Source organism: Homo sapiens, chromosome 12 (genome assembly GCF_000001405.40).
Source record: "Homo sapiens chromosome 12, GRCh38.p14 Primary Assembly".
In the NCBI taxonomy this organism is placed as follows: Eukaryota; Metazoa; Chordata; class Mammalia; order Primates; family Hominidae; genus Homo; species Homo sapiens.
The window spans coordinates 24,315-268,107 of NC_000012.12; the positions used below are offsets into that span (position 1 = coordinate 24,315).

General features: G+C 50.5%; 3 protein-coding genes, 7 long non-coding RNA genes and 1 pseudogene across 35 annotated transcripts in view, besides 19 other annotated features; 3 read left to right on the forward strand and 8 right to left on the reverse strand.

Moving 5' to 3' along the window:
• The window catches only part of WASH8P (WAS protein family homolog 8, pseudogene), a 17,539-nt pseudogene extending 9,838 nt beyond the window's left edge, over positions 1-7,701 (reverse strand). Inside the window, exons 1-2 of the transcript NR_130745.1 lie at positions 7,564-7,701; positions 2,487-2,640 (exon numbers count right to left, since the gene is read on the reverse strand). The product of NR_130745.1 is annotated as a WAS protein family homolog 8, pseudogene (transcript). The remainder of the gene's footprint in view (positions 1-2,486; positions 2,641-7,563) is intronic.
• Positions 2,116-2,615: an enhancer, noted in NCBI's record as "H3K4me1 hESC enhancer chr12:78811-79310 (GRCh37/hg19 assembly coordinates)". NCBI's record gives its function as "activates a minimal SCP1, AML or CMV promoter by ChIP-STARR-seq in primed H9 embryonic stem cells {active_cell/tissue: H9 hESC(primed)}" and the evidence as "EXISTENCE:reporter gene assay evidence [ECO:0000049][PMID:30033119]".
• Positions 2,616-3,117: an enhancer, noted in NCBI's record as "H3K4me1 hESC enhancer chr12:78309-78810 (GRCh37/hg19 assembly coordinates)". NCBI's record gives its function as "activates a minimal SCP1, AML or CMV promoter by ChIP-STARR-seq in primed H9 embryonic stem cells {active_cell/tissue: H9 hESC(primed)}" and the evidence as "EXISTENCE:reporter gene assay evidence [ECO:0000049][PMID:30033119]".
• Positions 6,817-7,483: an enhancer, noted in NCBI's record as "OCT4-H3K27ac hESC enhancer chr12:73943-74609 (GRCh37/hg19 assembly coordinates)". NCBI's record gives its function as "activates a minimal SCP1, AML or CMV promoter by ChIP-STARR-seq in primed H9 embryonic stem cells {active_cell/tissue: H9 hESC(primed)}" and the evidence as "EXISTENCE:reporter gene assay evidence [ECO:0000049][PMID:30033119]".
• Positions 7,702-8,038: 337 nt separating the features above from the next.
• On the forward strand, positions 8,039-11,974 carry LOC107987170 (uncharacterized). Its single transcript, XR_001748946.2, has 3 exons — positions 8,039-8,405; positions 8,716-8,833; positions 11,902-11,974. It is a non-coding gene; the product is annotated as an uncharacterized LOC107987170 (long non-coding RNA).
• A 372-nt stretch (positions 11,975-12,346) lies between these two features.
• FAM138D (family with sequence similarity 138 member D) lies at positions 12,347-13,819 on the reverse strand. The gene is made up of 3 exons (NR_026823.2): positions 13,459-13,819; positions 13,011-13,213; positions 12,347-12,908 (listed from the first exon to the last, which is right to left on the reverse strand). It is a non-coding gene; the product is annotated as a family with sequence similarity 138 member D (long non-coding RNA).
• Positions 14,024-14,741: an enhancer, noted in NCBI's record as "OCT4-H3K4me1 hESC enhancer chr12:66685-67402 (GRCh37/hg19 assembly coordinates)". NCBI's record gives its function as "activates a minimal SCP1, AML or CMV promoter by ChIP-STARR-seq in primed H9 embryonic stem cells {active_cell/tissue: H9 hESC(primed)}" and the evidence as "EXISTENCE:reporter gene assay evidence [ECO:0000049][PMID:30033119]".
• On the forward strand, positions 42,453-154,141 carry IQSEC3 (IQ motif and Sec7 domain ArfGEF 3). Of its 7 annotated transcripts, XM_011520960.2 has the most exons (15): positions 42,453-43,122; positions 74,832-74,900; positions 101,319-101,598; positions 113,953-115,040; positions 116,810-116,971; positions 132,711-132,833; positions 133,214-133,380; positions 137,612-137,751; positions 139,180-139,305; positions 141,120-141,219; positions 141,415-141,576; positions 144,699-144,791; positions 146,798-146,847; positions 146,933-147,012; positions 150,302-150,390. In XM_011520960.2, exons 1-14 carry the CDS (start codon positions 42,569-42,571, stop codon positions 147,005-147,007), a joined length of 3,189 nt encoding a protein of 1,062 aa, XP_011519262.1. In that variant the 5' UTR covers positions 42,453-42,568; the 3' UTR covers positions 147,008-147,012; positions 150,302-150,390. The 7 variants fall into 7 exon arrangements, with proteins under 7 accessions (XP_011519262.1, NP_001164209.1, XP_011519260.1 ...); NM_001170738.2 differs by lacking the exon at positions 146,933-147,012 and having other exon boundaries at positions 150,285-154,141; XM_011520958.3 differs by lacking the exon at positions 146,933-147,012 and having other exon boundaries at positions 150,302-154,141.
• IQSEC3-AS2 (IQSEC3 antisense RNA 2) lies at positions 82,210-87,447 on the reverse strand. The gene is made up of 2 exons (NR_184284.1): positions 87,305-87,447; positions 82,210-82,563 (listed from the first exon to the last, which is right to left on the reverse strand). It is a non-coding gene; the product is annotated as an IQSEC3 antisense RNA 2 (long non-coding RNA).
• Positions 113,097-124,855, reverse strand: IQSEC3-AS3 (IQSEC3 antisense RNA 3). The gene is made up of 10 exons (NR_033859.2): positions 124,765-124,855; positions 119,995-120,255; positions 118,925-119,095; positions 117,020-118,319; positions 116,598-116,930; positions 116,334-116,489; positions 115,926-116,056; positions 114,237-114,330; positions 113,986-114,138; positions 113,097-113,313 (listed from the first exon to the last, which is right to left on the reverse strand). It is a non-coding gene; the product is annotated as an IQSEC3 antisense RNA 3 (long non-coding RNA).
• Positions 120,851-121,352: an enhancer, noted in NCBI's record as "H3K4me1 hESC enhancer chr12:254331-254832 (GRCh37/hg19 assembly coordinates)". NCBI's record gives its function as "activates a minimal SCP1, AML or CMV promoter by ChIP-STARR-seq in primed H9 embryonic stem cells {active_cell/tissue: H9 hESC(primed)}" and the evidence as "EXISTENCE:reporter gene assay evidence [ECO:0000049][PMID:30033119]".
• Positions 121,353-121,852: an enhancer, noted in NCBI's record as "H3K4me1 hESC enhancer chr12:254833-255332 (GRCh37/hg19 assembly coordinates)". NCBI's record gives its function as "activates a minimal SCP1, AML or CMV promoter by ChIP-STARR-seq in primed H9 embryonic stem cells {active_cell/tissue: H9 hESC(primed)}" and the evidence as "EXISTENCE:reporter gene assay evidence [ECO:0000049][PMID:30033119]".
• Positions 128,722-129,636: an enhancer, noted in NCBI's record as "H3K27ac-H3K4me1 hESC enhancer chr12:262202-263116 (GRCh37/hg19 assembly coordinates)". NCBI's record gives its function as "activates a minimal SCP1, AML or CMV promoter by ChIP-STARR-seq in naive H9 embryonic stem cells {active_cell/tissue: H9 hESC(naive)}" and the evidence as "EXISTENCE:reporter gene assay evidence [ECO:0000049][PMID:30033119]".
• Positions 140,306-158,094, reverse strand: IQSEC3-AS1 (IQSEC3 antisense RNA 1). 2 transcript variants are annotated; one of them, NR_183431.1, is made up of 3 exons: positions 157,754-158,094; positions 140,998-143,393; positions 140,306-140,443 (listed from the first exon to the last, which is right to left on the reverse strand). It is a non-coding gene; the product is annotated as an IQSEC3 antisense RNA 1 (long non-coding RNA). The 2 variants fall into 2 exon arrangements; NR_183430.1 differs by having other exon boundaries at positions 140,306-143,393.
• Positions 144,024-144,497: a silencer, noted in NCBI's record as "fragment chr12:277504-277977 (GRCh37/hg19 assembly coordinates)". NCBI's record gives its function as "represses an EF-1alpha promoter that drives an FKBP-Casp9 reporter gene in an ReSE screen in HepG2 liver carcinoma cells {active_cell/tissue: HepG2}" and the evidence as "EXISTENCE:reporter gene assay evidence [ECO:0000049][PMID:32094911]".
• Positions 148,525-149,050: an enhancer, noted in NCBI's record as "H3K4me1 hESC enhancer chr12:282005-282530 (GRCh37/hg19 assembly coordinates)". NCBI's record gives its function as "activates a minimal SCP1, AML or CMV promoter by ChIP-STARR-seq in naive H9 embryonic stem cells {active_cell/tissue: H9 hESC(naive)}" and the evidence as "EXISTENCE:reporter gene assay evidence [ECO:0000049][PMID:30033119]".
• Positions 149,051-149,577: an enhancer, noted in NCBI's record as "H3K27ac-H3K4me1 hESC enhancer chr12:282531-283057 (GRCh37/hg19 assembly coordinates)". NCBI's record gives its function as "activates a minimal SCP1, AML or CMV promoter by ChIP-STARR-seq in naive H9 embryonic stem cells {active_cell/tissue: H9 hESC(naive)}" and the evidence as "EXISTENCE:reporter gene assay evidence [ECO:0000049][PMID:30033119]".
• Positions 149,578-150,103: an enhancer, noted in NCBI's record as "H3K27ac-H3K4me1 hESC enhancer chr12:283058-283583 (GRCh37/hg19 assembly coordinates)". NCBI's record gives its function as "activates a minimal SCP1, AML or CMV promoter by ChIP-STARR-seq in primed H9 embryonic stem cells {active_cell/tissue: H9 hESC(primed)}" and the evidence as "EXISTENCE:reporter gene assay evidence [ECO:0000049][PMID:30033119]".
• Positions 154,506-155,048: an enhancer, noted in NCBI's record as "H3K4me1 hESC enhancer chr12:287986-288528 (GRCh37/hg19 assembly coordinates)". NCBI's record gives its function as "activates a minimal SCP1, AML or CMV promoter by ChIP-STARR-seq in primed H9 embryonic stem cells {active_cell/tissue: H9 hESC(primed)}" and the evidence as "EXISTENCE:reporter gene assay evidence [ECO:0000049][PMID:30033119]".
• Positions 157,673-158,174: an enhancer, noted in NCBI's record as "H3K4me1 hESC enhancer chr12:291153-291654 (GRCh37/hg19 assembly coordinates)". NCBI's record gives its function as "activates a minimal SCP1, AML or CMV promoter by ChIP-STARR-seq in naive H9 embryonic stem cells {active_cell/tissue: H9 hESC(naive)}" and the evidence as "EXISTENCE:reporter gene assay evidence [ECO:0000049][PMID:30033119]".
• SLC6A12 (solute carrier family 6 member 12) lies at positions 159,534-189,843 on the reverse strand. 12 transcript variants are annotated; one of them, NM_003044.5, is made up of 17 exons: positions 188,976-189,388; positions 187,712-187,796; positions 185,891-186,254; positions 185,459-185,729; positions 180,250-180,384; positions 178,426-178,566; positions 177,448-177,535; positions 176,337-176,469; positions 174,483-174,617; positions 173,586-173,689; positions 173,063-173,187; positions 172,456-172,568; positions 171,810-171,947; positions 170,911-171,013; positions 168,963-169,063; positions 168,164-168,334; positions 165,767-166,897 (listed from the first exon to the last, which is right to left on the reverse strand). In NM_003044.5, exons 4-17 carry the CDS (start codon positions 185,670-185,672, stop codon positions 166,754-166,756), a joined length of 1,845 nt encoding a protein of 614 aa, NP_003035.3. In that variant the 5' UTR covers positions 185,673-185,729; positions 185,891-186,254; positions 187,712-187,796; positions 188,976-189,388; the 3' UTR covers positions 165,767-166,753. The 12 variants fall into 12 exon arrangements, with proteins under 12 accessions (XP_047285373.1, NP_003035.3, NP_001116320.1 ...); XM_047429417.1 differs by lacking the exons at positions 165,767-166,897; positions 185,891-186,254; positions 188,976-189,388 and adding exons at positions 159,534-163,188; positions 189,608-189,843; NM_001122848.3 differs by lacking the exons at positions 185,891-186,254; positions 188,976-189,388 and adding an exon at positions 189,608-189,843.
• Positions 160,939-161,129: a silencer, noted in NCBI's record as "fragment chr12:294419-294609 (GRCh37/hg19 assembly coordinates)". NCBI's record gives its function as "represses an EF-1alpha promoter that drives an FKBP-Casp9 reporter gene in an ReSE screen in HepG2 liver carcinoma cells {active_cell/tissue: HepG2}" and the evidence as "EXISTENCE:reporter gene assay evidence [ECO:0000049][PMID:32094911]".
• Positions 164,824-165,063: a silencer, noted in NCBI's record as "silent region_4100". NCBI's record gives its function as "represses an Ori minimal core promoter by ATAC-STARR-seq in GM12878 lymphoblastoid cells {active_cell/tissue: GM12878}" and the evidence as "EXISTENCE:reporter gene assay evidence [ECO:0000049][PMID:35858748]".
• On the forward strand, positions 179,331-180,779 carry SLC6A12-AS1 (SLC6A12 antisense RNA 1). The gene is made up of 3 exons (NR_120475.1): positions 179,331-179,425; positions 179,704-179,915; positions 180,326-180,779. It is a non-coding gene; the product is annotated as an SLC6A12 antisense RNA 1 (long non-coding RNA).
• Positions 187,408-188,180: an enhancer, noted in NCBI's record as "NANOG-H3K4me1 hESC enhancer chr12:320888-321660 (GRCh37/hg19 assembly coordinates)". NCBI's record gives its function as "activates a minimal SCP1, AML or CMV promoter by ChIP-STARR-seq in naive H9 embryonic stem cells {active_cell/tissue: H9 hESC(naive)}" and the evidence as "EXISTENCE:reporter gene assay evidence [ECO:0000049][PMID:30033119]".
• Positions 188,192-188,241: an enhancer, noted in NCBI's record as "active region_5777". NCBI's record gives its function as "activates an Ori minimal core promoter by ATAC-STARR-seq in GM12878 lymphoblastoid cells {active_cell/tissue: GM12878}" and the evidence as "EXISTENCE:reporter gene assay evidence [ECO:0000049][PMID:35858748]".
• Positions 188,953-189,724: an enhancer, noted in NCBI's record as "H3K4me1 hESC enhancer chr12:322433-323204 (GRCh37/hg19 assembly coordinates)". NCBI's record gives its function as "activates a minimal SCP1, AML or CMV promoter by ChIP-STARR-seq in primed H9 embryonic stem cells {active_cell/tissue: H9 hESC(primed)}" and the evidence as "EXISTENCE:reporter gene assay evidence [ECO:0000049][PMID:30033119]".
• A 6,464-nt stretch (positions 189,844-196,307) lies between the features above and the next one.
• On the reverse strand, positions 196,308-238,522 carry SLC6A13 (solute carrier family 6 member 13). 7 transcript variants are annotated; one of them, NM_016615.5, is made up of 15 exons: positions 238,475-238,522; positions 235,537-235,743; positions 219,365-219,499; positions 218,300-218,440; positions 213,612-213,696; positions 212,844-212,976; positions 210,776-210,910; positions 203,251-203,354; positions 202,076-202,200; positions 200,087-200,199; positions 199,678-199,815; positions 198,818-198,920; positions 198,218-198,318; positions 197,062-197,232; positions 196,308-196,756 (listed from the first exon to the last, which is right to left on the reverse strand). In NM_016615.5, exons 2-15 carry the CDS (start codon positions 235,736-235,738, stop codon positions 196,634-196,636), a joined length of 1,809 nt encoding a protein of 602 aa, NP_057699.2. In that variant the 5' UTR covers positions 235,739-235,743; positions 238,475-238,522; the 3' UTR covers positions 196,308-196,633. The 7 variants fall into 7 exon arrangements, with proteins under 7 accessions (NP_057699.2, NP_001177926.1, XP_047285376.1 ...); NM_001190997.3 differs by lacking the exons at positions 218,300-218,440; positions 219,365-219,499; XM_047429420.1 differs by lacking the exons at positions 219,365-219,499; positions 235,537-235,743; positions 238,475-238,522 and adding an exon at positions 213,857-214,029 and having other exon boundaries at positions 218,300-218,385.
• Positions 196,435-197,390: an enhancer, noted in NCBI's record as "H3K4me1 hESC enhancer chr12:329915-330870 (GRCh37/hg19 assembly coordinates)". NCBI's record gives its function as "activates a minimal SCP1, AML or CMV promoter by ChIP-STARR-seq in naive H9 embryonic stem cells {active_cell/tissue: H9 hESC(naive)}" and the evidence as "EXISTENCE:reporter gene assay evidence [ECO:0000049][PMID:30033119]".
• LOC102723544 (uncharacterized) lies at positions 229,128-232,985 on the reverse strand. Its single transcript, NR_120482.1, has 3 exons — positions 232,957-232,985; positions 232,159-232,326; positions 229,128-229,433 (listed from the first exon to the last, which is right to left on the reverse strand). It is a non-coding gene; the product is annotated as an uncharacterized LOC102723544 (long non-coding RNA).
• Positions 238,523-243,793: the final 5,271 nt, after the last annotated feature.

Genomic DNA, 243,793 nt, shown 5'->3' on the forward strand with positions numbered 1-243,793 from the left:
CATGGCCTGTCTGGGAATGCAGCCAGACCCAAAGAAGCAAACTGACATGGAAGAAAAGCAAAACCAGGCCCTGAGGACATCATTTTAGCCCTTACTCCGAAGGCTGCTCTACTGATTGGTTAATTTCTGCTTAGCTTGGTTTGGGGAGTTCTGACAGGCGTGCCACCAATTCTTACCGATTTCTCTCCACTCTAGACCCTGAGAAGCCCACGCGGTTCATGCTAGCAATTAACAATCAATCTCGCCCTATGTGTTCCCATTCCAGCCTCTAGGACACAGTGTCAGCCACATAATTGGTATCTCTTAAGGTCCAGCACGAGGTGGAGCACATGGTGGAGAGACAGATGCATTGACCTGGAACCCAGGAGTGAGGGAGCCAGGACTCAGGCCCAAGGCTCCTGAGAGGCATCTGGCCCTCCCTGCGCTGTGCCAGCAGCTTGGAGAACCCACACTCAATGAACGCAGCACTCCACTACCCAGGAAATGCCTTCCTGCCCTCTCCTCATCCCATCCCTGGGCAGGGGACATGCAACTGTCTACAAGGTGCCAAGTACCAGGACAGGAAAGGAAAGATGCCAAAAATCCAGCGCTGCCCTCAGAGAAGGGCAACCACGCAGTCCCCATCTTGGCAAGGAAACACAATTTCCGAGGGAATGGTTTTGGCCTCCATTCTAAGTGCTGGACATGGGGTGGCCATAATCTGGAGCTGATGGCTCTTAAAGACCTGCATCCTCTTCCCTAGGCGTCCCTCAGGCACATTTAGCACAAAGATAAGCACAAAAGGTGCATCCAGCACTTTGTTACTATTGGTGGCAGGTTCATGAATGGCAACCAAAGGCAGTGTACGGGTCAAGATTATCAACAGGGAAGAGACAGCATTTCCTGAAGGCTTCCTAGGTGCCAGGCACTGTTCCATTCCTTTGCATGTTTTGATTAATTTAATATTTACAATAATTCTACCAGGAAGCTACCATTATTACCACAACTTCACAAATGAGAACACCGAGGCTTAGAGGGGTTGGGTTGCCCAAGGTTACAGAGGAAGAAAACAGGGGAGCTGGATCTGAGCCAAGGCATCAACTCCAAGGTAACCCCTCAGTCACTTCAGTGTGTGTCCCCTGGTTACTGGGACATTCTTGACAAGCTTGGGGCAAGCCGGTGAGTCAGTGGGGGAGGACTTTCAGGAAGAGGTGGGTTCCCAGTTGGTGACAGAAGAGGAGGCTGCAAAGTGAAGGAGCAGGGGCTCCAGGTCTGGCGACAACCAGGGAAGGGACAGGGCAGGGATGGCTTGGACCACGAGAGGCACCTGAGTCAGGCAGTCACATACTTCCCGCTGGGGTCTACCATGTGAGGCATGGTGTGGGATCCTGGGAAGGAGACCAAGCCTCATTTCAGTTTGCTTATGGCCAAAGACAGGACCTGTGTACCCGACAACCCCTGGGACCTTTGCCAAAAAAACAGCAAACACCATTCACTCACTCATGTAAGATAAACACTGAGTGAAGTCACTGGAGCCCAAGGACTGTGCGAGGTCAGCGCTGCCAATACAAGAAGCTGCACCCCTCCAGCTCGCCTCCCTCAATGGCCACTCCGTGCTCCAGCCATGCTGGCTTCCTTTTAGGTCCTCCACCTCCAGGCTGTAGTTCATGTGCTTCTTTCTGGAATGTTCTTCCCAACCCACCCACTCAACCCTCAGACTTTACCATAAATGTCATTTCCTCACATCTGCCTTCCCTGACCTGAGACCAAGCCAGGCTTCCCATGACGAGCCTCACAGTACCCCATCTCCCCTGAACAGATGCAGTAATAACCTACGTAACCCGGGGCCATGATCTATGGCTTTGAATCCTGGCTCTGTCACTAGGCCAGGTCTCTCAGCCTTTCTGTGCCTCAGTTTCCTCATCTGTAAAATGAGATGACGGCAGTGCCTGCTCATGAAGTGTGAGTTAATGCACTCAAATCAATGGTGGTGCACGGTTTATATGAATATTAGTGATTACAAAATATTATCAATAGACCTTGTCACAACTGTTATTGAAGAACTAATCATCTATTGCTTATTTAGGTCTTTCTCTCCTGCCAGAATGTGCGCTCCAGGTGGAGAGGTATGTTGCCTTATCCATGGCTGGATATATAGAGATTCCCACACTGCCTTGCACACGAGCACTGCTGGGTAAATATTTGTTGGCTGCAGGAAAACGTGAAGGAATAGGCCCTCCAATGGGAGGAAAAGCATGAGTTGTGAGAGCAGAGCCACCACAGGAAACCAGGAGGCTAAGTGGGGTGGAAGGGAGTGAGCTCTCGGACTCCCAGGAGTAAAAGCTTCCAAGTTGGGCTCTCACTTCAGCCCCTCCCACACAGGGAAACCAGATGGGTTCCCCAGGACCAGGATTCCCCAAGGGGGCTGCTCCCAGAGGGTGTGTTGCTGGGATTGCCCAGGACAGGGATGGCCCTCTCATCAGGTGGGGGTGAGTGGCAGCACCCACCTGCTGAAGATGTCTCCAGAGACCTTCTGCAGGTACTGCAGGGCATCCGCCATCTGCTGGACGGCCTCCTCTCGCCGCAGGTCTGGCTGGATGAGGGGCACGGCATAGGTCTGACCTGCCAGGGAGTGCTGCATCCTCACAGGAGTCATGGTGCCTGTGGGTCGGAGCCGGAGCATCAGAGCCACCCACGACCACCGGCACGCCCCCACCACAGGGCAGCGTGGTGTTGAGACAACACAGCCCTCATCCCAACTATGCACATAGCTTCAGCCTGCACAGATAGGGGAGTAGGGGACAGAGCATTTGCTGAGAGGCCAGGAGCGCATAGATGGGACTCTGCTGATGCCTGCTGAGTGAATGAGGGAAAGGGCAGGGCCAGGGACTGGGGAATCTCTAGGGTCAATGGAGGAGTTCAGAGAAGGTGCAACATTTCTGACCCCCTACAAGGTGCTTGCTACCTGCCAGGCACCCTTTCCATACCTTGTCTCAGTTCAGCTCCCCACCTTGGATAAACAAGAAACCTTGGTTGCAGAGGAAAAAAGAGGCTGGAAACAAAGGGGTAGAAATGGGGTAGCGGGGGAGATTGCCTGATCAACTGCCAAATGGTACACAGTTCTGGAAAAGCACAAAAAATGTGCACACACGGGTTCTTCCCACTTTAACCCCTGAGGAATTTGAGGTCTGCTCCTGAAACAGACTGGGCAGTGGCTAGTGACTCTAGGTATAGGAGTATCCAGCCCTGCTCACCCAGGCTAGAGCTTAGGGGGCCAAGAGGAAAGAGGTGCCTGTGGGGGTGGAGGACAGGAAGGAAAAACACTCCTGGAATTGCACAGTGAGGGGAGAGTCTATTTATATTGGGTTTAATTAACTCCTCTCCCTGGTGCCACTACAGCAGCAATCACACTGCAGACAGCACTGATTTGATTGGCAAGAGATGCACCAGGCAGAATATTAAGGGACCAGGCCCCTATAAATAGGCCTAATCACAGCCCCTCGCTGGAAAATGGTAAGGAAGACATTAATCAGGCCTGGCACTATGCCCTAGACCTGCTCCCCTAGGCACTACAGTGGGGCCCTTGGTTGCAACACAAGTAGGTAGGGATGGATGAGTGTGGCATGAAGGGCCTAGGAGATTTCATTTGGGTTTAAAATGCTGTGACCTTGAGTAAGTTGCCGTCTCTGAATCTGATCCTTTCGATTTCCCATTCTCCAAACTGAGAACTAGCACTGCTGAGACGTGGTTATTCCCAATAATAATTTGTATATTTTACATAACATACCACACCGGATTCACCCAGCTGAAGCCTACTCCTTTGCTCCCCCTGCTGGCTTCCCCAGCCCTCCCTTCTGCCCTCCTCAGGCCAGCACTTTTCAGTGAGTTCCTCCTTTGCATACAGGCTTTCCAGATCTGTACTTGCCTAGAATACTCATCAGAGCCCAGGAGTTACTCCTCACCTCGCACTTATTTTTCCTCCCATCAAATAACTAAAGCATGGCCAGCTGATGCCCAGCCAACTGAGAAACCTAACCCTCTGAGACCAGCACACCCCTTTCAAGCATGTTCCTCCCTCCCCTTCTTTGTATTTATACTGATGCAAGTTTGCTGGCTGTCCTAACTTATTTCTGTGCCTCAGTTCTCCCATATGTAAGATCACAAAGGGGGTAAAGATGCAAGATATTTCCTGTGCACATCTTCAGATGAATTTCTTGTTAGTGTGTGTGTGTTTGCTCACACATATGCGTGAAAGAAGAGTACATACACAAATCTCCTCAAAAAGGAGACAGCAAGCCCGTTCAAGAATGGGACTGAATACACCTGATGAGTGGTTTACTTTCTGTCTGCAAACATCTACTGATCATCTGTTAGGTGCAGACCATGATCACAACAAAGACGAATAAGACACTACACTAGCCAGGGAGAGTCTCAAAAACAACTAAACTCAAATTAAATTCATTCTACTCCAGTCATGAGTACAAAGCTAAGGAGTGACAAATCCCTCTTGGAGTTAGGGGAGTCAGGAAAAAGCTCTTAGCAGAATGTGTGCCTCTCGGCCGGGCGCATCGGCTCACGCCTGTAATCCCAGCACTTTGGGAGGCGAAGGCAGGCAGATCACCTGAGGTCGGGAGTTCGAGACCAGTCTGACCAACATGGTGAAACTCCATCTCTACTAAAAATACAAAATTAGCCAGGCGTGGTGGTGCATGCCTGTAATCCCCGCTACTCGGGAGGCTGAGGAAGGAGAATCACTTGAACCAGGGAGGTGGAGGTTGCAGTGTGCCAAGATCGCGCCATGGCACTCCAGCCTAGGCAACAAGGGTGAACCAGGTCCAGGAAGAAGGTGCAAAGACAGCATTCCAGGTAAAAGAAACAGCTTGAACAAAAAGTGTGTAGGGGAACCGCAAGCGGTCTTGAGTGCTGAGGGTACAATCATCCTTGGGGAAGTACTAGAAGAAAGAATGATAAACAGAGGCCAGTTTGTTAAAAACACTCAAAATTAAAGCTAGGAGTTTGGACTTGTGGCAGGAATGAAATCCTTAGACCTGTGCTGTCCAATATGGTAGCCACCAGGCACATGCAGCCACTGAGCACTTGAAATGTGGATAGTCTGAATTGAGATGTGCCATAAGTGTAAAATATGCACCAAATTTCAAAGACTAGAAAAAAAGAATGTAAAATATCTTATTATTTTATATTGATTACATGCTAAAATAACCATATTTGGGATATACTGGATTTTAAAAATATATCACTAATTTCATCTGTTTCTTTTTACTTTTAGAAATCACATATGTGACTTAAATATTTCTTTTCTTTTTCTTTCCTCTCACTCAGCGTCCTGTGATTCCAAAGAAATGAGTCTCTGCTGTTTTTGGGCAGCAGATATCCTAGAATGGACTCTGACCTAAGCATCAAAATTAATCATCATAACGTTATCATTTTATGGCCCCTTCTTCCTATATCTGGTAGCTTTTAAATGATGACCATGTAGATAATCTTTATTGTCCCTCTTTCAGCAGACGGTATTTTCTTATGCTACAGTATGACTGCTAATAATACCTACACATGTTAGAACCATTCTGACTCCTCAAGAATCTCATTTAACTCTTATTATCAGTGAATTTATCATCATCCCCTATTTTACATAAGGAAATGGGGTTAGAAAGACCAAATAACATTTTTTCAACATCAAAACACTAGCTTGAGATCAAGCCCAGACTTGGATCTGTCGTCTGAATTCCAAGCTTTTTGTTATTGATATGTTTTGTTGTTTTCATGCAATAATGCAAATCTTAGCCCAAACATTTTGTTAGTAGTACCAACTGTAAGTCACCTTATCTTCATACTTTGTCTTTATGTAAACCTAAATTAGATCTGTTTTTGATACTGAGGGAAAAACAAGGGAATCTAACACTAACCAGCCCGTAGTGTGTGGTCAACACTTTCGTTACTTTAGTATACATCACCCCAATTGTTTGTCTTCACCACACACTTTGGAGTTAGGTAGTAGTATCTATTTTTACAAATAAGAAAACCCAGGCACAAAGGGGTTGATTAGCAATTATCTTTTGAAAAGCCTGTAGTTGCTCATCTGAAGAAGTGATGGACCACCTCTTATTTAGTGGACAGACAGTAACTAGTTGAGAAGACAGGGGATTTTGTTGGCGGAAAAAAAATTTTATCAAAAGTCGTCTTCTATCAGGGAGTTTTATGAGAAACCCTAGCTCCTCAGTTCCACAGTGGGTAACTGTAATTCATTCTAGGTCTGCGATATTTCCTGCCTATCCATTTTGTTAACTCTTCAATGCATTCCACAAATACCTAAGTATTATTTAATAATGGTGGGGTTTTTTTTTTTGCATCTATGAAGTTTTTTCAAATTCTTTTTAAGTGACAAAACTTGTACATGTGTATCGCACAATATTTCTAGTCGACAGCACTGCTTTACAGAATGTAAACCGTGCACTCCCAGGAAAATGCAGACACAGCACGCCTCTTTGGGACCGCGGTTTATACTTTCGAAGTGCTCGGAGCCCTTCCTCCAGACCGTTCTCCCACACCCCGCTCCAGGGTCTCTCCCGGAGTTACAGGCCTCGCTGTAGGCCCCGGGAACCCAACGCGGTGTCAGAGAAGTGGGGTCCCCTACGAGGGACCAGGAGCTCCGGGCGGGCAGCAGCTGCGGAAGAGCCGCGCGAGGCTTCCCAGAACCCGGCCGGGGCGGGAAGACGCAGAAGTGGGGAGGCGGAACCGGGACCCCGCAGAGCCCGGGTCCCTGCGCCCCACAAGCCTTGGCTTCCCTGCTAGGGCCGGGCAAGGCCGGGTGCAGGGCGCGGCTCCAGGGAGGAAGCTCCGGGGCGAGCCCAAGACGCCTCCCGGGCGGTCGGGGCCCAGCGGCGGCGTTCGCAGTGGAGCCGGGCACCGGGCAGCGGCCGCGGAACACCAGCTTGGCGCAGGCTTCTCGGTCAGGAACGGTCCCGGGCCTCCCGCCCGCCTCCCTCCAGCCCCTCCGGGTCCCCTACTTCGCCCCGCCAGGCCCCCACGACCCTACTTCCCGCGGCCCCGGACGCCTCCTCACCTGCGAGCCGCCCTCCCGGAAGCTCCCGCCGCCGCTTCCGCTCTGCCGGAGCCGCTGGGTCCTAGCCCCGCCGCCCACAGTCCGCCCGCGCCTCCGGGTCCTAACGCCGCCGCTCGCCCTCCGCTGCGCCCTCCCCGAGCGCGGCTCCAGGACCCCGTCGACCCGGAGCGCTGTCCTGTCGGGCCGAGTCGCGGGCCTGGGCACGGAACTCACGCTCACTCCGAGCTCCCGACGTGCACACGGCTCCCATGCGTTGTCTTCCGAGCGTCAGGCCGCCCCTACCCGTGCTTTCTGCTCTGCAGACCCTCTTCCCAGACCTCCGTCCTTTGTCCCATCGCTGCCTTCCCCTCAAGCTCAGGGCCAAGCTGTCCGCCAGCCTCGGCTCCTCCGGGCAGCCCTTGCCCGGGGTGCGCCCCGGGGCAGGACCCCCAGCCCAGGCCCAGGGCCCGCCCCTGCCCTCCAGCCCTACGCCTTGACCCGCTTTCCTGCGTCTCTCAGCCTACCTGACCTTGTCTTTACCTCTGTGGGCAGCTCCCTTGTGATCTGCTTAGTTCCCACCCCCCTTTAAGAATTAAATAGAGAAGCCAGACGCAAAACTACAGATATCGTATGAGTCCAGTTTTGTGAAGTGCCTAGAATAGTCAAAATTCACAGAGACAGAAGCAGTGGTCGCCAGGAATGGGGAAGCAAGGCGGAGTTGGGCAGCTCGTGTTCAATGGGTAGAGTTTCAGGCTGGGGTGATGGAAGGGTGCTGGAAATGAGTGGTAGTGATGGCGGCACAACGGTGTGAATCTACTTAATCCCACTGAACTGTATGCTGAAAAATGGTTTAGACGGTGAATTTTAGGTTATGTATGTTTTACCACAATTTTTAAAAAGCTAGTGAAAAGCTGGTAAAAAGAAAGAAAAGAGGCTTTTTTAAAAAGTTAAATATATAAAAAGAGCATCATCAGTCAAGTCCAGCAGTTGTCCCTCCTGGAATCCGTTGGCTTGCCTCCGGCATTTTTGGCCCTTGCCTTTTAGGGTTGCCAGATTAAAAGACAGGATGCCCAGCTAGTTTGAATTTTAGATAAACAACGAATAATTTCGTAGCGTAAATATGTCCCAAGCTTAGTTTGGGACATACTTATGCTAAAAAACATTATTGGTTGTTTATCTGAGATTCAGAATTAAGCATTTTATATTTTATTTGCTGCCTCTGGCCACCCTACTCTCTTCCTAACACTCTCTCCCTCTCCCAGTTTTGTCCGCCTTCCCTGCCTCCTCTTCTGGGGGAGTTAGATCGAGTTGTAACAAGAACATGCCACTGTCTCGCTGGCTGCAGCGTGTGGTCCCCTTACCAGAGGTAAAGAAGAGATGGATCTCCACTCATGTTGTAGACAGAATGTTTATGTCCTCTCCAAATGCTTATGTTGAAACCCTAACCCCTAATGTGATGGTATGTGGAGATGGGCCTTTGGTAGGTAATTACGGTTAGATGAGGTCATGGGGTGGGGCCCTCATTATAGATCTGGTAAGAAAAGAGAGCATTGTCTCTGTGTCTCCCTCTCTCTCTCTCTCTCTCTCTCTCTCATTTCTCTCTATCTCATTTCTCTCTCTCTCTCTATCTCATTTTTCTCTCTCTCTCTTTCTCTCCTCTGTCTTTTCCCACCAAGTGAGGATGCGAAGAGAAGGTGGCTGTCTGCAAACCAGGAAGAGAGCCCTCACCGGGAACCCGTCCAGCTGCCACCTTGAACTTGGACTTCCAAGCCTCCAGAACTGTGAGGGATAAATGTATGATTTTAAAGTCGCCCAGTGTGTGGTATTTTGTTTTGACTAATACAACCTGAAAACATTTTCCCCTCACTCCACCTGAGCAATATCTGAGTGGCTTAAGGTACTCAGGACACAACAAAGGAGAAATGTCCCATGCACAAGGTGCACCCATGCCTGGGTAAAGCAGCCTGGCACAGAGGGAAGCACACAGGCTCAGGGCTCTGCTATTCATTCTTTGTGTGACCCTGGGCAAGCCATGAATGGAGCTTCAGTCACCCCATTTGTAATGGGATTTAATTGTGCTTGCCCTGCCTCCTTTTGAGGGCTGTAGAGAAAAGATGTCAAAGTATTTTGTAATCTGGCTGGGCGTGGTGGCTCATGCCTGTAATCCCAGCACTTTGGTAGGCTGACGCGAGAGGACTGCTTGAGCCCAAGAGTTTGAGATCAGCCTGGGCAATATTGTGAGATTCCATCTCTACAAAAATAAAATAAAATAGCCAGTCATGGTGTCACACACCTGTAGTCCCAGCTACATGGGAGGCTGAGGTGGGAGGATCACTTGAGCTTGGGAGATCGAGGCTGCAGTGAGCTATGATTGTACCACTGCACTCCAGGCTGGGCGACAGAGAGAGACCCTGTCTCAGAAAAAAAAAAAGTACTTGGTAATCTGTAAGGTTTATTTCAACACACACAAAAAAAGTGTATATGCTCCACGATGCCTGTGAATATACACACACACCACATCATATACCAAGCCTGGCTGTGTCTTCTCACAAATGCACTGCTAGGCACCACCCCCAGTTCTAGAATCACACCAGCCAGTTCACCCTCCAGATGGTTCACCCTCAACTTCATAAAAGTTCCCTACCTAATCTACTGACAGGCGCATCCCCGACCTAATTTTAAAGATTTCCTAGGAGCTGCAATGGGAATCCTGGACCTCAGCCTGGACAAAGAACAGCTGCAGGTCATTCTCATGTGTGGACACGGAAGCCCTGCCTGCCTTTGCTGGCCAGCTGGGCTGAGTGGGCCTGGGAAATTAAGGCTGCAGGGTTGGTCCCAGGCAGTCTTGCTGAAGCTTGCCACATCCCCCAGCCTCCTGGATTTGCCAGGATCCAAGAGCATGGACTTTAGGAATTCCTGGTGGAGGAGTGAAGAAAATGTGACAGGGTGTCCTAAGCCCCGATCTACAGGAAGAAAACTGGAAATAAGACTGAGGACTTAGTTTAAGATGTTCCTACTCAGCCTCTAGCTTTTGTGCTACAGTTCCGGGAACAGACTCCTCTCTCCTGAAAACCACTTCCCTCCGCAGCATTAAATTTCACCAAGATGTCTTGCTTGTGGGAAAGACTTCCAAGGATGCCTGGAGAGAGGAGGATGGAAATGTCCTGCTCTCTAAACAGATAGACAGATGCAGCCAGACAGAAAATAGTTTATCTTGCTGAGGTTTCTAATGTATTTGAAAGAGGCCTGGGTCTAGAAGTCTACCCAGAGGGCTCTGTGTTGTGCACGCAAAGATAAGAACCTTCCCTGTGGGAGTTCCAGAGCCAGTTTTCATAAACACCCATCGGTGACTGTGTTCAGAGTGAGTTCACACCATCCTGACCTGCCCTGAGTTAGACCTTACATGGTCTTCCTCCTCTAGGAAGCCTCTGCAGCCCAGGAACCTCCCCTTATCTGAAATGAACAGCATTTGAAGCTTCACCAGACAGACCAGACAGCTTAGCCCTCGTGTTGTGCTATGTGGGTTGTTCTCTGAGAGGCAGGAGAGCATAGTGGTTACTAGGAAGGGAAGGACTTTGGGACTAGACTGCCTCGGCTGGAGTCCTCTTTCTGCTTCATAGCCACGTGATCCTAGGCATGTTACCTGTGCCTCAGTTTTCACTCTATCAATATGTAATAACTGCATCTGTCTTTGTGGTGAGGATTCAGTGAGTTAACATATTTGAAGTGCTTAAAAATGAGGCTTGTGTCCATAGATTAATGAGTGAATACACAAATGGTGATATGGACATACAGTGGAGTATTAGTCATAAAAAGGAAGGCAGAGCTGATCCATGGCACCATGTGACTGAACCTCAAAAGCATTAGGTTAAGTGGAAGAAGCCAGACACAGGTCACCTATTGTGTAATTCCATTTATAGGAAATATACAGAATATGTAAATCCGTGGAGAAAGAAAGCCGATTTCCAGGGGCTAAGGGGAGGGGAGAATGGGAAGTGGCTGCTTCATGGGTACAAGGTTTCATTTTGAGCTGATGAAAATGTTTTGGAACTACATAGAGATAGTGTTGGCACAACATGGTGAATGTACTGAATGCCACTGATTGTTCACTTTAAAATGGTCAAACTTATGTGAATTTCACCTCCATTAAAAAAAAAAAAAGGACCAGACGTGGTTGCTCACACCCATAATCCCAACACTTTGGAAAAAGGTGAAAGTTTTTTTTCTTTTTTTTTTATATACTTAAGTTCTAGGGTACATGTGCATAATGTGCAGGTTGGATACATAGATATGAGTGTGCCATGTTGGTTTGCTGCACCCATCAACTTGTCATTTACATTAGGTATTTCTTCTAATGCTATCCCTCCCCCAGCCCCCCACCCACTGACAGGCCCCAGTGTATGATGTTCTCTGCCCCATGTCCAAGCGTTCTCATTGTTCAATTCCCACCTGTGAGTGAGAACATGCAGTGTTTGGTTTTCTGTCTTTGTGATAGTTTGCTCAGAATGATGGTTTCCAGCTTCATCCATGTCCCTGCAAAGGACATGAACTCATCCTTTTTAATGGCTGCATGGTATCCCATGGTATATATGTGCCACATTCTCTTAATCCAGTCTGTCATTGATGGACATTTGGGTTGGTTCAAAGTCTTTGCTATTGTGAATACTGCCACAATAAACATACATGTGCATGTGTCTTTATAGTAGCACGATTTATAATCCTTTGGGTATATACCCTAAGACCTGGGACGCATTTAAAGCAGTGTGTAAAGAGACATTTATAGCACTAAATGCCCACAAGAGACCTCTGCCTGAGAACGTGGGTTTCAGCCTAAGAGTTGTAATATGTGTGCCCATTCACAGGTGCTGCATCAGAGTCCCAGGTGGGAAGAAGGCAAGCATACACAAAAATGGTAAAAGGCAGAAAGGAGCCCAGTCTCGTTCTTTTTAAGAAGTTTTCCTAAGAATCTCCACCCAGCGACTTGCTCTCACATCTTCTTGGCCAGCACTGGACCACACAACTTCTTCTAGATACAGAGGAGTCCTAGGATTCTATGAGAAAGAAGGGGAGGGTGGGCAAAGGGCAGCCAGCTGTGCAGCATCTGCTGGAGACACCTAACCCTTGGTGGAGGGGTTGTGGTGCTGGGAGAAGGCTTTCTGGACGGTGTGACAGCAGAGATAAACTTAAAGGCCAAGTAGGAGTTACCCTGGTGAAGCAGGGCAGGGTTACAAGCATTCCAGCAACTTGAAGCAGCAGGAGTGTTTTAATTAAAAGAAGGCAGTTGCTGTAACCAACTATAAACAAATAAAGGCTTAAACACAATGGAAGTTTATTTCTCACTAAGGGAACATCCAAATCCATGATACTTTAAGTCAGGGACCCAGGTTCCTCCCATCTATGGTTCTGCCATCACTAATCTGGGTCTTCCACAATTGCCGTGCTCCTTGGAGGTGGGAAGAGCAGGTGGAGGACACGTGGGAGGTTTTAGAGACAAGCCTGGAGGCAGCATGCGTCACTCCCATGCAGAGTCCATTGGCCAATGCTGGCTCCGATGGCCACATCTCACTGCAGGGGCAGCTGGGAAATACAGTCTGGCTGTCTACCCAGGAGGAAGAGCAGCCAGTTTCTGCTGCTGATGATCAGGAGGTAGAGAAAATGTTCAGTCGGGCAGGGAGTGGGAATAGACAAGACCACAAGCAGCTTGGTGCCTCTGAAAGGGAGAGGGGTGGAGGGGAGACTAGAGAGGTGGGTAGGAATACTGGATTCCACTGACCACATGCTGGATGTCACGCTTAGCCCTCCTGCTCTGTGCCGGGTTAGGCACCTGGTGTTTTACGTACATAATCTCAATTCTGTGAGGGCATCCGACCTGTGGGAAAAGAGCTGTTTGTTTCAAATGCTACTCCTGCTTCCTAACAAGTGTTTAGAGCTTAATCGTGTTCAAAATACATATACAATGTTTAATACTTACAAGAATTTGGCGGGGAAAATATTACCATCTTTCCCTTTTATGATTGGAGAAAAATGAGGCTTTGAAGGGTTTAAGAACTTGCCCAAGGTTGGCCAGGTGCAGTGGCTCATGTCTATAATCCCAACACTTTGGGAGGCTAAGGTGGGAGGATCGCTTGAGGCCAGGAGTTCAAGACCAGCCTGAGCAACATAGTGAGACTTTGTCTCTATAAAAAATAAATAAATAAATAAATAAAAAGAACTTGTCCAAGGTCAGACAGGCAGCCTCTTAGTAAGCACACATATCCTCTATATTATACTACCTCTCATGGAGGATCTCCTGTGTTCTACAAATAGTCTGGACTTGAGCCAGAATGTGTTATAATCCTGGGATCACAGCCAGTGGGCTTAGAAGAAGCCATCTCTTTCTCATGCCAAGATGAGGCTCCCCCAGATTTGCTCAGACTTACCTATAGTCAGCAGCATCGGGGGTCAGGAAAGACTTCATGAAGCCATAAATGCATCCTTCTCGGGGCAGCACCTGGCTCTCCCAGGTGAGAGAGGAATCCATTTTCACAGGCAGGTGTGGGAGCTTCAGCACCCATCTCTGGGCCCAGAATGACCCACTGGAGACCTTACAGCTCTCCTGTCACCCCCAATTCCTGCCCCCTCTGCAGCCTTGGAGGAGAATGGAGCTGAAGGGCCTGCCCTCTGTAGGGTGAGAAAGGGAGGCTAAAGCCTGGTGCCCACTGCCCTGGCTGCTCCGCATTGCAGGAGCTGCGCCCTTCCTTTCCTGGCACAGGGTCCACAGCCCCGAAACCCCGTTGTGTGGGAGCTGGGCACAGGGCAGCAGGACTAATCCTTGGAACAGCTCAGGGAGGATTATCCCAGCCACTGTCAGCAGCGGTGCAGCTGGCTCATTCCCATATAGGGGGAGGCCAGAGCCAGGGGCCTGCCACAAGTTGGAAGGCTGGGGAAGGGGAGGCCAGCAGAGGTGTCCTGGCTGTGGGTGGCTCTGAGGGGGCTCTCAGGGGTGGGGCTAAATCTCAGGGGCAGGATTATGTAAATCAAACCAATTCTAGCCACAGATTTAAAGTTTGGAAAAAAAAAAAAAAACCCAGCCTGGCGGAAAGAATTTAAATTATAAAAACTTAGAAGTATGGAATGTGAAATCATCCTGTAGGTGCTTATTTAACAACGAAATCATCCCGACACAATGAGCCATATGTGAAAAGTCCTCCTTCCCCAACACATCCCCCAACAGGCACTCCTCAAACCTCTACCACCCAAGTGCTGGCATCCTCCCTGTCCTGCTTCACCTGAGACACCCCTTGTCTCATTAGACATGCAACTACGGGAGGGGTGACAGGAAGACAAGACACTATTTCCTCAGGCCCAGTTTGGTGTGGGGAGAAAGCCTCCTGATCCTGAAAGCAAGAATTTGACCAGAGCAGAAGTAATCAGTATGCAGATTGACTCTGTGGTATGTTAATGTTTATGCATAGATTATGAGGACTAGATGAAAAGTGGGCCAGGGGAGACAGATGTGTGTGTGAGTCATGGGTGGCTGAGATGGGGACAGGAGGGAAACTGGTTCGGAGGCTGCTGGCGATGGGATGGGGGTGCCAGGAGGAAGGGAGGCAGTTGTTTGAATGTCTGCATGAAAAAGCGGAGGACGGCGGGGTCTGGGTGAATTCGGGCAACCATTTGGACGGTGGAGAAAACTGCCTGCGTGCGGCTGAGGACCTGAACTATTAATTTGTTTTTTAGCTAATGCAAAGATAAATATAAAAACTGATACTCCATCCAGTTACCAGAAAACATTTAGGTATGTGTGAGACAACTTGGGTATGTGAACCTACCTTTTCAATGTAAATTCAGTGAAATCTAAGTACAGATCCCATATTTCCAATAAAAAGGTAACATCCAAACTCAGATGTCCTATGAGTATAAAATACACAAAGATCTTCTGGACTTAGTATGAAAAGGGATTTTTTTTGTCAGGTACCTCACTAGTTATTTTTAAAATAGGATTGCATGTTGAAATGATAATCTTTTGGATATATTGGGTTAAGTAAATGTATTATTAAAGTTAATTTCACTTAAAAATGTTTAATGTAGCTACTAGAAATGTTAAAATTAAGCATGTTGCTCACCTTATGTTTCTATTGGACGGCTCTCTCTAGATACAAAGGCTGCCAAGAGGTACCTCACTCTAGCTTCAGGGAGAAGAGAGGAATTAGCAAGGCCAAGCAGAAGCTCCTGAGGGCAGAGCCAAGGGCGGCTTGGTGGGGTGGGGATGGGATGCACAGAGATAACTCCAACCCTTAGGAAGGTGTTTCCTAGAGCAGGCTGTGACCTGTCAGTTTATACACTGAGGCTTAGGAGCCTCTTGGATGCCTCCAGATCTGCACCCCTGAATTGCCCTGTGCCCCTGCCGTCTTTGTTCCTGTGCTGGCATAGTGGTCTCACCTCAGGCAGTATCACCACCACTGGGCACAAGCTTCTCCAGCACAGCAACTGTGTCTTATTTCTCCTTGTACTCCCAGTGTTCACACCATGTTGCACTCACAGAAGACTCTTCGGTGATATTTTGTGGACAGAGAGAATGCCTGTGAGAGTGGGCTGAAGTGTGCGTTGGGCTCCAGAGACCTTAAGGAGGGGAGACCAGGTCCTGAGTAAAGTTGAAGGGGAGGGGCTGAGTCCTGCTAGCCAGGAGTCTCATCCCCTGGGGAAGTTCCAGGGACCCTCAGAAGTGCAAGGGGACGGTGTTAGTGTTAGTCCAGTAACACAGCCCAGAGCCTGCCTTCCACGTGGGTTTGACAGGAACCTCCTAACTGCTCTTCTGCTTCCATTTTTGCCCCTTCAGTCTATTCTCAACAGGGAAGCCAGAGGCATCCTTAACCATGTCAGATCATGTGGCTCCTCAGCTCAAAGCCTCATCTCAGAGGAAAGCTCTGGTCCCTTAGAAATGGCCCAGGTGGTGACAGACAGACTCTAAGGTGAGCAGACTGTTGCTAGATATCTGGGCTTGGAGGACTCGCCACTGCTCAAAGGCAGTGAGGATTTTCGCACTAGAAGCTGGAGGACAGGGATCCTTGTTAGGTAGGAGCAGAAAGCTTAGAAAAGTGGTCTCCTGCAGTTATGTGGAAAACACATCATGTAAGTGATAAATTGGGTATGCAGTTGAGGAGATTTCCAAGTAAAATGTTGAGGATGCTGCCTGGTTTCTTCTTACTGCTTATAATATAGTGTGAGAGAAGAGAGATAAATTGAGAAACAGACTGGTTTTTAAACTGTTAAAATTGAATCAGGACTTGATGATTTTGAAAATTGTCAGTCTCCCCACATGGCAAAAGATGCTGAAATTAACAAATGGCTTCTGAGCATGTGGCATAGGGTGTAACTGTACAGTCTTTTGTGATTATGCATAAAGATCAAAGGATGGGAGTAGCAATGAGTCACACAGAGGTCTGTTGCAAGAGATTATAAGGGTGTACCATGCAGAACCTCTCCACCAAACCTTAGGGCCCCTGGGAAGCTTCAGTGAGTTACCCTGGGGGCCATCTTGGCAGGAGCTGAAGGTAGAAAGGTAGAGTTTATCTCTAAAAGATTCATGGGTATGGCTCTTGACAAATCGACTATGAGCCCCACTGAAACCCACAGAGGACAGGCAAAGGGTTTGGGAAAGCTGTTTCACCCACAGTGCTGGCAGATTGGTCTGTAGGGGACAGAGTGCAAAATGAAAGAAGACTGTCAGAGCCCCCAAACTCTGCTGTCAAGAAGAAGGCTGATAAAACTACTTGGCTGCAAACACGTGGATCTTTCGTGAGAAAAGAAGGATGACCCAGAGGCAGAAGCCCAGAAGGCAGAGCCAAGAGACATGGAATCTTCCCACATCTTAAAACCTGTTTAGGGGCTCCCGTCTCCCTCTCCCTCTCCCGTCTCCCTCTCCCTCTCCCGTCTCCCTCTCCCTCTCCCGTCTCCCTCTCCCTCTCATGCCGAGCCAAAGCTGGACGGTACTGCTGCCATCTCGGCTCACTGCAACCTCCCTGCCTGATTCTCCTGCCTCAGCCTGCCGAGTGCCTGCGATTGCAGGCGCGCGCCGCCACGCCTGACTGGTTTTCGTTTTTTTTTGGTGGAGATGGGGTTTCGCTGTGTTGGCCGGGCTGATCTCCAGCTCCTAACCGCGAGTGATCCGCCAGCCTCGGCCTCCCGAGGTGCCGGGATTGCAGATGGAGTCTCGTTCACTCAGTGCTCAATGGTGCCCAGGCTGGAGTGCAGTGGCGTGATCTCGGCTCGCTACAACCACCTCCCAGCCGCCTGCCTTGGCCTCCCAAAGAGCCGAGATTGCAGCCTCTGCCCGGCCGCCACCCCGTCTGGGAAGTGAGGAGCGTCTCTGCTTGGCCACCCATCGTCTGGGATATGAGGAGCCCCTCTGCCTGGCTGCCCAGTGTGGAAAGTGAGGAGCGTCTCTGCCCGGCCGCCATCCCATCTAGGAAGCGAGAAGCCCCTCTTCCCCGCCGCCATCCCATCTAGGAAGTGAGGAGCGTCTCTGCCCGGCCGCCCATCGTCTGAGATGTGGGGAGCACCTCTGCCCCACCGCCCTGTCTGGGATGTGAGGAGCGCCTCTGCTGGGCCGCAACCCTGTCTGGGAGGTGAGGAGTGTCTCTGCCCGGCCGCTCCGTCTGAGAAGTGAGGAAACCCTCTGCCTGGCAACCGCCCCGTCTGAGAAGTGAGGAGCCCCTCCGTCTGGCAACCACCCCGTCTGGGAAGTGAGGAGCGTCTCCGCCCGGCAGCCACCCCGTCCGGGAGGGAGGTGGGGGGGGTCAGCCCCCCGCCCGGCCAGCCGCCCCGTCCGGGAGGTGAGGGGCTCCTCTGCCCGGCCGCCCCTACTGGGAAGTGAGGAGCCCCCCGCCCGGCCAGCCGCCCCGTCCGGGAGGGAGGTGGGGGGATCAGCCCCCTGCCTGGCCAGCCGCCCCGTCCGGGAGGTGAGGGGCGCCTCTGCCCGGCCGCCCCTACTGGGAAGTGAGGACCCCTCTGCCCGGCCAGCCGCCCCGTCCGGGAGGGAGGTGGGGGGGTCAGCCCCCCGCCCGGCCAGCCGCCCCGTCCGGGAGGGAGGTGGGGGGATCAGCCCCCTGCCTGGCCAGCCGCCCCGTCCGGGAGGTGAGGGGCGCCTCTGCCCGGCCGCCCCTACTGGGAAGTGAGGACCCCTCTGCCCAGCCAGCCGCCCCGTCCGGGAGGGAGGTGGGGGGAACAGTCCCCCGCCCGGCCAGCCGCCCTATCCAGGAGGTGAGGGGCGCCTCTGCCCGGCCGCCCCTACTGGGAAGTGAGGAGCCCCTCTGCCTGGCCAGCCGCCCCGTCCGGGAGGGCGGTGGGGGGGTCAGCCCCCCTCCCGGCCAGCCGCCCCATCTGGGAGGTGAGGGGCACTTCTGCCGGGCCGCCCCTACTGGGAAGTGAGGAGCCCCTCTGCCCGGCCACGACCCCGTCTGGGAGGTGTGCCCAGCGGCTCATTGGGGATGGGCCATGATGACAATGGCGGTTTTGTGGAATAGAAAGGCGGGAAGGGTGGGGAAAAAATTGAGAAATCGGATGGTTGCGGGGTCTGTGTGGATAGAAGTAGACATGGGAGACTTTTCATTTTGTTCTGTACTAAGAAAAATTCTTCTGCCTTGGGATCCTGTTGATCTGTGACCTTATCCCCAACCCTGTGCTCTCTGAAACATGTGCTGTGTCCACTCAGGGTTAAATGGATTAAGGGCGGTGCAAGATGTGCTTTGTTAAACAGATGCTTGAAGGCAGCATGCTCGTTAAGAGTCATCACCACTCCCTAATCTTAAGTACCCAGGGACACAAACACTGCGGAAGGCCGCAGGGTCCTCTGCCTAGGAAAACCAGAGACCTTTGTTCACTTGTTTATCTGCTGACCTTCCCTCCACTATTGTCCTATGACCCTGCCAAATCCCCCTCTGCGAGAAACACCCAAGAATGATCAATAAAAATAAAAAAAAAAAAAAAAAAAAAAAAAAAAAAAACCTGTTTAGGGAACACCAGCATCTGTCCAGCTGGATTTCAGAACCACCATTCCTTCATCCCTCCCCTGCTACCTCTTTCTGAACAGCGATGTCTCCAGCTTCACCCACCATTGTGTGTTGCATATGTAGGGGGCAGATAGCTTGTATCTTTAGTTTTCCAGATCAGAGGAACATCCAAAGAAATCTGTTCTACACCTAAACCCGATTTAGATGAGATTCGGGACTGTGAGCATGAAGGGATCTCAACAGGGGTGAATGTGTTTTGCATGCCCAAGGGACATGAGTCTTGGGGACAGAGGACAGGCTGTGGTGGCAGATACTAAGGTGACCCCCCACAACCCCCACCTCTGCCATTCACACCCTTGAATAATCCCCTTCTCTGGTTGTAAGCAGAACCTGTGGCTTGCTTATGAAGGAGGCGGTATATATGTGATTCATGTACTGATCATATTGTATAAGATCACTGGCTGGATGCAGTGGCTCGTGCCTGTAATCCCAACACTTTGGGAGGCTGAGGTGGGTGGATCACCTGAGGTCAGGAGTTCGAGACCAGGCTGGCCAACATGGCAAAACCCCGCCTCTACTAAAAATACAAAAATTAGCCAGGCATAGTGGTGCACGCCTGTAATCACAGCTACTCAAGAGGCTGAAGCAGGAGAATTGCTTGAACTCAGGAGGTGGAGGTGGCAGTGAGCCAAGATCGTGCCACTGCACTCCAGCCTCAGTGACAGAGTGAGACTCTGTCTCAAAAAATAAATAAAATGTTAAGATCATAACCTGTCTTTCTGGGGAATCTCTATTGACGCCTTTGAAGAAGCAGGCTGCCATGTTGCAAGCTGCCTCATGGAGGGGATCAGCTGCGAGGAACTAAGAGCCCCCTCCAGTCGATGCTCACCAGGAAGCTGAGGTCTTGTGTCCAGCACCCTGCATGGAACTGAATGCTGCCATGTGAGCTTGGAAGCAGAGCCATCCACACAGCTGAGCCCCAGATGAGAACCCAGTGCTGGCTGACACCCTGATGGCACCTTACAGAGGACCAGTTAGGCTGTGCCAACTCCTGACCTGCAGAAGCTGGGGAACATTGGGTCGTATTTGCAGCTGCTGGATTTGTGGGAATTTGTCACACAGCAATTGGGAGTCACACGGCCTGTGACGCCCCAACAATCCACACCTCCTGCATCTCCCTGCCTTCACTTCCTAGCACACTGCCCTGACTCCCTCTGCCGTAGCCACGCTGGCCCTCTGCTGTTCTTCGAAGCCACCAGGCCTGCATTGGCTCCCAGCCTTTGCTCTCACTGCTTTCGCCTCCTAGAGAGCCCTTCCTGCATGTATATGTTTGACTCACTCCCTTGCCTCCTTCAGACTTGTACTTAAAAATCTCGGTAAGGATTTCCCTGGCTACCCTTTTAACAATTGCAACCCACTTCCATCCCCATCCCCAACATGCCATATTTCCTTTCTTCTTCCTTCTTCTTTTTTTTTTTGACACAGGTTCTCTCTCTGTCACCCAGCCTGGAGTGCGGTGACATGATCTCGGCTCACTGCAACCTCTGCCTCACCAGGTCAAGAGGTTCTTCTGTCTCAGCCTCTGAGGTAGCTGGGACTACAGGCACACACCATATTGTCTTTTTTTTTTTTTTTTGTAGATACAGGGTTTCACCATGTTACCCAGACTGGTCTTGAACTCCTGGACTCAAACGATCCACCTACCTCAGCCTCCCAGGCTTTCTTTCTCTCCAATGTGTTTGCCTGTTTTATTTACTGCTGTATCCCCAGGTCATAGGAAGTGCTCACTAAGTACTAGCAGAGAAAATGAGTGAGCCGTGGGGATTCATGGATGGAGGATGGTTATGCTGATGAGCAGGAAGAGACTGGGAGGCTGGAGGCCATTTTCTGGCTGGCGGACCTCCAGAGTCAGAACTCCAACACGCTCTTCCTTGACACATCCTTTACGATAGAATATGTAGTCTTGCAGGAGGGGAATGGACTGTGAGTCTATTCCTATGTTCTATAAAACACCGATGACTATGGATATACATCTGGTTGCTTTAAGTGTGTGCAGTGACCTGCACAATGTCACACCTGGTAACTGGTCGGTAGTAACAGAAGTGCCTCTCCTTTCCTCCTCTTTATACATGAGGATGGCTGGATACAGAGCAGTCAAACTTGACCAAGGTCACTCTCGTCATTTCATTCCAGACCTAGGAGACAGAAAGGAGCTCTCCTGATGCTAGTCCCCAGCTGGAGACAGTGGCTTGGTGCAAAACATCCCCAGGGGCAGCCAGCCTTCTAGGGAATGGACAGAGAGGCAAGAGCAGGCCAGCCTTCTAGGGAATGGACAGAGAGGCAAGAGCAGGCCAGCCTTCTAGGGAATGGACAGAGAGGCAAGAGCAGGCCAGCCTTCTAGGGAATGGACAGAGAGGCAAGAGCAGGCCAGCCTTCTAGGGAATGGACAGAGAGGCAAGAGCAGGCCAGCCTTCTAGGGAATGGACAGAGAGGCAAGAGCAGGCCAGCCTTCTAGGGAATGGACAGAGAGGCAAGAGCAGGCCAGCCTTCTAGGGAATGGACAGAGAGGCAAGAGCAGGCCAGCCTTCTAGGGAATGGACAGAGAGGCAAGAGCAGGCCAGCCTTCTAGGGAATGGACAGAGAGGCAAGAGCAGTGGGCTCAAAGCCAGCTCCACTGGGAAGTGCAGACAGCCTCAGGACAGACCTCCACCCTGGGGAGGAGCCACCATGGTCACCTGGCTGAATGTGGGTTGAATTTGGATCAGACAGGATGATGAGGGAGCTGCCACTTGCCGGACGCCAGATGCCCCTGGCTGACACACAGAAGGGCAGATGTGGTCCCGGCTCCCAGGGGAGCAGGGTTCTCTGGGCGTTGGCCAGGCAAAGAAGAGCCAGAGAACCAGAGTGGCCCCGCCAGGCCTTCCTCTGTCCAGCTCTCCTGTGCACTCCTCCTCTCCCTTCCTTCCCTCTTCTGCCTGACTTCCTCTTCTGGCACTGTCCTTCCTTGTTTCTGTTTCCCCTCTCTCCCTCTTGTCTTTACCTCCTTGGGTTTATTTTATTTTATTTTAAGCTCTAGGATACATGTGCAGAATGTGCAGGCTTGTTACATAGGTAAATGTGTGCCAAGGTGGTTTGCTGCACCTATCAACCCGTCACCTAGGTATTAAGCCCCACATGCATTAGCTATTTGTCCTGATGCTCTCCCTCCCCTCACCCCCACAACACGCCCTGGTGTGTGTTGTTCCCCTCCCTGTATCCATGTGCTTTCATTGTTTAGCTCCCACTTATGAGTGAGAACATGCAGTGTTTGGTTTTCTGTTCCTGTGTTATTTTGCTGAGGACGATGGTTTCCAGTTCTATCCGTGTCTCTGCAAAGGACATGATCTCATTCCTTTTTACGGTTGCATAGTATTCCATGCTGTATATGTACCACATTTTCTTTATCCAGTCTATCACTGATGGTCATTTGGATTGGTTCCATGTCTTTGCTATTGTGAATAGTGCTGCAATAAACATACGTGTGTATGTGTCTTTATAAAAGAATGATTTCTATTCCTTTGGGTATATACCCAGTAATGGGATTCCTGGGTCAAATGGTATTTCTGGTTCTGGACCCTTGAGGAATTGCCACGCTGTCTTCCACCATGGTTGAACTAATTTACATTCCCACCAACAGTGTAAAAACATTCCTGTTTCTCCACAGCCTCCCCAACATCTGCGTTTCTTGACTTTTTAATAATCGCCATTCTGACTGGCATAAATGGTATCTCACTGAGGTTTTGATTTGCATGTCTCTAATGATCAGTGATGTTGAGCTTTTTCTCACATGTTTGTTGGCCACATAAATGTCTTCTTTTGAGAAGTGTCTGTTCATGTCTTTGCCCACTTTTTGATGGGGATGGGTTTTTTTCTTGTAAATTTATTTAAGTTCCTTGTAAATTCTGGATATTAGACCTTTGTCAGATGAATAGATTGCAAAAATTTTCTCCCATTCTGTAGGTTACCTGTGCACTCTGAAGATAGTTTCTTTCACTGTGCAGAAACTCTTTAGTGTAATTATGTCCCATTTGTCAATTTTAGCTTTTGTTGAAATTGCTTTTGGCAATTTCATCATAAAATCTTTGCCCATGCCTATGTTCTGAATGGTATTGCCTAGATTTTCTTCTAGGATTTTTATAGTTTGGGGTTTTACATTTAAGTATTTGATCTATCTGAGTTAACTTTTGTATAAGGTATAAGGAAGTCCCTCTGGTAGCAGTGTGGGGAGCGATTAGGAGTGGGATGGGACGGGAGGCAGAGTAAGCCATCTTGAGGCAGTTGTAACAGTCATAGGGAGAGATCAGATCACAAGATCTGGAGCTGGTCCACAAGCTCAGGGCTGGAAAATGTAGTTGTTCCCAGTTAATACTTCTGGAGTTGGAAAGTATAAAGAGCTATGTCAGTGTCAAGATCCCTGGTAGTTTGGGGCAGGGTACAATTACTCCTCTGGAGTAGATCTCATCGTGGCCCTCTGGGTGTCTGGAGGGCCCAGACAGAATCCCTTACTGTGGCCTGGCGTCTTGCTGGTATTCCCATTGAGGACTGGTGGGGAGAGCCATCATCACCATGGCAGTCCCCACACCTTGCAACCTAAGTACCTGTGTGATTGGTGATGGGTGAGGAACAGAACATCATTTACATATATAAAGAACAGCACGCTGTCTTCTTCCTTGAAGAGGAGCTGGCCCTCCTCCCTGCTTGGCCATCATGCTCAGCCATGGGCCTGGGCTTGGTTGATGGGAGGGAACAAAAAGAATATGGGCCATCTGATCACATGGCTCTGGTTTTGAGCCCCAGCTGTGCTACTTAGTAGCTGTGTGATCTTGGGAAGCCACTTCACTTCTCTGAGCTTCATTTTCCTCCCATGCAAGATGGAGATAGCAATTCTCTTGTAACTCAACTCTATCTTTATCACTTAGTGAATCTTACCTAAATCCACATCTTCAATTTTTTTAATTTTTAATTAAGGTAAGATTTACATGCAGTAAAATTTATACGTTTTAGAGTGTAGTTCTGTGAGTTTTGACAAATGCATGCAGTTGTGTAACCACATCACAATTGAGATACAGAGCAGCTCCATCACTCCCCAAAATTCACAACCCTCCCCACACCTCCTTGCAGTCAGCTACCCCCATCTCTGCCCCAGGCAACCTCAGATCTGATTTCATCACTAAGGATGAGTTTTGCCTATTCTAGAGTGTCGTATAAATTGCAACATACATATGTACTTTTTTACATCTGACTTCTTTCACTCATCATGTTGCTACATGGACCTGTAGTTTGTTTCTGTTGAAGAGCAATATTCCATTGTATAGATGGACCACCATTTGTCATCTATTCACAATCCATGCACATTGGGTTGTTTCCGTTTGAGGGTTATAATGGCTACAGCTGCAATGAACATTCTTTTGCAAATTTTTCAGTAGACAAATGATTTTATTTCTGTTGGGTAAATAGGAATGCAATGGCTTAGTTGTATGGTATGTATATATTGAAATTCTGTAGAAACTACCTGTTTTCCAAAGCAGTTGTACAATTTTCCATGTCCCCCATAATATATGAGGGTTTTGGTTGTTCTGCATCCTGGGAACATTTAGCATTGTCAGTCTTTTAAAATTTTAGTCATTCTAGTGTGAAATGGTATCTCATTGCGGTTTTAACTTGCATTTTTCTAATGGCTAATGATGTTGAGTACTTATGTGTTTATTGGTCATTTGGATAATCTATTTTGTGAAGTGCCTGTTCAAGCCTTTTTGTGTCTGCAATTTTTACTAGCGAGTTTATTTCTTCTTATTTAAACCTCACTCTGGGCTCCGGACAAATATATCAATGGAATTCTTCATACTGCTGCTTGTATGTTTTGAAAGGACCTCAGCTGAACATAAAGGTAAACTTACAATTTCCTCTCTCACTCTTCCCCCCTCCACTTTCAGACCTTGGCCTCCACCACCGACACATCCTCTAGTAGATGACCTCATCATCCACACAGTGGCACAGACCAGAAACCTAGGCAGCTTTCCTGATACCTCTTCTCATCTGTTTCCCTACTCCCACCCAATCCATCGCGTTTCCTCCTGCCTATTTCTTGAACCCAATCAATTCCCCCAAATTCCTCCATCTCCACCATTGCCTAAGCCACCATGGTCTCTCACTTGCATTACTGCAATAGCCTCCTTTCTTTCTTTCTTCTTTCTTTCTTTCTTTTTTTTATTTTGGAAAGGAAGTCTCTGTCACCCAGGCTGGAGTGCAGTGGCGCAACCTGGGCTCACTGCAACCTCAGCCTCCCAGATTCAAGCAATTCTCCTGCCTCAGCCTCCCAAGCAGCTGGGATTATAGGTGCTCACCACCACAACCCGCTAATTTTTGTATTTTTAGTAGAGACAGGGTTTCACCATGTTGGCCAGGATGATCTCGAACGCCTGGCCTCAAGTAATCTGCCCACCTCAGCCTCCCAAAGTGCTGGGATTATAGGCACGAGCCACCACACCCAGTCAATAGCTTCCTTTCTAACAAGTCTTGTTCCCTTCAGGCTGTACTCCATGTACCAATCAGTGTCAGGCCTTTAGAAAACACAGATGTGATTGTAAGACTCTCTTACCCAAATCCTTAATGGCAGCCCATAACTCTTAACATAATTATTTGTTCCTTAATGTGATCTGTAAGACGAGCCATGCCCCAGCCAGACGGTTGTCTTCGAGCCATGGTTCTAGGCTCCTTGTGTCTCAGGGCCTTTGCACAGACTGACCTGTGTTTGCAACACTCCTTCTCTCTTCTTCACCTCACTAACTCCTGCTCATTCTTCACATCGCAGTTCAAATTTCACTTCCTCCAAGAAGTCTGCCCTGTTCAGAGACAAGATTAGGAATGCTCTACGCTTCTTTCATAGACTTATCTTATAATGATGTATTTCTGGGACTATTCAAAGTATGTTTCTCTCACTAGACTAATAAGCTCTGCGGGGAACGAATCTGTTTCGTTTGTGGTGCGTCCGGGTACCTAACACCAGGACCAGCTGCGTAACATGAGGCCCAGGGCAAAATGAAAACGCAGAGTGCTTCTGTTCAAAGAGCAGGAAAAGGCGCCATTGAAGGGGCTCAAAGATACGGCGTTTTCCTTTCTTCTGTGTTCTCTCTCACTTGACTTGTCATGGTATTTTTATTTGCTATTTAATGTCATGCTAAGTTAAAAAACAAATTTAAGGCTGGGTGCGATGGCTCACGCATGTAATCCCAGCACTTTGAGAGGCTGAGGTGGGCGGATCATGAGGTCAGGAGTTCGAGACCAGCCTGGACAACATAGTGAAACCCCATCTCTCCTAAAAATACAAAAAATTAGTTGGGCGTGGTGGCGGGTGCCTGTAATCCCAGCTACTCGGGAGACTGAGGCAGGAGAATGGCTTGGACGTGGGAGGCAGAGGTTGCAGTGAGCCAAGATTATGCCATTGCACTCCAGCCTGGGTGACAGAGCGAGACTCCATCTAAAAAAAATAAGATAAAATAAAATAAAAAATAAATTTAAATTATCGTGACTTTTTACCATTTGTTTTTATATTGTAGGACGCAAGGTATAAATGAAAATATTAGCATTGACCTCATATGTAGAATCAACACAATTACACAATTCACATTCCATAGCTCATCCATGTGTATGTATTTCATTCTTGCTAAACCAGTAGATACGCTGCACAAAAGTAGCCCAGCTCTTTCTATCTCACTTCCTGACACCCACACACTCCAGCAACACTCTCTACCTTGGGATCATGGACACTAAGGAAGGACTGAAAGGACAGGAGCTATAGGCTGCTCTCTCTTCCCCTTTCCTTGTTCCATACAAGTACTAACGAGGCCAGGCCCTGCTTAGCTTCTGAGACGAGATTGGGCACCCTCAGGGCACTGTGGCCATAGTGTCCTGCCCTTTCCTTTCATGTCATCTCAACACGGGGGTCGGTTAGCACAGGGAAGTAACTCCAATAAGAGGATACAACAGGGCTCCTCAGTCATTTGTGTCTCTTCAGATGTCATTGCCTTCTTTCTGTGTACAAGCACATTCTGGTTTCAGTGGAAAGTGAGGCCTCTCCAGTTGGTTAGTGCCCCGCTCACTCAGTCACTGACTAACAACCCTGCCTCTACTCACAGCATGCTGAGTTTCCTGCACATCCCACAGCATGGCTCCCCAGGGGCATGGAGAAGATTATGTGAATGGGGTGGCAGGGAACGGCGGCCACACACATCACATGTGGCTCCTCTGCTCCTGTGCATGCCGCCTTGTCCTACAGGACTTCGCTGACAAAACAGAAGTGTGAAGATATCATTATTAATGTGACAGCAGAGCGTTAAACCGAATGCGGGGCACTTTCAAGTGCAGGACACTATGCAACTGACTTCGCAGGACTCAGAAAGTGGCCCTGCCTAGCACATGGCCACATAGCAGATGCTAATCAATGTGTTAAGTAAAGGAATGAAGGGTTGTCACCTGATAGAAGATAAACAGTTCTTCTGGTTTTGATACAAACTAAAGGCCTCTCTCCTCCCTCACCTTGGAGATCCTACATAAATGTCAGAGGGGCACCACTGCCTGTGATTGCCTATCTTTCTGGAGAGGAGAGAGACAGTTGCTCTAATATGTCAGAGCAAGAGTGAGAGGGAGGGCATGAGGGGAAGCTGACAAGGCTTATCTGTGAATTAATCACCGCACTTTGCATGTACTGCAGGTCACACCTTGTATCCTATGCTCTTAAGACATGGTCCAAGTGTGAACTAAGCTCATAGCTCACTGCCTTCATCCACCTCCGTCGCCGCTCCAGAAGAGAGCTCGAGTTGCTACTTCATTAGCAGAAGGCCTCTGGACCCATCCTGGAGGGGTCCGGGAGCAGACAGAGCAGCTCAGTCAAGGTCAGAGCCACAGGTTGCTGGACCTTCTCAAATTCCTCATGTACTGCCTTGATTTTCATCACATGCAGAAAGATCTCTGAGAATCACAAAGCCCAAGAGCCAGGAGACCTGGGTTCAAAATCTGGCTTTGTGTGAGCCTGGGCAAGTGATATCTTCTCTCTGGGCCTCATTATCTGCTCCATTAAATGAGAAAAGGAACTAGTTAAGTGGCCTAAAAGCAATGTTTCCCAGGAGCTCTGATGTCTCAGGAATTGCACTGGTCGGGACAGGGGAGATTCTCCCCAGCTTCAGTCAGCAGTAATAATAATAACAGGAGGCTGGGTGTGGTGGCTCACGCCTGTAATCCCAGCACTTTGGGAAGCCAAGGGGGGTGGATCACAAGGTCAGGAGATCGAGACAATCCTGGCCAACATGGTGAAACCCTGTCTCTACTAAAAATACAAAAATTAGCTGGGCGTGGTGGCGTGTGCCTGTACTCCCAGCTACTTGGGAGGCTGAGGCAGGAGAATCACCTGAACCTGGGAGGTGGAGGTTGCATGAGCCAAGATTGCACCACTGCACTCCAGCCTGGCAACAGAGTGAGGCTCCGTCTCAAATAATAATAATAATAATAGGAAACATTTACAGAGTACCCACTGCCCCAGGTGCCATCATAAATGTTTCACATACATTCACTCATGCAGTAGTCACGATATTCCTATGAGATGGGTTTCAACTTCTATGCCCATCATCAGATGAGAAACTGAAGTGCTGAATGTCTAAGTGACTACTCAAGGTCACACAGCTAGTAAATGACAAGGCAAGGATTCAAGCCTTTGTAGTCTGGCTCTAGGGTGTGTCTGTTTAACTACACTATTCCCATTGTTTTACCTCCCTCCCTCCCACCAACCCATCCATTCACCCACCCATTCATCCAAACATCCACCCATACATCCATCCATCTGCCCACCCACCTATGCATCCATCTCGAGTTTCATATAAGAGTTTATTTAATAAAGGAATTCTGAAGAATTATAAAAAATAAAAACTTGAAAACTACTCAAGATTGCTATTTAAACTGCAAAAGTCCTCAGGGGTGGGGTTCTATGACTCTCCCCCCTTCCTGGGTCATTCTTAGAGAAGTTTCTGTGGGTGAGGGTGAGGAAGAGTTGGCAGGAATTAGGAAAAGAGAAGATTTTAAAACAATTTGTCAAATGTGACAACCTGCAGCTTATGTGTAGACAGAGTGATGTAAGAAAGCTTGGGTGGCTTGGAATGTGGCTTCATTCTTGCTTCCCTCCTTCTTGTCTCCTCCTCTAGGCAGAACTAGAAGGGGTATTAAGGATTAACTTGTATAATGAGACTCCAGAGGGCTGGACTCAGACCAGTGGGTGAAAGACAAAGGAAGGTCGATCAAAGCTCAATCTAAGGAAAATCTTTCTAACCACCTTGTCATCCTAAAATTGAATAATCATCTCGTGATGCAGAGAGCTGTTGTCCTGGGAAATTTTGGGCAGAGCCTGCTGATCAGGAATGATGTAGTGGGTGCCTGATGCCGTGGAAGGGTGTCTTAGAGTGGGTGAGTCCTTCTTACTCCCAAATCATGTGATTCCATTTCCACCTGGCTCCGCTGTGAGACTTTCAAGGCCCAGGGAAAGGCAGAGTATGGTCCCAGCTCACAGGGAGTGGGGGCAGTGAGGACAGGTTAGAGCAGTAACCAGGATTCTCTGATGTGTACCTCCAGCTTGAAGCTTTCTCAGGGATACTCAATTCACTACCATTGTGCCCTCCTCAAAGCCAGTGTTAAAGAAAGAGGAGGTCAGGCTCAGTGGCTCATGCCTGTAATCCCAGCATGTTGGGAGTCCAAGGCAGGAGGGTGACTTGAGCCCAGAAGTTCGAGACCAGCCTGGGCAACACAGGAAGACCCTGTCTCTGTAAAAAGTAAAATAATTATCTGAGCATGTTGGCACACATCTGTGGTCCCAGCTACTTGGAAGGCTGAGGTGGGAGAATCACTTGAGCCCAGGAGGTCAAGGTTGCAGTGAGCTGTGATCATGCCACTGCACTCCAGCCTGGGTGACAGAGCAAGACTGTATCAAAAAAAAAAAAAAAAAAAAGAGGAAAATTCTTTCTATGCCCTTCTCACAGCAGGGCTTGATGGATTGTTTAACATGTCTGTCATGGAGGCTTCTAACCTTCTCCAAATCAAGGCAGGTCATTTACTAGGGCTGGAGGTGGGGGTGCAATGGGGGAGGGGTGTTCCCACGTTTAGCTGGTCCCAAAAGTTCTGTTTAGACCTGGTCTCACTCCCCAAACAATTTGTCTAGCACTTTCCTGTGCATGTAGAATGTACAGATGTAAGCTCAGGGGATACCAACACAGACCCAGTTCACAGATGAGGATAGGGAAGCTCAGAGAGAGAAAAAACTCACCCCAGTTCCCATGACCAGAGTGACAAACTCAGTCTTCTGGCTCCAGGAAAACTCTCACTGCTCCTACTAAACACTAAAACCTGCTGAGCATTTACTCTACGCAAGATACTGTGCTCCCACAACTCCATTATACCCATAGTACGGGGGAGGAAACTGAGGCTCAGAGAAGTTACATAACTTCCCCAAGACCCCAATGCTGGGAAGGGGCAGAATGAGAGTTCAGACCCGTGCCTGCCTTTTCCAGAATCCATATTCTTTTCCACGACCTTATTCCACTTTTAAATCCAGAGAAGCTCCAAGGAAATGGTGTCCTGGGAGAAGGGGTGAGGGCCTGGGTGCTCCAGATGGCTCAGTGCCTGGCAGGACTGGCTCCACCCATCAGGCGGGCATCGGGGGAGAGTAGGGTTTTCCTAGCTCAGAATGTGACTATAGCAGGTACCCAGAGATGCCCTCCCATCCCTAGGCTGTACACTGCATCCCCTCAATTGACTGTCGCTATGTGAGACACAAAAAATTTGTGCCTCGGGCTGCGTTTAAGAGAACCCCTGGCTGAGAAAACTCAGGGCAACCTGGTCTGGGTGGCATTTCTGGCTCTGCTGTGTACTAGCTTTGGACAAGTCACTTTATTTCTGTGCACCTCTGTTCCCTTTGCATACTTGACATCACGTCATCAAGCATCCATTTTCAGGATCATCGCTAACTCCCTGCCCCAGGTACTCTCTTCACATCAGACGTCCTAATGTGTGGTGCAGAGAAATAGGGGCGGGGCTTAGGGTAGGAGGCATGGGTTTCAGCCCTAGTTGTGCCTCCATGGCTGTGTCACTTCAAGCAACTCACCCACTCTATCTGCAAGCTCCACCTCCCGGGTTCACACCATTCTCCTGCCCCAGCCTCCCGAGTAGCTGGGACTACAGGTGCCCGTCACCATGACTGGCGAATTTCTTTGTATTTTTAGTAGAGACAGGGTTTCACCGTGTTAGCCAGGATGGTCTTGATCTCCTGACCTCATGATCCAGGCTGGGATTACAGGTATAAGCCACTGCGCCCAGCCAATACATACTTTTATATGATCTAGCAATTTCAATTCTATGTTTTTACTCTTAATAAAACACATGAAACATATTAAAATATATGTCCCCACAAAAACTTGTCCATTAATAATCACAGCAGCTTTATTCAAAATAACCAGAATCCGGAAACAACCAAAATGTCCATCAACAGTTGATGACATGAATTATGGTACATCTACTGTGAGTACAACTCTAAAATAAAAGGAACAAATGAATGATACCTATAACAGAATGGAGGAACCTCAAAAGTATTATGCTGAGCAAAAAAGAAAAACATGGCCAGGCATGGTGACTCACACCTGTAATCCCATCATTTTGGGAGGCTGAGGAAGGCAGATTGCTTGATCCCAGGAGTTTTAGACCAGCATGCACAACATGGGAAAACTTTGTCTCTACAAAAAATACAAAAATTAGCTGGATGTAGTGACATGCACCTGTAGTCCCAGCTACTAGGGAGGCTGAGGTGAGAGGATCACCTGAGCCTGTGAGGTTGAGGCTGCAGTGAGCTGTGATCATACCACTTCACTCCAGCCTGGGTGATGGAGTGAGACCCTGTCTCAAAAAACTAAAAAAGGGGACTCAGAAAAAAATGGCAAATAGGAGGCAGGTCTAACTTGCAGCTCCCACTCAGATGGAGACAGAACAGTGTGTGAAGACTCACATTATGAACTTTTGCTCCAAGAACTACCGCAAAACATACCAGGAAACCCAAAGGAATTCACAGACCCTTTGAAAGAAGCAGCTCGCCGCTGCAAACTTCATGAGACAGCCAAAAAACTGTGAGTGCCTAAAGTGTGAGAGGGGGAAGGTCTGCCTCCAAATACACATCCTTACTGGGGAAACTGAAAATCCAGATCACAGGAGAAGGATTTAACCTTACGTAGAGGTGAAATAAATTTAGAGAGCCGAGTGAAATATAAAAGTAGAAGCAGCGGTGAGAAGAGCTCTGTAAGTACTCCCAGCCCCCAGGGAAGCCCAGGGAAGCCATTTCTGACTTTCTCTCACAGGGGTCCTCAGGGAGGGCAGAGAGTGGGACTGGGGAAGGGTCACAAGGAGGAGACTTCCAGCAGAACTTTGTAATAATTTCGACTGAGCATGAATTTTCCTGGACAGCATTGTGGGGTAGGGCAAAAACGGGAAGTGCAGATATGAGCACAGAAGCCAAGGCAAGCAGAGAGGGGTGAGACCTGAAAGCCCTGCTTGCTTTCTCAGCAGAGAGGCTTGTAGCCTGGGGCAATATCTCAGCCTTGCAAACCTGAGGCCTGGATATAAATTCAGCTCTGTCGGGAGAGCATGACAGGAGCACTGGCCTTGCTGGCTACACGGGAGCTGGGTGAGACCTGTTGCTGCCGGCTTTCCCCCACTTCCCTGGGACTTGTATGAAGCATCAGAGGCAGCCATAATCCCTCTTGGAGCATAACTCCACTGACCTGAGAACAACCCCCCATCCCCCACAGTGGCCACAGCAAGCCCAGCCCTAGGAGAGTCTGAGCTCAGACATGCCTAACACTGCCCCAACCTAATGGTGTTTCTTTACCAGCCCTGGTAGCTGAAGACAAAAGACGAACTCATGGGAGCTCTATGGCCCTGCCCATCACCTGAGAAACCCAAATACTTACCCAGGTGACCTTAGAGCAAGCTTGTATCCACCCCTATACTACCACAGCTAATGCTCTCTTGAAAGCACCACCTCCTAGTGGGAGGCCAACCAACTCAAGCCATTACAGCAACTCATAACAGAACAGCACTGCTCCAAAAAAGGAGAAAACAACAGCCAATTCCACTGCCTGTAACATCTTGGGTCCCCAGAGGCCCTGAGTCTGTCCATGTAGCAACTTCATTGCTAGTATAACCAGCATTCGAGAAAAACAGCACACTAAACAAAACTACAACCAAGGACTCTGACAGAGTCCACTTCACTCCCCTGCTACCTCCAGCTGAGCGGGTGCTGGTATCCACAGCTGAGAGACCTGAAGATGAATCACATCACAGGACTCTTTGCAGACACTCCCCAGTAACAGCCCAGAGCCTGGTAGCCCCGCTGGGTGGCTAGACCGAGAAAAGCAATAACAATCGCTGCAGTCCAGCTTTCAGAAAGCCGCATCTCTAGAGGAAAGGGGAGAGCACCACATCAAAGGATCGCCAGTGGGACAAATCTGAACAGCAGCCCTTGCACCCCAAATCTTTCCTCTGACATAGTCTACCCAAATGAGAAAGAACCAGAAAAACAATTCTGGTAGTATAATAAAACAACGTTCTATAACACCCCAAAAGGTCACACTAGCTCACCAGCAAACATGGATCCAAACCAAGAAGAAATCTCTGAATTGTCAGAAAGAGAATTCAGAAGGTCAATTATTAAGCTACTCAAGGAGGTATCAGAGAAAGGTGAAAATCAACTTAAAGAAACTTAAAAAATAATACAGGATGTGGATGAAAAAAATCTCCAAATAAATAGATCTCATAATTAAAAAGCAATCACAACTTCTGGAAACTAATGACGCACTTAGAGAAATGCAAAACACACTGGAAAGTTTCAACAATAGAATCAAACAGGTAGAAGAAAGAACTTCAGAGCTCAAAGACAAGGCTTTTGAATTAATCCAACCTGACAAAGACAAAGAAAAGAGCATTTTAAAAATGAACAAAGCCTCCAGGAAGTTTGATATTATGTTAAATGACCAAACATAAGAGTAATTGGTATTCCTGAAGAAGAAGAGAAATCTGAAAGTTTGAAAAACTTATTTGAGGGAATAATTGAAGAAAACTTCCCTGGCCTTGCTAGAGATCTAGACGTCTAAATACAAGAAGCTCGAAGAACACCTGGGAAGTTCATCACCAAAAGATCATCACTTAGCCACATAGTCATCAGGTTATCTAAAGTTGAAAAGAAAAAAGGGATCTTAAGAGATGTGAGGCAAAAGTATCAGGTAACCAATAAAGGAAAGCCTGTTAAATTAACAGCAGACTTCCTAGCAGAAACTCTGCAAGCCAGGAGGGACGGAGATCCTATCTTTAGCCTCCTTAAACAAAATAATTATCCAGCAAGAATTTTGTATCCAGTGAAACTAAGCATCATAAATGAAGGAAAGATAAAGTCTTTTTCAGACAAATACTGAGAGAATTCACTACCAACAAGCCAGCACTACAAGAACTGCTAAAAGTAGTTATAAATCTTGAAACAAAACCTTGAAATACACAAAAATAGAACCTCCTTAAAGCATAAATCTCATGGGGACCATACAATAACACAATGAAAAAACAAGGTATTCAGGCAACAACCAGCACAATGAGCAGAATAGTACCTCAAATCTCAATACTAACATTGAATGTAAATGGCTGAAATGCTCCTCTTAAAAGATACAGAATGGCAGAATGGATAATAATTCACCAACCAAGTATCTGCTGTCTTCAAGAGACTCACCTAACACATAAGGACTCACATAAACTTAAGGTAAAGGGGTGGAAAAAGATATTCCATGCAAATGGACACCAAAAGTGATCAGGAGTAGCTATTCTTATATCAGACAAAAGAGATTTTAATGTAACAACAGTTAAAAAAGACAATGAAGGGCATTATATAATGATAAAAGGACTAGTCTAACAGGAAAATATTACAGTCCTAAATATATATGCACCTAACACTGGAGCTTCAAAATTTATAAAACAATTACTACTAGCCCAAAGAAATGAGATAGAAGGCAACACAATGATAGTGGGGGACTTCAATACTCCACTGACAGCACTAGACAAGTCATCAAGACAGAAAGCCAACAAAGAAACAGTGGACTTAAACTATACCCTAAAAACATCCATTAGCACATGGAACATTCTCCAAGACAGATCATACATAGGCCACAAAACAAGTTGCAATAAATTTAAGAAAATCAAAATTATATCAAGTACTCTTTCAGACCACAGTGAAATAAAATTGGAAATGAACTCCAAAGGAACTCTCAAAACCAAGCAAATGCATGGAAATTAAATAATCTGTTCCTGAACAAAGTTTGAGTCAACAATGAAATCAAGATGGAAATTTAAAAATTCCTTAAACTGAATGATAATAGTGACACAACCTATCAAAACCTCTGGGATACAGCAAAAACAGTGCTAAGAGAAAACTTCAGCCAAGGCGGGCAGATCACCTCAGGTTGGGAGTTCGAGACTAGCCTGACTAACATGGAGAAACCCCGTCTCTACTAAAAATACAAAATTAGCTGGGTGTGGTGGTGCATGCCTGTAGTCCCAGCTACTTGGGAGGCTAAGGCAGAATAATTGCTTGAACCTGGGAGAAGGAGGTTGCGGTGAGCCAAGATCTTGCCATTGCACTCCAGCCTGGACAACAAGAGCGAAATTCCATCTCCAAAAAGTAAAAATTTAAAAAAAAAAGAGGAAATTTCATAACATTACAGTCCTACCTTAAAAAAGTCTGAAAGAGCACAAATACACAATCTAAGGTCACACCTCAAGGAACTACAGCAACAAGAACAAACCAAACCAAACCCTAGCAGAAGAAAAGAAATAGCAACGATCTGAGGAGAACTAAATGAAATTGAAACAAAAAAATAAAAAAAGCTAAGGAAAAAGCTGGCTCTTTGAAAAGATAAACAAAATTGATAGATCATTAGTGAGGTTAACCAAGAAAAGAAGGAGAAAGTCCTAATAAGCTCAATTAGAAATGAAACAGGAGATACTACAACCGATAAAATAGAAATACAAAGAATCATTCAATGCTACTATGAACACCTTTACAAGCTAAACTAGAAAATCTAGAGGAGACAGATAAATTCCTGAAATAAGCAACCTTCCTAGATTAAACCAGGAAGAAATAGAAACTCTGAACAGACCAATAACAAGCAGTGAGATTCAAATGGTAATTTAAAAATTGCCAAACAAAAAAAAAAGTCCAGGACCAGAAGGATTCACAACTGAATTCTATCAGACATTCAAAGAAGAATTCTCAACAATTCTACTGAAATTATTCCAAAAGACAGAGAAAGAGGGAATCCTCCTTAAATAATTCCATAAAGCCAGTATCACCCTAATATCAAAACTAGGGAAGGACATAACAAAAAAAGAAAACTACAGACCAATGTCCCTGATGAATATAGATATAAAAATCCTCAACAAAATACTACCTAACCAAATCCAACAGCATAGCAAAAAGATAATCCCCCATGATCAAGTGGGTTTCACACCAGGGATACAGGGATGGTTTAACATCCACAAGTCAATAAATGTGATACACCACATAAACAGAATTTTTGTTAAAAAAATCACATTGTCATCTCAATAGACACAGAAAAAGCATTTGACAAAATCCAGCATCCCTTTATGATTAAAACCCTCAACAAAATCTACATAGAAAAAAACATACCTTAAGGTAATAAAAGCCATCTGTGACAAACCCACAGCCAACATTATATTGAAGGGGAAAAAGCTGAAAGCATTCCCCCTGAGCACTGGAACAATGTAAGGATGCCCACTTTCACCACTTCTATTCAACATAGTACTGGAAGTCCTAGCCAGAGCAATCAGACAAGAGAAAGAAATAAATGACATCCAAATTGGTAATGAGGAAGTCAAACTGTTGCTATTTGCTGATGATATGATTGTATACCTAGAACACCCTAAGCACTCACCCAAAAAGCTCCGAGATCTGATAAATGAATTCAGTAAAGTTTCAGGATACAAAATCAATGTACACAAATCAGTAACACTGCTAGACTCCAACAGCAACCAAGCTGAGAAACAAAGCAATAACTCAACCCCTTTTACAATAACTGCAAAAAATAAAATAAAATACTTAGGAATATACCTAACCAAGGAGGTGAAAGATCTCTGCAAGGAAAACTACAAAACATTGCTGAAAGAAATCATAGATGACACAAACAAATGGAAACATACCCCATACTCATGAATGAATAGAATCAATATTGTGAAAATGACCATACTGCCAAAAGCAATCTATAAATTCAATGCAATTCTCATCAAAATACCATTATCGTTCTTCACAGAACTAGAAAAAAAAAAAACCTTAAATTCATATGGAACAAAAGAGCCCACATAGCCAAACCAAGACTAAAGAAAAAGATCAAATCTGGAGGCATCACATTACCTGACTTCAAACTATACTACCAGGCTATCATCACCAAAACAGCATGGTACTGGTATAAAAATAGGCACACAGACCAATGGAAGAGACTAGCAATCCCAGAAATAAAGCCAAATACTTACACCCAACTGATCTTTGACAAAGCAAATGAGAACATAAAATAGGGAAAGGACACACTATTCAACAAGTGGTGCTGGGATAATTGGCTAGCCACATGTAGAAGAATAAATCTGCACCCTCATCTCTCACCTTATACAAAAATCAATTCAAGATGAATCAAATACTTAAATCTAAGACCTGAAATCATAAAAATTCTAAAAGATAACATTGGAAAAACTCTTCTAGACATTGGCTTAGGCAAAGAGTTCATGACCAACAACCTGAAAGCAAATGCAACAAAGATAAATAGAAGGACTTAATTAAACTAGAAAGCTTCTGCACAGCAAAAGAAATAATCAGCAGAGTAAACAGACAACCCACAGAGTGGGGGAAATTTTCACAAACTATGCATCCAACACAGGTCTAATATCCAGAATCTACAAGGAACTCAAACAAATCAGCAAGAAAAAAACAAATAATCCCATCAAAAAGTGGGCTAAGGACATAAATAACAATTCTCAAAAGAATATATACAAATGGCCAACAAACATATGAAAAAAATGCTCAACATCACTAGTGATAAGGGAAATGCAAATCAAAACCACAGTGCTGGCCAGACATCGTGGCTCACACCTGTAATCCCAGCACTTTGGGAGGCTGCGGCAGGTGGATCACCTGAGGTCAGGAGTTCAAGACCAACAGGGTGAAACCCACATCTCTACTAAAAACACAAAAATTGCCGGGCATGGTTGTACACTCCTGTAGTCCCAGCTACTTGGTACTTGGGAGGCTGAGGCAGGAGAATCACTTGAACTCCAAAGGCTGAGGCAGATGAATCACTTGAACCCAGGAGGTGGAGGTTGCAGTGAGCTGAGGTCGAGCCACTGCACTCCAGCCTGGGTGACAGAACAAGACTTTATCTCAAAAACAAACAAACAAAACAAACAACAACAACAAAAAACACCACACAATGTGATACCACCTAACTCCTGCAAGAATGGCCATAATTTAAAAATCAAAAAATAATAGATATTGGCATGAATTTGGTGAAAAGGAAACACTTTTACACTGCTGGTGGGAATGTAAACTAGTACGACCACTATGGAAAACAGTATGGAGATTCCTTAAAGAACTAAACGTAGATCTACCATTTGATCCAGCAATCCCACTACTGGGTATTTATCCAGAGGAAAAGAAAGCATTATATGAAAAAAAGACACTTGCACACATATGTTTATAGCAGCACAATTCACAATTGCAAAAATATGAAACCAGCCCAAATGCCCATCAATCAATGAGTGGATTTAAAAAGGAATGAAATAATGGCATTGGCAGCAACCTGGATGGAGTTGGAGATCATTATTCCAAGTGAAGTAACTCAGGAATGGAAAACCAAATATCATATGTTCTCATGTGTAAGTGGGAACTAAGCTATGAGGACTCAAAGGCTTAAGGATGATGCAATGGACTCTGGGGACTTGGGAGAAGGGTGGGAGTGGGGTAAGAGATAAAAGACTACACATTAGGTACGGTGTACACTGCTCAGGTGATGGGTGCTCCAAAATCTCAGAAATCACCACAAAAGAACTTATCTATGTAACCAAACACCACATGTTCCCCAGAAACTATTAAAACAAAAATCATCATAGTAATTTTTAAAATAATAAAAAATTTAAAAAGAAAGACACGAAGTAGTGTATACTGTATGATTTTTATGTGAAATTCCACAACAGACAAAACTAACATATACTGGCAGACAGCAAGTCAGTGGTTAACTGGAGCTGAGGATGAGAGGAACTGACTAAAATAGGGCATGAACATTTGTCAAAATTCATTGAACTGTGCACATAAAATGGGAGCATATCATTGGATATAAATTATAAGTCAACAAAGTTGATTTTTTTAATGAAAAAAGTTTTTAAAATAAAAATTCTTGGTCCCCATTCCTAGTGATTCCAATACAGCAGGACTGGTATTATGGGAGGAGACCACCCCTCATATTGCCTTATGCCCATTTTCTGCCTCCAAAGAAAGAAAAACTAAAAACTAAAAGGCAGAAATGAAATCCACAAGCAGACAGCCCGGCGCCACACCCTGGGCCTGGTAGTTAAAGATCGACCCCTGACCTAATCGGTTATGTTATCTATAGATTACAGACATTGTATAGAAAAGCACTGTGAAAAATCCCTATCCTGTTGTGTTCCGATCTAATTACCGGTGCATGCAGCCCCCAGTCACGTACCCCCTGCTTGCTTAATCGACCACGACCCTCTCACGCGCACCCCCTTAGAGTTGTGAACCCTTAAAAAGGACAGAAATTGCTCACTCGGGGAGCTCAGCTCTTGAGACAGGAGTCTTGCCGATGCCCCCAGCCAAATAAACCCCTTCCTTCTTTAACTCGGTGTCTGAGGAATTTTGTCTGCGGCTTGTCCTGCTACAATATAGGGCTCAGAAATCTGCATTTTCAACAATCCGCATGGATAATTATGCTGCAGGCTGTTTCACTTATCGTATTCGTCTCTAATTTGCTGTCCAAGCACCCAATTCTTGGACAGCAAATCAACTAGGCAAACAAAGAAAATTCAGAAAAAAGAGTTTGAGTTTTTGTGTGCCCTTGTTTCATCCCCCAACCTCCATTCTTTAGCTGGAATGCTGGTCACTACCAAAGCATCCTCCTGTGTGCTGTTTCCCCTAACCGTGAGCTCAGCTGTGGATAAGCTTCCTTTATTCATTCTTTACCAAAGAAAGTTTGCTAGGAAGATAAATGGGAGAAAAGCAAAATAAAAACACATCAGGAATGCAGATAAACCAATATATGTGCAGAGCACAAGTTCCTTCTCATAAGGTCATTCAAGTCTGGCACCACGTGGTGGTGGGGGGTGGGCCAGCTCACTGGGCACATGGTACCCATAAATATGCCTACCCTGGGGGAATGGAAGGTTGACAGGGAGCCTGATGGACATGTGTGTGAAGAACGGAACAACACAATAACAAACATGCGAAGCGTACTCATAGCCCTTCCTCCTTCCCATCCCATTCCTATAAAAGAGGAAAGAACAACTCATTTCCTTCACGGGGCATGGTGGTATGCATCTGTAGTCCCACCTACTCAGGAAGCTGAGGCTAGAGGATTCCTTGATCCCAGGAGGTCAAGGATGGAGTAAGCTATGATCCTGCCACTGCACTCCAGCCTCGGTGACAGACAAGACTTTAAAAAAAAAAAAAAGTAAAGGAAAAGAAAAGGAAAGGGATATTTCCCTGCCAAATTAATTTAAACCAAGTGCTCTATTTCCATTCATTAGTTTTTTCCCTGCTGCCTGATGTATCTTTCTCATATCTGGCCCCCTGTTCTGTCTACCTGTTGAAATATTTCCCATTCTTCGTGGCCCAACTTGAGTAACACCTCTGTCAGAACTTATCAGATCAACACAGTCAAATGAATCCTCTCCCTCCCCTGAACTCTATGGCACTTGGCTTGAAGAGCTCTTACAGAAATCTTGAGTTGTGTTTTACTTATTCATGTGCATGGCATATCTACTCTATGAGATTGGAATCAACTTGATTATAGAAATGATAACTTATTATCTATGCTAGATGTGGCTTGCATAGATTCTGTACATTACTTTGCACCTAGTGAGTGGTGATTATTGTAGACATGAATGAATGATTCAATCGGTGCTGATTAATGTCTCTGAGCTTTTGCTCATGCTGTCTTCCCTTTATGGAAAACCCTTCCCACACCAAGGGTCACTTCCTGTAAGAAGCCTCCCTGGATCTCCAAGCTGCTGGCTCCTATAGCACTCTGGGCAAACCTCTGCCTGATTACTCACCACCACTATCATACGTCAAAGTTAATCATGACCAATTTCACCCACTTATTTATAAGCTTCAAAAAGCCTAACATTCCATTCTAGTCATGCTTCTCTTACCACCATCTAGCACAGTGTTTGGTAATAGTGTGCATTTTATAACTGTTTGTCAAATAGAATGATCTATTCAGAAGCTTCTGGAAGCGTTAGCCCTTGCCACAGAGGACCTCGTTTATTTAGTGTTTCTATCAGGAACTGCCACAGTTGTCTTGAGGTCTCACTCCCAGAGGAAACCCAGCATGAACAGCCTTCCCATCCCAAGTTTCGTCACGGATGAAGGAAGGAGCAGGACCAGACGCTCTTTAGGGTCCCTTAGAGCCCCAGGATTCTTGTGTTCCAGGGAATCCCCTGGCAGAATAGATTGCTGCGAGCAAAAGAGGCGAGTGTGGCCCCTCCTCAGCAGGTCTCTAGATGAACCCCAGCCTCTGGAAGGCCTGGACCTGGGAAAAAAGAATTCGCGTCCCTTCAGGGCCCCACGCCTTCCTGTCCTCCAGCACATTTCTCTTTCTTGGCCCCACCTTCCCTTTTTCTGCTTCCTCTCTGCTGGCCTCTCCCCTTCTCTTCCTTTCTTTTCTGTTTCTCTTCTCCTACAGGTCCCACCGCACCTTCCCAGTATCGCTGCTTCCCCTTCGCCTACTTCCCAGTCTGGCCAGTCAGATTCACCGTCCTTCTCGGGTCGCCTGCGTTATCTTGCTTTCCTCCCACGCCCCGACAGAGGCTCCCTCTCGCTGGCCTCCTCCCTCTCCTCTCTGCCCTGCAGGCAGCAGAGCCTTCGCTGACGCCAAGAGGCAGCGAGGTGGGGAGGCGAGGAGTTGGGGAGGTCTGGAGGTAGGGGGTGGGGTGGGGGTGGGGCCTTGCGCAGCCGCCCCGCCCCGCGATGCGTGTGTGAAGGTCGGGGTGGCAGTGACGCGGCGCCGGCGGGGGGAGGGAGGCTGGGCCGGTGGGAGAGGGAGGCGAGCCGACCGCTGGGCTGCTGGGCTCCCGCGCCCTCGCGCTCCCCGCCGCCAGCCCAGGCGCAGGCAGGGCGCAGGCGGCGGCGGGCGGCATGGAGAGCCTGCTGGAGAATCCGGTGCGCGCCGTGCTCTACCTCAAGGAGCTCACGGCCATCGTGCAGAACCAGCAGAGCCTCATCCACACCCAGCGAGAGCGTATCGACGAGCTGGAGCGGCGGCTGGACGAGCTGAGCGCTGAGAACCGCAGCCTGTGGGAGCACCAGCAGCTGCTGCAAGCCCAGCCTCCGCCCGGGCTCGTCCCCCCGTCATCGGCCCCGCTGCCGGCCGCTCCGGCCACCGCTCCTGCCGCCGCCGCCAGGGCCCAGGAACCTCTCCAGGACCAGGGACAGCGCTCAGCAGCCGCGCCGCATCCCGCGCCCGATCGGCCGCCGCGTCAGCACCACGGACAGCTCCTGGAGCAGCCCCAGCGGGGCCCTGGCAGCAGGGCTCACACACCCCAGTCGCCCCACAAGCATCTGGGGACACAAGGGGCCGTGACTGACAAGGAGAAGGAGCGTCCCCCGAGTTGCTGCGCTGCTGCCGGAGCCCTCCTTCAGCACAAATCCCCCTCCGCCCTCGGCAAGGGCGTCCTGAGCAGGAGACCTGAGTGAGCGGGGAGAGGAGATGGGCACTGTTGTGGTGGGAGCAAGGGAAGCAAGTGGGTGTGAGGGAGAGACGGGGACGTTGGGTGCGTAGGAGTCTAAAGGACCGGAGTGATGTGGCCTGAAGGCGCCAGAAGTGTGCAAAGGAGATTTTGGGTAAATGAGGGAACGATATCCCTGCTTGAGAAGGTTTTGGGGAATGCTGGAGCAAAAAGGAGTAACCAGACCATTAGTAGGAGCAAAGGAGGAAGGAGGTGGGTGTTAAGCGATTGGTGATACTGGGAACTGACAGCATTTAAACGGGGTTAGGCTGGGTTGAAGTTCGAGTGAAGATTAAACTGTAGAAAAGAGAACCATTGAAGGAATCTTTTTAAGTGAGAAAAAATTTGGAAGGAAGTTTGGGTAGTAAAAGTATTTGCATGGAGACTGAGATGTGAGAAAAGCTGAAGGCTTGGAAAGAGGCATGTGAAGAGCTTTAAAAAGGCTGGGGCCCAGGAAGAGTAGGACTGGGGTAGAGGGGAATCCAGGAGGCCGGGGACAAACCTGAAAAGCAGGAGTGATGTGGGAAACCAAGGGAGCTGGAGGCAGAGGAAGAGAAAATGTGGCTCTTTAGCTGGTGAAGTGGGAGCCACAGCTAGGAGTGGCTCATTTAGGGAAGCTTTCTCTTCTCTGACCTGATTGGACACCCTTCCTCTGAATTCCCGCAGAGCCGAAGAGGTGCAAGGGAACATCCCATCAAACCAATGGAGGACTCAGGCATGGCTTGAGGACTCAGTCTGGTTACAGCTTTTTCCTCCAACTCAAGGAGGGTTTTTCATACAGGGTGTTTGGCCGTTGTTGAAAGGGAGCAATGACATGGGGGACAGTTGGCAGATGGAGTTGGTATTCAGATGCCATGCCTGTTTAAATCTCCCTGTTAAGGCCAGCAACTGCAAACCCTTTTTTCCCGGTTATCTGGTGATCACTGAAATCTTGCCTTGGGTCCTGAGAGAAATGTTAACCTCTCAGTTCCTAGAACTTCAAGCTCTTTCTTCACTCAGGAGGTCCATGAACTAGGAATATGGGAAGAAGATATGAAAGTGTCTGGGATGTTCTCTCCTCTGTACTGGAAAGGCTGTGGCCATGTCTGCTTCTTTTCTCTGATTAGGCAAGTGATGGAGAACTAAACAAAGAACAGTTCAAGGGAAATTGTCCCTGGTCAGCACCTGACCTTGACAATGGTGATGCATAAGGGAATGGGGAGGGGGAAGTAGAGCTGAGAATCTCATCTTCATCCAGGTGCATTAAGTCTGGGAGATACTTGTGAATATTTGCTGTATTCCTTCAAAACTCATTTTCTTTTACCATCTGTGGTAGAGTTAGAGAAGTTGGGTTAGGGCAGGGTAGCTCACAGAGCACGTTGATCAAAACCACAGGATCTAAGAGGTGAAGGTCTAACATGATCTGGCTTGGCAGACTTAAAACATTTGATTCAAGTCCCAAGAAGATACAGTTTTCTACCCCAACTCCCTCAAAACCCCTTTGTACTTCCCTCAGTTTCACATTTTTATTTTTATTTTTTCCTTATCTGGCATAAAAAGCAGAAAGTCAGTTTTCCCTCAATGCCCAAGGCTCAGCAAAAGGCAACATTGTTCCAAGATACTAAGTGGTCTTTTCCCCCACATGAGGGGATGAATTTTTCCAGTCCCCTTCCCTGAGGGCAGCCACAGCTACCTGGTCATTATGATTTCTCTCCTCATGACTTTTGGTGTCTCCTGTCTCTCCCACTGCAACTCCACTTTCTTTGCATCTCTTCAGGGCACTGTGTGGCCAAGAAGAGTTGAGGAAAGATTATTTTTCTTAGACAAAGACATAGCCATAGCCTTCAGAGTGGCCTACGGAACCCAAACCCTTTCACTCAGTTGGTCCTGCTCGGAATCCTGGGATTTAGGAATCATCTGGGCTCCTGTCCAGCTCCACATGTCAATTCTGGAGAGGAGTTATAATATCCTCACCTTTCCTTCTCACCTGTCCTGCTTTTGCTTCCCAAAGGAGCAGAACAAAAATAAAAAATAATTAGCATGGTGGAGCAGAGTGGAAGTTATTGGAATCTTTCACTTAGAAAGTTGCCCCAGGCACTTAACAGTAATGCCTTACTTTCTCCAGATTCTCCAGCTTTTTCTCCTGCTCCCCAATCCTGCACACTCAGAAACATAGAGACCATAGATGTGCCTGCCTCCCCTCATCCCTGCAGCTCTCCTTCCTTGGATGTGAAAACATGGTAATCTTGGCTGGTTGAATATCTTCTGGACCACTCATTTCTTTCCCCACAGTGGCCCAACTTCAACACCAATTTCCCCACAGAGCTCAGGACGGAATCACCATTGCTAATGACATGTTTCGTCCTACCCTGCTCTCTGCCCGTGGCCCGTTTTGTATGTTTGTTCTCCTCTGCCCATAGTTGTCTATGATGCAGGACAAGATGGAGCCAGCAGGCAGACAGAGATCTCCATGGAGAGGGAGAGGTGAGGAGGAGGAGAGCAGAGCCAGCAGCCCCCTCCCTGGTATTGCTCCTGGGGAGCTCCCCGCAGAACTGGTTCTCTACTGGGAGTGCTGAAGCGGGAGGAAGAGATGGCACAGTGGGTCTTCCAATCATGGGTTTCCTGTGAATCCTCCCTCATTCTTCCTCTGGCCTCCTTTCAGCAAGAACGCGACCCCACTGAGGTGGCTGAAGAGTGGGTGAGGGTTTCCAGAGGCCAGGCACTCTGGTAGATGCATTATGTCCTCACACAGTTTGACTTTTATCCCCAGAACTCCTCTTCCTACCCAATTCCAGGAGAGGCAGAAGCCCTAGATAACTGGGACTGGAAAATAATGAATCATTTAATTGCCATCTTATCTGCATTAATACATAATCTGGCCTCTCTCCCTCCTTCAGCTGAGGGAGACACAAAGGTGGTGGTCTTGGAGGTCAGTCCAAGAAAGCAGCAATATGTGGGTGAGTGAATGCAGAGATATTATGGAAGAAAAACATTTGAAGGGTTAAAATTATTTCTCTGCATGCTTCTTGATTCTTGCTAAGCTCTGACCCCCACTGCTTTTGCCTCTTAATGAAAGCAGCAAACATAGCTTCCTCCTCCTTATTTTTTCAATCAAGGCTCACGGCATCTACAGAATTTATTACTATCCCTTTCCTGGCTGGTGCCAGAACCTCAACTTGACCTGACAAATCCTCTTGCCATGGAAGCACATGAACTTATCTGAAGTGGCTGGCTTCAGTGGCTTCTAAGCACATTTGCCCAACCACCAGTCATGCGTTTAGTGTCCATGGATGACAGGGCTTGTCCATGTCTCCAAGGCCACAGGCAGATGATTGCTGGAGGATAAATTCTTGCATCCCCATTCAAATTCATCTCCTACTCCAAATCCCAACCTCAATATGACTATGAAGTCTGAAGGGCTCCACAGCTCCTGTCTTCTCTCTGTTACATTGCTTCTTCCTTTCACATCCCTCCTCTGCCTCACTACCCTTTTTCCTTCATTCTCTTCTCCCCTTCTACCTCTCCCCCAAACACTTTATCTCTCCCATCTTCTCTTCCTTCTATCCTTCTTCCACATAAGCTACACAGGGAAATCTCTTTCTTCTCTACCCTTATCCTTTAAACACAAAATCAATCTTGAGTATCTTTTGAGCTCCCTCTTCTCATTCTGGCTGGAGGCTGGGGATAGCTAGAAGAGTTCTGGATGTGCTTTTTATCCTGATTTGTCTAAGATGCTGATGGGAACTGGGATCTCTGCTCCTATTGAGTCAGAGTTGCATGCTTGAAGGTGATAGCTCATGACTGGCCCATCCTGGAAACTATTAAGAAAGAAAGTGTGAAGGTCTGTCAGTCAACTATATGTATCAAGTGTCCAGTCTATTCAAAACCCTGCACTCAGTGCTGTGGAAAGATTGGAAAGAAGCAAATGGTCCTTGCTCAAAATAAAAGAGACACATATCTAGAAATGCCTAAACAAGTGTAAGTATATTGCAGCTGCCTAAAGCAATCCTCTATCAGAACAGCACAAGGTAAAAAGGGTGAGTATACAAATTATGTTAACAGCCAAAGAGCAGGTTTTCTTCACTGAAGTCAAAGGTTTATGTCAGAATTGTAAGAGGCAAGGATAGCTGGAAAGGGAACAGAAAGCAGAAAATTCAATCTATGGAGATACCTGTTTTGCATGTCCATTTCATTCCAGCCTCTGATGATACAGCCCTCTGCTCATCCTAAGTCCCTACCCATGAGGCCAAACCCTATCACTAGGTGAGGACAGTCTCAACACACAGGGACTTTGTCTACCTTGTGCCCAGAAGGCCTGGTTGCTGAGGTGGCATCGTATGGCCCATGCTCATCAATCTGCCTATCCTCTTGTTCTTCCCCTATCCCCAGCAGGGAGAGAGTTTCTAGTCTAAGAAATGGGGCCAGGATGAAGGCTCACTGGGAGAAGGGAGTGTGCGTCTTTTTATTCATAGCTAGAAGCTGGCATAGTGTGACCACTTGCAAAGATTTGCTGCCCTTTGCCTTCCTGAAGGCCTAGGCCACTGCTCTTCCTTTCTTTTCATCCAAAAATAATGCATTTAAGAGAACCAAGTCATCCCATGGTCTCTGGGAAACCCTGATTGTCTCACTCCTCCTTACCAGCCTCCAGCTCCCTCTTTCCTCACTCCCAATCTCTCCCCAGACCAATGCAGTGAATGCCATAGGGCCTCACAAAGGCATCCTGGCACATTTTCCTGCTGGCCCAAAACCAAGCAAAGGAAACAACAGTTGGTCCTGCTGATTCAGCAAATCTCTGCGCAGCCCGAGTTTCAAAGGTCACTTACGAGAAAAGGCAGCTGGGGTCGGGGCTGGGTGGAGAAGGAATGGAAGGGAGGGTAACATTAAAAAAGAGGGAAGGGCTGGGACAAACATCAGGGCTCACAATCTGGAAAGAGACTCAACTGCTGAATTTACACCCCATGTAAAGATTTTTGGACAAGCTGCCTTGTTGGGAAGCCTGAACATTTTTTTTCACTGGAGCCTAAGCATATCTCAGTGGCCCTGGGCACAGGGCAATGGCAGCTTAGTAAGGAGTTCTTAGTAAGAGGCCCTGGGGACACTCTCACTGCACCCAGCAGACTCTCAGAGGTGAGGCCATCTGGCAGGGTTTCCAAGGCTGGGACCACTGTAGCAACTTGCTCCTCTGCTTCTGGAAAAGCACAAAGTGCAGGTTCCCACAGAGGCTCCAAAGGGCTGCTTATTTCCATGGAAGAAAGGGGTGGTCATCTTTATTTCAGTCAATGAGGGCATTAACAAAAAGAAAGGGAATCAGGGCCAGGCGTGGTGGCTCACGCCTGTCATCCCAGCACTTTGGGAGGCTGAGGCGGGCAGATCACAAGGTCAGGAGATCGAGACCATCCTAGCTAACATGGTAAAAACCCGTCTCAACTAAAAAATGCAAAAAAATTAGCTGCTCATGGTGGCGGGCGCCTGTAGTCCCAGGTACTCGGGAGGCTGAGGCAGGAGAATGGCGTGAACCCAGGAGGCAGAGCTTGCAGTGAGCTGAGATCGTGCCACTGTACTCCAGCCTGGGTGACAGAGCGACACTCTGCCTAAAATATAAATAAATAAATAAATAAATAAATAAATAAATAAATAAATAAATAAAAAAGGGAATCAGGAGTAAGGCAAGGGCAAAGCTAAATCTTTCAGGCTGAAAGGAATTTCAGGTAACCACTGGATCACACAGTGTTCAAGATCCAGATGGTTGAGAACATGGGCTTTGGGCAAGCACGCCTGGGGAGAAATCTTGGTACCTCCCCAGCTGTGAGACGTCGCCTTCACTGTTTACTTTCTTTTAGCCTCTGTTTTTCCACTTATAAAATGGGGAAAATATCTACCTTAAAGACTTGTCGTAAAGTTGTAAAAATTACATATCATTTATTTAGTACTGTTTGGGGTACATAGTAAGTGCTCAATACATTGCAGTATTTCTACAGATAAAGAAACCAAGATGGCAGATCAGCTGAGGTCAGGAGTTTGAGACCAGCCTGGCCAACATGGTGAAACCCTGTCTCTACTAAAAATACAAAATTAGCCAGGGATGGTGGTCCATAGTAGTCCCAGCTACTCGGGAGGCTGAGGCAGGAGAATCACTTGAATCTAGGAGGCTGAGGTTGCAGTGAGCTGAGATTGCGCCACTGCACTCCAGTCTGGGCCACAGAGCGAGACTCCATGACCCCAAAAAAAAAGAAAAAGAAAAAGAAAAAGAAACCAGGGCCCAAGAAAGATAAAAGGTTCACCTGTTGTCAGATGACAGTGACAGACTAGAATGCAGGCTCAGGGTTTCTTCTACACTGCCAGGCCACCTTTCTACATGTGCTCTATTCTCATTTAGCCATTCCAGACACAGGAATGTTGAGCATACCCTGAAAAGCAACCAGCAGCACAAATCCACCATCCCTCTGTGATCTGTAATGCTGTCTCACAAATTTCTAGTTGGCAAAGGCTTCTTTAAGCCCAACTAAAACCTCTTCTGTTGAATTTTAAGATTATTTGCACTTCTCTTAAGGATATCAAAGAGATCTGAGTTATCACCCGATGCCCCATGGTGAGAACAATCACCCCTATTTCCTAATTAGGAAAATTACAGTCTCATCTAGGAGAAGGTACACTGACTTGTCAAGGACAAAAGTGGAGAGTGAGGGAAATGGCATCTGAACCCAGGAAGTGCTTCCCACTTCTTCAGAATGAGGCTGAATCAATTTCTCCAAGTTCCTCCTTCCTAGGGATGGAAGGTAGACCTGTACTTTTCAGAACTCTGAGGTCAGAAAGCTGAAAAGAACAGCAGGGAGGGACTAAGAGGCCTGATGTGTGGTTGTGGGTTTTCTTCTCTTAAAGACTTTTCTTACATGAGATATCTTCCAGGAAAATGAAAACAAATGAAAAAGAAAAGATGGTGGCCTTCTAAAATTCTCTCCCAGGGTGTTTGTGACTGTGAGGCCACCATAGGCAAAGACTGCTGATGTGTGTGTGTGCCCGGGTGGGGGTGGAGGGCAGACTGTTTTGCTGTTGCTCTTTGGTTGGAATAAGGGATCTGGGAGGGTTATGTAACTCTTCAAGACTGGTGTGCGTGCTGAGCGGCACCTTTCCTCCCTGGCAGGTGGGCTGCTATGGTCATGCGGGCAGCCTGTCCAAGTCCCTGCCCAGAGAAGGGCCCCGTGCTCTGTGCTGGCATCAGACCATTCCCTCTAAGCCACAGCTTCAGGGGCTAGAGGCTTTTAGGAGCTGGGCCAGGGTCTCCTAGCCCCATTGGGGAGTTAACCAGATATCAGAGCTAGAAGGATTCTTTAAGGTAACCTGTTCAAGATTCTCATTTGGCAAATGAGAAAACTAAGGCCTGAGGAGGAAGTGACTGTTGCTTCCAAACTAGCTAGTGTCAGAACTAGGTTTAGAGCTCAGATTCTCTTAACTCTTCATCCACTGCTCTCAACATTATGTGACGATGGACCAAAAGAGCCCATCAGGGCTGCTTCACAGGTGTGCAAGGCCAAACTTACAGCTAGTCCCATAACCCCAGGGAGGTCCCCGTGCCTTCCAGGATATCTCAACTATGTTAATAATTCCACAGTCAGAGACGACTTTAGGTACTTCAAGGTTATCCTCCTTGTTTAAATGCAAATTCTCCTAGGAAGGGGGACAAATCAACACATTTATTCTTATTAGTCTTTTATACTTTAGTGTGAAAGAGTTTATTTGAGCAATCTCCCAGAGAAGGGTTTGGTAAGAAGGGAGGATACTGGGGTAGCAGTGGTTAACTAAAGGCCAGGGAAGGAGGCTGCTAAGGAGCTGAAGGGCTCATGAGGGAGGCAGATCAGTCTAAATGTATTTTTAGCTCAACTAAATTTTGCAGAGAATTGGAATTGCCTTGTTTGGCTCTGGTAAGGAAAGGGGAGGGACACAGGGCACTTCCACTGACTGGTCATGGAATAGTAAGTCTTTGGGCTGTAGAAGGGATACTTTTCCAACGAACTTCATGTGTGGAAGACATAAAGCAAGAAGTTAAAGAGCATCATGATGTGTGATAAGCTTGTTTGCTCCTTTCTAGGATCTTAAAATAATTTTTTGGATGGTGAAATGTCACATGACTCTGTTGGGGTTTGCTATGGGGCAGGAAGATGTGGGCAGGAAGAGCTGGCAGGCAGCAGAGGTTGGTGTCGCACGAGCCTGAAGGGGATGGGAGATGAGAGTCAAACTCAACACCTAGAAGGTGCATGATAAATACTGGTTGAATACATAAACTCTCCGTCTGTAGGGCCCAGGCAGGCTCATGGATTGTTGAGTGGAGGTGGGTTGTGGTATCAGGGCTGAGGAAGAGTTGGGCAGAAGGGAGGACCCCTGGGTCCAACAGCACAGCTCACTGTCCTGAAGCTGAGCCCATGCGGAAAGCTGCTCTCAGAGGTTCAGTTCTTCAGGCTGGTTGGGGTGTGAGACGGATGAGGGGTGAGGAGAAGACTGCCCCCGGCAATAAACAGAACCGACCCCAATCCTAGCTATGAGCAGGGAGAGCCCTCTACTCCCTCTGCCCCCAGCCTCTGACCACTCTGTCAGCCCAGGAAGCTGCATTAAGAACAAATCTCTGCAGTGAGAGTTTCATCACACACACACACACACACACACACACACACACACACACACACACAAGGCCTCAGCAGGTGGAGTGAGAAACGGGCAATGGGCCTATGAAGGCAGGAGGGAAAGGAGGCTGGCATTGTGGCCGTATCTCTGGGGGAAAAGAGAGGAAAGAGCTGGATTCCGGGGTCATGAACCAGCAGCACCCAGATTCCAGGCCCCTTACCAGGCAGGATCAGCTGTGTTCAGGGAAGTGTCAATACCGTGACGGGACGGTGAGCAGGTGGTGCGCAGGCGTTTGTGGACCTGAGTGGGCACGACTGCGTGGGCAACTGTGTGTTACTGACTTGGGCTGGGGGAGTTGGAGGACAACCCACACTATACTAAAGATGCATAGGCTTCACAGCAAAGATCAGCATAGCTTTATCTCAGTATCTCCCAATGACCCCTGGCCTGGTCACGCCATCAGCACTCCCAGTTCCTTTTCCTTTCTCTGCATGAAGTGTTTCATCTCCATTGGCTAGCCAGATCCTCCTGGTTCTTCCCCTCTGTAAAATGGGGCAAATCTACCACGCCTCCATACCCACTCTGTCTGGAGCATGCGGGAGACCAGGCCCCAGAGGCGTGAGCTCCTGGGAAGAAGGCTGTGTGGAAGGGGACAGGTACAGGAGCTGTGCCACTGAACTCTACGGAGGTATAGTGTCTGGAAGCTCAGGTACGGGGCGGCCAGACACACACAAAGCTGTAGTGTGATTTTCCCTGCAGGATATCTCGGCCTAGCTGTGGCCAGGGCCTGGTACCAATGACCTCTCAGGGCTTTGGATGCACCAGGTCAAACCAGCCAACCACCTGCCTCCAATCAGGAATGCACGCCCCATCCCAGGCAGAGAGACAAGGGAGTTCCACAATTTCTTCCTTGATGAATGATTCCTATCTACCACAATTTTCATTCAATGCATCAAATCAACCAATGATTATTTAAAAACAGCAGCTACAAAAACTCTGCAAAGCGGGTGGGAATTTCCTGCTTGGGTCTAGCCTCCGTGTTTCCCGCGCACAGCCCGGTCTTTACCCTGGATGCTTCCGAACCGGCATCATCTGGCATCTCCGACAGTCTTGATGCGACTTAACGCATGGTAAGAACCCATCAGAGAAGGCCAAAGGGATTTCCAGAGACAGGTAGAGGCACTGCGCTGGGCAGCACCAGGGAGGAATATTATCTTTTCAAGCAGCTGGACTCTGACCTAGAAGCCGGAACTCCTGAGTACTGAGGTCAGCACCTCTCTCACACACCCCCAGCTATAAGCTTGAAGGAAGCCCCTCCCCTTCTCTGGGCCTTGATTTCCCCTCCTGCTCAGTGGGGACGTTCTTGGTCCTCCTTCTTGCCCACTCTACCCAGTCGCCGAGTCTGGCGAAGCAGAGCTGTCTGGGGGTCACCGCAGCAGGAGGGACCGAGCTTAGATACGAAAAAAGACTTCTACACGGCAAGAGCCACAGAAAGGACGCTCCAGCTGGCTCAGCAGAGGGGCATCTCTCCCTTTCAAGAACAAAAGGTGGCAGGTACCCGGGGGCCCTGGGGCAGAACGAGGTAAATTCTGCACGGACTTCCACATCTAAGACCCCAGAAATCTCCAGCCGGCTCCCTCCGACCGTGAGTGCGTAAAACCCGGGAGCAGCAGGAGGGGAGGGCGGGGGTGCAGCTGGCCCCCCTGGGGTGTCCCCTCAGTCCCTGCGCCCCCGACCCTCGCCGGGCCAGCCTGGGGAAAGCCTTTCCGCCTCCGTGCGCTGCCCCGACTCCTACGTGGGGAGGGAACGTGGAGTCGGGATCTCGGCGGCGTGGGCGGGCCGGCTGGCAGCCGGCAGGCGAGAAGGAATCTCCCGGCCCACGCGCCCCCTCCCAGCGTCCAGCCTCGCACTTCCTCGCGGGGGCGGCGGCGAGGACCTGCACCCCGGCGCGGGGAAGCCGCGTGCCCACAGCCTCCGCGCGCCCCCGCCGCCCCGCTGAGGAAGGCGGCTGCTGAGTCACCCGCGAAGGGAAGCGCGGCCCGGGCGCCCCCGCCTCCCCGCGCCCCAACCCCCGCGCACAGCCGCCCGCCCACGGTGTCTGGGGCCTCCCGGCGCAGGGCGCCGCCTCCTCCCGCGTTCCCGGCCCGAGGGGGCTCGGAAGGGGCTTCGGCGCTGCGGCACCGCCCGCCGCCAGCCCGGGGAGCATCGGGGCCGCGGCCTTCGGGCCGGGTGCTGGGTGCTGGGTGCGCGCCCCTCCTCGGCCTCCACGGGCCGCAGCCGGGGCTAGTGTGATGGTGCGAGTAGATTGCCTTGGAGAAGAAGGGGACATTGAGGCGGGGGCGGCTAGGAGGGGTCGGGGATGAGGACGGTGACACCGAGGTACAAATTCTACTCAGCATCCACCTTTCCTGTCTTCCTTGTACCCAAGACACCTCAGCAAAAAAAAAAAATAAATTTAAAACTCCCAGCCTTATCTTGGCCTTCTCATGTTTATGTTTGTGTTTTATCGCATCACAGTCTTAGAATTCCCAGGGCTGTAGGTCTCCTCAGCCTACGGTGCGGCATAATAGTTCTGAGCAGGGCCCTGGGTTTGAATCTCGACTCAGTCGTTCACTAGCTGTGTGATCTCAAGCAATGAGAGCCTCGCGTTTCCCGTTCGTAAAATAAGGAATACGAATGGTACCACCCTCCTGGGATTGCTGGGAAAATTCAGGGGTGATGCCAGTAAAGCGTCAGGCAAGCCGAGTGCCTGGCACGCAGTGAGGGCTCGACGCGGGGTGGTTGCTGTCACTTTGGGACCCTTCCAGTGGCAGAAGGTGCTCTTTGAAGGTGAGAGGCCTCACCACCCCCCACCCTGACCCCGGCATCTTCTAAGGGGCTCTGAACAGGACTCCTTCCCTGTTTGACTTCACACCCTTTCAAATATTTGAAGGCAGATAGCCATCCTTCCCTTCCCTTGCCTTCCAGTCCACTGACACCCCTCCGCCATCTACTTTCAGGAGAACATACCTGATCCTGGCACTTCCTGCTCCTCATGGTTCTGCGGGTGGCCCTGCCTCACCTGGGTTACTGCTCTCCGAGAACACAGAGGGAGCTGGGAGTGAGCCCTGCAGCGCAGGGGCTGTGGCCAGACCAGCTTTGGGCACAGGGAGGCCCTCCCTCACCCCCCGCCTAGCTTTGGATGGTGGCTAGGGACCCACTGGCTTTCTCAGCCCCAGCCACAGATGGGACCTATCACACATGAGGTCAGCTAAAGCCTCAGGGCTCTTTCACTTGAAGGACTCTGGCTTCTGGCCACCTGTACTTGTACAGGTGGCTTTTAACATACACACAAAATTGCTAATGTAATTTGCTTTTAATGTAATTCACCTTTTCCTTTCTTTAAGAGATGGTGACTCTGTCACCCAGGCTGGAGTACAGTGGCACAATCATTGCTCTCTGCAGCCTCGAACTCCTGCGCTCAAGTGATCCTCCCACCTCAGCCTCCCAGGTAGCTAGGACTACAGGCATGCATCACGACACCTGACTAATTTTCTTTGTTTTTGTAGAGACGGAGGCCTCCCTATGTTGCCCAGGCTGGTCTCGAACTCCTGGCCTCAAGCAATCTTCCCAATTCAGCCTCCAGAGTAGCTTGATTTACTCTTTTCAAATAGACAATACATTGACCTAGTACAAGATTCAAAAGAAAAGAGTTTACAGTGAAAAGCATCGCCCCCATCCTTGTTTCCTAACCACTCGAATTCCTGCCCGCCCCCACACCTTCCAGCAACCACTATTATTTCTCACGTCTTTCCAGCTATATGTACATTTAAGCAAAATGTTTATTTCTTTTTACAGAGATACTAGTATCCTATATGCTGTTCTGCACCTTGAGTTTTGTTCCCTAATAATGTATCTTAGTGATCTTTCCTTATTAAATATAAAAAGAGCTGCCGCGTTCTTTTTTAATAGCCGCAAAATATTCCACTGTATGGCTGTGAAGCTAGGTCCTTTCTGCTGTCTGCTGAGAGTTTTGGAAGGCAAGTAATTATTTAAGGTGGGCTTTCTGAGGGCCAGAGAGGGGAGGAAGCAGGTATGATTGAGCAGCTGCATTTGAACTTGCCTCTCTGGCTGACGTGCTGCTGCAGCCTCCTGCAGACATGGGTCAGTTGCAGCAGAAATACGATTCGGCAAGTGCTTCTCCGTCTGAAAACTCCAGCTTGGTTCACTTTTGCTCCCCGGGGCTCCCTTTGTTGTCAGCAGTTATCAAGTTTGGGGGAGCCATCAGGGTGTTAGCATCTGGCTCTAAACCAGCTGAAGGTGAGTCCTACAACCCCAGCAGTTTCAGGAAGCCTTCCTGAACCGATCTGATAAATAAATAGATGTTCTTATAGCCTCACTCCTTACTTTTCACCCCAGGCTGAGCACACACCAGTCCTTGCTAAGAACAAAATTAGTTCTTTATTCTTGTGGCTTAGAAAAGCTTGTTTTCTTCTTTCTGTAAGTATATATTTTCCTGGCATCTGTATTCTTCCTTTCACTTAACAAATATTTATTATCTGCTGTGTGCCAGTTACTATTCTAGGCCCTGGGGTATAGCAGTGAACAAAAAAACTCCCAAATTCCTTTATGAAGCTTACAGACAAACAAGATCACTAATGAAAACTTATAGTGCATCTGATGGGATAAGAGCCCTGGAGAAAAAGCAGAGAAGAGACCCGGAATAAAGGAATCTGCACTTTCAAACTGGGTGCCCTGGGGAGACAGCACCTGAGCAAAGTCCTGGAGGAGGGGAGGGAGGGAGTTCTGTGGCTGTCTGGGGACGGGCATTCCTGGCAGGACAAACAGCTAGCATAGAGGCCAAGGGTGGGACCCTGCCAGGTTGTTCAAGTAAGACAAGGGCCGAGAGCACAGGGAGAGGCGCCTGAGGCCAAGTCAGAGAGATTGTTGGGGCATGGGAGGGTAGGAGGGTGCAGGCGCGTAGCAGATCTTGTAAGAGATTCTCAACTGGGATTTCCAGGTCCACCAGGGAGCATTTGGAATGTGTGGGCACATTTTAGTTGTCACAAATGCTGATGGGGCTTGGATGAGGAAGGTTGTTGTTCTGTGGCATGCAGTGGGTAAGGGCCATGTCAAACATCCTGCAGTGTGTGGGACAGACCACACAGTGAAGAATTTTCCTGCCAGAAATGCCCCTGTTTCTTGTTGTTGAGGGCATTGGAGTCCGTTAGGAAGTGTTTGGCTTTTACCTTCAGAAAAACTAGGAACCAGTGGATGACTTTGAGCAGAGGGTGCTTAAAAGGAACTTTGGATGCTGGTTTGAGAATAGACTGAAGAGGGAAGAAAGGCAGAAGCAGGGAGTTCAGGTAGAAGGTTGTTACACAGCCCAGGTAAGAGATGCTAGTAGCTTGGACCAGGGTAGTAGCAATGAAAGTATGATCTGCAGCCAAGACAACAGTACTTCCTGAGGGATCAGTGTGGGATGTGAGACAAAGAGGAGTTGAGGATGAGCTCAAGGTTTGGGGCCAAAGTTATTAGAAGGATGGGATGGAGAAGTCCATGGGGGATGAGGAGGTTTGAGCATTTGACGGATGGCGTTTGAGACAGCTCTTAGATGTTTGAGAGGAGATGTGCAGTAGGCATTTGGAATGGGCTGGAGGTATAACTTTGGGATGCTTTTAAAGCCTTGAGACTGGGCCACGCCACCAAGGAGTGAGAACAGAAGATGAAAGAGGCCTAGGGCAGATTTGCAATGCACACAACACTAAAAGGTGGGCATGGGAGCTGAGAAGGAGCACCCAGAGGGAGGAGAACAGCCAGGAGAAGCACCTAGTGTTCTGGCAAAGAGCGTTTCAAAGGCTGCTGAAACGTGGAGGATGCAGACTGAGAACTGTCCATTAGCTTTAGCAACATTCAGGTAATTGGTGACCTTGAAAAGCATAGTCTTGGGAGTGGATTTGGAGGCTTGATTAGTGGGTTTGAGAGAGAAGGGAGGAGAGACTTTAGAGACAAATCAACCAAATAGAACATGTGGACCTTTGATCCGGCTTGATTTAGACAAAGCCATTGGAACTAGACATTTTTAAGACAGTCGGGGAATTTGAACGTAGATGAAGTATTAGGTGATGTTAGAAAATTGTTAATTTAGTTAGGTATGATTATGGTACTCATATCTTTTTAAAGTTCTTACCTATTAGAGGGATACATTGTGGGTGAAATGATATTTCTGGGGCTTGCTTTATAACACTGTAGCAAAAAAGTTGGGAAGTAGAAGACTGGCAAAATATATGTTTGACATTTCCCTAATAAAATGTGTAAAAGATGCCAGAATGGGAGGAATTGTAGAAAGTTCTGATGAGTTTTGCTATAAAGAGAAGCAAAGAAATGGGGTGACCGCTGAAGGGACGAAGCGGGTTCAAGACAAAGGATTGTTCTTTAAGATGGGAGAAGTCATAGCATGTTTGTTTCAGCAGCATGTCAGCTAACTACACATGCTGACCGTCCACCGCAGCAAAGGCCCTGTCCTAACTCCTGTAGGGAAACTGAGAATGACTACATCACTCCTGGAGGAAAGTCATCATTTAATGAAAGCTGACATTGACCATGCACTTACTATGAGTGAGGCACGGTGTTAAGCACTTTACAAACTTTCTCTCGATGTGTCCTAATAACACCTTCCCGAGCTAGGCTCCATTCTGTATTCCAAGCAACGTGAGGTTGCTTGTGCAGATTCACACTCAGCCAGTGTGACCCTGGCAGGCAGTGCTCCTAGCCTCTACTCTCCATGGCCACCCCGCAGACAACTACAGTAACATGCATCCAAATCTCCAGGAGAAGTTTTTTCCAAATCCACGTGGCCCAGCCTCAGCACTGGAGACTGTTGTTCAGCAGGGGATAGGGGAAAGAAGACAGCCACAAATGCTTGCAGTGAGGCTCTCAGGAGGTTCTGACGCAGTTCCCTGCTGGAAAACCATCAGGATATATCAGCCTGGGCACACTCACTTATCGTCGCATACACCAGGGTTCACACCGGTGCTGTGGGTAATTAGGCTGGCTGAGGCTAGGGAAAAAATTAAAATGTGATGAGCTGGGCTGTACAGGAGAAAGGAGAGGAGGGCAGCTGAGCGTGGCATTGTCATTTAGGGATGGGAAATTCTGTTTAGGTTCCTCAAGGGCCAGAATCATATGTATACATTCATTTCACAAGTATTTGTTGAGCACCTACGGCATGTCAGGGGCACAGGGATTCGCGGTGAACAAGTCGAACAAAGCCCCTGCCGTCATGGAGCTCCCATTCCAGAGGAGAAGGCAGATATTTAACAAGAAAATTCACACACGTATAACAGAAATTCCCAAGGACTAGAAGAAAAGTACGGGGGTGGCTAGGGGGAGGATAGCTCTGAAGAGAAGTCCTCACTTAGGGGGTGGCATCTGAGCAGAGAGATGAAATAAAACAGAGCACGTGAAGACCTCAGGGGAAAGCGTTCCGTGTAAAGGCCCTGGGGCTGAAGGAAAGGCATGTGTTCAAAGAACAGAAGAAGGGAAGGGGGGCCAGAGGGGAGCAAGAGAGGGAGGAAAGAGACAGGGAGAGGAGATGGCATCACAGTGGGCCTTCTGAGGGAGTTTGTGGGGAGAGAGGTTGATGGGAAGGCGGGCGGGGGAGGAGGTGGGTTGAGAAGTGGAATGATGTGATCCACACTAGAAAACAGAGCTTAGGGGTTCAAAGGCAGAGAAGGGAGAGCAGTTCAGCAGGGAGCCCCGGAGCGCCGTGCACCCTTGTTTGGTGTCCACTCATTTATCCAACCTTCCTTTCAACCTCCACTTACTTGATTTCTGCTGTGTGCTCGACATTGCTGTGCATTTGTTATCTCATTTATCCACATGGTACTGACGGGAAGATATTACAGTCCCTACTTCACAGAGGCAAACTGAGGCTCAAAGAGGTTAAGGTGATCCACCCAGGGTCACACAGCTAAAGTGACATCTTCAGGATTCGTGTGTGAGCCTCTTACACCCTGGCATAGCTGTCCTCACTGTAAGAGGAGTCCCCTGTGGTGTGGGAAGTGCTTCCCCCAGGCAAAGCCTAATCTGGGACAGAGACCATTGTTCAGGAACAGAAAGGCTGGTGGCATCGTGCCCATATGACAGTTGTTCACGTTGCTGCAGCTCTGAATTTGGCCCGTGGCCCACTCATCTCAGTGCCCAGCCTGGCAGGACTGGGCTTGATGACTGGCAGAGTACCACCCACATGCAGCCACAAGATGAATGGTTTACAGGTCCCCATGGGACATCACATCCCTGCGTGGCCCATATGGTCAGGAGGGTTCACATAGTGGACAAAACATCCTTGTTCTCAGCTCTGCATGTGTGCGTGTATGCCTGCACATGTGTGCACGGGCAGGGTTGTATGTGAGAATATGTATGTGTGTATGTATGCATTTACAAATCCAGGAGTGTGCACACATGTGCAGGATGGTGTGTGCATAGGTTTGGGGCGTTTAGGACCTATGTGCATTGTTGTAAGAGCTCTGAATGAGTGCATGAAGGGAAGCCTGCATGTATATGTGTGTCCACCAAGAGGTACGGGTGTATGTTTGTGTGTACACATCTTTGTGCACCCAGGCAGGTGTGTATGAGTATGTTGAGCCTTTGGGTTTAGCAGATTCACCAGAAGCAAACAGCTGTTTTTGTGGGCATGTGATTGAGGTACCTGAGCAGTCTATGCTAGAAGGTCAGTTGAAGCTCTGGAATTGGGGATTGGCTGGGTAGGTTTTGATGTTTCTGTCAAACTTCAAGAGTCTGACTGTGCTATGAAGGGCAAGATCAAGGCTCTTCCACTCACAGCCCAGAGGCCACCTCCTCTGCAGATGCCTGGGGTCAGGGGGTACAGTGAGAATGGATGCCAGAAGCAGCGTGCAGCAAAAAAAGTCAGAGCTGTGGGTCCTCGGGAGGTCGTCAAACCTCCGTTAGCCTCAAATGGCATTAATAATAATAATGACATTAATTATCATTAGTATCATATTTTTCCATGGGATTACTCTTAGGATGTTCAGAAAGGTTTTTTAAATCAGAAACATGCATAAATGCAGTGTTGCTATTGGTCAGGACTTGCCTTCGCCATTCCTGGAGAAACACTGCGTGCCCACAGCTGACGAAAGGTGGGTTAGGAACGCTGTGGAGGCATGCTGCCCTGGCGCTGTGAGGCAGGACTTGGTGAGGAGCAGCCTCAGAGCCTGGCAGAGGCCCAATGGCTTTGATCCGTCCTTTCAAGCTGGCTTTGCCTAGCTGCCAGGCACCCATCTGCCAGGTAATACAGAGATCTCTTGTGAGGGAAGCTGGCAGGATGCAGCCACGGGCCCAGCTCTGCAATTCATGCTGTGCTGCCACGCCTGGCACTGGGAGCCCTCTTGGCTCCCTGCAAAGTCTGCTGGAGTTCAAAGAACTAGGCCTCAAGCTGGGCAACTAAATGGCTCTGGCATTTCTGACAGTGCCACCCTGCTGGGCAGGAAGAGAGACAGTGGCATGGAGCTCGAGGACTGACAGCAAGCTCTCACTGTTCTGGGGCTGGGCTGAGTGGCGGGGTGAGCATGGCCGAAAAGGAAGCTAGGGCCTCCTGGCATGCTCAAGTTACAGCCTGGGTTTCCTGTTCTGAGTTAAGCTCCCCCAAGACTGCCAGGTAGATGCCAAGGCTGTGATACTGAGCAAATATCTTAGACTCTCTGAGCCTCCTCATCTGTAAAATGAGGATTAGTTATAGAGATGTTGTACTGCCTTGAGCGTGTGTTGATACTGATGAGTAGGTCTGTGTCTCTAGCATGTGTTGTGCCTTTGTTTCCAGGCATGTGCATGTTTCATATATGTGCACACTTAATCCCCCATTTCTCTCCAGCACCCTTAGGAATCGGGATTTATTCACACATTCAGTCAACAAACCATTTCTGCTCTAAGCCATGTGCCAGGCTATGTTCTGTACTGGATGTAGAGATGAATTGGTCACAGGCATGGCTCTGGAAAACTCATTCTAGTATAGGGAGATATGACATGTATATAAACATCAGTGATACAGAGTGGAAAAAATAGATGTTGCATTCCACTAATGTCTCAGGGAAGCTGCTGAAGGAGTTCAGAGGTGGGCGCTTCCGGCCTAGGTGGGGCAGAGGCCAGCAGGGTTGGGGGTGAGCACAAAACAAACAAGGGAAGGCTTTGTGGGAGGAATGTCTTTGGCACTGGACTCTGAAGGCTGGGCAGATTCTGGATGTCTAGATTTCTGAGAAGCCTGGGATCACTGGCTGAGATGGCCATCACCTTTAGCCTATTTCCTAATTGTAACATGGTGGTATGGGTACAGGCTTTGCTGTCCCCATAATACTGTGAGGCTTTGGAGTGTGCGGTAATCGGGTCTGGGACAGTGAGGGCTTACTCATTGGACCAGGCTCAGATCTAAGCATTTTAGATCTGTTAGCTCATTTGCTCATCACAATAAGCCTTCGAGATAGATGCTGTCCATATCCTATTTTATGAGTAAGGAAACTGAGGCTCAGTCAGGCAAAGATATTAACAGGAAAATAGCAAAGACGGACTTTGAACTCCAGACAGCTCCTGCCTACCCCATATCAGCGCACGGCCTAGTACAAGCATTTTTGTGTGTGTGTGCCTGCTCTGTGCTAGGTATTGTACTAAGCACAACACAGGTATCTTGTTTGACCTTCACAACAACCTGATGAGGTCATTTCTTGTATGACCTCCCTTTTACAGTTCAGGAGACCGAGGCTGAAGAAGATCAGATAATCTGCCTGTGATTCCACACCCATCTTTTGGAAGGGCAAGGATGCTATGCAGGTCTTCCCAGATCCTTAGATCTGGGAAGGCCTACAGCTCTCCGTGAAATTGTGCTCTCTCCTGTGGTTCTAGAAAGGGCCTCCATGAAATTCCTTCCCCAAAGTGTTCTGTGGCTCCCTCTCAGCTATATGCAGGTGCACTCCTAGGACCAGAGGCAAATAACCAACAACATGCTGTGAGAGCTACCTCAAAACTCAAAATAACAAAACAGATCTCTGTTTTGCTCAGAAATCTGTAGTTTTGGCAGAGCTTATTGGGGACAGCTTTTTTCTGTTCTGCATCATATCTGCTAGAGGGGCTTGGAGGATGGAGGTTCATTATCAGGATGGTCATCAAGCGGCTGTCAAGCTGGGGATGGCTGTTTGTTCCTTTCCATGCACGCCTCTCCATGGAGTCATTTGGGCTTCCTCCCAGCATGAAGGCTGATTTCCTCTCATCACCATGCAAAAAAAGTACTAGGAAAACCAGGGCAGAACACTTCTCTGAAAGTCATGGGAGGGGAGTGTTTCAAATAGGGAGATTTGGGCCAACGTATGCTACAGAAAAGTGAAGTCAGACGCTGAGAAGTTCTTAGATTTGGCAACTAAGAGATCACTAGGGACCTCCCTAGATTAAATTCTGCTAGGCCTCTGGGGGAAGAACCCAGATGACAGCAAGTTGGCAAGAGATCAAGGTGAAAGGAAGCTCACACAAGCAGACAACTCTTTTTGGAAGACTGACTGCAGAAGGAAAGAGTTGTAACCAGGGGAGCAGAGTTGTAGGGAATAATCATGGTTTTAGGATGAGAGATTTGAGCATGTTTATATGCTGAAGAAAAAGGGCCTATGAAAATAATGACACTGAAGACCAGTGGGGGAGGAAAGGGGGTAAAGAGCGATAGGGCTTGGAGGGAAGGCAAACAGCTCTTCCTTGAGATCAAAGGTATCAGAAGTAGGACACATTCATAACAGCTACCATGTATTAGCCGTGTTCTGTTGTAAGGGCTTTCAAAGTGTTTTAACTCATTTCATCCTTATACAGTCCTTTAAAAAAGTTCTGTTGTATACGTGCGGTTAGGTAGGATTCCTCAGGAAGGATTCCCGCAGGCTTCACCGAAAGGAGGACTATGGCGGGCCCTTGCAGGGAGGGGCACGCAGCACCTCTCTAAGGCCAGCATGACTGGACACGGCAGAGCTGGCTTCCCGAAGCAGCAGGAGGGCTTCGGGTTAGAAGCATGTTTTCTCAGCTGTTTCTTAAAAAAGGAAACTTATTTTTTTCAAAATTAAACCTAACAGATATTCCTAAGACATAAAACTAACCAAATCAGAGCTTCATTAGTTGAATGGAAGGTTCTGTGCTCTGCCTTCTCCATTCTCCTCTTAACCTTAATAAGGTCCCTGCAGCAGCTGGTGGGGCACTGGGCCTCTTCGGAGTACAACAGAAAAAACACTGAGTTACTGCAAGACCAAACTCATACTCTTTTATGAACATCTGAAAAACGTACAGTGTGTTTTTAGGAAAAACCTCACTGAATAATAAAGGGGCAGGTCACTGTTTTCCTAGGACTCTGTTATCCTTCTTTTCCTTGATGGCAGAGGCATGGACTAGAAGAACGTCAAAGCTCCCCCAAAGAAAAGTGAGCAGAGAATCAAAGAGAAGCAAGTCCTGGAGAGCAGGGGGTCCCTGTGGAGATTCCATCCTCTGGCAGGCTTGGGGCAGAACACTGAACCTGGTTGGCCAACCTGGGTCTGGATACCAACAGGCCAATGTTTTCTACAGCCTTTTGCCCCGGCTTCTGGAACAGCTGTAACTGCTTGCCTTATTAAGATCTTCCCAAAGCTCTCTGTGGAAGACTGTACAGTGGTAGATTGCACCAGTGAGCAAAGGAAATCTACCTCTCCCTCCACAGCCCCCAGGCCTGCAGAAGAAAATAGGGACCAGAAAGAAGGAAGTCAAGATGGCATCCTGGTAGGGCTCTGTTTGAAAGAGAATTGTGGTTGCTGAGTTTCTCAGTAGCAGAGACTAATAATATCAGTAATATTCATTATAAGGTTTTGCATTTGTGCAGGGTTTATTATGTTTCTCTCAAGGTAGTTTCATATTCAAGTCTTGCTTGAATATGAATCCCCCACAGTTCAGTAAAATAAATAAGGCAGGTGTAGGAGCCTTGTTTACCATGACCTGACCCTCCCAAAGGTGAGCATAGAGTAGGGGCTGGGTCTGCATCTCCAGCCCAGAGCTGTTTCTATCAAACCTTCTAGGGACTCTCAGTCCTTAGGCCCAGGCCCCAAATTTCCCCCATTCAGCCATCCCCACCCCCAATTTTCTCATTGTCCCAGTTTCTGGCCCCCTGGACTCCTTTGGCTCAGTGATGAACCATCTAGTCTCTGAAAATACAATCTAGCAGTTGAAAGGAAAGAAAAATATAATGTCTTTTTCTACTGCTTGGAAGGGGGTTAATCATTAGGTGATCTGGGGGCAATGGGTGGAGGGAAATTAGAAAGGAAATTATTCTAAAGCCTCTTGATAAAATAGCAAGAAATGAGAAGGAAGAGGAAAAGATTTTGGTCTTTTTTCTTTTTAAAAATCAGTTGGATTAAGCTAAAATTAGATACAATAAAATTCAGCCGTTTTACATGTATAACTTGATGAGTTTTGAAACATTACACTTGTGTAACAACTATCTCAGTCAAGATACAAACATTTTCATCAGCCAAGTGACCCTTTGTTCCCTCTTACAGTTCATCCCTTCCTTCCTGCATTGCTGAAACTTACCTCTGTCAATATAGTTGTGTCTTTTCTAGAATATTATATAAGTGGAATCATACAATATGGAGTCTTTTGTGGACACCTTCCTTTATTTAATACAACGTTTATGAAATTCATCCATGTTGGCTGATGTATCAGTAAGCATGTTCCTTTTTATTGCTGAATAGTATTACATTGAATGGACATACCACAATTTATCCATTTGCCAGTTAGTGGACATTTACATTGTTTCTGGGTGGTTTTTTACATACATGAATAGTTTCGTATCAGTATAACTTTTTGTTTATCTTGGGTAAATACCTAGGAATGCAATTGGAAGGGTATATGATAAATGTATGTTTAACTTTAGAAGAAACTGCAAGACTGTTTTCCAAAGTGTGGCACTATTTTGCATTCCTTTCAGAGGTGTATGAGAGTTCCAGGTGCTCCGCACCCTTGTCAACACTCGGTTTTGTCAGACACAGATTTTATTCATTCTAGTGGGTGTGTAATAGTATCTGCTTGTGGTTTTAATTGGCAATTCCCTAATGACTAGTGATGTTGAAGATCTTGTCGTGTGCTTGTTTGTCCTTAGTATATTTCCTTTGGAGAAGTGTCTGTTCAAATCTCTTGTACATTTTCCTATCAGGTTGTTTGTCTTTTTATTATTGAGTTGTAGCAGTTCTTCAAAGAGAAAAATTGATGTACCTTTTTCATTTCAATGAAGGCTAACTTAGCAATTTTTTTGTTTCGTGGCTTGTGCTTTCTGGTCCTATCTATGAAATCTTTGCATATCCTAAAGCCACATATTATCTTCTATATTTTCTTTGAGATGTGTTATGGTTTTATCTGTTATTTTAAGTCTATGATCTATTTTTTAAATTTTTATGTATGGCATAAGGCATGGATTGAAGTCTATTTTTTTGCATCTGGATATCCAGTTGTTTCAGCACTATCTGTTAAAAAGTTTATCATTCCTTTTTGAATGCCTTGGTACTTTTACCAAGGGTCAATTTATGATATATGTATGGATCTATTTCTGGCTTCTCTTTTTGTTCAATCTGTGTGTCTATTCTTATGCCACCACTGCACCATCTTAATTATGGTAGCTTCATTTTCAGTCTTGAAACCATCCAGTGAAGTCCTACAACTTGTTCTTGTTTTTCAAAGTTGTTTTGGCTATCCCCTCCTCCTCCTCACCCCAGGAATCAGAGGTTTCTGAAAAAATAAGGGTTTCTTTTCTTCCTATTTATTAAGTTTAAATAGAAAAGGCTCTTTGGAGGAGGTGAGAAAATTAAGAGAAAGTGGAAAAAAATCCAGTCTGCAGGCTCCACCAGCAGTAGTGATGGTGGTACCAAGATGGGTGGGGATGGGGCAGGTGACCAGAAGCAATTTTATGATTTCTCCCTTCTCCTGGAGCTCAAGGCAGCTCCTTTAGAGAGGTTCCCTGGCTGTTTCCTTCTGAAGGCTGGGGATTCAGTCTGCTATCCTCAGCTTGGTGAAGGGAGGGGGATCCTCCTTCAGAGTTGCCCCCTGGGACTTCCGGCTTGGCCTCCTTTATTCTCCTGCTGGGAGCACCTCCCTCCCGCTCAAGCCCTCTCCTGCTTCTCCCACTGTGGTACTGCACTCTTCATCAGTTCTTCTAAACCACTCAACTATTTTTATGGCCATGCAGTGGAACCCTGAGTCTGACACTAAATATAGATGTGGGAAGTTACAGCGCACAGCCTCCTGTAATCCTGTGAGCCTGGCTCTGGATGCGGCTTTCCTGAGCTCCTTGCTGCACTTGATGCTCCTTCCCCATCTGGCCAGCTGGCCCTGACTGTTGCTCCTCTGGCAGCGCTACTCCCCCATCTTCCTGGTTCTTTAAGAAACAGGGAGGCCCAGCGCGGTTGTTCATGCCTGTAATCCCAGCACTTTGGGAGGCCAAGGTGGATGGATCACTGGAGCCGAGGAGTTCGAGACCAGCCTGGGCAGCATGATGAAACTCTGTCTCTACAAAAAAGTCAAAAAGAAAGTATCTGGGTGTGGTGGCACATGCCTGTGGTCCCAACTACTTGGGAGCATTGCTTGAGCCTGGGAGGTTGGAGGTTGGAGGTTGGAGGTTGCAGTGAGCTGAGATCGTGCCACTGCACTCCAGGCTGGGCGATGGAGTGAGACCCTGTCTCAAAAAAAAGAAAGAAAGAAAAGAAAGAAGCAGGGTTCTTTCCTGACTGACCCCCAGCTTCCCCTCTTCCTTCAGGTCTGCGCTGCCTCCAGTGCAGACCATTGACTCCCATCTCGCTTGGGAGATGCCTTGGAATTCCCAGAGCCAGCTGCTCCTTGATGGCCAAGGAACACAGCCTCCTACCCTGGTCCAGTCTCATTCTGAGTGCGGCAAGCTCCTGCCCAGCCCAGCCTCACAGCACGACTAGGGATCCCCAACACATAAAAACCTCATACTGGGCCCACAGACTACCTCATGTTTAGGTTTTACCACATCCATCCAACAGTCCAGCTGCCCCATCAGAACTCATCAATATGGGGGATTTGGGACTGCTGAAGCCACAGGGGACTGAATTCTGCTTCAAGCCATTGGCCCTGGAAGAAGTCTTTGGCTGGGATTCTGTAAGCTTCCCTCAAGGAACATGGCCCAGTCTCAGTTCTTGGCTTTTGGAAGAGAAAAAGCCAGAGACCGAGAATGACGATGTTCCTTTTTCATAGAGGTCCTTCCATTGCCAGTTTCCTTCGGCCCCTCCAGCCGCAGAACTCGCAGGGCCACAGCCTTGGGCTGTGGTTCCCATGACTACAATGTGAATGGTACCCCCAGACTTGTGTGTCACAGGGGCTCTGAGAATGCCCCTCCCAGGCTCGTGCTGTGAGGTAGATTGGGGGCTGTATGGTTCCAAAGGCCTAAGGCACTTGAGTGGTTCCCCTGCTGCCCCCACCCCAAGTGTGGTGATTGCACTCGGGCCTACGGGGACCTCTCTCCTTTCTTTACTTCTCCAGCAGCGATGGGGAGCAGCCGAGATCCGGGTCCCGGGCCCCCTCCCTAAAGGCCCCGCATCTCAGGATTTGCTCGACCTGCTGGGACCCTGTCTCACTCTGCTGTAGGCCTCAGTTTCCACCACAATGAAATAGGGATGCAGAGATGCTGCATGCCACCATCTGCCCTGGTGTGACGATTCAGGTACAGAGAGCTGAGCGTGTTGAGTGTGCAGCCCCTGGGAAGCAGGTTCTGAGAACAGCTGGTTCTTGCTGTATTGAGGAGACATTTTCTGCCCCTTGGTGCTCACAAAATGCAGCACTGGTTGATTTCAAGAATGCAAGAAGCATTATCTGAGGAAGAAATACTTCCTTTCTTTCTGTCATTTTCACAGATGAAATAAAAGGGCTGGGTCAGGAAGGTGAATGAATAAAAGGTACTTTTGTGTGGCCTTTGCCTTTATAATGTGCCTTGCCATTCGCTGTTGTATTTGCCCTCCTAAAAGCCCTGCAAGGTGCAGGAGCTACTATTATCCTAGCTTTACTGGCAAGAAAACTGAGGCTTTGAGAGATAAGGACTTAAATGAATGCACACAGGGATTGTGATCCACTTGTGGAGAACTGGTGCACCTGGCATGGACCCCCCCAAAGCTTCACTGGGGTTTGAGGGTGGTGGCAGGACCTCAAGCCAGCCCTCCTGAGGTAAGAAAGCCTTACTCTGGGGTCTGTGGACAGAAGCAGGTTGTGCCCATGGTCCCCTGCCTCCCAGGTGGACAGATTCTGATGGGACATCCTGGCAACAACCTCAGGTTGGTGCCACCAAGAGATCCCGTCCCTTCCTGTCCCCTGCTCACCTTGCCAGCCCCTGGTGTCCAGTGTCCATCTGCTATGGTGGCAGTGTTCCAGGGAGGGTGGGAAGAGAGCAAGGCAGAGACAGAGGGGAAGGCTGTGGCCTGAAGACTAAGGATTCAGGAAGAAGCTTGGAGGCAGCGTCAGAGGATGACCTAGGCAATGATCCCTCTGCCCACGGTCTCAGTATGGCTCCTTTCCAGCTACAACCAAACAGGAACTTGGGCCTTTCTTGATGTGAATGTTTTCTGCTATGTTTTGAATGTTTGTCCCCTCCAAACCTCACGTGGAAATTCAGTCCCAGAGTTGGAGGTGGGGCCTAACTCGAGGTATCTGGGTTATGGGAGTGGCTTCCTCACGAATAGATTAACACCCTCTCTGGGGAGTTGGGGGTGAGTGACTTCTCACTCTGTTAGTTCCCCTGAGAGCTGGCACCTCCCTCCCCTCTCTCTTTTGCTTCTTCTCTTGCTCTGTCATCTCTGCACACACTGGCTGCCCTTCCCCTTCCACTATGAATGGAAGCAGCCTGAGGCCTCACCAGAAGCAGATGCTGCAGCCATGCCTCTTGTTCATCCTGCAGAACCGTGAGCCAAATAAACCTCTTTTCTTTGTAAGTTACTCAGCCTCAGATATTCTTTTATAGCAACACAGACAGATTAAAGCATTCTCCTAGCTGGTGGACTCCCTGAGGCAGGGACTGCAGTGATGCTTCTTTGCATACTCAAGCATTGAGTGCCATCACTATACCAGGCACTGATGTAGGCACTAGGGACTCCCTGCCTGGTCTTGGTAAATGAACACATGAATGCCCGCTTGCCAAAAACCCTTTGAAGAAGAGTTGTGGGCATGATCCTTGACAGGAGCCTGCCTGGGGTTTAGGCTCTGCTACTAACTAGCTGTGTGACCTTAGGAAACTTAAGCTAAGACATGCCCAGGTCAGGAAACTTAGACCATGACCTTGGGCAGGGTGGGTGGCCAGGCTGGTCAAAGGCAGGCAAGGCAGGACTTACAATTCAGCATGAGCTAAACCCTGAAAGAAGACAAGAAGGGTTCTGGCCTAGGCTGAGGAGACCCAAGGAGCAGGAGGTGGATGGAGGAGCGCAGAGGCAGAACTGGAAGACAAGCTCCCCTCTTGGCTGAACTGTCCCCCAGTGGCAGCAGAAGCCCCAACAGCACTGCCGGCCCAAGCCCAAGGTGCTGCAGGTCTTGGGGGCATTCAGTTACCCATCACATGTGTCACTGCAGCTGAGTCTGGGGACCTGGGAGGACCAGCAGGTGCCTGCCCTCAGTGTCTGGACAGACGAGTGGCTCCTAACCTTGGGAGGAAGCCTCTGGGAAACAGGGGCAGGATCAGAACAGAGTCCCCCCAGGCACCACTGTGCCAGCCTATGACCATGTAGGTGAACTTTCCTTCCTGAAATGCCAGCGCTGTGGGTAGTGAACAAGCAATGCTTCTTTGCGTATGCTCTTGATGGCTTTTGTCAGGAATTCCAAACCTGTCCTGGGACCCCGGAGCAGCTGGAGGCCTGGAACTGGGGGTGTAGGCTCTCCACTGTCCTGCACACCTAGGTCCACCTACCCTGCATTGTCTGGGCTCTTGCCTTCTTGCTCCTGCTCCATCTCCTCATTCCATTTTCCCCTTTTCTTCAGGCCAGGAAGCCTTGGGTGCCATCAAAAGATGTTTAGGTTTCAGACAGTTCTCTAAAGTCTTTGATTTGCCCCGGGAATGAACCTCGGGCTGGAAGACTGACCTGGAATTTTGGCCGGGGAACCACTGTAGGTAAATGACTTCTCCACTCAGCCTCAGTTTTCTCATTTGTAAAATGAGGGCTCAGATTTAATTATTTTCTTTATTGCCCTTTAAAAAATTCATGTTTGTTGCATCAATTATTAGTCTATGACCTATAGATTATATATAATCTGTAACAAAAAATGTATTAATGAACAAAAGTCCAAGATAAACATTGCCCATGATCTAGTCTGTGAAATGGCATCAATATTTGTGTTGGTTTCTGACATCTTCCAGCTCTTATCTAGGTTCATATTCAGTTTTAATGGATTTACGGTAATATCACACATGGGAATTGATATTTAACATTGTCAGTCAACATTTTACCCTAAGCATTGCTTTTCCTTCTCTTTTTCCTACCTCCATGTTTTTTCCCTGCTCTCATCTGCTGAGGTAGCCAATGTTAATACTTGGGTTTGCATTCATATATAAATAGAGTACACATGCAAAGAATTTGCATTTGGTGAGAGGAGTCATTTTTTGTTTTATAAAACTGGGATCACTCTTTATATATTTCTCTGCAACTTGCTTTTCTCATTTAACAATATGTTGTGGAAATCCATCCAGACTGAGAGATAGACTGCTAACTAGTTCTTTTTGAATAGGTAGGCGTAATTCCATGGTATGGTTGAAGGTATTACAGTTTATTCAATCATTTCCTGATTGATGAGGACTTGGGCTGTTTGCATTTCCCCCCTCCACCACCACACTAAAAACAATTCTTCTGTTGAAGAAAAGAGTCAAACTCTGTAAAATATTTGAAGAGATTTATTCTGAGCCAAATAGGAGTGACCATGGCCTGAGGCACAGTCTTAAGAGGTCCTAAGAACACGCACCCAAGGTGGTTGGGCTGCAGCTTTGTTTTATACGTTTTAGGGGGACATGAGACATCAGTGACTTATGTAAGTAAGAAAGTGAGACTGAACCAAGGTGCACATTGGTTCAATCTGGAAGGGTGGGACAATTTGAAATATGGCGGTCACAGGTGGATTCAAAGATTTTCTGATTGACAATTGGTTGAAGAGTCATTATTATCAAAAGACGTGGAATCAGTAGAAGGGAGTGTCTGGGTTAAAATGAGACGGTGTAAAGACCAAGGTTCTTATTATGCAGATGAAGCCTCCAGGTACAGGCTTCAGAGAGAATAGATTATAAGTTTTTCTTATCAGACTTAAAAAGGTGCGAGACTCTTAACTGATTTTCTCCTGGATCAGGGAAAAGACCTGGAATAGGAAGAGGATTCTCTACAGAATGTAGATTTTCCCCACAAGAGACAGCTTTCCAGGGCCATTTCTGAAACATATTTGCAGGGCCAATATATATAAAAGAAATGTATTTTGCTGTAAAATAGTTCAGTTTCTTTCAGGGCCTGCTACCTGTCATGTGATGCTATACTAGAGTCAGGTTGGAATTTGCTACAAATTTGTCTTATTGCTACAAAGAGTCTGTTTTTTCAGTCTTAAGAGCTCTGTTAAGACTGTTTTAATGTTTTTTGTTAAATATTAATGCTGGTCAGCTGTGCCTGAATTCCTAAGGGAGGAGGGATATGGAGGCATGTCCTACCCCTACTTCCCATCATGGCCTGAACTAGGTTTCTTTGGAATGCCCTTGGCTGAGAAGGAGGTCCATTCAGTCAACTGGGGGGCTTAGAATTTTATCTTTCATTTACATTTCCATAAACGCTTCATAATTCACATCTACACAGATAATGGGTCAGGGCAGCCCTCTCTCCACAGCCTCACCAGCACTCATAGTTAGCAGTCTTTTTAATGGGTACCAACCAGTCTGATGGATGAGAAATGGCATCTCAGCGTGACTTTAATTGGCATTTTCCTATTTACTAGTAAGCATCTTTCCATTGGCTATGAATTTGTTCTTAATTTGAGTTTGTGAGGCAGAATAGCACAGATGTGAAGCGTATTTGTTGGCTCTTTAGGGTTCTCGTTCTGTCAACTGCTATTCCTATGCTTTGGCTGTTTTTTCTGCTGGGTTTGTCTTTGCACCATGAATGTGCTGGAGCTCAGTGCAGAGTATTAACTTGCCTTCTGTCATACATTTTGCACATATACTTTCCTAGTCTATCATGTGTCTTTTGACTTATTAGGGTATTTGTTTTCATACAGATTTTTTTCTTCACTTTATGTAGTCAGACATGTTTATCTTTTTTTAATGGCTTTTCAGTTCTCCATTTTGTTTTTAAAATCTCCTCAACACATAAGCTATATTCCTAAGCTTCCTTCGATTTTTTCCTTTTAATTTCTCTCATTTAAACATATAACCTTTCTGGAATTTACTTTTTGTCAAATTAAGGTTGGCTCAGACAGGTGTGATGGCTCATGCCTGTAATCCCAGTGCTTTAGGAGGCCAAGACGGGAGGATTGCCTGAGGCCAGGAGTTCGAGACCAGGCTGGGCAACATAGTGAGACCTCTATCTCTATGAAATTTTTTTAAATTAGCTGAGCCTGGTGGCACATGCCTGTAGCTGAGACAGGAGGATTGCTTGAGCCCAGAAGGCCAAGGTTACAGTGAGCTATGATCACACCACTGCACTCCAGCCTGGGCAACACAGCAAAGCCCTGTCTCTAAAATAACAAACAAAAGTTAAGATACGCTACAGTGTTCTTTCTTCCATGCAGATAGCCAAATTCAGCACTTCCTGTCTACACTCTCAGACCCTGTGGGCCCCCAACACGTGCCTGGGAGGTGGCTACCAAATTCGGGGCTAGGAGGTCTGGGGAAGTGGTACAGATGCCCCTTCCCCCAGCCATGGAGATATTCTACTTTTGTTGTTTTACAAAATAGGCTTCCAGTAAAGATTTGGTTTGGACAAAGTGTTCTGAAGCTGAAGGAATTTTGAAAATCCCTTTCAGATGATCTCTGGGGGCCCTTCCAGGTTTGACATTCTCTGACTCAGTAATGCCTAGGACGGCAACTGCTTATTAAGGAAGAGAAGGCAATGGGTCGGTGTATCTTTATCCAAAAGTAATTTCAATATTGAATCCCAGGTTGGCTCAAAGCGGATATTGGAATCACAGCATTTTAGAGGTGGAAGGGACCTAGGAAATCCTCTAGTCTAGTGCCTCTCAATCCTGGCTGCCTTTAGAATCACCTGGGAGTTTATTAAAAAGTCCCGGTGCCCTGGACTGATGCCAGACCACATAAATCAGAGTCCTGGGGGGAAGGGAAGGGTCTAGGCATGAGTCGTTTTAAAAATTTCCTCATGATTCTAATATGCAGCTAGGGCTGAGAACCACTTCGCTAGTTCAACTCCCTTATTTCATTAGTAAGTCAGCTGAAGCCCAGAAAAGGTTAGCCTCGTATGACACAGCTGGCGAACTGTAGAGCTGGGACTAGAACCCAGATCCCTGCCTTCTGCGTTGGCTTTTTCATCGACACCAAATGCCTCATCAAGCACCACTCCTTGGATTTTTAGCTGGCAACACTGAAGTCCCTGTATGAATGTTTTGTATCTTTGTATATGATCAGCTTAAAAGTATTCACTGCACGCAATTCTGTGCATCCTAGACAAATAGACTTAGTTCTACCTTGCAGGACCATCGTGGAGAACAGGGTCATAAAGAACAAACTACGATAACAGAGCAGGACATTTGGTACATGCACGCGAAAGAGCCTGCTGCGGGGAGGGCGTGCAGAAGTAGGAAGGGTGAGTTCCCAGGGAGGTCAAGGAGGCTGCACACAGGAGGTAGCATCTGAATTGAGCCTAATGGGTGATTTAAGAGGCCTCTGATGGACAGAGCATCGATGCTGCACTCTTGCCCAGAGCAGTGATTGGCTGCCTGATTTTTACACAGGGGCTCAAAAGGGCGGGGGTAGGAGCAGCAAGATTTCAGGGCAGAAATGCTTTAGTGTCAGGCAGGGCGGGGACCCAGCCTGCCTCAGGCGCTCTGATCTCCCTCTGCTCTGCCCGCAGGAATGAGACCGTGCTGCACCAGTTCTGCTGCCCAGCCGCCGACGCCTGCTCCGACCTGGCCTCCCAAAGGTGGGAACTGTGGCCCTTCCTCCCTTCCGCATCCCCACCTTCCTTCCTGTTACAACAAAGCACGTACCACTGCACTAGCTATTGGGCCTCCTCCTCTTGAGTCTCATGTGGGGTAATTTGTTTGCTTTCACCTCCTTCCTCAGACTTCAGTTTCTCTCTGCTCCCTCTGGACCCCAAATGAGCCGTTCCCAACTTTTAAGGTGATTATGCCCTGTCGATCACACCCCACACGTAGGCTCCTTCCTTCTAAACGGCCCATGTAAAATCTAACTTTTGTAAGCAGCCGGGAAAGTTGATTTGATTGGGGATATTCGTGTCTCTCACACGGTAGGGTGCCTGGCACACAGTGGTGTGCGCTCAGCCCATGCCCAGTGCCCAGCCTTCCTCTTACATCAAGGATTTATACTTTTCTTTCTGGTTTCTCTTCTTCCAGTCAGCCGAGGTGCCTGTCTTTAATGTTAAGGCTCTCTCAGCCCTGGCTGCTTTAGTTGACAGCCTCGGACTGGAGCGGGAGTGTTGAGGAGTCAGGTTTCAGAGCCACAGTCCTGAGCTTTCTCCTCTGTTTTTTCCTGGGTTATCCTCCTGCCCTCTGCCTCCCTGTCCCGCTTCCTGGAGTTCCGTCTCCGTCCCGTGATCAGCCTTCTCCCTCCGCATCTGCCTCTGTCTCTCTGCCCTTGTGTTTCTCGTTTCTCCTCTTCTGTGCCCACGTCGTGCTCCCCACCCGCCCCCCGATCTGTGTTCTGTCAATCTCTCTCTCACTCTTTTCTCTTTTCCACCAGTTTGTCTGTCTCCATTCTGCACGTTTCTCTTTTCTTGACTTGTTCTTTACTCCACTTGGATTCTGGCCTGAAATTTGCCCAGTCTCTCAGTCTCCTGTTATGGAGTGAATTTGGGCAAGTTACTCCACTGCCCTGGGCCTCAGTTTCCTCATCTGGATAGTGAAGGGCTTGGTCTGTCTCAAAAGTGGCATTCACCTATCATCCCGTCGAGTCTCTGAGCTGCTCAGTGGGGCCAGACTGGGCAGGTCTTCTTGTCCCTGAAGGATGAGAGGAGAGTAAGGGTCGGAGGACCCAGAGACTTGTCCACAGTCACAGAGCAAGGACCAGTGCAGCCACAGGAAGCTTAGGGCGCCGGACTCCTCATGCTCACCATTTTCAGGTTTAAGATCCAATGATTCTGTGATCTTTCCCCCTTTATCCTCTGGAAAATAACTGGACAGTGATCAGAAGTGGTGGCTAGTGATCTTGGGGCACAGACAGCCACCCCGTGAAAGGCATTGCTGTTCATTTTGCCTCATAGGGGAGCCAGCAGAGGTCAGAGAAAGAGGCGGGGCTCTGAGGAGGACTCGGAGAGGCCACACACCCAAGAGGCCCTTAAATCCAGGGCTGAGGGAGGGATGGGAGTTACTGAAGCCAACCATGTTGGAGATGGGAGGCTGATGTTTTCGGTGTCCTCTGTGACAAGTTTTGGGCCAGGCCTGGGGACATAAAAGCACATAAGGCCAACTTGGACCCTTGAGAAGTTCCCCATGCAGTGGGACATCAGGATACCCTCAAAAGAAAAACTGCTCACCTGCAAATTAGAAGGAAGAAGAGAAATGGGAGAATGAAACGGTGGAGGGAGAAGGAAAGAGGAGAGCGTGGAGATGTGGAAGACACCAGGATGTTGTAGAGGAAGACCCTGAGTTCCCTGGCCCCTCCCCATAAGCCCTCACTGTTCAGACACAGGGCCCGAGTCTTCTTCCTAGAAACTGCCTTCCTTGGTAGAAGAGAGAAAAGCTGTCTGGCCTGCCTCCAGCTCCATCAATTCAACTCAATTCAGTGAGCATTTTATTGATACTAACCAAGCACCAGGCCTCAGTGAGGATGGATAACACACCCTTGAGAAGCCCAGGCCTGGCAGGGGCGGGCACCAGAGACTATCCCTTGGGCTTCCTGTGGTCTCTCCTCCCATCCACTCTCAGCCTGCAAGCTCGCTCACACACCAGCACTCCCCTGCTGCCTGTGTCGTGCCCACCTGCAGCCCTAGCTCCAGGTGGGAAGGAGTGGGAGAGAGGCGGCCCCAGCAGCACGCCAGAATGTAGGTAGATGTGGGGCAGGGGAGGGGTGCTGCCCTCTCAAGGGGCTGGAGCTCCAAGGGAATAGGGTTATTTTCCAGGGTTTGAGGTGGATGATAGGAAACCCATGACCTTAGTTTCCAAGAGGTTTGTTCTTCAGCTTGTTGTTCACCTTCCCCTGGGAGGTGCGGGCTTTGAGGTTGGGGACAGGAGGTGCTCCGGGGAGGGAGTGTGGGAGTTGGGATATTCTCTTGAATGTTGGTTCATGGAGGCGCCTATACACCCTGCTTACGGGGGCCCTCCCCCTGGCTGGGGACAGGGAGGACTTGCCCCCTGAGATGGTCCAGGGCTTCAGCTGCTGTCTCTAGTTCCCAGTTACTCCAAGTTGTCCTGTCTATCTGTCTGATTTGTAGTTTCCTAGAGCCTGTTTTTGTCTGTCTGTCTGTCTGTCTGATGTGGCTTTCCTGGCTTCTCCGAGAGGAGACCCTCTGGATGTTTTCTGGGCAGCCCAACAGTGTACGTGTTTGCTCTTGGCTTCTTGGGGGAATTCTATGCTAAGATAAGTTTTCCCTGATCAGACTCTCAGCATCCCTGCTCCTAACCCTACCAACGATTCCTTCACCAAACCTCATCCCTTCCCCTAGCCCAGCTGTCCCACCTCCAGAGCATAGCCACAACTTCCCAGTAAGCTCCTCTAGTGGAATGTGTCACAGTCAGAGGCCAGCCTGTGGGGCTGGCACAGGCGGGTAGGTCACACAGCCCTCTGAGGAGATCTGGTATGGACTCTGGAGCTCTGAGACAAGCCAGGCTCCTCCCCCATCAGTCTGGCTCCTCCCCCATCAGTCTGGCTCCTCCCCCGTCAGTCTGGCTCCTCCCCCATCAGTCTGGCTCCTCCCCGTCAGTCTGGCTCCTCCCCCGTCAGTCTGGCTCCTCCCCCATCAGTCTGGCTCCTCCCCTGTCAGTCAGTCTGGTTTCCCGCTAGCTCAGCCAGTAGGAATCATGGCCTCCTGAGGATTTCTGGGATCAGCAGTTGGCCTCCATAGGAGACCCCAGTAAGGAATCCAAAGTCAGTGAATCAGGTGTCAGGACCTTTGTTGTGTGGACTCAGCCAGCCACAGGATCTCCCTGGCCATCCTCCTCTGCAGTCTGGCTAAGGCCGGCCCCCACTCCAGCTCCGGGGCTGAGCAAGGGTCCCTTTCCTGAGCAAGTGCCTTCACTGCAGCACTGCAGTGGCTGCTCATCTATCTGATCAGAGATGTGGAGATGCTGCTCAGCCCAGAGGAAAGTCTGCTCCCTCCCAGAAAGACCCAGGGCCAGAACAGAGCCTCACCCCTCCCGAAGAGGCAGAGAAGCCTCAGCCCTACCGAGGCCAGGACAGCCTTCCCCAGCCACCTGCAGAGGAGCAGCTGGGGGCTGGTGTCAGGGGAACTCTGTCTTGGGGCTGGGAGCCGGACAGGGAGTGATTCTCCCAGGAGTGGGAACACCTGAAATTGAGCACATCTGGAAGCGTGGGTGTCTGCAAAGGGAGGCTGAAGGGAGGGCGTCAGCGATCTGGAGTACAGTGGAGCAGCTACGGGGCTGGCAAAGCCCTGAAAGCCCTGCGAAGCTGGATAACCAGATAGAGTTATTATGGGTTCTGCTGTGCCCTGGTTCCCCAAACCCCCCTAGGAAGGCAATGTATGTCTGCCAGGGTAGTTAGGCCCTCAGGTGGGAGCTGGGGGTGGTGCCTCCTCCCAGCAGCCAGCCAGGAAGCAGCAACTGCGTGCCAGGCTCTTTCTCCCCAGAAAAGATCGCCCCCTGGTCGTTGCCCCTACCGACCGCCTCCCTGCTGCCAGCTAATGACAGGGCTTTATTCTGGGGCGCTGAATATGCCAGTAATTGCAGCCCTACTTTCGATCCTGCCGCCTCCCTTCCCTTTCAGGCTCTCAGTGACAATGACCCGGTAGCTGGCCAGCTGCCTCCCAGCATAGAGCCCATTTGTCTCAAGGGTGATAATGGGGCCAAGATGAGGAAGGTGGGCCTCTATTAGAGTAATGGGAGGAGGCGGCTGTGGGAGAGGGTGGGGCTCAGGAGAAGGAGGTGGGCTTAGGAGGGGAGGTGGAGTTCAGGATGGGGAGGCAGGGCTCAGAAGACGAAGTGGGGCTCAAGATGGAGAAGGTTGGCTCAGGAGGGGAGGCGGGGCTCAGGCAGGAGAGGCGGGGCTCAGGAGGGGAGGCGGGGCTCGGGGGGTAGGTGGGGGCTCAGGAGGGGAGGTGGGACTCAGGAGGGAGAGGTGGAGTTCGGTGGGGAGGCAGGGCTCAGGGGGAGGTGGGGGCTCAGGAGGGGAGGTGGGGCTCAGGAGGGAGAGGTGGAGTTCAGGGGGGAGGCGGGGCTCAGGAGGGAGAGGTGGAGTTCGGTGGGGAGGCAGGGCTCAGGGGTAGGTGGGGGCTCAGGAGGGGAGGTGGGACTCAGGAGGGAGAGGTGGAGTTCGGGGGGAGGCAGGGCTGGGGGGAGGTGGGGCTCAGGAGGGGAGGCGGGGCTCAGGCAGGAGACGTGGGACTCAGGTGGGGAGGCAGGACTCAGGAGGGAGAGGTGGAGTTCATGAGGGGAGGCGGCTCGGGAGGGGAGGCGGGGGCTCGGGAGGGGAGGCGGGGCTCAGGAGGGGGAAGTGCTAGGCAGGAAACAGAACAACCCCTAGGCCTCCAGAGCAAGAAGGGATCTGGGTAGGGGTCTAAGGGGCACTCTGAGCCTCTGCTAACTGAACTGACTCACTGCTGGTCCTTGCTTCTTCCTTCTCAACCACCCCATCCTTACTCCAAGATGGAAGACATAGTGAACACATTATTTATTGAACGTGCCAGGGACAACGTGCTGGGCACTCTTGATATTTTATCTCACGTAATTCTGTGAGATAGATGTTATTCCCATTTACAGATAAGGAATCCAGGATGGAGAGAAGTTAGGTATCTTGGCCGAGGGACCACTGCTAATTATTTCTGGAGCTGGACAGTGAACCCAGGTCCAACTCCTACACACAACGTCTTTTCAAAGAGCTGCTGCTAGAATTTTTTTTAAGCGCTCAAGAGAAATCCTCCCATCCATTTCACTGGATCTTAAATAACATCTATTTCCTCTGATTATAAGTCATACACGCTAGTTGTTGGAAATGTGGAAAATACAAAATATAAAGAAGAAAATATAAATGGGACTTCATCATGTAGAATTAACTGATGTTAATATTTTAGTGTGCAGCCTCCCAGTGTTTTATTTTTCTCTGCGTTGGGTTTTACGTCCTTCCCACGCCCATTTTAAAAAAAAAAGATTTTGTAGTCTGCATTTCCCACTTGGCGAGGCGTACTGCGCCCCCTTAGAGGCCTCCTACCCTAACCACTTCCTCCCGGGCCGCCCGCCCTGGTGGCCCACGTGGCTGGCGTCGTTGCCGCTAGGCAGCAGCAAGGCAGGGGCTCTGCCGAGGCCGCCACGCGGGGTACCCTGGAGGACGGGGCGCGCTTCCGAGAACGGCTGCGGGGATAGCCCTGCATTGGCATAGCTGGGGCATTTCTGCCTCTCCTGCCTCTTTCCATCGGCTGTGATGGGGCCTGAAACATGAGCAATGGACCAGCCAGTGTTTACCCAGCGATTACGGAGCAATTAAATTCTCAGTCGATACAGTTACGTCTTCAAACAGCTGGGCTGGGGCGCCGCGGCCTCACGTGCCTGCTCCGGGAGTCGCATCCAGGCTGCTGAGAAACCGGCACCACGCACTGGTGGCTTAGGGCGGCAGCGTGGGTCGGTCGGGCGGTACAGCCGCGTCCTCTTTCCCTAGAAAAGGGCAGAAAAGCCCTCGGCTTCCCCCACAGGCCCCATGGGGCAGGCCCACCCTGCCTGCCTGGCCCCAAGCTCTGGGTCTCTGCCTCCCGCCCCAGGAAAGCGATGGCGGCAGGGGAGGTTAAAGGAAGTGTTCTTTGTCTCCTTCATGGTTCACTGGTTGGTTGGGAGAGGTCTTTGGAGAGGTTGGGATGGGGTGAAAATCCCCACAAGCCCCCTGCAGTGGCGGGAGCATCTTGCCCGCTGGCAGGGGCAGGGTGGGGGCGGGAATCCTGGGGTTTGAAGCCTGGGCTCTGGGGTGGGACAGAGTGGCACCTGCACAGAGGGGAGCATCCTGGGGACAGGGGGCTTGCTCCTGTGGATTGGGCTTTGAGAGCAGGTGTGCTCCTGGGTGATCTGAGGAGCTGTGTAGTTAGAGCAGAATCCAGCCGACCTGGGCTCCATGCCCAGGAAGATGGCCGAATTCCGACGTGGAGCTACAGGAATCTGCCCTAGGGAACTGTGTGACCTGTCACTTTACCACCCTGTGCATTTTTGTCTCATTTGTCCTGAATCGCCAGATTCAGGAGGCATAAAAACCAAAATAGAGGTCAAAGTACTTTGACACTTTGGGAGGGCGTATTAAAATATCCCAGAGAGTATTAGGAAGGTTTTGTCTTGTCATTGAGTTTTGACTTTCTGTCCAGAGGGCTCTCCTCAGCAGGGATGTGAAACTCCTGTTTGGAGTCAGCTATTTGCCCAGGCCAATTTCCTTGTGTAATTTTCCCTGCCAGGCCTTGAGCATCCTCTGAGACTGGCCCCTTCATGTGACCTAGGCTGTCGCCAGAGGGTGCTTGGGAAACCTGTTGGTGCTTGGGCTGCCCTCAAATTGCTGCTCGTTAAGGCACGCAACTTTTTGTCAGCAGCATGTTTAGAGATGATTGGAGGAGAAGTCCTGCTAACTCTGTGTCGGTTTTGTGTCTCCCACCCATGAGAGAGAGGAAGCAAATACTAGCCACCATGTCCTGAGTGCTTGCTATGTGCTATGCAAGAATTATCTTGTTTAACCCCTAATAGAAGCTGGTGAAATATTATTCCCATTTTACAGACAAGGAAACTGAGGATCAGAGACAACGAATGCCTTGAGCATGGTCCATGTGGCTGATGAAGAGCAGAGCTAGGTTTTGAACCAGGTGCTTGTCAGTTGCAGCCTGTAACCACCAGGGCAGGAGGATAGCAGAAGGCAGGTGTTGTCAAGTATGGGAAGCGAAAGTGAGGCAGGAAGGTGAACAGCTGCTTCCCATGTCCCCAGCCACAGCCAGCGGGTGGCTGAGAGCACATAGGTTATTGTTCAGGGCCTCAAAAGGCCTGGCCTCTCTTCCCTGCCCCTCCGCCCTGCCCCTTGAGGCCATGTGTGGACTCCAGAGGAGTGACGCAGAGAATATTTTTAGGGACAGAAACAGCAACAACAGCAATGCTAGGCTTTATTAGTTAAGGAAATACCCCTAACTAAAGATAATACTTCCAGAACAAGTGAGAGATGCCACGAGGAACATCTAAGCTTTCTCTAGTCCAGGGTATTCGGTAATGCAGTTTTATCCAGTTTTCTGGGAAATATGTTCTTGTTTCATTTACTGGAAGCTTCTTGTTGGAATCTTTTGTATCTTCTTTTCTCACTTCCAGGAAGAGTAACCTTTGTAGGCGTAGAGATTTTTCTAATCCCACTATTTCTTGTGCTTTGTTTTATTTTCTCTTCTGAAAGTTCTTTACCCATTCACTTATCTTCTGACCAATAACATGACCATAAAAATGATTTTGTATCTGTTTGTATGACAAAAAGGGTTTTTAATTTGTTTCATCAAACCAAAAACGAAGAAATAATCTATAGCAAGAGTGATTTGATCAGATATGGCATTCTTAAGACATTTTACTGCCCTCAAGAGACCATGGAATGGCTTAAGAAACGAGGTTTTTAGAGATTTCTTTTATTATGATTAAAAAAACAAAACAGGAAGGACAGCTGCCTATGAAGAAAGACTGGAGTGTGTTGCTGTCTCCAGCAGGGACACTTTCCATAATTCCTTTAGCACCCTCAAGTTAAAGTGGCTCCCATTGTCTGAATCAGTATTTTCTACCAGGCCAAATCTGGGTATAATTTGTTCTAAGATTATTTTGACCACATCCCCGGCAGTGGCAGCTGGGAGGGGAAGGCCTCCACCCTGGAGAGGTGGTCTACCATTACCAGCAGATACGTTAGTCTCCCTATTTTGGACATTTCTGTAAAATCTACTTGAATGCTTTGAAATGGCCTTAACCCAGGAGGTTTCCCTCCGGTAGTCTGTTTTCTTTTTTTTTTTTTTTTTTTTTTTTTGAGACGGAGTCTTGCTCTGTGGCTCAGGCTGGGGTGCAGTGGCACAATCTCGGCTCACTGCAAGCTCCGCCTCCCGGGTTCACGCCATTCTCCTGCCTCAGCCTCCCGAGTAGCTGGGACTACAGGTGCCCGCCACCGTGCCCGGCTAATTTTTTTGTATTTTTAGTAGAGACGGGGTTTCACTGTGTTAGCCAGGATGGTCTCGATCTCCTGACCTCGTGATCCGCCCACCTCGGCCTCCCAAAGTGCTGGGATTACAGGCGTGAGCCACCGCGCCCGGCCGGTAGTCTGTTTTCTAACTACCTTTTTGTTTATTCTCTGGCAGGTCACATAACACCCACACACTTGTTTAACAAGGGTGTAGATCCCTATACACCCGTAATTCTTGAGTATTGCATCACACATGGCCTGGGGACCCCAGTGACCTCCCTTACAGAGTATGGATATCAGTTCTCTCCTTGTGAGTTTGCTTATCATTTCGGTCCCATCAGGGAGCACCCACCTCCCATCCTCAGTTTGAGTGGCCCTATCTTGCCCAGCTCTTCCTCCTCCTCTTCAGAAAGTTGGGGTTTTAATACCACCTTAGGGATATCTGGGATTAGGCCAAATAGTTTAACTTCTACCTCCAGGGAGGCTGCTTAGCAGCTTTATCCACAAGCCTGTTCCCTAACCCTAACCCTAACCCTAACCCTAACCCTAGCTTCTATAGAGTTTCCTTTCTGATGGCCGTTTACATGAACTATGGCTACCTCTGCTGGAAGCAGGAGGCTTTTTAAAACTTGTTTGACCAGTTTCCCATATACCAATTCTTTCTACCTGCTATTTATTAGGCTCCACTTTGTCCAGATCTTTCCAAAGGTGTGTACTACTCCATAGGCATATCTGGAAATAGCATATACAGTGCCTTCTTGGCCTTATATGAGCTTCAGGGCTTGGTTAAGAGCATGTAATTCACAGGTTTGGGCTGAGCAGTTATTGGGTAATCTACCTTTTTCTCATAAGGTTTGTTTGTTTCCATCAATGACAGCCTGGACATTGTGTCTTTTACCATCTATCACTCAGGATGGCCTATTCACAAACAGCCTCATTCCATCGAGTAGTGGAATTTCTTTAAGGTCTGGTCTAACTTTGGTTTGATATTCTATCATATGTAAACAGTTATGGTCTGATACCTGCTTATTCTCCTCTCATTTCCGTAAGAAACTGACTGGAGTTCATTTAGGCGCCTTTCCAGGGCCCACTGACCCCAGGAGGAACTTGAGGAGGCAAGGGGCTGACCAGCTGGCCTTTCAGGGTGTCTTTAGCCGGGCTCTGCCGGGTCTGGCTCTGGGCCAACAGCTGCTGGTTTGAAGAGCTGCCAGCCTGTGGTGCCTTCCCTGATGGGCACTCTCATCAGCAAAGGCATCCCTGGCTCCTTCTTTGCTTTGAAGGCACCATCCGTCTCCCTGGCAGGCCGAGAGCTGCACTGTTTGTATTCCACGCCACCCCTGCTGGTGACCCAGCAACTGCAAAGGGTCCCAGGTTTGTCCCGCTCTGGGAGGGGACTTGGTGGCTTTTCGTCAGCTGCAAGGGTCGCCCCTTGGCCCAGCCCAGCTCTGGGAAACAGAACTTTTATACACCCCACCTCAAAGCATCCTGGCGGACTTCTCCCCAGCACGCGCTCTCTCTACTTCAGGGATTGCAAACTGGCATTTTCTATCACCTGTATTGGGTTATTAAGTTTTTTTAACTGATCACCAGCATTTAAAAATCCTGTTTCACATAAAAAGTCAGAATTCTGGCCTCTGACAAAGCAGACAGTCTGGCAACACAGGGCTGGCACTGTGAGAACAGTCGAGCAGCTGCAGAGGTGTGCCCTCTTCAGTTAGCCACAGTCCCCATCCAGCCCTGCAGCCCTCCTTCTCACCATTTGCTGGCCGTGTTGTCCTTTGAGTTTATAACCCTAGTTCGGATCTTCCTTATGTAGCCCCCCGGCCTCTCTGCAGCCTTACTGACGGCTGCCCCTGGTGGACTCACAGCCTCTCAGTGAAACAGCAGCAAACCTTAATGCTCATCTCATCCACTCACCCTTCCACATCCTGAACCCTTTCTACACCCTCCTGACAAACAGCCATCTAGTCTTTGCCGTACGCAACCCACTATTCCTCAGGCAGCCTGATCCTAAACTCTCCTCCACATCCCCTTCTCACTTGCATCCCCCAGTTCCCGGACCCTGTCCCTCCTCAGTGGCCGCACTGCACCCTTTCCCAGCACCTCCTTGTTGCTTGAGCCTCTAGAACCTTCCCCCAGCCCTGCCAACCTCTCCACATCCTCTCACTTCCTCTTGTACTCTTTCTTCCTTTTGCATTATTTTTCTCCCCAGTCTTAACTTTGGTGTCTCTCTTTGATCTGTCTTTTCCAGTCTCTTGCTCTCGCTCGTTTTCTTTTTCTATCTATCTCTATCATCCTGTTTCCTTTTTCCCTCACACTTAGTTTCTTTCTCTTTCTCTCTCTGGGCACAAGCTAAACTGTGCTGGGCCCTGGCCCCTGACAATCTGCAAAGATGGACAGCTCTGTCGAAACAACAAAGATTCAGCAACAACTTTTATCAACAGCTTTCAGCAGCCAGCTTCCACACACAGTTGTGTGGCCGCCTCTCCCTTGCCTTCAGGGTCAGCAGCTTAACTCTTTCTCTCTCTGGCCCTCTATGTTTGCCATTTCCTCCCCTTTGTCTTTCCAATTTTCTTTTTTACTTTTTCTCTTTCTCCCTTTTCCAGTTTCTCTTTTCTTTCTTCTTACAAAAACCTTCTGAGCTTCCCTCAGTAATTCCTTAATCGGTTTTTCATTCCACCTATCAATCTTTTGCAGTTTCTTAGTAATATCAGGCCAGCTTTTGTCACAGAACTAAGTCCTAAAAGGCCTTGCCCTACTGGGTGCTCTGGACCTAATCCTGAATATTTTCTTATTTGATCCCTGAGCCTCTGCAGAAATGCGGAGGGAGTCTTCTCTTTTTATTGTTGGATCTCGAATGCTTTCAAGACATTTTGTGTTCTAAGAGTGGACTTTTTAATCCCTTTAATTATTAGTTCCCTTGGGTCCTGCACTGGGGCCTGATCTCTGAGGTTATTGTTATCCCCTCTGGGATTTGCATTTGGGAATTTCTGCTCAGCTGGCAGGACTCCTTACCCGGGAGAATGGGGTCTCTCCCAAATGGTCATGGCTGCCCTTATAATCATTCCCCTCTCTTCCCCAGGAAACAGAATATTTATGATTGACATTATCTTAGCCCAAGTATAAAAATGGGGTCATAAAAATTGATCTAGCTGCTCTGCTAAACCGAGGGGGTCTTCCCAGAGTGGCCTCATTTTCTTTTTAGAATTCTGAACCTCAGTACTTGCTAGAGGCACACTCACAAACCCAACAAACCCAACTCCTCTCTGTCCCGTAGAGACTTCTCTAAGAGGGTACCTGTTAGACATCTGCTGTTTAGAAGGAACGGGGAAATTCTCAATGTCCTTCTTACATTGTTCTAATTCTTTCCTCTAGTTTGGATAAGGATTTAAGGAAGCATTGGGTTTAGCTTCTTCGTGACCCCCCGATTCCTCTTCCTCCGACCTTCTTGCTGCCCCCCGATCGCCCTGTTCTGTTCTTCCTGAGATGTATGGGGGGGCAAGCGTGTTAGGGGATCCCAGGGCTTTTCATTGGGTGAGGGCTTTTTACTATGCTCTTTTTCTTCTTTTTAAAGGGGAACATGGGGGTTAATTCACTAATCCAACAAAGAGCATAACCTGTCTCCTCTCGTGAGGATGGAGTTTTATTATTCACAGAAAATTAAAGCTTGGCACACCCAATCCTCATCTGAGCCAAACTCAGGCCAAAAGACCAAAGGTTGACGAATGGGCTTTTTGGGCCAGATAAAACAACAAACTTTATCATCTTTTGCTTTTCCTTGTCCCTGGTTTGAGGACTATCCCTTCAAACCTGCAGCATTCTCCCCAGCGGACTATTTGGGGGAATGTCAGAAGGGTTCTCTTTAGTTCCCTCTTTCCTCTGTTCTCTAGGCCTAGAATTCTTGTTTCCCATTTTTGGTTAGTCTCTGTGTCTGAGCTTTTCCCTGTGTACTCAGCCTCCCTTACTGGAGGTTTCTTACACACCCCAAGACCTCCGAAAATGCACAACTACCAAGCAGTACTTACAGATCAATTTTCCTACCTTGGCTCATGCGTGAGGTTGCCTGGTTGCCTGCTTTTCTCCCTGTGTCACTTTAGTTGTCTCCTGAATAACAGTTTCAGGTTTGTCTATGGCTTCTTCGGGGAGCTGAGACACCTGGACAGAGTGGGCCACACAAATCGAGTGGGACACATCTCCCCTGTCAGCTGGAGTCTCACTCCATGCAGGCATGGAAATCCCCATATGGGCCACCAGGTTGTGAGAAACAGACTCACCCGTCCAAACCCAAAGAATGGACTCAGAGACCCAGAGAACAGCGAAAGTGAGACTTGTGATGACGGTCTTGCAAAATCGGGTGTCTCTTGAGCAGGCACACCCAGCACAGTTTCAACAAGCAGTTTATCCCCTAGTGCACAGGTCTCTCCCCTGGTTCCTCATAGGCTGAGTATTATGGGTTACAATCTTCCCGGATGATGCCTGTTCATTGCTGGGCAGGGGCTGTAGGTGGTTTTTTAGGGTTGTTTTGCTCCATTTTGTTGCAGCCCACAATGCATTGCAATCCTAGCTAGCTCAGGGGCTCATAAAGTATTTGATTTATGACCGAAGTAGCTGGGCAGGCTGATAAGAACAAACAAAATGAACTATTTTGTAGGCTAGTAAACTTTCATCTTAGACTAAACTTCTTTGGTTCGGGGAGGGCAACTAAGGAGTGGGGAAGTGGGGGGAAGGGGGATGGTGGGGAAGTGGGGGAGGCCGAGAAGCAGGCATCAGCTATCCAAGCAGGGGCCTAGTGTATCCTGTTTCTTCTGTAGTTTGCTGACCTAAGCCAATTCAGGCACTTCATCCTGGAAATGGCCCACTGTATACATTATTTCCTTCAAAGAGCCAGGGGAGTAAGAGAAAGTGTCGTGTGACCTAGAAGCTTGGGATTTGGAAGGGAGCCGAGGGGAAGGGCAGACCCAGGCAGCACCTGGGCTTCCAGAAGAAGCTGGTGCTTCCACCACACTGACCTAGACAAGGCACAAGGCATCCCCCTCTTCTCTGGGCCCCAGCTTCCTCAACCATAGCATGAGGGGTTGCACTGTCTAATCCCCAAGGCCCTCTACCAGGGATTCTGTAAGAAGGCATTCTGCATGGCCAGGGATGGGACCTGCTCATGGAGAGACCCAGGGCAATTGCAAAGCAAAACAAATGGCAGGTGGTGGGGTGCGAATGTTGACCCTCTGGTGAAATGCAGTATTGGAGCAAAAGAGCATGGCAAGGGAAGCCCTCTGTAGGCCTGTGCACTGTTTTTTTTCCTACATTTCACTTATTATTGTAAAAATATTATCATAATATTTTATTATTAATATTTATTATTATTATTTTGAAACAAGGCAGTTTCAAAAAGGAGAAGAATTTCACCCCACTCATAGTCCTGCAGAGGATCGCCTCTCATTGTCCCTCTTCTCCATTCGTCTTGGGCAGTGCGGCCTGGACACTGGGAAGTGCCCCCGGAATGCCACGGGGAACAGCCTGGCCCCCACTTCCTTCCCTCCATGCTGGCAGCTCTTAGCGTTTATCCTGGGCTTGGATGCAGTTTCTTGCACTCCAAGGACAGAAATGATAGGAATGATGAGGGTTTTAACAACCAGCATCGATACTGCATTTTCCGAGTTACAGAACTCCTTCTGTCCTTCTGCTTACTTGATTCTCACCACAAGGATCCTCAGCCTCTGACCTTGTAAACAGTCAGAAGGGCAAGAATCACTGTGTCCATTTTACAGCTGAGGAAATACTCGGAGAAGATAAGCAACTTGTTGAAGGTCACAAAGGTAGAAGCAGGCAGAGGTTAAGACCAGAGCCTATGCAAAGAGAGGGCAACAGTGGAGCAGAGGCTTTAAACCTGCTTCTTCCTTGTTCCTGTTTGAATGTGTCACCTTGCTCACTCCCCAGGTGCCACTGCCACACGGCCTGGTGGGATCTTGGTGTGGTCACCATGTTCCATGTTTATACTGAAGCTTTGAAGTCTTGGAGAATCAATTAGGCTGCCATGAGTCCTCAGATTCCTCAGGAATCGAGGGAACTGACTCATCAGAAACAAACTCATAAGAGACTGACATATCATATTAGTATGAATTTACGAATTTGTAATGAGAAACTGTCCTGATGAACAGGATACTCATGTTTACTGATCACTGAAGAACTTAAAAATAGCGAAGGTCCCTTCCCTCCCCAGGTGCAGAGGAATGAGCACCACATGGTTTTGTGGATTCCTTTCTAGCTTGGAAAGAGAAAGAGAGAGGCGAGGAAGTGGCAAAGGAGTTCCCTGGACTAGAAGATAAATTCAGAACTTCAGGGAATCACTGTAATGTGTGGCACTTGAAAGCATAAACCAGATAATTCAAATCTAGGTTCAGGTCCTGGCTTGGCCACTCACAAACTCTATGACCTTGGTTAAATTCCATAAGCTTTCCAACCTTGAGTTAACTCATCTGTAAAAGGAGCATAGCACTTAACTTCTTAGGGTGTTTGGCAGGATTAAATGTGATAATGCCTGGAAAGGTGTCCAGCATCTAGTAAGGACTGCATACGTGCTAGCTATGTTAAAGCTGGATTTTCGAGGGCAGAGAGGGAGAACTCAAACAAGATTTAAGGTCTAGAAATTCAGATATGACTAGGGAATGTTTAGAAAGTACAGGCCACATGCTTCATGTGATGAGCCTCTGCTATGGCAAGCATGTTCTTCAGGTTCCAAGCATGTTGTTCAGACACACCTCAGGGACCTGAACAACATGCTTGCCATACCAGGGGCTCTGGCAAGGTCTAGTCCGTCCCATGGGATAGCAGGTGTTGGGCGTGGAGAAGAGGCAGTCTTTCAGATGTTTCTGTTCAGGCCCAGCTCCTGACATGGAGTGGTGGCAGGATAGAGCCGAATATTCAAAAAGAGAGAAAGAGAGAGACTCTGAGAACTGAAGGACAAATTTGGGGAAGAGATCAAAGAAGCTAAAGACCCGGATGAATGTCAATCAAGTAGGGCCAACAGGCTCAGAGAGGAGATTTTCTAGACATCAGGGCAGGAGAGGAAATGATTTAACTCAGCAACAGGCTGCCACAGTGAAGACTGGGATGGGATTAAGATCGGAAGCATTTATTTTATCAGCCAACAGTTTGACTGCCTGTTCTCCTGAGAGAAGATTGTTTATCCCAACAGGGAAAGGCTTATGGCCTGGCACTGTCCCCTGGCCTGCCCCATGGGGTATTCCCCATGCCAGGATCTCTAAGGCTTCTTCCAAAGTGTGTCCTGCAGAGACAGTGAGCAGATATTCCATTGTCACACATACAGCAGGAGCCTAGCACGTCCCTTCCTCTTAACACTTGCAGAGATAACACATGGAAGCCACAAGGCATGCGGGAAACAGTGTGGCCAATCTGATATGTGCAGCATGAAAGCCTGGAGCTAGATATCAGGTAGGACTTCCAGTAGGACCACTGAAGATAAGGACGTTAACTGCAGGGAAACAAGTGGGGAATCTTGCTCCCTGGTAACTAGCTAAATGTCCAGAGCAATGTCCTACCCTACTGGTAATTCTGCCATTTCCATTTCTTGGGTCACAAGACTCCTGTTTTCAGCAAGAATGCACCTGACCTCCACAGGCACCTGTAGGTCATCAGATTTCCTCTGGCATGTGGTAAACTTGGGCCTGTGAGGAGCTGTTCTTCCCTGGAAATAGCTCAGGACCCAAGAAACATGTGCTCTGCTGGGGTGAAGTAGGGCTGACCTGGGTTGGAACAGAAGGAAGATGGAATGAAGGGGCTTTAGAGCCAAGAGAATATGAAACACCCAGGCATGGCCTCATGCCTGCCTCTGGTATGGGCTTTATGCACACATGATTTGTGTGGGTCACCATAACAGGGCTCCGCGAGGGAGCTAGAAAGAATGAGACAAGGTCCCTGCTCTCCAGGGAGCAATTAGCTCATGAACCGGAAGCTGGGGATGCATAAAGGGCCCAGATTAGGGGAGAATAGCCACAGTTACCAAGCATCAAGTAGATGCCATAGGCTTCGTGTAGATTATTTCACTCACTCTCACAGCAAAATCATGTAGCAGGTATCCCTACTTTACACACAAGCAAATGGGCTCAGAGAGGTTAAGGAACTAGCCCAGTGCCACACAGCTAGTGAGTGGCGGGATTTTAACCACAGTCAGTCTCTCTGGTTCTAAATCTCATAGTTATACCACTCTGCTGCCTTCCAGCCCTTGTTACCCTCTGGTAAGCTCCTCTGGCATCATCTGTAACTCAGAGTCACCGATTACACCACACAGAAGAGGCCAGCACATCTCGATTTAGAGAACTCTAGCACAAGACACCAAGAGCGATAAGAAACTGATACAGCAAGCTAAAGGGTTGTCCTTTGTTCTGAAATTATATTCTTCCTACTTTTCATTTTTTTAATAATATTACAGGAAAAGTGAATGATACTTTTGCTTTTTATTTTCTTATTTGACAAAATAAAACATGGGACGTCCCAAAAGAGAAGATAGTTGCTACTTACTAGGGCTTGCCAACCATTGTACGTGTATTAGCCCTTCGTTCTTGGGACACCTCCTTTCACAGGACCTTGAGGCACAGGAGTTTAAGCGACTTGCCCAAGGCCACAACGCAGGTAGCTGGTACAGCGAGCGTTCAAACCCTAGTGGTCGGGCTCCAAGTCTGCACTACAGTTAGAGGCTGCGACTCTACCCCTAATTACAAGTAGGCTGACCCTGGCTGCAGCCTCATGTGCTCCCTCCTCTCAGGGACCCCAAAGGCACTCGCCCCGGAGACCTGGTCCCCAGCTGCCTCTCCTGTGGAGTACCCTCTCCCAGCATCCCCGGCATTTCCGTGAGCTATTCTTTTGTGGTTCCTGATGGTCACCCGTGGTCCCTTTGGAACCTATTGCTTACTCAGGCCACAAAGGGCTGGGGTGTAGAGGGCTTAAGGAGTAACTCCATTTTGTTTTCTAAAAGTCTTCCTTGCTGTAATATTGGGGTCCAAGACTGTGAGGCCCAGCCCAGCTGCAGTCAGACTCCTGCCATCTTTCCAGTCTTGCCAGCATGGAGCTGTGGGGCCAATCCCCTTGGAGGCACTTCCCTGACCCTTTGGGATCTGCAAGACCCTGACTGCTCCTGAGGCTCCCACGAGGCTCCCACGAGGCTCCTGAGGCTCCCACGAGGATGGCTGTGCAATTCTGGCACTCATGTGAGGCAGCAGTGTTGATTATGTAAAGACAAGGGGGGCGTTTGCCCATAGGGAAGAGCTAGGGAAGGACCGACACAAATTCAGGACAGGGATTCTTCTGAGGAGGGGAGAGGAATACACAGGGCATCAGAGGCTTCAAACGTGCTCTTTCTTGAGCTGAGTACATGTGGATATTTTTCTGTATGTTTCATCTCTGTGTTACCTATATTTGCATATATAAAATACCTCATAATAAAAGAAAAAATAAGTAATATCTGGAGTTCACTAGGCTGTACTGAAGCCACAGGGAGATGACTTTGGGTTGTGGCCAGGGCAGGATGAAGAGGCCGTGGTTCTGCAGCCTTATCCTGAGGCTGGGTGAGAATGTTGAGAGATGGGAGCTCTCTTCTCCTGGGGTAATCACAAGAGCAGACGTGAAAGGTGAGAAAACCAAGGTGTACAGTGAGCTGTGTCTGCCTGGGCCAGAGAGAGACGTGCCTGTGTGAAACTGTGTGTCATGTGTTGGGAAGCGGGCAGGGAGGATGTTCTTCGAGCTTGAAATTGCCACCAGAGCCATGCCTGTTTATGACAATGTAAAATGCTCAAAGACAGTAGGATTCCGGGGGCAGTAAGATGGCACTCGCCAGTATGGCCCAGCCTGGGAGGCTATGAGGGAGGCGGTGCCTGAGGAGGCCTGAGGAAGCTTCCAGAGGAGGCCTTCCTGTGGGATGGGCTGAGCAGGGGAGGGCTCCACATTCGCCCATGGGGACAGTCTGCAGGAGCCACCCTGTGGCCCACCTTGAGGGAGTGGCCGGGGTATTCTGGCCTAGGTGAGGGGAGGGCTGAGCCCAGAGAAGTGGCTGCGACCCTTTGACAGGAACACTCTAGAGACAAGCCAGCCCCCACCCACACCTTTAGGAGCAGCTGTGAGACCAAAGCCTGGAGGCAACAAGGAGAGGAAGAACTTCTTCTCTCCTTGGGAGCCAGACAGGAGAAGCATCTCTTACAGCCAGCGAGGTCAGGGCAGCCTCTGGAAGTGGAAGAGAGCCGGGACAGCCACATCTGCCCTCCTGCAGGGGCTTCTGGCCTGGATGGTGGCAATCAAGGGGCCATGGCAGGGGAGGCTTATGCTGTGTCACTGGGAGCTGAAGTTCATCTGATGGCTTCAGGTTAGCAGGAGCAGGGATGGAGCAGCGACACAGCGGGTGTGGCCAGGGCCCAAGCAAATGGCAAGTGGGGAGGGAGGGAGCTGGGCCTCTCCTTCCTGCCTGATGCCAAAGTGTCTTGTCCAAGCTGCCCTCTTACAATGAGGATACAGAGCCCAGAGAGGGGAAGTGATTTGCCCACAGTTATGCCGCACACTCTGCAGGCTGCGGTGGGATTGCCTCCTGACTCCTGGCCCAGTGCCCTCTCCACCACCTTGGGCAGGACCTTCCAGCTCGGGCTTCGAATCAGCATGAAGTGAGTTGATTTCTTGTCTTGTCACTAACACTGGCCTTCTGTTCACCTCCACCCCCCTCATGCCATCTGGGACCTCAAAAGACACCTGGCTTTCTGTGCTCGGTGCCTTTATTCTGCCCGTCTGAGATCACCATATTGATTCAAAGAAAGGAGGGAAAAGAAGTGTTTTAGAAAGGGCTAAAAATCTTGAGGGGACGTGACGCATGTTGTTAGCTTTTGTCTAGAAAATGCTTCATAGCTTTGTCCCAGAAGAGCTTTAAGAATGGCTGGCAGAGTCTGGGATAATCTAGTGCAATTGGCCAGGCCCTCTGGAGGAGTCTTCATACCCAAGGAGTCCATCAGCCTTCAAAATGCTCCTGGTAGAGTCTCTAGTAATTACTGTGCTAGCCATTGCCGAGATAGGAGAACAGCCCTCAAGCTCCTGCTCTGGCAAGCCACCCCACTATCAACAGCAGACTCCCTCAGGGGCTGAGCCTGCAGGTAGCTCCTCATTCCAGCCCCTCTGGTAGGAGAGTGCCGGGCCTCGGTCAGCACCTTCCTCCTCCCCCTCCTCTCCTGGCTCTCACATAGCCCTTCAGTTGCTCCTGTCCCCTTAGCTCCTGGCAGTGGGCAATGTGGCTGCCAGGGCCTGCCTGGGAGCCCAGAGAGGCTCACTACCCCGAGTCAGCTCCCTGGCAGGAGCTGTGTGAGCACAAATGCTGGGGGCCACTGCAGGTGTTCTCCCTTCTCACCTATTCCTGGGTGGAAAGTTGTACTTCCCACCGTGGTGGATATGCTAACCTATGGGTTCATTTCATCTTCATCACTATCCTGGAAAGGAGGTATTTGCATCCCCATTTTGCTGATGAGAAAACCGTGGTCCAGAAAAGTTGGGTGTGGTTCTCAAGACCTCCTAGCAGGTAGTTGCAGAGCCTGGGGCCTCACTCCACTCAGGCTCTCTTCCGTTTGCGTGAGGATTCCGTCAGTGCCAAGGATGAAGATGACCAGGCTCTGAAAAGCCCTGAAATATTTTATCTGTGTGACCAGAGAGCTGCCTATATCCCTTGGCACTCTTCTCAGCATATGGAAAATACTCCATGATTTTCTCTCCATAATAGTGTGCTTAGCCTGGGGCCTATGGAGTCTGTAAAGCCCCTGACATGAAGGTAAAATTTGGCATGTGTGAAATCATGTGCGTTTTTCTAGGAAGAGAGCCCTGAGCCCTTAGCAAAGGTATCTGGAACCCAGAAAAGTTCCACAGATCTGGGGGCAGAGAGACCAGGGTAATCCTGGCTACCAAGAGAAAGAAAGGAGAAAGAAAGGCTGAGGCTCCCAGGGGGATTCAGTTCTTGAGGAAGCAGACTCGAGTTCAGAATGTTGACTTTTTACCAGGTGATGCACTTGGGATCAACACCCATGGAAGGGAGGGGAGGCACACAGCATGGGGCAGAGTCTACCGCAAAAGCCCAGCAGCAGCCTTGGCCAATCCCACGTGGCACATCAACCTCAGCCCATGTTGGGTAAGAATGGTGAGCCTTTACATCCCCACTGAAATTGGTGCCTGCGTGTGGACAGCCCTTGGAAGGATGTGACTTTGGGCCAGGTAGCTCTCTGTAGCTGAGCCAATCTTTGGTGGGGCTGATGGGGCTGACAGCTAAAGGCACTCTCCACAGTGCTCCCAGCAGCTGAGCGAGAAGTCCTCCCTTGAAGGAGGGTCTGGGTGGCACATCACCAAGCCCAGCCCAGCATTTCTGCCCTTGGAAAAGTAGTGGAGAATAAATAATATCTACCTATCCATCCATCCATCCACCCATTTAACATTTATTGCACACATCTTATGAGCCAACCACCTATAATAAGTACCTGTGATAAAAAGGTGCACATGGCACCGTCTGGTGGAGGAGAGAGACACATCAGTGAATAATTAAAGCACAAAGTGGTCATTGCTGAAATACAGGCAAGTACCAAGAATTGTTAGAGCATAGAGGAGGGTGGGACTGACTCCTCCTGGGGAAGTGAGCGATTCCTGAAAGAGGTGACGATGCAGAGAAAGGAGTGGATGGAAGGCATCTCCAGCAGAAGGAAATCATAAAGCGGGATGGTGGCCTGAGAGGGTTCGGCAGATCTGGCAAAAGTATCAGTGTGGACGGAGTGGACAGGTCACTCGGTGGGGATGAGGGTAGAAAGGGAGATTGGAGTAAGATTGGGAATGGACTTTATCCCACCAGTATTGTGGAGTCACTGACGGGTTTGGGCAGAGGGTTGGCCTTGCGGAAATCAGCTCTGAGGATAGACAGGCTGTGGTGGCCACTGGAACCCCAGGGCACCATCTGTGTGCCAGGACCAGGCATGCTCAGCAGGTGCCTAGCATACCTCTAAGCATAAGCCAGCTTCCCACCTGAGTGACCCTCGGATGTGATGTTGTTCTGTTCCAACACACAGGTCATTCTGCTCTTTGGCACATGTGATATTCCTCTGAGAATGAGCGATGGCCCTGTTTCCCTACTTTCTCAAAGATGTTCACTTCCCATACTCAAATCCTGCTCTCATCCATGGAATGACTGTTGATGCACTGGGCCCTGTGTGTATCAGCCTAATGTCATGTGAACACATCAAAGCTTTCTGTGGAAAGCTTTCTGAAGGACCCCTTCATCTTGGTGCCACCCACGTTCTACTTTTGGCTTCTCAAATGGGTGCCCCAGCCCAGGGAGTAATCCTGTGACCAGCATCGCTCATATACCAGCAGTGACCTCACGTTTTCTCCCGGCTAGCGCACTGCCACTCGGAATGTTTCTGCAGCCTAAGAGAGTGGAGAGCCCCAGGACCCCCCTCCAGTGCTCTGGGAAGGGCCTTTAAGAAGCTGCTCAGGTCCCAGAGAGAATCCCATCCACATACTTCCTGTCGAAGGGCCAGGCTGCCTGAAATCTGACCCACTAGGGATGACAGCTGCAGACTGTGGAAGCTGGAGAGACACAGCCTGTGTCTTGGAAGGAGAGGAGAGATGTTCTGGGAGCTAGAGCGATGGGCTTCCAGTTCCATAAGAGACTGGATTGAAGTAGATGGCCTTCAAGTTAAATAGATGGTCCTTCCACTATGACAGCCTAAGGTGAAGATTCCAGCCTCTTCCTCAGACTTATTTGTAGATGGAGTGCAGAGGAAAACAGAGGCTGAGGACATGCTCTTGATGCTCAGCCACCAAAGAGAGGGTGTAAGGACTCAGGCCTCTGCTGTGCCCTGGCAAAGCACCAAAGCTCAAATCCACACTGACAAATGCCCACCCAGGAATCCCCACATCATGGGTCCCATGTGTTGGTGACACCCAAGACCAAGGCCCTTTCGCTGTTTGCTGCTCCAGTGGCTGGAACGGGGTAGGAGGAAGCCTCCAGAAAGCCTGTCCATTTGGAAGGCTGGGGAAGGCCATGGGGAATAGTGGGAAAACCCTACTTTTTCAGTTCCATGAAGGTTGACAAGGGGGCTAAATGTTGAGAACACCCCCCCGCTACAGAATTCTTCATTTCATTTTTCTGGGGACTCCTTTGGGACTCCATGCCATACGATTCTAGCTCAGAAAACAGCCGCCATCGCCGTCACCCTGTATTAGGGTCTACTGTGTTCCGGGCGCTGTCCTAGGTGCTGTGTGTGCTTTATTTTTTCCTGACAGCAACCTTGAAAAGTTGTTATTAGGATAACTTGCCCAAGTCACATAGTAAGTAGCAGAGCCGGGATTCTAACCCAGGTCTCCCTGACACCAAAGCCGTGTATGTTCTTTGCCCTCCACGATGTTATCTTCAACATTGCCACGTTGAGAACAGTCCAGGGGTTTTGTGGCCACCTTCCACCACACGGTCTTCTAGGTAAGTCTATGGAAGGCAGGCAAGGATAGGGGTTCCCTTTCCAACACTTTTTCATTGTATACCTGAGAGGGCCCCAGTCTCTCAGGTCCCCGAGCACGGAGATGGGCAAGGTGGAGCTGGGTCCACCAGCCAGAGAGCCTGGAACCTTGGGGCCAGTGGGCCTTGATAGGCCGGCCTCTGCCCTGGGATTCAAGCTCCTAGAGTGTCCAAGCAGGAAGGGTCCCTAGAGAAGAGCAAGCTCCCTCCGTGGAACAGATGAGGAGACTGGCCCAGGAGGAGGACACAAATTGCCCAAAGCCACAGAGCTAGTTAGAAGCATTGTGTGTGCGTGAGTGTGTGTGTACATGAGTATATGTGAGAGAGAGATTGTGTGTGAGGGGTGGCCCATGAACAAAGGCCCACAACAAGGCTATTTTTTAAAATTTGTTTTGTTTTATCACAAGTAGTTTATTTGGGACAAGGTGACCCCAGGAAAGGGCTGTAGAGGAGTAGGGAAATGAAACACAGAAGAGAATGAAGCCATGGCAGAGTTCATTAATTATCAAGTGACTGCTTTGGGCCACTGGGGCTCGATCCCACTGGGGACTTAGGGAGATGGTATAGGGTGTGCCTCAGAGTTGTCCCGTGCAAGGGACAGGGAAGCTGGGGCATTTATGCAACAACCCCGTTGTCATTGGCCGAGTGCTGCCATCAAGGGACGTCGGCACCCAGCACCTCTTGCCAAGCACATTCCAGCAATCAAAGAAAGCAGAGGGCTGGTATTAAAGGTGTCTGGACCCTTGAGTAGCCACCAGTTCCCTAAAGAGTCTTGAAAACCTTTTAGGGTAGAGAGATCCTGGGCATCAGTGCCAAGGACAATCTGGAGGAAAGATGAGTAAAACTGTATGCTGCCCGGCAGGCCCTGGACACAGGCTGTGCTGTGGTGGGAAGGGGCTATTTCCACGTGCTCCAGGGGAAGAGATGTCAGGTAATACAGCAAGAGAGGTTGAAGTTAGAGCTTAAAAAGAACTTCCCAGTGACACTAGTGAAAAACATATCAAAGATGTCTAGAGGCTGGGCACGCTGGCTCATGCCTGCAATCCCAGCACTTTGGGAGGCTGAGAAGGGACAATCATTCGAGCCCAGGAGTTCAAGACTAGACTGGGCAACATAGTGGGACCCTGTCTCTACAAAAAAAATTTAAAAATTTGCCCGGTATGGTGGTGCGTACCCACCTGTAGCCCGGTGTGGTGGTGCGTACCCACCTGGAGTCCCAGGTACTCAGTAGGCTGAGGTGGGAGGATTGCTTGATCCCAGGAGGTTGAGGCTGCAGTGAGCTGTGATTGAGCCACTGCACTCCAGCCTGGGTGAGTGAGACACTGGCTCAAAAATAAATAAATAATAATTTTAAAAAAGACATCTAGAGCTATATTGAGCCATGCAGCTTGATTGGTGGCCACAGAAGAAATGGTGGACATAGAAAAAGGCAGCAGCAATGAAGATTTTTCACGGCCAGGGCCAGCCAGCAAGCACTCCTTTATCTGCCAGAGGTGCAGGAGAGTGCTGGGAGGGCAGATGGAGATTGAGAGAAGGGAGATTCTCAACCCCACCCTTGGCTGGGAGGAAGCACCAGGAGGAACACCTCTCTGCACCCTAAGGTCCAGTGGAAGCCGCAGGAAGAGGTCCCTCCTCTGGTGTCATTTGGCCCATCTTTCATGGTGGCAAAGTCTTGGAAGACATAAGTCCTTAGGTTGCAGCTGTCCTGCACCAGGGCCACCCCACCACCCTGGGCCCCTGTTCCTCATTTATAAAAATGGGGAGGTTGGGAGGCTGCATTAGATGACCTTGAGGTCCCTTCCAGTCCTGATTTTCTGTCACTGTCCACTGTAGAGCCATCCCCGTGGCCCCTGGGTTCTCCTCAGTTCACCATCAACAAGTGTTGACTAAGCACTCAGCATTTGCCCAGCATGAAGGGGCTGGGGGACGTAATGAAATAACACATAGGCCCTGGCTTCTAGGAAGGGATAGCTGGGGAAATAAGAGTTTATTTACTGGGCCGGGCACAGTGGCTCACACCTGTAATCCTAGCGCTTTGGGAGGCTGAGGCGGGTGGATCACCTGAGGTCAGGAGTTCGAGACCAGCCTGGCTGACATGGTGAAACCCTGTCTCTGCTAAAAATACAAAAAAATTAGCTGGGCGTGGTGGTGCATGCCTGTAATCCCAGCCACTCGGGAAGCTGAGGCAGGAGAATCACTTGAATCCAGGAGGTGGAGGTTGCAGTGAGCCAAGATCTCACCATTGCACTCCAGCCTGGGCAACAAGAGTGAAACTCCATCTCAAAAAAAAAAAAAAAAGAAAAGAAAAAGAAAGTTTATTTACTGAGCACATACTCTGTGCTAAGCACCTGACCTCTGCTGCCTCCTTTCTTCCTCACTGTAACCTCCTAAGGTAGGAACTAGGACCTCCTAAGGTAGGAATTAGGACAAGGGAACCAAGACTCAGAGGAAAAGCCAGTTGCCCAAAGCCACACAGTCGTAGAGCTTGAATTTGAGGCCATGGTGTTAACCACGATGACTCTCCTCCTCTGGGAAATAGACAGTGACTCTCTAAGGACAGCTCCTAGTGTTCCAGGAGACACAGCAGTGAAAGCTGCAGTCGTCCAGGAAGGCCTCATGGAGGAGGTGGCTTAGCACTGGGCCTCAAGGGAGGGGCAGAACTTGGAGGCTAGTGGGGAAGGAAGCAATCTGAGGGAACCAACTCTACAAAGCAGGCTGGACCATGTCTGCTCCAGGCAGCAAGGTGTCTTCTTAGAGTAGGCAGGAGGGCTGCAGCCATGGCTCAGCCTGCTGTGGCTCCCGGGGAACAGAGGATGGGTCAGGGAGGAGCAGGTGTTTTCTAAACCCAGCAGGGCAGGAAGCCTCCTCTTCACAGCCGCAGCCCCCACACCTGGAGTCCACCCCCCTGGAAAGGCTTATGCCCAAGCCAGGCCAGGCACCCTGCCTCCTCCAGACTCATTTGGTCAGTCTAAAGATGAGCTGGCTTAGTGTAGATCAGCTTCCCCAGCCACCTGAGCCTGTGCCCAAGGAGCCGGGCCACCGATACTTACAATAGGTAACACATGTAGCAGTCACCATGACTCAGGCACAGCTTAAAGAGTTGTAAGTAACTTCAGCCGCCAGTATCCCTGTGAGGTAGGTACTGTTACTGTGCCCATTTTATAGATGGAGAAACAGAGGTGCAATGAGGCTGAGTGACCTGCTCAGGGTCACACAGCTCGTAAGAGGCAGAGCCCAGATGCACCGCTCTGCCATACTGCTTCTAAGCAGAGGCTCCTGAGCCCTGGCCATAGCTGCCCCTTCCCTCTGTCTGAGCTGCCTCCCCAGGTGCGGGTTCTTCTCCGTGCCCAGGGCTCATCCCTGCCATGGTAGCCCCTCCCTAGAGGAGACTGTGAAAGACACCCCCTCCAGTCCTTGCCACAGGAAAGGCAGGCCAGAGTGCCTAGCTTCTCTCCCCGACCCCCACATCCACACGCACCCTGTCGCCCTCTCCCCCAACCGAGCACCGTTGCCTTCTGTTCACAGTGATGGCTCCTGCACCCAGGCCGGTGGGGGCATGGAGGACTCCGTGGTGGCAGCGGCGGCGGTGGCAGCCGGCAGACCCAGTGCCCATGCCCCGAAGGCTCAAGCCCAGGAGCTGCAGGAGGAGGAGGAGCGGCCGGGGGCAGGGGCTGCCTCCCCAAGGGCTGGCCCCCAGCACAAGGCCTCCCCCGGCCGGCAGCAGCCTGCCCTGGCGACGGCGCTGTGCCCCCACGCCCCTGCCGCCTCCGATTACGAACTCTCCCTTGACCTAAAGAATAAACAGGTACCCAGGGCCTCCTAGGGGGGCGGGGAGGGTGGTGAAGGGGCCCTGCTTTGGGGGCTGTCGAGGGTACCAGGGATATCCCCGCTGGGTCCCCTCCGCTACAGGCACACCTCTTTTGCCACAGTTCTCCTGCATTGAGCGACCTAGTTTGCCCTTCCCTGGACCAGCCACAGGCCTCTGCCTTCTACCATGGCAGGGCTCATACCCTCGCAATGCCAGGCCCTTGGGCAGCACGTCCAGGGGCTCTGCTCCTCACACAGTGCTCAGCAAGCCTCCACCGCCCCACTGACCACTAGGCAAGGAGCCCACTGTTCTCTGGGGTGTCCCCACCTCCATCTGCTGCTTAGAGGCCATAGTCCAGCTTCCACGCCCACCAAGGGAGCCGGTGTTAGGCACCCACAGGCACAAACGAGGCACAAAGACAATGGTCTCCTCGAAGCAGACAGGATTCCCAAGATCAGTCCAGACTGGGGGAGTCCAAAGCTCCTCTATTGGAGAACAGATTCCATGGAGGGGCCTGGGCCTCCATTTTCCATTCAGGAAGAGAAAGTGGCCAATTGTGGGGCCCCCATTGAACCCCCAAAAAAGATAATGCCTCAGTTTGTCTTGGCAGACAAGAGTCTTGATGGAAGGTGTGTGTGTGTGTGTGTGTGTGTGTGTGCGCTTAGAGAAAGGTGTGATGGTGTGATACTGTTAAGGAAAGAGCTTTGAACTTGGAGATGTAGACATGGGATCCAGTCCTCGCTCTTCCTCCTATGAACTCAGTGACTTTGGGAGTTGCCAGTTAAACCCTCTGGGCATTCGTTTCCTCATCTGCAAAAAAATGAGAATTAACTTTGAATCACCTCCAAGGTCCCTTCTGCCCCAAAATGTGTAGGTTCTAGAGAACAATTCTTCAACCCAATAGGCAAGGTATCTTCAGAAAGGAAGCTAGTGGGAAGGCCACTAAGACTGAGTCAAGCCAAACTAACCTCCTTCCTCTCTTGGCATTGATGCCAAGCTCATATCCTGGCTCAGGCCAGCTGTAGGCAGCACATCAGTAAAGTGTTTGACCAAATCCCCCAAGATACCCTATGTGCACATGCCAGGAATGTGTGGATTACTAACAATATAGTAAGGAGGGTTGTTCTCAAACCGAATTATCCAAAAAATATTCATCAAAAAAAATCCCAGGGAGTTGAGTGGACATGCTGTCCAGGTCACTGATAAGGCACCAATTTGAGGCATACAAGTTACATTCACCTGGCTTTCTGATGACATAAAGCTGAAAGAGAACAGCTGATACCTTGGTGATAGCATCCCAGACTTTGTAAAAACCTCATCAGGGGCCAGGCGTGGTGGCTCATACCTGTAATCCCAGCACTTTGGGAGGCCAAGGCGGGTGGATCACGAGGCCAGGAGTTTGAGACCAGCCCGCCCAATATGGTGAAACCCTGTCTGTACTAAAAATACAAAAATTAGCCAGGCGTGGTGGCGCATGCCTGTAATCCCAGCTACTCAGGAGGCTGAGGCAGAATTCCTTGAATGCGGGAGGCGGAGGTTGCAGTGAGCCAAGATTGCACCACAGCACTCCAGCCTGGGCGACAGAGTGAGACTCTGTCTCAAAACAAAACAAAACAAAACAAAAAACACCTCATCAGGACAGAAGGATGGTTTTAATGAAAAAAAAAAAGTCGGATGAAATGTGGAAAAATCTAAAATTCTGCTCCCAGCTTCGAAAACCCCACAGCACTAGCATAAGACATTCAGGCCCTTCGCCCACTTTTTGAGAAGTGTCTGTTCATGTCCTTTGCCCACTTTTTGATGGGGTTGTTTGTTTTTTTCTTGTAAATTTGTTTGAGTTCATTGTAGATTCTGGATATTAGCCCTTTGTCAGATGAGTAGGTTGCGAAAATTTTCTCCCATTTTGTAGGTTGCCTGTTCACTCTGATGGTAGTTTCTTTTGCTGTGCAGGAGCTCTTTAGTTTAATTAGATCCCATTTGTCAACTTTGGCTTTTGTTGAACATGGCACACATCTATAGGAGACTGAACTCGACTCCTCTCTCTTCTGCCATGAGCTGTATGGCCTTGGGCAAGTTGCTTGACTTCTCTGGCCTCAGCTGCCTCCTATGTCTGGGACTTCACAGGCTCTTCCCTTGGCCTCAATCTCTGAAGTTTCCGCTCCCCTCCACACCCCTGCACTTGGCCTTCTCTTGCTTTAGTACTTGCTTTAGGTACCTCTTCCTCCTCTCAGGCAGTTTTCCCTGCCTCCCAAGCCTGCACTGGGTGTCCCTCTCAGTCATCCCACAGGGCCCGGGTGTCCCCGTCACAGCCCTTCAGCCCTGTGTCAGCATTTCCTGTTTGCTTGACCCCCTCCTTGAAGGCAGGTGCATGACTTGTTCCTCATTATATTCTCAGTGCTTAATGCAGTGCCTGGCGAAGAAGCTGCTGGAAGGATAAGAGACGGGAAATGATCACTTAGTGACATAAAGGGGGATGGGATGGGTATACAGCATGGCGCCAGGAACTGACTCTGCCTTAGGTCTCTTTGAGATCTAACACTTGATATTCCAACCCAGTGATTCCGCCAGCCACACTGAATCCCGTGTTCCATGGCCTGGGAGGGGTGTTGGACAATCTTAGCTCCCCAGCCCACCGACCCGCCAAGCCTCCTCTGTCAGCCAGTCCAGATCCCCAGGACGGTTTTCCTTGGCTGTTCTCCTTCCTTCGCCTCTGCTCTAGCCCCAAGCCCCACTGATGCTGCCTCTTAACAGTTCCCGAATCCCACCCTCTCTTGCCTTCCCCAGTGCCCCTGCCCCAGGAGGCCAGGCCATCCTTCCTCTTGCCTGCACGCCGGGAGACCTCCTGTGCTTCCCCTTCTTTGAGCTCTGTCCCTTCCAACCTCACCTCCACATTGCAGCTGAATCATCTTCCTAAAGTGCACCTCTGACCGCGCTGATCCTCGGGAAAGCCTCTGATGGCTCCTCACGGTGTGCAGGACAGAGGCCTCTCCAGGCTCCCTGCCACAGTCCCAGCCCCATGGGGGTTCCAGCCGTTCCTATTTGCTGTCCCGAATCTCAAGCCACCCTCACCTCTGGGCTTTTGTGTGGCTTTGTTTCCTCTCCTGGGGATTCTCCTCACCTGTCCCCGACCCCATCTGCTGCATCTGGAAGACTTCTGCTCATACTTCAGGTCGCAGCCGAGGCACGTGCTTTTACCCATTGCCTGTTGCCTCCTCTGTGCTGTCTGGGAGTGGGAGCTGTTCCGCTCAACAGCATGGACCATGTTGTTCTCAGGGCTGTGTGGAGTTGAGCAGGTGGTGCTCGGGACACCTCCAGGGTGCTGCATAGCCCACGTGAAGAGCCAGCGCTCCTGGAGCTGTGCCCTGGGAACTGTCCTGTCCTTGCCCATCTTTGCCGCCCTGCACCTTGCACAGTCTTGGGCACCTAGGAACTGCTCAGCAGGGAAGGAACATAGGAATGAAGGCACAAGTGAATGAGCAAACGAGGCCTACCCTCCAGCTTCCTGTTCTCCCTGCTGGCCCCTTCCCCAGCACCTGTCACAAGTCGCACAGCAAGACGGTCCTCCTGCCAGCTCTTCTCCCCTTCTCCCTCTGCCTTCGACCCTCTCACCCCACCCCAGCAGTCCTGGGGGATACAACCTAGGGCAGGCCAAGGAGTGAGCATGCAGGTCCCTTTGGGGAGCCCTTTAGGAATAGAGGGCCTAGGTGTCATTTTGAAATTCCTCCAAGCCCTCTAGGGAGTTTGTGTCCTGTTGCAGAGCGACTGGAGCCCTTCTTAGCCATCTGAATTGCAGAGCCCTCTGGGCTGCTCAGGCCAGAGGGCTGTGGAGTTGCAGTCAGTAGAATCTGGGCCCTGCTCCCCGAGCCGGGTCCTGGACAGAAGCCATGTTCTGCTGGAGAGCAGCCCCTCCCCACAGATCCCCATACCCCAAGCCTCAGGGTCCAGCCTCACTATGGGGCACCTCTTCAGGAAGATGTGGTGGCTATGTTTCTAAGTCACTTTCCCTCTTTGCATCTTGGTTTCCTCATGTGTGAACCAAAGGCTGTACCAGAGGGCCTCCTGGCCCCTTCCCACGCTGAAAGTGAGATTTCTACCATGGGCACAGAGAGCACCAGGGCACCAGCCTACAGAGGACAGTGGTGAGGACAGGGCACTCCATGGGTTGTCCCTCTCCCCGGTTCATTCAGTTCAGGGAACAGCACTGCACAGCTGCTCTGTCGCAGGCCCTGTGCTAGGCCTGGAGATGCTATGATGCAAAAGATACAGGCCTAGTCATCAGGGTGCCCACAGCCCAGTGGTGGGCAGACACGGGGCCAGCACCAGTGTTACTACCTGAGCACTAGCTCTGTGTCAGGCCCAGGCTAACGGTTGCCATGTGTTATCTCCCCGGGTCTGCACAACGTCCCCGTGAGATTGGCACCATTACCGTCCCATTTCTGGAATGGGAAGATTAAGGCTGAGTGATGGTGATGTTAAGTAACTTGCCCAAGGACACAGTCCTAGGAAGTAATGCAGCCAAGACATGGACTCCGCAGCCCATGGTTTCGACCCTGTACCTTCCACCATCTCTTGGCATTACAGTGAGGAACAGGCCCCATGGAAGTGGCACACAGGGTCTGTGGAGCATGAGGAGGGCAGGCAGCCCAACCTGGGATCAGAGCCAGCTCCTGGGGCAGCCCCACTGGAGGGTCTCATGACCTCACTACTAGCTGAGCCATAGCGTGTCCCCCATGCCTACCTGGCTGCCCACTCCCAGGCAGGCCTCAACGCCCTGCGTGTCAAGCACTTGCTGTATTCCAGACAGCAGGCTGGGAGGAGGGCACACAGAGCAGGCATGAGTCCCCTGCCTTGCAGGAGGCCACAGCCCTGCCCAGCACAGACCCAAGGCTCCTGTGGGCCTCTCTGAACACCCCCAAAGCACCAGCTTCCCCAGTCTCTCTGCTCCTCAGCCTCACACCCGGGCTCGCCAGGCCAAGTTCTGGAGGCTCACAACATGCTGTGCTTTCATGGTCTCAACTGGGAAGTCTTGGATGGGAACAAACCCTTGGAAGCCCCCCACACCTCCCCGCGATCCTCAGCACTGTGCCCCCCAGCTAGCGGCTCTTCCTCCCCACACCTGGCCCCCGCTCCTCAGCACTGTGCCCCCCAGCTAGCGGCTCTTCCTCCCCACCCTCTGGCTTGGCCGCCATCTTTCAGCGGCCTCTTCAGGCTCAGCTGCCACAGCAACCTGAAAGAAGGGGGCACGTTCTAATTAACACTGAGAGGCTCATTAGAGAGACGGAGGCCCCCGCGCCCCTGCCGCTGCTTCTTCTGGCAGAAGCTGAGAAATTGCTCTCTTGGCAGGGGGCGAGGCCATCATTCCTCCTGGTTCCTGGGGTTTAGAGGGAAGTGAGCAGAGCTGCTCCCTGGCCTACAGGCCCAGAGACCCCCCACTCCCTGGGGCTGCCTACCCTCCCGCACCTCTCTCTGCTCTCTGACCTGGCCCTGGTTCAGAACGGGATTGGGGTAGACGGGAGGGCCTCGCTGTCATGGATGGAGCTGACCTGGGCCATTACTGAGTCCCCAGGTCCTGCCAGGATGCCAGGGTGGGAGGAAGGATGGAGTGCTGGGTTCCAAGCCCCGGCCTGGACAAGAGTCTGGAATTTGATTTCCCTGGGGTCACAAGAGAGAATTCAGTTTAGTTCATGTCTGCAAACACTTATTCAGCCTCAGCCACAGGTCTGGCACAGCACTGGGCACAAGAGATGCAGAGACAGATGTCTTGCCTGTGATGGACAGTCCGCAGCGAGAGCTCTGAGCAGGGGGTGGCACTGAGCATTGAGGGTGGGGAGGAAGGTGGCACTGAGCATTGAGGGTGGGGAGGAAGGTGTAGGGGACAGTGCAGGTTGGGGGCCTGGCAGGCCCAACTCTGGGATCAGTGGGAGTTGGTTGATAAATGGGTTAGGACACACGATGGTGAACCCGGAACTGAATTCCAGTGTTATTCAGGGAGCAGTTGCTCCATGCCAGTTAAGGTGCTCGGTGCTGGACAGGATGACTAAGACATATTTGATGCCGTGAATAACTTATGCTCTGTTGGAGCCTGGGGGAGGGAAAGGGAGGGAAGGATGGGTTGGAGAAATGCCACAAAGATTAGTGGAGGAGACTGAGTGTCAAAGAGAAATTGGGGCCCGAGGCAGGGAGACCCCGTCTGTTCGGGGCATTGAGAGGGCTGCATGGAGGAGACACATTTGAGATAGGTCTCGAAGAAGAGGACATTTCTACCTGGAGGAAAGGGGAGGCTGGGAGTTGAGGTTGGGGAGAGCATTGCAGGCTGGGAGAGAACACAAATGAGTCCCCAAGCAGGGAGCCTCGTGGGGGCGGTCGGGGGAGAGCAGGCAGGAGCTGCTGAGCAATGTGGACTTTGTGGAGTAGGACTTTGTGGCCCAGCCAGATTGTTAGGGTTGGAAAACCAGGAAGAAGCGTTTTTATCTGTTTGGGGCAATGGTTCTCAAACAAAGAAAAGCCTGTGTTGACACCTGCTGTCTGAGAGCTTGGGTCTGGTTCTGCAGTGTAAGGTGATGGTGGGAGTAAGAAGGACACAGAGATAGTAAGGATGCTGCTGGCATGGTCCAAGTGGGAAGAAAAAGAGCCCTACGTGGTGACATTCTGGAAGGATATCATGGATGATTGCAAAAGGTATAGGGGTGGGGGGTCCCAGGAGCTACAGGAGGCTGACAAACACAGTGGACAGGGCAAACGAAAACCCCAGGACAAGGCAAGTTTCCCAGGCTGGGTGCTTGTCAGGCCAATAAGGAAGTCAACAAGAGCTGGTTTGGGTGAGGTAGGGAAAACAGTGGCATAGCCTAGATGGACAGAGGATACACAGGCTGCTGGAAATGTGGGTCTAGGATCAAGGCTAGGTATGGAGGCTTGAGAGTCATTCCCATCATTGTCACTGTCACCATTAAGCAGCTACCACTTATGAAGCTCCTGCTCTCTGCTGGGTGCTCCATGAAATAATTTAATCCTCACAAGAAGATACAGGGTCAGCAGGATAAACCCCACTTAATAGATATGAAAACTGAGAGTCAAAGATGTTAAATTCATCCAAGTCCAATCAGCTGGGATCTGGGGCTGGCCATTCCCCTTACTTGCCACTTGCTCACTGGCCCATCAAAGTAGAAGTTAAGAGAGTGGACTGGGTCCTCAGAGGGAAGGCAGACAGGGCTGAGAAGGTATCCACCTGGGGAGCACGTTTACAGTGACCTGGAAGGCTCTGACTGACACAGCTCCCTTCTTAATTCATTGTTAATTATCACCCATCACGGGCTCCTCTGATGATGTCCAACACAGAAGCCGTGGATGATGTCCAGAGTGTACGGGGAAAATTAAAACGTGTGGAGACTGGCAGTGGCACCCATGTGACTCGTAATCAGCACACGTAGGGGTTTTGTGGCCAGAATACAGGATTAAGGGGTTGTAGGGAGACAGGACAACCAGGATAGACTGAGTCATGAGCACTGGGGAGAGTTGCAGAAAGGAGCCAGGAGGGAGGCTGAGGAGGCCCCTGGGGCTGAGTGACAAGCCCCAGATCTGCCTCTTCCTTGCTGGTTGGCCTTGGATGAGTTTAACATCTCTCGCCCTTGACTGAGATGGGAGGCAGCAGGACCCAGAGCACAGGGCTCAGGGCAGGGTTGGGTCAGCATCTGGCCTTTGCTCCTGGAGTGAGGCACAGGTTAGTGTTCTGGAGGTTCAGTGTAAAATAGGAAGAAAGGGAACAGGCTAGGGCAGGGTTGGGTCAGTATCTGGCATTTGCTCCTGGAGTGAGGCAGAGGTTAGTGTTCTGGAGGTTCAGTGTAAAATAGGAAGAAAGGGAACAGGCTAGGGCAGGGTTGGGTCAGCATCTGGCATTTGCTCCTGGAGTGAGGCAGAGGTTAGTGTTCTGGAGGTTCAGTGTGAAATAGGAAGAAAGGGAACAGGCTAGGGCAGGGTTGGGTCAGTATCTGGCATTTGCTCCTGGAGTGAGGCAGAGGTTATTGTTCTGGAGGTTCAGTGTAAAATAGGAAGAAAGGGAACAGGCTAGTGCCCCAGCGGCAGCGGAGTCAGCAGTTACGCTGTAGCCTGGGGAGATCTGTGGCCAGGTGCAAAGCTGCAGATAGGACGAAGGAAATGGGAGTAAAAAGAGCATGTGTAGGGTGAGCTGAACACACAAAGGAGGCAGGAGCGGGAGAGCGTCTGCTGAGTCAGATTAGGAAGGTTTTTGAGAGTCACAAATATAACTTTGGAATTAATTTGTCGAATACACACTCATTGAAGGCCCACTATGTGCTGGGCACTGTCCAAGCATTGGAGGAGATAGCAGTGGCCACGGCAGGTGAAATCTGCCCTCGTGGGACTTGATGTCTAGTAGAGGATGTGATGGGACAGATGCAAGAATTTAAAATCTGGTTTTCTTTCCTGCTTGGGTGAAGCATAGACATTGCCCAGTAGTACACGGAGTCTCCTAGGGTTATGTCAGCTGGTCTTCTGCCTTCAAGCAGGATGATACCATGCCAAGGGCATGGACCCCATCACCATTTTGGAAGCATCTCAAGCAATGGATTTCATACCTTCCCTGTGTTGCCAACAGCATCTCGTGCTGCAAAAGGATGCTCTTGGGCCTGGGGTTTTCCTAGAAGTATAAATAGGCCAGACGGGAAAGAAATGTGAAATCTGGCCGGGCGCAGTGGCCCACGCCTGTAATCCCAGCACTTTGGGAGGCCAAGGTGGGCGGATCACCGAGGTGCCAGGAGTTCAGGTCCAGCCTGGCCAACATAGCAAAACTCTGTCTCTACTAAAAAAAATACAAAAGTTAGCCAGGCACAGTGGCACATGCCTGTAATCCCAGCACTTTGGGAGGCCAAGGTGGGGTATAAATAGGCCAGACGGGAAAGAAATGTGAAATCTGGCCGGGCACGGTGGCTCACGCCTGTAATCCCAGCACTCTGGGAGGCCAAGGTGGGCGGATCACCAAGGCACCAGGAGTTCAAGTCCAGCCTGGCAAACATGGCAAAACCCTGTCTCTACTTAAAAAAATACAAAAATTAGCCAGGCACAGTGGCGCACACCTGTAATCCCAGCTACTCAGGAGGCTGAGGCAGGAGAATCGCTTGAACCCAGGAGGCGGAGGTTATGGTGAGCCGAGATCGTGCCACTGCACTCCAGCCTGGGTGACAGAGCGGGACTCCATCTCAAAGAAAAAAAAAAGAAATGTGAAATCTGTCAGTTTCTCATGGTGCTTGAATAGGGCTGACAGACAGAAATTGAGAGAAAAGGAGACATTTTAGTGATCAGTTCCCCTTCCTCTCTACATTTCCCCTTGGGGAAGGACTTTCCTGCCTGAGCCAAAGCCAAGTCCCTATTCCAGGCCTCAGGGAATGTGTCAAAGTTCAGCAGGGAGAATGAGCCAAGCTACATTATTTCCACAGGAGCAGGAACAGAATGCCTCAGAGGCAAGTATCTGTGTCTCTTATGGGTGCATGAGGTCATACCTAGTAAAGATCAAGTGGGGAAGTGTCCAGTTCGTACCGTGGGCAAAATTCTCAGATGGCCCCCAAGTCCCCTTCATGCTAGTGTACACATCCTATATAATCCCCTTCCCTTGAGTATGGGCAGGATGAGTGAATGTGATGGGACATCACTCCAATGATTAGGTTACCAATTGGTTGATTTTGAGTTAATAAAAAGAAACATCACCCAGGGTGGGTCTGAGCTAATCAGGTCAGCCCTATAAATGAAGCTGAAGCCCCAGACAGACACTGTGCCGTTAGCCTTGAAGGACCAAGCTATCAGGTTATGAAGCAGGCCACATGGTAGGGGACAGCAGGCAACCTCTAGTGACTGAGGGCCTAAGTCCTGTGATTACAAGGAATTGAATTGTGCCAACAAGAGCGAGCTCAAAGGAGGACCCCACACCTTAGATGATATTGCAGCCCTGACTGATATCTTGGTTTCAGCCTGGTGAGATCCCGAGCAGATAACCCAGATGAGCTGTGCCCAGACTAGATTCACAGAGCTGCATGAGAAATAAACAGGTGCTACTTTAAGTGGCTGGATTTGTGGTCATGTGTTACACAGCAATAGATGAGGAATACACTTGGTGTGGTTTAGAGCACCTTGAAGACCCCTCCAATAGGGGGATTGTGATAGCACTGGGAGCTTCCTCCTGCTCAGGGCCTTGTCCCTCATGAAATGCAAGTAACTTTGGGAGAAGCCATATAGGAAGGCTTAGTTGCCATTTACACATTAATCTGCGTGAGTTCCAACGATCTCCAAGGGTAGAGTTGGATGTTGGGGGAGACAGAATGATGTCCCCAGGTTTGGGAATGGGGAATGGGAATGGCCAGGCTGGAAGCACTGGAGGCAAGCACTAAGGATGTCTCATTTTATCTGGGATTGTCCTTGGGGATTGGGGTTGAATCCACAAGGTGTCCTGAGCTAAGAGGCTACCTCTGCTAGCGTGGAATGGGGCACCCATCACACCCTGCAGGGAGGGAGCAGAGGGCACGGCTGGGCTGTGGGAGGCAGGCATTCATTCTGGCTGCAGCCTTTGGGGGCTCCAGTGGAGCAGGAAGCAGGTTGAAGTGTTGTGCTGAGGGATGAAGTATGGCCTTTCTATCTGTACCCTCGCCATCCATGATCCCTGGAGAACAATCTGTACCCTCCCCACCCATGATCCCTGGAGAACACGGGACGTCCCTGTTCTTGCCTTGAGTCGTTCATCTCAGCGCACCCATCCCGATTCTTCGTTCATTCGGGAAGGACACCACGTGTAAGTGGCATGTCTGGTTGTGAATAGGAAACACTCGCACTTCCCAAACTTCTCTGAGGGCTGATCAGAGTCTAGGATGCCACCATTTAAGCCCATCACCTTCACACAGGCCTTGTCCCTTATTTAAAGGCAGAAGCCTCTGGGGGCATGGCTGTCATACCTCCCCAGTCCTTTCCTGAGAAGTTTCCATAGGGAGGAAAAGTGAGAGCGTAGCAACCTGAGAGGAGAAAACCCACGGACAGGAGGACAGAGCCGAGAGGAGGCACGCTGGCCCCCTGACAGAAGTTTTCCTGGGATCAGATCTGCCCAGGTGAGGTGCCATGCCCCCGAGCCCACCCCACCCAGCCCTGCCCTGGTTGGACAGCTCCCACCGTAAGAGCAGAGGTGACTCAAATTGGGGAACTCTTGGTAATGGTGGCCTGGAGGGACCCCCATTCTTGAGACACCCACTCAACTTTTTAGCAAATCCACGTTTACTGAGCAGCTAACTATGTACTGGGAACACACAGATGGTCCAACCCCAATCCCGACCCTTCTGATGTTCCCAGGGAAAGGAGCCACCCCAACACAGAGACATGGTTGCTGGGGAGGAGCAGGGAAGCACGAGGAGCTGTGAGGGTTTTTAGCATTTATGTTTTTCATTGTTTAGGGGAGGAGCGGGGAAGCACGAGGAGCTGTGAGGTTTTTTAGCATTTCTGTTTTTCATTGTTTATTGTTTTAAAGTGTGCACAAAAGTAGAAACGACAGTGTTATAAACTCCCCCGTAGCTATCATCCAGCTGTAACCATTTTATTAATATTTATTAACATTAATATTGTGTCATCTAACTCTTCCACATTTTTTGACAGAATATTTTAACACAACTTCAAGATATCATGCATTTTACCCATAAGTACTTCTGTATGCATCTCTGACATGAACTTAAAAAAAAAAAAAAAAAGAAGAAAAGAAAAGAAAAAAACAGAGACAAGGTCTCACTGTTTTGCCCAGGCTGGAGTGCTGTGGTACAATCATAGCTCACTGTAATCTCCAACTCCTTGGGCTCAAGCAGTCCTCCCACCTCAGCCTTCCCAGTAGCTGAGGACCACAGGCGTGCGCGCACCAGGACACCCAGTTAATTTTTTTTTTTTTTTCAAGAGAGAGACAAGGTCTAGCTATGTTGCCCAGCCTGGTCGCAAACTCCTGAGCTCAAGCAATCTTCTCTCCTTAGCCTCCCAAGATGCTAGGACTGCAGGCCTGAGCTAATGCGCCCGGCCATGAACATTTTGTAATACCCGCCACAGCATCGATATCTGAACGCCATATGCAGCACCTCCCTCCTGGCCCTTGAGACATCACTAGTCCCCAGAACGGACCCCTCCGTCCTACACCTCTAGGAGTCTTGCCACGTGGCCAGGACGTTCTAGGCGGTTCAGACTTTAGCTGCCCAGGAGCGCCCCCCCGCCCCCGTCCATTCCTGGGCCCCACCCGAGTGTGGCCGGGTGACTCCACCACTCCTCAGAAGGGCTGACCACCCTTCCCCTCTGAGCCCTTCCTCCTCTCTGTCCTCGTCCTTGCAGATTGAAATGCTAGAACATAAGTACGGCGGTCACCTGGTGTCCCGGCGCGCCGCTTGCACCATCCAAACCGCCTTCCGCCAATACCAGCTCAGCAAGAACTTCGAGAAAATCCGCAACTCGCTTCTGGAGAGCCGCCTGCCACGGCGGATCTCCCTGCGCAAGGTGCGGTCACCCACGGCCGAGAGCCTGGCGGCCGAGAAAGCGCTCATGGAGGGCTACGGCCTCGTGGGGCTGCCGCTGGTGCGCTCGCCCTCCCTGCCGCCCACCTTCGCAGGCACCCTCACCGAGCTGGAGGACTCCTTCACCGAGCAGGTGCAATCCCTGGCCAAGTCCATCGACGACGCGCTCAGCACGTGGAGCCTCAAGACCATGTGCTCCCTGCGGGAGAGTGGCGCTTACCAGCTCCACCAGGCCCTGCAGGCGGCCGCGGGGCCCCCAGGCCTGGAGGCCGAGGGGCGGGCGCCGGAGAGCGCGGGCCCCGGGCCCGGGGATGACGCCGCGGAGACCCCCGGCCTGCCCCCGGCCCACAGCGGGACCCTCATGATGGCTTTCCGGGACGTCACGGTGCAGATCGCCAACCAGAACATATCCGTCTCCTCCTCCACGGCTCTGTCGGTGGCCAACTGCCTGGGCGCTCAGACGGTCCAGGCCCCCGCAGAGCCCGCGGCGGGCAAGGCCGAGCAGGGCGAGACCTCTGGGCGGGAGGCCCCGGAAGCCCCCGCCGTGGGCCGGGAGGACGCGTCAGCCGAGGACTCATGCGCAGAGGCTGCGGCTAGTGGGGCGGCGGATGGGGCCACAGCCCCCAAAACAGAGGAGGAAGAGGAGGAGGAGGAGACGGCGGAGGTGGGGAGAGGGGCCGAGGCCGAGGCAGGCGACTTGGAGCAGCTGAGCAGCAGCAGCACGTCCACCAAGTCCGCCAAGTCAGGCTCGGAGGCGTCGGCCTCCGCCTCCAAGGACGCCCTGCAGGCCATGATCCTGAGCCTGCCGCGCTACCACTGCGAGAACCCAGCCAGCTGCAAGTCGCCCACGCTCTCCACCGACACCCTGCGCAAGCGGCTCTACCGCATCGGCCTCAACCTCTTCAACATGTAAGTCAGCCCCGGCCCCCAGCCCGGAGTCCTGGGCGTCCTGGGAGGGAGGGAAGGAGGAGGGCACCTTCCCTCCACCAAGCAGGGCGCCAGGTAACTTCCCACGTCATGCCAGGGTCCTCCAGGCAGGCGCATCTGTGCCGTGCCTGATCCCTGAGGTCATGTTTAGGAAGTACATATTTTATTTTAATCATCCTGAGTTTATTTTAAGAAAGATTAAAGGAAAAAAATAACACATCAGACACATGCTTTCACAACTGTTACAGCTTAAGATGAAGCTAGGGTTTGAAAAGTAAGAGAATGTAAAAGAAAAGACAGTATTAAGTAAATAACAGTCCAGGCCGTTTGAGGATTACGCAGCAATCATTCGGGTGGATATGAAGCCAGGGAAAACGCATTAGCTCCCAGGGTTGGTGAAATGCGAGGCTGGGTGGGGGAGGGAGGAGAGGCGCCTCGTAAAGAATGCCGGCTGAGAGCAGGAGAGGGGAGGGCTACGAGGAAGAGAGAGTGTGAAGCAGGCAGAGGCACAGGAGAAAGAGAACAGGGGAGAAATGACCGACCGCCATAGCTCAGAGACCCCAGCGAGACCGGGACTGGTCCTGCACCGAATGTATACAGCCAGTCCCAAGCAGAGGAAAGGAAGCACACCTGCCCCTCCCATGGAAATGTCAGGTCCAGGAGGCAGGCACTCGCCTCCATCCTCCACTCGCCCCTTCATAACCCTGCGCCAAGAGCACATCTCCCCGGCCCTAATGCGTGTTCATTCGTTCATTCGGCTGTTATTTATTGGGTGCCAGGCACTGTGACCACAGAGGTGAGAAGGACACATCCCCTGGCCTCAAGAGGCTCCTATTCTAGGGGAAGTAGCTACTGTTCATAGCTCACCTTACATAAAGCATCTGTAATCTTCCAGCAGTATCTACACAGAGGTATTACCATGCTGTTTTACAGAAAAGAAGCCGGCTCACACCAGTAAGGCGAAATGCACACGATGAAATAGCTAGTACTCGGCAGACCTAGGGAAAGGCGGATCTGACTCTGAACCACTCCCACTTCTGCAGTGTCTCTTCTGCATGCACATGAAAACTCATACAGACACTCATCTGCCCCAAGACAGGAATTCTTAAACTATCCATAGTGAAGAACCAGTTTTGTTCCCCCACACCCTTCTGAAAATACATTGTGGGCTAATACTTTTGTAAAATACAATAAAAATGAGGTGCTAGAAAGACAATCACATGCCTGGCTGTCCCGGAAAATGTCGAAATGCTATGGGAGGTTCTCAGTGCTTACCTTGTGTTTCTGTACTTATCTCCTCCCGGACCTGTGAGGAACAGCTCAGGGAGCAGCATGGCTTCAAAGCTTGCAAAGGGAAGAGGTGGTGTGGCGGAGGTCTCACCTCTGTTTCTCCCACCCTCTCTCCAGGGTTGGGGCGTCTGCGGTGGGGACCTGCATATTGACAACAGGATATGGGTAGGGGGAAGGGCAGGACTGGGGTAAGACCCAGGAGGCAGGGACAGAGAAGGGTACTTCTCCTCCATCTGCTCTGGAATTCACTTTGTTTGCAGATCTCCCCTGTCCTCCTTCTGGTCACACACCATCCTCTGCGTGAGGACATTCAGTGGGTTGAGGCTCTGGTGAGAGAAGCTTCAATGGGGAACTGGATTTCCAAGAACCTCTGGGTACTTCTATGGGTGGAAGACAGGGAGGAAAGAGTCATGGATGGCTTCAGCTCACTCTCTACTGCTTCTCCCCACCCCCACCTCCAGAAACCCCGACAAGGGCATCCAGTTCCTGATCTCACGCGGCTTCATCCCGGACACCCCCATCGGTGTGGCCCATTTCCTCCTCCAGCGAAAGGGCCTCAGCCGCCAGATGATTGGAGAGTTCCTGGGCAACAGCAAGAAGCAGTTCAACCGCGACGTGCTGGAGTGAGTACCCCACACTCCGGGCTTTCCCCACTCCTTCCCACACCCCACCTGCCCGGGCTCTCTCTGTGAGCTCCTTGGTGAAATCCTCGCTCCAGTTCTAACAGCTTCCAGCTTCCAGATTGTCCACAGGAACCAGAATCCCCTCTTTAGCCCATCACCCCAGTGGGCCGGAGCCCTGTCTCCCGTCAGAGTCATTGATTGAGTTCGCCCCAGGCCAGGCTTCGTTTGAGGCAGCAGGGATACAGAAATGGTCCAAAGAGACAAAAAGCCCTTTCTGCCTGTCACTCTCCAGGGCAAGAGAAACCAGGAAAAGGAAAGGGCTTGTGTCAGCACTGGGGTTCATCTCTGCCTGGTGAAGAGCCCCTCAGCCCCCCTCCCCCAGGACCCTCCCATTCTCCAAGGTTCATTTTCATATCGCTGGAGGCAAAAATGTGAGACAGAAAAAAGAAGGGGTTAAACTGAGGGTTTTAGAGCAAGAAAATACTACAATTCCATAAAGATAAATCTACCAACAAAATCATGACCAAAGAAAAATTGTTTCTTTAAAACCAAAGAAAATGGTTTTAAAGTCCAGTAGCAGGGTGGGGACCCCCAGGGGGCTGCCTTTGCCCCCGCTCAGCCTTGATAGTGTGGACAGGCAAGAGTCTCTTCACACTCATGCCTTGTCCAGAATGGCAGGGCGGGGCTGGCGCTCCTCTGAGGCTGAGGGGCCTTGCAGCTACTCCTTCCCTGGGACATCGGCTTCAGCCCCTGCCATGCCCCCGTGCTCTTTCTGGCTTCCACTGGTCCCCGAGGTTGGCCTCCTTCTTGAAGGTCTCCATTCTTCAGGGACCCTCCCTCATTTCTCTCCCCTCTTTCTCCTTGGGGACAGTCAGCAGAAGTGTCTCCCCGGAGGCCCTGGGAAGAGCTCTCCCTTTCATCCTCGCTCCTGGAGCAGCAAGGGACTGCCAGAGAGGGTTTGGACGCTGGGGGAGTCATCCACCCAGTGGTCAGCTTCCCTGGAGTGGGAGCTTGGATATTTCACTTCTATTTATGGAGCTGTCTTGGTGCTGTGTGCCCATATTGAGAAGCCCCTGTCCTCTGGGCCTGCGTTTCCATGCCTGCAGAGTGGTGCTGGGTTGTGAGGGCTGGACCCATTGCCCTCTGAAATCCCTGTCACATTTCTAAATCCACTGACGCGGTGGTTTTCTGACTGAGTTCAATGAGTGAGGGCTGGGGTTCGCACAGGTACCTTGAAATCCCTGCACAGCCCTCAGCTGGGCAGAACTGAGTTCCTGTCCCTGACTCTTGGTGGCTTTTGACAATTTATCATCCCTCCTGGAGCTGCTGGTGGAGACGCTCTGTGGACCTCAAAGAGGAAAGAGAGACAATGCTAGGCAGCGCCTCCCTCTCACCTCCTTTCTCTTCTCCCTCCGGCTTCCCTTCCCTTCCCCAGCACTGCTGTGGGGGCCCATGGAGGTGCTACTGGGATCCAGGATACATCTAGGTTGCAGAAGGGGAGAGATGGCATTTCCTCACGCCCTTCCTTTTCTGTGTCCCCTAGTTGGCTCATCTCTCTGGCTTTCCTGCACTGTTGTCCCAGTCCATCCCTTCCCAAGCCAGGGTGAGGTGCTGGCCCCGTAGCCCCAGGCACCCCTGCTGTCTCTCTGCTCTGGGGGCAGGAGTGACTCTGCTTCACCCACAGGCCCTGACTGTTGTCTGTTTTCTTCTGTCTTTCCCAGTCTCCATGTGGCCTGCGCCCTAAATTCTAACCTGCAAGGCCCACATTGATCTGGAGTGCTGGGAACACAGCGTTTTCCTGCAGCCCAGGTGGTGCTGAGTCGCACAATGGAAACTAATTGCCCTCTTCCCTGGGAGGCTGCGTGTATGGGCTGTGGGCTGGAGGCTTGGAGCAGTGGCTGCAAGCCTGTGCTGAGGAGGGGAGCTGGGCTGGGGGCTGGGGGCTGGGCTAACCTTAGGTAGGGATCAGGCTTGGGATGGGTAGGGGCCAGACTCCCGCGTTGGTACACTCTTCCAGTGAGAAGAGGCAGCGTGGTGAGATAGGAGAAATAGCTGGACCCGGGCTCTGCTCCTCTGTGCTGTGTGGCTTTGGCAGGACACCTCTCTGGGCCTCGGTGTCCTCATCTGTAAAATGAGAGGGCTGGGCGATGTGATTGCAAAAGTTTCTCCAAGTCCTGAGAATCTACCACCTTTCCCATCTCTTAGTGCATTGGTAGCACTGCCCTAAACACTGGGGCATGATTTGTCATCCTGCCAGAGCAGCCCACAGGCCCCAGGGCCGTGCTGGGGTGCCAGAGTTCATGCAGGGCAGTGCTGGGGTGCCAGAGTTCATGCAGGGCAGTGCTGGGGTGCCAGCGTTCATGCAGGGCAGTGCTGGGGTGCCAGCGTTCATGCAGGGCAGTGCTGGGGTGCCAGGGTTCATGCAGGGCAGTGCTGGGGTGCCAGGGTTCATGGGGGAATGAGTTGGCCATTTGTTATTCATTCAACAAACATCGAGCACTTATTTATTGTGTGTTGAGAATGGGGCCACGCTGGGCACCCGTGTGTGTGTGTGTGTGTGTGTGTGTGTGTGTGTGTGTGTGAAGAGGCATGGCTCACAGTCTCAGGGAACGTACAGACCCAGGTGTGGATGGGGAGAGGTGAGAAGCAGGAGCATGGAAAGAGAGTGAGAAGAGCAAGGGGCCTCCAGCCGGAACCCTGGCTTGGGCAAGGTTGAGTGCAGAGCTAAGCCCTGATATGCCCTGGTGAAAGCCGCAATCCCTCATGCTTGATTGTGTAGCCCTGCAGGCCTGGCATGCTGACTCAGCGCCACAGAAAGGAGCCCCTCCCTGAAGTCCATAGGTCACTGACTGCCTTGCTTCTCTCCGAGGTGGAGAGGGCCCTGTCCTGCAAAGGGCAGGAGAAGATGGAGAAGCAGAAAGTGGCAGGCACTAGCAGGGGAGGGGGGCGCTGGAGTCTTTGCATTTCCCTTCCACTCTGACTGTGTCTTCCTTACTCCCGCCGGAGAAAACACACACACTAACCGAGTCGCCAGGTGCCATTTTGCCCAGGCCTGGAAGGCTTCACTGGGATTCTATACGGCTCCCCTGCCCCCGCCTGGTGACATTCAGCAAGCGGTATTCATTCTGTACAAAGCTGTTTGCCGAATAAAAGGATATAAATCACCCATCCCCTTGGAGACTAAAACAGCCCAAACCGCAGCACTCTCCCAAGAAGCAGCCGATGAGGAAGAGCCGATGAGAAAGCCTCTGAGAGGGGAAGGGTGTGCTTCCCAACCGTCAGGCCTGTGCGGAAAGGAAGAGGAGGGAGAGAGCAGCTGCCACCTCGGCTGCTGGTCTGTGTCTGAGCATCATGAATGCTGTGACATTTGCTTTCAGAATTCGGCCCTCAGCGCTCTTGGAAGCTGACATCTCCATCCTTTTGTATCTTATTTTCACAGAAGACACATTCCAAGAAGGAATGTATTCTTACCAGGCCTTATCAAATGACAATAATAGAAGGCATTCTGAGCTCAAAGAGCCACACCCATTCCAGTGTTTACCTGCAAAGGTTTCGCTTTTGGTTTTTTTGAGACAGAGTCTTGCTCTGTTGCCTGGAGTGCAGTGGTGCAACCATGGCTCACTGCAGCCTTAAATTCCCAGGCTCAAGAGAACCCCTCACCTCAGCCTCCTGAAGAGCTGAAACCACTGGCATGTGCCACCACACCTGGCTAATTGTTAAATATTTTTGTAGCGATGGGGGTCTCACTGTGTTGCCCAGCTGGTCTCAAACTCCTGGCCTCACACAGTGCTCCCACCTCAGCCTCCCAAAATGCTGGAATTACAGGCATGAATCACTAGGCCCAGCCTGTTTGTTTTTAGAGAAGAAATCAGCCTCAGTTTCCTCATTAGTAAAATGCTGGTAAGAGTACCTGTCTCATATGAATCAAACGTTTTCAATGTACATGAAGTGCCTGATGCTTAGTAAGTTATCTGTAAATGTTAGCTCTTTCTTTTCTTTTTCTATTAGAGACAGGATCTCTCTTTGTCACCAGGGCTACTGGGCAGTGGCATGATCAAAGCTCGCTGCAACTTGAACTCCCGGGCCCAAGTGCTCCTCCTACCTCGGCCTCCTGAGTAGCTGGGACTACAGGCTAAATGTTAGCTATTTCATTATTATCTTTTCTACTTAAAAGCACAGACATTAGAACCCTCCACTCCCCGCCATCCCATTCCCCGCGCACAAGGAAACCTCCTCAAACATGACTCAAACTCAGGTCTACTAGGCAGACAATGAGAACTTGCTGGAACTTGCTGGGCTTTGCTGGGAAGGGGGTCAGCTCAATCTGGGGAGCATCCTGCAGCCTGAGGAAGCCCGGTCCAGAAGCTGAGAGTCACGCGGTGGCAGGCCAGCGGCAGGAGCCAGACAGCAGCCAGAGCTAGGGCCCTCTAGGGCTGGAAGCCTCTCCCTCTCGGTTTTCACATGGCTGGGGAATTTGGCTCTGCTCTATTTCCTTTCTGAAATGTTCGCTTCAGCAGGTTTAAAGTCCAGCGGATGGGGAACGTTCCATGCTGGCTGTGAGCGGCCTCTTTCTGGCCTGGATGATTTTTTCTGGTGTGAATCCCATGCACGTGGAGAGCATTGGTGTCTACCATCTCCATGAAATGCAGGAAGGCAGCTTCTGGGTTGAGCTGCCGGAAGAAAGCTTCCTGGGTGTTCCTTCCCTCCACTGCGTCTGCTCCATCCTTTGTTAAATTCCAAGACATATCAGGGTTTGACGTTTGGGTCAGATTTCATTATTTTATTTCCATGGAAATATGTTGGCCAGAGTATAACAGATTTGTTCTTCTTAGAGGACGTTTAGAAATGAAGACAGATTGTCTGTCAAATTCAACAGTCTGGAAGGCTCTGGCCTTTCATTGCTAGGAAGAAATCATTTGAGAATGTCCTGCCCACATTGCTGTGTATAATCTCAGTTACCTTATTCCTGAGGAATTCCCATGAGGAAGGGGAGAGCAGGCTGGGGCCCAGGCAGACCTTATGTGTCCGGAGGAGATAAAAAGAGGCCCAGGCAGGGATTGTGGCTCACACCTGTGGTCGCAGCACTTTGGGAGGCCAAGGCATCAGAATCACTTGAACCTAGGAGGTTAGGGCTACTGTGAGCTCTTACGGCACCACTGCACTCCAGCCTGGGCAAAAGAGACCTCATCTCTACAAAAAAATTTTTTTTAAGTAGCCAGGTGTGGTGGCGGGCACCTGTGGTCCCAGCTACTCGGGAGGCCAAGGCAGGGGAATCACTTGAGCCCAGGAGATGGAAACTGCAGTGAGTTGTGACCGTGCCACTGCACTCTAGCCTGGAAGCCTGGACAACAGAGTGGGAGCCTGTCTCAAAAAAGAAGAAAGAAAGAGAGAAAGAGAGAGAGAGAGGAGAGTGGGAGGAAGGGAGGGAGGGAGGGAGGAGGAAGAAAGAGAGAGATAGATAGAGAGAGACAGAGACCCAGTGCAGGCAGGCAGGAATAGAAGAGTTAGGGTCATTTCCACTGCTTTGGAAACGGTACACTGCCAGCACCAGAAGGCTGGAAGGAGAACATCTTCAAAAGTGGTGTCTTTGGGGTTATGGCCTTGACCCTTCACCTCTCCACTCTCTCCTGCCCCACTCCCACCACAGATAGACAAGGGATTCTCCTGAACAGTCAACAGTTGTGAGAGTTTAAGACCTACTTACTTCTGTAGCTGGAGACCTTGGGACCTTCAGTCCAGGATTGAGACTCCCTTTGGCTTCGTCACTTTGGCATATAAATTGGACTTTTATATAAAAATGGACCTACCTGCCACCCAGTCCTCCCCTGACTACTCAGGCCTTTGCTCTGGAGGAGTCAGTCTCCTCTGTGTGATAGCTGTGGCTGCAACAGGCCACTCGGACGTGGGCCTTCTAGAAGGGTCTTCCGGGGTGTCACTGTCTCCAGGGCAGGGCTGTCATATCTCCAGGAGGGCCGTTTGTGACCAAGCAGGCCGTGAAATATTATGCCAGCTCACACAGATCAGCATGTGCTGTGTGCCACAGGTGCTGTTCTGAGAGGCTTACATGCAAAACCTCGTTCCATCTTCACAGCGACTCCGGGAGGGACGTGCTGCTAATCTGTACCCAATGAAGGCACTGAGGAACAGAGAGGTTGGGGAGCTTGCCCACAGTCACAGAGCTGATCAGTGGCTGAGGTCTGAAGCCAGGCACAATGACTCATCACCTGAGCCCTTAACCCTGCACCATCCAGCCTCCGTGCGTCATTCCAGGACCCCTGTGGTCCGGTTGCTCTCACAGTCCTTGTCAGTCCCCCATCATGAATCATGACACTGAAGACCCCTTAGACAATCAGCTGGTCCAGCCCTCTCATTTTACCCTGGCAGAAACTGAGGCCCTGGGGAAAAGAAATGACTAGTCTCCTGGCCAGCGGCAGAGAAATTGAACAAAATCAGGTACTCTCCCACCTCTTACCTTGGCGTTATTTGCTATGCCCCGATCCTCTCAATTTGGGAAGAAAGCACAGCTGAGAAACTGATTCGTAAGTCTCAAGAGGTCTGAGCCAGATTTAGCTTCCTCTCTCTGGTGCATGTATATCTTAAAGGGCCGACGGATGGCTGTCTAATGATACAATTCCAGGCAGAATTAGTCGGTGGGGCAGGGAGGGGTCCTGTCCACTGACAGGCGGGTCAGCCCACACCTAATGAAAATGATCATGTATTAAGCCCTGTTGTATACCAGGAACTTCACACCCACTGCCTCCTTTAACACTCATAACACCCCTGCCCAGTAGATGTTCTCAGTGTTGTCTCCATTCTCAAGGTGAGGAAATGAGCCACCAAGAGGCTCCATGACTTGAAGTAACAGCTCCACGGCCTTTTCTTAATCCACCCACTGTTATTGGCATAGAGCAGTGCTTCCAAAAGGTGGTCCCTGGACCAGCAGCGTCAGCTTCACCTGGAAGCTTGTTAGCAATGCAAACTCTCAGTTCCCGCTCCAGGCCCACTGAATCAGACTCTGCGGCTCGGGGCCCAGCAATCCGTGCACTAATAAACCCGCCACGCAATTCCAATGCATCACTCAGTTTGAGACCCACCAGCAAACAGGGATGCTGCCGAGCCCAGCAAAAGAAAAATCAGCTCAGGGCTTCTAAATTGTAAGGGTAGTTTGAACTTAGTTCTTTGGGTACCTGAGTCTCAAGGTGTGAGTGGCAGCCAGCCCTACCCAGGCCCCCTCAAAAGAGAGTTTCTTCGTCCTCATGACATCACCAGGAACACTGGCAGATCCTGCATCAGCTTCCTTCTCTTCTATTTTCTTAGCCGCATCGCACTTTGCCAAAACGCCTTGACCTTTGTTGAGCATGTTATGAATTCTGACGAATAAAATAACTCTCTGGAGGATGGGGATATTTTTAATTGAATTGTAGAAGCCAACAACTGCCAAATAAAGCCAGGGTTTCTACATTCCGTGGCAATAGGTGGTTTAGATTTCCTTCCTAATCCTGAAACCTGGGCTTAGTCTCAGCCAGGAGCACGAGCTAGGGCTTCACCTTCCAGATCTTCGCCGTCTCTTCCAGCCAATTAAAAATCCCTGCTGCTACCATTACCTATTTTCAGCTCCCAACCAGTTCCTTTGTCTGCCAGACACTGTCTTGCTATCATTAAAAAAAAAAAAGAAGGTTGAGATGATGAAATTCATTTTGATCACAGGCGTGTAGGACGCTTCATTTCCCTGCAACACAAACTGATTCCACGCACAGATCAATGTTAACAAGCAATTTTATGCAAGATTGTACCTGTTTCTTCAGAGGCAGGGAACATACATCCTTTTTCCCCAACGCTTGTGAGGTATTTGCTGCAGACCTTGCAGAAGCTCACAGGAAAGAGGGGGAGGCCTTAGCAAAACCGGTACCACTCGTGATCCACGCGCCCGTCAGCAGCACCTCCTGAGACAGGTCCGGTCATGCCTGGCTGGAAGCGGTCTAATCGGTGCCCATTGCTCTAGTTCTCAGCACTCACTCACTTGCATGTGCAGTGGGAGGAAGGGGGCCTATGCCCTCCACACTGCCTCACTGCCTGGAGTCTGGAAGCCTCGGGGCCATTTGCAAGTCCATCACAGGTCTCGGTGTCAGCTCCAGATAATCTTGGCAGCAAAGCAGGCTGAGTAATCCTGGGCCGTTGGGTAGAACTTCCAAAGGCACAGGCCACTGAGGCTCCTTCTCCAGCTGCCGGCATGCAGTCATTCCTGGTCATCTCTCACTCACTCATTCATTCATCCCACAAAACAGTGATTGGGTGCCCATACACCAGGGAGGCAGAGATTAAAATAACTGCCCTATCTTGAAGGAGCCCGTAGCCTCGTGGGGAAGACAGGCAGGCAAATGTTATGACACAGGGAGATAAACGCAATGGTCGACAGAAGGTGGGTTCCGGGGACAACGGAGGTCAGGGAAGACTCCTAGAGAGGATGAGAGCTAAACAGAGACCTGCAGGGTTGGGGCTGGGCAGCAGGAAGAAATAACAGCATGCACCAAAGTGGGGGCGTGAGAGCCAGGCTGCAGGGGGGGACCATGCTGGGGAAGCGGCGAGAGAAGCTGGAAGCAGACAGGGCGTCTTTGCTTTGCTGAGAAACTTGGGTTTCACACTAGGGATGTGGGGAGCCCTGGGAGAAATGTGAGCAGGGACATGAGCTATGATGCCAAGTTAGCAGCCTAGAAGGATGGCTCTGAAGATGGTTTGGAGGCAGGGAGACTGGTGAGAAGGCTACTGCTGTTAACAGCCATGATGAGAAAGGATGAAGCCCTAAACTGCGGCTGTGGGCATGGGGAGGGGAGAAGTTGGCAGAGCCCAGGGCCGTGGAGAAGCAGCAGGGCCATGGCCCACGTGGGAGGGAGCCAGGCAGCCAGCGCACAGCCAGTGGTCTCCGAGCTGATGAGAATTCAGAATACGCGTGTGCTTCAGGCCCCCTGTGTTGGTACTCCATCTACCAAATAAACACGTACAGATTTTCCATTTCAGAGGCAGGGAGATGCTGGATTCAGGGACATTTCATCTGAAGAATCTATCAAACTAGACATTGTCAAATATTTACTCAAGCAAGTTAGACTGTTAGCTAGCTAGAGCCACTGGAATGGGGGCAGCCACTAGCATGGGGGCAGCCACCTGGACAGTGGTTGTTGAGAGGGGGATAGGGCCCAGTTTCAGGTCAGTGAGGAGGGGCAGCTGCAATGGATGAGGGGCTCCTCCAGAGGAAAGAGTCCACCTGGGGAGGGAGGGTGATGGAAGCCAAGAAGACGGTGTTTCCAGAAGGGAGCAATTAACCATGTCGATGCTGCCAAGGGGCTGGGATGAGGACAGAGATAGGCCGTTGGATTTGGCCACATAGCAACCAGCAATGGCCGTGACAAGAGAAGTGTTAATGGTGCCTGGGGTTGGATGCTTGAGTGGAGCAGGTTGAAGAGTGAATGGAGAAGAGGAAGTGGAGGCAGCAAAGAGGAGAGAAGAGAGGCAGTGTCTAGAGAGCAACGAGGGCTCAAGGCAGGGTTCTGATTTGTAAGATGAAAAAGACAAGCACTTGGGTGCTCCTGAGGATGATTCAGTAGAGGGGAGGCGTGGTAGCTATCTGAAAGAACACCTCAAACTTCGTGTGCCCCAAGATGGAGACTCCGTCTCTCCAGCATGTGTCTGCACCATGATACACTCACACTAGAGAACGGTACCTCCAGGCCCCTGGGTGCTCCTGAGATGATTCAGTAGAGGGGAGGCACGGTAGCTATCTGAAAGAACACCTCAAACTTCGTGTGCCCCAAGATGGAGACTCCGTCTCTCCTCCAGCGTGTGTCTGCACCATGATACACTCACACTAGAGAATGGTACCTCCAGGCCCCTGGGTTCTCCTGAGATGATTCAGTAGAGGGGAGGCACGGTAGCTATCTGAAAGAACACCTCAGACTTCGTGTGCCCCAAGATGGAGACTCCGTCTCTCCTCCAGCGTGTGTCTGCACCATGATACACTCACACTAGAGAACGGTACCTCCAGGCCCCTGGGTGCTCCAGCCAGAGCTCCAGGATGCACCAGTGATGCCTCCCTTTCCTCACTTCCCACATTCCCTGCACCTCGAGTCCCATCTGTTCTTCCTCTAAGATGCAGCTGGATCATTCATTCAGTTTGTTTCCACTGCTCCTGCCTTAGCCCAAGCCCCATTATCTGTAGCTTGGACCTCTGCAGTAGCATCCTAACTGGGCCCCTGCTTCTGTCTTCTTCCCTGCCCCTCTGCCATTCATTTTCTCTCCAACAGCCAGGGAAATCTTCTTAGAACAAACAGGACCCTGTCGCTCCTCTGATCATACCCTCTATTGTGTCCCAGTGCATTCAGGATAAACTCCCAAATCCTTCTCATGACCCACAAAGCTGACAGACTGAGCCCTGGCTGCTGCCCCACAGTCACCATTCTCCCTGTTACTGTCTGCACTGCAACCTTGCGGACCCTGCCTAGGTCCTTGAAGCTCCTCCCTGCCGTGAGCCTTTGCATATGCTTCCTCCCTTAGCCCACCTGACAGCTCTCCCCTCTCTCCTTCCTTTGGCCACCTCCTACTCATCTTTCAGGCCTCAGCTCAAATGCCATGTCCCCAAAGAGTCCTTTCCAGACATACAATATAAAATATATCTCCTTTGTCCTCTCCTGGAACCGTCGTTTCCCTACATAGAACTCATCATGACTATAGGTAAAGAATTATTTTTGACTCTGTGTTCAATGCCTGTCTCTCCCACCAAGACAGAGACTGTGTTGCTGGCCACTTACACCAGGTCCCGAGCACAGCCTTGCACACGGGGCCACTCAGTGCTCGTTGCTGAAAGAGTCAACCAGCCACTGCCACAGGGCACAAAAAGCACCAGAAAGGGGAAGGCAGGAGGTCAGCGATATGGACCCTGCTGTGGGCTCCAGGTGCCCAGGCCAGCTCTGAACCTGCAGGGTGACCACAGAGCCCCCGTGCTGACTGCCCACGCATGCACCAAGAGGCTCTCCTGTGTAACTGTGTCCACGGGCTTCTCCTTGGCCTCTCACAGGTCCCCACCAAGCCATCTGGGTAAGATCACAGCCCCTAGGAAGACATGCATTAGTGCCAGCCACTGAGCAGCAGAGAGCCAGGGAGAGGTGAGGGAGAGGAGGGCACAGGGGACCACCTGCCCCAGGAGATGTCAGCAAGGAATGAGATGTGTGCAGCACGCCTGTAGGGCTGGCTGTCTAGTGTACTTCAGTCTCATATGTAATAAAAACATAATGGTACAATGGTTCATATTGCACAAGCTTGAGAAGATGAGGTCATTGCACACATAGTGAAGCACTTAGAGCCATACTCAGTACAGAGAGCTCAGAGGGAACTCCCCCGACTTGAGTAAGGGACCTCCCTGCCACCCCACACACACACAGGAGTGAAGAGAAGAGAGCCCAGTGGGGCAGGGAGAGGCCTCACAAGATTAGGAAGCTGAAAGCCTGCTCTCCCTAGCTGTGGGAGCATGGGGCCAGCCCTACGTGGCATTAGTTTTGTCTTCTGTAAAATGGGGAGATGATACACCAGAAAAGACCACCCGGGAATGTGTGGTGCTCTTTACCTTAAAGATGACCAATGAGGAGAGATGACTCCAGGCCACCCTGGGTGGAGGCTGCAGCATGGATTTGGTAAACTGCCCACACTCAGCTCCCCAAGAGGATTCCAGGGCAGCAAAGAAGGCTGGAAAGTGGGAATTAGGAGTGCTGGTAGACACTGCAAAATAAGAGAAGCAGCAGGACAGAGAGTGAGAGAAGGGGAGGGAGCAAAAGAGGGCACGGTGCAAGCAGAAGCTTATGCTCAGGGAGTGAACAGAGGAGGCTCATGCTGTAGAGGGCCGAGGCTTATAGGTGCTTCCAGGGGGACACGGACCCTGGAATGAGCAGGGCTTATGGTAGACAGCACAGTCCCACCCCCAGCCACCTTCCCCAGGATGACACAGGCCCCATCAGGAACGCAAACAGTGATCAGTGATTCCCCCTAGAGGAGGGTGGGGATGAAGCCACCAGCCAGCCAGGAGTGCTGCTGCGGGTCGTCTGCCCCCTGCCGTTGGGAGCGTCTGCAGTGCTTCAGAGATGGCCCGTGCCTCCGGGTGCCAGTCCTGAGAGGTCACCTGGTCCAACCCCCAGCTCTCCAGTGAGGAAGTGCCTTCCTCAGGCAGGAGGGTAGAGTGTCCCACCACTCAGCACAGCTTCCTCCCTTCCAGCTAGGGATTTCACAGCCAGAAAATGTCATTTTTTCCCCCAGGGTCTGAGAAACCCAGAATAGCACCTGTTCATGAAACACAGATACCCTGTGGTGGCAAATGCAGTGAGGGGAGGAAGGCAGGACGGCAGGTGCATAGCCAGGGGAAGAACTACATCTGTTTATGCCTCCATCCACCCCTCCCTCACCACCCCCATGCAAAAGCAGCCCCGATAGCCAGGTGGGGACACATGCCCCTAAGGACGGCTGCCTGGTGGCCTGTGAGTTGCTGGACTCACTTTAAAAGCCGCAGTGAGGCCTACCCTTGCACTCAGCTCAGTCTTTGGTTTCACAATTTAGGAACAACCGGGAGATCTTGCAGAGAATGCTGATTCCCAGGACTTGCCCCCAAATATTCTAATTTGCTGGGTCTGGGGTGGGGTCCAGCGAGCTGCATTTTAACAAACCACCTTATGACTCCGCTGTGGGGTCCTGAGAGCACACACTGGAAGATGTTGGATGAGAGGCCCTTCCAGCTCCACAGCCCAAGTGTCCACCCCTGCAGCCCTCCCCGCTTCGAGGCCCACGAGGGGTGTATTCAACTCCCATTCTGTGGGCCGACTTTTCAACCTGGCTGCTTCCCCCATCCCGGTCCTTGGCTCTCAGGCTCTCAGCTCACTACCGGGGCTTTTAGCAGCAGACTTGAGTGAGTGAACGGCTGCTTGTCACCTGAGTGAAGGGCTGGAAACTAGGCCATCGTGCTTGGCTGGGCAGATGCCACCCTCACCAGCTGCTCCCGCTGCCTCTGCGGCAGCCTGCCCCCACAGTGCCCTGGGCCTCCCAGCACCCCCACCATTGCAGGGTGAGACCTGGTCCATAGCCCTGGGGCAGAAGGCACTCAGAGAGAGGCTCTGGGAGGAACGTGGATGTGGGAAGCCGGGTGCCAGGACCTCAGCGTTCAGAAACAGGGAAGGGGTGGGGTGCACGACAGATGGGGGCAAGTCCTGGGGAGCAGCAGGATGGCACTCAGAGGGACCAAGGGCCGTTCTGGGGCCCTGAGGACCCAGGCCTCTTTCTTGGCCTCATAAGAGTCAGCGCCCCTGGGCTGAGAGGGTGGCATCTGGCCGCTCCATGCCGCCCCCACCACAGTCCGCGGTGCACTTCACATCTTCATCTCTACCAGACTTCTTCTGTCTCTTCCTCTTCCCCTCCTGTCCCTTCCTCTCCTCGTGCCTCTCTGTCTTTCCGCCTTCCTCCCTGTCTCTGTTTTTTGCTTGTTCTTTATCTCAGTCTCCGGTCTTGCTCCCTTTTTGCGATCTCTCTCCTGCCTTTTCCTCCTTGCCTGTCCCTCCCTTTCTCTCCTTGCTCTCTGTCGAATTAGACTTTCCTTGTCCTTCGCTGCCCCGCCCCATCTCTCTGGCCCACACGCTCTGACCCCCTTGCTGCGTGACCATGCTGGTTCACCTCCTCCAGGCTCTCTCTGTACTCATCGGACCACAGCCTCTTGGTCACCAGCCCTGGACAGTGTCACTGTGTGGCTCTGTTGTGCCCAGTTGCTGACTCCTGATGGGCTGGGCTACAGGAACACACGGATGTGGCCGCATAGGGCCTTTGGCACTCACGTAGGGCTGCAAAGGGTGCAGGGTGGAGGTGAGGAGGGCCACCGGGAAATCAGAGCAGCCTCTCGCCTGGCTGGCTCTGGAGGCCCCTGTTCCCCAGCCGTCAGCTCAACCTCAAATGCCCTGATCCTGGTGCTGCCGATTCTCATGCTTGGGCAAGATGCTGGCCTCCACCCCAGCCCCACCCTCACCTGCCCACTGTCCCGGCCAGCAAGCCTGAGAGGAGTGGGCTTTGACCAAGCCAAGGACAACTCATAGCCTGAAGATGGCCATGGGCCCTGCCTACGGGAGAGAGGCGAAAAGGAAAGAGGAGGAGAGACTCCCAGCTCCCTCTCGGCGCCCCCTCCCTTTCTAAGAGTCTTCGGTGATGCACTTTTCTCCTTGTTCTCCCCAGAAACCTGTGGGAGGCGGAGTCCATGGACCACCAGGCCCTGACCACCTCCACTGTGGCGTCTCCCCTTGTTTTCTCCTAAAAACTGACGGCAGAGTTGGGGGTCTCCAAGTCTTCTAGGCAGTGGGCACGAATGGAAGCTGAGGTCATGGAGGAAGTGGGTCCACCTCAGAGCTCATGTCACCATCACAGGGCCACTCAGCAGGCGTTTTCTGTGCTCTCGATGTGGTGGGCAGGCAGGCCAGGGGACCATGGGAGCAGAGTGGGACTGCTTGCCGGCAGTGGGCAGTGTCAGGGGCAGTGCAGGGGCTGTGCCATAGCCAGTGGGAGGAGACTAGGGTGAGTGGGTGTAGAGTGGGCAAACGTCAGCTCCAAGAGCCCAATCTAACGCGCTTGGTCTGCGTCTCCCAAAGGGAAAGCAATGCCCAGGGGACATTGGGTCCCCTGCTTTTCCAGGCCTGGACTCCTGCCTTGCTGCACATGGCCCTGGGGACAGGGCACCCCAAAGGAGGGTGAGGCAGGGTGAGGGGACTGGGAGGGTTCGGCCTCAGACCCTGCAGTGCAGAGTCCCCTGGATCGGGCTAGACCAGAGGAAGGCGCCTGCTTAGCTGGGGGGAACTGGCATGTGACCCCACACCCCCACCCACACACACTGAAGCTCGGGATGTTCACAGGCAAACCCCCCAGGGTTGGAGGCAGCATTTCAGAGGTAGCAAGGCCCTTGGGGAGCAGGGACTCCAGCCTCCTCCCTTTTCAGAAGGTCACACAGAGGCCCCAGGAGTGAGTGGGCAAGCCAGAGTCACACCAAGTTCGCAGGAGGGCCCAGACCAGAATCTGACCCTGCGTGTCACGCTGTCCCCTCACGTTAGGCACATTTGTCATTTACTCTTAGGCTGTGCCTCCCATCACAGCCTCCCCTGAGGGCTGGGGCAGCTGGGGGGAGCTGGGGCAGCTGTGGGGAGCTGGGGCAGCTGGGGGGAGCTGGGCTGCAGAAAGCCCCAGGGGCTTGAGGGGCTCTGCTCCTAACTGTTCAGCCTACAGCAGAAGGGATCCAACGGAGGACTCAGCCCCCTCAAGACCTAAATGAGAAAGTGAAATTTAAACCTGGGAGAAACACAGGCTCCTAGCGGGTCTCTGAAAGAACAGAAGAATCAATATGTTTACTGTATTATTTATGCTGAAAGCTTTGCTTGGGGTACTCTGAGGTTAAGAAGGAAGGAACTGGGATTTGGAGTTGGAAGATCCGAGTTCAGCCTCCCTCCACCCCTGTGTCCTGGGCCACCAAAGCCTCTCCTGGCCTCAGGGTTTGGGTTCCGAAAGGGCTACTGTGGCAGGTGGGAGGAGATGGTCCTCTTGGGGCATTAAAGGGCGACCCCCGGGGGTGAGTAGCCTGAGGGGCCCTGCACCTGTCCTGGCTGGGAACAGAGGCCAGCGAGAATGGGTGTTGGAGGGTGCTTAGGGTGCCACCTGACCTCACACCCTCCCTGCCTGCCCTCAGCTGCGTGGTGGACGAGATGGACTTCTCCAGCATGGAGCTGGACGAGGCCCTGCGCAAGTTCCAGGCACACATCCGTGTGCAGGGGGAGGCTCAGAAGGTGGAGCGGCTCATTGAGGCCTTCAGGTAAGGCCGCTTCCCAGCTCCACTCCCCAACAGACCCCAGCGTGGGGAAGCCGGGCCGCTGTGAGCCTGGGAGACAGGAGATGCTATCAGGAGGGTTGGACATTGGGCCAGAAACACCCCTTCTGGTGTGGGCAGGAGGATGGCTGGGGAGAAACAAGGGAAGGGAAGAAAAGGGACCGACCCCTCGAGCTCCCCAGGCTGGAAATGTGGGGCATTTGGGGGTGTGGGGAAAAAGACCAGAGTATGGGACAGACACTGGTCTCCCTGGACCTAAAGCCTTCGGAGAGCTGGGATACCCCCTGGACACCCCCTTCCTTTGTTGGGCCCGGGGGAGGGTGGGCGGGGGCTCAGCGTCCGCTCTGCATCTGACCCCCCCACAGCCAGCGCTACTGCATGTGCAACCCCGAAGTGGTTCAGCAGTTCCACAACCCCGACACCATCTTCATCCTCGCCTTCGCCATCATCCTCCTCAACACCGACATGTACAGCCCCAACATCAAGCCTGACCGGAAGATGATGCTGGAGGACTTCATCCGAAACCTTCGAGGTGAGGAGGTGGGCACTGGGGCAGGAGGGGCAAGGCCACGGCTCAGGCCCCATTCTGTGCACCGTGCATTCTGTGAGTCTGAGCCCCTATCACAGATGGTCACCTGCTGTCTGGGCCTGGTCACCCATAGCAAGCTGGGAACATTCCTTGTGAGCCAGGCGGCTGGGGAGTTTCCGGCATGCAGCCTGCCACCGCCACCGCTCTACCAAACAGCAAGCGCCCTTGGGCAGTGCCTCTTGCCCTCCGTGGAACATGGTTGGCCTCTAGGCCCCTGACACCAGAGCTGGCGGCTCAAGTGGTGCCAGCCCTTCCCCTCCACAACTTACAAGGAAGGAGCCAGGAGCAGGGCCCTGGGTCCATTTAAGTCAGCCTTGCAGATAACTGTATGGCACCAGCTGGCAAGTCCTTCTCTCATCGATGCAGCGCACTGCCTGGCAGGGAGCAAACCAGGACTGGCAGAGTGTGATGTGTGCGCAATTGTTTTTTTTTTTTTACCCGTTAAAAGAATCAAAGTTATACATCCACATAATTTAATAAAGTCAAATAATCCTACAAGGCTTATCATAGAAAAAAATTAGTCGCTGCCCCTCTCACCACTCACCTTCTCCAGAGGCAACCACTTTTGACTTTTTTAGCTATTTGCGTTTCTTCTGTATCGATAAACCGCAGGCTTCTGCTTCGCTTTTTTCTATCTCTTTTTTTAACTGGCATAAAGTCCAGACTGTGAGTGTGTAAGCCTGAAGTTTGATGAATGTGTACGGTCACGTGCACTGTGTCATCACACCTGGATCCTGATCTGGATCATTTTCACCTGCCCAGAATGTTCTCTCCTGTCCCGTCCCAGTCAATGCCTTCGCCCAAGAGTAACAACTATTCTGCCTTTTATCACCATTTGACGAGTCCTGCCAGTCCTTGAACTTCATCTAAATAGAGCTATACAGTATTTATACTTTGGTATCTGGTCTCTTTTATACACTGCTCCTTGTTAATTATTATTTCTGTTGCCCAGGCTGGAGTGCAGTGGTGCAGTCTCAGCTCACTGCAACCTCCACCTCCCAGGTTCAAGTAATTCTTATGGCTCAGCCTCCCAAGTAGCCGGGATTACAGGTGTGCACCACCACACCCAGCTAATTTTTATATTTTTAGAACAGATGAGGTTTCACCATGTTGAACAGACTGGTTTTGAACTCCCAACCTCAGGTGATCCGCCTGCCTCAGCCTCCCAAAGTGCTGGGATTACAGGCATGAGCCACCACGCCTGGCCCTTGTTAATTATTTTTATTTTAAGCATGATCTATTAATTCCCCATTATAGAATGTAAGGATTTAGCCCTCTTTCATCCACCTTCCCTGACCCATCCCACTCACGTCAGTGCTCATGTTATTAGGGCTCTGCACACACACTCCAAAGCTGAGTCTGCAAGTGCAGAATGATTGCAACTCCCTTCATCTATACTTTCCTTGGAGTTAATGCTTCTCTTTCCATTTGCTTAACTCTCTGAGGACCTCCCCTGATTCAGCCCCCACTTCCCACCCTACGTATCAAGCTCCTCTCCATATGTCCAGACCTGGGAGGTGGTGCGGGAGAGTCATCTTCCGGGAGCCTCTGGTCCTGCTCCAGTCTGGACAGTGGCTGGGCCAGGGCACAGCCTGCATCCTGGGCCCTCCTTCCCTTGCTCTCATGACAGATTCCTGGTTCCTGCATGTCAGAGCTTCCTCATTTTTAGTTTACTTTCAGAGAAAAGGCCATTTTTGAGAACTTGCATTTCTGAATGTATCTTTTTCTGTCTTTGCCCTTGGTTGGGAGTTTGGCTGGGGATAGAATTCCAGCCTCAAAACACGCCAATCAGGATTTCAAAGGCATTGCTGCTGCATTGTCCTTTAGCTGCCAGTGCTGCTCTGCCATCCCAGCTGCTGGCCTTTTGTCTGTTACTCTTTCTCTCTCTCTGAAAGCTTGCAGGGTCTTCTGTCTGCCTTCGTGTTCTGGATGTTCACGATGATGCATCTTGCTACAGTTCTTCTTCCATCCATCATGCCCAGGGCTGGACTGGTCCTTTCCATCTAGAAACTCATGTCCTCCGGTCATGGGAAGTTTTCTTAAATGTTGTATTTGATCATTTCTGCCCTCCAATTTCTCTGGACTCTCTTTCTTGAACTCCTGCTATTCTGTTGGTGGATCTCCTAGTCTGATCCTCGTAACTTTTATAGTTTTCTACCTGCCATCTTTGTTTACTTCCTTGACTTTCTGGAAAGTGTCCCTCAGTGCCGTCTTTTGTGTCTCCTACCAAGTTTTTCATTCCTGCTGTCATATTTTTCATTCTCAATAGCTCTCTTTTGTCCTCTCAATGTTCCTCTTTTATAGCATTTTATTCTTGCTTTGTAGATGCAATATCTTCTCCCATCTCGGTGAAGATGTTAATATTGGTTTGTTTGTTTGTTTTTCTCTCTGTTTGCCTCTATTTCTTCTGGAGTCCTTTTTTCTGTTTTTTTTTTCCCCCATATTTCTTTCTCTTTCCTGGTATAGACTTTCCAAATGCAGTTGATGAAATCTGGTTGTTCATTCATATTTAAGAGTGAGCCACCAGAAAGCGGATGAATGACTCTGTGAACACAGGTGGAGGCTGCTGGCTGGTGAGCTTTCTTGTAGGGTGATTTACTTAAGGCATTTCACCGGGAGACCCTACTGCAGTATCTGGAGATATTTTTTTCTTGTTCTGCCTGATACCCAGAAGATAAATGTTCAATCTGTTGCCCAGAATGTATGATTCTGGCTGCCAGAGTTCTGAGATCTTTAAGTGGGAAGTGGAGTTGAGGGTTAATATATAGGTTATCAACTTCATCCCCCAGTATTCAGCAGAGTCCCGGCTTGGCTGGGTGTGGGGTCCCTCATCTCAGAGTTCCAGAGAATGGACCCCCAGTCTTCTGCTGGAGTGAGGAGGGGATAGGGAAGCCCAGCAGCTTTCTAACCCGTTTTCAACCTGTTTTCCAATTCCCAGCCCACCTTCACCTTCGCTTTTAGGGGCTGCTGTTACCACCAGCTCTAAGCCCTTTGGTGGCTGTGTGGTGTTTGAGTGGCTTCTAACCTCTCTGCTGGTCTGGGTTCAGCTTTCTCAGGTTTGCTAAATCCATCCACTTATTTATCCACTTGCCAGGTCCTGGGGTGCCTGTGCCCCTGTTCTCTGTCTTTGTGGGTGTATGCTTTTCTAAAAGATTCCTTTCTCCCGAGTATTCAGAAGCAGCAGAGGCATGCAGCCTGCCACCTTGAACTGGGGGCATCCATACACTCAGCCTTTCTCCTTGGTTTTTCTCACCCGCCGCCTGATTTCTTTCAGCCTCCTTGGCTGCTGCATGGCTCATTTGCCTGACTTCGAGAACCAAGATCAGACGTGGAAGAGACCAGAGCAGGCCGGGAGCTGCGTGTGGAAGGCGGGGTGTCCTTTCAGTAGCTGGGAACACTCCTTTGAGAGATGCTTGCCAAAGTTGTTTTATTTTTAATTTTTCCCTCTTATAAAAGAAGCGTATAGTCATTAAAGAAAGATTTGGAAATAGTAGAAAGAAGATATTTTAATCGCCTGTTTCTCCAAAAGAAACGTGTTTTCTTGTTGGCATATTTCCTGCCAGTGTTTTTTTGTTGCCCGAGTTTTATCATTACTATGAAGCAGGAGGTGGGACAGGGGTGTCCTCGCCTGCATTGCCAGGGGTCTGCCTGCTCCCCCACTGCTCCCAGTGAGGGAGGAATCTCTTCAAAGACTAAGCCCTCAATGCCATGCTCCCTACTGGAGGGGAGAGGAGAGCCCAGCAGGAGGAAGATCCAAAAGAGAACGAAACAGAAGCTCCTTATGATGCTGGAGTGGTGGGGTGGAGCTGGGGGGTGAGACGAACACAAGGAAGACGACAGAACTGCAGAGGCGCACAGGGTTAGCAGGAACATGGAGGCTGTATCTGCCATCAGGAAAGAGGCCTGGGAGGTGGGCGTGAAGACTCTGGTTGGGGAACATCAGGAGGTGAGGCAGGAGATGTGTGTTGGGGCCATATCATTAGTTTTGGTGCCTGGCTAAGGAACTTGTTCTTAATTGAATGGGTATGAGGCACCAGCCATTGAAGGCATGGCAAGAACCAAGGCCACCCCCCGGGAGCTCCAGGCTGGATGGGGGTCTCTTCTGTCTGGCTCCAGGGCTCTGACACCCTCCCTCCCAACCCCACCACCACCCCTGCCCACTCCACGTTGTTAGGTGTGGACGATGGCGCTGACATCCCCAGGGAGCTGGTGGTAGGCATCTATGAGAGGATACAGCAGAAGGAGCTCAAGTCCAATGAGGACCACGTCACGTACGTCACCAAGGTGGAGAAGTCCATTGTGGGCATGAAGACAGTGAGTGTCCACAAGCTACCTATCTCCCGTCTCCTTTCCTTTCTTTCTTCCTGGCATCTCTTCCCATTCTCCTTCTTACCTTTCCAAAACTCTTTTTTCATATTCATTCACATGATAGTTATGAAGTACCTACTGTGTGCCAGACACTGCATCTCTTTTTTTTTTTCTTGCCTGATTTCCTCATTGCCTCTTGCCACCCGATACTGCAGCAGGAGAGACGGAGATGAGATGTCAGGAAGGACTGCCCAGTGGTCTAGGGTGGAAGCATCTGGGTGGCCAGATGAGATTTAGTATCCCTTTCCTAGGACAGCATGACTACCAGGCATTCCTGGATGGTCCTGATGAGTGGAAGGCAGGAAATGGGCTCAATAGGCTCCAGGCTGTGGCATCACCATAGATTTGTCCTATTGGTAGTGACCTGTGTCCCAGGCAGCATGTTCCAAGCCTGCCATGATTTTTAAAGTGGGACTTCTCTGTAGGCTACTACACTTTATACTATAAAGGATGTCATGGGGGTTCCAGTTCCTCCTCCTCATATTCTTGCCTCAGGGGACGGTGTGGGAGAGTTTGGAGATCTCTTCTGAGGCCCTGCACTGGGCTCCCTCCTCCCAGTCTGTGCAGGGACAGGCTTTTCTGCTTTGAGAGCCTTTATTGCTGAGGTCTCAGCATCTGTCGGGTTGCAAGCGACTGGTTTGTCTTACACGCTGGAGTAGATGCCAGGTGTCTCTGTGATCCCTTCGCTCTCGCACACCTGCATCTCTGCAGTATAGAAAGGGTGGAGGTGTCATATCTGCAGGCCGCAGCCTGGGGCAGGGGATGCCCTCAAGGTTACGGAGGGAAGCAGGTTGACAGTGGCTGGACTGGAACAGCCTGCAAGCTCTTCTCAATTTCCTATTCCTGTCCCTCTATCCCCTCATTTACTGTGGCTCAGTGGGCCCCTTCTCTGGCCGTGCTCCCCAAGAAGCATGACAGGGATGAGCCCTGGGACAGGGGGTGAACGTGCGAGGGAAAGAGCCTCAGACGAGGAGAGAGAAGGATGAGAGTCAAGTCCAGGCCCCAGGACAGAACCGGAGCCCCTCCCCTCCCTCTCCACAAAACCGAACCCCTCCCCTCTCCTCCCTCCACAGAACCGGAGCCCTCCCCTCCCCCTCCACAGAACCGGACCCCTCCCCTCCCCTCCCTCCACAGAACCGGACCCCTCCCCTCCCCTCCCTCCACAGAACCGGACCCCTCCCCTCCCCTCCCTCCACAGAACCGGACCCCTCCCCTCTCCTCCCTCCACAGAACCGGACCCCTCCCCTCTCCTCCCTCCACAGAACCGGGCCCCTCCCCTCTCCCGGGCTGTCTCCTCTTCTGGAAAATGGGCGCGTGGGTGGGGAGGCCTCCAGGCCTCTGGTCTCTCCCGCTGAGCGCCCTGCCCGCGTGCAGGTGCTGTCCGTGCCCCACCGCCGCCTGGTGTGCTGCAGCCGGCTCTTCGAGGTGACGGATGTGAACAAGCTGCAGAAGCAGGCAGCGCATCAGAGGGAGGTGTTCCTCTTCAATGACCTGCTGGTGGTGAGTGGCCTCCGCTCCGGGACTGGGCTGGGCTGGGGCTGCCTCTGCCGCCCTGGTCAGCCTGGGCAGGGTCCCTGAAGTGGGCAGGAAAGGACGCCCAGAGCTTTCAGACAGAATGCCTGTTCCGTGGGACGGATCTGCCTTCATGGTGCTTTCACACCGTGGGCGTGAGGGGGCTCAGGCAGACATGCTAATTCCTACCTCATAAGTCATGACACCGAGACGTCAGATGATCTGCTCGTGGTTGCACAAACTGTTAACGAACTAGTTCCCAGACCACTGGCCTCTCCACGTTACAGGAAGCCCAGGACAGGGAGTGCACAGGGCTGTGCCTCAGACCCCAGGGCCTGGGAGGAGCAGGGCCTAGGCGGAGCATGCTCTGTCCCTGGGCCTAGGCGAGGCTGGTGTGTGTGTGTGCGTGCACACACATACACACATCTGTACCCACAGATACTTTTTTTGCTCTTTGAAAAGAAGTATCCATTCAACAAATATTTGATCAGCGTTGACCATGTGCCAGGCATCATTGTAGGTCTGGAAAACTGGTGAGCAGGACTGGAGCAGGGCTTGTGTCTCCCTCGCACCGGCCCTCTCTATCCATGAGCCACGTTGGCACTGCCTCCAAAGTGATCACAAGCCTGAACCACCTCTCACCACCTCCACTACTACAGTCTTAGTGCACGCCTGGTACATTCAGTGAACCACATCAGCCTCCACACGGCTCTCCCCACCCCCCTGAGAGCAGCAGCGTGATCTCTCTGGAGTGCACATCAGGCCACGTGTCCCCTTTCCCTAACCTGCCTCCCCGCCCTCTCCTCAGCCCTGGGAGGCGCCTCCCTCCTGTGGGCCAGGCCTTTGTACTTGCTGCTCCTTCTTGCAAAGCTCCTCCAGACCTTGCACTCTCCTCTTGCCTTCCTGGCCTCCTCCTTTTCATTCAAGTCTCAAATCACTTTTGATTCCTTACCCTGTTTCATTTTCTTCAAAACACGTAGCACTTTGGTTTTGTTTTTTTGCTGTTATGCTTTATTGTTTGATCACCTGATGGACACTGTGACACTCCACATTCCATAAGCACCTTAAGGGCAGGGGCTCTGTCCTGAGTTCTCCTGTATCTCCAGGGCTCAGCTCACAGAAGCTGCTGAATAGAAATTTGTTTATTAAGCAACCAGATGACTTTACTAAAACGAGCTTTCATTTTAGTAGGGGAGGGAGATAGAAAATAATTAAGAAACAGACAAACAAGATAATATCAGATTGGGGGAAGGCACTATGAAGGCCACAAACCAGGTGATAGTACAGAGAGTGACTGGAGTTAAGGGCCAGGTTTGGGCTTGCTTTGGTTTGTTTTTTAGAGGAGGTGATCCAGGAAGGCATCTCTAAGGAGGTAGCATTTGAGACTTAAGTAATGAGAGTAATGCAGCCGTGCAAAAAGCTGCCGGGAGAGCTGTGGAGTGGGAACAGTGTATGCGAGGGGCCCACAGTGGAACTGAGCTTGCCCTTCTCAAGCTACAGCAGGGAGGACACTTGGGCAGAAGGCCAGAGTAAGGCAAGGACCACATCAGGTGGGTTTTACAGGCCAGCTCAGGCGCCGTGGCTTGGCTTCTAAGTACAGAGGGAATAACCACTGTAGGGTTTTGTGCAGTGAAGAAGCACATTTTGGGATAGTGTGTGCACATATATGTATATCTGTACCTGTATGTGCACATTCATCACTGCGTGGGTTTGTGTGATCGTGCATCCCCCGGGTGTTTGTGCATCCATGTGTCCGTGAGTGTCTGTTCATCAGGGCATGCCTGTTTCCCTCTCCTGAACAGATTCTCAAACTTTGCCCGAAGAAGAAGAGCTCCTCCACGTACACCTTTTGCAAGTCAGTTGGCCTGCTGGGCATGCAGTTCCAGCTCTTTGAGAACGAGTGTAAGTCTTTGACAGCCAGTGTAAGTCTTTGAGAAGGAATGAATGGATGAAATGGCTGGGGCGAGTTGAGGGAGAAGGGCTGGACAGCAGAGTGGGTGGAGGCATGAGACCCCGTGCCCTCCTCATGTCTGGCTGGCTCTGGCCCTCGGCTGCTGCTGCTCACAGCCCACTGGGGGCCTGGGGTCTGCTTTCCAGATTACTCTCATGGCATCACACTGGTGACCCCGCTCTCGGGCTCCGAGAAGAAGCAGGTGCTGCATTTCTGTGCCCTGGGCTCGGACGAGATGCAGAAGTTCGTGGAGGACCTGAAGGAGTCCATTGCTGAGGTGACGGAGCTGGAGCAGATCCGAATAGAGTGTAAGGACACGGGCTCCCGAGGCAGCTGGTGGGGGTTCCCATTCAGCAAGGGACAGGGGCAGCTTGAGACAGACATGCCTGACTCCAGGGAGCTGGCCCCACTTCGGACCCTCCCCGTGTCCAGGCCCCACCGCACCACACTCCCACAGCCCGGGTGGGAGCACCGGTTCCCATGTTTCTTCACAATTAAAGTGAGGCTTGCTAGAGTGCACACACGTGTGTACACAGATCAGCAGGCATGTGGGGCTGCGCGTGGGCCTCTTGGAACAGAGAGCTCTGCTGTTTTACCAGGATGACCAAGCGAGCTGGCCAGGCAGGCCCATGGGGCTCTGGTGCGTTCCTTCCCACCAAACCGTCTGCTGTCACCTCCCCCACTGTGGCCCAAGTCTGTACACTGCATCTGGTTGGCCTCATTTCTTCACTCTCTTTTAATCTTGAATCATCCCTCCACTTCATTTTTTTTAAAACATTGTCCTTTTGAAGAGTCTAGGCTGCCTTCTTACTATCCCGCATCTTACAGTAGTCTCTGTTCCTATAAGGAATGCTTAGATTCTAGATTGTTCCATTCAGGCATTTTAGAGAATATGTGGGTCTCTTTCTGTGTCCAGGTGGTTTACTGGCTGCTGTGGGGTTAAGGGAAGAGAGGCAAGGGCCTGCAACCTGTACCCATCTGCAAGCTTGTCCTGATTAAGCATCACGGAGGCGCCAGATAGCCTTTAAGGGAAGACTAAATAAGAACAGATTCAGAAACTGAAACAGAAAATGAAAATAGGCTTCAGGCCTGCCTCTATGGCCACTTAGTTATAAAGTGTTTCTGAACTAATATCTGTCCATTAGGCGCTAGGAAAGGCAGGGAGAGTTTTTGAGCAGGGGATGAATGTGACAGGCTGGTGCTTTTGAATCATCATTTTTGAGGCTCCTACTACACACTAAGCAGTTTATTTCTGTTGTGTGGATCCTCACAGTGACGCTGCAAGGTAGGTGCATTGACCCCACTCTGCAGCTGAGGCTCGGAGTTCAGCCGCGTGTCCAGGTCGCGCATGTTAGAAACTGTCATTTTCATTTACGTTTGATTCTATACTTTCCACTGGAGAGTGAGAGAAGAGGTTCTGTTTATTTTTTTCTAAGGAAACAATTTAAACCAGGGTAAAATGGGATCCATCGGACTGGACTCTGGAACTCAGGTAACTGCTTGGTGGGGAGGGGCGCGTGGAAACTCCCTTCCTTCAATCTGTTGGCTTATTTGAGTTCAGTGGTGAAACAAACAGATTCTTTTCAAGGGCTGGACCGGATCCCCAGAGAGGCCGCCTCTGCTGTTTTTCTGGAGCATTTTCAAGGAAGCACCTTGAAATGGCTTCACGTCTCTCATTGTCTAACTGTCCCAGATGGCTCCGCACTGCCCTGGGGGGCCGTAGCACACCAAGTGGCACCAGCATTGCTGGGAGAGGCACTTTCCCCCATCAGCCCAGGAGCAGCACATACCCCGCTTCCCAAAGTCACAGAGGAGCAGATAGCGTCAGAATCTGTCATGTCAGGAGGTGAATATCCTCTCCTGCTGCCTCAAGGGTAAAAGAGCAGGAAGAAAGGCTCATGCTTGGCCCTTAGTCTTCACTGGAGAGAAAGGGAAGGAACAGCTGAGGGAAGAGGAAGGGTAGGCCAGGGAGACAGGGAGGAAAGGAAGCCAGGAAAAAAAAAAAAAAGAAAATGGGCTGGGCTCAGTGGCTCACACCTGTAATCCTAGCACTCTGGGAAGCTCAGGAGGGAGGATTGCTTGAGCCCAGAAGCTCAAGAACAGCCAACACAGCGAGTCCTCGTCTCTACAAAAAAGAAAAGAAAATGGAAAACAGTATCAGCTACCATTTATTGAGGACTAATCCTCACAACAGCTTTCCACAGTGGGCATCATTTTACAAGTAAGGAAACAGGCTAAAAGCACTTAGGGAAGTTGTCCAAGTTCACAGTCAGTGACAAAACAAGGTTTGCATCCAATGGCCCAGGACTCCTCACTTGTAATTATCAGGCTAATTTCTCCAAAGCCAAGAGAGCCCCTCTGTGGGGAGAGAAACAACTCTCAGTTGAGTAGAAATATTTAGCATTGATCGATGGGATGGTGTGATTTAGGCAACCAGGACAAATTGTTCTGGTTTGGGGGCCTACGGTTCAGTGTCCCTGGTTTCTAGACAACCAGAGAGACTGAAAATGGAGCCCAGGAGAGTAGCTTTAATAAAAGGAACTTGAGTTATGTCTCCTGGAAAAGAGAAGCGGGAGGAGTGATTTAATAATCATGTCAAATCTCCAAGGATGGCAGCCGGCAGTTCTGTAGCTCCACTGAGAGAAGAACAAGAAGGAACAGGTTTCCAATCCAGTGAGAGGAATTAAAGTTGAGTACCTAGACAGATGTCCTAGCACTGCAGGCTTGTAGCTTCCACACCCTCGGTGTGGACTTTCCTCCTTGGGAGAGATTTGAACACCTTGCGGAGGCTCAGCTGGCCAGGCAGGCTCTGTCCTCCCAGGCAGGCTCCGTCCTCCCAGGCGCCGGGTGGAGAGGTGGGTGTCACCCCTGTCAGCAGGCTCTGCTGTGCCAAGTGCGTTTCACACAATGTAACAAAACTGATACAGGTTGGTGCTAAAGTAATTGCGGTTTTTGCCATTACTTTCGCACAAACCTTAATACTTAAGGAGTACAGGTCACTAGCCAGGCCTTGTGCTTTATGTGTATCTCCCACGCAGTCCTCTTAATGACACCGTGAAGTGGGCCTGGCTGTCCTCTCGAGTGAGGCATGGAGAGGTTGGGTAACTTGCCTAAAACCACACAGCCAGGGAGTGTCAGGACCAGGACCCAAACCCAGGCAGTTCACCTCCCTCACATCGGCCTCTTCTGTGCCTCTCTGACGTTCAAGCAGATAGGATCATCCCCATGTACAGATGACGAAACTGCGGCTCCGAGGGGGTATTTAACTTGCTATTCAGTGGTGGGGCCAGACCCGAGGTCCGTGTTTCACAGCATGTACTGGGACCTCTCCTCCTCTTCCTCCCCTTTCTGCTGGCCCCTCATTTCCTGCCTCGCCTCTGTGTGGTTGAGGTTAAGGTTTCTCTTGCTCACGGGCCTCTGCATTCCTTAGGGGAGCTGGAGAAGCAGCAGGGAACAAAGACACTCTCCTTCAAGCCCTGCGGAGCCCAGGGGGACCCACAGTCAAAGCAAGGATCGCCGACAGGTGAGCCTCGGCTCCGCTCAGGGCACCAGTCCCCATGGAGGCCACTCGGGGACCCTGGGTGTGGGTCCTGGGCAATCTGCAGGGAGAGGTGCCCATTCCCGTGGCGTGTTTCTTCCTGCTGAGGAGCGCCAGGCTTGCCTTCTTTAATCTCATGAGCTTTAGTGGTGGGAGTGAGGAGGAAGGCGAGAGAGAAATGTGTCTGTCCATTTTGCAAACTGCACCAGAGGTCTGGAGTCCGTGTGAGATGTCACTGTCTGCCCTGGAGGAGTCAGGCAAGAGTCCTGGCATCCTGGCCCCTGCAGGGAGGCCTTCCCTCCTGCAGCCAGGCTGTCTGGACGAGGCGAGGTCAAGAGAAGCCCCACGAGGAACACTCTCCAACCAGGCAGTGTAAGAGGGCAGGGTGACCAGAAGGATCTGGATCTTGCTCTTCTCTGTACAGTCCCTTCTCTAATGAGCCACAAGCACTTCCTGACCCCTGGCTCAGGTCAGCCCACCCCAAATCCAGAGAGACCCTCAAACTCCACTTCTCTAGTGGTTTCTCCAGTGGAATTGCTCACTCCAGCCGAGTCACACTGGCTCCAGAGCTGGCCCCTCCTTTGGCCTGCCCCAACCTTACCCCACCTGCAGGGGGCCAGGAAAGGTTTCCACCACCTCCCTCCACCAGCCCCAAATAAAGAGCATGAGGGGAGATGCATGAGAATTCAGTCTCATCCCAGTGAAATCCCAGCAAGCCATTCACAACTGTCCACCCATTAGTTAACTCGGTCACTTACTCTCACACTCAACAAACACTTCTCGAATGGCTGCTGCCCTGTGCAGAACACTGGAAAGCCAGGGTCATAGTGAGACGCCAGCTTGAGCTGAGAAGCTCCAGTGGGCCCCGTGTGGTCCATGACCCGCCACAGTCGGCCCTGAGTCCTGACTTGGAACAGGCAGCAGCGTGGGGACTAGTTACGGCAGCGAGGACATGAGATTCACTTTCCAAGCAGGACATGGGGCTCTTTTCGCTATGTGGAGATTCTGTGATGGAATCTTTCCTGTATGGGTTTGACCTGCCATCGTGCGTCCGTAATTCTCCACGCTGCCTGATCTCCACTGGCCTCTTCATTTCTATAAGGTCATAGGGCACGGGTTGCTGCTTTTGTTTTCTCAGCTGTGGAACCCCAGAGCCAGCCCTCAGCTGTGTGTCATTCCCTGCCATTCCTTCCTGCCTCTCTTTTGGAAGCTGCCCGCCCTGGTTAGGCCCAGATGCCTGTCCCCAGGGACGTGTCCCTTAGTCCCCTCCACAGCGGGGTCTTTCTCATTCCCAAACAATGGTGCAGCTCCCTCTCCTGCTGCAGGAAGCAGAGGGCTGAGCACAGCAGGGGGAAGCTGGCACCCCCAGGGGTTGGGAAATGAGAGGGGCTCCTGCGGGGGTCGGGGTGGAAGCTGGGAGTGACTCAGCCACAAAGAGCCAATGAGCTGTCCGTGGGGGTCCGCAGGGCCCCTGCTGCTGTGCCAGGCCGGCCAGAAGGCCCTCAGAGTAATTACAGAGCAGTTATCGGCTCTCACCGTGCCCGGCACTGCGGTGAGTGCTGTGCAGGCCTCAGCCCATTCAGTCCTGCCCCCTCAGCCAGTCTGCAGGGCTGGAGCAAAGAAGCGTGGCCCACGCTCAAGGAGCCTGTGATCCACGGAGGCTGATGAACGTGGCGCCCACAACCCAGGCCCCCTCCAAGCCTTTTACAGTTCGTACTGGGAAGGCTTTGACTGTGGGTAAATCAGATTCCACAATGCCAACATCAGAAAGAGCGGCAGCGATCTTCTAGTCTGCGGCAGCCCAGAGAGATGTAGCATCTCGCCCAGGTCACATAGCTCCTAAGTGGCAGAGTGGGGCTCCCAACCTCCGCCTCAGTGAGGAGCAGTGTGACCCCAAGTCTTAGCTGCAGAGATGCTTGAGGGGCACAGGGGAGGGGCAGGGGCTTGGCTCAGCCGGTGGAGAATGAGCCCTGTGCTCTTTGCATTCAAAGCCAAAAGGGAAGCCGCGCTCAGGGAGAGGCCGGCGGAGAGCACGGTGGAGGTAAGTGGAGCCCTGGTTGCCCAGGTGAGTGACTACCCTGCCCCCTTGTTCTTCTTCTCACCGTCTCTGTTGTTTCTCTTCTCAGGTATTAATCAATGCCTCCCCAGCCCGACTCACCATTTTACCAATTTCAAGAGATACAATTAAAAGTTACTGCTAGCATGGGTAATGCCACTGTTCCAGCGCCTAATTAAGCCACGAGCTCTTTCTCCCCTTTCCCCAGCCTGCTGCCCTCCGAGGCCGAGCTCCCAGACTAACACAGTGGAGACGGAGCTCACGGCACCCTAGGGCCATCCTTCCTGTGTGCCCCCAAATCCACCTCCCCAGCAAATGCTCACTGCTCACTGCTCCCCCAGTACTTGCTGTATCAGAAGACCCCACATCCCGTTCCCCAAGTCCTCCCACCATCCATAGCGGGGAGCCTGGGCTCCCTCGGAGAATTACCCCTTAGGCCCCAAACGATCACTTCTGGGGCAGACCCTGCCCTCTTGGACACCTGGGGCTAGGTTGGAGAATTGAGACTTGGGGGCAGGTGGGAGGGGGAACTCCTCCCCGGAACAACTGGTCCATCTGGAAAGCTGGCCATGGCGCAGGGATGTGTGTGCAAAAGAAAATGAGACAGAGTAGGGTGGGGCTGTCCTGAGGGCTGTCCTGGGGGAAGTGATAAGCTGAAGACTGTCTGTGGTGGAGGGGAGGCTGCCCATTTGGCTCCATGCCATACAGTGAGGGACTGCAGAAGACCCAGCAGCAGCTGGTCCCTGCCAAACCCCCCCAGTGCCACCTATGGGAGGAGTGTGCAGGTGCCCCTACAAGCCTCGTGAGCCCCACCCCTCTCCCACTGGGTCCTCTTGCACCCCAGTGAGTCCCAGCTCCACTCCTTTTCTGCCCGGCCTCCCGGGGCCACCGGCTGCTCATACAGACACCTCCCTTCGCAACCCTAACCTCGACCCGGAGGGGCCCCCATTAGGTGTCTTAGGAAGCTGCCCTACCCATCAGTCTGACTAAGCCCTGGGAAGCAGCAGGATACCCCGGGGGAGCTCAGTGTCTTCTCTCTCCCCCATGGCCCCCCACCCCCCACACACCCGTGTCTGGAGGAGGCACCTTTACAAGGAGGAGCTTCCTGCCCCAGCCGCTGACAAGCCCCCAGGGTGGGTATTCTATTCCCCGCCCCCCTCCACTCCCCATCCTCCACAGCTGCCCATTCTTGAGCCTTGCAGATAAGCACACCCGTGCCCAGCCCTCTGTTCTGTTCTGCCAGCCCTGCCCTGCCCTGCCCTAGCCTGAGCTACCCAGGGAGGACAACCAACCCCACGCACTCCTCCCTCCTGCCCTAACAGCATATGGCTATCTGCAAGGCTGCCACCCTCAGCTAGCTCAGGGCCCTGCCAGCCTCTGCTCTCCCACGCAGAGGGCAGCCTCGCCTCCCACGGCCTCAGCTGGACCCCAGGCTCTCTCTCCTCTGCCCTCTCTCTGCCGTTGCTGGCCAAGCCCCTCTGGCAGGTGCTTCTCCATCTTCTCTGAGCTGTTCTCTGACCTGCTGCTCATGTTCCATCCTCTGTCTCCCCACTCCCCTCATTCTTTCTTTCATGAGCAGGGAGGTGAGAAGGGGGTCAGATGAGAGGACATTTTGCTGTCACTTCCTGCTTTTCACTTACTGACCACTAAAGAGGAAGGATCCAGAGACTGCGGTGGGGCCAGGGATGCAGTGGGGGGACCAGAGCAGGGGAGGTAAACGGGAGGCGCAGGCTGTGGCCCAGAGGGGGCGCGGCACGGGGAGCTTCAGGGAGAAGAAGGACGGCTCAGTGGGTCTGGACTGGGACAGCCAGACATTCGCCTGGGGAGAGGCCGCTGCGAAGTCCAGGCGGAGGGAGGCAGATGAGCACAAGCCCGTCCTGGCTGTCTCAGGCCCCGTGTCTCCTGGGGAGGAATTCAGAATACAAGCAGGAGGGGAGAGGAGCCCGTGCCCTCCAGCGGCTTCTGCCTGAGTGAGGGTCCTGGAGGGATCCCCAGAGGCAGGTGGGCCCCAGCCATGCTCTCTGCCTGCCATGTCTTGGAAGGACAGTGAGGGGCTCAGGGCACCTTCGTTTGTTTAGGGAGACCTCAGGCCTGGAACATGTGCTGAGGTTGGAGGCTGAGAAGGAAAAATAAAGCCCGTGACATGCCGAGTGTGGCAGTGGGGCTCATGAATACTGAGGGGCAGACAAAGGCCTGCGGAGCCTCGGGAGGGAAGTTGCCCCCTGGGAGTGCACAGGTCCGGGAAAGGGTGTCCCTGAACTGCACCTGCAGCCAACAAACAGGATGAGGAAATGCTAGTTTAGGGCTCCGGGATAGTTCTGGGCTGGGCCAGCTGGGTCTAGGCCTGGGATGAGGTACCTCCCCTGCAGCTTCCCTTTCCCTCTGTGCTCTGAGCACTGGCCCCAGGTGGTGCTGCCCGAGGACAGATGTCAGCCCAATAGAAAGATCCTCAGAGAGGAGGAGGGTCTCAGCCTCCCCTAGAAGACCCAGGGGTTTGGAGGGGGTTGGGTGGTGTCATAGCCACGGGCAGGGGAGCTTGCGGGTGGAACGGTGTGAGGAGTTAAATCCCTCTCCTTCCAGAATCCTCTAGCCTCCCTTCCACCCATCTCCTCCACCTCCCGCTGGTAGCAAGGGGAGGCCAGGCTAGTCCATAGTGACCTCCATGGTCTGAGGGAGGGGGCTCATGAGCATCATCTGGGCCACCTCCTCCTGCCCCGCCTTGGGGATCAAGGTTAGAGCCCTCTCTGGGGATCCTCTCCTGCAGCCAGGCAAGTTAACCAGGACCCAGCTTGGGCCAGAATGGCAGCTGGGGAGCTGACTCTGCCCTCGGCTGTCTGGGCTGTTCTCGAACGCAGGGTCATGGCCGTGGGGAGTCTGGGAGGACAGGTAGGTCCAGATCACCCTCTGGCATTCTGGGGTTTAAGCCTCTATGAGGTCGACGGTGCCAATGATCCTTCCTCTATAACAAGGCTGGAGGGAACAGAGGGAAAGGCTCAATAACGCTTGGCTCTGTCCCTGGGTCTGCCCTCCTTTGCCTCAGCACACTCCTGGGAGGGGCAAAGACTATAACCCCTGCTTTCAAGCTCAGAGTGTGGTGGAAAAGGAAGTGAGGACACCCAGCAGGTCCATGAAATCAGGCAGCAGATGTATGCAGAGCCCATCTCACAGATGAAGAGACTGAGGCCGTACAGCGACACTGCTCACAGTCAGTGGCAGAACATGCCAGCCTCTCGACTCCTCTCTCCCCCCTGGGCAAAAGCCAGGGTCGCAACCCAGTCTTCTTGTGGGTGGAGAGATGGCGAGAGGGTCAGAGTGAGGGCTGAGAGTGGGAGGGAGGCCAGGGGAGGCACAGGGCAGCCTGTCCTAGCAGCTGGGAATTAGTCTTGTAACATTTCATGCTTCTCTGGCTGTTTCTAAACTAGGTGTCAATTCACAACAGGCTTCAAACGTCCCAGCACAACTCCGGGCTGGGGGCCGAGAGGGGAGCGCCGGTGCCGCCGCCAGACCTGCAGCCTAGCCCCCCGAGACAGCAGACCCCACCACTGCCGCCGCCGCCACCCACGCCCCCGGGCACCCTGGTGCAGTGCCAGCAAATTGTCAAGGTCATTGTCCTGGACAAGCCCTGCCTGGCCCGCATGGAGCCCCTGCTGAGCCAGGCTCTCTCCTGCTACACCTCGTCGTCCTCTGACTCCTGCGGCTCCACACCCCTGGGCGGTCCCGGCTCTCCGGTCAAGGTCACCCACCAGCCTCCGCTGCCCCCGCCCCCACCCCCCTACAACCACCCTCACCAGTTCTGTCCCCCAGGCTCCCTGCTGCACGGGCACCGCTACTCCAGTGGCTCAAGGAGCCTGGTGTAGACTCTGCCCCACCACCCTGCTGTCCTGGGAGGGCTGGCCACTGGGGGGCCTGGGCTGCCCCTCCACTGCTCCCCATACCCTGGCACGATGCGTTCCTGGTCACTGATCACCATCATTTTGGGAAGAGAATCCCAATCCCTGGCACCTGGGTTTGCCTCATCCAACCATCCTTCCCTTTCTCAGCTGCACCCCCTCTGCAGATCTGAAGACACACCTCACTCTCCCAGGGCCCTACACAGCCAGACCCGGCGAGGCCTCCTCTTCCCCTGGCCACCACTTTCCCCCATTGGACCATGGACTGAAGAAAACGAGCTGAGGGTCTAACGAGCTTGCAGGCTTTGAGTCTGTTAGTGCCCGGGGCCTCGGGCCTTGGGCAGCAGCATGAGGCTGGGCCGGCCGGCAGTGGAGCACTAGACAGAGTGGCTGGCTCGCAGCCCAGAACTAGTGCCTCTGTAGCTGCACTGAGGGGAGGAGGGTTGGTCCCACCCCTGGAGGGACAGGTGGGAGGAGTGAGGAGGGGGCTTTTTCTGCCACCCCCGCCCCCAAGCCTGAAACTCTCAGGAGTCTACTTCTTGGTCCCCAGGGACATTGGCTGTCCTGACCATGTCCTTCCCCCTCCTCCCAGGGCCTCTGCTTCCTCAGGAGCTGCCCAGACTCCAGAAAAGCCTGGAAAAAGGGAGGCGGGAAGGGGAGCACTTTCGGCTTTCTATAGGTCAGTCCAGCAGGGCCACGGGATCGCGAGGTCATGTATCTGCAAAATGCACCTTTTTAAAGAGTGTCTTAGTTCCCCAGCCCCAGCTAATACCCGGCCAATGCCGTGTACGCACCGGCATGTGCACGCAAACACGCATGAGAACCAGGCCATTCCTTCCGCTGTGGAAGCAGAACTGGAGACGGGGCAGGAATGTGCCCAGCAGAGATGGGGCTCAGCCCGAGGCAGGGCTCCCTCCTGCATGAGGCTCGGCCCGAGGCAGGGCTCCCTCCTGCATGAGTCTGTGGCCTCCAGGAGGGACTTGGGTGCAGATGTAAGCAAGAAAAACCGGGGCTCCAGAGGCATGTGCATTTCCCCTGCGCCCCTCAGCCTTTAAATATTCCCTCCTCCTAGAAGGTTCTAGACCCCCCCCTTCCAGCAGGGGTGCCCAAGAGTCCCTGGACCCTCAAAATTGCAAAGGAGACCCAAGCGGGGCTCGCTGACCTCCCAGGGCCCAGCAAGATGGGATAGCCAGCCTTAGGTGGCCCCACGAGCCCAAGCCTGGGGAAGGGCCCCTCCCCAGCCAGACGAGAGGCAGCCACCCCAGAGACCACAGGAGCCGTACCATGGCCTGCGCAGTCAGGCCCTATCAGGATGTGTCTGTCCCAAGCCTGGCCAGGCTCCAGTCCTGTGCCAGTAGCTCACTGCTGTCCTATGTGCAGGTCCCCCAACACTTGGAGCCTGTGGTTAAGGCCTCCTGGGAGAGGCAGTGAGCATGAGTCAAAGGTGACATGGACTTGAATCTCCCCACCCCGCCCCGCCTGCAGTAGCCGGGCCAGGTAGGAGGCAAGGATCATTCCCTGCTCCCAGAGGTTCCAGATGACCTAGTTTCGTTTTGTGTGTGTGTGTGTGTGGTCACCCAGACGTCACTGTGATATCACCTAGTGAATCTATTTCTGGCCCTGTCTTCGTCGGCCCAGTTTCTGTAACTTGCAGCCAATTTGCCCTCTCCCCTGTGGCTGCCAGCCCATCTGCCCCTCTGTGTCCTTGCTGCCCTGGCCCTCCTCTGTTTTCTGTAACAGATGCTCCAGTCATTGCCTTTCAGAGTGGAGCAGATGACAGATGGGGTGCACGCATTCAGACACCTCTGATGCCCTTAGCCAGGGCAGGGATCGTCCTTAAAGTGAAGGCCTGGACAGGAGGAGTCAGGGACTTGGGAGGAGGTGGAGCTGTGGGGATGGGAGTGGAGGAATCAAAATGAGGGAAGCTGAAAATAGAATGAAAACGATGACTAAGAGGCAGGGAGTGCGAGGTATGGGGGAATAGGAACTATGAGCTAAATATACTTATGGGGTGGGGGCCGTGGGGGCCAGGGACACTCTCCCAGACAGCCCTGACCCGCCAGGCAGGACCCCGTCCCCTGCTCACACAGCTCTTCAAACTTACCAAGGACAGGCAGGACCCCGTCCCCTGCTCACACAGCTCTTCAAGCTTACCAAGGACAGGCAGAACCCCGTCCCCTGCTCACACAGCTCTTCAAGCTTACCAAGGACAGGCAGGACCCCGTCCCCTGCTCACACAGCTCTTCAAACTTACCAAGTGCCCTCTCCCCTGTTGAGGGCACAGCAACCCCAGGCCCTCCCTCCCACCTCAGCTGAAGCCCCAATCTTCCAAATCGGAACCAGCAAGTCTTAGGGCTGGCACGCATCTGGGCCTCTAGCTGAGAACCCGGACTCTCAGGCACCTCAGTGCCCCTGCCCCAGGGCAGAGGCCCACCCCGTGGGTTGGTGCAGTGGCTGCCCTGGGCTCCACGGGCAGCACAGGGAGTCTGTCCAGGAAGCAGCCCAGCCGGGGTCAGTATTCCGTGGAGCCAGTCCTGAGCTGGGAGGGGCATTTAACACCCCTGAGGGCCTGGGGCAGGACACAGCTGGCCCTCCTCATTGTCAGGGGAAGCAAGTGCCCAACATCTGTAACCTCCCTTCCCTGCTCAGTCCCCAGGCCAAGGTTGGGACCCCTCTCCATCCCTGTCCCCAGAGCCTAGACCTCAGGGACCTAGGAAAAGCCTCCTGCTCCCTCCCCACGGCAGCAGACAGGGCAGGGCCTCCAGCCCCCAGAGGGCCGGTGGGGGGTGCTCTCGGGCCTTCCTGCTCTCCTAAGGTTGCGGGGACAGTAGAGTGCTGAGCCCCAGACCCAGTCACCCCAAGATGGCCCCACTCTATCCACTCTCTAGACCTTTGGGAAATCTGGGTCCCTCTCCTGATTTGATCCATTCGGCCCCAACTCCAGAGTCGGGAATGGGAGATGAAACTAGTTTTCCACCCACTTTTGGACAAGTCCCACCCCTAGATCTGAAGCAAGCTCTACCAGCAGCGTGTCCTGGAAGCCTGCCTGCCTGCCTGCCCGTCTGCACAGGTGTCTTGATCCAGCCCTGCGTCTTCGAGCCCCTGTGCCACCGGTCCCCACGGCCCGCCAGGAGTCTCTTTGTACCCACTAGGCTTCCCTGATGACCATCTGTCTGTCCGTCCCTGTTTTTGCTGTACATAACTCCTGCTGCACCCTCTCCCCGCACACCCGTCACCCATGAGAGAGAGAAACCTCTCTAGGGAAAGGCAGGGTGGCTGCACCCAGCAACTAATCCAAATGGCAAATATTTTGTAACAAAATAGCCCAGAGGTATTTTATCTGTTCAATTCATAGAGTTTTAGAGATTATATTGAAAGATGTCACTTGAGCAAACTGTGTCGGCGCAGCTTCTTTTGCTCTCCCAGCGGGGGGGGCTCGCCTTAAATCAGAGCATCTCTTGGTGAGGATTTGAGAAGGACACCGATGCCCTCAGCCCCTCAGGCTTCTCTCCCCTGGCCACAGCAGCACCATTCCTTTACCCCAGGATAATGCACTCATGTCCCATGGTTAGGAACCCCTGTCTTCAATAAAGGAGACTCGGGTGTGGGAAGATAAGGTAAGTCTTCTGATGGGTGAGCACTGGCAGAGCTGGGGGCAGGGCTAGGAAACTGATCACCGTGTGTGTGGGCCTGACCCGCTAACACATGCATACACCCCCCTCACTCCACCTTCCTGAGCACACACACATACAGCTTTCAGCCAGTCCAGAAAGCAGCTACAATGGAGACCAAAGGCAGCTGTGGAGGGAGGAGGCTCCACGACAGTCAGTGCACCTCCAGGGGGAGATGAGGACCACCTCTGGCCTGCTTGGCTTTCTGCAATGAAGAGTGAGGGTTTGTCAGGGTGCGGGGGAGGACATCCCACTGGCCATGCCAGGCATCAGCTCCCAAAGCCTGACCTCAGTGGCAGGGTCTGGTTTGTCCAGCCCCTGGGTCCAACCTTTCTGAAATGCAGGAGCCATGGGGCCCGTGAAAGGACTGGAGGAGGATTGTTGGGGACAGTGCACAAAGCCACAGAGAGCAATTCAGCAAACATATCCTGAGCCCCACAGTGTGCCAGGTCCCCTACTGGGAGCCAGAAGGGATGCCAAGGTTCTGGGAAGCATATGGATATGACAGTAGCCGAGTGGCTGTAAGGAAGCAGGGAAGGCTGGAATGAGGACTGGGAGAGCGGCAGGAGCTCAGCCAGGTGTTCACAGCCAGGTGCAGTGCTCAGCTCGGCTCCATGGGGGCTTAAGATGGGGTGGTTCTCCTGGCTGGGGAGAGAGGAGAGAGCCTTCCAGCAATGCTGAGTCATCAGAGGAGAGCAATTGGCTGCCCCAGGACACTCGCAGAGAGGGCGCCCAGCTCTCCTGGTGACCAGAATTCTGAACACCTGGAAATCCCAGCAGCTTCAGCACCTTCCCAGGCTGGTTCCTGTTGTTCCCAACAGCTAAAGGGAAAGGAAACTTGACCTCACCCTCAACTTGACCTCACCCTCTTCCCAGGAAATGGGAAATTCCAGAATAAGCTGGAAGCCGGCTATGACCTGTCCCATCCTGGGAATTCTCTGACCTGGGAAGCTGAGGACTGGCCCCTTGAGAGCACTCTGCGGGGAACCAGCTCAGCCCGGGCCTGGGAGAGAGCCAAGGGCCAAGGACGGCCCTGCTGCTATCTGTGCCAGATGCGGGCCCATGGCACCATTCTCCACACCTCGGGCCCCTGAGGTCATCTAGGATGAATGCTTGTCCCTCCAGTGAGAGGGAGACCATCCTGTTCTGATAGAGCCCGTCTGGTGGTCCAGGCCCCTCTGTGCCTATCTGCCGTAGGGATGGAGAGCTACAGTCCGTGCATCTCCCTCCATAATGACCCTTTGTAGATGGGAGAATGTCAGACTCATCAGTCATAGACTTAGAATGCTCCCAGTAAGGGGTCCCAGGATGTACTGGTTTCTGGCTGAGAGCAGTGACCCAGAGCTAGTGCTGGAAATCAGGGTGAACTGAACCGTAAGTTTGAGACCACCTGCTGAGCACTGTTTCAGGTGCTGGGGGCTATGCAGTGAAGGGGACAGGGAAAGTTCACACTGGGGGGTGTCATCAACAAGAAATGGAGCAGCTGCCTTCACACAGAGGATGGTGACCCCGCTGGGGTGATGGGGAGAGCCTGTTTTAGGGTGAACATTCAAGGAAGGCCTCTCCAAGGAGGAGAATTCAACAAGGTCAAGGTCTGGTCTGAGGGCAGGTGAACAGTTCGGAGACCATCACTTCAAGTCAAATGACCACATATTTATGAGGCAGAAACCAAGACAGTTTGTCAAAAAACTGTTTCCTGATATATGTGTTTACTTACATGAAAAAATCTTATGAATTAAGTGTAAACATGAATTCAAAACATCTTTACTGAGGAAAGCAAAATTGGTCTTCTAGCAAATCCAGGGCAGACGGTCACCAGTCACAGGCCAGGAGAGGAAGTGCTTGAGAGTGAGCAGTCAGGCGCTCTGGACAGGCAAGGATGGGGCCGGGGGTGGGGCAGAGCTTAGGCCACGTGGGCAGCCACCACCACAGGAAGACCAGGCCACCGAAGTAGACCGCAGAAAGCACAAACCAGCAACAGTGAAGTCAGGCTACCCTGAGCCGAGGCAGCTGCTGCCCAGAGCAAGCACGTGCTTGTGTGACCCTGCATAGGGATGGGGAGCAGCCCACTCCAGGTCAAGGCAGCCTGCTGTCCACCTCCTCCTCTGTCACCTCAAACCAAGAGGGCTCAGGTTTGCCATTTTCAAATTTTTCCTGTATTTATGTTTCAAAGAAGGGGCCTTGGTCTGTCGCCCAGGCTGGAGTGCACTGGTACGATCACAGCTTACTGCAGCCTGCAACTCCTGGGCTGAAAGGACCCTGCCGCCTCAGCCTCCCAAGTAGCCCAGACTACAGGTGCATGTCGCCACGCCCTGCTGATTTTTAAATTACTATTATTATTTTTGTAGAGATGAGGGTCTCTCTCCAGCCTGGCCAACATGGTGAAACCCCGTCTCTACTAAAAATGCAAAAATTAGCCAGGCATGGTGGCGTGAGCCCATAATCACAGCTACTTGGGAGGCTGAGGCATGAGAATCGCTTGAACTTGGGGGGCGGAGGTTGCAGTGACCCGGAATCATGCCACTGCACTGCAGCCTGGGCGACAGAGCGAGACTCTGTCTCAAAATAAATAAATAAATAAAATAAAAAGACAGGCTGTCTCTCTATATTGCCCAGGTTAGTCTTGAATTCCTGGGTTCAAGGGATCCTGTCTCCTCAGCCTCCCCAGTAAACTGAGACTGCAGGTGTGCACCACTATGCCTGAATAATTTTTGTTTGTCTTTGTAGAGACGGAGTCTCACTACGTTGCCCAGGCTGGTCTCAAACTCCTGGCCTCAAGGGATCCACCCACCTCGGCCTAGGCTTGCCATTTTTAAATAATGGAATGGACTCCATGGCCTATTGCACAGCAGTCCCAAGGAGTCCAGGGGCTAACAGCCTTTCACGTCTCAGCGTGAACCCCACAGAACGGAAGTGAGATTGATTTCTCCTTCAGGGGGCTGGCACTACATGGCTGCGGCCCTCGGCATGCCCCCTCCCATCCCAGCTCTGACAGATGTGGCCAATTGATCACTGCTTTCTGGGAGTCACCATCAATCACATGTGCTGACTCCAGGATGAAAGAACTTGCCAACCGCCCCGTGGTGTCCTCATGGAGACACCTGGAAGGAAGGCATTTTGACGGGAGGTAGCTTAGAGCAGGGGGCAGCAGGCGGGAGGTGTGGCCCTCCTAGTGCCACTGCTCTCAGGTCACTTGCGGACAGCAGCTCTGGGGGTGCTGGCTTTGGCTCCTTAGCTCTGCCGCTCAGGGACTCAGGGCTGCTTCCTGCCAGGACTCCTCACTACTCAGCAACCGGTCGACTACCCTGTGCACCAGGTCCCCTCACTCACCTTCCTCGGGGTGAGCCACATGGCCCCCGGTGTCACAGATGAAGGTCTGAAGACGCCCAGGCAAGAAGGACGCTCCGTCCAGGGCGGAGCCTTGGGAGCAAAGGCAGACCCCGTGGAGGGCAAGGGAGGTGGTCCTTCCAGGAGAACGTGAGGCCCAGCCAGCGCCCAGCGGCCTGGAGCCGCAGGCTGAGTTCTGATCTGCTCCCCTTCCCGTCCCAGGACGGCAGCCAGGCCCCAAGATAGACCAAGCCCAGGTCAGAGTCAGGGAGGTTAAATGAGGGCGCAGGAATGGGGGGTGCAGAGGGACAGGTCCAGAAGTGGTTCTGCCAGAATTCCCTTCTGGATGGGCTGGAGGAGAGGGAGCTGGAGCTCAGCGGGTGGGCGGAGTGCTCTCCTCCCCTGCGCCCTCCCTCCCGTGCCCCTGCAGGGCTGCACGGGTTCCCTCCCTAGGGAACCAGGCTGCCTAACCCACCAGCCGGCCCCTAGCACCTCAGCGCTTCCTGCTCCCATGACCCTAAGGACTAAGTGACCTCAAGCCTGGCTCTGGGAAAACTGTGGGAACCGGCTGCTGGGAAGACGACCTGGCTGTTACTCCCACGTTTCCAACTGCCTAGACAGACCTGCCCTGCCCTCCTTTCCTCAAGAAACCCTAATCCCCTTTCCTTCTGAGACATCTAGGGTAGGAGTCAGCCTCCCTCCCTGCACCCTCAGAGGGAATGGAAGGCAGGGGAGTCATACAGCAGTGCCAGGCCTGCAGGCTGAGTCACAGGCCAGTCATCCTTCTATGGCTAAGGGGACTACTTCACTTAAGAGGTTAAAAAAGAAGAACAGAATAAGCCCAAAGGAAAGAAACAATAAAGACAAAAGCAGAAGTAATAAAATAGAAAATATATATACAATAGAAAAGATTAACACAACCAAAAGTTAGTTCTAAGAAATGACTAATAAAGTTGACAAACCTCTGATAAGACTGATCACGAAGAAGAGAGACGGCACAAATGAATAACCTGAGGACCAACAGGGAGAACGTAACTATGAATGCTGCAGAGATTTTCAAAATAAAATACTTCAAATAAACTATAAACCTATGGCAATAATTTTGAAACCCTCCACAAAATGAACACTGTGCTAGAAAAATATCTTACCAAATCTTGCTCAAGAACAAACAGAAAATTTGGGATGTATAACCATTAAATTAAAGTGGAATAGGTAATTACAAGTCTTAGGGCCAGGAATCCCAGCACTTCGGGAGACCAAGGCAGGAGGATCACTTGAAGCCAGGAGTTCAAGACCAGCCTGGGCAACATAGTGAGACCCCCATCTATACACAGATCTTAAAAATAAGCTAGGCATGGTGGTATGCAACTGTAATCCCAGCTATTCGAAGGCTGAGGTAGGCAGATCACTTGGGCCCAGGAGGTTGAGGCTGCAGTGAACCGTGACTGCACCACTGAACTCCAACCTGGGCAACAGAGGGAGACCCTATTTCAAAAGAAAAAAAAAAGAAAGAAAAAGAGGGCCAGGTATGGTGGCTGACGCCTGTAATCCCAGCACTTTGGGAGCCCAAGGTGGGCAGATCACTTGAGTTCAGGGGTTCGAGACCAGCCTGAGCAACGTCGTGAAATCTCGTCTCTACCAAAAATACAAAAAATTAATGTCACTCCAGCCTGGGTGACAGAGTGAGACTCTGTCTCAAAAAAAATAAAAAAGAAGGAAAGTCTATTCACCATCGCCCAGCCCCCACCCCCAAGAAAAATCACACACACAACACCCGGCCAGATGATTTTACAAAATTCTACTACACTTCAAGGAACAGATAATTCCAATATCATATTAACTCTTTCAGAAAAGAGAAACAGAACATCTCCAAACTCCTTTTCATGAGCCTGGTGTAATCTCAAAAACAAAAACTAAAGCAGACAAGCACGGTATGAGAAAAAGAAGACTACCAACCAATCTTGTTTATGGGCATAAATTCAGAAATTCTAAACACAATATTAGCAAACTGAACCTAGTACTGAATAACAAAAAAAAATATGCCATAACCAAGTAGGGTTTGCCCCAAGAATGAACAGATGATTGAATATTAGAAAAATATAATAATTTGTTACATTAACAAATTAAAGGAGAAAAACAATATAATTATCTCAATAGATGCAGAAAAAGCAATCCATAAAATTCAACCCTTACTGTTGATTTGAAAAAAACCTATAGAACTTGGAATGGAAGAAAACTTCATAGCCCAGTAAATGATATCTATCAAAAATCATCAGCTGGCCAGGCATGGTGGCTCACACCTGTAATCCCAGCACTTTGGGAGGCCGAGGTGGGTGGATCACTTGAGATCAGGAGTTCGAGACCAGTCTGGCCAACATGGCAAAACCTCATCTCTACTAAAAACACAAAAATTCGGTGGTTCATGCCTGTAATCCCAGCACTTTGGGAGGCCGAGGCGGGCGGATCACGAGGTCAGGAGATCGAGACCATCCTGGCTAACACGGTGAAACCCCATCTCTACTAAAAATACAAAAAATTAGCCGGGCGTGGTGGCGGGCGCCTGTAGTCCCAGCTACTCGGGAGGCTGAGGCAGGAGAATGGCGTGAACCCGGGAGGCGGAGCTTGCAATGAGCTGAGATGGCGCCACTGCACTCTAGCCTGGGCGACAGAGCAAGACTCCGTCTCAAAAATAAATAAATAAAAAAATAAAAATACAAAAATTAGCCAAGCATGGTGGCTTATGCCTGTAATCCAGCTACTGGGGAGGATGAGGCAGGAGAATCACTTGAACCCAGGAGGCAGAGGTTGTAGTGAGCTGAGATCAAGCCACTGCGCTCCAGCCTGGGGGACAGAATGAAACTGTCTCAAAAAAAAAAAAAAATCATCAGCCGTCATACTTCCTAATGAAATGTTAGGGTTCCTGTCAAAACCAGGAAGGAAGCAAGGATGCCAGCTGCCACCACTTCTAGTTACCAAGTGAAGGAAGATAAGAGAAAGAATCATGATCGGAGACATAAAACTGTCATTATTTCCAGACAGTCTGAGTGTCTATGTAAAACACCCTAAAGAACCAAGAGGAAAACAACAACTTTAATTAACCCAGAGGAAAAGGCTGAGGCTGGACAGTGAGCCCAGGTCTCCGGACAGCTGGCCGGGTAAGGCCGCTCCCCCGGCCCCACCCGCTGTCATGGCTACCCTCTGTCCTGCTCCCCGGAACCTCCTCTCCATGACAAACCCAAATTCCAAATGCACTTGTTCAGGACCCACTCTGGCTACCTTTGCTTGCTCCCTGTGCCCGTGTCTTAGTGAGATGGGGACTGAGTCCTGCTTGGGGAAGGGACTTGCCCACTTCGAGTCCCTCATGCTGGGGTGCAGTGTCAGAGTTCTGGCCTCGGGGCCAGGGCCTTTTGGATGTGACAGCCACCCTCTGTGTGTTAGTGAGATGTGCTTGGGCAGAAAAAGCCTCAGAATGTGACTGCACCAGAAGTTCCGGCTAGACTCTTGTTATAGCCACAGGTTATGCACTGACCCTGTGGATGGACACGAGCCTGCAAGGACTCAGCCTTGGCAGGGAGCAAGCTCCCCTCTCTGTCTGTGGCATCATCTGGCAACTTGCACTCGCCTCCCGTTACTTCCCAGTCACGTGCCAGCAGGTTCCTCAGACCTGACAGGCCATCTGCCCCTGCTGTGGCCAGACTGGAAGCAGAGAGCGCTGGAGTGCGGGTCGCCAGGGCCCAGGGCACTGACCCACCTCAACCCTGTGCCACCTGCCAGGCTTGGCTCTCATCTCACCCCATCCTGTCTGGCAAACACATCCTCCCATGGCCGCTGCATCAATGGGTGGTTAACAAGCTTCTCATCCCTGTTAGATCCAATCAGCCCTTGTTACTTCACTGAGCAGCAGAACCTGCAAGGAAGCTGGGCATGCGAGCACGGAGGTGGCAGGGACAGACACAGCCAGTCTTCACCTCCTCACAGCAAGGACAGGGTGAGCCCAGGGTCAGGGGAGGGCTCTGGAGGGGTCAGAGGAGGTGAGGCTGTGGCAGAGAGGCAGGAGGCTCAGGCAGAAGGGCACGAGGGGGCTGAGGGACGCCTCTGAAGAGGGGCCACGCCTGACTCTCAAAGAGGGTGACTCTCGCGCTCTGGGAAGTGGCCACGACAGCACCCACAGGCCACAGTGCACGCTAAAGCTCAGCTGTCCAGGAGCACACTTGACCCAACAGAGAGCCCACATGAGAGGAGCCGAGGCCTTCCACCGGCAGCCACAGCAGCTGTCAGCCAGGTGAAGGAACTGCAAGCAATTGGATCCAAGGATAGGTATTATCTACTGCTGTGTAAAAAATCACCCCAAAGCTTACGGCTTAAAACAACCATATGCATTTCTCACCTCTCACTGGGGTCAGGCATTTGGGGCCCACTTGGCTGGGCATTTCTGGCTCAGTGCCTCTGTAAGGCTGTAGTCCCTGTGTCAGCCAGGGCTGCTGCCACTAGAAGCCTTGGCCAGCTGGGAGGATACATTTCCACGCAGTGTATTCACCTTGCAGCAAGCTGCTGCTGTTGACCATTAGTGGGAGGCCTGGATTCCACGTGGGCCTCTCTATTGGGCCAACTGTCCCCCCAGACAATTAAGCTTTGGTGTACTCTGCCACGTGGGCGCTGCTGATGTTAACACATCTATTGAGATGTAGCTCTGAAATTAGAGGTATCCACTACCCTTCTTCGGGAGAATGTCCAGGTGGGAGAGAGACTTGACCCAGGATTCATGGATGAATAGCATCATAGGGTGTGAGGTCCACACCGGAGCAGGCTGGAGCCTGTGGTAACCCTGCTACCACCACCCCTTCTGAGGCACCAGGACCCCCAACCACTGCCCTCTGCTGTCCCTTGCGTCGCACCCAAGGGCTCCTGTTCCCTCCCCTGCCCAAAGTTCTCACTTTCTCCGCTAGGGCACAGATTATGAATTCAAACGCAAAAGCGAATATGTGAGAAAACCAGGTGTGACAGAAGTGGGAAGACTGTGGCAAACTCCAGCATGCCTCAGGGCTTCTGCTGCAAAAATCAATTTTTTCATGCCACACTGGCCAAATTGTAGCTGCCAGATTTGGCCTCTGTTCACCAGTCTGCAACTCAAACACCAAAGGAAACGAGATGAAAGTGTGCCCAGAGTAAGTGGGTTCTTGGTCTCACTGACTTCAAGCATGAAGCCGCAGACCCTCACAGTGAGGGTTACAGTTCTTAAAGGCGGCGTGTCCGGAGTTTGTTCCTTCTAACGTTCAGATGTGTTCGGAGTTTTTTCCTTCTGGTAGGTTCGTGGTCTCACCAGCTCCGGAGTGAAACTGCGGACCTTCGCGATGAGTGCTACAACTCTGAAGGCGGCGCGTCTGGAGTTTTTTTTTCCTCCCGATGGTTCAGTGGTCTCGCTGGTTTCAGAAGTAAACCTGCAGATTTTCCCAATGAGTGTTACACCTCATAAAGGCAGAGTAGACCCAAACAGTGAGCAGCAGCAAGATTTACTGCAAAAGAGCAAAAAAAAAAAAAAAAAAAAAAAAAAAAAAAAAAAAAAAAAACAAACCACACACACAGCACCCACTGCACACAACGCGACCCCAGCGGGTTACCACTAGGGCCTCCGGCAGCCTGCTTTTATTCTCTTACCTGGCCCCACCCACATCCTGCTGATTGGTCCATTTTACAGAGAGCCGATTGGTCCATTTTACAGAGCGCTGATTGGTCCGTTTTGACAGGGTTTTGATTGGTGTGTTTACAACGCCTGAGCTAGACACAAAGGTTCTCCAAGTCCCCACCAGAGAAGCTAGATACAGAGTGTGGATTGGTGCATTCACAAACCCTGAGCTAGACACAGGGTGCTGATTGGTGTGTTTACAAACCTTGAGCTAGATACAGAGTGCCGATTGGTGTATTTACAATCCCTGAGCTAGACATAAAGGTTCTCCTAGTCCCCACCAGACTCAGGAGCCCAGCTGGCTTCACCCAGTGGATCCCTCACTGGGGCCACAGGTGGAGCTGCCTCCCAGTCCGGTTCCGTGCGCCCGCACTTCTCAGCCCTTGGGTGGTCGATGGGACTGGGTGCCCTGGAGCAGGGGGCGGCGCTGGTCGGGGAGGCTCGGGCCGCACAGGAGCCCATGGAGGGGGAGGGAGGCTCAGGCATGGCGAGCTGCAGGTTCCGAGCCCTGCCCCACGGGAAGGCAGCTAAGGCCCAGCGAGAAATTGAGCACAGCAGCTGCTGGCCCAGGTGCTAAGCCCCTCACTGCCCCGGGCCGGCGGGGCCGGCAGGCCGCTCCGATTGTGGGGCCCGCCGAGCCCACGCCCACCCGGAACTCGCGCTGGCCCGCAAGCGCCGCGCGCAGCCCCGCTTCCCGCCAGCGCCTCTCCCTCCACACCTCTCTGCAAGCTGAGGGAGCCGGCTCCGGCCTTGGCCAGCCCAGAAAGGGGCTCCCACAGTGCAGCGGGGGGCTGAAGGGCTCCTCAAGCGCAGCCAGAGTGGGCGCCGAGAGCGAGCGAGGGCTGTGAGGGCTGGGGGCACGCTGTCACCTCTCAAAAGCAAACCCAAATCACGACCCCACAGCTGCTCCTTACGCACGCACGTCGTATGCACACCCACACACACACAGGCGCGTGAACTCATGTGCACACACAGGCACACACACACACCTGTACTGGTGCTCTGGGCAGGCTGGAGAGTGAAACAGTTGCTCCTTGCCCAGGTTGTGGAGCCATTATGGCTGGGTCCCTGTGAGAGGTGAGGTTGGCCCGAAGTCCCTTTCCCGCACCCCCCTCCCCGTTCCCTCCATCCCCACCCCCATCCAGATCCCTTTGGACTCATCCAGAGAATGGGAGCGATGGAGGGAGGAGCTGTGGACGCTCTCAGCCAGGGCAGAGAGCTTGCGGGACAGGCTGTGCGCTAAAGCCAGGGGGTCTGGGGCAGCAGAGAGGATGGCGAATTGGTGCAGGGCGAAGGAATCTGAAAGAGGGCTGTGCGGTCCGCAGAGAGCGAGGCTTGGGAGCCCGACCCAAAGCGTGCCCTCCAGGGTGCAGCACCGACGGGTGCCGCGGCGTTTGCAGGCGGGGAGAAGGCGGCGGGAAGTACTGGACTAGCTGCGGGCAGGGGCCGGCTGAGGCGCGCGCCCGCGTGCTAGGGGCCCCGGGGGAGGGCGGCGGGGACGCGGCGCTACTCCCCTCTGCCACCCGGCGGCCGCAGACAGCGCTGCGCCGGCCTCGCGTTTTTCGTTTTCCGCCAGACCCGGCCTCGTAACTGAGAGCATCTGGCTGAAGCCGTTGCTCTCCTTCTCTTTCCCCTGGGCCTCCTTCTCTCCCCACTAGCCGGTCCAAGGAGCGAGGGCACAGGTGCACAGAGCAGTCCAGAGGGAGACAAGGGGGGCGGTCAGAAGCTAAGAGTACCTGAGGTGGCATAGGCCTGTCGAGGACGGAACTCACCCCAGCCTGACCTGATTTCTCCTGCAGCCCCTGGGCGGGGGGTCCAGGTGACATCTATATACGAATCACCCCCCTCATCCTGGCTGGCTTCCCTTGACCCAGGAAACTGCCCTGAAATTCCCTCCCCAGCCCCAGTCCCTCTCCTCCCTTCCCTTCTGAACACAACAGCACAGACCTTATCCAAACCCTGCCTCCTCCTCCAGGAAGCCTTCCAGCCACAGAAGAGGCATGTGGGACTCGGTAGGGGTGTGGGAAGAGGAGTGGGTGGGAAACGGGTGGAGCCATGTGTGGCAGCTAAGGAGGGCACCCCCACACCCGCCCCCTGGGACACTCTCACAGACTCCGTGCATTCCGTGGGGGAATAAGAGGTGGCAAGGACAAGAACAAAAGGATCTGGGAGGACATCGGGCCAGGTGATGATGGGCTGATGGAGAAATTACCAAGGCGGGGGCGCTAGTCTGGGGAGCTCCTCACCACCTCCAACAGAGGGGTCCTCTCTTCCCCCACCCCAAGCGGCATAGCTCAACAGAAACGGAGCAAGGCAAAGGAGACCAGCACGCATGGAAGGCAATCCATACACACTTGTTAACTAAGGCAGGGGGTTAATGGGAAGACACTGGCCTGAGCACAAGGAGATAAGGTTTTAGTCATATCTCTGGCCCCCAAGAAGGGGGTCCCCATGTGAACTTGAAAAAGTCCCTTTGTCTCTTTGGTCTCCAGGTTCCTCATCCATGAAGTCAGGGGTTTGCGTTAGAAGCAGGATGGCAAATGGTGCTGCCTGGAGCACATTCGGAAGGATTGTGAGGTGGGAAAGAATCTGTGATCAGTTAGCAATATCGGCCTTGGGCAGAGGAACGGACAGTGCAGGGAGGCATGCCGAGTGTTTGTGAAGTCTAGGAATCATCTCCCAAGCCCCTTCCATTCCAATGCTCCAGGAGTTGATGAAACACTGCAAGAACAGTGCGGAACTAGGGCAGGAGCTGGAGATGCCATGAGAGACTCGGAGGAAACTCCAGACTGACGGCATGCAAAGGCTTGCCTCTGTCGTTAAGCCTAAGGAAGGATCCCCTAACGGAACCTCCGATCCAACACAGTGTGTTCAGTTGTCACTTCCAACAGGGTATTGTCCCATCAGGCTCTCCACATTGGACGGCAGTGTGCGTTCCAATTATAGCTCCTCTCCCCGTGTACAAATGCAGTACGCTCTAACAAGAGGCATCCCCACAGTGGAATCCTCATAACTCGAGGTGTTGCAATCAGATGGCGGCCTCCAAAAAGACCCCCCTTTATAAAAACGATGGTGCCTTCCCACAGGGAGTGGCGTCCCAACATGGCACGTCCCAGTGGTGGTGTTATCAGCAAAGGGGAAGGAGCTGCTCCAGCTAGCACAAGAGAGGAGTCTGGCCTCCAGCTGGGGGTGCCTGTGGCTCTCCAGAGGTTCCCAGCAGGATTGTGGCAGGAGACAGAGGCAGAGGCTGTCCGCTGAGAATGGAGGGTGGCCCTGACCTAGGTTCCCGGCTTAGGAGCCGCCTGGCCTCTGGCCACACCCTACAAATGGGTCTCCTTCTCCCCGGCTATCAGTCCTTCCCTTGTTGGGGAGGGCCCAAAGTTCCGGCCAGCACTGCCATCCAAGCAGGGATGTTGCTTGGGCTGTGGCAGACTGGAGTCAGGGGTGATGAGCTGACGCAGACGCTGTGGAGAGAAGAGGCAGGGATTTGGAGCTGATGGTGAGGGAGGCGCAGAAGGTTCCTCATGTGTGCAACCCCAGGGCCCAGCCCAGAGCGGAGCACATGGCCAGCACCGCACAGTATGAGTGAGTCAATGAATGAACCGTTTGAGGTGAGAAGGGAGGCAGCAATACCGTGACTACGAATGAGTGTGCGCTGCCTGGGTTCCAGTCCTGGCTCTGCTGCCGACCTGCGCCACCTAAGGCTGCTCACTTAACCCCTCTGTTAATCCCCCTCAATTTTCTTACCTGTAAATTGAGAATAATAGTAGAATGCACCTCACAGAACAGTGCTTGGCACAGAGTAAGTGATCAATAAATATCTATTTTTGTTATTGTCATTATTGTTATTACTATTATTATGTGCTCAATAAGTATCTATTATTTTTCTTCTTATCAGTGGTACTGCTACGACTGTTGGTGGTGGTGGTGGTGGTGCCATCTGCTCCCTCCTTCTTGCCTTGAATGCAGATGTGATGACTGGAATCGTGACAGCCATCTTGTGACCATGAGGTGATAAACGTGATGATGAAAACACAGCATGCCCAGGATGGAAGTGTAGAAATGCAGGAAAAGTCTGGTCCCTAAGGGCCTCTTTAAGCAGCCAAACCAAATACCAGCAGCCCTAATCTCTGACCTTCTTGAAACATAAAAAACAAACAAGCCTATTTGCTGAAACTGTTGGAGGTTGGGTTTTCTATTATTTATAGGCAAGATAGATTTCTACCTTTGTGGGTCATTGGCTATAGCTCCTTCCAGGAGGATATGTCCCAAACTCTAGACAGGGAGCCTCTTGCGTGTGTCCCCAGGCAGAGTTAAGAAAAGAAGCCAGGAGCCTGTGTGTGGAGTGAACTGTGCTTGCTGGTTATCAGTTTTCCGAGGGCAAGGAATCTATAGTCTTGTAAACCTTCTGTGTCTGGGCACCTTCCTGTTCATGTTTGTGACTTAGTTTTCTCCTGAACCTTTCAGCAGTTTGCCCTCCGTTAGCCTGCCCAGATCATCCATGGGAGGTCAGAGTCTGTAGGTCTAGGACTCTAGGACTTTTCAGAGCATTTCTGAAAAGCCACTGGACTGGTCTTCAAAGTTCGTCTCGTTAAGATTCTGTGAGACTGAAGGGCTGCCCCACACTCAGAGTTTGTGTCTGCTCCCTGGCCCCAGTTGTGTGTCCTGCCCCAAGTCCAGCCTCTCTCAGTGCCCTCCTTTAAGAGGTCACTCTCCCCTACACCACCTACCTTCCTGAAAGGACCCCGAGTCTTCAGGAGGGTGATGACGACGAAGAGTGGGACACAGACCATGGAGGACAGAGCCAGGAACCAGCCAATGGAGTATCCCCAGGGCGGGTACACATAGACGTTGTTGTACTTGAGGGGGGTGTACTTGCTCAAGGAGAAGAGGAAAGTGGCCTGGGAGAAGGAAGGGGCAGCCATGGGTAAGATAGGGGGCGACTGAAACCCTCTCCGCAGCTACGTACAGCCAAGGACAGAGGACAAGTCAGGTGCACTGCAGCACGTCTGTAAGGTGGAAGAGTAAAAGCCCCTGCAAATCCCAGGCCAAGGCATCATTCACATCACAGACGGAGACAGGAGGCGATACAAAGGAAGGGAGGGGCTCGGAAGAGCATCATTCACATCACAGACGGAGACAGGAGGCGATACAAAGGAAGGGAGGGGCTCGGAAGAGCATCATTCACATCACAGACGGAGACAGGGGGTGATACAAAGGAAGGGAAGGGCTCAGAAGAGAAGCTCAGACAGACAGGAGACCAACCATCGAGAAATCAGGCAGAAGCAGGAGGCACTGTGAGGAAGGGATGGAGCCGGAAGTAGGAAGTAGAACAAGATTCTACTTATGGGTGGATGAGATGGCCCCAGAAAGAAGAGCAGGGAAGGCAACATAGAACAGGAAATGGACCAGGCCCCACGGGAGACTGGACAGGTGGGGAAAGAGCCCTGCATGTCAGCCGTCCTTTCCCTCATCTCTGGAGTCTTCTGGGGGCAGGAAGGAATAGAGGGGCAGCTGGTGGGCACATACCAGGCAAAGTCCAGGGGTCAGGAAGAGCCAGGAGATCTTCACCAGGGGCCATGGCCGGTAGCCAATCATGTCCTCAATGTTGTCATAGAAACGGTCCGCCCCTGAGCAGGCATGGCGTGGGAGAGTGTGAGAGCCAGAGGGTGAGAACAGCTTCCCGGTGTTTGGGAAAGACCCACTTGGCTCTGTGCCCTTCCCTCACCCCCGCCCTGTGCAGGGAAACTGGAACAGGGCACGTGAGTGAGACGCCTCCCTGACACCCTGTATCCCTGCATGAGATGCATTCGAGTCACGAGGCAGGGGCTGCCCCCACACACTGCTGCTGCCATCTCTTGTCAGTGCTGTCTCTTGCCTCCCTGTCTTGTGATGGAGACCCCACTGGTCTAACCACAAAGGAGTGGTGTGAGCCCAAAATGGGGCTCAATGGTTAGACAAACGCCTGTTTACCCGGGTAGCAGAGATGAATTTGGTTCAAGCCAAAACAGCAAAACAACAAGGCTCCCGCTGTTCAGACACATCATAGAAAACTCATAGAGGGCTAGAGGGCTACTGGGAACAGAACGGTGGTCTAGATTGCAGACTCCAGAGGAACCACCTCTGAGTTCCCAAAAAAGCATGGTAAGAAGGTTAATTTGTGTTTAGTGAAAACATTGACTGGCTGTATTTTTTGTTGTTTCACTCCTGCAGTTTCCACATTTGCTGTAGTTCTAGGCAGAGCCAGTCTTCTAAGAAGCAAAGAATCACTGAATGGTAAAGATACTTGGAGGGCCTCTCTACCTTCCCACCCAAAATACCTTCCCACCGATCCCTGATGCATGAAATCACACCATTAAAGAGTGGTTCCTTTGACTGTGAAAAGCCAAAGTTAAAAGCCAGATATGGCCAGGTGAGTGAAGCATGTTGAGGCTTATCAGCCATTCACACCTGTTGTGACCAAGTTTAGCAGGTCCTCTCTGAGAAGTTTTGAAAAGGAGTTGGGGAAATTCGGAAGGCATCAGATGCCTGAGGTGAGAAGGAAGGAACGTCTCCATGGAGAGGAAAGGACACAAGTGGGAAGGCTTAGGGCAGCAAAATAAAGTCTTTTCTACTCATGGCTGTTCCTGAGGCCCTACTGTGTGGCACCCACTGGCCCTCTGCCCTGAACCTTGTGACATTGGCACTGGGTTCCCCCAAGCGGTGCAGTGGAGTCAGAGGGACCTGGGGTATGAGGACGGCTTCTCCGCTTGCTACGTGAGCTTAGGCAAGAGACTGAACCCCTCTGAGCCTCACTCTCCCCCTGCACAGATTGTAAGTGTGTGAGACCAACCAGCCTGGCACGCAGTCATGCATTGGCTCAGTGAATCGGGCTTCTTCCCCTTCCTGGTGTAGGACATGGTCACCCCCTGGCTGTTGCAGCATTCAGTATGGTAGCTATCTCAGTCTGAGGGGGCCAGGCTGCTGGCGGAAGTCAGTGAAAGGCAGAATTCACCTCAGTACAGGAGAGAAATGCATAAATGGAAAAGACTCCCTCAAAAACACAGGAATGAGCTCCCTGTCCATGGAAGTACTCAGAGTCTGGGTGATCGCCTCGTTGTTGGAAAGGCAGTGTGGGAGTTTGCGGAGGATCGGGCTAAGTGGCAATAAACGTCCCTTCTGACTAAGATTCCCAGTGGCACAGGGCCTCAGGCCACCTCCATATCGAGGACACTGTGCGCTGTGCACTGTTATTGATCATTCTCTCACTGTTGAAGGAAATCCATTTTGTCATCATTACAGCTCTGCTTGCTGCCATGAAAATGCCAGGCTTCCCAGCCACGGGTAAATTTCCCAGTAAGAAGAAGCAGGGCAACAGCGCAAAGACACACAGAAACCAGGGGACCAGAGAACGGCCTCCCCCAGGCAAAGCCTGCCCCTGGCTGGCTAGACGGTCTTTCTCCCACCCTGCTTTCCCACCCCACTCCACCCCACTCACCATACACCCAGCTTATGCAGACCACTTCAAACAATGACAGGAACAGCAGGCATATGCCACTGGAAGCATAGTAGTCAAACAGCTGGAAGATGTACATCCCGCCCTGTGGGGAGAGCGTGGAGCTGGGGCATGGCCAGTGCAGAGCTGGGACACACTCCAGCCCTCAGTGAGATGGCAAATGCCCACGTGGGGTGCACTCCTGCCCGGCCTGTGGGATGCCATTCCTTGCATCTCAAAGGAGTTTGCCCTGTCTGCCCCTGCCTTCAGGCCCCCCAGTCAACATCAGGACAATAACCTCTGGCACTGGGAGACTGTGGTGGACACACATCATCTCGTCTGCCCAGCATCTCCCCTTCTGGAAAGTGACACCCCCTCATTCTTTGTTCCTTTTAGACTGGGGTATCCCTCTCTCTCTACTCCAGGCTTGAATAAGAGTCATAGCCTGGACATTTGCCACACTCTCAGGAAAAGGGCCCTCTCTTTCCTCCTGGGTTGGCTGACAGTAACAGGTAAGCCTGAAGCCCAGCATCCATCCCTAATGTCACAGGAGGAAAACCCGCCTCTGAGTGAAGTCACAGGAGACCGAGGAGCCTTCCTGAGAGTGCCACAAGAGCAGCTGGATCCAACCACACCGAAACCCAGATATCCTAGGGTTTTCAGCAACCTGACCCAATACATTCCCCTTTCTGCTTAAGCCAGCTGTATTGGTCACCTGCAACCAAAAGAGACCTCACAAATGCATGTTGTGTGGTCCCTACAACCTCACTGTGGAGAGGCAGGGCAGGCGTTCACACCCCTCGTCAGCAGATAAGAAAAGTGAGGCTCTGAGCAGGGTCAGCAGTGTCCCCCGTGGCTCCCTCCCCTGGAGCCTGGCCTGCAGGCCGGCGGCCGCAGCTCACCTCGGTGACCAGGAAAAGCCCTATCAGGTAGCACATGACGGCGATGGTGAGGATGAGGAGCTCGCGCCGCCCGCTCTTCCGGAGCTGCCTGGGGAACATGTCTATGGAGGCTGTCACCAGGCACTCCACACAGACAAACTGTGGGCCAGGAGGGGAACTGGATGAGAGGGTGTGGGGCGGGCTGTTGGCCACCAGCCCTGGCCTCCACTTCCCCTGGCTCATCCACACTGATGCACAGGGGTGCAGGGAGCAGCACAAAGGGAAGAAATGGGGGTGCCCTGGGGTGAGCCAACCCTGCCCTTAACTACAACTCCATGACAAAGAGTCTCAGCAGTGAGGGTTAGAGGGGGGTATGTTCTGTCCCCGAGGCTCAGGGGCTGGGGCTGGGCAGCTCGAGCTGAAGGAACATCTGGGAGGAAACATCCATGCATGCAGAGGCTCAAGGCTGGGAGCACAAAGCCAGTGGCCCCTTCACCCCAGAGGGTCTCCAGGCCACACCCCCAACCCCAAGGAAAAGCCCTGGACAGCAGAGGGGGCCTCAGGTGTGTGGTCAGGGGAGTGGGAGTGAGGGGAAAGTAGTCCCAGGACAAGCAAAGGCTTGCAAGAGGGTCACCACGGCAGGGCAGGCTGGGCTGCAGTGACGTACCTGGCTGTCCAGCCCTAGGAATATGAGCATGATAAAGAACAGGCAGGACCACAGCTGGGATAAGGGCATCATAGTCACAGCCTTGGGGAAGGCGATGAAGGCCAGCCCAGGACCTGCCAGGTACACAGCACAGTCAGGGAGGCTCCAGGGCGTGTGCTGCCCTTGGGGAAGAGGCGTCTCTCTAAGCACTGTGTGTGTGTGTACCTGTGCACACACTTTAAGAGGAAAGGGTGATTCCATCCACTGTTCTTCTCTTTCCAGGCCTGGGAAGCATACCATTCATCCATCCATCCATCCATCTACCCATCCATCCATCCATCCATCCATCCATCCATCCATCCATCCATCCATCCATCCATCCATCCATCCATCCATCCATCCATCCATCCATCCATCCATCCATCCATCCATCCATCCATCCATCCATTCATCCATCCATGGAAGCCCTGCTTTGTGCTAAGCGCTGCCCCAGATGCTAAAATTAAAACCTACTACCCATAAATAAATCATATTGCCCATCTTCTGGGACTCATGCCTTTCAGCAAGAGAGAAGTGTGTTCTCTGACTCTCCTTCCCCTCAGGCCCCAGACAGCAAAGTGGCACCTACCTGACTCGGCCACTTCAGAAATGGGCACCCCTTGCTCTTGGGACATGAAGCCCAGGATGGAGAAGACAACAAACCCAGCCACAAAGCTGGTGGCACTGTTCAGGAAGCAGAGGGCGATGCAGTCCCTGTGGGAGTGGGGCAAGGGCAGACAGGAACGGGGAGGAAAAGAGAGGAAGAGAGAGAGATCAGTCATGGGAGGAGAGGTCAAAAGACAGTGAGAGGGGACCAAGGAGAGAGAAGGGGGAGGCAAGGGAGGCACAGAGGAGGGGAGGAAGGGAAGAGAGCATGGGAAGAAGACAGTAGAAGAAAAAGACAAAAATCAGGTGGCAGACAACAAAGAGAGAAGTGAGAGAGAAAAGGAAGAAGGAAGACATTTAGTCTGGGAAAGGAACCCATAAGTTCAGTCTGATACAACGTATAATGAATAAGGAAGGTCTGGGCCCAGAGACTATGGGTCTTTGCCCAGAACCCATCCCCAGGCCCCAACCCTCCTTCACCCCACCCCGGCCCACGCTGTTCTCACTTGTAGCAGTTGTTGTGATACTTGTTGTAGCTGCCCAGGGCTGTCAGGCACCCCTGGCAGATGGCAAAGGAGAAGAAGATCTGGGTGCCCGCATCCATCCACACCTACACAAAACCCCAAGAAAGAGGTAGAGGCAGCCCCCAGGGCCCAGAGCCAGGGTGACCCGAGATCCAGACCCGTCCCCTGCAGCACCAGCCTGGCCCCTCAGTGCTCCCTGAGCGCTTCCCTCCTGCATCCCAACTCTCCGTGAGTGCGCCCTCCGGTCTCCACGGTGATCTCCTCCCCAGTGCGGCCCAGTTTCGGTTTGGTTCTGTAGGCACTTAGTGAGTACCAAATACATGTGTGTTGCTTGGATTTCTCCAGGGGAATCTACAAACCATGGCTGCACCCAAGGCCTATCTGCAGGGCACAGCCAGAAGTCACTTGTCTCATTCAACTAAGATCTCTGTACATAGTGTCTTAAGCAGCTATGACCTGGGGACAAAGAGGCTGCTTCATCAAAATATCAAGAGAAAATGCCCAGGAACCATGGCTCATGCCTGCAGTCCCAGCTGCTCAGGAGGCTGAGGCGAGAGAATGCCTTGAGCCCAAGAGGTTGAGGCTGCAGTGAGCTATGATGGCACCACTGCACTCCAGCCTGGGGGACAGAGCCAGACCCTGCCTGTCTCTAAGTAAGAGAAAAAAAATTTTTTAAGAAAAAAAGTTATATTTGAGTGGTGGAATTACAAGAGATTTTTTTAGTTTCTTTTTTATAGCTTTCTTCCATATTTTCTAATTTATCTCCAGTGGGCATTTATTGCTTTTAAACCAAGGAAAAAGCTATACAAGACTTTCAAAACTACAGACCTGGCTGGGTGGGGAAGGCACCTGGGGAAGTGGTCCCAGCACGGTACATACCTGAGGGTCCTTGAGGCGGAACAAATCTGGCTTCAAGTAGTAGATGATGCCCTGGTAGGCTCCGGGAAGGGTGACACCTCTGATCAGCAAAATGACAAGCATCAGGTACGGAAACGTGGCTGTGAAATAAACCACCTGGAGGTGGGGGGACAGGCCAAGGTCACTCCTGGTGGGGACGCAGTGGCCCTCCAGCCACGCCCCACAGGCAGCTCGAGTCACACGGAGCTCAGTCCCAACCTCAGAGACAGCCTAGAGGGGCTAAGCACAAGAAAGTTTCCACACCTCCCTTTACACATTCCAGTGGGTCTGTGCTCCCCCCAGGGTGTGAGATACACATCAGCAGGGGGAGGGTGGGGAGGGGAGGAGGAAGACAGGGAGGGAGGCAGGGTACAGGCTTCCAGCCCATAACCTGTCCAAGACCATTTTTTTCCTCTTATTTTTAGTCAACATGTACGTATGTGCATAATCTGTACATATTTATGAAAAAGAGTGGTATTTCCATATGTGTATATAATGTGTAATGATCAAATCAGGGCAAAGACTAATTTAAAGTCCAGAATCTGGTCTTTCTTAATCCTTTATCCTGGCTGTTCTCTCCTTGCCCCCTGGCGACCCAGGGGAATAGTGACCAGATTTGCACAGTGATCTGTGGGGAAAGTTAGGCTGTGCTTTTGCAGGCTAATGGTTGGGGGAGCAGCGGCGGCCGGAGCTCCGGGCTGTTCTTCTCTGCCACTAAGCAAACTCAGCTCCTTCCCTGGGCGGCGGCAGTGGTACTGTCTGTGCTGTTATTACTACGATGATCACTTTCATCATCCCTATTACCAACTTGTTACAATTCAGGGAGGGGAAAGGCTGCTGCGGGAACAGACTCAGTGTATGGCCAAGCAGAGAAGTCCGTTTACTGACCACTCCTGGCTTTAAAAAGGCATGAAGCACAGTCTCCGGCTCTCTGGGTTGGAAATAATGCTCAAATCTGAATTCTGTCTATGTGACAAGCCCATTGTTGCCCATTCTTGGTGGGAACCCCTTCAATGACTGGAAACTCGCCACCTCAAAGACAGTTCTGTTTGCTAATTCAAACTCAAAATTATCTTGCTATGTTGTTAAATACAACAACAAGTGAGTCATAAGAGCGTGTGATCCTAATGATGTCATAGCCACACATAATGGATACAGACACACACACATACGTATGAGAGAAACCAGAAGGCAACACAGCAAAAATGAACAGAGATTAGCAGTGCCAACCTGCCAGCAGGGATTAGCTCCAACAATGAGATTTTTCTGTTTCTAATTTGCCCTGAATATTCTTTTTTTTTTTTTTTTTTTTTTGAGACGGAGTCTGGCTGTCGCCCAGGCTGGAGTGCAGTGGCGCTATCTCGGCTCACTGCAAGCTCCGCCTCCCGGGTTCACGCCATTCTCCTGCCTCAGCCTCCTGCATAGCTGGGACTACAGGTGCCCACCACCACGCCCGGCTAATTTTTTGTATTTTTAGTAGAGACGGGGTTTTACCGTGTTAGCCAGGATGGTCTCGATCTCCTGACCTCGTGATCCGCCAGCCTCGGCCTCCCAAAGTGCTGGGATTACAGGCGTGAGCCACTGCACCCGGCAGCCCTGAATATTCTTATGTAAACCGGACTTTTAAAGTCATATTGAAAAAGAAAGACTTTCCTTGCATCGAGCTAAGCTCCGCCTTCCTGTGGCTCCCCCTGTTCTCACTAGGCATCTCCCCTGCCCTGCTCAGGAAGTGTAGTTTCTTAATAGAAAGAAATCAGTTCTCCAGAGGGTCCCCCTCAAGTGTCCCCGTAGACTCTGGGGGCCAAAGGGAGCTTCCCAGGAGGCAGGACATCTCACCTTGCCTGTGGACTTGACCCCCTTCCAGATGCAGAAATAGCAGATGACCCAGGCGAGCAGGAGGCACAGGGCCAGCTCCCAGCGCAGGGAGCCCAGGTCATGGATGCCCGAGGTGATGCCCAGAACTCGTCTCCTGGAGGATTGGGAAAAATAAGTAATGAGGGGAAAGGCTAAAGGGGACAGTTTGCGTCTGTCAGCAAGTCTCCTGATTCTCAGAGCTGACCCCACGGATCTCATATTCCAGGGCTTCCCCCACTCCCCACCTCCCCCACAGTCAGGCCATGTTCCCGTAGACCAAACTACTACCATCATCCTATGCATATCTTTATCTTTCTAACTCATCCAGATTTTTTTTCTCGTACAGAAAGATGGAGAGAGAGAGAGATGAGGAATGTATAAATGAGCGTTTAGAGAGTAGATATTTATACATGCAGGTTGATGGGCAAGTGCATGGGTATCCCGTGCAGGGGCTGAGTGTGTTAGTTTCTAAACATGTGATGGGGTGCTGGAACTGCATGCATGGGTGTGAGGGTCCAGTACTGTGAGGGCATTCAGGTGTGAGGGCATTGGTGCCTACGTGGGGGTTAGCTCAGTGTGAGAGAGTACAGGCAGTCTTGCGTGGGAATGCAGGTGGACGAGTGTGGGCACACGTAATGTGAAGGGGTACGTTGTCAGGTGAGAGGGTGAGTGTGTGAGTGGAGGGTGTGCCCATGTCTTGATGTGAGCACTCCCGCCTTGGGCAATTTCAAGCTACTGGCATGACACCACCGAGCATGGCAGTGGGAAGAGACATGCACACTCAGCTCCCCTAAAGCTGTGAAGACTCTGTCCAGCACCCCACTGGACATGTGTGGGCAGACACACGCATGGAGGTAGGGATGTGGGGCTGAAGGTGGACATGACGGATAAATGTGAGTCTCCGTGGACCCGTGTGGGTAGATGTGAGAGCGTTCTCCCCTGCCTCAGTGATGTGTGGGGTTGGAGTGGGGCGGGGGAGGAAGTGCTGGAAAGCACACACAGAATCTTAAACTTGCACCCCAGACATTCAGACTTGCACAGCTCAGACATCCAAATTTCCTCTTCATATGTGGCAAATGGGCCCAGCACCTACTCCCAGAATTCCATGACAGGTGAGGTAAAATTCTCAAATGGGGTCACTGTGCCGGCTCCTGAGTGGTTCAGAAAGTCCGTGCAATGCTCTGTTGGGGACAAGGTTAGGGACAAGATGGAGAGAGATGCTCTTATACCCTAGTCCCCCTGGCCCTCTGGCCTTGCAGCCTAGTGGTCCTCACCACTCCTAGCCCCAAGAGCTTCTTTTGGAGCCCCCACTCTCCAGGGCATCAGGAGGCTCATAGGGCCAGCTCTTCCTCCCCCTGCTCTTGTTCCCTGTGAATCTGCCTGCTCACCTGGCTGCCCTGCCAACCTCAGACAGTATCCAGACTTCAGATCTACTCAGTCCCCTCATGGGCGGCTGGTACGGAATGCACTCTCCCCGCTTGCCCGTTCTGACTTCCTGTCTCTCCACTTGGCAGGCCAAGGGACTGCGGCCCTGCACCTGCTCTTCCCCCTGCTTGGAATGCTGCCCCCATGCTGGGCTCTCTCTCACTTCAGGCCTCAGATGACACTTCTCCCTCCCCTTGTTCTATGGTTTCTGCAGTTTCGTTCACCTATCACAATTTGTAGTGGTTGTGTTTATTTGTCTGTTCTTACCACCAGACTGTAAACACAGTGAAGGCTGGGTCCCTGCTGCTTTTGCTCAGCCTCGTACCAATCTCCAGCCCTTGGCACCGTGTTTAACACACAGTAGGTGTCCAGTAAGTGCTTGTTAAGCGCACAAATGAGTAAGTGGCAATAACCCTTGCAGTCATTTAATACAGTCCCTCTGGGTTCTCCCAACCACACTGACTCGTCCGAGTGGCTGGCCTGAGGGCCTCAGAGGAGCCAAGGAGCAGAGCTGCCCAGGAGCCCACGTGGCTTGGCTGCCAGGCAGGTTCTGCTACACTTATACTCCCCGTCGTTGCTTGGATTCACCAGCCACCGCAGCCCAGCCCCTAACAGGCAACATCCCAGGGGCTGAAATGATGGATACCTGTGTTCCAAAAGTTGTTGCAGGTCGTCCAGGGCAGCTCAGAAGTGAAGGAGCTGAACAGGTAGAAGAGAGCCCAGGCAAGGATGATGATGTAGTAGACATTCAAATATGACTCGATGACCACAGATGCCAGACCAATGCCTTCCAGAGTGGGGGAGAGATGGGGAGGGACAAGAGAGATCAATGTTAGCAAAAAAGTCACATAGAAGCTGCCAGTTGAGGTTACAAGGGTATTGGGTGCTACACAAAGAGCACCATTGGGGTTTATCCAGTGGCATGAGAAGCCATTCATAGCATATTTTTCTTTCTTTTTTCTTTTCTTTTTTTTTTTTTTTTTTTTTTTTTGAGATGGAGTCTTGTTCTGTTGTCCAGGCTGGAGTGCAGTGGCACAGTCTCGGCTCACTGGAACCTCCACTTCCCGGGTTCAAGCGATCCTCCCACCTCAGCCTCCGGAGTAGCTGGGACCACAGACAGACCCGGCTAATTTTAACTTTTTTTTTGTAGAGACGGGAGAAGGGGAGGGTCTCGCTATGCTGCCCAGGCTGGTCTCGAACTCCCGGGCTCAGGCGATCCTCCTGCCTCAGCCTCCCGAAGTGCTCACTACTTAACGAAGGACTGTGGACCTTTCAGAACAGCCTGGCTGAAAAATCAATGCTGACTATGAACAAAACCTCTCCTTTGGGGCCCGGCGAGCCCACCCTGGCAAGGACGGGTTCCACCGCGGTCTCCACCGCGCAGCGGCGTTGGGGCGGCCCGGGCGTCCGCCGCGGGGGTGGGCGTGGCGCTGCGCGGGAGGGACCCGCAGACGGCAGAGGGTCCGCGGGGAGCGGGCGGGGCGTTGAGAGCGCGCACACAGACACCCAAAAAACACACAAACAAGCGGCCCCTGTGCCGCGGCGGAACGCGCTGTGCTCGCGGCCGTCCGGCCCGTCCGGCAGCCCCGGGTCAGCCCGGTGAACTAAGCGGACCCGGGATGGCCGAGCCGGGGGCCGGCGTTCTGGTGGGGCTGTCTGGGAGAGGGGCCGGGGCGGCGCTGGGTGGAGAAGGGGCTCGCGGGGGAGCGCGGGGGCGCGCGGGGGCGCGCCTCGAGCCAGTACGGCAGCTCCGGGAGAGGGGAGTGCGGCGGGCGGAGAGGCCGGCAGAGGGCGGGGAGGGCAGCCCGGACCTCCCACCAGCACAGCGCGGTGCACGCGCTTCCCGCTGAGATGCCAGGCCCTGCCGCCTCTTTGACTTGGAAAAGAAGGAAAGAGCCACGACCTCTCTCCTCTCGCATTCCAGTGCTCCGTTTGCTCACCCTGACCGTGGCACCCGCATAAGCCGTCTGTGTGTTCCAGAGAGGCCAGCCCTGCATGTGCTGTCCGTGAGCGTGCTTGGACCTACGCATAGGACCCAGCTGAGCGGGACATTTACACGACTGCTGGGGTCGAGGGCAGAACAGGGGGAAACTGTGTTCTGGCGGAGGCACAGCACCCCGGGAGCACCCAGAGCCTGTGAGTAGAGCCATAGGTAAGCCAAGCTTCACTCGGCTCCAGCCCCTCGCTTCTGCCCCTGCAGGGGTCCCATGGTTGCCCCAAGAGGCATCAGCACCAAACTGGCCTCCCCCACCTCCCCACCATCAGTGCTAAGGGTCCCAGCTTGCTCGGGAGCCAGTGTTTCCCCACCAGGCTCTCTCCGGCCCACCCATGAAGCCTGATTCTGCACTTGGCGCAGGATATGGGAGTGAGCGGATGGGTGAAGCAGCGGATGGGTAGGCAGGGAGAGACCATGGGGGGATGCAGGCAAGATGGCGGCCCCATGAAGGGGAAGGTGGGGGAGGATACATACCCTGGAAGAGGGGGCAGATCTTCCTCCAGGCTGTGACACTCCCTTGGCTGGTGTATTGGCCCAACGCCACCTCCAGGAAGAACACCGGGATGCCGCAGACAAAGAAGAAGATGAAGTAGGGGATGAAGAAGGCTCCTGCAGAAGAGAGAGAGGCAGGGCTGAGCCACACCCGGGCTCTTCCTCAGCCTCCATCCTTTCAGACCCTCCTCCCCCAACAAACCCGCCCTCCACCATCCTGTTCTTAATCTCCCTCCTGACACTTTCCAAGGGCCCACTCCTGCCTGCGTGCAGTCCTGAGTGTTAGGCAGGCACAGGTGGGAATGTTCTGATCTGAACCCTACACAGAATGAGAAAGGCCTTGGAAGGGAAATTAGTGAAAACTTAGGTGGAAATTCTAATATATGCACTATTTATTTTCTTAGTGTGCTTTACAAATCTAGTCAATAGATTATTTTTGGAATAAACACATGGCTTCTGTATAACTTGATATGCTTATTAAACTCTTGGTACATTTTAGAGAAAAACAAACACAAACACCTCAGAAGCATTATTTTCCCACTAATAATTTTCAGGGTGTTTGTTGCCTCCACCCAGTTCTGATCTGAACTGGGCTCCCAGCAGAGAAGGCCATCACGTGATTAGGTGCCAACCTGCAGGTGCCAGAGGGAGGCCAGGCCTAACAGACATCCAGCAGGTTACACAGGAATGGAATCTGAAGACCACACCCAGGAGACCCACTTCAGTAGGAGTCACTAAGGCATAAAGCTCGAGTGAGAAGTTCATCTCAGGGTGAATGGATTATTGCGTGTTACACCATGAGAACGCTGAGTGCTTATTTGGTGCCTACTTCATGTCAGGCACTCTTGTACGTACTTCATCAACATCACAGTCCTTGCAAAACAACCTCCCATGGGGCAGGCTCTACTGTTATCCCCATTTTGCAGATAATAAAACTGAGGTCGCTTTAAAGACGGAAAAACCGAAGCATGAATGAGGAAACTGAGGCACAAGCCCAGGCAGTCTAGTCCTGAGGCTGAGCTCATAATCACTACACTATATACCTCTGATACTTCATATCCATATTATTATGTAGAAAACATAGAAAGTACAGAGGGAAAGAAAGGAAAAATCATTGTATATCCTTCCAGATTTCTTAAAAGCACACACATGTATTTCTTTTTTTGCAAAAGTGAGAAGTAATCATGTATCAAATACATTGTTTGATAACCACTTTTTAAATTTTTACCGTAAACCTCTTCATGTCAGTAAATACATATCTACCTCATCATTTTGATTGCTGCATAGTGTTCCACTCTATGTATCTATCCTAGTGCACTTCGTCAGTATGTTATCATTGGACTTTTGGTCATTTCATCCGAAACACTGTCATAATGAAGACCACTGTCCACATCCTCGTGCACTTGTCTAATTCATTCCTTAGTACAAATTACCAGTAGAGGAATTCCTGAGTCAAAAGTTATGCACTTTTTTTCTCTTTGTGTGTGTGTATGACAAAATATACATAATATAAGCCACTTTAACTGTTCTTAAGTATACAGTTCAGTGGCATTAAGTATATTCACAACGTTGTGCCACCATCACCACCATTCATCTCCAGAGCTTTTTCATCATCCCAGACCGAAACTCTGTACACGTTAAACACTAACTCCCCATTCCCCTCTCTCCCCAGCCCCTGGTAGGTGTGATTCTACTTTCTGTTTCTATGCATTTGCCTATTCTAGGTACCTTATGAAAGTGTAATTATACAGTGCTTATCTCTTTGTGCCTGGCTTATTTCACTCAGCATGCATGCCTCCAAGATTGATCCAGGTCATAGCATGAATTCCCTTCTTTTTGAAGGCTACGTACTATTCCCTTGTGTGAACCTACCACTTTCTGTTTATCTGTTCATCTGTTCATGGATATTTTGGTTGTTTCCACCTTTGGGGTATGCACATTTTTTAAATACGCATTTCCAAATTGTTCTCCAAAACTCTTGCACCAATCTGCATTCCTGACAGCAATATGTGGGAGAAGGAAAAAGGTTGTCTTCTGGATCCCAGGGAGCCACAAAAGGCCAGTAACTCTCCACTGAGTTCCAAAGTCCCTTTGAACCCCATGTTTGCCTTTCCAACCCTAGGAATACTAGAGTGTTGGTCAGCACAGTGCCAGTAACACCACTGACTCAGGTTTCAGTGGCTTGGGAAGTCCCAGGACCTAGGCTGAGGGGTAGCACTCGGTAGAGGGACACGGCCTAAGGCCTCCCCAGAAGGCACTTTACAGGATGTCTGTCAGGGCGTGTGGCCCACGGGACTCCTTCCCACCTGTTGTGTGCAGAAGGTCCTTCCCTCCAATAAAGGAGGTGGCTTCAGTTCTCACCTGGGAGTGTGGATTTCCGCCCCACAGAAGACGGGGTGACTTCAGGAGGCCTGGAGCTGGGCCTCGCTCAGACCGGGTCCTCCCTGAAAGGGTGGCACTAAGTCTGGACCTTCGAGGGGCAGATGAAGAGGTTGTTTCTGGAGCGCGTTAGGGCGTCCTCTACCCTTGGGTTTTTAGAACGCTGACACTGCTACACCCTCCCCTCAAATTCCCTCATCAGTGCCTTGCTTTGGAAGGTTACCCTGCTTCATGTCTCCTTCGTGTCAGCCCAGGCTATGGGCACGGGCGGCCCAGCGATGTCGCACAGGGACCTTTACCAACATGGTGTGTCCCACAGGGACCTTTACCGACACGGTGCCCTGAAGCCTGGGGTTGGTGTCAACACCTCTACATTGTGCCTTACCTCTGCTGCATGCTCTTTCCTGAACCACTCACAACCCGGATAATGGGAACTTCCTAAAGTTCTCTTTTGAGGTGAGTGATTTCTAGTTCAGGGGCTCCCCTCTTTTTCATAACCAAAGCCCTCATTAGACCAATAGTTTTATTACTCTTTTTTGTTTCTTTTGAAAGATTTTTCTCTACAGAACTATGTTTACTAATTAATAATCAATAAATTTCCCTGCATATATTAATAAAATTATATTTAAGTGCCAATCAGGCCTTATGGTCAGCTTGATATAAACTTTATTATCACTCTGAGTTAGTACAGTTCAGTCTAAAGCAAAAAAATAAAAGACATTTGGACTAGTCTGTGACATCCTGTTTCCACATCCATCCATCATTAGGTTGTTGGAAATGAGAAAATGAATTCCTGGCCCTTCTTTACTACATTTCTAGACCCCCAAGGACCAGTGACTCCAGAAGGGGACCCCAACCTCATTTGGCCCCCTCATGTTAAAGATGAAAGAAAGGGTGTCTTTCCCAAGAGTTAGGCTGGGAAGGAGGTAACCGGATCCGATATTCCATAATGTTACTGCGGGTACTCATCTCTCTCTCTCCACCCCACCCCACGGCCAGGACAGAGGCCACAGCCACAGCAGCAGCCAGCATGACAGGACAGAGGCAGGGTGGGCGCCCGACACCGCGGCCCTGCCTCCCAGGCCCTAGTGCTGTCTCCCTCCCAGATGGCTGGGTGAGGAGTGTGCCGTGACGCAGAAATGGTTCCAAGGCCCTCTGCAGTCCTGGGCAAATCCTCCTCCACTAAAGGAGGGCTTAGTCTGAGCACCTCCATCTCCAGCCCTAACATCCTATATGCCATGAGATGGTGGCCCTGGATGAAGAAGGAAACCACCACCCTGCCCCTTCATCTTGCCTCCCCTGACTTTCTGGCCCAGGGTCAGCCTCAGCACCAGAGACTGAGCCAGCCCAAGAAAGCCTACCGCTATTTCTTAGGAGTTGTCAGTTCAAGCAGCTTGTGATCGCAACTATAAGGTTTAAAACACATAGCAAGATACACAGTAGACCCTCCGTAAATATTGGTCAGATTTAATATAAATAGTGTTTAGGAGGATTTTCTCAACAAATTATCTCTAAATGTGAGTATTCCTTTCTACCTTCCTGAAATGTTTCTAATATTTGCAATAAACATATACTGTTTCCACAAGAAAAATAAAAGTGATTTCAAAAGGCCAAAAAAAATGAATCTAACCACTCACAAAGGACGGCGCATTGAACGATTGTATTCCTGTGAAATAGCCCAAATAGGGATCCATCGAGATGGGCAGCACATAAGCGTTGCCAAGGGCTGGCAGGGAGAGGGAATGAGGAGCGACTGCGAATGAATATAGGATTTCTTTCGGGGATGATGAAAATGTTCCAAAAGTGGTTGTGGTGATGGCTGCACAATTCTGTGACTATACTAAAAACCACTGAATTGTGCACTTAGAATAAGGAACTGGCCCCTCCCCACCACTGCTAATTTTTACACCCAGTGCTGAAAAATAATAAAATCATGTTTCTCTAACTTGAAAAAAACTCAAAGGCAAGGTATTTCTCCAACCAAAATTGCTTCGGTGGCTCCCATCTCAGTCAGAACAGAGCCTGAGTGACCCCTGTGACCTGTCCAACCTCAGCCTGAGTGATCCCTGTGACCTCTCTGCCCTCACCCGGTTATTCTCTGCCTCTCTCATTCCATCCCAGCCACACCTGCCTCCTCACTGCTCCTCAGACAGGCCTGCAGCTTCCACCCCCAGGACCTTGGCACCTGCCGTTCCCTGTGTCAGAGTGTTCTCCATCCAGGATACATCCACGACACTCATGCCTTCACTTCCTTCAAGTCTGCTGAAATGTCACCTTCCCCTCTGCACGCCTAGCATTCCCTATCCCTCCTCCCTGCGTCACGTCTCACCCCTCCACTCATCACCATTTGACATAGACCACGCGGAACCGTTTGTCCGCAACCTGCCGCAGACACAGTACAACTCCTCAGAATCCTCCCACGGAGGGTGGCACACGGAATGTGTTCTGTTTTGCACCTAGCGCCGGGTCTGGCACGTGACAGGCCTGCAATCATGTTCACTGAATGAATGACTGAATTCTATCAATGATTGACCTTTACATAGTCATGAAGGAGCTTGTTAAAAACTAGAATTTCTTGGTCCTGCCCATTGCCCAGTTTCATCTTCACCGTCACCCTGGGAGGTATTGTCCCCATTTCACAGAGAGGGACGCTGAGGCTAGTAGTGGAGCTGGAACTCAAACTCAAGTCCTCCAATTCCAAAATAGCCCTCCTTTTATAAACCACACTGCCCAGGAAGGAGGGCCCAGGTAGGCACTGCCCAGCTGCCAGCACACAGCTCTCCCCACCATGCCTACCTCAAAGTGAACTCACCACCTCCGTTTTTGTAGCAGAGATAGGGAAACCTCCAGACATTGCCCAGCCCAATGATCTCCCCGGCCACTGACAGCACAAACTCCATCTTGTTGGTCCATTGGCCCCGATCCTTCACCTGGTCCTCGTCTTCCTGGTCCAACTTCTCTCCCTCCTCGGGGACCCAGGAGACTGCAGGAGGCCCACACTCTTGCACTGCCACCTTCCCGTCCATGGCTGTGTGGTGGGTTGGGAAGCCCCGCTGGGTGGGCAGGATGACGAGGGCCAAAGCCTGGTGGGAAGAGAAGAAATTAGCTGTAAAACCCGACATGCTCCCGCCAGCCCTGCTTTCCCATCCCGATCTCCGCTGTCAGCATATTGTTGTTCTTCCCAAGTGCTCCATGGCATTTACACCTAAAGTTCCAGTTCGTTCTCGTAACTGTAAGAGCAAACCTTAGTTTTCTGAGTTTGCAGATGAGGAAATCCAGGCCTTGGCAGATGAAGTGATTCACCCAAGACCACTCAGGAGTGGAACCGTGATGAAAACTCAGGCTCGGGCTTTTCATTTTCATGTCCCTTTTTATCTGTACAGCTCGCCACCATCCCAGCCGGCCCATCTGCCCAGGTCCTTGATGTCTGCTGAGTGACCTCAGCCTAGCCTCTGGCCTCCAGGTCAGAAGGGATCAAAGCCTGCCGAGGTAGCAAGGGTCAACGGGCAGGTGTGGCCGAAGTGACTGCATGGTTCTCTCCTAGCCAGCTGTGTGCTAAGGTGATCGATCAGCTCAGAGTAAACAGGGGAGCCAGCAGCTCTGGGCAGCTGATTGGGAGGAAAAGAGAAGGTGGGGCCTCTGAACAAGGCCAGATGACAACAACGATTGGCACCAGGGGCAAGTGTGAGCTTTCGAGGGAGCCCCAGCTCCTCTTCTCTCTGTTGTATCTCTGTCCTGAGAAAAACTAGGGGGCCCTGGTGCCAGAAGGGATCACCAGACCAGTTCTCACCTGGCTGGCAGTCACCTCCGGATGACCCCCAAGGTGACCAAATGACGGGCTCCTCAAAAGGGAGGCCCAGCAGTGGCTGCCCCTCTCAGCAGGTCACTGCCCTTCCCTTCTCCCTGCCCTCCTAGAGAGCCCAAAGCTCCCTAGACCTCCAGAAAAGTGACGTGGGGCATTCTTAGTTCTACTCTCTGTCCCTTGGCCTGCTTGTCAACTGCCAGGAGACAAATCCGCTTCTGTCAGGGTGTATCTCCAATCTATGTTTGCCTTCTCCTCCCTCTCATACACACAAACAATCGCCCTGAGGCCACCTCTGCCTTTATTCCCAGGAATTGCCAAGAGGAGGTGCCCCAGGCTGTAGAGGGGAGCACCCATCCCGCAGCCCCTCACCTCTGAGGGGTATTGAGGGAATCAAAGCGACCAGGTCTACCAAGTGCCCCACGCTCCTCCAAGGCTCTAGAGAAACAGGGATTCTTTTTATTAAGGAAGAGTCTGTGTTTATTTACTGGTCCTTTTAACCCAGGCAACAGCCCAAGCCCAAGTCAGTTAGAAAGGCGTGGGCAGGAGCCATTTGAGGTAATGGAAATTTTTGAAGGTGACTTGGAGGGTGCAGGTTATCCCAGGAATGGGAAAGCATGTCAGAGTGAAATTCTGGTATTGGGACCTACTCAGAGCCTTCCACTGTAAGCTCAGCCCAGGAGGGAGGATGAGGATAGCCACCCAGTGGGAATCAGAGGCCTTGAGTCTCTGTTATGAGGGAGAAGGCAGGGGAAAAGAGGGAGGAAAGAGAGCCTCTGGGTTCAGAGTATGTGATCAGACCCATGGGGGCCTTGAGCACTGGAGCCTGGGGATGAAAAAATGGGGAGTTGGGCCCCAGGGGAGAAGTTGGTAACATCTGAACCCAAATGTGGATGTTGCTACAGAATTAGGAATGAGGCACCCTGAGAAATGACCCTGGAATCATCACCAAATAAATTAACAAACTAGTGAGCGAGCTTGAAAACACGCATGAAAATGCACCAGATAGGAAACCCAAGTTCTAATCCAGATCTAGCTGTTAATGATAATAACAACAGGTTGACATCTGAGTCAGCAGTATGTTAAAGACAGGCACTCTTTCTACGTATTATTGAAGTGCATCCTCCTAAGAATCTCTGAAGTTAGGTGTCACTATTAGCTCCACTTTATGTGTGAGGAAGTGAAGCTCCAAGAGATTAAGGAACAGTGCCTGGCACCTGCAGCGCCTGGGGGACACTGTTCTCAATGCTAGAATACACTTACCAAGACAATGAGTCGTGGAGCTGGGTCTCTAACTTGCTGTGTGACCTCAGGCAAATCACACCCCCTCTCTGAACTCTAAGTTTCCCTGGAAGAGAGAAAGACCACTGCTCAAAGGGGTTTTCGGAGGGTGAGGGGATAAAAACAAGACTCAATAAAGAGACGGAGAACTGACCGCCTCTACTCGCGGGCCATAGCGTTGCTAATCCCAGGGCGAGCCCCAAGCACAAGGGCCCTTAGGGCGGTGGTCAGAAATGAGCCTTACTGTTTCCAGACCACAGGCAGCTGTGGCAGGACCAAGGTGGTCTCAAGGGCTGGGAGAGTGGAGGCTTGCTGGGGGAAGGAGTAAATGAAGGGAAAGCCGGAGGGGCGCAGGGGCAGGGAAGCGAATCACAGAATCCAGTTTGGGCCCAGGATTTGGGTTTCATCAGAAATAGGGGAAGTGCAAAAAGAGAACATGAGCTGGTGAACCGACACTGACGCAACATGATTTTTTAAAAATAAAAATGAAAATAAAAAAGTAATCGGGAGGAGCGTAACTTGTGGTTCAGAATGAAAATCCAGAACGGCAGAATGAAAGCAAGAGCAAGTGAAAAGGACAGCTGGCCCCGAGCCGTGGTAACTCAAGAGGGAACACGCTTAAACTGCAGCAAGAGGGATTTAAGTTAGACTCAGGGAAGAAATGGCCCAGAGGATGTTAGACACCAAAACAAGCTGTACTGAGTTCTCCTTTCTGGGCTACTTTTAAAAGGCAAAGGACTACACACCCCACCCCCGCTGTGCCCTTCCACCTCCAGCTTCGGCTGGCCGCCTCTCCAGCCCCTCGAGTCTCCTCCAAGGCCGCCCACCTGCTTTGCTAAGCCGGGACAGGGGGGTGAGGGGTGGGGGATGGGCCTCATCATACTTCAGTGCCCTCCAGAAGCAAACACACCAATTTCCACACCGGGCTTGGTGCTGCCCAGAGAGCAAATCTTCAAGAGACTAGAAAGTCCAAAGTTAAGTCTGTTTTCAGGAGCTGGGCATGTCGCCAGAGGCCCAGCTGGGGCTAGCAGAGGTGCAGACGAGACCAGAAATGCTGCTGCCCATGTGCTGCTGGGATCCCAGCTCTGTCCCCTTTGCTCCCCAGTCCAGCATAGGAATAGCTCAGACCCTGCACACGGGGGGATGGGACACCCAGCCCCTGCTTCAGTCCACACCCACATACCAACACCCATTCCCATACACACACTGGTGCCATTTCCCGTCACGTCCCTTCGCACACACATACCTGTGTGCATGGCACCAAAACCTGGCTCTCTCTGTAGTCCTTCACACCCCGTGAGTGCCGGTCTCAGCTGGTGGCTGCCTGCAACTCCCCTGAGTGCCCCCCTCGGGTACAAGCACACCCATAGCATCCACCGCCCAAAGCCAAGACAGCTTCCTCCTGGGAGGCGCCTGGCACCCAGCTCGTCACGCTCAGCCGGCAGGCAGCGGGCAGGAACCCCTCACCTGTGATCATTTATTGCAGTTCCTGGGCCCTCGGGAATGCCCCGAGGTTTCTCCTGTCCACTTCTCCTTCCACCTTGCTGGGCACCACCTGCTTCCCCTCCCCTCGTCAGATGACCACCCCTGCTTTCACCCACTGCCGTGACCAGCTGCCCATCGCTGGACTTTCCTGCTCCACAGGCTAATCACTGAGCTGCTCCCACGCTGGATGGGGCGGAGCTAGGGGGCACCCCTTGTCCTGAGAGTCGTGGGCATCAGACTTGCCCTTTGGCCTGAGGTTATTGCAGGTCCTGCCCCCCGCTGCAGACACGCAGTTCCACAGAGTCTCGCTTCCCAGGGCTCTATCCCTCCAGCCCCTCTGAGCAGCAGTTGGAGACTGCAAAGACAGAGCCAGCCCCTCCACTTCCCGCTCACCTCAGTCCCCAGCACCGGCTCCTGTGGTCAGCTTGGCTGTGGGCATCAGGTCTCCAGGAGAGTCCCAAGGCAGCTGCTTATGGGAAAGCCAAGAGAGCCGGGACCTGAAAGGGAAACTGCCCTCCACGTTCACGCCTTACCCTGTTCCTCCCAGCGCAGAATCCCATGTGACTTGTCCAGGGACTCCCAGACAGAAAGAAGCCGTGTGTGTATGTGTTGGGGCGGGGGCTGTGTGTGTTGGGGAGTGAAAGGACAGAGAAATACCAGGAGCAGCAGGAGGGACTGAGGCCAAAAGTTTGTGAACCGAGATTACAACATCCAACCTCAGGAAGTCAAGTCCTCTGTCCCCAGCGCTCCCACCCCCATCCCACTCCCACTGTGAACCCACTGTCTCCAGACCGGTGCCCTCCCCGTGGGCACAGTCCCATGATGGCCCCTCCAGAGCTGGGCTGAGCTGCTGCTCCCTTGGGCAGGGGAAGGGGCTCAGAGACTCACACCCTGACCTCATCTCCCCTCCTCCTCCTCCTTGCCCTTCCCCCTTCCCCCTTTTCCCCTATCCCCCTCCAGAACCATCTCCTTCCCAGGGATGAGGAGACGGGTATGTGCAGCACAGGGGACAGCCCTCTCTTACCAGAGACTCCAGGCTATAAACTGAGAACCTTGGGAGGGGAGGTGACCTCACTGACGAGGGCAAGGGAGGAGGGTGAATCACACGCTGGAGTTTTCCACCAAGTACCTGCCCTCTGTGGCTTCTAGGCAAGGCCCTGGACCTTCACAACCCTTCTCCTTGGGATTTTCCTAGAGAAAGCACCCAGAGCGTACCTCAAGAAGCAATGTAGAGAGGACCCAGGATTGGGACCAGACAGACCTGAGTTTCTTCTCCTCCTCTATCATGTATCAGTCACGACAGCTAGGCAAGGGTCAGCCTTGGTTTCCCAGTCTGTCAAAGGTAGGTAACAACACAATATCTACTTTGCGGGGTTGCTGTGAGGGTGCAGGGATATCATAGGTGCTTAAGGGGAGGTGTGGGTGTTTGTTGTGTGTCCTCTGGAAGCAGAGGCTGGGATGGTGGGGTGTCTGGTCCCAGGCACCTCTGGTCACTGCATAGCACCAGGCACCTAGCTAGAATTTGTCTGGAGTGGCCTGCCAGCTATCAATGGGGAAGGGTATTTTTTGAATACATGTGCCCTATGCCGTGTGCCCAGTGAGCTCCTCCAGAACAGCGTCCTGGTCACTGTCCCTGAGCACGCCCACCTGGTGTGGGGTACAGCACTGTCCCACCGCCCTTCATTCAGAATAGCTGGTGCCTCCTTCAAGACAAAGGAGGTGCTTCTTCAGCTCTAGGTGGTATGAAGGGAGAGGAAGTTGCAGGGAGAAAGGGAAATTTCCTTTTACATGTGCTTCCTCTGTGTATTTTAGAACTTCCCAGCAGGGGTGGGGTGTGAAGTGAGACTCTCAGTCTGTAGTTTTCCATCAAGCACCCCCACGATATGTCTCTCGGGCCCCTCTCAGCCTCTCCTGTGGGGTTCCACATGAAGAGGAAGGCAGAGCAGGTCTCAGCTCTCAGACCCATTGCCTCTATGAAAGCAGAAGCCGGGCTGGGGGTCAGCTGTGGCACAGTAGGACATGGCCCAGCCAGAATCCATACTTGAGCTACCCCGGTGCTCAGGTGTGGCCTGTCCCTGCATGTCAGGTCCACCATGGATTGACCACAGAGTTATTGCAGAGGGGACATCAAAGTCCATGTGATCACCTAGCTACAGCTACTCCAGAACAAAACACCAGCCTCTCCATAAAAAGGAGAAAGAGGGGAGAGGATCAGACAAGCCAAGATGGTGAATTTCCTTGTTGGTTCCCTCAAAAATTATATTTAGCACATACAGTGTGACATGCTTTCTGTGAGGATGAACAGCAACAGCCCAGCAGTCCTGTCACCTCTCCTTCACCTTGTCAGAGAACAGCTGCCTGGTTGACCTGGCCCAGGGGGTACAGTTTGACTTTCCCCCAAAAGAGCTACCTGGTCCCTCCCTGTTTTTATCTGACTGCCTCTGGCCTTAGTCCCACCATCTTAATGTTGAGCCCTTCCTCACTCAAGTTTTCCTAGCCTCCAAGACCCACTTGGTATTCAGACCAGTTAGTAAACTTCTGGAGGCCAGAGACTCTCTAATGTTGAGCCCTTCCTCACTCAAGTTCTCCTAGCCTCCAAGACCCACTTGGTATTCAGACCAGTTAGTAAACTTCTGGAGGCCAGAGACTCTCTAATGTTGAGCCCTTCCTCACTCAAGTTCTCCTAGCCTCCAAGACCCACTTGGTATTCAGACTGGTTAGTAAACTTCTGGAGGCCAGAGACTCTCTAATGTTGAGCCCTTCCTCACTCAAGTTCTCCTAGCCTCCAAGACCCACTTGGTGTTCAGACCGGTTAGTAAACCCCTGGAGGCCAGAGACTCTCTAATGTTGAGCCCTTCCTCACTCAAGTTCTCCTAGCCTCCAAGACCCACTTGGTATTCAGACCAGTTAGTAAACTTCTGGAGGCCAGAGACTCTCTAATGTTGAGCCCTTCCTCACTCAAGTTCTCCTAGCCTCCAAGACCCACTTGGTGTTCAGACTGGTTAGTAAACCCCTGGAGGCCAGAGACTCTCTAATGTTGAGCCCTTCCTCACTCAAGTTCTCCTAGCCTCCAAGACCCACTTGGTATTCAGACTGGTTAGTAAACTCCTGGAGGCCAGAGACTCTCATCTTTGCAAAAGGTAGGCATCCTGGAAAGCCTAGCTGAGACTGGGCTGTTTCCACACTGAGGAGTGTGCAGGGTGAAGACGACAGGTAGCTGAATGAATCTATCACCTTTGCTGCAGTAGGAACCACTGGCCACCACAGAATGTTCTCACCACCCTCATCTTCTAATCTCATCCATACTTTCAGAGGGCCTGGAATAGGACTTATTTCCTGAGCATCTAACTCGGACGAGGAGTTTTACATGTTACTTCATTTCATCCCCTTAAGAACTTTGAAATGTAAAAATTATTAGCCCCATTTTACAGACGGGAAACTGGGGTGAATAAATAGAAGCTAAGTGATTTGTCCTAAGGCCACACACAAGTAAGTGATGGTGCTGGGATTTGAACCTGGGCCTCTTGGCTCCAAAAATCTATGCTTGTTCCACTGAAGCATACTGTTCCCCTGACCATGAATATCTATATGTCAGGGGTCTCATTTCATAATTCTTTATTTCTGCCTCTAGCATTTAATACAATTCTGCCTCAGAATAGGCACTCAGTGTTCATTGGATGGAGGATGGATGGATGGATGGATGGATGGACAGATGGATGGATGGATGGATGGATGGATGGATGGATGGACAGACGGATGGATGGACAGATGGATGGACGGATGGATGGATGGATGGATGGATGGATGGATGGATGGATGGACAGACGGATGGATGGATGGACAGACGGATGGATGGATGGATGGATGGAGGATGGACGGATGGATGGATGAACGAGTGGATGAATGGAACTTGAAGGGGGAAAAATGATTACAGTTTTCCCTTTTCTGGGAGGACATTGTTTCCCCAGAATCAGAGGGCTCAGATGACTCAGGTCCTGCTTATCTTGGACAGTACTGCTCTGTGTTGTCACTTGGTGAAGAGTGTGGAGTAGCACCCTCAGGCCACAGGACCAGGATTATTTTAGGACTACGTCTTCCTTGCCTTCTAGTGAAAATGCTTAGCTCGGCCGGACGCGGTGGCTCACGCCTGTAATCCCAGCACTTTGGGAGGCCGAGGCGGGCAGATCACAAGGTCAGGAGATCGAGACCATCCTGGCTAACACGGTGAAACCCCATCTCTACTAAAAAATAGAAAAAATCAGCTGGGCGTGTTGGTGGGCACCTGTAGTCCCAGCTACTCGGGAGGCTGAGGCAGGAGAATGGCGTGAACCCGGGAGGCGGAGCTTGCAGTGAGCTGAGATGGTGCCGCTGCACTCCAGCCCGGGCGACAGAGCGAGACTCCGTCTCAAAAAAAAAAAAAATGCTTAGCTCAATAAATGTGTAGCCTCCTTCCTGGAGCCCAGTGCAACCTAGTCTGAGACTGGGGACAGCAAGGATATCTCTAAACTCTTCCTGAACTTTTCTGTGATGCTGACAGTCCGATGTGGTGGGGCTGCAGCTATGGGAAATAGGATGGGTTTGACTGAATGTGTCCCCAGGGCAGCTGTCCCTATAGCATCTGCTGGACTCTAACAACACTGATGTAAGTAGCAGTATTCCTGTTTTATGGAAGAGAAAACTAAGGATCAGAGAGGTTAGCTTGCCTAAGGTCACACAGTTAGTAAGTCAAAGGGCCAGGATCCAAGCCAGGCCTGCAAGCCCCTCTACAGGAGAATGCTCAGCTGGCTGTGGCGTCTCTGAGTTTGTGCACATGTGCACATGTCTCTGAGGATAAGGAGGGGCTGGTGCCTGCATGCCTGTGTGTGGATCTGAGACCTGGGTGTTCATGTGGGCAAGGTCTGAGGCCCCGCGCAGCCTGGTGGGCTCAGTGCCTAACAAGCTGCTTTCCCGCAGCCCTGGGCATAGTCTGTAACTCTCCCGCCACCTCTGCTTCTGCTCTCCCTGTTCAACTTGCCCCCAGGCTCTCACTGCTTGCCTTTCCTCTCTAACAGGTGTGGCCTCCAGACAAGAGAGGGCTCCCTTCCTTTTGGGTCTTCTTCTCTGGGAACTCTAAGATATAGCGCCCACCCCTCCAGGCTAGGGAAGCAGGTCACTGACTCGGCTGCCCTACACCCCCCCATCCCCACCCCCACCCCCGTCGCTTCAGCCCCTCTGGCTAAGGCCGAGGTACTCCTTCCTTCCTTCCCTCAACCCTGACCCCGACCCAAGCCAGCAGCATTCTCATCTCTCTGCCTGCCAGTCCCACCTGCGCTGTTAGAGCCTCACCCCCTCAGCCACCTCCCTCCAGTTTGATGACCTCACACCACGTGTCACCAAGTGACGGAAAGGACCCTCACACCCATTACCTCCTTTGAGCCCTACGACAAGCCCTGCTTGGAGAAGGAGTGCGTGGCGTTTTCTGCAACTGCGAAGCAAAGAACCTGAATTCCAAGTGACTGCACAGACACGCAGCAAGTTCTGGAAGCACACCTCCGGGTTCTTACACCAATAGGTGACTCTCACACCGTGTTCCACCATCAGGAAGCTCCTCGATGCGACTCAGATCACATCTGGGTCCCACATTCCCGCTGAGGCCGGCAGTTCCGGCAACTTTGGTCATACGGATGGAGACAGGTATTATAACCTTAGAACCCAACCTGCACCATGAGGTCCTGCCCTACCCCACTTATTATTTTCCACAGCTCTTTGCTCTTTTCTGTCATGGTATCTGTCACTCACTGTTTAAGAAATTGTATCTGTTTTTACTCCTGGCATGTCACGAGCACAGCACGGCACCACGCGGGAGGTGTTCTGTCAACAGTGTCCGGTGGATGGAGCTGCTGGCTTGCAGCATCTCGAGTTCGGGCCTGCCTCTCCAGCAGATGTATTTCTCCCCCGGTAAGACTGAGATTGAGCCCAGCACCCTCGGGGAATGCCCGAGCAGCATTCTCCAGGAAGGGGCAGCCAAGGCTGACATACAGCAGGACTGCTGTCGTTAATCTTCACCAACTCTTCCAACGACAAAAAGTCAAAAACTGAAGACAAGCAAATATTTCAGTGCATTTTTTTCCACTAGTGGACATGTGAAAAACTAAGATCACCCAGGGAAGCCTGTGCACCCTTAGACTGCAGCCCTAAGAGTCACAGGACACACCAAGGGCAGCACCAGAAGACCCATCTGAACAAAGGTGGGCACACGGGCAGGCCCCCGAGCCTGCGCATAGGCAGGGAGAGATGTAGCTGTGTGTTCAGCCACTTCCAAAACCACACACAAAGCTACAGCCAGAAATATGTGGGGCCCGGCTCCATGCCCATACGCAGAGGCAAGGCTGCAGAGACACACCTGTGGCACCCTCTGGGCACCCCCCCCCATGCCCACTGACCCCGAGTGGGGGTGGACTTCCTCCCTGCAGCTCAGGCCCTGACAGTAGAGCTGTGGCCATAGCAGTACCACCCCCTCGTGGCCACATCTGGCGGTGCCCCGGCATCCGGTGTCTCCTATCCTCAGAAGAGCGAGGCGGTCCCAAGGAAGTGGCGTCCCTCTGCTGGCTGAGCTGGGCAGTGCCCTCCTCTGCCAAGGCCCCCCAACCTGCTGCACTGGGGCGTGGTCACAGCCGGCCCTCCCCCACGTCCCCCGTGCCCAGCCTCGGTGGGCACACAGGCAGTTTTGGCCGCTGGGGGTAGGCGAGGACACAGCAGGGAAAGTGGGCAGGAGGAAACTGCCACCAGCCTTTCCCTCTCCTTTGGCTAGGACTCGGGTCTCCTTCATGCGTCCCTCAATTTCCTTTCTTATTCCACAGCACAAAGGCGGAGGAAGGAAGCTGAGGACATGTGGAGAGAGGCTGGGCAGCCTCCTCTGGTCCACATGCCTGATGATGGAGGCTCTCAGCCTGGCCCCACCACCCGCCCCCATCACCGTGCTGAGTGGGCCCCAGTGAGAACTCAATGGGGGAGGCTAGGATGGGGAGGGGCAGGGTCCTAAACCACAACAGTAACATGGGGAAGGGTGAAGGCAGCCAGGCAGGGGGCAGAAATCAGACAGAACCGCTAGCAGTCAGCGGGAAGAATGTGGATTTAATGGAATGAAGGATGAGAGGGCCCGAAGCCAGCAAGTCTCGCCCCACCTACCAGCCCCCACCCAGCTTCCCAAGGGTCTCAGAGGGACACTCTTGGCACTGGCCTTTCACATCTGTTCAACAACCCCTGAGCTGAAAAGTTGCAGTGGGAGGCCTCCAGCTCAGCAGGTGGACTCCAAAATACCCCTCTTGTCTTATCCACTCCAGGTCGGGGGCAGGGAAGCACATGGGGCTGCTTCTGCCACGTTCCCTCCACAGCCATCCCCAAGGCCAGGCACACAGGCACCATCCAAGGGCCTGCCCCCTAGCAGTGAGACTCTAGCTCTGTGAGTCTGAGCAGTGAGGTCCTGGGGGTGGCGGGAGCCGAGGGTCCTGCTGGGTTCCGCTGGGGCAGGTCCTCGGCTGGGCACATGAGCTGACGGATTCTCTGCGGGGATAGCAGAGGTGGCTGTCAGGTGGTGGAGCGGGGGCAGGTCTGCCAGCTTCCCTCATCACCAACATCTGCTGCCTCCCCACACACAAACCTGCCCTCCTGTCATCACAGCCCCTGTCTGGGAGTCCCCCTGTGTCTTCCCGAGACTTCTCAGCAGCCACTCTATCGCTCCCTGACACCCAGGCTGGGCCCACTGGCACCTCCACACAACGGTGTGCGCCCTGGCTGGCAGCCCACCTGTCGGCACCTGCGAAGCCTCCCAGCCCCTCTGGCTGCTTTCCTGCCCGCAAAGGCCCTACCTCTCTGAAGGGGCCCTTGAGGGTTCCGAGTCTGTAGAGGCTCCAGGCAGGAATGCAGACCATGGAGGACAGAGCCAGGAGCCAGCCCAGGGCATCGCCCCACCACGGGTACGTGTACTTCTTGTTGTAGGTCAGCGGAGTGTACTTTATCAGGGAGAAGAGAAAGGTGGCCTGAGGGGGAGAGCAGAAGAGAAAGGGGTTGGGGGGCGGGGGCCTTGTGCCCTCAGCTCCCCCGCTCCCCAGCAGCCTGGCAGAAATCACCCTCCAAGCCTGGATTCCCTCTAGCTCTTCTGGACCAATCAGCCTCCAATCTTCTCCATCCACACTCTGCCCAAAACCCACACCCTCCAGCAGTGTACTCTGTCACTCCAGGGCCCCTGTGCCCCTGGGCACCTCTACGTGCAGCTGACTCCCAGGTAGGATGTGATCATGTGGCCACTGCGTGCTGTGAGGTATTTACTACCTCTCCTGCACCGTGAGTTTGGGGTATGAGTACCTCAAGGGTACAGGCCATGCCTCCTTCTCCCTCTGCTCCTCAGTTATATCTGGCACACAGTGGGGAGCTCGGGAACAGCTGACACAAAGAGACAAGGCCAAAGGAAGCTGCGCGTTGTGGTTTCAGGCTCACATTCTGGAGCCAGGGTTTGAATCCCAGTTCTCTGCAACTTTCTAGCTTGGGCCAGTGGCTTAACAACCTCTTCAACCTCAGTTTCATCTGTAACACCAGTGTAACAACAGCACTTCCTTTATGGGACTCTTGTGAGGATTAAATGACTTAATACGAGTTAAAGCACCTTGTGCCCAGCACAAAGTCAGGGCTCTATACCGGCTGCTATTAGGATTGCTGTGGTTATTAGCATTTTTATGAGCAGCCCAAGGCACCCGGGTTTCAGTCCTGGCCTGTGACGTTAGACTCACACTGTGGTGTTGGTCAAACCGTCTGACAGCTCTGGACCTCAGTTTATCCTTCTGTGAAATGGAAAGGAAGAATCTATCTTGCTGTAGTTTTCTAGAATCCAAAAGGAGGATGAGTGAAAATCTAAGATGATTTTCAGTTCCTAGGGAGAAGTCCATTGCAGGGCTAACGGCTTCTCTACCCCTGCTAGCCACCGTCTCTCCCTCCCTTCATCTGACTTTATCCCTGAAATGATCTTACTGTGCACACAGCTGGTGTGAGGAAGAGCCAACAGTATTTGATAAGAGGCCATGGCCTGTACCCAATCATGTCTTCGATGTTGTCGTAGAAGCGCTTGGCTCCTACCATGGAGAAAAGAAGAAGGAAGGAGGAGAAAGTCATTCTTTGGCACCCAGGACATCAGGATGGGGCCACAAACAGACCAGAATGGGCAGGGACCCATAAAGAGATGACATCACAGCTGTCTGTTCAAGTCGTTGCTGGGAAAAAGCTCTTCCCTGGCATTCATAGGCATAAACAGCAGCAAGCAGGACTTGGCTTGGGTACAGGCAGTCACTTCCTGATTATCGAGGTTGTCAAAAGCTGAAAACATTTGGACAGGGCAGGATACTGGCCCACCTGAGGTGGTCTAGGTACAGCTATAACCAAGACTGTGGGCAAGGCAGCTTCTGGAGGGCCTTCCAAAGGTAGCAATTTAGGATTTGCAAGATTTTGGAGGTTGGGTAGGGAGGCGCCCCAGGAAAAGTTAAGTGCGAGCAGTAGATGTCTGTTTCGTGTCTAAGGACCCCAAGACCCTTAGACAAGAGGAGGATGCTGGGACCTAGGGGAGGAGTCACTCACCGTAAACCCAAGCCACACAGAGGGACTCGAAGATGGCCACGAACAGGAGGCACATGCCACTGGCCGCATAGTAGTCAAAGAGCTGGAACACGTACATTCCGCCCTGCATGGGAGGAGATTATTTTAAAAAGAAGTTTATCCAGTGGAAACAGAAAGATTCACTCCTATGCCCTTTAGCTTCACACGGTGGAGGCACAGAGCAGAGTTGGTGAGGATCACAGGAGATGGATCATAAAAGAGAAGTAATTTGTAAGCCATAAAGCATGAGGCGGATATGAGACGCTAATTATTTTTATTATTTTTTGGGACAGAATATAGATGAAATAAGACAGCTATTGTTAGATTACATCTGAGAACACTTAGGCACTGGCCACGAAGCCCAAGACATAGAGTGTACTCTTTGGGGAAAGGATCAGGATAAGGGCTGTCATTGATACTGTCAAGCTGACAAGCTCCGTCTCCCTCCTTCTCCCTTGAGATGCCACAGAATGTCACCCAGCCCCAGGCCTCCCTTTCTCGCTTTGAAGTTTGTACATAGAACTTGGTTCAGCTGCCTGGGAAATCACCAGATCTTGCTGGAGAGTCAGCTTCTCCCAATCCAATGCTCCACATACCTCTTCACTTACTGTGGAGCCAAATGGCTCCTCACCCATCCCTGGAGGTGGGTGGTCCATGCCCAAAGGCCAGAGGAGGGACCTGCCTACTTTGTCGTTCCTGGGATGGGGAAAAGAGGGAGTCCTAGTGTCCAGAAGCCCAGAAGACCTGCCCTGACCGGGAGCCAGGGTATCTGCCTCACTGACAGGTAGCAGCTGTCACTTGGCTCCTCCTCCCCAGCCTTCCCCCGCTTCCCAGGCCCTCACCTCTGTGAGCATGATCAGCCCCACAAGGAAGGAGACGACAGATACTCCAAGGATGAGGACTTCCCTCCGGTTCTTCTTGCGGAACACGTGAGGGTACATGTCCACCAGCGCTGTCACCAGGCTTTCTACACACACAAACTGGATGACAGGGCAAAGGGATTGGAGGGAAGGAGAGCTCCCGAGATGCCCTGTCCATGAGCGCTGGCTTCTCGCTCCCAGGATCAGCCCTGCCAGCCTCACTGTCTCAGGTCCCCTGAGCTATTGTCCTTGCCTGGTTAGGTCAGGACTCACCCTCAAGCTCCTGTGTCCCCAAAAGGGCATCCACTTCTGACATTCACCCATGGCTCCTCCTCCCCAGCACACACCCCCCCACTCATCTCTCAGCCTCTGAGTGGCTGCCTCTTGATACCTGGCTATCCAGTCCCAGGAGAACGACCATGAAGAAGAAACAGCAGGCCCAGAGAGGAGAGAAGGGCAGCATCACCACAGCCCGCGGGTAAGCGATGAAAGCCAGGCCAGGGCCTACGACAAGGAGCAGAGGAACACGGGCCAGTGCCCGGGCCAGCTCCAGGCTGTGGGTGACCCATGGCTTCCCAGCGTGGGGCCACAGAATAACAGGGGCTAGAGGAAACTTCACCCCAAAGTTGCTGTCACCACCACGTCCTCACCTAGGAGAAGCCACCCCAACCTCCATCTGGTTCTTGCATTTCCAAGGTACCTCTCACTGTATTCTTACTGGCAAGAACAGAATCTAGAGACGGTAGGTGTAGAGGGCTGTGGGTCTAAAACGACTCCAGATCTCCAGATCTATTGCACAGACCTGAGGTTTCAAGCCTAGAATGAGCTCAGAAGCCAGCAGGCCATAGAAGTTTGTGCAGCAGATCTAGTGCAGAATGCAAGGAGGTGGCTGGGCCTGGTGGGAAGAGGAGCGATCACGCCCCAGCTCCTCGCGATGTTCCGTTGTATTTGTACGGAATGTAGATGGTACCAAAAAAATCGCTCCAAGGCCAGAGTTGGCCTCCAGTTACCACCTCTGCGCCCGGAGCCCTTTCTGTCACCCTGCAATGACTACACTGGCACTGGTTTCAGAATGCCGCTGACACACGCCCTCGCGGCGCGTGAATGTTTCTCTCGACTGACTCATATGGCAGGAAAACATGCACGTAATAAAGCCTGAGTCCACCCATGGGAAGTTCCTCTGAAGAGTGAAGAGCATCACTGTGACCTCGGAGGTCTTTTGCTTCTGCCAGTCCCAGCTCCCACATTGGTGAGGTGGGGGTTGTGCAGGGCCTGCCCGCAGGTTTCCGTTGCATGGTACGAGTAGAGTGCCTCGCCCAGCACCTGGCGTACAGTCAACACTTAGAAAGTGAGACACGGGCCAGCCATGGCGGCTTATGCCTATAATCCCAGCACTTTGGGAGGCTGGGGTGGGTGGATCACTTGAGGCCAGAGGTTCAAGACCAGCCTGGCCAACAAGGTGAAACCCTGTCTCTACTAAAAATACAAAAATTAGCCGGGCGTGGTGGCACATGCCTGTAATCTCAGCTACTCGGGAAGCTGAGGCATGAGAATCACTTCAGCCCGGGAAGCGGAGGTTGCAGTGAGCCGAGATCATGTCACTGCACTCCAGCCTGAGTGACAGAGCAAGACTCTATCTCAAACAGTTTAAAAAAAAAAAAAAAAAGAGGGAGAGAGAGACACTATCGTTCTTAAAGAGAATCACAGACATCCACTGCCCAGGGCTTGGCATCCTGTGTGGCCCAGGCGTGCTTCTGAATGCCAAGGTAAAAAAATCATATTATTACAGGGCAAAGTAGGTGAGCAAGAGAAACATTTTATGGCTTATCCAGACTGGGGCCTGGGCCTTGATGTTATTTGAAAGCAGCAAAATAGCACTGCATGGTGGAAAGGCAGTCACTCACAAAAGAGGGAAACCCTATCTGCTGATGGAAACTTCGCCTTGAGATTCATTTTATAGTGAACAAAACGAGGCCAGGTGCGGAAGAGTGTGTATAATATGTTATCATTTGGTTTTTTAAGAAGGAGGCAAGAAATAGAAATAGTAATATGTATTGCATGTATATGTCTGTATATATATTTTTTCTCATATATGTCTAAACTATTTCTGGAAGGATAAACATGAAATAGATAACATTGGCTGCTTCCAGGGTAATGAACTGGAAGCCAAGGATGGGAAGAAAAATGTTCACTGTAGGCCTACTCTTTAAAGCTGGAATGACTGTTTCAATTCTCCGCCAAGTCTTCCCAGAACGCATCCACTGAATGGTGGCCGTAGCTCACCCAGAGTGCAGGTGACACAATGGAAACGCCTCTAGACGCTTGCTGCCAGAGGTTTGAACCAGGCTCACTGCCTCCAGGCCTCCCCAGTAACACTCACCTGACTCGGCCACCTCAGAAATGGGCACCCCCTGCTCCTGAGACATGAAGCCCAGGATGGAGAAGATGGCAAAGCCGGCCACAAAGCTGGTGCCGCTGTTGAGGAAGCAGAGGGCGATGCAGTCCCTGTGGGGCAGGGGTGAGGAGAGGGCGGAATGGCAGGGTCAGAACAGGGCTGCAACCTCTCCTGCTTCCTGTCTGGGAGCACAGCCCCTCCTGGCGGACACTGTCCTGGCCCCTTCACGGACGCCGGAGCAGGGCTACCTGGCAGAATTCAGAGGACCACGCAAAGCACTGGCTCTCCTCCGACACTCCTCGGCCCCACCAGCCCAGGGACGGAATAAATCAAGGTAGTCCTAAAAGAATGCGGCTCCAGGGAAGCAAAACATGGATCTAGATGTGACAAACCGCCACACAGCCGCCCCTCTCTACCACGTAGGTCCACACCGCATGGGACGCCACCACTCTGCCATCATCCCATCTGGCATGCTAATGGGTAATCCCAAACAACAAATAACTCTTAGTCGCCTGAATTCAATTTTGAGAGGCACCATATGATTTCACTTCAGCTGTGTTTCAGCGTGTATTAAAATTGGCTTAAATTTTCTGAGCACAAACCAGGTAGGCAAGGAGAGAACGAGGGGGACAGGATGTGAAGTGAGGGAGATGGTGTGAAAAAGGGGCAAGGATTCAAAGTTTTGGGGGCAGATTTACCAAGCAAGCAAGACTGGGGTGCACAGTAGGACCTCACTTCACATCATGGATACATTCTCGCAAATTGCCATTTTAAGCAAAACAACCTATAATGAAACCAGTTTTTTTTCTCTCATCAAAGTTATAAGGAAACGACATTATTCAAAGACCTGTGGTGCTTCTCAGGCTTGCTTACCCAGCACTCCTGAGCCCACTAACCTCTACATCAGCCAGGAGGCCAGGCACCCCTGCTGTGGTCTCCCAGCCAATCACAACTATCCCACCCTTTCGGATGCAATTCTCTGTCCATCTTGCAGTTGGCTCCTTGCAGCTCCTGGTAGCCCTGGGGTGTTGGATATGGGGGTGTAGACAGGGGGGCAGATCCAGGAGCTGATGCACCCTCCAACTCACCCTCGTCTAGCGTGGCTGGAAGGACAGTAGAGAGATGCAGGTGTGTGGCTCAGGCCCCACGCCCCCAATCACCTGTAGCAGTTGTTGTGGTACTTGTTGTAGCTGCCCAGGGCTGTCAGGCACCCAAGACAGATGGCGAAGGAGAAGAATATCTGGGTGCCTGCATCCATCCACACCTACAAAGGGGAAGGGCAAGAAAGGTGAACTCCCAGGAAAGCCAGGCCATTCAAGCCATGGGCGGACACAGGCATGTGGCTGAGCCAGACACTGGCTAGGGATGGCGAGAAACCTGTTCTCAGCCAACACTTGCATCCTGCTACCTCTGCTCACCCCAGTGGGCTCTACTCCCTGGACTCCTAGGTGAAGTTTCTTGGGCACTACTAGGATAGAACAGGCATTAGGCATTCAAAGAAAATGAAAAAGACTAAAAGACCCATGGTGGAAGCGTGTAGGAGGGTGGGACAGGGCTCTAGAATGAAGCTAGGTCTCCTGTCAGGTTTTTGATCCTAGGTTCTGCCCCCACTCTCTCCTATGACCAGTGTGGAGGAATCCAGGCACAGGGTCTCCAGGAACACTGTCCCTAATAGCAGGGCCACCACCAGTATGTAGCTTTGCCCCTCACGTCTCAGCAACCTCTGTCTAAAGACAGGGAGAGTAATTCTCGGCTCACAAAAAGGCAAAAGGACGAACAGAAACACCTCTGAAAAGGGCTTTGTACTCCTTGGGAGGGAAAAAAATCACAGTCCAGCTAAACATAGAGTTCAGTTGTTATTGTTATTATCTCAGCTGGCTCGCCCAGCCCGTGCATGTTATGATTTAGATCTAACAGCTAGAATAACATCCCAGACAGAAAAAACATCAAGGCAACAGGACCGAGCGACCCTGCAGATCTGCAGGACCCTCCCCAGGAGCTCCTGCCCCTGGCGACGTGAGCACAACCAGGGAGCACCCCGCTATGGACGCAGACATCCAAGCAGGTGTTCCTCATGTGTCTGTGTTCCTAATGGAAAGGGCGCCGGATGACCCGTCCATGTCTTTTGCTCAGCCTCATTCCAGAACCCCCCCAAGCAGGCCCCTGCTTTCCACAAAACCCTCTATCCTTTCATCACTCTCTTCCGCTAATATCAGGCCTCCAATTCCTCAGTCCCTTCCTGGTCTTTGCCTGCCTCCCTAGGCATGGTCACCACCCTCAGCCCCTACCCCTTGCTCCCTCCTTTCACGCTCACCCCTACCAAAGTGGCCACATTTCTCAGCAGTGTAGAGGCCTGAGGGATCCATCAGCAGGCTGACCACCTCAGAATCACGCTGATTCCTCAGCCAGCATCCCCAGTCAAGACACTGAATCCCTAGGCCTGAAGGAGAACCCAGAACTCGTATGCTTTTCCGAGCTTCCTGGGTGATCCTAATGGTCACCAGGTATGGGATGCTGTCCTATGGCCCCTGCATCAGGGGTGCACCCAGGGCACCCATCCTCTCATCATGTCTCCATTCTGCAGGGCCAGGGACAGAGCAAGGAAGACGGTGGGGAAAGGGGAAAATGTCTCCAGCCTCCCATTCTTGAGTTCACTGGGAATCCTGTCCTGAGGTGGTCTGTGAGGCAGGAGGTGCCACCAGGGACAAGGGGTGAGCAGCAAGAAGCACAGAGGAGGATTTGGAGGGGCTGGAGCCAGGGAGGAAATCACACAGAGCAGGAAATGCTGGGAATGAAATGCAAGAAAAGGACAGGGAATGAAGGACAGACCCTGGGACAGGCAAGGGGGTGTTTGCAAACTGCAGTGTCTCACTTCTCCCCGTTTAAAAAAAGAAAAGTTTCAGTGTGATGCCACACCAATTTTGAGGAGATGCCTTGGCCAGTCTGTTTGCTCCTTCAAGATGTTCTAAATCCTTTTTTCTCTTCTAAAACTCTGCCACACAGCTCCTGCAAAGATAGTCATCTCAGGAAAACTCACTGACGTTGGCATGAAAGTCACTCGGTTCTATCTCATTCCTGCTTCACTGGCTAAGTTACTGGCAGCTTCAAGAGCAGGACCTTCTGGCAAAAGGCCCTGAGCTTATAGAGAAAGTGCTTCCCCAGGGTCAGAGGTGTAAGGGCTCAGGACCAATGCACGTCTCCTGGGACCCACGGGTACTGCCCCTTCATGAGGTCGGGCGCCCCCTCCCAAAAAGGTCATTCAGGGTGTGTCCCGGGAGCCCGGAGTCCTCGCGCCTTGGACATTTGCTCCCAGGCCTGACGGTGCGCTGGGTGCAGACTGGGCCATGAATTACCAAGGAAACACGCCGCGGCTGCCCACACACATTCAGAGGCACAAGCCTGATACGGGCATCTTTGTGAACTTGTGCTTGGGAAGGAATAATAAGAGAAATCGTGACTTGGCCATTTACCTCGCCTCGGCAGGGGTGGGAGGTCGGAGTGGGGTCATATGGAGACTGAATTGGGGGAGAGGTTAATGAGAACTAAGGAAAATGCGGCAGGAGGCTGAGAACCCAGAGCGCAAGGGTCAATGCACTCTTCTTTGACCAAAGCCCCCTCGCTGGGAGCTTGGCAAGCCCCAGCTCCCCACACAGCTGCTGCCCAACAGGCCTGCTGGGATGGGGAAGAGAACGGGGTCAGAGCAAGCTGTTCCATTCCCACCACAGGCGACCACTCCCTGCCCACTCCACGAGCCCTGGTTTCTGGAATAAAGCTCTGATTTGTCTCTGGCTAGGGCAGAAGGCCGACCAAGGGAAAAATAAGTGTAAAAAATTCTGGGTGGAACGCAGGTAAAAGAGGTCTTGGGGGGAAGGAGGAGGAGAGGGGACTCTAGAAGATCTGGGAAAGATGTTTTCAGCCTCAAGTCCAACCCCCAGGATTATTAATATCTATCTACTATTTTTAGGAAGGCAATGTTGTGTAATGGAAAAGCACAGCTTTGAAGTTACATTAATCTGGGCTCAATTCCTGACCTTATTAATTACTGGCTGTGCGATCTTAGGCAAGTCACTTAACCTCCCTGAACCTCCCTTTTCTCATCAGGAAAATGGGTATAATAACAAATAAAATAATGCATGTAAAATGCCTAACACATAAATAAATATTAGTTTCCTATCTCACCTTCTGGAATAATAAAAAGCAGCTCTTAAAACTCTCAAGTAATTCATATTCTTTGGGAACTATCATGGTAAATAAGACAGCAGTCATCAAAAGACTGCTTGAGATAAAACCCACGCTCCCCCACATGCTGGTTTTGTGATTCGGGGCAAGTTTCTTAAGTTTCCTAAGCTTCTGTTTCTCCATCCGTAAGATGAGGCTGACCCCAAACTCACAGGGTTGAACTGTGTCAAGCACTCAGCAAAGGGCCTGGCGAATAAGAGGGACATAATAAGGTTAGCTTTGGCCACTGTTTACTGCTGCTATTATTTTAAAAAGCAACTCATCTTTCATTGATAATGAGGTGGCATAGATTGGATTTCAATACTAAAATAAAGACTAGTTCTAATCGGTGATTTCAGCTTCCTCCCTAAACAAACCTTTCCTTAGACTTGCTTAACGCAGGGATCTAAAAGCTTCCACGAGGGTTCTTTGGATGTCCTCCTCCCATCCCCCGCCCTCAGCAACCTCCTAAAGTGCAGTAGAACAGGCACAGGGCCAGGACCCGGGAAAGAAACAAGTGGTCTGAGTAAAGCACACGCTCCAGCAGAGCCCTGGGTCTCCAGTGGCCAGTCCCCAGGGGGAGGAGACAAGGCCTGGGGATACCGGGAAAGGCAGCAACCTGCCCCTCAAACAGCGAGCCTGGCAGAAAAAGGGGAGCAAACGAGAGGGGAGCACAGCGTTGTCTCTGCCTGGCTCCCCACAACCGGCCTCAGTGCTTGGCAGAGAGATGCGTCTTTGGTCTGTGTCGGGGAGAAGACATTTTGCACCCTTCTCAAGTGCCAGGCGAATGCCAGTTAGAATGATCACACTTCCTGGGGAGTGCCAACTAGATTCAATTAGGGCTCTGGCAAAGCACCCCCACCCTGCAGGTGCTGCTTTGTTCACTGACAACAAAGGCCTAGCTTCAGCATGAGACTTGGACCAGGCAGAGAAGAAGGCTGCTCAGGACCAGTCCTGGCACTTGAGCCATCCCCCTCCCCACAGCCCCAAAGCACTTGGAACACAGATGCTCCCTGCACAGCCCAAAGCTGGCTGGAATGGAAAGAATGGTATCCCAGAGTAGAGACTGAAAGAGGTCTTTGTCCCTGCAGTCACCCAGACAGAGACTTATGGCCTCATTAATGCTCAGAAGTTGAAAGCTACCTGGTCCACCTTCTTTATGTTTTCTGGAAGCTGTTATATACCAAACATGGCACCTGGAACAGATCCGGCACATAGTAGGTGCTCATAGTAGATTCACTCAGGTTTTTGCTGAATGAATAAGCTGTGAGAGAAACAAAGGTGAGTGGCCAGGGACCTCGTCTCCAAGAGTGGATCATAAAGTGCATGGGATTCGTCATCATTCAGACCCAGTCCCAGTTGCAGATGTGAGGATGAAAACATGCATTAAGCTCTCTAGGCCTTAATGTCCTAATCTATAAAATGGGGATGCCTTGTTGATCTGCTGTGAGCGTTTGCTGAAATAATGCATGTAAGCCTCTTAACAATGTCAGGGACAGAGTAAGCACGCCCTAGTTGTTAGCTACAAATAGCTGATCAGGACAAAGCCATGAATCTGTTGTGGAAACACTAAGACCCTCTGTCCTTTTTCTCTGCCAGCCTACCTGCCTGTCACCTTTCCTGATCATGCCTCCTTCCTCTCCGGCCTACCCGCAGACAAAGGTGATCTTTGTAGCTTAGCCACTGGTTCTCAACTCTGCCCCTCCAGAACCACAGTGGCTTTCTCTTGTGTGGGGAATCCAAGCCAAACTCTTCACCCGGCTTCAAAGCCTCCCCTCCACTCAGCTTCCCCCTACAACTCCTGCTCGCCACCTACCATCCATCACAACCCTGTGGTCCCAGATAAGTCAAAGGGCTTATGATTCACAAAACAAAGATACCCTTTGCCTGGTCTGCCATAATTACTGGCTGCACAACCTTAGGCCACAGTGTGCTCATCTTACAATGAGGAACGTGCACTGGAATCCTTCTAGGACCCTGGTTGTGCTTCTACAGTTTGGCTCCAAAGCCTGACCGCTGCCCTCGTACCCTGCGTGGACATGAGGCAGTAGCAATCTGTATCTCCATGCTGTCTGAGAAATGGGAGAAGGGAAGGATAAGCTCCTATCCCACCAGAAGGTTATTGAGAAACACTCAGGACCAGGGCTACTTGACTCTGCAGGGAGGTTTCTGAATAGCCATGGTCTGTCTGCTTCTGGAAGCCACAGCGTCCCAGCAGAGCTCAGGATGAAAGAATCAAAACCTGGCCAGAGTGGCCAGGAGACCTGAGGACAGTTTGGCTTCCGGATAGCCTGACATTCTGCCCCAGGGGGAGTCATTGCCCCTGTGTGCACAGAGCTCCCAGCCTCAGTGTGCCTGTCGCCTCTCTTGCTCCCTGTCAGCAACATCAGTGAATATGCTGGTGCCCGACTATTTTAAACGTTTGGAAAGCCATCCCAGTGTGTCTTCCACGTGCTGGGAGCCACCCGCCCTTATGTCTCCTTGGGGCTTCTTTCATAGACATGGAGAGACTCCAGCAACAAGAGGAGGAGCTCTAGGTTGCACACTCACTCCCCCGGCAGGGTGGTCTCTGCACCCAGGAGGCAGAGGCAGGGCATAACCGGGTAACAACACTTCAGGGCCTCTGGGGCGGAGCTTACCCACGCACCCCTCCGGCCCTCGACACCTCCTGGCTTTGCCAGCTTTCAGATGGCTGCCAAAGAGGGGAAGGTAAGAGACCTGTCAGAGGCAGGGCCTGCCCATTCCAGGCCTTGCTTTCCAACCCCCTTCAGGCAGCAGGCAACACCACCCCTCCCTACCCGGACGGTAAAAAAGCCCGCTGTAGTAGAGGGAGTGCAGACCACGAAGGAAGGGTGGGGAGGAGACCCGGAGCCTCTGGACAACTGACAGGGAAACTTAACACTAGCCCAGCTGGCTGAGGGCAGGGCCAGGGAGCTGCGGCCTAGACATGGGTCACATGGGCAGAGGGAGGGAACCAGGAGGCAGATTGAGGGGTAAGAATTAAAGAGGAAGCTCAGTAGGAGATGAGCTCCCAAGAGATAAATGTACGAAGCGGGTGGGGAGAGGAGGGGAGAAGGACACCCTTGAGTAAGGACTGTGAGTGACACTTATGGCCCTTGAGAGATATTACTAGAAATACTACCCTAGTGATATTTGCCTGGGTTCCCTGGCAGCTGTGAACCCAAGAAGGGACAGTGTCAGACACCTTATGACCACAAACAGCTGCTAACATGTCAGAGGCATTTGAACCACAGCGGCTCCAGCTTGAATAGGGGCTGGGTAAAATAAAGCTGAGACCCACTGGGGCTGCATTCCCAGGAGGTAAGGCATTCTAAGTCACAGGATGAGACAGGAGGTCGTCACCTCACAAGATACCAGTCATAAAGACCTTGCTGATAAAACAGGTTTCAGTAAAGAAGCTGGCCAAAACCCGTCAAAACCAAGATGGCAACAGAAGTGAACTCTGGTCCTAGAGGAGGAGCTCTAGGTTGCACGCTCACTCCCCCGGCAGGATGGTCTCTGCGCCCAGGAGGCAGAGGCAGGGCATAACCGGGTAACCACACTTCAGGGCCTCACCACCAATTATATGTAAATTATTATGCATTAGCATGCTGAAAGACACTCCCACCAGCTCCATGACAGTTTACAAATGCCATGGCAACGTCAGGAAGTTAACCTCTATGGTCTAAAATGGGAGGGAACCCTCAGTTATGGGAATTGCCCACACCTTTCCAGGAAACTAATGAATAATCCGCCCCTTATTTAGCATATAATCAAGAAATAACCATAAAAATGGGCAACCAGTAGCCCTGGGGCTGCCCTGCCTATGGAGTAGCCATTCTTCATTCCTTTATTTCATTTTATTTTATTTTATTTCATTTTATTTTATTTTATTTCATTTTATTTTATTTTAGAGACAGAGTCTCACTCTGTTGCCCAGGCTAGAGTGCAGTGGCGCGATCTCAGCTCACTGCAACCTTCGCCTCCTGGGTTCATGCCATTCTCCTGCCTCAGCCTCCTGAGTAGCTGGGACTACAGGTGCGTGCCACTACACCCGGCTAATTTTTGTATTTTTAGTAGAGGTGGGGTTTCACTATGTTGGCCAGACTGGTCTCGAATTCCTGACATCAAATGATCCACCCACTTCGGCCTCCCAAAGTGCTGGGATTACAGGCATGAGCCACTGTGCCTGGCCTCCTTTACTTTCTTAATAAGCTTGCTTTTGCTTTATTCTACTCCCCCCAAATTCCTTCTTGTGAGAGGTCCAAGAACCCTCTCTTGGGGTCTGGATTGAGACCCCTTTCCGGCAACAAACAGATGTCTAGAGAAGGAAGGGTGCACCTCTGCTGCCACTGTGGACACCCTAGGGTAGTGCTAGGTGCGGGGGTTCCCCGTCAGAGTGCAGGGAAAGCCTGAAGCTCAGTTGCCCTGGGAGTCACGTGAGGGCTCCTGTCTGTGGCTTCTTACCTGGGGATCCCACAGACGCGTGAGGTTTGGGTACAGGTAAAACTGAATTCCTTGGGCTGCCCCAGGCAACGTCACCCCTCGAATTAACAGGACCACCAGCATGAGGTAAGGAAATGTGGCCGTGAAGTACACCACCTGGTCATGGGCAAATGAGAGACAAGGAGCTTGTGAGTGAGGAAGCAGCAGGGGCAGGAGGCAGGGGCAGGAGGCAGGGGCAAGAGCTCCTCAGAAAAGGTCAAGGGAGTGTTCCTCCTGCTCCCAGCTCATCCACAGCTGTTTAGTTCTGTTGCAGGAAGTTAGGGACCCCGAATGGAGGGACTGGCTGGAGCCACGGCAGAGGAACATTAATTGTGAAAATTTAATGGACACTTATCAGTTTCCAAATAATACTTTTATAATTTCTTATGCCTGTCTTTACTTTAATCTCTTAATCCTGTTATCTTCATAAGCTGAGGATGTACATCACCTCACCTCAAGACCACCGTGATAATTGTATTAACTGTACAAATTGATTGTAAAACACGTATGTTTGAACAATATGAAATCAGTGCACCTTGAAAAAGAACAGAATACTAGCGATTTTTAGGGAACAAGGGAAGACAACCATAAGGTCTGACTGCCTGTGGGGTCGGGCAAAAACAGCCATATTTTTCTTCTTGCAGAGAGCCTATAAACGGACGTGCAAGTAGGAGAGATGTCGCTAAATTCTTTTCCTAGCAAGGAATATTAATATTAATACCCTGGGAAAGGAATGCATTCCTGGGGGGAGGTCTATAAATGGCCGCTCTGGGAATGTCTGTCTTATGCAGTTGAGATAAGGACTGAGATATGCCCTGGTCTCCTGCAGTACCCTCAGGTTTACTAGGGTGGGGAAAAACTCTGCCCTGGTAAATCTGTGGTCAGACCAGTTCTCTGCTCTTGAACCCTATTTTCTGTTATTTAAGATGTTTATCAAGACAATACGTGCACCGCTGAACATAGACCCTTATTAGTAGTTCTGTTTTTGCCCTTTGCCTTGTGATCTTTGTTGGACCCTTATTAGTAATTCTGCTTTTGCCCTTTGTCCTGTTCCCTCAGAAGCATGTGATCTTTGTTAGACACTTATTAGTAGATCTGCTTTTTGCCCTTTGAAGCATGAGATCTTTGTACCTACTCCCTGTTCTTACACCCCCTCCCCTTTTAAAACCCTTAATAAAAACTTGCTGGTCTGAGACTCAGGTGGGCATCGTGGCCCTACCAATATGTGATGTCACCCCCAGCGGCCCAGCTGTAAAATTCCTCTCTTTATACTGTCTCTCTTTATTTCTCAGCCAGCCGACACTTATGGAAAATAGAAAGAACCTACTTTGAAATATTGGGAGCGGGTTCCCCGGATATAGTTCCATCTCCCCTATCCCTTGAGCCACAGCCTCCCCTCTTCCCTTCCTCCCTCCAGCTAAAAGCTCCCACCTCCCCTGACACATATTCAATAAATATTTGTTGAGTGGCTGAATGACATTTGGCATTCTCCCAATAAGTGTGCTTAGCGTTCATGGCAAGGATTGTCAGATATGAAAAGATTTGTGACACATGACCTCTGTCCTCATGGAGCTTACTAGCTTAGCACAACCAGGCAGCCAGATTAGGAGAGGCCCCCAGGGCAAGAGTTCAGGAGAATTCAGAATGCCCTCTTTGCTCCAGGGCAAAGAGTCCCCTGGAATTCTTGAGTTGATTAAGAATCATTTTGAGATGAAGAGTCTTCATGGAATTCTTTTTCCAAAGAACTGTTGTATGAATTAGGGAACCATGACTTGTGTTCAATTTGCAATGTGCCCACCCATCGTCAGTTCCAAGATCAGATTACCCTGGAGGTGTCCTTCCTGCCTTTCTCGCTCTCTTCCAGTCCCAAAAACCAGAAGTATGTGAGTCTAGGAGAGGCGGAGAATCAAGGAAGGGAGCCACATCAAATCCTCGCTGGGTCATCGCCTCCCATCCTCAACGGGGCCACAGCTTAGAGAACTCCTGGGTGACAGCCCCCAGTGAGGGCAGGAGTCCGGGAATGGGAGGGGCAGGAGCTCCCCACACGAACCTTGCCTGTGGACTTCACCCCCTTCCAGATGCAGAAGTAGCAGATGACCCAGGCCAGCAGGAGGCACAGAGCCAGCTCCCAGCGCAGGGCCCCCAGGTGCTGGATCCCATCAGAGATCTTCAAGACCCGCCGCCTGGGGAGAGAAGGGTTGAACCTGGCTTACTTTTTCTGCCAGCCTCAGTTTTGTGGCCCCGTCCTGGGACAGTGGAGCTGAGCCTGCCTCCAGGCTCTTGTCCAAAGGCTTCTCTGCTCTCTTCACATGAGGCCATCCTTAGCCCAGAGCTGGAGGTGGACATAAAGGTGGAGAATGGAGACTGTTCCAGGTAAGTTTGCTCTGAGTGCTTTGTCCCCAGCCAAGGGAAGGAGGTGCAGGCACCTATGTTTCCAACCAGGGTTTCAGGACCTTTTGACAGCAGGACTCTTGCCCTGGGTGAATATCAGTACTGGGGGGAGGGGGTGGGTCAGAGTCCACACTCTTGCAGCCACAGGGAGGAGGAAGTGCGGAGTGAGAGCACATATGCACACACACTCTCTAACACGGGGCGGGGGTGCGGGCAAGGAAGGCCAGGCACAGCCCCAGGAGAACTGCAGAAGTCTCATCTCTGAAACCAGTCCTGCAATAACCACAAACATAGGCACCACAGAAAAAAGCCACTTAGTGGAAATTCTTCCCTTGCTGTCCATTGAGAGTGACCTTGGTGTGTACTCCTCCCCATACCCTTCTTCTGAACACACGGCCCACAGTGGGTGGGGAAGGGTCTCACTTACTCCCAGAACTCGATGACAGGAGAGGTGGCATTCTCAGAGGTACCATTCAGGGAGCCGTTGGTCTTCTGGAACTCCATACAGTGTTCTACCCATGGGTCACGAGGAGGGAAAAAAGAGAAAAATCATCAGCCAGCCTATGACACAACTGGAGAGTGGGGTGAAATTCTAGGAGAATGGGAAGGAAGGTATTTGGCAGGAGCCAGGCTAAGGTTATCTGTACAAAACATCCTCCCACACGTAATAACCTCAACAAATGCAGCTCACTCTCTCCCGCACACTTGGACATGTGGGTACATAGATGCTTGGGTATACATTCTCCTCAAGCATGATCAGATGGCAACAGGAAAGGTGCTCTTCAGGTCAGCTGCTTCAAGGCATGCTAACATTTCTATGTAAGCGTCCTGTGCAAAGTCACCACCTTCGAGGAATAATAAGAGGGAAGTGATGTGTCAGAGTGGCCGAGAGCGCAGGTTGGAAAGCTCTGGCTTGAATGCTGACCCCACGGGTATGAACTGTGCAGCTGTGGGTAAGTTATAACTCAGCTCTCTGTGTTTTGCTTCGCTCGTCTCTAAAATGCAGACAGTAAGATCCATTACGTAGGATTGATAAGAAATTAAATGAAAACGTGGATGTAGAGTGCTCAATAAGTGGTGCTCTTTATTATTTGTGTGTGACTTTGGAGTTTTACAAAGAGTACTGACTTTTTTAGGTTTGATAAATACAATAATCCTGGGAAATATTAAGACAGATACTGTTTTCCCCATTGTGCCCATGAAGACGGTGGATCTTCTTAGAAATGGCCTGTATCTGCTCATGAATGACCAAGTGTAGGCTGGAACCCAGGTCAGCAAATTGTCTGGGTTCCACCTTCAAAATATCCAGACTGATCCTTCTGTCACCTCTACCACCACCCGGTACAGGGTGGCAGCATCAGCTCCCGGCTCCTACCTGGCCTTCGGTTTTCACCCTTGTTCCCCTCGTGGAATCTCCATTTTGTTAAACCTTAGATCACTCTATGTCACACCCCAGGTAAAGGCCTCCCGTGGGTTTCCCGTCCCACTCAAAGAAAAAAGCTGCAGCCCCTTTAGTTGCCTTCAAGGCCATATTGGATGCATTCCACACCATTCCCCTCAGCCACCTGCTCTACCACGTCCACCCTGTTCCCTGCACACGTGGGGTGTGTTGGATCCATTCCCACACCATTTCCCTCAGCCACATGCTCTACCACGTCCACCCTGTTCCCTGCCCCTTCAGCCACGTGCTCTACCACGTCCACCCTGTTCCCTGCACACATGGGTTGTGTTGGATCCATTCCCACACCATTCCCTTCAGCCACCGGCTCTACCACGTCCACCCTGTTCCCTGCACACGTGGGGTGTGTTGGATCCATTCCCACACCATTCCCCTCAGCCACCGGCTCTACCACGTCCACCCGGTTCCCTGCACACGTGGGGTGTGTTAGATGCCGTGCCTCCTCAGTTCCTTCTTCCTAGAGTTCTTGTCCCCCAGCTCAATGACTCGTTCCCCCTCCTCCTTCAGACCAATGCTGAAGGGGCATCTCAGTAAGGCCTTTCCTGACCATGCCACTTAAAATTGCAATCCCACCCATGAAACTCACAGTCTCTGTTTTATTTTCCTCCATAGCCCATCTTCTAACACGACATGTGCTGCTGCTTTCTAAGCAGACACTTCTTATTCACTTGTTTTGTTTATGTCTACCTCCCATCGCTACAATGAAAGCCCCAGGAGGGTGGGGTCTTTGTTTTTGTTTATTACCATATTTCTGGTGCTCAGAACAGAGCCTGGCATATAGCAGGAGCTCAACAAGTATCTGCTGGGTGACTGAAGGCCAGCTAGGTGCTCTCTCCACTAAACCATTCACTTTCCTGGACGCTGCAGTGCACCCAGAAAAGCATTATTTCATCTTGGCGGGACAGCGTGTCTCGTGCTATTCAAATGCTAGGCTCTGAGTAAAACCAGGCTCACTAAGAGAGATGTCAACAATGTCAAAAAATAATACTCAGGTATTTAATGTGCCTCAGAATTGTCCCAGAGACCCCCAGGCAATCCAAAGGAAGGTGGGCCTAATGAAGCCCTGAAGCAAAAGCTCTAGGCCACCAAAAATTGACAAAATTGTTTCAAGAGGGACTCCACTGAGATCTGGATAAAATCTTTACTGTCTGACAGGCTGGTTGTCAAGGGTGGTCTCAGTACACATAGATATTTAAAAAAATAAAAAGGAAGAAAAGAAAATATATATAAAGCTAAAGAAGTATAATAAAACAGATTTTTTTTGGAGACCAAGTCTTTCTCTATTACCCAGGCTGGAGTGCAGTGGCACAATCTCGGCTCACTGCAACCTCCACCTCCCAGGCTCAAGCAATCCTCCTGTCTCAACCTCCCAAGTAGCTAGGGCCATGGGTGTGCACCACCACCCCTGGCAAATTTTTTGTATTTTCAGTAGAGATGGGGTTTCATCGTCTTGCCCAGGTTGGTCTCAAACTCCTGAGCTGAGGCGATCCACTGGCTTCGGCCTCCCAAAGTGCTAGGATTACAGGCGTGAGCCACCGCCCCCAGACTAATTATAATAAAACAGATCTTTAAACCTTGATTCATTCGATCAATATTTTTGAGTGCTTACGATAGAGCCAGCACTGTGCTAGGCACAGAAGCTGTGGAGATAAAGACACCTTTTCTGCCCTCACGATCTTGATGACTAGTGGGAAAACCAAATCAACAAACAGATGAAAAGTGAGGGAAGTGCAGGAGCAGGGCCGGGGCCGGTGCAGGTGCTACCAGACACATTTAACAAGAACCTAATGCCATCCTGGGGTGTCGGAGGAGGTACCCCCAAGGTTTACTTTCCCTTTGAAAAATAACGGTGGAATGGAGGTGGTGGCAGTGATGCACAAAGACGTGCCTGGAAGGGGAGCATCAAGTACAAGGTGAGAGAGGTAAAGGTGAGGTGGTGACACAGACAGGAGTCAGGTCATGAAGGGATGAAGAATATCATCCTAACCGTGCAAAAATGCTTTTCCGGGCAAGTAAAGGATTCAAACTCCAGTTCAGAATTAACTTATCTGAGCAAGAAAGAATTGGGCTGGGCACAGTGGCTCACGCCTGTAATCCCAGCGCTTTGGGAGGCCGAGGCAGGTGGATCACAAGGTCAGGAGTTCAAGACCAGCCTGGCCAAAATGGTGAAACCCTGTCTCTACTAAAAATACAAAAATTAGCCGGGCGTGTTGGCAGGCGCCTGTAATCCCATCTACTTGGGAGGCTGAAGCAGAGAATTGCTTGAACCTGTGGGGTGGAGGTTGCAGTGAGCCAAGATCGCGCCACTGCACTCCAGCCTGGGCGACCGAGCGAGACTCCATCTCAAAAAAATAAAAATAAAAAAGATAAAAAAGAAAGAATTAATCATGGCTAGCCCACTTCAAAGGGCTAGGGCCTTGTTGACTGGTGCTGGAAGATACTTGGACAAGGAGAGAGGGATGTGCCAAGAATCCAAGCAGAACAGCGTCCACCGTGCTCTCCAGCCATGCCGTCCGACAGGGCAGCCACGAGCCACCTGTGGCTGTTTAAGTTAACATTCAATGCAAATGTTAAAGTTCTGTTCCTCAGACCACTTGCCACATTTCAGGTGCTCAATAACCACACATAGGAGTCACTCCAAACCTACACTGGTTCAGTGGGACTGCCCGTGAAAGGTAAATAAATAAATAACCACATGTAGCTGGTATTAAGAACTACCATATTGGATAGTGCAAAGAACATTTTCATCATTACAGACAGTTCTTTTGGACAGCATTGCCCTAGATATTTTTGTTGTTGTTACTTTTTATACATTAGACTCAGTATTTCTATTGCCATGGGTGGCTCAGGTAGTCGTATAAGCACAGGAGAAATTGCAGATATGCAGCACATAGCAACGCTTCAGCCAACAGTGGATCACCTGTATGGCAGTGTTCACATTTGATTATAAAATACGGCATCTTTACTGTACCTTTCCTATGTTGCACTATGTTTAGATACACAAATACTTACCATCGTGCTGCAAGTGCCTACAGTGTTCGGCACAGTATTATAGCAGACGGCCCAGGTGTGCGATGGGCTGGGCCATGTGGGTGTGCACTCTGTGCTGTGTTCATCCAAGGACGAAATTGCCAACAACGCGTTTCTCAGAGTGTACCCTTGTCATTAAGCGACACGTGACTGTAACTGCTATTATAAACCACAGTGGACCCTTGAGCAACATGGATCTGAACTGTGCGGGTCCACTTATACGTGGATTTTCTCCCGCCTCTGCCACCCCTGACAAGCAAGTCCAGATGAATTGCAAGTTTGAAAGACCTAAAACGTACCAGAGAGAAGATACGCGAAACAAATGAATGAACAAAACATATATCCATATATCAAACTAACCATATTTCAAATTGATTTAAGCAAATGGCTAAACAACATAAAAGTGGTCAGTTCTCATTGAATATGTTAATTTTTTCTTTAAAAAGTTCCTGACATTTGCCTGTGACGCTGGTGAATTCTTGATCTTATTCTTGACATAAGCTCTCCATGGTCGACTTGGGTGATTTCTGGTGTGTCCGTGTTAAGCGGGGATATAGTGACAAGCCCAATTCCGGTTAATGTGGCAGAACGAGAGGAGGAAGTGGACCCTTGGGTGAGGACCATACCTGTGTTCCACTCATGGTAGCAGCCGCCCCAGGGCAGGTCGATGGTGAAGCTGCTGAAGAGGTAGAACAGGGCCCAGGCCAACACAATGATGTAGTAGACGTTGAGGAGGATGACGATCATCTGGGAGGCATAGCCAATGCCTGCGGGGAAACTGCAGAATTGGGCTAGGAACGGTGGACAGCGGTGGCGTGCACCTGTCATTTCAGCTATGCGGGACGCTGAGGTGAGAGGATTGTCTGAGGCTGGGAGTTCAATTTACCATTGAGGGAAACTGCTATTTTTGTAACTCCCTGTGGATCTATAATTATTTCAAAATAAAAACGTAAAGAAAATCCTATATATGGAGAAATAATGAAATTAAATACTGTAAATTTTAAATACTTGTGTCAAGATAGAACTTTTTTTTTTTTTTGAGATGGAGTTTTGCTCTTGTCACCCAGGCTGGAGTGCAGTGGTGCAATCTCGGCTCGCTGCAACCTCTGCCTCCCAGGTTCAAGAGATTCTCCTGCCTCAGCCTCCTGAGTAGCTAGGATTACCGGTGCCCACCACCATGCCTGGCTAATTTTTTGTATTTTTTGTATTTTGTATTTTAGTTTCACCATGTTGGCCAGGCTGGTCTCGAACTCCTGACCTCAGGTGATCCACCTGCCTCGGCCTCCCAAAGTGCTGGGATTACAGGCATGGGCCACCACGCCCGGCCAAGATAGAACTATGAATGAAATAATTTTTTCTCATTTAAAGTTCTCTTTTAAAATGTTTATAATTGATTTAAATATGTCTTAAAATACAACAACATTGTTATGTGTTTAAAACATATGGCTAAAGTGGCTTTGCACTCTACTTACCTAACCTAAAGCCTCTGCCCCATCCTCACTGCTGTTTCTTGCCCATTCTCTGATAGATCAGCTGACTAGCTCAGTATGCAGCCCACAAACCAAGGGTTTAGCATAGAGACTCGGGATCTTATCTTAACCTCAGAACTGCTACTAATCACTCAAGTCATTCCAAACAAGGTTTATAACCACGAATGAAGACGCTTTGGAGTCAGGTACAGAGCTACTCACCCTCAAAGATGGGGCAGATCTTCCTCCAGGCTGTGACGCCTCCCTGGCTAGTGTACTGGCCTAGTGCTGTCTCCAGAAGGAAGACAGGAATGCCACAGGTAAAGAGGAAGACGAGGTAGGGGATGAAGAAGGCACCTGTGGTTAGAAAACAGGCTGTTCATTTCCTGGGACTATTCTCCTCATGGTCTGCATTCACCTCCTCCCATTACCAACCCATACTGCCAGTCAGAATCTCGGAGGCAGAGAACATGCAAAACTGCAGGAGACAGCTGTCTAGATGTTTGGAACATAGCAGAGATCAAGAGTCACCCCATTATCTAAGATCTACACAGCCTCTTGCCTTTTTTCACTGCAGTTTCAGTCTATACCTATTAAAGTTTGTTCCCCACTGAACAATTACTGCTTAACACATAACTTGTGGCAATAACAAGGAGCTTATTAAATAATGGATGTCTAGGAGCATTGGCACAGCCCACAGTCTATAATTCTTTTCAAAGAAAGCATTGCTCTTAACGTCAGGTAGTCTTTTAGTAAGCTGAAATCAGATGCCCTTTCAGTCATTGTTATGGTTTGAATGTATCCCCTAAAGTTCGTGGTTGGAAACTTAATTCCCTATGCAACAGTGTTGGGACGTGGAGCCTAATAAGATGTAAGTCATGAGGGCTCTGCCCTCATGAATGGATTAATGTTATTACTGTGAGACTGTGTTTGTTATAAAAGTGAGTTTGGGCCAGGCACAGTGGCTCACGCCTGTAATCCCAGCACTTTGGGAGGCTGAGGTGGGAGGATCGCTTGAGCCCAGGACTTCAAGACCAGCCTGGGCAACATGGGAAAACTCTGTCTCTAAAAGAAATACAAAAAATTATCTGGGCATGGCTGTGTGTGCCTGTAATCCTAGCTACTCGGGAGGCTGAGGTGGGAGGATTGATTAAACCTGGGAGTTCGAGGCTGCAGTGAGCTGTGATTGTGCCACTGCCCTCCCTCCAACCTGGGTGACAGAGCAAGACCCTGTCCAAAAAAAAAAAGTGTATTTGGCTCTCTGTCTTTTATATGAATATTCTCTTGCCTTTCTGCCTTCTGCCATGGGCTGACACAAAGAAGAAGGCCCTCACCAGAGGTGGACTGCTTGCCCTGGACTTCCCAACCTCCAAAACTATAATAAATAAATATCTGTTCCTTATAAATTACCCATCTCAGGTGTTCTGTTGTAGCAACACAAAATGAACTAAGCTAGTAATCTGTCTCCTTCTGTTTTTATAAGCATTGGCGGAGACAAGACTACTGATGCCAGATATACTGGTATTTTCCCTACCATGGACCTGTCATCTGCTGGCAAAGTGGACAGCACAGTTCATAGGACACAGAGTACCAGAGAAGACAGAACTGCACAGACAGGAGAATCTGCAGAGGGTCCCCCTCAAGCTTCCAACTGAGTACTAGTCAGTGCATATGTGTGAGAAAACTGAGGTGAGGGAAAGAACCATTCAAAATGATTAAAAGTAATGGTGCTCACACACTGCCAGAGTAAATAATCTCAAGATTCACCAGGCATTAGGCAGAGTACGCAGAAGGGCATTTCCTCAGTAACGGGGAATAATTATCCCTAGACCGAGCACACTTCTATTGCTACCTAACCAATCTTAAAAGCAAGATATAAAAAGAGCAAGTAACTTCACTGATCCCAGAACAGAGCTAAAGAATATTTACAGAAATACGAAATTGGCCGGGTGCAGTGGCTCACGTCTGTAATCCCAGCACTTCGGGAGGCTGAGGTGGACAGATCACCAAGTCAGGAGTTCAAGACCAGCCTGGCCAATATAGTGAAATCCTGTCTCTACTAAAAATACAAAAATTAGCCTGGCATGGTGGCACGCACCTGTAGCTCCAGCTACTTGGGAGGCTGAGGCAGGAGAATTGCTTGAACCTGGGAGGCAGAGGTTGCAGTGAGCCGAGATCGTGCCACTGCACTCCAGCCTGGGCAACAGAGTGGGACTCTGTCGCAAAAAAAAAAGAAAGAAAGAAAAGGCAGGGTGTGGTGGATTACGCCTGTAATCCCAGCACTCTGGGAGGCCAAGGCAGGCAGATCACGAGGTCAAGAGATCGAGACCATCCTGGCCAACATGGTGAAACCCCATCTCTAGTAAAAATACAAAAATTAGCTGGGCGCGGTGGCTCAAGCCTGTAATCCCAGCACTTTGGGAGGCTGAGGCAGGTGGATCATGAGGTCAGGAGATCGAGACCATCCTGGCTAACACAGTGAAACCCCATCTCTACTAAAAATACAAAAAAATTAGCCGGGTGTGGTGGTGGGTGCCTATAGTCCCAGCTACTTGGGAGGCTGAGGAAGGAGAATGGCGTGAACCCAGGAGGCGGAGGTTGCAGTGAGCCGAGATTGTGCCACTGCAATCCAGCCTGGGTGACAGAGCAAGACTCCATCTCAAAAAATAAAAGTAAAAATAAATAAATAAATAAATAAATAAAATACAAAAATTAGCTGGGCATGGTGGCATGTGCCTGTGGTCCCAGCTACTTGGGAGGCTGAACCAGGAGAATTGCTTGAACCCGGGAGATGGAGGTTGCAGTGAACCGAGATCGCTCCACTGCACTCCAGCCTGGCAACAGAGTGAGACTCTGTCTCAAAAATAAATAAATAAATAAATAAATTATCCAGCAACCCATAAAGCAAAAATATTACCAGGTCTGGTATTCAATCGAAAATTACCAGGAAAGCAAAGAATCAGGAAAATGTTACTCATAGCAAGGAGATTGAACCTGACCCATAATTTACAAAGATGTTAGAATTAGCAGATGAGAATATTTAAAAGTTATTATAACTGTATTGCAAGTGTTCCAAAAGTTAGGGATATAAAAGATATTGAAAAAGACCCAAATAAAACTTCTGAACATGAACACTACAGTGTGTGAGATTTAAAGAAATACATTGGATGGGATTAATGTTAGTAGGCAGAGCAGAAGAAAAGATCAGTGACCTTGAACCATAATAGAAACTATCTAAAATAAAACACAGAGAGAAAAAAGAACATTTTTGCTGGGCATGGTAGTTCATGCCTGTAATCCCCGCATTTTGGGAAGCCGAGGCAGGTGGATCACCTGAGGTCAGGAGTTCAAGACCAGCCCAGCCAACATGGTGAAACCCTGTCTCTACTAAAAGTACAAAAATTAGCTGGGTGTGGTGGTGCATGCCTGTAATTCCAGCTACTTGGGAGGCTGAGGCAGGAGAATCACTTGAACCTGGGAGGTGGAGGTTGCAGTGAGCTGAGATCATACCACTGCACTCCAGCCTGGGTGACAGAGTGAGACTCCATCTCAAAAAAAAAAAAAAAGAAAGAAAGAAAAGAAAGAAAGAAAAGAAAAAAGAAATTTTTTAAAAAGAACAGGTATGCCTAAGTGGTGAGACAGCTTCAAAAAGCCTAATGTAATGGGAGTCTGTGAAAGAAAGAAAAGGGTGAGAAAAAGCTTACAGAAATAATAGCTGAAAATTTTACAAATTTTATGAAAACTATAAACCTATAGATCCAAAAAGTTCAACAAACACCAAGATTAAAAAAAAAATGAAAAAAAACTAGTCCAAGGTGCATCATAATCACATTACTTAAACCGGAATATGGAGCTTTTAAGAGAAAACCTTAAAAGTCACCAGAGAAAAACGACACATATGTACAGACAAAGATAAGAATAACATCAAATTTCTCATTTAAAACAATGCAAAAGAGAAGACAGTGATAAGGAAGCACATTTGCTGAAGCAATAAAGGAGGAGGGAGAAAGCTGTCAACCCGGAATTCTATACCCAGCAATAATACTGTTCAAAAAGGAAAGTGAAATAACTGTTTCTTAAGACATGCAAAACCTGAAAGGATCTACCACAAGTAGAACTGAACTACCAGAAATGTGGAAGAAACTCCTTCAGGGAGAATGAAATGATATCACCAGATAGAAATATGAATCTATACAAAGTAATAAAAAGCTTTAGAAATAGTAATTACATAGATAAACATAGAGAATGTTTTTCTTATTATTCAAATATTTTTTAAAAGATAATTGACTGGTTAAACAAAAATAAAAACAATGTAATATTGATTTTATAACATATAAAAATGTATAAGAAGAGCACAAAGGTTAGGAGGAAAGAAATGAAATTGTAATATTTTAAGGTTCTTATATATAAAGTGGTACATTATCACTTGAAGATAAAGTGTGATAAGTTAAAGATGTATACTACAAAGTTTAAAACAATCAGTAAAATAACACAACAAAGTTACAGCTAATAAGCCAACAAAAAGAAGAAAGCTAACAATGGAATAAGAAAAAATATTCAATTATTCCAAAAAAAAAGCAGGAGGAGAGGGAAGGGGGAAACAAATAACTGATAGGACAAAGAGAAAACAAATAATAGGATGATAGAGTTAAACCTAATTACATGGATAATCGTATTAAATGCAAATGGTCTAAACGTCCCAAATAAAAGGCAGAGATTGTTAGACTGGCTTTTAAAACCTGACAAGACTCAACTATATGCTGCCTTAAGAAAATGCACTTTGAATAAAAAAGACATGAAGAGGTTAAAAGTAAAAGGATAGAAAGATATACCATGCTGGGAGGCTGAGGCAGGAGAAATGGAGTGAACCCCGGGGGGCGGAGCATGCAGTGAGCCGAGGTTGCACCACTGCACTCCAGCCTAGGCGACAGCAAGACTCCGTCTCGGAAAAAAAAAAAAAAAAAAAAAGATATACCATGCTAACACTACTCAAAATAAATCTGTAAAGTTTATCTTAATGTCACACAAAGTAAACTTCAGAGCAAAGAATATTACCAAGGGTAAAGAAGGTAATTTCATAATGATTAAAGGGTCAATTAATCAAGAGGGTCAATTAATCAATCAGTATTTCAAGTGCATATTCACCTAATGACAGAGCTTCAAAATGCACGAAGCAAAAACTGACAGAACTACAAAGAGAAACATATAAACTAATTCCTGATAAATGTTAAAAACGTTAATAGCCCTCTCTCAATAATTTATAGAATAAGTATACAGAAAATCAGTATGGATATAACAGATTTGAAAATTATATCCACCAGCTCAACTTAGTTGACATTTATTGAACATTCTACCCAACAGTCCAACAGCAGAATATGCATTAGTTTCAAATGAACATGGAATATTCCACCAAGATGGGCCCATATCCTGGACCAGAGATCAAATCTCAGTAAGTTTAAAAGCATCCAAGTAATACAAAATTGGTTCTCTGACTAAATTAGAAATCTATCAGAGAAAGACATTTGGAAAATTGCCACCTATTTGGAAATTAGGTAACACATTTCTAAATAGCCTATGGCTCTACTGAAGTAATCAAAAGAGAAATTAGAAAGTATCTTGAATGGAATGAAATGAAACCCAGTATCATAATTTGTGGCATACTGCTAAAGCAGTACCTAGGAGATTTACTAAATGATAAAAGAAGAAAAGTTTCAAATCAATTACCTCGGCTTCCACCTTAAGAAATCAGAAATTATTGCTGAAATGAGGGTGTAGTTAAGAAAAAAAGAAAGAAAGAAATGAGAAGGATAAGAGCAAATGAAAGCCAAAGTAAGTCAAAGGAAATAAAAATCAGAGTGGAAATCAATAAAATGGAAAACAGGAAAGCAACAGAGAAAATCCATGAACCAAAAGCTGGTTCTTTGAGATAATAAAATTGATAAAATTTTAGAAGACACAAATTATCAGCATGACAAATGAGATGTATCCTCAGTAAAGATTCTATAGATATTAAAACAATAATAAGAAAAGATATGAAGAACTTTATGCCAGTAAGTGCAACAATTTAGGTAAAATAAAAAACGTAACTACCAAAGCCCACTCAAAAAGAAACAGTCTGAATAGCCCTATAACTATTAAGGAAAATTCATTTTTGGTTTAAACCCATCCCACAAAAATTTCCAGGCTCAAATGACTTCAGTGGTGAATCCTCCAAATATTTAAGGAAGAAATAACAGCAATTCTACACAAACTCTTCCAAAAAATTGAAAAGATGGAATGCTTACCCAACCAATTTTATAAAGTGAGCATTACCCTGATAATAAAAGCAGACAAATACATTATAAGAAAAGAAAGTTAAAGATCAACATATTTCATGAACATAAATGCCAAAATTCTAAATGATTTTAGGAAATCAAATCTAACAATATGTTAATAGGACAATATATTATATAGTAATGTTTATCCCAGAGATACAAAGTGGGTTTAACATTTTAAAAAATCAACATAGTGTTGTAGTCTCCAGCTGTTATAATAAATGGATAAATAAATAATGTGACTCATCCTGTTAACAAATTACAAAAGAAAAACTATATGATCATTTCATAGGTACAGTAAAGTATTTGACTGAATCCAACAGTCATTCCTAATAAAAACTCCCAGCAATGATGAGGAGAAGAGAACTTCCTCAACTTGATAGAGGGCATCTACAAAAAAACCCTACAGCTAACATCATACTTAATTGTAAAAGACTGCTAAGATTGAGAATAAAACAAGTGTCTATTCTTACTACTTCTATTCAATACTGTACTGGGGATTCTAGCCATAGAATCTAGCCAATAAGGCAAGATAAGGAATTAAAGGTTATTCCGATTTAAAAGGAAAAAATAACACTGCTTTATTCTCAGAAGACATGATATTCTACAATGAAAATCCTTTGGAATGCACACAAAAAAAAACCTATTAGAACCAATCAGTGAGTTTAGCAAGTTTGCAGGATACAGGATGGGCATACACAAATCAATTGTGTATGTATTAGGAATAAACAACCATAAATTAAAATGTAGGAAATAATACCATTTACAATAGCATCAAAAATATTAAATACTTAGGAATAAATCTGACAAAAGTTGTGAAAGATATATGTACACTCACAACTACAAAACATTGCTGAGAGAAATTAATGAAGAGCTAAATAAATGGAGAGTCATACCATATTCAGGATCAGAAGACTTAATATCATTAAAATGTCAATTCTTTCCAAATTGATCTATAGATTTAATACAATCCTAATCAAAAGCACAACAGACTTTTTTGTAGAAATTCACAAATTCTTTCTAAAATTCATCTGGAAATGATAAGGACCCAAAATAGCCCCCCAAAAAAAAAAAAAAAAAAACCTAAAAACAGGGCCTGGCGCAGTGGCTCATTTCTTTTTGGGAGGCATTTTGGGAGCATTCTGGGAGGCCAAGGTGGGTGGATCACGAGGTCAGGAGATCGAGACCATCCTGGCCAACACGGTGAAACCCTGTCTCTACTAAAAATACAAAAAATTAGCCGGGCATGGTGGTGGGCACCTGTAGTCCCAGCTACTCGCGAGGCTGAGGCAGGAGAATTGCGTGAACCCGGGAGGCGGAGCTTGCAATGAGCTGAGATCGCGCCACTGCACTCCAGCCTGGGCAACAGAGCAAGACTCTGTCTCAAAAAAAAACAAAAAAAAAAAACCTTTGAAAAAGAAGAACTGAAGTACTTAATTCCACCTGGTATTTATATTATCCTCAAGCACAGTAATGAACACAGTGTGGTACTGGTGTCAAAATAAACAGATCAATGGAACAGAGTAGAATTCATCAACAGACCCACATATATACAAATAACTCATTTTTGATGAAGGTATAAAGGCAATTCATTGGAAATAGGATAGTCTTTTCAACAAATGGTGCTGGCATAAGTGAATACCCATACAACCCCCCAGAAATGAACTTCAACCCATATCTTCACTGTATACAAAAATTAAGCCAAAATGAAACATAGAGCTAAATGTCAAACCTAAAACTATACATCTTCTAGAAGAAAATATGAGGCCTTGGGTTAGGCAAAGATCTCTTTATATGATATCAAAAGTATGGTTTATAAAATAAATAATTTATAAACCAGACATCATAAAAATTTAAAACGCCTTCTCTTCTAAAGACACTGTTAGAAACAGGAAAAACAGTCCAGGTGCAGTGGCTCACGCCTGTAATCCCAGCACTTTGGGAGGCCAAGGCTGGAGGATCGCTTGAGCCCAGGAGTTTGAGATCAGCCTAGGCAACATAGTGAGACCTCGTCTCTACCAAAAAAAAAAAAAGTTTTTAATTTTCCGGGCATGGTGGCACATGCCTATAGTCGCAGCTACTTTTGGGAGGCTGTGGTGGGAAGATCATTTGAGCTCAGAAGGTCAAGGATGCAGTGAGCCGTGACTGCACCATTGCACTGCACCATTGCACTTCGGCCTGGGTGACAGAGTGAGATCCCATCTCAAAAAAAAGAAAAGGAAAATTACAAAACACAGAATGAAAAAAATAGTATTTGTAAAATGCATTTCTGATAAAGGACTTGTGTGTTAGAATATATGAAGATACCTCGATAACAAAGGATAAACTACTGATACATGAAAACTATAAATGAAACCCTAAATAATTATGCTGTATCATAATTATCAACATACCATATGATTCCATTTATATAATATTCTAAGAAACGCAAACTAAGGTATGGTGGTATCACAATTTTCATAATTATCAACACACTGTATGATTCCATCTATATAATATTCTAAGAAAAACAAACTAGTTTAGTTTGCATTTAGCATAATTATTGATTGCACTGGGATGTGATGGCAGGAGTGAAGTTGGGAGGAAGGAATTAGAAAGAGACAGGAGTAACTGTTTTGGAAGTGATGGACATGTTTACTATCTCAATTGTGGCAGTGGTTTCATGCGTATATACATATGTCAAAATTTATCAAATTGTACACTTTAACTATGTGTGGTTTATTGTAAGTTAATGAGGAACCCAGTTCTCCAGTTCTTCACCTCCCACTTCTCAAGGTTGTATTCTACACATCCATAATTCAGGCACTAAGGGGGACTTGATCATGAGGACAAAGAAGGAAAGGTAGCAAACAATTCAGCCAAAGAAGTCCATAAATCAACCCAAGGTTTGCTGAGCAGGAAGGAAAACAGGAAAGATAGAACCCAGCAGCTGACAGGAACAGTCACTGTGGAGAGCCCAGTCCAGAAAGAAACAGCTATGGGCCCAGCCCAAGCCCCTTCCCATATTCATGCTTCCTGCTCTTTCTCTATAAACCAAGCCAATGTTTAACTCTGGGCCCCGTGGTCAGCTGCTCCCACCTCCTTCCTCTGCCTCGTTGAGCTCCTTGGCAGCCTGCCAAGAGGGACAAAGTCCACACCTGCAAGGAGGGGCTACAGGCCCTAGAAGTGTGAGAGGGGTCGGGGTGGGAGGGAGCCAAGGGGGCCAGGTACGGACTGAGGAGTGCTGAAGGGCATTCTGCCTCTTCCCCTCCGCAGGTACCACCATCAAAAGATGAAGTTAGTCCTGGGGATGGGGGGTGGAGTTCACAGTAACCTGCACCCCCATATCATCCATACTAGTCTCCTCAAAAATTCTAAAATGTGCTGGCATTTTCTCCGTGAGATAGGAGAGACCATATCCCCGTCCCAGAAAGCAATCACTCTCTTGGCCCCCCTTCTCAAAAGGAGCACGCTCTGTGGTGTCACTTGTAACGTTCCAGCCAATTTCTTACGGCATAAACTGACGATCTTCCACTTGAGCAACAGAAGAGCGAGGAGCTTCCATGAGGAGTTATGTGCTGTCCTCGGCATGAGCCTGACCAACAGTGGGCCCTGAGTCATTAACTACACTTGGTAACACACTGTCACTCACTGCTAAATTAACCATTACTTTTATATGAACACACGAACAGTGCTTCTTATTTCTCTTTATTCTCTGCTATCTATAAACAGCACAGGGCTAATGGTTTTCCTTGCTGCCAAGGGAATCCTCTTTGTGTGGGCATCCCAGTGCACCTTCTTTACAGGCTGGAGCTGAGGGATCTTTCCCCTCCAGGCCCTTCTGAGAGGTCCTGCTGTGTGCCTCCTGTCGTGGCCTCACATGGGGACTCCAGTCCCAAGTTAATTCTGGGTGTTGAGCAACTTGGTCTGCCAGCAGCCAGGGTCCAGGCAGTTGGAGAGGTCTCAGCTGAAGGCCCGTGTTCTGAAGCACCCAGGACCTAGGTATGGGAAGACTGAGGCTCTGAAGAGGAGTTGGAGGGGACAGGGAGGAAGTCCTCGCAAAAGATGGTCTCCAGCTGGTGTCCTGAGACTAGTGGAAAACTTAAAAGGTTCTTGGCACGGGTAACTTCTGCCCCGAGTGAAATTTCAGCAACCTGGACTTAGAAATTAAGTGAAAATGTTGGCAGACGGTTTTTTCATCTGGGCTGAGATAGGCAGGAAGGTGATTTAAATTCCCCGCTGGCTATGGACAGTCCTATGACCAGAACCCTCTCCCGCTACCTTCTTCCCACATCACGCCTCCTGCGTTATCCAGCATCTCCTCGTCCCATGACTGGAACTTTAACTGGGCAGGCCCTAGTAGAAAATCGTATTTGCTTTCCCTCCTGGCAGCTGAGGGTGGAGGGCTGGAGGAATAGTTCAAATGTCAAGCTTCTTCAGCCGCCTCGCCAGCTCAGGGCCCCACCCCCGAGGAGTCTGGCCACTGGCACACTGTCACTGCTACGCAGGACTCACATGGCCCCCTTCCGCCCAGAAGGGAAATACACAAGGAAGGGGTGGATTTTACCTACTCCCACATTTTGCCCCAATAACCCACATTTACTATTTCCAATTCCTTTCTCCCATCTCCCCCATTATCTTAAATCCATTTCAATCAGTCATTGTCCCCAGCCCTCCACTGTAACCGCTCTTATCATCAATGACTTCCCAGCTGCTAAAACCAACAATCAATTTCCTTTCCTCATCTTCTTAACCTATCTGCAGCCTTTGCTGCAGTTAATTTCTCCCTCCTCCCTGATAGAATTTCTTCACTCGACTTTCCAAAACACTTCATTCTCTTGGTTTTCATCCTGCTTTACCAGTTTCTCATTTTCTGTCTCCTCTGCTGGTTTCCCATCTTCTCCCAGACCCACTAAAGGTCCTTACTTTCTTTTCTTATACCATCAAAATGCTAATGATCCCCAAATACACACCTCCAGCCAGATCTCTCTCACAAACCCCAAACTCACATTCTATTGCCCAGTTGCCATTTCCACATGGACATCTGATAGATACCTCAACTCAACTTTCCCAAAATTCACCTCCTTACTTTCCCTTCAAAACCTGCTCCTCTGGGGCTAGGCACAGTGGCTTATGCCTGTAATCCCAGCACTTTGGGAGGCCGAGGCAGGCAGATCACTTGAGACCAGGAGTTTGAGACCAGCCTGGCCAACATGGCGAAACCCCCTCTCTATTAAAAACAACAACAACAACAAAACAAAACACAAAACCTTGCTCCCTTCATGGCCTTCCACGTCTCAGTGAATGGCAGCTCCTTCCTTCCAGTCACTCAGGTGAAAACTCTCGGATTGCTTAGATGGGTGCTAGCAGTGGAGGGGATGAGAAGTGGTCGGGTCCTGCACATCTCATCGCGGGGGCTCTAGTCCCAGGCATTCGGGTGCTGAGCTACTCGCTCTGCCAGCAACCAGGGTCCAGGGAGCTGGAGAGGTCCTGAAGCTCCCAGGACCTGGGTGTTTGGGTAGAGTCAAGAGCTATGAGAGGTGGAGGAAATTAAGGATGACTCCAAGATTTTTGCCTTATAACCAGTCAGCTTCTGCCTTCACTCCCCTATACTCAGTTCTCAACATACCAGCTAGAGAGATTATTTTAAAATGTAAGATGACTGTCCGGGCGCAGTGGCTCATGCCTGTAATCCCAGCACTTTGGGAGGCCAAGGTGGGCAGATCACCTGAAGTCAGGAGTTCGAGACCAGCCTGGCCAACACGGCAAAACCTCGTCTCAACTAAAAATACAGAAATTGGCCGCGCGTGTTGGCGCGCGCCTGTAGTCCCAGCTACTGGGGAGGCTGAGGCGGGAGAATCACTTGAACCCAGTAGGTAGAGGTTGCAGTGAGCTGAGATTACGCCACTGCACTCCAGCCTGGGTGACAGAGCGAGACTCCATCTTGGAGGGGGCGGAAATAATGTGAGATTACTGCTGCCCAAAACCCTGCCCTGCATCTGAATGTCACTAGAGCAAAAGCTGAAGTCTGAGAGTGGCCAACCTGACATACCTGATCTGCCCCTCTCCCTGTCCCCAGCCCATTTACTTCCCTGACCTTACCTTCTATTCACTTGCCCAGCTCCAGGCTTGAGTCCTCCTCAAACAAGCCAGCCAGACTCTTGCTTCGTTTCAACCTTTGTTTCCTCTGCCTAGAGGAAAGCACTTTCACCCAACCCCATAATATCCACATGGCCAGTTCTCTCACTCCTGGCAAGGCTTTGCTCACATGCTCTCAATGACCACCCTTTTAAAAATTGCCACCACCCACACCCACACTCCTGATCCCCTTTACCCAGCTCTCCTTGTTCTTTTTCTATAGCACTCATTAATTCTGGAATGCTACCTAATTTACTCATTTATCCCATTTATTGTGTAGTGTCTGTCTCCCTCCTCTAGAATGTATGCCCTATGAGGACAGGGAATTGGTCCGTTTTGATTATAGATGTATCCCAACCACCTAGAACAGTTCCTGGCTTTTGCTACGTGCTCAGTAAGTATTTGCTGGTGAATGACACAGGCTCAGGGCTTGGCTGAGTATGCGCCGAGGCAATGGAAAGAGACTGGAAATTATAAAGCCAGTAGGATGAAGCAGGTGCCTGGGGGTGGATCAGCTGCAGGTCCTGGACAGCAGGGAGATTATTTACCCAGGAGATGGTGGAGGCGGGCATCCCTCTCACTCACCTCCCTAAAAGCGTCCCTGTTGCTTCCGATTTCAGATGGGCTTCTTTGAATCACTTTCTCAGCTTCCCTGCCTTTTGACTACAGTTTTCAGCTGTTTGCCTTGTGTTCTATCATAGCCTTGCCTCAGCTCTGGAACTCATTTCAAATTAGATCTACCACATGTTGACGCTGGAAGAAACCAAAGAAGATGTCACTTACATTTTTAGTTTGGAACTAAAATTGTGCTCTGAGGACTTCTTCATCCCTGAGCTTCTCACTAAACAAATACTACTACGAATCCAATTCCTTGATTGCCCTCCCCTCCCCGCCAAGCACAAGAGTGGCTACTTGGAGCTGTGAATTTAAAGAAAGGGCCCAGGAGCAGGCCAGTCGGGTACGTTACTAAAGGATGGCACAGCCTGGAGTATCCCAGCGTCCTTGCTCAGAACACTCTTCCCATGCCCAGGAGCCAAGGCCCCAGTCTGAGAATGGTGAGTTCAAATAAAAGCATTAAACCAGGAGGAAAGGGGTCCAACCAATCTACAGGGTCTCCATTCTCCCCAGCCTCCTTCCCACATCAGCAGCAAAGGGTCCTTTCAGGAAGAGGCAGCAGTCTCTTCTTTGGCAAAGAGACAGGAGAATGACAAGATGAAGTTTAAGGGCCCATTCTCTGTAGGAGTTTGCTTTGCGTGGGAGGTGAGAGGAGTTAACTGATGACAGAAAGTTTAAACTGCTGAGAACACCAAAAAAAAAAAACAGAAAAATAGGCAGGTCCAGGTTCCTCTACTGACCACACACATCCTTGATCAGCCCGCTTACCTTGGCAAAGGAGCCATTTCACTAACCCAGCCAGTGGTCCTGGGTGACTCGTGCCCTCCAGAGCAAACCTGGGCCCCTGCCTGCAGCTCCCCAGTCCCTCAGAACATTCCCCTCCAGCTGCTGTCATCCATCAGCGAATGGGGGCGAGGAGTGCTCAGGCCCTGTGCTTGATAAGGGAAGAAGTTACGGGTAGGTAGTGTAAGGGTTAAACAAAGAGAACTTGACTGGATGGCAGGACTCCCAAACATGTCAGGACTCTCCACCAGAATCAGAGTGCTGGAAGGCAGGCTCTACCCAGGGAGAAGGAGACCACAGCCGCCGCCCTGCTGCCTCCACCTCCCCACACAGGACCCACGTGAATGACCAAGGGCTGTGGGTACTCTGCGTTCCCACACAAGACACAGTCAACACGTTCCAGACCCACACAGACTCACCACGCAGCCCTGGGACCCAAACATTGCCAGACAAAGGACCGGGGAGAGTCCCTCATCCCCCACGTTCCAGTCACTGCTCCCCTCCACTTTCCCCTGTCAGCCCAGTGCTTTGCATTAGACCTGGAAGGCAATCTCTCCCACCTCTTCGTGCCATTCCTGCTAATTCCCAGGCCAACCTTTACCCAATTCCAGAGAGGCTTGGGGAAAGCTGCTCACCTCCTAATCTCTCTGCCATGTGAGGAGCTAAGCTGGTTACCAGGTTCCAGACCCAGAGTCCCAATGCCAGATTAGTCCCCCAGCCTCCAGCTTTCACCCTGGGCCAGCTCCGTCTCTCCTGATTCTCCAAAGGGAGGGTACTCAGGCCTAAATTCCTAAACAAGCACGTGGAGCGTTCGGCACTAGGTAAAAAGTGGGTAGACCTTCCCTCTTCCCTCACAGTGCAAACTGAGCAAAGTCCTATGATTTCAGGCCACTGGCCAGAAAGAAATTCCTAGGAGGAAGGGACACGACAGCCCATTTTCATCCCTCTGGAAACATTCAAGTTAACCTCCAACCCAGGGACAATCCCCAGTTGCCACAGACCTGGGAACCAGACTCCATGGGCCCAGGGCATCTCTCGTGTTCTCCCCCAGTTCCCACACCTCCCCTCTGTATTGAATGCTTTCTCTCTCTAAAATCATTGTGAGACTCAAGCTGGATGCGTTCGGCAGCTCTTACTCACCTGCAAAAGGATAGGTGTTGCTTTAAAGGACCTCAAATCCTGTAGCCCATGAACTTATCACTCCTCTCATCATTTTCCCTGGTGACCTACCTCTGTATTCCACATTCCTCCAGTCCCGGCTGCAGTCTCACTACAAAATCAGACCTGGGAGCCCCAATCCTACAAGCTTTACCCATAAGCAAGGAGATATTCCTAACCCACTGGTCACCCAGAACCCTCCAGTAGTTGGGAAATCCCTCTAGCTAGGGCTTCCCACAGAGATACAAAATTCCCTGACTGTGGGTTAGTGGTTGCAAAATTTCTGTCACTGCTGTGGGGATAGCAGAGTTACCCCAGGGGGCTGAAAGAGAGGGGAATGAGAAGCCAATGATGACACAGTAAAGAGCTGGAGGTCATGCTCCCCCTACAACATGCACACATTTGTGCTGCGAAATTTTTAAAAAGAGAGCCTATACTAGAAGGGGCTGGGTAATGGATGGCTTAGGGAGCCTCACCGTGCCAGCAAAGTAGGAAAAAGACACAAGACCAAGGCTGGGGAACCTTAAGACCACAGAACAGTTTGGTTATCAACGTCATCATCAGCAGAGCTACTATTTATTACTTAAGACCACAGAACAGTTTGGTTATCAACGTCATCATCAGCAGAGCTACTATTTATTACTTAAGACCACAGAACAGTTTGGTTATCAACGTCATCATCAGCAGAGCTACTATTTATTACTTAAGACCACAGAACAGTTTGGTTATCAACATCATCATCAGCAGAGCTACTATTTATTACTTAAGACCACAGAACAGTTTGGTTATCAACGTCATCATCAGCAGAGCTACTACTTATTACTTAAGACCACAGAACAGTTTGGTTATCAACGTCATCATCAACAGAGCTACTACTTATTACTTAAGACCACAGAACAGTTTGGTTATCAACGTCATCATCAGCAGAGCTACTATTTATTACTTAAGACCACAGAACAGTTTGGTTATCAACGTCATCATCAGCAGAGCTACTATTTATTAAGTGCTTTACACACATTGTCTCTAATCCTTACAATGACCTTGAAAGGCAGGCATTATTATCTCAATTTGCAGGAGCGGCAATTGATGCTCTGAGAGCTTAAGTAACTTGTCCAAGATCACACAGAGTGTTAAGTAGCAGAGCCAGAATCCAAACTCTCATCCACCTGGTTCCAGCTTGTGCTCATATTTCTACGATGCCACGTTATAATAGAAAGAGCCCTGGGATAGTCACGTAACCTTTCTAGGTCTTAGTCTCTTACAGAGTGTCCTTAATGACCTCTAAGCGTCCTCCTACCTCCAGAATTCTATACATCTATGGGACTCCCCAGAGGGGCCGTAAGTGCAGGAGATGGAAGTATCCTCCTTCCAGGAGTGGGTGGGGTGGCACAAGGGCTCTCATCTCACCTCCCCCATTTTTGTAGCAGAGATAGGGAAACCTCCAGACGTTGCCTAAGCCAATGATCTCCCCAGCCACTGACAGCACAAACTCCATCTTGTTGTTCCAGTGCCCCCGCTCCAGGGTGCCATCTTCCTCCTTCTTTTCCATGACTGGATACACTGGTTTTGTCTCTCCATTACTGGTTGTGCCTGAGACCCTGCTATCCATCCCACCTGGAAAACAAGTGGGATGCTCTGTTACTGTTGGGAACCCCAGAAGGAAACCCCTCCTCCTGCTTTTACCAACAAATCCATAAGGGAATGAATGCACTGGAAGAGGTGAATTTCTATTCCCTTCCCTGTAGACCATGTCCTCCTTAGCAGTTCTCATTGGTAGAAGCTGGGTGACAGCTACTGAAAACATATATTCCTTTCCTGTTTCAGGAAGAAAGTGTTGGTACTGACAGACAGCCTTTGCTTCCACTATAAGGCCCTCTTGGGTTGAGGATTGCAGACATGGAGGAGTTCATGGGCCGCTGTGCTGTCTAAATTCTCCCTGCCACCCTACAGTCAGCCTCGTCGGGATTAGCATGTGCTTCAGTCTGTTTACTCTGTATGCTGGGACACGTTGAAAGGATGGGATTTTACATGTCCTCAAAGCCACCAATTTCCCTTGCAGGAATTTATGCTAAGGAAATAATTGTGATTGTGAGTGAAAGGTGTAGCATTAGGATATTTATTGTTCATAACAGCGAAAAATCGGAAAGTACATAAATTGTCAAAAATGGTAGATATGTTGATAAATTATGGCACATTCATATAATGGACTACTATATATAATCATTAAAACCTGTGTTATAGAAACAAGTATATCGGCACAAAAGGGTGCTCACAATATATAGTAAAAAACAGTACATACAATATGATCATGCTTGACAAATATTTTATAAAGTATTTATAGGCATTGAAGGAGTAGGATAGCCATGAAAATGTTTTTCTTTCAGCAGTTGGGTTATAGGAACATTTCCTTATCTATATTTTCTACAATTACATCAAAAATGTGTTTTACTTTTGTAATATAAAAATAAAAGCCGGTTTTAAAAAAAAATCCTGTCAAAGGATTGGGAGAGGTTGAGTGGGACCAGGAATTGTGAGTAAGATGAGGTGGTCTAAGTACTCCTTCTATGTCTCTCTGAAATCAGCGTAAGGCAGAGATTTACTATGCGCTCTTTTTCTTTTTTGGTGATGACAAATTAGGAGTCTGTGACAGTAGAGAAGATGATATAAATAAAAAGCCACAGTTTTAACCATTCACTGTCAGAAATGGCCCATTCCAGACCACTGTTGGGATTGAGGATGACTGGACGTGGCCCACATTTAGTTAGCAACTACTATAGACTAGGCACTTCACATACATTCTTTTCATTTAATTCTCACAACAACCCTGAGATGTAAGCATTATTACCTCCACTTTATAAATAAGGAAGTTGCAGCTCAGAGAGGTTAAATAATGTGACTGCTGCTGCCATATAGCTACTAACTTGCACAGCCAGGACTTAAACCCACTCTGCCCCTGCTCTTTCAGTTCCATCCCTTTGATTACATTGGCTGCCTAGGTTCACTGGTGTGTCTACTAAAAGCATCTTCTAATGACTCTGCCTTGATTTTGCAGAGTGGCCTCTTTTCTGGAGAAGGAGGCAGATGGACTTTTTTCTAAGCCTCAAGCAAAGTTCATGTTAACAGAACTTTCTCAGCAGTAACCTCTTCTGGCCACAGACTCTACTTTGGCTCTGACCCAGAAAATTAGAAAGTCAGTGAACAGGCCGGGTGCAATGGCTCACGCCTGTAATCCCAGCACTTGGGAGGCCGAGGCGGGTGGATCTCCTGAGGTCAGGAGTTTGAGACCAGCCTGGCCAACATGGTGACACCCCGTCTCTACGAAAAGTACAAAAATTAGCTGGGCATGGTGGCAGGCACCTGTAATCCCAGCTACTCAGGAGGCTGAGGCAGGAGAATCGCTTGAAACCAGGAGGCAGAGGTTGCAGTGAGCCGAGATCGCGCCACTGCACTCCAGTCTGGGCAACAAAGCGAGACTCTGTCTCAAAAAAAAGAAAAAAAAAAAAAGTCAGGGAACAGCAGGCATCTATGTTTATCTGATAAATTAGGGAATGAGCTCCTTTCTACAAAGGAGAAACTCAAGTAACTGGTCCCAAGAGGGCTCCTCAGTCCTTTTGGGAAGGTTGTCTAAGGTACTGACTGTGCTGGCCTCCCCTCCCTTTACCAGCTGATGGATCTCTCCCAGTGATGGAAAGCCTTCCCTTCTCCACCCTCCCAGACCCTAGGAGAAACAGTAGCCTTCTCCTGGCTCCCTTAGCCTCATTAGAGCTGCTTCTCAGAGGTAGCATGTTGTGTCTGAAAGGTCATGAGCTGTAGAGTCAGATGAGGCCAGGTTCAAACATTAGTTTTTTCTCATACCAATGTCTGACTTCAGAGAAGTTAATGAATGACTCTGAGCCTTAGTTTGTTCATCTGTAAAAGTGGGGATGATAGATAGGATATACTTAGCTATAAGAATTAAATGAGGAAATATACATATGTATACACACTTAATAGAATAACAGGTACTCAAATTTTTGTTTTCTTTCAGTCCTGTCAGAGTTGATCATTGTTCTCTTTTCTCAGAGAAGAAAGACTTTGTTTTCTTGGAGTTAAATCCAGTTGTCTTTCCTCTCAATCTAGGGCTCTCTCTTTCCAAATCACAGTGTCACTTAAGTCAACAGCCACCCAAGTTTCAGAAAGTCAAGAAAATAGCACATAATCTTTGCATTTGCACACATACATGTCAGAAGCGTACTTTCTAGGCGAGGGTAAGAAAAAAGTCCTTTGGTTGTAAGTCCCATGGATCCCACCAACCTGCAGTCTGAGACGCAGAAATAGAAAAAAAAGAGAAGAAAACATTTCGAACCTTAGTGAAGCTGCTGCCAGAGGTCCAGTCAGGGGAGAAGAATTATCTAAGGGGGAAGGAGAAGGTGCTGGCTATTTAAAGTGTGGTTCCAGAACGCCTCTGTGGCACTTGAAATTCTAAACTTGGCCCAGCCCACATTCCACCCTTGTGCCTCCCCCTCCCCTTTTCTCCCCTCCCCTCCCCTCGGCCACTGGACAACCCACACATGAGTGATTTCGCAGTCTGGGGAGTGTGCACGCCCTGGCAGGTCGGGCCAGTTGCTGGTGAGCTTATGAAGTGTGGTCTCCTCCCCGGAGCTCATGTGCGCTTCCCACCTGGTGAGCTCAGGGTCTCTCTGGAGGGATCCTGCCTCCCACCCCTGTCTCCAACACAAGTGCTCCTATAAATCCATCAAGAATAGGTATTCCTTTGGTCAGGTGCTGTGTAGATTAATTTAAAAATACATTTATCTTACCGTTTCGCAGCTTGCAATGTGGAATGGACGATGATTTAGAACAAAGATACATAGATACAGAACTCTGAGATGTCAGAAAAACTTCCCAAACATACACAGACATTTATACACATATAGAAAAAGTCTGAAAAAATCTTCGCTAAATGATTAATAGTAGTTACATTTGTAGAGTGGAACTGAGATCAGGAGATGGCAGTAAGGGAGATTTTTTCCCCACTTTTTCAATATTGTTTAGATTTTTTAATATGCTAGAATTTTAAAATATTTTTTAAATCAATAGAGAAAAGGAAGTGCCAACGTTTAAAATAAAGCAAAGCCCTAAAGCTGTTATAAGGGAAGGAGCAGGCGGTGAGCGCGAGGCCGAGGTCATCCAGGGAGCTTCGTTTCTCTGCAGGAACAGCCCACAGAGGCGGCTGTGAGAGTAGTTCATTCAGCCTGGAGTCTAGGACAGGGCAGAGTCCCACCTCAGCCATGTGCTGAAGCACAGTACATGTAGTGGAAACCTGCTCAGACTTTGACACCAGAGAGTGTGGGGTCTGAGTCCTACGTATGCCACTGTCTAGCTTGAGATTTCAGGAGATGATGACTAACTGTAAATGGCAGCTGTTATTCATCCTTAAGGGATTATTCACAGTGAGCAGTGAGCCCGGAAGTCTTCTTGAAGGAGACGGGACTGAGAGACCCCTGAGCTAAGCTGGGCTCTGGCCAGACTGTGAGAATGAGTTAGGTAGGGGATGCGGCAATGAGTGAGTGAGGTGATAGAGACATCTTGAGATGACGGAGAAGTGTGGAAAGAAAGACGGATCGAAGAGTCTAAGGTAGTTTCCGTTTCCTTGATCCCTCATCTAACTCAAGGGCATGGGGTAGGGGCATGGAAACACTGCATGGTAATACCTGGAGAGCTTCCCAGAAGCTTCTTGGAAATTATTATTCTTATGTTTCAGCGGCCCCTGTTCCTCTCCCCTTTCAAGCTTTCATCTGTTAGACTGAGCTCTGTAAAGCAATAAACCAAAAGCGTCCTGAGACAGCCTACAAACTCATGTAAAAAAAAGACCATCTTCAAAGCAGTGCTATTGACTTCCATTTTTACGTATCACTGAGTGGTACTTACTAATGGCCTACTATGCATTATAAACTTTGGCATTTGTAATCTAAAATTACCAGATAACGGGTGTTTTCTCAGATACCATTCAGCCTTTGGCAATGTTGCACAGCCCCTTCTGTGTCCTCACATATGCAAACGGTTGCAATTTCCAGCTTCCAGGAAAGACTGTCAGTGATAAGGACATCATCAGGCTTATCCTGAGTTGGTTGTGAGCTGCTGCTGTTGTATGAAGGAATGTTGGCTTTACTTACCAACTCTTTTGTTTTTACATAACTGCTGCCATGTTACCATGTTGACTCCTATTTTATTCCTCTCCAAATCTTTGTTATCCCCAATTTCTTTTTCCTCTATAAAGTGGGAATGGCTATGGTAGGTTTTTTGTCCTGCTTAGGTTGACAAAAGTTAAAGAAAAAAAAAAAAAGCTTGAGAACCACTGGTAGATAAATGTTGGCGACAGTCCCTCACAACTTCCCGTCTGGGGTTCCACACAAAACAGGCATGACTAGCCTTGCATCTACCTCACGTTGCCATCATCCTTTGGTCTGCTGGGTGCAAAGTCAAGAAACCTGAAAACAGGTAACAACAGAATCCGTATTCAACAGTTCTTACTCAAGAGGCTGCATAAGTTTTAAGACTCACTAGAGATTGTCAGTGAGGATAATTGAAGGCTGTGCTTCCAACAACAGGATTGTATAAAACAAAGTGAACCACGCAAAAAGCAGGCCTAGGAGTCCTGGTTTGTACCAAGTTGATCCCAGGTATGTTTAAATGACAGTACGCCATGATACGCTCTCCCAAAAATTGTTTGACTCTACTAGGAGTGGAATAAGAACAAATAAAATTTTTTTCTAGTTTGACATTTCACAGAAACAAATTTTAAAAGCAGCACGATTTGTTTCAAGAAAGAACATTTCTGAGCAACATCAAGGTGGCAAAGGAAGTGGTGGGTTCTCCTCTGGAGACCTTTAAATTAAGAGATATAGTTCTGTTTAACCACAGGAGTCAGAAACCTGTTGACTTTTTGGATCCCTTTTCAAACATCACACTGAAAGAAAAGAAAAGAGCAAGTAGAACAGACTAAACAACAAATTATGGCTTTTGCTATAACTGAAATAATTTGAACAACAAAATGAATAATGATAGTATTGGATTGTAGCCCAAAGAACAAAGTTCACTAATAAGTTCATGCTGATACAAATAACCAACAAGTTAATAAGTGGGATAAAAGGACTAGTCTTCCTTACAGTTGAATTCCAATTAATACATATAGAAGGATGCCGAGCATGGTGGCATGCACCTGTAATCTCAGTTACTCAGGGAGGCTGAGGTGGGAGGATTACTTAAGCTCAGGAGTTTGAGGCAACACAGCAAGACCCCATCTCAAAGAAAAAGAAGTCTTAATAAATGTAGAAGGAAAGAGAAAAACAGAAAATCACCATTAGACAAACACCACTATAATAATTGTTGCAGACAAGATCTACCAATGAATGCTAAAACTAGTGGGTGAAAGTTCCAGGAGGAACAGAATTTTTACAATTCCAAAGTGTCTCCCCCAAGATATTTATTAACTACAAAGGGAAAAATAGTGATTTTGAAGTAGAGAAGCCAGGCAGAAACCACCTTAACCAAATGACCAAGGTCAACATCACCAGTAATAAGATAGTAATAAGACATCAATATCTCTCTATATCATGAACCATGGATATGATGTACTAAGAGTGACACAACATTTCTGTGGTATTCTTGCCAAACATGCGGTTCAATCACAAGAAACATAAGACGAACCCAAAGTGAGGGGCATTTGACAAAATTACCGATCACTACTCTTCAAAAGTGTCATGAAAGACAAGACAGACAAGACAACAAAGACTGAGCAAGTGTTTTAGGCTGCAGGAGACTAAGGGAAAATCACAACTAAATGCAATGTGGGGTCCTGAATGGGATCCTAGATAGGATCCTGGAATAGAAAAGGACATGAATGTAAAAACTGGTGAAAGTTGCATAAGGTCTTTAGTTTAATAGTTCTCTACCAATGTTAATTTCCTCGTTCTAACAATTGTACTATGGTTGTGAAAGATGCTAACGTTAGGGGAAGCTGAGTGAAAGATGGAAACTCTCTGTACTATTTTTGCAATTTTTCTGTAAGTCTAAAATTAGCTTAAAATAAAGTTTTTTTGGTTTTTTTTTTTTTGTTGTTGTTGTTGAAGATTTTTGTTTACACTCTATTACAGCCCAAGTACTTGACCCTGCTGTGAAAAGCTCTGGGATGTTACGTGCGGAAACCAGAGGTGTCACTGAAAACTGTGAAGCGTTTTCTGTTTGATCCCAGATGGGATAATTCACCTAAATTCTATCAACTCCAATTTGTTTTCTTGTTTCTTTGTTTGTTTGTTTGTTTGTTTTGAGATGAGGGTCTCATTCTATTGCCCAAGCTGGAGTGCAGTGGCACAATCATAGGTCACTGCAGCCTCAACCTCCCAGGTTCAAAGGATCCGCCCAACTCAGTCTCCCCAGTAGCTGGGACTACAGGTTTGCACCATCATGCCCAGCTAATTATTTTTTAATCTTTTATAGAGATAGGGTTTTGCTATATTGCCCAGGCTGGTCTTAAACTCCTAGCCTCAAGCAATCCTGCCTCAGACTCCCAAAGCACTGGGATTATAGGCGTAAGCCACCATGCCAGACCCAAGATCTGAAAGAAACAAGACTTATGACAAAGAATATTAATGACGTCAACCATTACCATTAGTAACGTTTGTCGTGCATTTCAAATGTGCCAGACGTGGTGCTAAGTGCTACACAGGCACCATCGCATTTATCCTCAGAACAAACCTACGACACAAGAATTACTGACATGACCATTTAAAGACAGGAAAACAAAGGCTTAGAGATAATTAAATTACTTGCTAGGCCACATAACTAGTAAATGGTAGACCCAGGTTTTGAACTCAGGTTTGTAGAATTCTAAAGTCCATTATTTACTTATAGCTACCATGCTATCTATACTTTAAGTCTAGAGGGGGAGGAAAAAAGACAAGAAAAACACTAAAAAGCACAGCTCTAGTACTGTTTATTTTGGCTATTGCTGGCCCGTGGGATTAAACATAACTTTCTTAGGAAAGAGGTGAATAACGAAAATGACAAGAAAAATGTTGCTTTCACTGAAAATCTCATCAGACCTGAATAATACTTTAAAAATCTAATCAGAAGGCTCTCTTCCTATCCCAATGTGTTCCACAATTCTCTCCTACTACTCTGCCCTATTAAGGAAAATCATACCTTTTGTCTTTAACTCTAGAAAAGTAATTGCAGTTATTTCCCAATTTTATCCTGTTTCTTCCAATCCCTGTTTCCCTGATTTCTTGTCTGACTCTCAGAGTACATACAGTTTGCAACACTTATGTAACTAGTCTCAGTGGGAAGCTCTTGGCTGATGAACAGTTAGTGAGCAGGGGTTCTGAGTGAATGGAGACACCCTGACACTATGGAGCTGCGGTGAGGGATTAGGGCAGAGTGACATTTAAAAAGAGCAACTTCAATCGATGGACAGTCTTTTATCCTAAACATTTTTAACCACCACTGCAGGACGTTATTTGTGATGAGAAAAATATATTGATGCACTGATCACACAGCTGACTGATGAGGAATGCAAAGTGTGGCCGGAATCTCATCTCTCATGTCTCAGCCCAGAGAGAGAGGGGACCCAGAAGGGAAACATGATTGTTTTCCCATGACTGGGAAACATGGCAGCTCTCATCTG

Coding starts and splice junctions, on each gene's coding strand:
- IQSEC3 (NM_001170738.2), top strand. CDS start 42,569: ATGGAGAGCCTGCTGGAGAATCCGGTGCGCGCCGTGCTCTACCTCAAG. Junction 115,041..116,809: donor GGCCTCAACCTCTTCAACAT/GTAAGTCAGCCC, acceptor CCCCACCTCCAG/AAACCCCGACAAGGGCATCC. Junction 116,972..132,710: donor TTCAACCGCGACGTGCTGGA/GTGAGTACCCCA, acceptor GCCTGCCCTCAG/CTGCGTGGTGGACGAGATGG.
- SLC6A12 (NM_001206931.2), bottom strand. CDS start 185,672: ATGGACGGGAAGGTGGCAGTGCAAGAGTGTGGGCCTCCTGCAGTCTCC. Junction 180,385..185,458: donor CTGCTACAAAAACGGAGGTG/GTGAGTTCACTT, acceptor TCTCTTCTGCAG/GAGCCTTCTTCATCCCCTAC. Junction 171,948..172,455: donor TCCTAGGGCTGGACAGCCAG/GTACGTCACTGC, acceptor CCTGGCCCACAG/TTTGTCTGTGTGGAGTGCCT.
- SLC6A13 (NM_016615.5), bottom strand. CDS start 235,738: ATGGATAGCAGGGTCTCAGGCACAACCAGTAATGGAGAGACAAAACCA. Junction 212,977..213,611: donor CCTGTCATCGAGTTCTGGGA/GTAAGTGAGACC, acceptor TTCTCTCCCCAG/GCGGCGGGTCTTGAAGATCT. Junction 196,757..197,061: donor TCAAGGGCCCCTTCAGAGAG/GTAGGGCCTTTG, acceptor CTATCCCCGCAG/AGAATCCGTCAGCTCATGTG.